This window comes from Carassius carassius, chromosome 19, assembly GCF_963082965.1.
Source record: "Carassius carassius chromosome 19, fCarCar2.1, whole genome shotgun sequence".
Classification (NCBI taxonomy): Eukaryota; Metazoa; Chordata; class Actinopteri; order Cypriniformes; family Cyprinidae; genus Carassius; species Carassius carassius.
Window position 1 is genome coordinate 3,916,579 of NC_081773.1, and position 236,631 is coordinate 4,153,209.

Here is a 236,631-nt window from a genome sequence, read left to right on the forward strand (position 1 = left end):
TTTGGTTAATCAGCATTATCACACAAATGTTGCTTAACTTGCATTAAACTGTATATTTCTTGTAAGTAAAAACTGAAATTTTGAAACTCAGAAAACTTTCAGTGTACTATAGGATGGGTCATGTTTTTACCACATATTATGTAAGATGATTCATAATGTGAGTCAAATTTAGTTATCTTAATTTACTAGAAATATACTGTATAAAAGTAAAAAAGTAGCTGACAAAAAAAGGAAAATGAAAAAAAAAATAGCCTAATGTTTTAATCAATGGCCACAGCTAGAGGAACACAAAAACATTTCCACTCAAATAAGAGCTACACTGTTAACAGATGTAAAGTTTTGTCTTGTTTACACCAAAAACTAAACTGTAAGCATATCTGAAAAAAAAAAACACAAATGTTTAAGTAATGACCAGTTTTCCACACTCAGTGTTTGCATGTTTGAACCTTCAACCTTCATTTAAATGTCCAACCTATAAACAAACCTTTTATTTAAGCTCTGTGTATCTCCAGCATATCAAAGTTTAGTGAATATCCAGACAGCAGTTCATTGTGGGGTTCCTCTTTGCTTTTTGCATCGGAGTTACACAATCATTAAATGTTAGCCAGATTTAAAAAGGAGGAAGAAAAAGAGATAAAAAGCCAAGACACGAGCCAAGGAATGAAGCTAGAAATAGGACAGCAGCAACAGCGGGTTCAACAATAAGAAAAAATAAAACATTACAGTAATGACAAAATACTCTACATACAAAACCTCCAGTCACTCGTCACTTTGACAAATGTCCCATCCGTAACATTAGACAAACAAAACTCAACAAGTGGCTGGGTTTAGCACTGTACAGAGGAGGCACTAAAGAGCTAATTCGTATTCCTGCCACATATGGTGACAAGATTTACATGTGTTTAGAGTTTGCATCTCCTCACCCTTAAAAAGAGAAAAAGAGTGTGTGTGCAGTGCAATGAAAGGAATCAATTTTAATCTTTGAGATGAAGTTAGTCATTTCTTACATACCATAAGTGTTGATGATGTGCTGGTCGGTTAAAGTTAGAATAACTAGTAAATAACAAAGCAGCAAACTGTGACAGTGGAGTAAGATGAGCACATTTTAATACTGCACATTTTGTCCAGTTTTAGAAAACTGTACAAAACCTATGCTACGAAGTGCTGGACATGCTTTAAGACAAAAAGTGATGCTGACTGTTATCTTCTGACTTTGTCAGTGAATTTTGCAACCAAATGCAGGACATTCCATTACATTGATTTGATTGAAATCTGGCAACGAAATGGAGACCAGATTTCCAAGCTTTTTGAGGTGAGCGAAGCAGTATTTTTCCTACAAATTGATGTGCCAACAGAGAAGTCTTGAACAACAACTGGAATGCTGAATAACAAATGTTGCCTTAATTGGAGTTTTCAGTCTCCTTTCAAAATAGGGCTTCAACTTATAGGTCAAACTAAATATTGTATTGTAATTGTATTGTAATTTTTTTAAGGGGTTTGCAATTTTTACAAACCTGTAACCAATCTTCACAAGTAACAGGGTTGTAAATTTAGCCTAGGGTGAAGTTAACGGTAAAGCTAGTTTGGTCATTTTTGTTTTTTTCATAAATTTATATTCACCATAAATTGAAGCAGCAAGTAAAGAAAGAGTTGGTTTGATAATTTTTACACTTACTTGGTTAACAGGAATGATGCGCTTGAAGCTCGAAGTATGATGTGGAAGTGGTCCAAATAAGGAATGCTACAGTTTTTGTGCTGTTGAAAATCATGCAGTAACAGCACTCTTAAAAATAAAGGTGCTTCACGATCATAGAAGAACCTTTTTGTCTAAATGGTTCCATAAAGAACCTTTAACATCTGAAGTACCTTTCTGTTTCACAAAAGGTTCTTCAAATTATAAAAAGATAAGAAAGAGATGGTTGAATGGTTCTTTGTGGAAGCAAAAATGCTTCTTCTATGGCTAATCTTTTGAAGCACCTTTATTTTTAAGAGTGAGGTTTGCATGCAAAATGCAGTTTTTTTTCTTTTTTAATCAAAATTATGATGTTGTATGATTTTCATCACTGGATTCAGTCAAAAAGGTCAAAACAACTGCTATGTACCATATTTGTGGAATGTGCAGTTTATGTGAACTTTCTTTGTTTCCTTCTGAGAGTTCTTGTTTCTGCAAGCAGAATGCAATCTTTTATTTGACTTCTGTGTTCTTTGTTGTGTTTTGGCTTCTTGAATATTTGCTCACTGTCCACAAATATTATTACTTCCATTACTTTCACAGATCTGTAAGCTGTTACAGCACTTACACACTTTACAATGAATCATTGGTTATTGATTCGTGGATACTGTTAAGAAAATGAAATAATGAGAACAGCAGAAAGATCTGGTATTGGAAAATGCATCTAACTTATCTGTAATTTCACCCGTTCTTGAATGTAAATTGTTTGATTTACCCCAGATGGACCACATTTGTTTTTTGTATTTCATGGCTCGGCATCATTGATGGTTAGAATTGCAGTGCTTATAAAGGCTGAAAACTGCTTCATCTTACTTCACTGTCCATTACTGCTATGAAAAACATACTTCAATTAAACACTATGAATAGCACATACATTTAAACCAAAATATTGAAGTAAGAGTAAGCAAAAACACCTAAACGAGAGGTGTTATTTTTATAGTAAAATAAATGTATTCTCAGAAGTAATTTTAGTACTACAAGTCATTAGACATGGACCACAAATGCCACAGTTTCCTGAGAATGATTAATTTGGTGCTTGAGTTTTCTATTCACAAACTACCTAAATATTTGCACCCAGATTGTTGATATAAAAAGCCAAAGCTGTTTAAAAAGAAATATAGTAACTTTCACTTTATTTTCAGTAAAACGGTTTTTGTATTTAATTTCAGCATCATGTTGCATTTGTTGAAGCGTGCTGTGGGTGGTGACCCCCGCGACCCCCAACAATGGAAATGATTTCAACATGAGGGCATTTCAGTTCACCGCAGGTCGAATCTGTGTTGCTATCTCTACTCTGGGATTACCTGCATGCTTTACAAAAACAACAACGACCACAACATTGCATCAGTAAACTGTCCCTGGGTTGTGAAGTACTTTAATAAAAGTTTTGATTGTTTTAAGTAGGACTTCAGTTTATATGTTACTTCGGTAACACTTTATTTTAAAGTGTCTTTGTTAAATTTACATTTAACTGAAACTTTTATCCAAAGAAATCTACAGTGCATTTAATATATATATATATATATATAATTTTATTTTTTATTTTTTGCCAGTATGTGTATTCCCTGGGAATTGAACCCTCGACCTTTTGCACTGCTAACGTAATGCTCCACCAAAAGTACACTACAAGTGCACACTGAATGCAATGAAGCGCACTTCTCTGTGAAGGGTGGCGGCTGTTAAAGGGCGGTCACAAACCCACAGACCTTTATCAGTGTTGTTGTTGTTGATGATGTGTGGAGCAGCTGCTGACGGTCATCTGGATGGGTGCTACAGTCTCACAGGAGATCAATTCATGTTTACATTCCTCACAGATGAGCAGACTACTCCTTAAAATACAGTACATATTGTCACGTATCTGTTACGGATCACTCGGGAAGCTGAGGAGTAACAGATGAAGATGTTTATTTAAAGACACAAGCAGAGGAGCAGGTAGTGAGGAGTGAATGGGAGTTTGGATCCGTGCAGGTAAGGCTGTGACTTCTTGGAGGGATCGGTGAACCACACACACGCACTTCGGGAAACTGGGTTCTTCTGAGATAATCCTTGGAGAGAGAGTAGAAGAGGAGTTAGTCCTAATAGTAAGCATTATGGGAATGATCTTGTCAAAACGTGACCAGACGAAGACTGAGTGCGTGTGTGTGGTTTTTATGGTGCAGTGCTGATGAGTGGGTGATGAGGGACAGGTAGTGGTGATCTAGTATTCAGGTGAGGGTGTGCGCTGTGATTGTGTGGAGGTGGAACCTGGCGTGTTTGTAACAGTACCCCCCTCCCCATGGCCCGCTCCTGAGGGCCGGGGACCACGACGACATGGTGGGTGTCCTCTTCCCCTTGGAGCTGGTCGATTGGGGTGAATGGAAGGTATCCAGTAAGGTGGGATCCAAGATGTCGTTGCGTGGGACCCAGGAGCGTTCCTCTGGACCGTATCCCTCCCAGTCCACGAGGTATTCCAGCTGACCACCACGCCAGGTTCTCGACAGGGCTCTCAATAAAGGTGGAGTAGACTGGTAGTGGTTCGGGGGGATGTTCAACTGGAATAGGGCAACTGGAGATGCATGATTCAAAACAAGCCTCGCCCCACTTCAGGATCTCTCCTTTCTTCCAGGAGATAACGGGGTTGTGCTGCTCCAACCATGGGCGCCCTAGGATGACGTCAGCGGTGGAATCCTCCAGAACCAGCAGATGGATTTCCTCATGGTGCAGGAGTCCAGTTTGGAGGGAGATGGGACCCACACAGTGACGTATGTATTTCTTGCTCAACGGCTTGCCGGTGTTTGTGTGGACCTGGTAAGCGGCTGGCATGGCCGAAGTAGGGAGCTTGAGCTGACGGCAGAGGGCGCCGGAGATGAAGTTGCCGGCTGACCCAGAATCGAGGAGGGCGGAAACTGGAAGAGATACATCAGCGGCAGTAAGTGTCACAACAGTGATGAGTGGTTTCATTTGGTATCGTGAAGGGAGAATGGCACTCACCATGGGACGAGGAGGACGGATGGGGCACACAGCTATGGTATGCCCCGGAGCTGCACAGTAAAGGCATAGATTCTGGGCCAGCCATCTTTGACGATCCGCCATAGTGAGGCGGTAGGAGTCAACCATCATGGGTTCGCTAGCTGGTTCTGGGGAGCTGACGTTCTCTGGTCGGCAGAGTGGAGTGGAGGAATGCGCCTGGCCCTGGTGCTCTTCTAAGCACGACTGCATACGAATGGCGAAGCGGATGGACAGCTGGATGAATCTCTCGAGGCCGATGGTATCCTCGTATGCAGTGAGATGCAACCGCACTCAGGGTTCCAGTCCTTGACAGTAGGTCATTAGCAAAGCCTGTTCGTTCCATCCACTGGAGGCCGCCAGAGTTCTGAACTGCAAGGCATATTCATTGACAGACATTTTCCCTTGTTTTAAATTGTACAGCTTCTCACCTATCGAAGAATCCCAGGCAGGTCTGCCGAAAACTGCTCGGAAATGGTCGATGAAGCTACAACCCGAATTCCGGAAAAGGTGGAACGTTTTTTAAATTTTAATAAAATGAAAACTAAAAGACTTTCAAATCTCAATATTTTATTCACAATAGAACATAGATAACATAGCAAATGTTTAAACTGAGAAAGTTTACAATTTTATGCACAAAATGAGCTCATTTCAATTTTGATTTCTGCTACAGGTCTCAAAATAGTTGGGACGGGGCATGTTTACCATGGTGTAGCATCTCCTTTTCTTTTCAAAACAGTTTGAAGACGTCTGGGCATTGAGGCTATGAGTTGCTGGAGTTTTGCTGTTGGAATTTGGTCCCATTCTTGCCTTATATAGATTTCCAGCTGCTGAAGAGTTCGTGGTCGTCTTTGACGTATTTTTCGTTTAATGATGCGCCAAATGTTCTCTATAAGTGAAAGATCTGGACTGCAGGCAGTCCAGGTTAGCACCCGGACTCTTCTACGACGAAGCCATGCTGTTGTTATAGCTGCAGTATGTGGTTTTGCATTGTCCTGCTGAAATAAACAAGGCCTTCCCTGAAATAGACGTTGTTTGGAGGGAAGCATATGTTGCTCTAAAACCTTTATATACCTTTCAGCATTCACAGAGCCTTCCAAAACATGCAAGCTGCCCATACCGTATGCACTTATGCACCCCCATACCATCAGAGATGCTGGCTTTTGAACTGAACGCTGATAACATGCTGGAAGGTCTCCCTCCTCTTTAGCCCGGAGGACACGGCGTCCGTGATTTCCAACAAGAATGTCAAATTTGGACTCGTCTGACCATAAAACACTATTCCACTTTGAAATAGTCCATTTTAAATGAGCCTTGGCCCACAGGACACGACGGCGCTTCTGAACCATGTTCACATATGGCTTCCTTTTTGCATGATAGAGCTTTAGTTGGCATCTGCTGATGGCACGGCGGATTGTGTTTACCGACAGTGGTTTCTGAAAGTATTCCTGGGCCCATTTAGTAATGTCATTGACACAATCATGCCGATGAGTGATGCAGTGTCGTCTGAGAGCCCGAAGACCACGGGCATCCAATAAAGGTCTCCGGCCTTGTCCCTTATGCACAGAGATTTCTCCAGTTTCTCTGAGTCTTTTGATGATGTTATGCACTGTAGATGATGAGATTTGCAAAGCCTTTGCAATTTGACGTTGAGGAACATTGTTTTTAAAGTTTTCCACAATTTTTTTTACGCTGTTTTTCACAGATTGGAGAGCCTCTGCCCATCTTTACTTCTGAGAGACTCTGCTTCTCTAAGACAAAGCTTTTATAGCTAATCATGTTACAGACCTGATATCAATTAACTTAATCACTAGATGTTCTCCCAGCTGAATCTTTTCAAAACTGCTTGCTTTTTTAGCCATTTGTTGCCCCCGTGCCAACTTTTTTGAGACCTGTAGCAGGCATTAAATTTTAAATGAGCTAATTAAGTGGATAAAAGTGTAAAATTTCTCAGTTTAAACATTTGCTACTTTATCTATGTTCTATTGTGAATAAAATATTGGCTCAACGTCCCAACTTTTCCGGAATTCGGGTTGTAGAATAAGACTGGATAACTGGGTTATTTTGAGTCCAGAGTGAATCTGCCCACAGTAGTGCTTTGCCTTGCAATTGGGAAATGATAAAGGCTACCTTAGAGCGGTCCGTTGGATACAAGTGCGGTTGCATCTCCAGGACCAGTGAACACTGAAGCAGGAAACCGCTGCATTCCTCCGCCGAGCCAGAGTAGGGCGCCGGCCTGGCCATGGGACTGGCGTGTACGGCAGGTGAAGGAGTGATGACAGGATTGGCGGAAGTGCTCGCTGGTGGTGGAGATGCTGGGGCTGACATGAGTGTTCGACGGAGTGCATCTACCAGATCTTGAAAGGGGTCCGTGAGGCTCATGCTTGTGCCTGTCGGTGCAGGTCCGGTCATCTGTTACAGATCACTCGGGAAGCTGAGGAGTAACAGATGAAAATGTTTATTTAAAGACACAAGCAGAGGAGCTGGTAGTGAGGAGTGAATGGGAGTTTGGATCCGTGCAGGTAAGGCTGTGACTTCTTGGAGGGATCGGTGAACCACACACACACACTTCGGGAAACCGGGTCCTTCGGAGATAATCCTTGGAGAGAGAGTAGAAGAGGAGTTAGTCCTAATAGTAAGCATACAGGAATGATCTTGTCGCGAACGTGATCGGACGAAGACTGAGTGTGTGTGTGTGGCTTTTATGTTGCAGCGCTAATGAGTGGGTGATGAGGAACAGGTGTTGGTGATCTAGTATTCAGGTGAGGGTGTGCGCTGTGATTGTGTGGAGGTGGAACCTGGCGTGTTTGTAACAGTATCAATGTGGCATTTAAAATTGCTGGTCCTTTCAGCAAGTCTCTTCACATCCCTAAAGCCCCACTAATTCAGAGACAGAAATGTCGTAAACATGTCTTTAATGAGTGCGTCTACTGTTGAAAACTGGGGAATTAAACCTGAATGTTGATGTACTTTAAGTGTGAAAACGTATGTGAATTCCTGGCTGTTTCATTGTAGATGAATGATACACTGTCAATAAGTTTTCACAGCAATGAGAAAAAGTACGAATTTGGGTTCCCCAAAGTGAACTTTTCTTAAAATAGATTAGTTTTTTTCACACTAGAAAATATCTACATCAACATTGCGCTCAACAGAAAGTCGTGCAGGTTGGGAACAGCATGAGCAATTTAGATTTTTTTGTATGAACTGTTAGTCATTCTTCACAGTGAATCATTCTGTGTCATGGCTGTCATGGACAGCTTTCATTTGGTGTGGGCTAAAAGCATGTTTCCTACAAATAAAGTCACTGCACTTTGAATACACCAAATAAACCCTTGAAACATCATTCCTATTTAAAAGGATTGACCTGTCTTTGATGTTTGCTTTTATAATGTTTGTGCTGCCTTTGGTGACATGTACATACAGCTGTGCTCTTTTAAGTATCTACTAAATTATCCGTCAACCTTTTATCTTTGAAATCTCAAAGACTGCAGGACCTCCGGTAATCCTGTTGGATCACAGTTATTTCAGGAGATTGTGTTGGACATGAGTTTTGGTTCATTGCAGAGAGAGGTGCAGCTGGAAGGGAACATGGAAGGGAATCTGACCTGCAGGTCAGCAACACAATGTGTTGTCTTTTCAAATCACCGCCAGCTGGTGCAGACAACACAGAGCTGCCATATGGTCCCTTTTAAACGGCTGTACACAAAGAATTAATTATTTTGCATGATTAATAATATTTTTAATAATGCAGTTTAGTGAAAATGTGGTTATCTGTTTATTACATACCTATAATAGGTAGACTTGAAATATAGGTTCACCCAAAAGTAATGTTTTTGTCTATACAGTGAAAGTCAGTGGAGACCAAAAGAACAATGGGTCTCATTTCATTGGACTTAAACACTCAAAACACAAGACATGTTGAAAATGATCTTCTTTTGTGTTTGACAGATGGATAAAAAAATAATAAAAACAATTGGAAAGATATTATTGTGAGTTTTTATTTTTGGTTCATTTTCCATTTAAATTTTTTTGCTATAAAAAATAGTATATAGTGGAAAATAATCTGCCTGGCAAAAAAACAACAACAACAACTTTATAATATGAATATAAATATATATATATATATAAATACCACATTAAGACATTTTATTGGGAGATATAGAATGACAACTTATATTTGTTTTATTTTATCGAAGCAGTCTGTAATCTTCTTTTAAAGATCTCACTTATGTACAATGCAAACTATCAGAATTCCATATAAATATCAACAATTTCACCAAATTGCATATTTTTGCTAATTTTGGGCTTGTTAATAAAATTTGTTTTTTTTTCTTTTACTCCTCGAGTATATATATATATATATATATATATATATATATATATATATATATATATATATATACATATATACTGTATATATAGTGTTTTTTCTATTATTTACAGGGTTATTAATATTAAAAAGCTGCTTGTCTTCTATTTTGTCTTTCATTCAGCTCTTTGAGTCTCTACGGATATTTTTTATAATTGAGTATGAAGCATGAAGCATGAAGTATTAATCCACCTGGATATTTTCACCAGCACAACAAAGACATGTCTCCTGTCTGAAAACATTCCTGACGTTCCATCTTTCTCTGACTAAGCTCATTTTACCGTCCCTGTGGTTTTAGGACCCGTTCGTGATGTTTGGCAGCGGTCCGAGTTGTTTCACAGGAAAAAAACAACAGTCCACTCTTCGAAACCATAATGATACGCAGTATTCAAGCACTCGGTGTGTCCGGTGTGAGCAGGATGAAGCTATTTTAATCTCATCTGCAACTTTATTAAAATATGAAGGCATACCAGACTAAAGAAAACACTTTTTTTCTGTTTTGTGTCTAGTTTCGCTGGCGTTGAGGGACTGAGCACCTCAGGGAGAGGAAGTGCCATGGAGACCTCTATATGTGGAGAAAACACTGGTGTCAAGAGCTGTCTGGGAATGTCCCAGTAGGAACACTGACCTCCAAACCTAACGATTTCACCTCCTGACCCTGAAAAACCAGGTGCAGAAATACTTTACACGCACTGGTCTCTTATAAATTGTTCTTTAGTGCTTTTGCCTGGTGAGGTGAGTGACTAGTTCAGAGTCCATCAGTGAGAGAGTAGGGGACTTCATTCATTCACTGTAAAAAAATAAGGGATCTTATTGGCATTTATGGTTCCAGAACCTTTATAGAACTTTTCAACTGCACAAAAGTGGAAAAAAACGTTTTAGAAAAAGGTTTCAAAGGTCGTCAAATGATTAAAACGTTTTCCAAACTAAGATAAAAAAGGTTCTTTTATTGAAATGTTTCTTCTGTTGCATCGCTTCTTTTTGAAACATTTATTTTTTAATGGAATTTGCGGGATATAAAGGCATAATTGCAAGTTTAAATCTCTCAATTCTGACTTCATTTCTTCATGAAGCCAGAATTGTAAGATATAAACTCCCAATTGTGAGATAAAAAGTCACAATGAACTTTTATTTTATTGTTCAGTCACGGAACATTGCACAAAGCATGTGTGGAAATGTTTCAACCATGTGTGTTACACACAACTGTGCTGAAGAAGGTGAGCCAGCCAGCAGCCCTGGAGCTGAGCTATAAACCAGAGAAATAATCCACCCAAAGTGCTCCTCCTGCTGGGGGCAGACTGCCCAGTGATGGCTTCATCATTTACCACTGAAAGACACCTCGCAAAAAATGTTTTGATTCTAAAGGTTTATTAGGAAAAAGTTCCTCATGATGAGAGGTGTGGTAGACTTTCCCAGCACATCATCAGGAGACTTTTAAGAAGGAAGTGTGTGACTTGGGACCGGAAGCAACTACCCAGCACACTCTAGCAACCGGGATTTAGCATTTCCCTAGCAAAAGCAACTTGCTATTACCATTCAAAACCCCTTAGCAACCACAGAGCAATGTCCTAGCAAACACTAATAACGTCCGAGTTTCATGGCAATTTTGCACAGACAAGCATCACTCAGAATCTAGTTAGTATTCTAGCTACTCGTGTCTCTCGTCCTCTGATGATTTATTTGTTCAGTTTTTGCCTCGATATGGTGAAAGGTGCTTTCTATCATTATTCTAAAAAATGACGTATGTTATTGAAAACATTAACTAAACTAGATACAGTAAGAGTATACTGTAGTAGAAGACCATCAAGAGGTGAAACACTGATGCTTTTTTTATTAACAGCCTCTAGGTGGCGCTTCGGTAGCAAGGCCGCCATTTTGGGGTGAAAATTCAGAATCAGAAAAGCTGTATTAGTAAGTATATTTACACAAACAAGGAAATTTGACTTGACCACAGGAGCTTCCAGTGCAGACGAAAGTACAGACATAGTGCAGACATACATAGGAATAACACAGTAGACATGGAATATACAGAGGTGGGTAGAGTACCCCAAAACTGTACTCAAGTAAAAGTAAAAGTACTTCTAGAAATATTTACTCAAGTAAAAGTAAAAGTACTAGTCTTGAATAGTTACTTGAGTAAGAGTAAAAGAGTATCGGATAAAAAAATCTACTCAAGTAGTTAGTTACTAGTTACTTTGGGTCATATATACTGAGCCTATTTTTATTTAGATATATAGATAAAATGTATGTAATGTAAGTGTTCGTGTATAAATGTATATATTTCATCAGCCTTTACTCCAATTTATGTAATTTATTATAAAACCCTGTCTGTTTACTTAAGTAACAGATATAGGTGTCATGCCATAACATATTTTTTAATACGACTGACTTTATATTAAATGTGTATTTAACATTGAAAGTTAATGTGATATAAATATTGCTACTAATCTTTCATTGTTCAGAAAGAGAGCAAATAACATTTACATTATCAAAGATCATTTTCACTGACAGTCTAGATTTCAATCACTCTCAGAAACTCCCATTAAAATCACTGAAACTGTTAACACTGTGAAATCAATATCTTAATTACAGATTCGTACACACATCTGCACTTTGTTGTTTCTGACGAGAGAATTCGCCAGAGGTATTCAGTCAGCGAGTGAAGGAAGCACCGGCATTTCAGCGATGACTCATCTGAACACCTCTGATTGGCCAATGCTTTAATAAGCCCAAAAGAATCATGTGTGATTGGTTATAAAGCGCAGTGCTGTAAAAACACATCTATCTCTGGCTCAGCGCCAGCAAGCAATCACAGATCTGAATTTAGCAGCTGATGACATGACTTGCTGAACGTACTCGCACCGGTGTTATTGTATTAAAATTAATAAAATCTTAATCGGCTATTTTTTGTCTTTTGGAAGCTGCATTCAACTTGACTCCCCTCTGTTATAAGCCACACACGTACAACAAACTAATGTCAGAGGTATCGTGTACTGTAATCGAATGTAGCCCAAGTTATTACCTGTTAAACAGTAGACAGCACACGTGGTGTTTATCTAATAAGGATCTCCATCGCAAGCAAATAATAGCCTTTGCAGATTTGCTTTCAATTCAGTGCAGTTCCAGACACGTTACAACTCTGAGTGAACCACTTCAGACGCTCAGCGCATGCGGCAGGGAACTGAACGACTCATTCAAACTGATTCATGAACCAATTCACTCGTTTGCCAATTGGTTTGATCAAGCCTTTGAACAGAATTGACTCAAAAGAATGAATCATTCGCGAATGGGCATCGCTCATTGCCCAGAGAAAAGTAGACGGCGCGTTTGGAATAAACTGAAGCATTTATAACATTTATTGCATTAAGATAAAGTAACGGGAGGAGCGTCGCCCATAGTAACGAAGTAAAAGTACAGATTTTTCCCCAAAAATTTACTCAAGTAAGAGTATAAAGCACCCATCTGTAAATATACTCCGAAAAGTATTAGTTACCCCAAATAATTACTCAAGTAAATGTAACGAAGTAAATGTAACTCGTTACTACCCACCTCTGGGAATATATAAGAACAATGTAGTCATTGGTGTAGAGAGAAGTGCAGTGGGGAGAGAACAAACCCTTGAGGAACTCCACTGCTGATAGTGATAGTCCTGGATGTGAGTTTCTCACTAGCTGCTGCCTGTTTGTCAGGAAGACGGTGATCCACTTCTATTACAACTTAATAACAGCACAGATGCACAGAAATAGACAGAATAACAACGAAAGAGAGGCCAGAGGGGAATAAAAGAATGCAATGTTGGGCAGTCTACCGGAAAAACTATCAGCATGATAATAAAAATCTTGCCTTTCATCGTTTCCCAAAAGACCCAGACAATTTACAAAAAGGTAAAAAAAAAAAGTGTGTTTTGAAGTGGGACCATCAGTTTGAGCATTATCTTATGCACCTGCTAACTTTAATTGTTTTTAGTCTAAACTTAATTCCTTTTGGGAACTGCAGGTCCTAGCCATAGAGACCATAATAATGATTTATATGGATATGACACCAAGTAAGAATGAGCTTATGTAAGTTTACACATTTACTGTTACTATTAGTTACTATCACTCCACTAGATCTGTACGTTTTGATCCCCTGGAACACACCACAAAAATGATGATCTAGAACATGACGCATTGCTGTGTGTCATAAATAAATAAATAAAAAATAATTGTTGGAGACAGTGGCTGGAGGTTTTTAATACAGTCTTACTTTAAATGACTCTAATATAAGACAATACTGCAAAAACAGTTTACTGTCAAGCTGCTATATTCCTGTTACATTTATTGTACATTTATTTAAAGACAAGTTCTTTGGAGGCAGTCAATTCTGTGTGCACACATCTGTGTATTTCTCCGTGTCGCCCTCTTGCTTGTAAGTGGCACTGATTCCCCCTCAACAACATGTCCACAAAAAGGAGCTCTTTTTATTAAAGACATGGATATTTTAACTACATCTCAAATGGTAACTTCTTTTTCTTGCTAAGGTTCATTTCATAGTCCATATTATACAGTATATCCAAAATACACACAAGCAAATAAAATGCCACAGCTTCAACATAATTTGACAAAGTTACAAATGTATTGTATATTAAATATTATTTATATATTTACAATTTTCTTTCTTTTCCTTTTCGTCTTACAATGTATTTACTGTAAACAAGTGCAATAACCTTTGGGAGAAGTTGAAAGTTTAGGGGCAAATCAAAGAAGATGCCAAGGCAGTTGAAATGGGTAAAATTACCCCACAAAACCTGCTTGAAAGTCAACAACTGGGATGTACAAGTGCCGAGATTGTTTTATGAAAAGTGAGACAGAGACCTGTTTAGTTAATGTATTATGATTAAAGATTATAGAATAGATTATGGATTGGAAATTACATTAATGCATTACCCCTAATAAGCCAAGTTATGATTTTTCTGACTCTGTTACCTGAAGGCTCACTGTAGCATCTGATATATTTTTTTCAGTAATTATAATTTATGTTTTAGTCATTTTGTTAAGTGATTTTGTCATTAATAATTATAACGATTATGTTTAGCTTAATTTTTTATGTTATTTCAGCAGAAAATGATTTTAATAGTAGCCAGCCTAGTTATTGATAACAACACTGCTACACTGAAAGTTTATTTTTAAGACAACAGTAACATACAGTGTGTAAGTCTTCTCTCTGGTGTGTTGCAGTAGTGGCTCGCGGTAGAGGGGCAGTTGTCACGCCGCTAGGGGCTCTGTGAGTCTGCCGAGCTCTGAGTCTGAACTCTAAACTCCCGCAGATCTGTTCAATGAGAGCAGACGATAACATAATATCGAAAGCACATTAGTGATCGCTTTGACGGTTCACCACCTCAACAGGGAATAATATTCCTAAGCATAAGGAATTCCGATGAATATTCGGTGCAGTTGATGATCTGTGGCGTTTGTACAGTCTTGTCCGGAGTGAAACCCAGTGGAGGCTGAACCCACTGCAGGTAAGCGGACTCGATTACAGCTTTACCCGACTGATGTGCGCTCTAACCCCCTCACGGCGCTACTCGAACCACGAGGCTTGGCCGTTACTGTAGGCCAATGTTTAAATTGACTTAGAATGTATATTCAGCAAACCGTGTCATGTTGTGATCACTAGTTCTAATTAAACGGATGCTGCAATAATTATATTATTTTTAAAGAGATCAAATTGTAATGTTTTATAAAAAATTAAACTACTATTATTGGTTAATCGGCTGTAGCGATCCGCTCCGTCGGCCTGTTTTAACGAGCCGCATTCGCCATTGTTTATAGCGACATTTACTACGATTAACATGCACAAACTCCACGCATTTAATAAAATCTAATAACATAAATCGCGCATGCATGAGCTTATGTTTCTATTTTTAGCATTTCAAATATGACATTAGCGCAGTATCACGTCAGTGTTTCTGTTTCCTGGGTTTGTTTTTAGCATTGTAGCTAACGAGTGTGGGATCAAAATAATGTGTGATATTGACAGTCAGGGGCTGAAACAAAATTTTAAACTGAAATAATATAATTATTCTTTAATGTGGGCAAAAGTGTAAAAATACTGACTTAATATGTTTGTATGTAATGTTTTATGAGGTTTTTAGCTAATCGATTTGATGACAGCGATGTTTATTTAACGAAAATTATAATTTGTAAAGTATGAAGTTAATGAAAAGAGTGTTTAGATATCGTTGTAATATCTGCGGAAACGTTTAAGTTCATTAATCCAGTGTCGTAATAAAACGTGGTAACTTATCATGCATATTACCTTATACGTAAATTTGCTAATAATTTAGAGCATGTAATATAATATTATTTTCACTGCATTTTACTAATGCCTTTTTAATGACTCCTCTCAAAACTGCTTAATTTCTAACAGCGGTCTGAACAATTCTGATAATCATAATACAGTTATGTCCAAACCAAGCTGAGGATATTTTATTTCTGTCACTTGTTTCCTGTGATTGTTTTGGTTGCACAGGTCTCTATCTTTGTGTTGAGATCTTTGTAGTTAACCTATAACCACATCAACTAGCTGCAATTCTCGGTTTCATTTAGTTCAAATATTAAACCAGAGACATAAGAGATCACTATTATATTGTCATTGTCAGTTTTGTATTGCACGGTCATGATTAAAGCCTATAACATCTAATACAGTAGATATTATATAACATTATGAATTAACTATATACTGTGAGTTTAGTGTGCTGTTTTTCTGGTGTAATGCACACTGTTTTCTGTCTCGATCAGCTGATGTTCTCACGGACCCGAGTCACGTGATGTACGAAGGCAAACACATCCATTTCTCAGAGGTGGATAATAAGCCGCTGTGCTCCTACAGCCCCAAACTCTGCAAGCAGCACAGGTTGAACGGATATGCCTTCTGCATTCGTCATGTTCTGGAGGACAAAACCGCTCCATTTAAACAGTGCGAATATGTGGCCAAGTATAACAGTCAGCGATGCACCAACCCCATCCCCAAAGCAGAAGAGCGGAGGTAAGACGAGAGCCCTACAGGGGGTCATGGTTTGCAAACACTTAGTTGAGTGTTTAGTGTCAGAAATGAACAACAGGTGGCTTTTCAGATGTTTTTTTTTATTTTTTTACATCACACTTGTTTCTCTTAACGGTGAAGCCAAAGAGCAGTTAACCTTATCTGTGTTAAAATCACTGTACAGCACTGCATGTTTCTTAGGAAATGTGACACTGTGGCAGTTTCAACCACAATTTGCAGCGAACTCCATCTCTGTTAGTTTATTGTGCATTTGGTAATGCAACGTGCATCAGTTATGCTTAATTTTCACATAATTGCATAATTGGCATAATTTGCATTTGCATAATCTCCATTTTTGTGGATGGAGGTTTACAAAGTTTGGCTAGATTTGTAATGAGAAGTATCTGTGACCAATTGTTGTCACAGAATCTTAAAGGCTTCCCATTTTTCTGCAAAAATATTCCTACTGTAGTATAAAATAATGAATGAACTTATTTTATAGTACACTTATAATGGTATAATCTCCCTCACCTTGTTTCAGAAAAAATAAAATCTAATGATAATTTAGATACTGATCAAATGTTATAATATTTGACATTTTTTGTTTCTTGTGTTATTGACAGTAGTGTTGAATATCCGTATTTTTCAAGGTATTGTGTCAAAGTTATAAAGTCCAGACTAATATACTACTTAAAGTAGTTACTGAAGTATAACTAGCTACTTACCTCAAACCAATTTTTTTATTTTATTTTGCACAAATTGTATATATTCATTTATTGTTGGTTTGCAGTTTCTGTTGTGAAGAAATCTGAAAATATCTTGTTTGACCACAGGCTGGTGATGGCAGTAAATACAATAAGAACTTTGTCCTTTTTTTTTCTTCAAATTTACTAATGAGTAATTCATTAAAGGACCACGACTATTAAACAAAATTAGAATTTCTTATCTAATTCTCATCCCTATATGTGTGGATCTGTTCCTGGCCTAATAACCATATTTTACATTAAAGCCCATGCGTTACAATGAAACATGAGAATCAAATTTGAGCTCCGCCAGTAGTAGCGTGGAGGCATTTGACAGTATATCTTAATTCATGATTAAAATGTGCTTTGTGTGATACTTTGGCAGATACTGTAACAGCCACCTACAGGTGCTTGGCTTCATCCCTAAGAAGGAGCGTAAGAAGAAGCAGGATGCTCTGGAGGAGGTTCGTGCCCGTGCTCACGTGGAGTCTGTGGCTCTGAACATCACCGTTCCCTCTCTGGCTCTGAGAGACACTAATGGACTGGATGGGCTCCCTCCGTCTCCTCTCTGCTCCCGTCTGACTCCGATGCCTCTCTCGGACTCCGACATCCTCGACCCCTTTGCCTTCTATGAGGAGGACACAGACGGAGAAGAAAGCGTGGTGCTGAAGAGCTCCAGCAAGAGGAAGCTGCCCAACAGGCCAGTGATTGGCCTGAGGGTGACCGCTCGGGACCCAGAGCACCGTCAGCCGGACATCGAGCACTTTAGCGCTGTCACTGAACCCTGCGCACTTCCAAAATCCCCACAACCATCACCACCACCGGCTCCACCTCCGCCTCAACCCTCGGCGGGGCTTGTCCAGTCCCCTGAACATACAGATCGGCCCGCTTACGCCCAACATGGGGCAGTGCAGACTCTGCTATGCAAGCCAGCTCCACCTCAGACTGGGCCTTCTGTTTTGTCTGGTCTGCTCCCATCAGCTGGGGTTCAGAACCAGTCTGTTAGCCGGAGACCTGTCCCTGCTGCGTCCCCTCGCCCAGCTACTGCCCAGGACTGCCCACAGCCCCGAGCCGTGGCCATGCGGCCCACCGCCTTTACAGCACCCCCTGTCTGCCTGCTCAGACTGCAGCACCTCGTGCAGCTTTACACTCAGAGACAGAGAGAACACGGAGACCTGTTCCCACATCTTGGTACAACAAACTTGTTACAATTAAGCAGCACTGTTCTACGCTATGCAAAATGCCCAAACTTAAAAACTAGGGATGCAAAGGGGCAAAAAAATCTAAGTAGGAAACAGTAAGGAAATTATTTATTTTATTCAGCAAGAATGATATTCAATTGATGAAAAGTGACATTAAAGATATTTATAAAGTTACAAAAGCAATGCTTTTTCAGCTCAATTCTGTTCTTTCCAACTTTCCATTTCCCACAGTATCCTAAAAGAGAAATGAGAAATCCACTAAATTATTATGTTTCTTGACCAGCAGAACATCATATTAGAATGATTTCTGAAGGATCATGTGACACTGAAGGCTGGAGTAATGATGCTGAAAATTCAGCTTTGCGTCACAGAAATATGTTGTAATACATTTTTAATACATTCAAAAACATACTAAATTACAAAATGGTTGTTTTAAATTGTTGTAATATTTTATATTATATGTAACCATATGCAGTGTCCTTGATGTCTGATCATATATGCATGTGTGTTTCCATAGGGCTAGACTGGTCTGAGGACAGTACAGATGATGAAGAGACAGAGGAGCTTGTTCCTTTATTGCCTCAGGCCTGGAGACTTCAGGAAAAAAACTCCCGTCAAAGGTAAGAAATTCACTCCTCAATTAATGTACCCCAGGAGTATAGATAAAAATATTTTAGAGAAAAACAAGCATGTTCTTATCCAAAATGATTTTTTTTGTTTGTATGCATCAGCTCCTCCAATGAAAAGCCGCTTTCCAGACGGGCACGCCTGGCACAGCTATGTACATACCTACAGGAGAGGTATAAACACCTGTGTCGACAGGACCGGGCAGCCACCCGTCACAGCAGATACCGATATGCCTTCCGGAAAGCTCTGCTCCACGCTGCAAGCAAAGACTCCGACTGCACTGCACAGCTCATTCAGAAACTCAGCAAGAGCTCACAGACCTCACCCTGGTGTGTTGAACATGACATGTTTGCAAGGATCGTGTGCATTTCAGGGCTGTGTGTCATTTTTAATATGTCTGTATAAATGATTACATTTTTTTCAGCTCACACAAGTATGAAAGGACATTGTGTACGGGAACCACGAAGGGTCAAAGTTGCAGCAGCATAGCTTTGCCATTTTCACGTCACTGTTTTCAACGTATCCTTTAAGTAAAATGACCAGATGTTAGTGGTTGGCCTAGTGATGAAACGATGAACTGTCAGTGTGAACAACAGCCAAGTCGCGAGCAACACCTACGTGCAGTTGTCAGATGCCAGTGTGTTATGTTCTTAACAGCACGTTGACGCAGATATCCTGTTGAATCGCTCTCAGCAGCTGTTCTCCAGTTGCACGGCGCGGTTCGCTGATGGACAGCAGTGCTCTGTTCCTGTGTTTGACATCACTCACCAGACACCTCTTTGTGACGAGCATGCCAAGAAAATGGTGAGAAACCACACATCTTATCTTGATAACCTTAAAAGGGTTGTGTTTACTCCGTATGGAGTTGGTTGTAAGTTGTACACAAATGTGTGTGTGGCAGGATAACTTTCTGCGTGGGGATGGCAACAGACGCAGTCAGCAGCTGCGGCGCCCACGTAAGAAGTCCAAGCCACCTGCACTGACGAAGAAACACAAAAAGAAAAGAAGACGAGGTCCACGCAGACCACAGAAGCCCATTCCTCCCGCTGTGCCACAGGGCAACTTGCTAATGCCCTCCCTGTCACTGCCCCCTCACCACGCCCATGTCAGGTGCATATCCTGCTTTCAAATGCATCACAGTCTTGCTTCACAAATGTTTCGTTGTTGCATTTCAAAATGTGTCCTTTTACACATCAGAAATACCAATGTTGTAGTCAAGACTAGCTCATTGAGTCCCAAGTCAAGTCACCTTTATTTATATATTGCTTTATACTATACAGATTGTCAAAGCAGCTTTACAGTTTTACAGAGGAAAATAGTATGTTGATAATCTAAGAACAATAGTAAACAGTAAACTTTTCTGTTAGAATCATTCCATCATTGATTCAGTGATGTCATCATCCATCTCAGTTCAGTTCACTTCAAATAGTGTCAAATAGCCAGAAATGAAGTGTCACCAACTAAGCAAAGCCAACGGCGACGACAAGGAAACCTAAACTCCATCGGTGATAGAAGGGAAGGAAAAAACAAACTTGGGGGGCCAATTTTCCTCTGACTAAAAGAAACCTGCATGGTGTCTAACTCAAGACCCAAGTAGGTTGAGTTCAAGTCAAGATTGAGACTAGAAGAGGTTCTGAATGATCCATACCATGTACCCAGTTCTGTTCCTGGAGATAAACCTTCTTACAAAGTTCATCCCCGAATCTAAGACCATTTAATTAAGGTACACTTCTTTTTTTCCAGGAGCAGTTGATAATTACAGATAATATAACAGGTGTGCTGGAGCAGGGTTGGAATTGAACTTTGCAGGTAGGTACTGTATATCTTCAGGAACAGGACAGGGGACCCCTGAGTTGAAATGAAATGAAAAATTCTGTCTTGGCAGCACAGAGTATATCATATGCACTATTTAACGAGGACCACAAAATGTATCCACAGTAGACTTGTGCCGGTATTCGGTAATGTGATATATTGCGGTGATTAATATGCACGATATTGTTATCGTGGGCACTTCTAAATACCGTGAATAAATATACATTACAAATTATTCTGAATTTGGAATGCTTTTTAAGAAAAGTATTCCCATCAGCTGCTTAAAATGCACAACACCGCTGTATGCCGCTTGAAAGAGCATGCTCTCTGATGTAAACAAGCGCATGAGAAGCACATGGAGGAACCCGTGAGAGATGCGCTGAATGAAAGCACATTCACTCTCTGACAGCAGATGGCGCTAAATGCAGCCCTTGCCCTGTAAACACAGTAAATAAAGCAGCTGTTACTTTCTAAACCATATTTAAATCTTAAATAACCATTCAGATTTGTGTTTTCCCTATGGTGTTTATTACAGAGCCAACTACTGAAATATTTAGACTTAATAGGCTATTTATCTTCAAACATTCCTTTTTTTTGCCCTAGATATTGTTTGAAAGTGTTTTGAACTTTTATAGTTCATTCACACTTTACATTATGGCTTCATTAGTTAACATAAACTGCCAATGAAAAAATTATTCTGAACATTCATTAATCTTAGGTATTCCAATATTTAATAACACATTGTTAAAATTGAAAGTTGCAACTGTGTTATTTAATGAGCTAACATGAACTAAGACTTGTATTTTTTAACAAAGATGAATAACTTCGATAGTAAATGTAGCTATTGCTCTTTGTTTAGCTATGCATTTACTGAATGAGCACTATGCGATGTCCGAATTGATTACACTATATTTTATGTAAAATCATTTTCTATTTTTAAACTGTCTTAAATTCATTTTAAGTCAATTTTTAAATCATTTTCATTTTCAAGTTCTTAAATTGATTGTTATATTTTTTTGATTATTTTTCTTCATGACTTCTTTTTTACTTTTTGAATTACCATTGTGTACGAAATGTGCTATAAATAAACTTGCCTTGCCTTGCCTTGAATGTTAATGCATTAGGTTAACTAATGAGGTCTTGCTGTAAAGTGATACCTATTGGTTTTTATAGTTCTTTTGCACTTTAATATGTAAAACATTTAACTTTTATATATTTTTCTGTATTGCTTTGTTTTAAATGTTTAGTTATTTTTGTTACAAGAAAAAAAGTTATTTAACCTGTTATACTGTATTATGACCACTTTTTTTAAAACAAAATTTCGATACCGTGATAATACCATATATGATAAAAGCATTATCAATTTACTGCAACAGGAAAATTTGATACCGGCATATCCCTAATCCACAGTATTATGCTGAGACCATGACAAGACCAAGAGCACGATAATATGGTCTTGAGACCAAGTCCAGTTTCGAATACTAACAAAACTGTCAAATAGATGTTGTATTGCAAGTATTGTCACAAGGATACGGTAACAGCCAGTAGAGTAAGACAACTACTGTCATCAAAGAGTAACAGTATCTTGCTGAGGAAGTTAGTTAATGTAAGACAATCTGTCAGTCTGTTGATAGCTAGCTAGCTAGCTGAAATGCAACTTTTCTGGTTCACTGAAAGGCATGAAGAGAAGGTTACAGCCACAGCAACAACACAAGAGGATCTGTGCTTGTAATGTGTTGCCCAACATTCATATTCATGTACTTCTTAGAGCATGTTTGCGACTTTATTCAGTTTAAGTCAAGCTGGCACTCACTCTGTCTGTCACTCTAGCAGGAGTCCATCGACCCCTGAACTCAGCGCAGATGAGCTTCCTGACGACATCACAAACGAAATGCCTGACATTCCCAATGATCTTGAGCTGAATCAGGAAGATTTCTCTGATGTGCTGCCCAGACTACCCGATGATCTTCAGGATTTTGACCTTTTTGAGGGTATGTTCACATCTGATTATATGACTACAAAATATGATAAAGAGTAGCCTCTTTTGATTTGGGCCAGCAAGAAATCACAAGGACTAGCATTTGCCAATCAACACTCAAGTCTTCTCCAAAAAAATCTACTTGCCCGTTGGTTGGTTTGCACTTTGTCTGAGTTGTCTTTGTGGATACAGGTAAGAATGGAGAGTTGTTGCCCACCACAGAGGAGGCAGAGGAGTTGGTCAGAGCCCTGCAGGCCATGGGGTCATATCCCGACTCCCTGGTGTGTTTGTCCTCAATGGGTGAACTGACCCCAGCAGATGGGGTAGACCACCGAACCATGGCTGTGTTCTCGGGATCAGGGGTCACAGCGACTAGCATCGGAGACCTTCTAAATGGCCGAATGACTTCGGAGACTTTTCCCAATCTAGAGCTGGAGGGAAACCTCCTCCATGCCCCGACAGACCATCATTTCCCAACATCCACTTCTCCCCAGCCAACGCAGAGCTGCACCACCACACCCTGTACAAATCCCAATGGTGGGTTAACAGAACGAACGTTTTCCCGAGCTCCCAAACCGGGCATGTCCCCACCAGGTAGTCATTACAGCAGCGAGCATGTGCCAACGCCCTACAGGGATCCCATCTCACCCCCACATGGTGCCTCTTATCAAGCCGACCCGCCTCTCTTGCTGGAGGTGCCTTTGAGTGGAGCGCCAGGGCCACCGCGCACCTCCTGGAATAACCTCCCGCTTTCTCTCACAGACCCGGCACAGTTTGGTAACCTACTCACTGCTGAAACTCACCTGCTCTCCACCGCTCTGTCCACCCCCCCCTCCATGTCCCATTCCACAATCCTGCAGCCCACCGCTGCTCTCTCCGCTCTACCCCAACCGGGCCTGACCGGCCTCACCTCAGCCTCATCCTCATCCTCGCCCTCTTCACGGGATCTTCTCACCCCCACTCAACCTAAACTACAGCTCCCACAGTTTAGTGCAGCCTTCGGCCACCAACTGGCTTCCCACAGTGGGATTCCCAAAGACCTGCAGCCGAGCCATAGCTCAACAGCACCACCTACAGGCTTTACCATCACTAGTGCCACTGCTGCCACTCCCCCGTTCCCTCATAGCAATTGAGTCTGGTTAGAGAGACCACCCCATCGCACATTTTAAAGGGATAGTTCACTCAAAAATGAAAACTTTCATTATTTACTCACTCTCATGACTTCCGTTTGTCCTTGGAACAAGAAGGGATAAATTTTGAACAATGTTCACTCTCTGCTCTTTAAAAAAAAATTATGTAGCAAACAAGGGCTGTCAAGCTCCAAAAAGCACTCTTAATTTCTGCACATTTAAACTGGTGTATAACAATCGGTTATGACATGACGATTACGATTGTTTAGCATTGTATTTGCATGGCATATTTGTCTGTTTATACACTGCAAGATTGAGTAAAGGCCTGTTCACACCAAGACAAATGTTAAATAAACATTTTAATTTGAATTCGAGTCTCAGGTCCAGTAGGGATTGTAGGTGGGGGGAGTAAATAACTAGTGCTTTCTCCACCTTCAATACCACGACTGAGATGAGACCATTGAGCAAGGCACCACAGCACAAACTGCTCCCCGCAGCTTTGGCTGCCCACTGTTTCTGGTTTGTGTTCATGATGTGTGTGTCTGTGTGTGTGTGTGTGTGTGTGTGTGTGTGTGTATGTCTGTGTGTTTGTTCACTACTCACTGCTCTGTGTGTGTGTGCACTTAGATGGGTTAAATACAGAGCACAAATTTCAAGTATGGGACACCATACTTGGCCAAACCTTTCCTTTTTCTTTCCACTACAAAGGAATCTGGCTGACCTGTAGTTTGCACGTTTTATCACAAAAAGTCATTTGTGTAAAACCATGATGTGATGGCCCTCACTAACAGACTATTTTGTGATCAAAGTAACACTGTATAGTGAATCTCTTCGCTCTGGAATTAGTTTTTTAATACAAAATCTGAAAGGCTGTTTGAAAACATGAAAATACTATTTGACTTCCTTTCTTCTTTATGCTAAATGTGTGTCAGAAGTGGAAATTAGCACAGAGCTCTATACTGCTGTACTTCTGTTTTTCACTAAGTACCACCTACTTTCATGGAGTGAATTTGCACTTTCATTCAACACATCTGCCTTTTTCCCCATTGGTCTTAACATAAAATCTAAGCTGTGTAAACAGGCCTTTAATTACTTACATTTCAGTCAGTTTCTAACACAAAGCTACCGTATGTCTTCAGAAGACTTGGAATATAGTGTACAAATCATATGGACCTTTTTGTTATGGTGCTTTCATTTCCATTCATTTCTAATTTCCTGAAGAAGAGCAGTCTGAACATTCTTGAAAACGTCTCCTTTTTTGTTCTTCAGAAGAAAATGTGGCTTTAAGGGTTTCTCTTTTGGGTGAACTAACTCTTGAATGTCCATCACCAACCTTAGATCAGCAGCAGATTTGAGTCTTTCTGTACACGTATTTGCTTGGTCTGTAAACAGTGTCCATCTTCTGTTTGTTTTTCGTGGTGATCCAAGAGTTATGTTTTACTCTCATATGCCCTTTTTCCACTAAATGGTGCTAGTGCAGGAGCCAGTGATCTATGGAGCTGTCCCAGAGCCGACCCATATTTCTGGATAGCCAAACTCTGATCTAACTGACTACATTACCAAATCATGCGCATTACAGTCTTAGTTCATTCAAGTTTTTGAGAACTTATTTTTATTGAATTATCATAGAAACAATCACGATTCACATATGATATTTGTAAATAAAACATTGTTTTAGACAGTGACAATAATGTTGTTTGAGAAGCTGTGCAGCACGATTCAAATTAGAAATGTTAACTGTGGTTGTGCAACATATATTTTTATGTTATATAGGACTCTTATAGCATCCAGTGACTCTAATGTTACCAGATCTTTGAGATCTGCAGGTTTAGAAGGTAAGGCACAAAACCACATTTTTTCAGTGGAAACATGCAAAATGGTGCCAGGCATCAGCACTGTGTCAGTGGAAAAGGGTTGATGGTCTGTTGTATTAAGGCTAGTGGATCATATATTCTTGTCATATTACTTGTTCCATTAGTATAATGTTCCTCAAATGAGAGTAGCAGGTTGATGGTTGTCTTATGTCCTGTAGAGTCCTTGTGAGAGAAATGTGCTGGTGTGTGTTGGCTGGAGAAAGAGCAGGCAAGACTTGCTTATACTTGGTATTAGCACCAGTTTCGGGTAATCTGATCACAAGAAGTCATCTGAGGAATCATCATTTACACGTGGTGTTAACGTGGATTTCCTTTGATCTTATGACCACTTATGGTGGGTTTTTGTTGAGGGGAGTTGATGTGATTTCAGTAGTGTTCAGTATCATCAATGGGTCACTGTATGTTGATGAAGTGCAAAAATTGGCACACTCGTGCACTCATATTTCAACTTGAATGTTGATAGGAAAAATTTACAATTTATGCAATATCTTGTGCTTTATTTTCGAGCTAGCTGTCACTCACATGAGATTGCAGCAATTAGCAAATGACAACGATCCAATCAGTTCCTGATTGACAAATAAAGCCCTGCTCTTCGAGATGCAGTCATTCTGATATACGTCACAATAGAGAAGAAAATCTGGTTGCAGTGAGGTTAACTTTATAGTTGTACTTGTACATTAAGTCTTAAATGAGAAGGTGGTCCAGGGTGTGTTATTGTAATGTGATGTGGCATCTCTGAAAGTCTGATTAGATCACCCAAGATGCATACCAAGTATAAAAACAAACCATGAATGTCAACACTGTCATAGTGGCACTGAAGTTGTCCAACTTTCAGCCTGATTTTAGACCAGAATGAACTCCAGCACAGCCAACAACACTCCTGTCTCTATATAACAGGACTGGTCTGAACTTGATGTGGTCTCCAGAGAATCCACCATACGACTTGTAATCAGGACACAAATCTGTATGACTGAACAGTGTGATTCATTGATGGGTCTTTGCACATGCTCAGTGGACCAGGCCTGGACTACTCACATCACAAGGTTAATTAAAGCAATAATCTCCTCAGCAGAGTCTCTCAAACCAGTCTTGAGGTGCGGCTCACTCCCAGCAGTCTTGGTGACAAACAGCTGGATCTCATTTTCATTCTCGGTTTTTCATGTTTGATTCTCGGCAAAGATCTCAACTTCGCTAATCTTGTAGAAACACTGACATGGAACTCTTTCTGCAAAGAGTAAACACAACAATGACACTTTGAGGTGATATTTTGCCAAATACATGGGTTCAAATGTTTGTTCTTCTTCATGGTGCTTAATCAGTTTAGGACCTTATTTGGTCTTTCTAATACAAGAGCCCTTGGCGGCAAGGTTTCAGAGTACAGTAGAGCTGGCAGATGGAAGGAATGAATGGCAGGAGAGTTGAGTTCAACTGAAATAACCCTGCGTTTGTTTTGTGGACATTTGGTGCAATTTCTATGGAGAATGGTTTGTGCAACCTGATGGTTCTTCTCCAGACTTCCACAGAAGTATCAGGTTCAAACTCAGCCATTTTTAGTCACCGTCAGTCAGCCTTATGCCACGTGGGACCTATGTTCCCTGCAGATTTAATTTTCTCTCATTTTAAGACCGTAAAACCAAGGTTTTTGGTAGATTTTAGACACTGAACGATTATCTTATATATTAAGTATTAATATTGGAACCGATAAGTATTGGAACCGATGCATTTAGTGGCATACTGTTTGGTAGTTTTAATGGCTATCAAAATTCTCGTGATTAATCATTTTGTATTGATTGATGTTGTGTATCTGTGGATGAAGAGACTGTGATCATGTGCAACAGTATTTTTGATAGCTATTAAAAAATAAGTCAGTGGTCGCTGAACGATGTAAAACCACAGCCGTGACCCTTATGCACTTAGTCTAATCCAATCTCACTAGTCAGAAAAGAAAAAAGAATGGGTCTCATTCATGATTAACCATTCTTATGTAATTACATTTAGTAAATTCTAAAGAAAGACCAGTGACAGTTTACGCAAGAATGGTTTTAAAAAAAGATCATTCTAAAAAAATTTAAAAATCAAGTTCATTCTTGCATAAACTGAACAGTTCATAAAACTGCTGTTACATAATTTTCACACTGAATGGAATCATTTGTAAAACAGTTATAAATTGTGGCATTGAACTGGTTTAAAACCACTTAGATTGAATCATTAGTTGAATCATTCTTGTACAAGTTGACATTATATTGAATGCAACCGCTTGCGTAATAATGGTTTTATGATGATTTACACACATTCTGCTCAGCTTCATGAAAGAGATCATTGTGTGGCAGAATGATCACAGGCATACTGGAGCCGTTAGTTCGTTTGGAGGCATCCTTGAGTAAGTCAATCATTTAAAGTTCATTTGTGGTGACAAATCATTGTTCACTTTCACCTGCACTGTGTTCCACAGGTTCAAAATTACTTTTCAGTCACTTGTGCAAAAGAGTTGTCCATCAATGTCCATCAGTTGTGGCAAAAGCATTTTTGTTCCTCTAACGAGCTGAAATGTTGTGTGCAGTCCAAGTTTTTACTGTGTTACTACTGTGTGAATGACAGCAGGTCTGCTGCACAGAGAAACCCCCAGACAAAAGTCGCTTGCACTCTGCGTTTAGATGGCTGACTGATTCCTGTACTCACTGAATGTACTGTAGAACTGTTTTTACAACTCATAGGATAAATCTAGTCACCTTTTGTTATTGGTCTTTAATTTGTCTAAGGTATTTTTTTGTATACAAAAGTTTACATTTTTATGTATATTTTTCTTGTGTAAAAAATTATGTAATATGTGTATAAAATTGTATGTAATATCTGTATATAGAGTGACAGATTTTGATCTTGTTTTGGATGTAAGAATTAAAATTGTGTGAATTTGTTAGATCGTTACAGTTGTGTCTGAAAAGGGTGATGGCAGTGAACACTCAAGAGTTGTACATTAGTCTGGATTGAACTTTAGCACAGATTTATAGTCCTACAATCCCATAGTCTTAAAATGCTGTTATCATCCAGGTGCAATCAGACGTGCTGTAAAACTGAATCATTGCAGATACATGAAGGACAACAAAAATGGTTTACAGCTAAATGAATTATATAAAGGATTTTACACAGAATGAGATCATTCAAAGCTCAAGTGTATTTTTTACATTTATTCATTTAGCAGATGGTTTTATCCAAAGCGTCTTACAGATGAGGACAATGGAAGCAATCAAAATCAACAAAAGAGCAATGATATGCAAGTGCTATAACAAGTCTCAGTTAGCTTGACGTAGTACACGTAGCAAGATTTTTTTATTTTTTATTTTATAGTAAATAAAAAGAAAACTGAAAAAGAATAGAGAAAGCTAGTGTTAGTATATATATATATATACATATACATATATATATATACATATACATATATATATATACATATACATATATATATATACATATATATATATAACAAGCAGTAAATGAATAAATGAGTGCAAGGTTTTTTTTTGATGTTGAAACTATCTCCTGTTCTGCTTTGTACAGAATCAACTATTAAGGAGATTTTTTCAAACCTATATTTTTGTTATTATGCTATTCTAATTGCTAGTGTTTTAAATATTACACTTCAGCTTTAAAATTCAATTAGTTTGCTGTACTCTAATAATCATAAATGAGTTAAATGTTCCTATAGGAAAAAACTGACCATAAAAATGAAAACCATGGCTCTCTTCCTAAATTAATCTTCATGAGCATGTTAAGCATGGTGCTAAAATAAAGATAAAATAAGCAAGAAACACACACAAAAAAAAAGCCCTCTAAGCTGAGACTAGCCACAGCATAGAATAGAATTAGTAGGCAAACTTGTACAGATACGGTATAAAATAAATCAACATTAAAGAATTATAAATATGTTAAAGGGCAAAAAAAGTGATTTTAATATCACAGTCTTTTTTTCAAACATCTTTAAGAGCAATGCTAGCAAAAGGACAATTGTGTCAATACTGTAAATCACAAAAGTGATTAATTATTACACAAATTACAGCTCTGTTTAAAAAAAAAAAAAAAAGTATTGATATACACAGACCCCTTGAGATAGAAACCCACAGAAGAAAGAGTCTTTATGCAGAGGCATTGAGAGTCAGTCAGTGTTGAGAGGAAAACCTGTGAGGCAGAAAACACATCAGACTCTCACCAACTTACACGTATTGGGCAGTGAAGGCAGGGTGCTGCAAATACCTCTTTAATCTCTGTACCACCCTTGTCACCATTGAGTCAGTGATTTCGGGACATGTCTCTTCAGCCAGGAGCATGGCCTGCTTCAGCTCCTCTAACACCGCCGGCTTATAAACACCTTGCTTCTGCTTCAGCTGACAGAAGAACAAACGTAAAAATACATACAGCATTGTTAGTTCATTATGCACTGACATTCATTTGCCTGATCAAGTTCCACTCAAGGTAAACATCAGCAAATACATTATACGTAAATTGGAAGGTTAATCTGGATTAAATTCTTACCTCTGCAAACAATGGTAAAATAATAGAGGACTTAGACTCTTTGCTCTTGGGCGGAGGCTTCTTTGTAGTCTCTGGCACCTAAACAATGAGAGAAAGGCAGACGTTTGTTCTTCCTGTGATGTTTGTACTGGCTACTGTATACAGGGCACCATACAGACTTTATTAAAGAGTTTGCTGATTTTACATCCGAGTTAGTTCTGGCTGCAGATAAAGTTTTAATAGTTGGTGATTTTAATATCCATGTTGATAATGAAAAAGATTCGTGGGGATCAGCATTTATAGACATTCTGAACTCTATTGGGGTTAGATAACACGTCTCAGGACCTACTCATTGTCAAAATCATACTCTAGATTTAATACTGTCACATGGAATTGATGTTGATGGTGTTGAAATTATGCAGCCAAGTGATGATATCTCAGATCATTATTTAGTTTTGTGCAAACTTCATATAGCCAAAATTGTAAATTCTACTTCTTGTTACAAGTATGGAAGAACCATCACTTCTACCACAAAAGACCTTCCTGATGTATCCGAATTCCTTAGCATATCATAGAGGTATTTCATATTGCTTGGCGGGAAAGCAACCTATCCTACAGAGAAGCATTAAAAACGGCTAGATCCAATTACTTTTCTTCTCTTTTAGAAGAAAACAAACATAACCCCAGGTATTTATTCAATACAGTGGCTAAATTAACTAAAAATAAAGCATCAACAAGTGTTGACATTTCCCAACATCACAGCAGTAATGACTTTATGAACTACTTTACTTCTAAAATCGATACTATTAGAGATAAAATTGTAACCATTCAGCTACAGTATCGCATCAGACAGTGCACTATAGACCCCCTGAGGAACAGTTCTCTCTCTCTCATTCTCTACTATAGGAGAGGAAGAATTGTATAAACTTGTTAAATCATCTAAACCAACAACATGCATGTTAGACCCTATTCCATCTAAGCTCCTAAAAGAGGTGCTTCCAGAAGTCATAGATCCTCTTCTGACTATTATTAATTCCTCATTGTCATTAGGATATGTCCCCAAAACCTTAAAACTGGCTGTTATTAAGCCTCTCATCAAAAAACCACAACTTGACCCCAAAGAACTAGTTAATTATAGACCGATATCGAATCTCCCTTTTCTGTCCAAGATACTAGAAAAGGTAGTTTCCTCACACTTATATTCCTTCTTAAAGAAAAATGGTATCTGTGAGGATTTCCAGTCAGGATTTAGACCGTATCATAGTACTGAGACTGCTCTCCTTAGAGTTACAAATGACCTGCTCTTATCATCTGATCGTGGTTGTATCTCTCTGTTAGTGCTATTGGATCTTAGTGCTCCGTTTGAGACTATTGACCACGACATTCTTTTGCATAGACTAGAACACTTTGTTGGCATTAATTGTAGTGCATTAGCATGGTTAAATCATACTTATATGACCGCCATCAGTTCGTAGCAGTGAATGAAGATGTATCATATCGATCACAAGTGCAGTATGGAGTACCTCAAGGCTCAATACTAGGGCCGCTACTCTTTACGCTTTACATGTTACCCTTGGGAGATATCATCAGGAAACATGGTGTTAGCTTTCACTGTTATGCTGATGATACTCAGCTCTATATTTCTTTACGGCCCAGTGAAACACACCAATTTGAAAAACTAATGGAATGCATAGTCGATATAAAAAACTGGATGACGAGTAATTTCTTACTGCTAAATTCTGAAAAAAAAACAGAGGTGTTAATTTATAGGACCTAAAAACTCTGCATGTAATAACCTAGAACACTGTCTAAGACTTGATGGCTGCTCTGTCAATTCTTCGTCATCAGTTAGGAACCTCGGTGTGCTATTTGATAGCAATCTTTCCTTAGAAAGCCACGTTTCTAGCATTTTTTTAAAACGGCATTTTTCCATCTCAAAAATATATCTAAATTACGGCCTATGCTCTCAATGTCAAATGCAGAAATGTTAATCCATGCATCTATGACCTCAAGGTTAGATTATTGTAATGCTTTATTGGGTGGTTGTTCTGCATGCTTAGTAAACAAACTACAGATAGTTCAAAATGCAGCAGCAAGAGTTCTTACTAGAACCAAGAAGTATGACCATATTAGCCCGGTCCTGTCAACACTGCACTGGCTCCCTATCAAACATTGTATAGATTTTAAAATATTGCTTACTTCTTATAAAGTCCTGGGCCCGGTTCCCCAAAATGTTCTTATCGCTAAGTAGTTCTTAACCTATTCCTTAACCTCTCTCTTAACCTTATGGCACAATTCCCGACACGTTCGTACGCTAAGTATATCTTCTGTAAGTCACACTTTCATAAGGTTGGTCTGGACCAATCGTAAGCTCTCTCTTAGCGTTGTTTGAGCTCAAGACACTATTTTACAGCAGTCTTTAGAAATCAGCGCAGCAGAGTACAAGTCAAACTATGGTATTTTGACAATGTTGTGGCTCAACAATGATTTTATGTTATGGACAGTTTAAGACTCATAATAAATTATGTTCGCAATGGATACAGGCCTATTTATGAAGTTGACTTTATGTGGTATTAGAACTTATATGGTGGTAATTAGCCTAGGCTTTTTCGTAATGTAATTAAAGTGAATTGGCAATCACTTTTGATAATTAAAATCTGGCAAACAATTTGGCTCTAAATGGCTAAGATCTATAAATGGGTAAGCATGGTGGTGTCCAGTAAGCGACCAACTATGGCAGCGATCCAACGTGTCCTTGTATTGAATCAAAGACGGAGCCGGACGCGGAGCCATTTAGTCCATGTCAAAAAAAATTTCCGGCAAAACTTAAGCCCTTTTGACATTTTGCCTGATGTGGCGCCTCCCAAGACAGCTCATTATGGAGCTGCTGGACCTTCTCAGACCTGCGCTTGCCAGGCTTACGCGGCGGAATTGTGCTTTAAGCCCTGAAGTCCAGCAGCTTGCAGCGCTACTTTTTTTTTTTTTTTGCTACAGAGAGATTCATCCAGGTCGTGGGAGAGGGCTACGGCCTAATCACAACCTCGGTGTGGAGGTGCGTCCACACTGTCACCAATGGCCTTCTGCGCCATATCTGGGATTACATCCTGGTGGATGGCACACTCATCCCTATTGCCAATTCATCAGTGATTGATCAGGCGTAGGCTACTTATCGTGAAAAGGATACGCGGCCATAAACGTGCAGGCTATAGTGGACCATAGGGGTGTGATCTCTGACCTGGACCTCTGTAGAGAATCTTGGTGCCCTTTTATTTATGTTGCTTCCCCACCATATTCTGTATCTAACTCTCTCTCTCTGTTCGTTGTAGATAGGTTGTAACATAGGTTTTATTGAAAACAATAACCAATGGCAATCAATACCGCATTAAACAGAAGTAACTGCAGCTGCTTGCCAATCAATTCTGATTGTAAAGTACCTTACCATTAATATAAAAGTGTATTATATAATTTTTATAAGTCATTAAACCCATGTCAAGAAGCGGCACAAGTGGCAGAACGGAATAAGGAGGGTGGATGATAACGCGAGGGATACCCGGTTTGTCTAACCGTCACAACATATCGTGTGAACATATTAGGTCTACTGAAAATTTGATAATTTAATTTATAGTCTATATTCTACTAATAACTTAAACTATGTTTAAATAAATGTTACTGTAATAATTTGAGGTATGTTTCATTTACATAGAACGTGTTGTCTTTCTTAACGCTGTATTGCACCCTTGAGTGAAGTGGAAAATCGATTCCTTAGCAATCGATGCCAACTAATTCAGCACCTTCACTTGGGACAGTGCCTTTGTAACGTCGGACGTAAGAGGCAGCGTGCTAAGAAGCTTCCTTAGGGGGGACTTTGGGGAACACACTTAGGAACATAAACAACTTTGGTAAGATGTATCTTTCGAGGTCTTCTTAGCGCGCTAAGAGTGAGCGTTATCGGGGAACCAGGCCCTGAATGGTTTAGCACCTCAGTATTTGAATGAGCTCTTGTTACATTATAATCCTCCACGTCCGCTGCATTCTCAAAACTCAGGCAATTTGATAATACCTAGAATATCAAGATCAACTGCGGGCGGCAGATCCTTTTCCTATTTGGCGCCTAAACTCTGGAATAACTTACCTAACATTGTTCGGGAGGCAGACACACTCTTGCAGTTTAAGTCGAGATTAAAGACCCATCTCTTTAACCTGACTTACACATAACACACTAATATGCTTCTTATATCCAAATCCGTTAAGGGATTTTTAGGCTGCATTAATTAGGTAAACCGGAACCGGGAACACTTCCAATAACACCCGATGTACTTGCTACATCATTAGAAGAATGGCATCTACGCTAATATTAGTCTGTTTCTCTCTTATTCCGAGGTCACCTTAGCCACCAGATCCAGTCTGTATCCAGATCAGATGGTGGATCAGCACCTAGAAAGGACCTCTACATCCCTGAAAGACAGCGGAGACCAGGACAACTAGAGCCCCAGTTACAGATCCCCTGTAAAGACCTTGTTTCAGAGGACCACCAGGACAAGACCACAGGAAACAGATGATTCTTCTGCACAATCTGACTTTCCTGCAGCCTGGAATTGAACTGCTGGTTTCGTCTGGTCAGAGGAGAACTGGCCCCCCAACTGAGCCTGGTTTCTCCCAAGGATTTTTCTCCATTCTATCACCAGTGGCATTTTGGTTCCTTGCCGCTGTCGCCTCTGGCTTGCTTAGTTGGGGTCACTTCATTTACAGCGATATTGTTGACTTGATTGCAAATGATTGCACAGACACTATTTAAACTGAACTGAGATGACATCACCGAATTCAATGATGAACTGCCTTCAACTGTCATTTTGCATTATTGACACACTGTTTCCTAATGAATGTTGTTCAGTTGCTTTGACGCAATGTATTTTGTTTAAAGTGCTTTATAAATAAAGGTGACTTGACTTGACGTGCAGATCTGATGTACACAGTACATGTTTGAATATCTGTGCTCAAATAAACTTTCCCTCGCACTATTTTTTTTCTGCTTTTTTGGAACAAGAGTAGTCAACACATTTAAAAATTATATTTCACCCAGAAATGAAAATTGCTGTCATTAATTACTCACCCTCATGTTATTCCAAACCTGTAAGTCCTTAGTTTATTTTCGGAACACAAATTAGGATATTCTTGATGAAATCTGAGAGCTTTCTGAATTTGACCCTCCATAGGCAACAGTGATGCGCAGGTTGATCCGAAATGAGCGGGTGCCTGGGGTATTCTTGTAGCTTCGTAACATTATGGTTGAATCACTGATGTCACATGGACTATTTTAACAATGTCCTTACTACCTTTTCTTGGCCTTGAACGTTTAAGTTGCATTGCTGTCAATGCAGGGTCAGAAAGTTGTCAGATTTCATCAAAAATATCTTAATTTGTGTTCTAAAGATGAACAAAGGTCTAATGGGTTTGGAACAACATGAGGGTGAGTAATTAATGACAGGATTTTCATTTTTGGGTGAACTATCTCTTTAACTATCAACATTATCCACCAAGCTAGTTCCCAGTGACTGATAAACTCCATCAGGACAGTCCTTTGCCCTGATCCTCTTTGTGATTTTCAAGGACAGGATCTCAAAGCACAACCGGGAGTGAAGGGTGTGCAGTTTGCAACCGAGTGGATGCAGGGAGGATGAGGGTCAGCACCTCCAAAAATCTGAGGATGTGGTTCCCAGTTGGAAAAAGGTTTTCCCACTTTGGTTAGGGAGTGATTTTCTCCTGAGGGCAGTTAAGATCGTTAGATTTAAAGGTGGAGCATTTCAGTGCCGACAATAATGCAGTTGTTGTACAAGACCGTTGCGGGAGTTAAGCCAAAAAGTGAAGCTCTTGATTTACCAGTCAATCTATGTTCTGACCCTTAACTATGGTAATGGCATTTGGGTAATGACCAGAAGAATGAGATCGCAGATATCACATCCCGGAGACATTCATTGTAGAGCTGTCTCTTTCTATAAACCAGTTGATGTGGATGTCTCCCAATAAAGGTGTTCCAGGCATGTCCAAATGAGAATAGAGCCTGGGGAGACCTCCATGTTGGAAGGCTTGGAAATGTCATGGTATCCCCCAGGCGGAGCTGTGGAAGGAAAATGATATATTGGGGGCTCTACTTGGCCTGCTGCCATTGTGACCTAATCCTGGATAAGCAGCAAGAGAATAGACGGAAGGATGAGCCACTAACATCCAAAAACCACTTATTTTTTGTTTATCATTCCAAACCCAATGAACATATTTTTCTTGTTAATTGTTCTTGAGGCTGTCTTACAAACAAAAATGATCTGCTTTGATATTTTTGTACAATGGCATATGTCACCTCTTTGTGTGGTTCTTCTTTTATTACGACTCCATTCTGATTCACTGTGGGCTTATGTCCTATGACAGTGCCAAAGATCCAGTCATCAGCCACAGACTCTCCAGATGCTTCACCATCATCTCTGAAGACACATACACACAATATTTTCTCAGTGAATAATTAATTACATTATTAATATAACTAAATGTGCCAATGTTTTTTTTACGATTCTTACGATTCAGAATCAGAGCTTGACTCATTGCGGGCCTGTTTTTCTTTCCATCTCCTGTACTTGTCGATAAGATCCACCAGGAATGATGGCTTCTTGGCATATCGAATTATAAATTTGTGTTTCAAAAGCTCTTTAGCTGTTGGCCTCTGGCAGAGACAATACAGACATTGTCTTTTGATTATACATTACTATATACATCAGGGGTGGGCAGCTGTGGCCCCCAAGAGCCAGTCGAGGGTCAAAGCAGTCCACCACCGCTATACATACAAAAATCCAAAGACTATTTTGCAGAGTTACTCAAATCCAGCTTGGCAGGCCACTGCTCTGAAGAGTTTAGCTACAACCCTTATCAAAGACACCCGAGCAAAGCCAATCGAGGTCTTCTGACATTACAGGTAGGTGAGTTTGTCTAGGGCAGGGGTCTCCAAACTTGGCTTTGGAGGGCTGGTGTCCTGCAGAGTTTAGCTCCAACCCTAATTAAACACATCTGAACCCTCTAATCAAGGTCTTACTAGGCATGCTAGAAACTTCCAGGCAGGTGTGTTGAGGAAAGTTGGAGCTAAACTTTGCAGAACAACGGCCCTCCAAGACAGAGTTTGGAGACCCCTGGTTTAGGGTTTGACCTACAGGGCTGGATTTGAGAAACCCTGCTTTATCAGTGTTGTTCAGTCCTGCTCCTGAAGAGACTACCTTCTAGCAAAATGTAGCTCCAGGTCTAAATCAGCACACCTGGAACCTGTAAATCCCTATAAACATGCAAGCAGCACTTACAAAGTTGGGGTCTTTATTGAGACAGGCATCTACAAATTCTTTGAGAGCTTTGTTGTGGTTTCCATCCAGTGTGGGTGAGTTTTCCTTAGGGATGAGAAATAACACCTTCATGGGGTGAAGATCAGAGTGGGGTGGCTCTCCTTTTGCTAGCTCGATTGCAGTAATGCCCAATGACCAGATATCTGCCTGCAAAACACACACACCTAAGTGACCTATTCTACTTGTGCTAAAATGTGCAATGTGCTACACAAATGTTGTTGCCCTTGTTGATAAATAATTATATAAAGACTCTGGATAATAACTTTAAATGGAGCTTGGTGTTTCCTAAAGATCAAAAGGCCTATCAAAGGCATACAAAGTACGGAAAAGAGTGGCTAAATAAGACATAGCCAACACTCCAGCTGGAGAGCTACCCCCTGGAACTGAAGTCTGCATGAAGGTAGAAGAGCAGGTTGGTTGGCCAGCTACTGACCCATGCCAGGCTATGATTAAAAATTTGTTAAGTACATTACATAGTGAATGGATCTGACCTTTGAGTCATAATCTGACTGTTTAATGACCTCTGGTGCCATCCAGAATGGAGTGCCCACAAACGTGTTCCTCTTGATCTGTGTGTCTGTGAGCTGCCCGGCCACACCAAAATCAGCTAGCTTTACATCACCCTGCTCTGACAACAGGACGTTAGCGGCTAGAGAAACACACAAACGCAAATCACATCATGATTTGAGCTTTTTCAGAACCTAAGTGCTATCTTGAAATGCTGGAGATTTTTTTATAGATTTCAGTGGAAGAAAACTGTAGGTAATATGTAACATGTACCTTTAACATCTCTATGAATTTTCTTTTTGGAGTGCAGGTAATCCAGACCTTTCAGGATCTCTCTGAGGACGGTGGCGATATGGGACTCATCAAGAGCTCCAGGTCCCAGCTGTAGAGCAAAGGACAAGCCTGTTAGAGGAACTTAAAGGTGTAGGGCTCTAAACCTCTGTAAAAACATAAGTATAGTTATATACTACATGACTATAACTACACTAATTCCTCCCATCAACTCTAAATGATGTGGCCTAAATGATTTGTAGTCCTCCTAGAGCAGGGCTGCTCATTTTCGCTCCTGTAGATTTAAAGGGTTAGTTCACCCAAAAATGAAAATTACCCCATGATTTACTCACCCTCAAGCCATCCTAGGTCTATATGACTTTCTTCTTGATGAATACAATCAGAGTTATAGCTTTCACGATCTTGAGCATTCAGGGTGGCATACCAATGGATGATAGAACGGAGGCGTAGCATTAGTCCAGTGAGAATAGGCTAGTCATGCGAGAACCAAGTTCTGTTTTCAGCAAAGAAGTCTCCTCTTGGCTTATATTGAAATCCTCAGACATTTTCCTTTACAAACCCTCGTTTTGTACTTCTAATTAATCTGTAACCAGTGTTTTGTTTTGCTCTCTCCTCTGTCCTTCTAAATTCATCTTTGCATTTGCCTACGTCATCCGCTGGATGTCACTCTCACTCGCACATCTCGGAAGCTAGAGATTATGGTTCATAACATTTGTAAATCTTTATATTTTTCTTATACAAACACATTGCTATACTTCAGGAGTCTTTTTTTTAAGGAACACTCCAGTTTTGAAATTATGCTCATTTTCCAACTGCCCTAGAGTTAAACAGCTGAGTTTTTACCATTTTTGAATCCATTCAGCCGAACTCTGGGTCTGGCAATAGCACTTTTAGCTGTAGCTTAGCATAGATCATTGAATCTGATTAGACCGTTAGCATCTTGTTTAAAAAAAATATCAAAGAGTTTTGATATTTTTCCTATTTGAAACTTGACTCTTTTGTAGTTACATCGTGTTAATTTGAATTTTGTTATTATTATTTTTTTTTTGTGACTATTTTCAAAAATTTCAGGAAACATATTAAACACCAATGCCCAAGAGATTTGCAACTTTAAAGTCTACAAACAAAATGTATCATAATTAACAAATATAATATTGCTTAAAGGTACAATTCTTAAGATATTTGCAGTAAAATATCAAAAAAACACTATATATTTTGGCCAGCTGATTACTAACAATATCTCTAATGTTTTCAACTACTTTTAAATCATGAGAAAATTCCCATCCTAAACAGTGACACAGGGCAGTGCAGTCGCCTGTCAATGATGTTAGTTACCCTTTGTTACCGCCTTTACTGATGTAGAAACCACATGACAACAGTGTCGTGGACAAATGCGGAAGTAATATCTAGCGTCCAGCAAACCACTAGCTTGCTTCAAGCAGTTCCTTATTTACTTCTTCTTGCACGTTTTATGGTGGATTGTGTTACTTATTTATGGAACATAATTGCTGTTTACCGTCTGCCGCTGGTTCTGTCGACAAGGACAGCTCCCGTATATGTAAGTGTACGGGCCAACCAAATGACCCAAGAAGAGTTTGGGACAAGAGGAGAGAAAGATTGAGGATCAATATCGGTGTTGCATTTTCTAGATGGAGAGAGCTTCGCGACAAACTTCAACTAGAAAGAGATGCTGATCTTTGCATTGACTTTGTATGTAATCTACTCACGCAAATCGTTGAACTCGATTGTGAAACTATTGTGTTTGAATGTACACGAATGTATATATTTGTTGAACACGTGGTAATCATCTGATTGATGGCAAAGAGCGGGTGGGTAGAAGACAACAAATCCCATCATTCCATTGATGATGCTCCTTAGCATCATCAAACCACACGTTTGTTATTGTTTTGGTCGTGCGCCCTCTAGTGGCAGGTCCTACAACCTGTACCTTTAACAGCAACTTGCAGAAATATGCTTTTTTTATATTGTTTTAAATTATAAACTTTTAACTTTTCCAGGTTGTCCTAAATATAGACTGTACTAGACAATAAAGTTAAGTAAATACAAATTCTCACCAAATCCAGAGCAGACCCCCCTGCTAAATATTCCATGATGATCCACAGTTTTGTGTCCTGCAAGAGATACTGAGTTATTATGTCAATATTGTCTTGGTGTCTAACAAGCTGCAGTCATTTAAAAATGACCTAAAGACCTAAGAGCTAAATGACCAATTTTCTGGGAATGTCACTCCATCCAGATGTTCCCATTAGCTGTAAATCAGGAGTAGCCAACCCTGTTCTTGGAGGACTTCCTGCGAACTTCCCTGCTCCAACACACCTGCATGTTATTTTCAAGTGATCATGAACACCTTGATTAGCTGCTTCATGTGTTTGACTAGGATTGGAGTTGGAGCTCTGCAAGATGCTAGCCCTTCAGGAGAAGGGTATCAGATCACAAAACGACTTAGGTGTCCTTGAGCAAGGCATCGAACCCCCAACTGCTCCCCGGGCGCCGCAGCATAAATGGCTGCCCACTGCTCCGGGTGTGTGCTCACAGTGTGTGTGTGTGTGTGTTCACTGCTCTGTGTGTGTGCATTTCGGATGGGTTAAATACAGAGCACAAATTCTGAGTATGGGTCACCATACTTGGCTGAATGTCACGTCACTTTTTTTTCACTTTATAAGTACATCTCAATGTTCAAGATACATATATAAACTCTACTTCTCCCAAAGAAAACATTATCAGCCAAAACAAGTTGGGACCTCTGCTATCCCCAAATACCATACAGCTTACATCTTAAATCCAACTTAAGTCATCATAAGCTGACTGATACACATTAAACTGCTTCAGGGAAGCAGTACATGGGCCTCACCTTCAGATAAGAGCCATAGTATTTAGTGATGAAGGGGCTGTCACATTGGCTGAGGACTGTGATCTCCTGTTGGATGTCTTCCACTTCATCTTCAGCCTCCTCCAGGTCAATAATCTTTATAGCGACCTTCTGTTGCGTGTGATTGTCAATGCCTTTAAAGACCTCTCCAAACGACCCCTTCCCAATCCTCTCTTGCTTGGTGAACAGTTTCTCCAGGTCAACTTTTAAACTCTATAAAAGAAAGAAAAACTAATAAGAAGTACTCTAGTTAGTTGTATATTGAAAACATTTACAAATCTGGAATTTGAAATGCTAGAAATCCTTTGAAAGGAAAAAAGTAAATTATAAATTGTGAGTCAATACAAACAAAAACTAGACCATTGGGCCTCAAATAGTGTCAAACAAACACTATGGATCACATACAGTTGGTGTAGATATGGCAACAATGCAAGTCAACTGAACCGGCATCATTTCTCATCTGCATAACACCCAAAGCCCATTTCTGTCAATAAACCTGAAGAAAAATCTATGTCTGACATTGTCTGTTTTAATGGCTTCCTGAAGAATCCCCAGGTGTCTATTATAAACTTTATTATGAAATGCACAAAGCCAATTATGCAAAGGTTTAATATTAGAGAGGAATTCAAACACTGCTACAGTTACCAGATGTTCAAATAAATCTAAATTTCATCCAAATAAGTCTTGCAATTCTCTTTGCTGGAACGTGGCGGGGGCATCCTGCATTCCCAAAGGCATTATTTCGTACTGGAATACCTTAACTTTAGTTTAAAACATTATTGAGGCACAAATGATCCAGAAATTTGGCAGCATCGAGCCTTATATAGTCCTACGAATGCTTACATATTCTTGTTAATTGAGGCAGTGGTTGCCAAGTTAATGTTTTGACAATAAGAAACTTTTAGCACAAAGCAATGACAAGCACATTTTGACTGTTTAAATGTTAAAGCGGTCATATTATGTTGATTAAAAGAAAATTATTTTGTATATTTGGTGTAATTGTGTTTATGTGGTTTAAGGTTAAAAAAACACATTATTTTCCACATATTGTACATTATTGTTTCTCCTCTATGCCCCGCCTTTCTGAAACGTGTTGTTTTTTTACAAAGCTCATAGGTCTGAAAAGTAATGTGTACTCTAATTGGCCAGGTATCCATTGCCTTGTGATTGGCCGAATGCCTCAAGTGTGTGATGGAAATGTTACGTCCCTTGTCATACTGTGATGCGTGTCCTGGTCAGAACACTGGCGAGACAAGACAAAAACAATAAAACCCATTAAAAGATGAGCCATTTGTTGCATCCAGTGGGGACATAATTACGGATTATAATGACTCATTCTGTGTTTTTTGCCACGTAAACACATAACCATGTCTGCATTTGTGATTGGAGAAACGACAAACAACAAGCTCTACTCTACACCAGTGGTTCTCAATTCCAGTCCTTGCGACCCCCAGCTCTGCATATTTTGCACATCTCTTTTTGGTAAAGGTGCAATAGAAGATCTTTGAAAACGATAACATTAACCTGATAGCACTGAAAGCGAACGTCCCACCCTCCCTGCAATCGCCACCCAAAGCGACGCCCCTGAACGCATTTATGCTTACAGACCAGAATACGAGAGACAACATTACTACAGTAGGCTACATCAGCAGTTCCCAATTCTGGTCCATGTTTTGAAGTGATGAAAACCCCTGCTCAGGGAGTAGGGAGCAATGAACATGGTGTAGGGATCATATCGATTGGAACAAAGTTAATTCACGTAACTCGAGTTGGCCATCCAAATCGGGTGTGTTAACTAAGTGAGACATGCAAAATATGTGTGCGAGCACTGGAATTGGGAACCGCTGAGCTACATCATGTGTCATTAACCAGAGAAAACTTTAAAAGTACTACAATATCAGGAAGGAAGGTTGGTGATGTTTGTCTGCCATTCTAGCTCGGTCTGCACAGCGTGCATGAATGCAAGGACAGAAATTGAGAACCGCTGCTCTACACTGCTCAAAACTCACGTTTGAATCATCAGTGGCAAATCCTTTACATATGTAAATGTAATTACAGACTGGGAGTCAGAACAGCTGGCATTGTAGTCTATTCTCCCAGGATCAGGAAACATAAAATGCGCTGCACACTAAATATTTGGGTTAAACTATTCTGGTTAAGTTGTAAATACAACTTAACCACTGATTTCTAGTTGTGACCTCTTTTGGAAGGCCAAACAAAGTATTTTTGCTTTCAAAACGAAAAAAAAAAAAACGTCACCACAACATGGCGCCAACGGCAACAGCGAGAATCAAACTTACGCCTTCTTACTTTGCGTTAACATTTGAGTGTTGTTATACAAATCTTCCCACACTGTGATGTAGATATGTGGGGGCGTGTTAGAACGAGCCGTTTTAGGGGGGTGTGGTTGACTCTCAACTTTTATAAAGAATATCTCTTTGGGTTTGAGACTTTATTCTTTGCAACTTTACAGATCTTCTTCATGCACCAAGAGCTTGTAACACTCCAAAGAGAAAGGAAAACTTGAAATAGTATCATATGACCCCTTTAAAGAAGTTTATGCAGAAACAGAAGAGAGATACACAGCTAGTCTAATCGCTCACACGTCATTTACAATAACCACAGTCATGGCCTTTCCACTAACAATGGCACTTTGGTCATCAAATATTAAGTGACGTTATGAAAAAAAGAAAAAAAAACCTTGGGTGGAACTGAAATTATACTAAAATTACAAACTTCTACTGTGGCAAAGTCACTGGAAGTAATTTACTTATAGAATGTTTCTGCTGGTAAAGCAATTTTTCAACAGCATTTTTATCTTATTTTTTACAAATATTAACTTCACACACTTTACAAATTCCCCACTTGTCTGGCATCAGACCCGTACTGTAAAAAAAAAAAAAAAAAAAAAACAATAACCAGAAAACTCTCATTCACACTCAAACACACAGTACCTTTGATCCTTCAGTGTCCATGACTATGACTGCTGCTTCCTGAATATGCTGTTCACACTCATGTGTTAGTCAGTCCATCAGGGCTCTTTATCATGTGCGTGTAATGGGGCGGTGACATGGCCACTCTCTACCACAGTAATGGGTCAAAGAGCAGAATGCCTCTTCTTATGATTATGAATACAGGTTAAATACAAATCGGATTCCAAAAAAGTTGGGACACTGTACAAATTGTGAGTAAAAAGAGGAATGGAATAATTTACAAATCTCATAAACTTATATTTTATTCACAATATAATATAGATAACATATCAAATGTTGAAAGTGAGACATTTTGAAATGTCATGCCAAATATTGGCTCAATTTGGATTTCATGAGAGCTACACATTCCTAAAAAGTTGGGACAGGTAGCAATAAGGGGCCGGAAAGATTAAATGAACATAAAAGGAACAGCTGGAGGACCAATTTGCAACTTATTAGGTCAATTAGCAACATGATTGGGTATAAAAAGAGCCTCTCAGAGTAGCATTGTCTCTCAGAAGTCAAGATGGGCAGAGGATCACCAATTCCCCCAATGCTGTAAGGCAAAAAACAGTGGAGCAATATCAGAAAGGAGTTTCTCAGAGAAAAATTGCAAAGAGTTTGAAGTTATCATCATCTACAGTGCATAATATCATCCATAGATTCAGAGAATCTGGAACAATCTCTGTGCGTAAGGGTCAAGGCCGGAAAACCATACTGGATGCCTGTGATCTTCGGGCCCTTAGACGGCACTGCATCACATACAGGAATGCTACTGTAATGGAAATCACAACATGGGCTCAGGAATACTTCCAGAAAACATTGTTGGTGAACACAATCCACACGTCACTTGCAGTCTTTATTTTTTTTTATTTTGTTCTATTTATTGATAACTTTTTGTTTGAATCTCTCAACATTTTACAACAGTAGCCAGGTGGCGAAGACAAGAAAAAATAAACTAAATTACAATGTCACTTGCAATCGCTACTTGCACTCTCCGCCACCTGTGACGTCACTTGCAATCAACACAAATCGTCCGTGTTGCCAATGGAGACAAGACGCTGTGGTGGTGATTAAACGATTAAAACTAAATCAGTAGGCCTACTACTATAACGTACAGGGTCCTGCACGAAAAAGACAAAACCGGCAAACCCGTGGCCACAGAACAGCAGAATATGAACGCAATGCACAAAGTCTTTCGTTAAGCGTTTTCCTCCTTTAGAAAAAAACAAACACTTAATATGGCATAATGTATAAATATACGTTTAAGTTAAATTAAAATACCAAATTCTATATATAGTTATTATTTAATGTACAGGCAAGCAGATGGCTATGAACACAATGGGCAAACGTTGTCCTCCCATACAGCAAAACGCTTAATGTGGCCTAATAACAGACTAAGATGATAAAGACAATTCAGTAGGCCTAGTCTATATGTCTTGTTGTTGACTCAACGTATATACAGACCAGCAAATATGAACGTGCATTATGAAATGCATTAAGTGATTTTAAAAGGATCAGCTCCGTACAGGCAAGCAGACGAGTACAGAACGCAGTGCGTTAAATTGTACATTAAACGTTTTCCTCCAATAGAAAATCATTATAAATAAAACACATAATGTAGCTTATCATCTTAGTTCATTATGCAACATTTTGCGGTATTTGAGGAAAATACTATATACATATTAAAATAATAAACTGTATATTTAATTTGATATTTTAATAGCATCTTAATACATTAAGCCATGTTAAGTGTTTATGTTTTTCAACGCATAGCGAGAGACTTTGCGCAAGCGTTCATATTCTGCTGTTCCGGCCACGGATTTGCCGGTGTAGCAGTCGATTCCGTTCCCCTCGGAATGTCTGTTTCCCCTCGGGTTGCCAGGTCCGTGTAATAAACCCAACCCAATAGTTAATCAAACATTTTCCCAAAGTAGCCTAAATTCCGCGGATTTGGCAACACTGCCGCATGCCAATACACCAAACACAACTGGATGTAAGGAAAGCAAATAGGGACACATTTCTTGCTACACTGCAGCATAGTAACATGATTCTCACACTCCCGTTTATGTTCTATTTTTTTTTTATTCATCTTGCAGTTGTTCCTTTATTTTTGTCTTATGTCCGAGTTTTTGCAGTTTAATTTTTCCATTGCAAATTAGTGTGATCTGTCCATGCTGACGTCCAAACTCAGGGTATTATATTACTGTTTCCATATAGAGCAACAATACATTTTAACTAATATTCTATTTCATTAATCTGTTTACCTTCTTACTGATAACAGTGGAGTATAGTTCCTCATATTTGTCAAACCTATATGAGGAAATTCTAAATTACAAAACTCTAGGTGTTTATCCACTTGTCTTAAAAAAAAGAGCAGAAATATTTCACCTGCAGATGTTCCTCCAGTTTCCAAGTTGATGGTAAGCAAAGTACTTTAAGTGATAACTTCTCTACACTGACACAGTTTCTTAGTAAAGTGAGGTATAGTGATACACCAAGTCTTGATAATAACAAATAGTCAGTTCTTGTCAAGACATTATACTTAACTGACTTAAAGCAACTAGCACATTGACAATGACCTGTTTTCTAATTTCAGTTTATTCCTTCAATTGGGCCTTTAGAACCTCATTGCAGGTTATTTGTTTAGATTTTAACAATAAAGCTATTTCAATAGATGGCAAACTTGATCACATCTCCTCAGAAAACAATGCAAAGTTTAGAAGAAAAGTGGCTGCAGGACAAAAAATTTATTTATTTTATTTTAGAATTAGAAAAAAGCAAGCTTGCCATTTCAGCTAGATTCTACTGGCCTGGAATGGGGGTGGACGTTGATAAATGGTTCAAAAGGCTACTAAATATTTTCCTTTTTAACATTGCTGTGAGACACAAACTGATTATGTTAACAGCAAGGATGAATTTAGTGGGAAAAGTCACCACCAGGACCAACAATGTAAATGAGTACATTTATTGACCATTACACAAAATAGCCTATGCTATTCTGACTAAATATGAGTTGTGTACTGCATTACTTTATTTCACAGGTTTGGGGCAAAAAAAGATCCTTCTTTCAGACCAAGGCACGGAGTCTGTTAACCAGGTTTATAGTTTATTGAATAAAGGGAAAAAGATCACTATGAATTAAAATTTTCATGTGTGCATAGGGTTCTGATTTATACACAACATTTATGGTTCATTGTATACACACCACACACAAATATTTTTTTAAGCTTTCAGTGCATACATAAATACAACAACAGCAAAGCATATAATAAAAAAGTAAAAATAAATAAGCATAAATTAATAAGTATACGAAAGTATAAAACAGAATAGCCAAAGCCTCAAGCATCACATTGAAATCGATAATAAAAAAAAAAAAAAAGGAAATCAATTTCAAGTTGAAAAACCTCTCGTCTTAAAACTATTTTCAAGTTTAGGATTTAGGACGGTATTTTTTACTATTTGACTTGCCGTACATCCAGTCGTGCTTCTTGCGCACGCTAGTTCTGATCGTACGTATAGTAGCCTAACTCGGCTACTACGCAAGAATTGTAGTATGTTTGCGTAAAGGGGAACAGACATTCCGAGGGGAACAGAATCGACTGCTACACCGGTCTTGTCTTTTTCTTGCAGGACCCTGTAGTTATAGTACTAAATTAGTTTTAATCGTTTATTCACCACCACAGCGTCTTGTCTCCATTGGCAACATGCACGATTTGTGTTGATTGCAAGTGACGTCAGAGGTAGCGGAGAGTGCAAGTGGCGATTGCAAGTGACATTGTAATTTAGTTTATTTTTTCTTGTCTTCGCCACCTGGCTACTGTTGTAAAATGTTGAGAGATTCAAACAAAAAGTTATCAATAAATAGAACAAAATAAAAAAATAAAGACTGCAAGAAACGTCGCTAGCGGAAGTGCAAGTGTCTGTTACACCATAGACATAATATACGTAGACGCCTCATAGACTGACGCTGCCTATTGGAGCGGACGTATCAGCGCGGCGCCATCTTGGATGGGTCCCCAATGCGCCGCCCGCCGCATTTATTTCTACCGAGGAAGGTGTATCCTCAACTACAATGATCATAACTCCCCGAGTTTTTACCGGATTTTCACACGGTTTGGTTTGTTACAAACGGCAGAGACTTAGTTATGATACAGGACGCTGTCACACATTGAAAAATTCTGCTTTCATGTTGAAAGACTTTGTATTACGCTCTTTAACAAAGACATATGGTAGACTATGGCACATTGATAAATGTATAAATGAATGAATTTTATATTTTAATAAAGAAAAAAGTTTGATTGTTCATTTGAATTTATTTCTCTCTCACACACACAAACAATGGCATATTGATAAATGTATAAATGAGTGAATTTCATATTTTAAAGTTTGATTGTTATTTTGAATTTATTTCTCCCTCACACACTCACACAGGAATATTGATAAATGTATAAATGAATGAATTTTATATTTTAATAAAGAAACAAGTTTGATTTTTCATTTGAATTTATTTCTCTCTCTCACACACACACATATACACTCTCACACACTCTCACACACACACGCACACACTATCACACACTCTCACACACACTCACACTCACTCACTCACTCACTCACTCACTCACTCACTCACTTTCTGTAACACATATACGTACAAGCTTCCCATATATACTGTTCCAGCTCAGATTTTTTTTTAGATTAGATTAGATTCAACTTTATTGTCATTATGCAGAGTACAAGTACAGAGCTAATGAAATACAGTTAGCATCTAACCAGAAGTGCAAGAATATAGTGTTTTATATACATAAAAGTGCAGAGTAAGTGAAGCTATGATATACAGAATGTATAGTGGAATTACTATATACAGTATTGAGCAGAGTATGTACAGAATATAAATAGGAATGCAAATGTAGAGATTGTATGTACATTATGAACAGAGCAATGTAGGATTATATATGCATTATGAACAGCAGCAATGTGAGAACAGTGATAATAAATACAGTTGGATGAGTGTGTAAAAGTATTGTTAAACAATGTATTACAGTATATACAGAATAACAGTAGTGCAATGATGTTTTCATAGAAATAGTTTACTGTGCTTTGTACAGTAACAGCTTTAGGCAGTTTACAGTAATAGCTAGAACAGTGTGCAGTCTGTGCAAAATATGATTAGTGCAAATGCATGTGTGTAAAGTACAGTGACCAGTGCAGTAAAAGAGCAGGTGCAGGTTAGATTGGTGGTGTGGCGTTTAAAGGCCTAAAGTAAACGTTATAATTCCAGGTCATTCCAGCATCTTACATTACCCTGTCAGGCTTGCAACTGGGACTGGGGAGCTAAAATCCTTTAAAAAGAACTGTTTTGCACAGCTTCTTGCGTATGCTTGCACTCTGTAACTCCAGGATAGTTAATTTTGCGATGTGGTGCAGCCTTACTTTGTGAAATACAGACACCACAAATGACACAAGCATAAAATGATGGTTCTCAAAAACAAAACCCTCCCGTCTTATAGCAACTTCCCATTGCCTCCTCAAGCCTGTATCACTGGGAAACCTTGTGTGTGAAGAGAGAGAAAAAAACAGCAAGAGATAATGAGAGAAAGTTACCAGTTCCTGCTGAACGTTAAACGTAAGTAACGTTAGTTACGATGACATAATTGTATAAATGGTAAAATAACCTAAATTATTATTCAATCTTATTCAATCTTAGTTGTGAAATGTAATCCCATGCGATCTGGTATCAATAATGCGTCGGTTATTGCAACCATAAGCTGCACAAAATACGGGCATAATTGCTCGCTCTCCGTTGACTCCGATTGACTCTGGTGCTAGCGTTGAGTGGAGAGACCCAACCAATATGGCGGCGACGCTGGATCACGCTCCAGCACATCATGAGACGTCTACGTATATTATGTCTATGTGTTACACCCCTACCAGCAGTAATTTTCCCCATCCAGGTCATGATGTCAATTTCTCTGTCAGCCCACAGAGCTAATTTAGCATGGGTTATGTTTGGCAAATTGGACACCCATTTTGGTCATAACATATCCATCTTGGATGACTTTTCTTTCTCCACTGAGCTTGTTGCAATGCATTATACACAATTGCTAGGTTAGTTAAACTGAAAAGGCTAAAGACCATTGTTTCATAGCAGTGTAATTGTTTATTAGCTTAAAAAAAAAAAAATCACACAAGATGCATCGGATCACACACAAAAACACTTACCAGAGTCCATTTGCATCATAAACCATATCTAAAGATATCATGAAATCTGTCATGAAAAAACAAGTTTATTTTTTATTTTTCATGCTACATCTGATTCACTCAGCGGGGTCTTACAGCCAATGGTCACAATAAATTTAACAACCATTCAATAACCAAAATATCATCAATATGTCTGTTTACAATCTTTTAATAAATATGGCACAAAAGCGTAGATAATAGCACAATCCAATCTTCACAAATCTCATATCTTGGTTTGTTTGACCCCCTGCTCATTTTTCTGGTCTTTTTCCTCCATTTCTAGTGTCTCTTTCTCCTTCTCTTCTGGCTCGAGCCCTTGCTCTTTCCTGATCTGGGCCTCAATCTCCGCTGGGTCTATGTAGGTGTAGAAATAAGCCATGATGGAGAAAATGATGCTCACAGCCACTAGCAGCGACGCAAACAGCACATACTCCGCCCACTGTGTGAGAAAACACACACAAATGAAAATTCGGACATTTATTTTGTTCCCAGCCTGTATGAAAATACCCCTACAACCTGGCTGAATATGTGTAGTTTGTGTTAGGACATGAGCTCATATGCAGCACCTGTTTTGGAAGCTTTCCTAGCTCTGCCACAATCAGCACAATGATGTTTCCCACGGCATTGGTGCACAACCAGCCGGCCTGCAGCACTGACTTCATGTTCTTTGGAGCCTAAAGACATGGTAAAATAGCTGTTGAGAGGGAAGTGTCCGGAGCGTATTGTTCGTAGAATTATCTTTGCAGTCCGCAGGATATCAAATGTAACAATAAATATTAGTGAAATTGTCAACAATAGTGTTCCATCTATGATTTTAAATAAGTGGTGGCTTTTGCAGCTTTACTTTTTAGTTTTTATGTAAGTATAAGAATTAAAAATTAAATAAATTTATTGGTAGAGCACTGCGTTATCAAGCGCAGGGTTGGGGGTTTGATTCCCCGGGAACACATGATAGGTAAAAATTGATAGCCTGAATGCACTGTAAGTCGCTTTGGATAAAAGCGTCTGCTAAATGCATAAATTTATTTTAATTTATATAAGAATGAAAATTTGTCCCCAAAATTTGGCTAAATGTTTTCTAAATGCATAATGATTAATGATGTTTTAGTGAACTATTCATCCATGCGTATGTTGACTTTTTAAAAAATCCCATTGATTGGCTTTTTGTGGTCTGCAATCTGTATTCTGTATACAATTATTGTTTAAAAGGCTGTATTAATCAATCAAGTGAAGTGTCCTTCTGTTGTACCTGTGAGTACGAGAACTGCAGGCCAGTGACTGAAAACATGACCTCTCCTGTAGTAATGAGGAAGTACTGAGGAATCTGCAGAGCCATGTGGACCGAGTTGGGCTTCATTTCCTCAACTTCTATTATAGATTCACACTGCACATACAAAAACACACATGCACATATGAACCAGTAGACACAATATCAGGACTATATAAAAAGTCCTACTAAAGTACACACATCAGAGGAGAACACAGCGTCGGTGATGAGGAAGGTGTATGAGGCACCGAACCCAAACTTCCGGGAAAACTCACACCACTGTTCACCATGTCTGAGCACGAAATCCCGCCTTAGGAAAGAAACCAACAGCAATCAGACACCATGACTTTAAGACTTATTCAAGTCAAACTGAAGTGGTAATCAAAACTCATTTTAATCCCATAATGTGACATATATATTTTTTTTTTAAGTAAAAAAAATAAAAAAAGGATGGCACTTGATGACTGGATTATGAAAAAAGGGCCAAAAATATGGCTGCATTTAGGTTGTGTATTTTCTGAGCTGCATGCACAAACCAAGCAACTGCTATTGACATGAATGGGAATGCTAACAGTTCTTCCTTTTTAATAATTGGTTTCACTTTGTTCACTTTGGTTTGGATGTCACTGGGCACATTATGTGGCACTTAGACCATGTATTTTAGCATGGTGAGAACACTGTATCTCTATCAATTACTATCAATTTTATTACTAAACAACTTTATAAAATAATAAGTTCTGATTGTGCAAACAGTGTCTTTTCAGGGCTGCATGCTCCAGAGTTAGTAAAATGTAATTAGTAAGTATGATTTCATGTTGACTTTAAAAAGTAATTTGATACAATCAATAATCAACTCAGTTAACAAGTTAAAGCAAGTTGGCAATCAAATTATTTTATTAAACATCAATGAAAAATCTGAAGAATTGACTCACTTCCCCTGATTCACCAGTGTGTAGTTTGTAGTGGCTGATGGTTCGATGGAATCCAGGTTGGTGATATTCAGATCTGCTGTCCAGCCATTCACAAACCTGTGTGACATGAAATCGTTCAGTGAAAGTTTGTTTTTAAGGAGCAGTTAAACCAATTTTAAAGTCCTACCTAATGGCGTTCTTTCCTTCCCTGGGTTTGGACTTGGTGTCTTCTACCTGGAGGAAAAAAGAAAGAGGTCAGTGTCAGTTACATACTTTTCAAATATATTTTACTCTAATATTTTTACCAGGCCATGAACCTGTTTGTTCATTAAAGGGGACATGAACTGAGAAACCAAAATTGCCTTGATCTTATGACATATAAGAAGTCCTTGTAATATAAGAAGTTTCAGTTTCGGAAAGTATCAAAGTTATTTGAAACAAGTTTCAGAACTCAAAACCTTCTTGTTAGTTTAAGAACAGCTTAAATTGAAGGGATATTGCTTATATTTGGCAGTCTGCCAAAACAACAGGTGTCCAGGTTAATTTGTTCACTCAGTCCATCAAGGTCAAGTGTGAGAAAAGACATTAAACACATTGGACTGCCAAATTGCAGAGCTGATCTTCACATCTTAATGATCAGATGCTTTCTTAACTCCTCTTTTCTCACTGCTGTCATTTTTTTCTGTATTTCTTGTTAATCAGTGCTCAAACTAGACTTTGAGCATGCAAAATTTCCTCAGTCATAATATGATGTCACGCTCTGACGAGTCTTTAAAAAAATTAGTTTTAAAAATCTAACAAAAAATAACAAATCCAAAATGTAAACATATGCTTCTCCACATTCCTCAAATTCTGCAAACATGCAGCTTTAAAGTTGGTTGTTTCTTTTAAAGCTAAACTCTTATTCTAGTCACATGTCTTCCAGTGATTACAAATTCGTGGGTCAAAGTTAACCAAACACTGGAACACAGCTAAATGCAAACTTTTGCATGAGTAACCACATTTTAAGTTGAGTTAATAAATGAGTTTTTTTGCCCATGTTCTCTTAGTGGACACTCACCAGATACATGATGGTTGGGTCGGAGGGGATGATCAGGGTCTGTCGCCCCCCCTTGATTAAACTGAAAGCTTTAGTGATCACAGTACTCGTATTCAAGGACACTGTGATGTCCTGATGGTCAAATGTAATGTAATCTGCACTGCTCTACAAAAACAAACACAAGAAACAGTGGTGAAGCATCTCAGTGAGGTTCCTGTTAGGCTACAGGGATGTGTGAAAAAGATTTGTGTAGTTGTACCCCAAATGACTCTATCAGAAGATGTTCATTGGGTGAGATGGTCACGTTCAGTGTTCTGGTGTACATGTTCACCACCTTTAGCTGGCTCTCAGAGGATAATGGGAAATTTGGCAATGTTTTCTGAGGAGGGAAATGACGTGCTAATGAACATCTGCTCTACTCAGCGACATGAATATGACTCACAGATTTCACACTCACATCAATCTCAATCTGGACCAAAGCTGCAGACACAAACGCTGTGGCAGCGAAGAGCATGCCAACCGTCATTCTCTTCAAAGGGCTAGAGCAGAAAACAGATTCACACAACACATTCAAGGGTTAGTTCACCCCAAAAGTTTAATTCATCCATGTTCTATTCACCCTGGAAGCAGCCTAGGTGTATGTGACTTTCTTCTTTCAGAATAATCGATTCGGAGTGGTATTAAAAATTGTCCTTGCTCTTCCAAGCCTTTCAATGGGGGTAAGCGGGTGTTTGTTTTTAACAGTTCAGAAGACGTGAAATAAAGTGCGTGAATCTTTAATAAAACATCCCTCACATGGCTCGGGGGGTGAATAAAGGCCCCCTGTAGTGAAACCATGCAAATAAATATCCAGATTCCAAAGTAATAAACACTTTTTTCTCACTTCTGCTGACTGTGGGACACAGAAGACGTGCAGGCGTAAGATGGAAGACAAATTTGTAGCGTGAGTGCCTCTGGGACATGTAGGAGAAAAAGAACAAAGTTTCCTTACTTTAGCAAAGTAAACCAGTCTCCTCTTGGCTTATTTCGAAATCCTCTGATGTTTTTCTTTACAAATCCTCGTTTTGTGCTTCTAATTCGTGACCAGCATTTTGTTTTGTTCTCTCTGCACACTAACCACGCAGCTCTGAACAACTACGAACTATGGTTCCCCACAGCAGAAGTGAGAAAAACAGTGTTCATTACATTTGAAATCTGGATATTTATCTTCCAAAAACTCATGGATTCGTCTTCAGAACTGTTGACAACAACCACCCGCTTACCCCCATTGAAAGGCTTGGAAGAGGAAGGACAATTTTTTATATAACTCCGATTGGATTATTCTGAAAGAAGAAAGTCACACACACCTAGGATGATTTGAGGGTGAGTAGAAGATAGACAAATTTTTATTCTTGGGTGAACTAACACTTTCATATCAGCATCACTCTCACCACAGTTATGCTAAGAGATCAATCATTTCCTATTACATACTAAGTCATACCTGAAATTGAGGCCACACTTTTGGATGAGAGGGAAAATTAACCGGTCCATTATAGGCACCAGGGTCAGGATCAGGATTGGGTTCACAGTCTGACAGAGAAGAGTTTTCAGTCTAACAGGTACAGGCTTATTTCACGCTACAGTATTTACACTACTGTCAAAAGTCTGTGGTCAGTAAAATTTTATTTTTAAGAAAAACGAATCAATTTATTCAGCAAGGATTTATCTAAATTTATCAAAAGTGACAGTAAAGACATTTATAATCTTACAAATGATTTGTTTTAATAAACGCTGTTCTTTTGAATGAAAAAGTGGATGGTTTCCATAAAAATATAAAAACATTGATAGTGATAAGAAATGTGTTTTATGCTGCAAATCAGCATATTAGAATGATTTCTGAAGGGTCATGTGACACTCAAGATGATGTAATGATGCTGGAACCTCAGCTTTGATCACAGGAACAAATTACATTTTTAAATATATTCACATAGAAAACAATAGCCTTAAATTGTAATTATACTTCACAATATTAATGGTTTTACTGCAATTTGACCAAATAAATGCAGCCATGGTGCGCATATAAGAGACTTCCAAAACATTAATATATATATATATATATATATATATATATATATATATATATATATATATATTTTTTTTTATAAAATCAAATCTTACCAATCTCAAACTTTTAGTGCAGGAATGCAGGAACCCAAAAAGTTTTGCATTATAATACTAGACCATTATAATCAAGTGCAAGATGAATAACTCACCTAATACACTCACCAATAACAATACTGAGCTAGGAGCTAACATAACAGAAGTAAACTCACCTGCATCTGGTCTGGCTGCAGGATGAATGCTCCCTATAGAAAAGAGGAAATGGCATTCAATAATAAAAAAAGACATTTAAAATTTTAATGATGCAAGTGATCTCTGTTTATTAAGCCTAGTGATTTAACTTTGACATCTTAAATGTTATTATAGACAGTTCATCAGATCACGTTAGATAAATAACACAAACATATAGCAAGTCTTTCATTTAGAGCAATTACCTGAAATCAAGATACTTACAAAGTCTCCGCTCATGGTAGTGGCTTGGAGAGTCCAGCGAGAGCCCTGGACACAGTCAACACGCACAAACCATTACAAAACACTAGTCCACCCAACAGACCTGAGAAATGACCAATACTTACCTTCTGATCAAACAGGGTCCAAAACATGGGCAGAGGAATGTAGAGGAACAACACCTTCAACACCATCTTTATCTGAGCGATAAGAAGTTTCTACAGAAGAGACCATTTTTTTTTTTAAGGACAAATTTGTTCACAAAAGCGAGCAAAAGACTTTTTGGGATATCCCCAAGTATAATTAATATAAAAATGAAGCAAAAATACTTTGTGTGTGTGTGTGTGTGTGTGTATGTATGTAAAATGTAGAAAATTACTGTTTTCTATGTGTGGGCCATAGTATTTATTATTATTTTTATTTTTATTATTATTTTAACTAGCTATATATAAAAACAATATGGAATGTTCCCATTTAGATAAACTAAGTTCTGTCATGACAACTCTCTGAGGGTTTGGCATGGTAATATACATGTTAATAATGTATTTGGTCTTGGCGGAACAGAAATGCTATGCTGCTGCTGCGGCAGAACAAGTGCCGAGAATTGCTACTGCTAATACCTCCACAACATGCTGTTATGAGCATGTAATAAATACTGCTGCTGCACATATATATGAATAACCCCCATATAGCATACATGAATCACCCTGTAGCAGATCTATACAGGTGGAGCTGGGAAAGGTGGAGGGTTTCTGAAGCAAGCTGCACAGCTATGGCAAGCTCTAGTCATATATTTGAATGTTGAGCAGCAAGCTCATTGGCTACTGATACAGGGGAGAACCAATCAGCTGTGCCATGTGATAATGATGTCATTATTTCAGATTGAATTAGACCTATCGGACTGTGCCATCTAGAGTTTCATGCCAGAACTCTGTATTTAAGCGAAGTCAACTTGTGTGTACAGAGATTGTGGCATACATCATATTTCTCATCGGCCCAGTCCATCCAGTGTTCCCTCTTTGGATAGCTGCTGCTTCTGTGCCTGATACGGTTTTGGATGGCAAACTACAGAAAGAGAAGGCTTTATTAGATTCAATGCAATGGTTAAAAGAACATAGGAATTATAGATATGGGATAGTTCACCAAAAAATGGAAATTCATGTATACATATTGTTCAAAAATCATTTTCACCTGACAGGGTTTTTATAAATGAATGAATGAATTAATGGATGGATGGATGACTTGAACCAAATTAACTTATTGGCAAATGAACTTATTGTTAACTAAATCTAAATATATATATATATATATATATATATATATATATATATATATATATATATATATATATATATATATATATATAAACTTTTGTGTTCCTCACTCAGAGGTATCATATCACTTCCAATATACAGCAAAGCACAAATCATACAGGCTGTTTCATAACATTTTTATAGTTCAATTTAGTCTCAACAGCACGAAGTCACCCCTGGAAGAGAGCAGCTTGAACAGTCTGTAAAATATATATTTTTATGTTCCGCAGAAGATAGAATCCATCCTTTAAGCAGAATCTTTAGTTACTGAGTAAGGCCGACTCACCCCTATGCATTTACACACGGACCACATAATGTTTCCTTCCGGATCTGTTTTGACGTACATGCCACTGCCAGCAATGAACACCACTATAACACACAATACACATCCCAATAACATACACAGATCAGTGTGTGTGCATACAGTTTGTGCAGAACTCAGTCTTACCCAGAGATACCACCATGAGAACAGCTGGGACCCCAAAAGCCAGAGGATAACACTGCTGCTGAGTGTGGATGCCACACTCTTGAGCTGCACACATGGAGGAGAGCCGTTAGTCATGGAGGGAGTGAGGCATATGTATAATGGAAATGAGTGTGATTATGTGGTTGTACCTCTGAGAACAGGAGTAATGAGTGTGGAAAGAAGGCTTCCTGCATTAATGCACAAATAAAACACTGAGAAAAACGTGTTGAGTTGGCGACTCTGTAAAGATCAACACATCACAACAAACCATTAGACAGAAAGACTAAGAAGATGCTTTAAGCGAATGGAGAGTTTAGGAAGTATCGTACCTGATGTTCCTGAAACTGATCGCCACCAAATGCAGCCACACATGGTTTAATACCCCCAGTGCCCAAAGCAATGAGGATCAAACCCAGCATGGACAGAGCACTGAAAGAGAAACACACTTTAAAGATTCAGTTCTATCAGGGCTGTTTAGTGTAGTTCCATTAAAACTGTACAAAAAGGTTTCAATTACAACAACTCCCGAAATAGATTTTAACAGCATTTTATTGAAAAGAAAGGTTAGATTAGTCTTGGTGGAGTATATCTGCTATGCTTCTGCTGCTGGCATGAGCAAATATTTTTACTGAAACACACTCAGATTTAGAGAACACATGTTGCATCACGCCAAAGTAGCAAGAACTGTAACAGATCTAGACAGGTGGTGCTGGGGAGGAGGAGGGATAAAGAAAACTCTAATGGTGCACAGTACTGACATGGATTCAGAAATAAAAAAGGTTGCATAGATAGAAAAGATAGTGTTGCCACTCAGCTTCTCAGAAGAGTTTCTTTACCGAACTGCATGTGCATGCATATACATATATATATATATATATATATATATATATATATATATATATATATATACAGTACAGACCAAAAGTTTTGACACACATCAAGGGCTATTTGAGCAAGAAGGAGAGTGATGGGGTGCTGCGCCAGATGACCTGGCCTCCACAGTCACCGGACCTGAACCCAATCGAGATGGTTTAGGGGTAAGCTGGACCGCAGACAGAAGGCAAAAGGGCCAACAAGTGCTAAGCATCTCTCGGGGAACTCCTTCAAGACTGTTGGAAGACCATTTCAGGTGACTACCTCTTGAAGCTCATCAAGAGAATGCCAAGAGTGTGCAAAGCAGTAATCAAAGCAAAAGGTGGCTACTTTGAAGAACCTACAATATGACATATTTTTGTTTTCATAACATTTTTGTTATGTATATAAATCCATATATAATTCCACATGTGTTAATTAATAGTTTTGATGCCTTCAGTGTCAATCTACAATTTTCATAGTCATGAAAATAAAGAAACTCTTGAATGAGAAGGTGTGTCCAAACTTTTGGTCTGTACTGTATATATATAAAAGCTATTTCTTTGCGTAATTTCTGAAATATATATTTTTCTCCTGAAACCTTGTCACAATAGTAGGGTCTAAAAAGTATTCTTTAATTTTTTTTTTAAACTGTACACTTATTTTGATATGTTGTTTAACATACTACAGCACATAGCTATTTTTTGTTTTGTGAGTAATTTGATGCTGAATTTAAAGTTAATTTAATTTAAAGGTATTCAATTGCAAATTCATCATTACAAAAGTCAAATTACACATATTTTTAAATACATGACATAGAAGTTTCAATAGAAATGGGATTAATGTATAATTTAGAAAATGTGGAAACCACAACAGTGTAGTTTTAACAACAGGGGCAACAGTGTGTCATTTAAAAACATTTCAAATTTGTCATATACTGTATGTTTTTGTGAGATGGGATGTTGTAGTAATAGAGTATGAAAACATTTCTTTTGACACACATTTATCAACACCAACTCAATTACAGTGCTTTAAGAGTAGTTTATTCATATGACTCATTTTCAGATTTCCATATACCTTTTCATTTCAAATCAAATGATGTAATGATGTCATTCACCTCAGAGCTGGTTGGTTTGGTTCATGGTAAATTCTGTTATTAATTCTGTTCTCTGTGGGTGAGGAACAGAGGTGCATGGTGGGGTTGATTGACTCACATGTGGAAGGTGAAGTTATCCGGTGTGCCGTCTCTGTTTGCATCTGTGATGTCATGAATAGTGCTGACGGCCATGGTGACCTGGCCGATGGCGTACACTATGGATAGGTATATGATTGTTCTGAAAACACACAAACATGACCAGCATCACAGCCATGACCGCATATGCTCACAGATCAGAGACAGTCTTCAGAAACGGCTTTTAAGTGTTGCATGGACTGGGATCTGTAGGGAGTTGCACCTTAAAGCTCTACAAAAAACTTACTTGAACTTCCCAAGCCAGGAATCAGCAATGATGGCACCCAAGATGGGCGTCAAGTAGCACAGCGCCACAAAAGCATGATAGATGGAAGTCGCAAGGTCATCATCCCAAAGCAGAAAATACCGGAAATACAGCACCAACACGGCTAGACAAAGAGAGAGTGTGGCTTTAAGTTTTTTTTTTCAACTGAGTAAGGTCTCAAATCACACCCATCATAGATAAATGCAATAACAAGTGCCAAGCTCTAGGTGGCTCTGTAATAATTACATTTCTAATTTAAATGATCAAGATCAAGGGAAGTCTTTAATGATCTACAGAACCTTTTTCTCAGACATGCCCTCATGTGTGTACTCTAGATAATAATAGTAGTACAATAGTAGAAGTACAGTTGTGTTCAAAATTATTCAACCCCCTTGACTTGCAAGACAATTTGCTGTGGAGGATAACATTTTATGAAATCAATTTAACAAAGGCATCAGTAAAGTATTAGAGAAAGTTTGTTAATACACTGTTGAGTGATTCTGAGAATTGAACATTGATAAATCATGATAAAATTCGAATTGGCTCTAAACATTCATGTTCAAAATTATTCAACCCCCTTTGTGCAGAATCTTTTATTCTTTAAAATCACCAATAAACGCTGTCTGTAAGTGTTTAGAAGCTTCTGTCACCTCTCTACTACAGTCTTGGCCCATTCCACGCCTGAAAAAAGCTTTCAGATCACTGATAATCTTTGGTTTTCACATTGCCACTGCTTTCTTCAAATTCAACCAGATATTTAAAATGAGAATTAGGCCTGGAGACTGAACAGGTCACTCAAGTACATTCTGTGACTGATCCCTGAACCAAGCAGTAGTAGATTTGAATGTGTACTTTGGGATGACTGTCCTGCAGGAAAGTCCATTGAGCATCAGCTTCAGTCTTTGCACCAAAGGAATCGCAATTCTTGTCAAAATGGCCTGATACTTCAAAGAATCCATGATTTCCTTCATACAGTCATGATTTCCACTTCCTTCTACAGTAAAGATACCCCATAACAGGACTGATCCACCTCCAAGTTTGACGATGGAGATGGTGTTCTTCTGCTTATGAGCTTTGCCACACAAATTAATTTTATCAAGTTCAAGTTGGCTTTTTGTTCTTTTTGATCAAGAGTGGTATTTATCAAGATGTCTCAACATGAAGGCCATACTTGTCTAGTGTTCTTCTTACACACTGCATTGAAATGGTTTTCCTCCTTTCATCGGGTCATCTTGCAAGTCTTTGGCTGTACATTGCAGGTTTTTTCTCAGTTGCTCTGATTAAACATTTTATGATATTGTGCTTTTTCTTCCACAAACTCTCAAAGGTTTTCTGGTAAAACACACTTTAAGCTAAGAAATAAGGCTGAGAACTGTGTCTCTAGGAACTTTCAATGTCTTGGAAATCATCATATAGCCTTAGCCTTTCTAAAGTACTACGATATTTATTCTCTTTTGCTTTTGTGAGATCTCTGTTGACATTTTTGCTACTCAACTTCAATACATGCATGGGCCAAACTGTATGTGTAAAAGCTCAAGCTAATTCTGTTTTTAATAGAGTTTCTAAAGGCTTAATTGTGTTTTGAGACTGTTTTATTCCCCACCATGCAAACAAGTGATTTAAAAACAGCAATGTTGAATAGGGGTTGAATAATTATGACATAGCAGTATTATTAAAAAATATTATAACTCAAATATATTACATTATATATTGACAATATAACTTTTAATATGCCAGTGAACTGTTATAGATGCAAGTTTTATTATATCCTGGATCTTCAGAAAAGCTTGTATTTGTAAAGTACTGCAGTCTCAAGGGGGTTGAATAATTTTGAACACAACTGTAGTATGATTGTGTCTCCATTAAGAAATTAAGAAATCTGGCATACTTTTAGAGAAACCAGTCCTAGAATAGTTTTCCAATTCACATGAGACTTCTTGTGTTTCTTCATCTACAGACTCTTGCACTGGTCAGATTGTTTCACAAATACAGATGTGCATTTCTCCACGTAGCCTGTAAATACTAATTGACCCCATATATTCTGAGTACAATATCCAAAGGTCCTCAAAACCTGGGATAGTTTCTGTCCTGTAGGAGTCACTGCACAACTGTGTTATCAAAAACACTGATCTGCTCTTTCACATTGTTGCATGTTCTTGGATTCAGATTTGCTACAACATTTCATCACGCACTACTTATATTCACACATTACTCTTCATGTCTTTTTTTATAGTGTAGCAGTCAATGACTTTTCTTTATTGAGAGACAAATGCGCAAGTGCACACACACTTACCTCGCATGCCATAGTAGGAAAATCTCTCACAGAATTCATTGACCACAATGAAGAAAATGCTGATTGGATATCCACAACACTCAGCTGTCTGTACCAGCATACACAAACATACACTACATGAGATGCAAACTTTTGGAAGCACACTGTGATATTCCATAGCTATTAATTGATAACACTCTGACATACTTTGACTTGATGTCAGAACACACACGTGTGTACATGTATACATAGTTTATGTAGTATATAGATTATGGAACACAGTTCTGTAGTATATTGAATATCTAATACAGAGTATACTGTACAAAAATAGCATGTTACATATATTATTAATATTATTTCTTTGTGCATGTTTTTGTTGCTATTATTAATCGCTCAAATATACCATATACAGGAAAAAAATACAGGATTGAAAAAAATACAGTACAGTGGCATTATTCAAGTTGGAAGGAGCATTATCAGAATCGTTGAGATTATCTCTTTGATAAAACAATGTTTATTCACAGTAGCTCTCTTAATGGGAAAAATGTAGTCCAGAATCTATATACTACAGAACATACTATAAACTTAATTAACATTATAAAAAAGTAAAGATTATTACAGACTAACCCTAAATGAAAACATGTTGTATTTTAAGATTTTAAAAATGGGTTTTCCAAATAAAGATACTGCCCCCAAAGACATTCATGACAGATTTGCACCGCTTATAAGGACAATTTTGTTCTCAAACGATCTTAGTAGTATACACAAATTCTGACATGACAAAATATTAAAAAGGAATTGTCTTAATCATAATTTTTTTTTTTAAATATGAAATCTTACCTTTTTCTTTTTTTTCTTAGTCTCGTCCATATTTTCATCTGTGAGATTTATAATTTTTTAGTACACATGCAAAATCACATAAATAATGATGATGATTTCTGTAGTTTGACACACTCAAGGTCCTCACCTGGCATACTGGCGGCAGGAGTGTGTGAATGTGTATGTGTGTGTGTGTGACCTGCTGGATACCTGTGTGAGGAAAGACCTGGACAGGACAGGAGTAAGAGCAGCTAGAACAGGTGTGTGTCTTATTAGCATGGACTGTGTCCTGTCTACTTTATGACATAAACAAGAGCAAGAGTGATAAAATTCAGGGGTCCATAGGGTCAAACATCTGCTTACACTGTGGTTTACAGTTTTGTGTTTTACACGGTTTATAGTGGATTAAAGAAGAAGTAACATTAAATCAATTAAAAAGACAAGACAAAAATAAGCGTAAGACAAAACAAAAAATGACAAAAAAATAAACAAAAAAATTAGACAAAACAAAAAACTGCAGAACAAAAAAACAAGACAAGACAAAATTAACATAAGACAAGACAAAACAAAAATTAGACAAGACAATATAAAAAATAAGACGAATACGACAAAAAGACAAAACAAAAATAAGCCCAAAACCCCCAAGACAAACCAAAAAATTACGTGACAAAAGAAAAAAATCTAAAATCTGAAGACAAGACAAACAAACAAAAACCAAGATAAAACAAAAAGCTGGAGACAAGACAAACAAACAAAAACCAAGATAAAACAAAAAGCTGGAGACAAGACAAACAAACAAAAACCAAGATAAAACAAAAAGCTGGAGACAAGACAAACAAACAAAAACCAAGATAAAACAAAAAGCTGGAGACAAGACAAACAAACAAAAACCAAGATAAAACAAAAAGCTGGAGACAAGACAAACAAACAAAAACCAAGATAAAACAAAAAGCTGGAGACAAGACAAACAAACAAAAACCAAGATAAAACAAAAAGCTGGAGACAAGACAAACAAACAAAAACCAAGATAAAACAAAAAGCTGGAGACAAGACAAACAAACAAAAACCAAGATAAAACAAAAAGCTGGAGACAAGACAAACAAACAAAAACCAAGATAAAACAAAAAGCTGGAGACAAGACAAACAAACAAAAACCAAGACAAAACAAAAATAATAGAAAAAAACAAGACAACAACAATTTTTTTTTATAAAACTAAAAATAACAAATGACAAAAAAAGACAAAATAAAAACTAAAGACAGGACAAAAAAACAAGAGAAAAAAATAAAACCAGAAATAAAATGTGACAACACAAAAACGAGACAAAACAAAGAACAGAATTGAAAAGAAAACAAACAAAACAACCAAAAGACAAAACAACACTGAAAAGACAAGATAAAACACAATAAAATTATGTTAAATAATTATTATTTTTTTAATAATAATAATATAAAAAAGAGTGTTTAAAGTCAATTTAAAGAGTGTTTGAGATTTTATTTAAAGCATTAGGGACAATACCAGTTTAAATACAGCAGAGTAGAGACTGTTAAATACAGATTAAAACACATTATCACATTCAGATGCCCCACAGTATAAAAATATTTGATAACTGATAATATAATGCTGAACATTAGCATTTGTGTCTACACAAGCCCCGCCGCCGCACCTCCAGTGTATCACGTGCAGTGAAAGCGCTGACCTCATCACACGGATGCCACGCCCACTCAATGTGCCTCTGCTTCACAAACACACTCGAGGACACATGGCTCACACAAGACCGCTTTGAACACGTCTGATGCGGACGCATCGTCAGGCGCCTCTCAGACAGCGAGCCAGAAAAACAAGCAGACTTCAGTCTGAGCTTGAACAAGTAATACGAATAAAACAACACAGAATGATGCAGAGGGTGCACATATTTATAAATCTGTAAAAGCCGTTGCAGTCAGAGTCACAGTTTGGGTGTTAGCACACGTTGAATGCAGTGCTTACATGAATTTGGCTGAATGAGACCCATTCTCCCTCTCTTCACGACGGCTGTTAATAAAACTGGCAAAATGGCCAAAATAAAATAGTTTTTGTTGAAGTCTCCACAGGAAACGGTAGGTGATATCCCCAAACAGATCCCCTCCTGAGAACCTTCCCTCAGCTCTCCTCCACTTCCCCTTCATGACGTCTGGGAGGAGTGTGAAATGAAAGGTGAAAGGTCATGAGGTCACTGCAGGGGTCAGGTTCACACCACTGAGGAGGAGTTCGGCAGGCCCTGGACAGAGGCGGCAGTGGGTGTCCCGCTGATGGCATTGAAGATGTGCAGCGAATCTGGAAGAGGACTGCGCATCCCATCATCCACTGGACTGATCTGTGGAGATGGAGGAGGAAAGAGAGAGAGGAAGAACAAGAATGATCAGAAATAAACAGTGCTTTGCATTTACCAAAACAAGACACAAAAACAAGACAAAAAAACCCATTAATTTTATTTAAAAAATACTGTAAATAAAATTAGACAAGACAATAATATCATTAGACAATATAGTCTTACATGATTCATTTCTAAGGATGCATGTGCGGTTTGTTACGACCACATTATTTATAATTTGTATAAAGTTAAATTTTGTTGTTATTGTTTTTCTATTTCGTTCCTTTGTTTCTCTAGTATTTTGGCCTAACAACATCTGGCAAATGTACCACCAATGGTCCCAATTTGGGGTATATTTACATTCATAAATGTACACTGTCCCTTTTTTTGTGAACTAAATAAACAAATAAACAATGAAAATCCTCTCTATATTATTCGCTAAATTTTGAAGCCAAAAACGCATCAGGTAACAGTAGCTATAATGAAATTACATCAAACAGACATCATTTTAGTTGCACTTTCGTGATTTCACAATATGAAATGGGAGCTTTCATATAATTCAGTTTCCAAAGGTATGTATATAAAGGTTTTAAGAATGTTTCAGTTATAAGAAATAATTTACCATTCAGTTTGATCAGGAGAGCAAAAGAGGAAAAGAAAATGGAGAGATTAAAAAACACTATGAAAAGACATTATACATAAGTAAGAGAAATATTAAAGGGATAAAATCAAATATTTCATCATTTATTTACTGTCAAGTTGTTCCAAACCTGAGCTTCTTTCTTCTGTTCAACACTAAAGAAAATGTTTGGAAAAATGTTGGTAATCAAACAGTTGCCACAGTTTCCATGGAATATAAAAATAATACTATGGAAGTGGATGGCTGCCGTCAACTGTTTGGTTACCAACATTCCTCAAAATATCTTCTTTTGTGTTTAACAGAAGAAAGACCGTCATACAGGTTTGGAACAACATGAGAGTGAGTAATGATGACATGATGTCTTTCAGGTCAGTGTGTATGTGTGTCTTACAGGCTCATGCATGATGGCAGACAGCTCTTTAATGAGATCTCTGTAGCTGGCCTTCATCTCATCATGATACTCCTGCTGGTCTTCTTTAATCAGACGCTCATTAACACCTAAACCAAGACCACACGCCTCCACAAACTGCCTGCAAAACACCACACAAACACGCACAACTGAAGATTTCAAATTAAATACCCATCAATGTGTGAGCACACATACATTGTTTCAGCATTCAGCATTTTTATACAGCTAAGCCGTTGTGAAGTTTAACTGTAGCTCAGTGTGAGCTCATTATTACATATCACATATAAGAGTCTGTAAGACTTAAAAAAAAAAAAAATGTAAACCAAAATTCAGCAAAAACAGTAACACTTAGAAATTCTGGAAACTGTGACATTTTATCAGGATTCTATGATAAATAGAAAGCATTTATGAATGGGGGGAAATATGATTATGAAATAAATGTTTTTCTCAAATACTCGTTGGACAGAATTAACATCACCCTTTGATTCAATACTTTTTGAAACCTCCATTTGCCAGTTTAACAGGTCTAAATTTTCTCTAATGCCTGATGAGGTTAGATAACACCTGACAAGAGATCAGTGACCATTCCTTCATCCAGAATCACTCCAGACCCTTTAGATTCCCATCTCCATGCTGGTGCTTCTCCTCTTCAGTTCACTCCTCTTATTTTATATAGGGTTCAGGTCAGAGGACTGGAATGACTGTAACAGAAGCTTGGTTTTGAGCTCAGTGACCCATTTCTGTTTTGTTTTCGAGGTTTGTGTTTGGATTATTGTACGGTTGGATGATTCAAACATGGTCCATTATAAGATTTCTAACAGAGTCAGTCACTAACTGATTTTTTTATCTGTTGGTATTTGATATAATCCATGATGCCATGTATCTAAACAAGATGTCCAGGACCTCCAGCAGAAATATAGGTGCACAACATCAAAAATATGTATATTGCTAGTATATCTAATTGTACACATGGTGTACATTTTATCTCTGTGTTCACCAAACCCATCTTGAGTGTTTGCTGCTATAAACCTCATTTTTTAGTTTCATCTGTCCATAGAAGCCAGTCCCATTTGAAGTTCTGTCGTGTCTGATAACTGAATATGCTTTAGTTTGTTTTTGGATGAGCTAGGAGAAACTTTTCTTGTAACCCTCCCAAACAACATGTGGATATGTAGGTGCTGTTTGACAATTTTTTTAGTCAAGACTCGACTATTTTCTGCAATTCTCCAGCTGTGATCCTTGGAGAGTCTTTAGCCACTCAAACTCTCCTTCTCACCGTGCATTAGGACGATATAGACACACGTCCTCTTACAGGCGGTTTCATAACATTTTAAGTTGATTGGGAATTCTTAATTATTGCCCTGATGGTGGAAATGGGAATTTTCACTGCTCTAGCTCTTTTCTTAAAGCCCCTTTACTAATTAGTGAAGCTCAATTATCTTTTGCTGCACATCAGAAATATATTCTTTGGTTTTTCTCATTTTGATGGGTGATTAAGGGAATTTGGGCTTTGTTTTCCCTCCTCTTTATATTTCTGTGAAACAGGAGGCCATGGGTGGATAATTTCATGTTTATAATCGCGCTGGAGTGCTCAAAATTGTGAATATGAATGGGAATATACTTCAGAGATATTTTAATCATAAGAATTTCTAGGGGTGCCAATAATTGTGTCCAACGAGTATTTGAGAAAAACCATTTTAAATTCTTATTATCCAATGAAAGGATATATTTTTGTGAATTTTTTAAGTAAAAGATCAAAAGGATTAACAATGCAGATGAATTTTCACAGCCTGCTTTGATCATATTTACCAAGGGTGCCAATATTTTTGGCCATGACTATATATATATATGATACTATTATTAGATGAAAGAATGCTCAGAAAATGAAGTGTCTGTTTTACCGGAAAACTTCCTTCAGCAGTTTGACTTTGTTGTCTGGGTATTTCTTAGTGCTGGCGTCATCCAGGAAAGCCCTGGCATAAGCAAGAGGCCCGGCATTTACCTGAAGAGAGAGTGAAAGACAGGTTTAAAGATGTCACATGGCATTATGTGGTGTGTTTGTGTGTGTGTGTGTGTGTACCTGCACGCTGATGCTGCCCTGTAGTTTGAGCTGCAGCTGGATCATGTCCACATCACTGCAGGAACACAGCTGTCTGATTTCCAGCACTTTCTTACTCATCTCATCAATGGCCACCTCAATGGGGTTCAAATCCACATAGTGCTGATACATCACCGCGATCCGCTTCTTCACGTACGGGAAACAGTGTGTGGCTGACACATGAAGAGAAAGAAGGGAAGATTTACATATGAAGTGTAACCAAGAATAAGGTTAGAAATATTAGGACAAGCCTAAATTATAAATGGTTAAACCCTCAACAAGTGATTCTTATATCTCTCTTATATTTGAGCTTTGTTTAAACACCAGCTGTACTCGCTTTGTACGTCAACTCAAACGACTTCACAAGATGCTTTTAAACGGTCCTGAAAGATTTGACACAGAGGCTGTCTGGATCTGCTCTGTGAAGATAAGGCCTGTACTTTGTGATTGGGAGGATCAAATTAACAGCACAGATGGGGAAATAAGCCATCAGATTCAGCTGACACTCAAGATTTGTTATCACAGGAATCTCTGGAAGTGTATCTTTTGTTTCTATGGCCAGTATGCAGTGTGTAAGTGTGTGTACTCACTGGTGAGGATGGTTCTGCGTTTGCACTGTTCCTCTACGCCGCCTTGTTTTTTGCCTGAAACGGTGAAGGGCATCTCAAAGACGAATCGACGGATGTTGTGACTCCTCTCAAAGTCGGTTTTTCTCTCCAGCAGCTCCTTCTCCTCCAGGAATGGTGTGACATGAGTCACTTGGATGTAGGCATATTTAGAGTCCAGATCCTTTGGATTAATCTGCACCAAACAGTAACACAGCTTTGGCTTAAAGGCAGTTATAGTTGTAGTGCTAGTTAAACTACACTGTTCAACGCAATCTTAAAATCTTCTAGAAAAAGCCACACTGCAGGTATATGCCACATATGATATGCTGCATGCAATTTCAGGTTTACCCACCCCAAAAACTCGACACTTTTGACAGATCAGTCAATCTCTCCCTGTCTAATAAAGTGGGCGTTTCATGACCAGAATAAGTTGCAATGTGAATCAGAATCGGTCAAAAGTCTGGTTATGCAAAACACTTCGTACCTTGCCAGAATCCTGGATCATTTTGACATTCTCAGCTCCAAACTTGTCTGAATAGAGTTTAAGGAGTCTTTGAGAGATCTCCGACAGTGGGGTGAATTTGGGCTCCTTATATATGTATTCTTTACCGTCTTCATCCTCGAAGAACCCCTAAAACAACAAGCAAATCTGAATCAATCAGAAGAATGCATTGAGAATGCTCCTGGATCAAAGTCAAGCTATTTGCCTACTACTTTTTGAGTTAGTCACAGGACACAATTATTTTCAACAGAAATACTGGGAAGTATAAAAACTGTAGAGAGTTGATGACAAATCCTAAATAGTAAACAGGGATTACGATGACTTCCACAACACACCACACACGTAGTAGAACTGATGTTGAGTTTACCTCGTTCATCTCAGAGTCATTACACTGGTACTGCTATACACAAACCACCACCGCGACAGAAACAACTCGTCAATGACAAACACACCTCAGTTGTTCAACTAAGCACCCATTTTCACTACGGTTAAGATATTATAATCATCTACTTTGTACTTGTGCTTTAGTATTCTAGTCACGCATTAATATAAGTGCAATTTAAATCATGACAAAAGATTATTTAAACAATGTACTTTAAAGTGAAACTTTGATACTGCAAAGTGCACTTTTTATTAAAGTCTACTTAAAAGGTAAGAATCAGTCATGAAAGTGACTTTCTTTAAGTGCACTGAAGTGGCCTTTCAGTTCATTAATAGTATACATCATCAGCATCATTATACATCATTAATTCTTATTTCGCAAGGCTTATATATTCATATGCTGTAAATTTCAAACTAAAAATCTTGATGCTGATCAAAAAAGGTTCACGGGCATGTTATGTGTTACCAACCAAATGCAAACACACCCTAACAGATTTAAGAAAATCAGTGCAGCAGGAGATGCATGTACACACACCAAGAGACAGCAATGTGACTAAACTCAACGTTTCTGTCAGCAGGGCAATACTTTTCTTTTATTCGACCAGATTGTATTGTTTATACACTGGAGGCTTCAAAATCCCATAAATGATTTTAAAACACGATAAAACATGAGCATAGAAATCCAGTAGTTCATGTTAGGCCACAGAAAGATCAAGTCAAACACAATAGACTTACCGCTGCCTTCAGACAGTGAACCAGCAGAAACATGAATCATATGACAGACAAATAAAGACACAATAAAGAGTCATTATAGAGCTCTTCCTGATAAAGAATGATGAGGGAAGCTGATGAGACTCACCTGACCGAAGAACGCTACTCTGAAATACGTTCCCAGCAAGCGCTTGCCCGTGTGCATGACCTCTGTGACCTTACTGTAGGCACGGTGCAGGATGTCATAGAGGTGAGCCAGTCTCTGCCAAAAAACACCAACAACACGGTTTACTAAACACATCGGCTCCGATTTCAAGGGGAGTTTCAAATTCTGTACTGATGTGTGTAAAACTTTGGATAAACTTAAGTCTTCTTAGACATTCAACACACATTCCTTTTTATTCCACCGTGTGTGTGTGTGTGTGTGTGTGTTACTGCTGTACCTCAAAATCTCTGCGTTTCTCATAAATGGGAATGATGAGTTTGTAGATGCCAGAGATGAGCTCATAACGCTCTGCTTTCCATAAACCATCAGCACATTCTTCCAAAAGCTCCATCAGGACGTCCTAAGACGCACAAAGACAAACACAAACTTAAACATTTAAAACCTTACAATGGAGATTTGTCTCATATATATAAAGATATTTTTGCATACAGTGAATATAAAAGTATTTAGTCTCACTTAAGCCTTAGTGACTATCTCTGTAACAAATGCAAATTTAATCTGTGCTCAAATTGTGACTGAATTCACTTTTCTTCATTTCTGCTCAGTGAATCACATTTTCTTCAGGGCAGTCTAGTTTTAGTATCACTGAAGTACTATTTTTTTTTTTAAACATTTTCCATTTTTGTATTAAAATTTTCATTTTTTATTCATTTTAATTGTTAATAATTTCCCCAAAATTTTTGATTTAGTTTAAGTCATTTTAGTACATCAAGTTAAACCAAACTAAAATGAGAAACGTCGCTTTGGAAACTAGCTAAAATAATATATATATATAATTTTTTTTTTTATTTTTTATGGAAGACCGTTTCTGCCACTGAGTAAAAAAATCTAAAAGTTAATCTTAACTTTTTATAAACTCGCAATTTTAAGAAAAAAAAAAGGTCAGAATTGAGAGAAAAAAAGTCAGAATTGCTAGTTTTTATATAGAGTTTATATCTCGCAATTCTGACTTTATAACTTGCAATTTTGAGTTTATATCACGCAATTATGAGAAAAAATGTCAGATTTGTGACTTTTTATCTCGCAATTATGAGAAGAAAAAAAAGTCAGAATTGTGAGATACACAGTCACAGTAACCTTTTTTTTTTTTTTTTTTTTTTTTAGTGGCGGAAACGGGCTTCCATCTTCCATATTTAATAAATTTCAGTTCTTTTATTTATAGGTAAGGAAATGTTTATTTATGGTTTTGGTTAACTACAATTTGCCTGCTTCAGAGCGCTGAAGGCTGTTGATTGATCTTATTATTGTTTTATCTCAGAGTCAAAGTGCAGGATGATGCTTGAGTATCAGTCACAGTGGAGATAAGCTCACTGATAACCACCATCAGTTACATGGACATTAGTTTATTGCTTCCCTCTTCTACTGTACTAATATTGTACTAAATCAACACTGACACTCTATAATGCTGCATCTTAACTTGCTATGATGTGACAATAATGCAAATGACATTTTTAATTTATTTCTAAAATTCAGTCTTGACCTTGCTTCTCCTGAATCCCGCTTCTGATACCAGCTACTGTAGAAGGTGGCCATGTCGTGTGAATCTGCTTTTTGCTGAGGATCATGACTACTTGTTTCTCCTCTGATTTGAACGAATGGTTTGTTGGCCTTTCAGACAGATATATTCACCTCATTAAAGTGAACATCCTGCATCCCCACATCTTCCATCATGGACGCTTCCTCGTCGATGTTTGGTGTGACCACTCTGAATGCAGTACAGCCCTGTTTAAACGTGCCTACACAAACACACACACAACCATTACCATTCATGTTTGGAGAGAGAGTTTTCCTGAAGCAATGCCATTTTAAAAACAGACATATGAAAACAGATGTGTAATAATGGCTGGTAGAAAAGATGAAAGATAATTGTTTGGAGTGAATTCTGTCAGGAAATGTTTTAATTCTTAGAACTGCAGCAAAACGTGAGTAAGATACTGAGTGATAACTTCTATCATCAGGGACTTTATCAGACATGGGGAAGAGAGAGATATGAGTGAGAAAACAAAAGTGACTGATAGTGAAACCTTCCACATATTACTGTGTAATCATTAAGAGTAATTACTTCAACAAATGAGACATGTGTCCTTGGTAGTTAAGAATTAAAACTAACTCAAGCATTTTGACCAATTATAGACCAGACATAGGATTTTCAAAAGTAAATATCATAAAAATGAATTACAAATTCAATTTACAATAGTGTACCCTTTTCATATGTATAATGTGTTTAATTCATATTCAAATTGTAGTGTTATGTATATTAATGATTAAATACTGTAGATAATATTTTGCAAACTTTGCTTTTCTATTTCACTCTAAAATACCGTGACATGTTTTTGGACTTTTTCTACAACATAGGAACAATAAACAAAATATCTCTCTCCCTCTCTCTCTATATATATACTTTTTCACGTAGGGCAGCATATATATATATATATATATATATATATATATATATATATATATATATATATATATATATATATATATATATATATATATATATATATATATATATATATATATATATATATCTTAGTCTTCAGTGTCACATGATCTTCAGAAATCATTCTCATATACTGATCAGGATTTTTTAATGAACATAACATTTTAATGGATAAAATATCTTACTGGACCCAAACTTTTGAAGTCTAGTGTATACATTTAACCCAGTTACTAAAGTAAACAAGTATTTTTAAGTGATTTATGTGAAATAATATACTGGTATATAATTTATTTATATTATACATTTTAGTTTTGATTTTAATATTTATATAATGTTTATTGAAAGCATGCTTTGATTTCTAAATATTTTATTTCAGAGATGCTTTCAAGGCTTACAACTCTTTATTGACAAATGTTTAATATCCCAAAGGGAAAATACTTCTAGTATTCTCCAGTAGGTCACTGTTGTTCTCTTAATTGTTCCCTTCTCAACTCCACAACTAAAGTTGACCAACCCTAGACTATGATAGCATATGTGTGTGTGTGTGTGTGTCTAACCTTTCCTCCTCAAGTACTCGGCCACCAGCGCTGCTACATGCACATAACACATGACTGCCTGAAGAGAACCAAACCAGAGAACATAAGCTTCACAGTTAAACACATGAAGATGTGTGTGTGTGACTGTGTGTGATGTACCTCAGAGAGGTCTCCGTTCTTCACGTGGATACGAGCCATGCTGTCCAGCCACGTCTTGCGGAGTTCAGGAGTGCTGGCGTAAGATTTGGCCAGACTGTACTGCAGGTCCACCAGCATCTCAGGGTCTCTCTCGTGCTCCTTCATCTGAGCCGTGGCCATCAGAACCGTGCGGATCTTCTTGGTCAAGTCTTTCACCTCGGATGGGAATGCTGTGTTCTGTGGGAGAAGGAAGGATAACTCTTCTATAATACCGTATATTATATTTATTATAAAAAAAAAATAATAATATATATATACAGGTCCTTCTCAAAAAATTAGCATATTGTGATAAAGTTCATTATTTTCCATAATGTAATGATAGAAATTAAACTTTCATATATTTTAGATTAATTGCACACCAACTGAAATATTTCAGGTCTTTTATTGTTTTAATACTGATGATTTTGGCATACAGCTCATGAAAACCCAAAATTCCTATCTCAAAAAATTAGCATATCATGAAAAGGTTCTCTAAACAAGCTATTAACCTAATCATCTGAATCAACTAATTAACTCTAAACACCTGCAAAAGATTCCTGAGGCTTTTAAAAACTCCCAGCCTGGTTCATTACTCAAAACCGAAATCATGGGTAAGACTGCCGACCAGAAGGCCATCATTGACACCCTCAAGCAAGAGGGTAAGACACAGAAAGAAATTTCTGAACGAACAGGCTGTTCCCAGAGTGCTGTATCAAGGCACCTCAGTGGGAAGTCTGTGGGAAAGAAAAAGTGTGGCAAAAAACGCTGCACAACGAGAAGAGGTGACCGGACCCTGAGGAAGATTGTGGAGAAGGACCGATTCCAGACCTTGGGGGACCTGCGAAAGCAGTGGACTGAGTCTGGAGTAGAAACATCCAGAGCCACTGTGCACAGGCGTGTGCAGGAAATGGGGCACAGGTGCCGCATTCCCCAGGTCAAGCCCCTTTTGAACCAGAAACAGCGGCAGAAGTGCCTGACCTGGGCCACAGAGAAGCAGCACTGGACTTTTGGACAAATTTTGCATGTCATTCGGAAATCAAGGTGCCAGAGTCTGGAGGAAGACTGGGGAGAAGGAAATGCCAAAATGCCTGAAGTCAGTGATGGTCTGGGGTGCCATGTCAGCTGCTGGTGTTGGTCCACTGTGTTTTATCAAGGGCAGGGTCAATGCAGTTAGCTATCAGGAGATTTTGGAGCACTTCATGCTTCCATCTGCTGAAAAGCTTTATGGAGATGAAGATTTCGTTTTTCAGCACGACCTGGAACCTGCTCACAGTGCCAAAACCACTGGTAAATGGTTTACTGACCATGGTATTACTGTGCTCAATTGGCCTGCCAACTCTCCTGACCTGAACCCCATAGAGAATCTGTGGGATATTGTGAAGAGAAAGTTGAGAGACGCAAGACCCAACACTCTGGATGAGCTTAAGGCCGCTATCGAAGCATCCTGGGCCTCCATAACACCTCAGCAGTGCCACAGGCTGATTGCCTCCATGCCACACCGCATTGAAGCAGTCATTTCTGCAAAAGGATTCCCGACCAAGTATTGAGTGCATAACTGAACATAATTATTTGAAGGTTGCCTTTTTTTGTATTAAAAACACTTTTCTTTTATTGGTCGGATGAAATATGCTAATTTTTTGAGACAGGCATTTTGGGTTTTCATGAGCTGTATCCCAAAATCATCAGTATTAAAACAATAAAAGACCTGAAATATTTCAGTTGGTGTGCAATGAATCTAAAATATATGAAAGTTTAATTTTTATCATTACATTATGGAAAATAATGAACTTTATCACAATATGCTAATTTTTTGAGAAGGACCTGTATATATATATATATTTTAAGGATCATCTTGGATAACTGACCATTTGTACAAGAGAGCTCATAAGTGACAAGAAACATTTTCGTGTGAGTGTATTTAAAATGAACTAACTTTGATAGTCTTGTCACTGTTGGCACAGTTGTTGATGATTGACAGCGACTGCTGGAATCTCGTCCCTCCTATTCCGATGACATCAGCGATCAGCTGACTGACGCCAATCACCACCTGAGGAATCACAGCATGACATCGTTATGACATCATCACGTGCTGTCACCATCGAATCTGGAAAGACTGGATGAAATAATCCAGACATGATATTCAAACATTCTGTGACTTCAGCGTCATACGATAAATGTGCCATTTTTGCACCTGCAGGTGCGTGCGGATGAAAGATTTGCGTCCGGTGTAGTCGAAGTTGCTCTTCATCAGGAAGTAGAGCAGATGAGCTGCGTCGCTGCGGATGGAGCTCAGTTTGGAGTTACAGCACTTCAGGATCTCGTAGCAGAAAAACGCACACATGTCCGCACGGCCCTCGAAAAACGTACATGGAAACTGGACACATCCATGAAAGAAACCAGGAAAACAACAGTGTGAACATCATTTTCATGATTTGGAATGACATGAGGCTAAGTAAATAAGAGCCCTATGAAACGTATATTTTTTTTATTTTTTACAAATTTAATTTATATTATTTCCCCCAAAATTGGTTTATTTTTGCCAAATTCTGTAACTTCGGATTCGGATTAAATCAGATAAAAAAGGACGACTAATAAATTGAATTTATAAAACTTTAACAATTGATAATTTGTTAACATTTGACATTTGAAATTAAAATTTTCTATATTTTAATTTACTTGGATTTTTTTATTTAATACACATTTATTATCAACAATGGTGGTATTTAAATGAAAACATAAAACATTAAGAATTTAATAAAAAAAAATTTTTTGGAAACTTTTCAAATATTATCAAATGAAAACTCAATTCATTTGATTTTTTCTCAAACAAAGTGCGGGAACAACAGTAGTTTACTGTAAAAAAATTTTTTTTAATTAAAACACTGAAATATTCCTTTTTTGAAGGTTTTAATAATTTCATTATAAATATTAATGCGTAATATTGTATAGTAGTACAATATTATTGTACTGCAACACTCACTTACACAAAGACATGTAAAGATGCAGACTCCAGATTTAAATATTAGTCTTTCACATTTTAATTCTCACAGACACTAGTACATATTGCAATTTGATAAACTGTACAACCCTACTTTTGATTTATTCTGTGACATGCAATTTATGACTGGATTCTATCTGTATTTTCCAAGCCACAAAATAATAGGTCCCTAGTAAATGATGACAGATTTTTCATTTTTGGATGGACTCTCCCTTTAGTAGCCACTGATTTATGTGCTTATTCTATTGTCACACTCACCTTGTAGATAAAAGTGCGAAGAGAAGTGAAGACCTGTTTGAGAGCCGTCTCTGATTGGTTGATTTGTAGGAAGCAGAGGTGAACCTGAAAGACTTTCTTCATGAGGGGATTGTGGCCGTGATCCAAACTCAGCTGAGTCTGAGAGCAAACACACATATAAACACACACACTAACGCGAACAAACACCACTCATGATTGTAGGTGATTGTGATGATGTTGATTATGATGATGGTTGATTTCTGACCTTAAAGCTCGTGATGAAGATGCTCAGTGTGTCCAGAACTGTTAGACAAACTTCTGTGGCAATATTTCCTTGCAACAGAGACTGATTCAACACATCAGCATCTGAATGACTGTAATCTACAAACACACACACACACACACACACACACACACACACACACACACACACACACACACACACACACGCACGTGAAAGGGTCATATAACAGCTGATCTGAGAGCTGCTCAATGTGCTGTGGGGTCAGAATAATAGTAAATGAGTAAAACAAAGAACTGTGAATGAAAGTAAACAAATGAGAATGTTTATGGCTGTCAACAGATTTAATGCTGTTAAAATTTGAATTTATTGAGATTTCCCTATAAATTCCATTAAATGCGTCTTAAAGAAATGATTAGAGACGAGTTTGCTTCTTCATCAGAATATATAAACTTTCCCCACTGCATACAAACAGGCTCGGGTAACCCCACCTCTCAAAAAAAAAAACTACATTAAACACTTCACAGATAGCTACTGTACAGACCTGTCTCTCTCCTTCCTTTCATAGCAAAAACACTCAGATGAGTTGTTTTTAACCAGGTTTCATTATTTCTTCCTCAGAACTACCAACTGGATCCTAACCAGTCTGGTTTCTGGCCATTCAACGGAAGCCCTGCGGATTGCAAAAGCTGATTCCAAATCATCAGTTCTTATTCTGCTGGATCTTTCTGCTGCTTTTGACACTCTCAATCATCAGATCCTCCTGTCTGCCCTCTCATCACTGGGCATCACAGGGATTTCACTTCGCTGGTTTCAATCCTACCTCACTGGTAGATCTTTCAGGGTGGCCTGGGGAGGGGTGGTATCCAAAGCACATCAGCTGGTAACTGGGGTTCCTCAGGGATCAGTTCTTGGACCCCTCCTCTTCTCCATATACACGACACCACTGGGTCCCATCATACAGGCACATGGATTCTCCTACCATCACTATGCTGATGACACACAGCTCTCTCTCATTTCAACCAGATGATCCAAAGGTAGCTGCACGGATCTCAGGCTGCCTGGTGGACATCTCGGCATGGATGAAAGAATATCACTTACAGCTCAACATGGCAAAGACTGAACTTCTTGTCTTCCCTGCTACTCCAACTGTACAGCATCATTTCAACATCCAATAAGGTTTATCAACAATTACCTCATCAAGTTAGGTCAGAAATCTTGCTGTAACCTTTGATGACCAGCTGACCTTCAAAGACCACATTGCAAAGACTGCTCGATATTTCAGGTTTGCATTGCACAACATCAGAAAGATCAGGTTCTTTCGGAGAACGCTGTACATCTTCTTGTCCAGGCCCTTGTCATTTCTAGGCTGGGCTACTGTAATGCTCTTCTGGATGGACTTCCATCAAGCACAATCAAACCTGTACAAATGATTCAGAATTCAGCAGCACAACTGGTCTTCAACGATCCCAAAAGAGCTCATGCTATACCTCTCTTTATCTCCTTGCACAGGCTGCAGGTTGCAGCTCGCATCAAGTCTAAGACATTAATGCTTGCATATAGAACAGTTACAGACTCAGCACCACTCTACTTCCACTCACTATTATGAATCTACCTCCCCTCCAGAAGTCTGAGATCCGCTAGTGAGCGACGCCTCGTGGTAACATTACAAAGAGACACAAAATCACTTTCCAGAACATTGTCATTCACCGTTCCTGGCTGGTGGAAGGATATTCCCACCCGATCCGGAATGCTGATTCCATAACCATTTTCAAGCGACAGCTGAAAACGAATCTATTTCGTCACAATTTGACTTCATCCTTAAAAAAATAAAATAACAATAACTTTGTTTTATCTTTTCTTTATGTTTCCCTGTCTAGCTTGTACTTATTTAACAATGCTTGAAAATTGGTATTTACAAGCATTTCCTGTCTATTTGCCTCTTTAGGATGAATCACTTGATGTATTCTCCAATTGTAAGTCACTTTGGATAAAAGCGTCTGCTAAATAAATAACTGTCAAATGTAAATGTAGCATTACATCACTTGCTCACCAATAGATGGTCTGCAGTGAATAGGTGCCATCAGTATGAAAGTTCAAACAGTTGATAAAAACATCACAATAATCCACAAGTAATCCACAGCACTCCAGTCCATCACTTAATATCCTGAGTAGGGATGGGACGATAACCGGTTTTATCGATAACCGTGATAAAATGTGCTGAAGGTTAGTAATATCGTTTAAAAATGAATTATCATTAAAACCGTGTTTGATTATCGCGGTTTTAATAACTCGCTATTAAATCATGTCCAGCCAGCAACAGTCTGACGCAAGCGCAGCGCACAATGTTTTTTTTCGAGAAGGAATGGCGAAAGTCAGTGACTTTTCTATGCTTCTACACTTTTCATTGTAAGGAAGGAAATGCCACAGAATTTAATCTTTCTTTAAATTAAGTGCATAGAGTTGCTTGTTTTATTAGTTGTTTGTTGATTATTACATATAAAACTTGCTGAAATGTTTTCAGTGTGAGCATCAACTATTTTTGAACACTTTCTTCTCGTTTCAACAAAACCGTGATAATATTGATAATCGTGATAATTTTAGTCACTATAATCGTGATATTAAATTTTCATACCATCCCATCCCTAATCCTGAGAAGTGAAAAGTTGTGTGTTTGTAAGAAACAAATCCATCATTAATATGTACTGTATAAGTAAGTTTAAACTATTGCTTGTGGCTAAAATACTTTTTCCATAACACTGCTTTTTCTGGAAAAGTTGTCTCATCTCGTCTAATCTATGTGAATGTGCTCAGATTAAGCAGTGTCTAGAAAGAAAATAGCTCTTAACAAATATGACAATGGATTTTAATGTGATAAAACAACGGGCATTAAGTGTTTCACTAGAGCAAGTGGATGGATGGATGCATATTATAGCCAGAAAAATACCCTACCTTGAAGTCGTGGCCTAATGGTTAGAGAGTCGGACTCCCAATCGAAAGGTTGTGAGTTCGAGTCCCAGGCCGGCAGGAATTGTGGTTGGGGGGAGTGCATGTACAGTTCTCTCTCCACCTTCAATACCACGACTTAGGTGCCCTTGAGCAAGGCATCGAACCCCCAACTGCTCCCCGGGCGCCGCTTTATTACAACACTTTTTGATTCACTAGATGTAAATTGATGAACTGGAGTGGTGTGGATTATTGTGATGTTTTTATCAGCTGTTTGGACTCCAAATCTGTTCAGATGAAGCAACAAACTCATCTACATCTTGGATGGCCTGAGTCTGAATACATTTTTGGCAAATTTTAATTCATTTTCTCTTAAAAAACTATTTTATTTGATCTCATAAATTAATTCCAATTCTTTCAACATTAAATATTAAATTAGAAGGAAGCTTTCATTTCTTGTTTTTTATTCCAAGACTTGAGAGAGCTGCAGATGTATGAGCTGGATCTGTGTGTGTCTCACTGTGGTTGTAGGTGTAGGAGTTGTCCAGGCTGTTGAGCTGCTGCAGTCTCATATGTAGAGCTCCTGTCCTGCTGCGGGACACAGGAAGAGTCTGAGAGCGGCGCTCGTGAACCACGGGCCCTGATCCCTCCAGAGTCCTGATGACAGAGTCAAATGTAACAGGATCTTCAGAAGCTTCTGTTATGAGCTCATTAAACTCTCACTGACATAAAATAAATCTTCTGTTATTATTAGTGGCTGTCTGACATGAGTTTGTTATTAACTGCTATTGGTATCTATAAAACATGTTGGCCAATAGTAGAAACATATATTTAGTAGTGCTTAACTCACCAGTTTCTGAACACATTTCTGGTTACTTTATTTCTACATTATTTATTTAACATTACACACATTACACATTGTTATTTACAACAGGGTTTCACATGAACTTGATATAAACAAACATTGAAAAACTCTTGTTAGAGCATTTATTAATCTTAGTTAATCTTCAACATTCACAAAAACATGATTAAAATCAAAAGTATCTGTTAATATTATTTAATGGACCTGAGCTAAAATTAATGCAACATTAATAAACATTAATGCAAAGATTATTAAACACTAAAGCAGATATATTACTCATTTAAATTGAGTTTTTTTAGGACCTCATTGTAAAGTGCTACCTATATTTCTATATATTATTCATGACATGTTTATATTCTACTATGTGCAAAATTAATAAATGTTGTTTGTAAAAAGAAAATTACCTTGCAATGTGTCTCTTTCCCATGTATCTGAACTGATGAAGACACATTCTGAAATCAGATGAGAAGGGAATGATGAGGCAGGAGGGTGTGTGTGTGTGTGTTGTGGAGGTGCAGGTGTGAAGTGCAGCACTTACTCTAGCAGACTGAAGAAGTTCATCAGGTCTGTGGGTGAAGCTTTATTCCAGTAGTTGAACAGAGCATCTAACGCGCAGCAAATGCATCGGTCAAACAACAGACAACTACAATGAAGCAGGTTAATATAATCTCATTTGTGTGTGTGTGTGTGTACCTTCAGACATGCTCTTTAGCATGTGCAGGAAGCACATTAATATGTTCTTCACTTCAGATTGGTCCAGTTTATCACAGCGGAGCAAAGAGCTGCCCAGAACCCCAGCGACATGACCCTGAGACAGAGAAACAAGATCAGACATTCACAGACCACAAAAACATTGACACTTCTGGACACTTAAGTCACACTTGTCTGGAGATCTTGCAATATACTAAAATAATATAACAATGTCAGTGTTCTCCTGTATTATTTTTGTACTATTTATATTTTCTAATATTCTGAATTAGCTTTTAGTTTATATTTTCAGTTTTTATTGTCACTTTAATAAGTTTGATATGTGATTTTTAAATGTTTTATTTTTTTATTTTAGGTAACATTTTTCAGTTACAGTAACTTCAGCACTCCCACTTGAATTTTTTACATTTCATTTTATTTTCATTAAATTATTTCATTTTCAAGTTTTTAAATTGAATTAAAATTTAGTTTAATTTTCATGCAATATATAATATTTAATTTCAGTTATATTTTAACCCATTTTAAAAAAAAATATATATATATACTATTACTTTTAAATTCAATTATATCTACGGAAGTGTTGCTTAAGTGTCCAAAGACTTTTTGGGGCAACTGTAAATACACACTCAGGCAATTATAAGCACTCATACACACATGCACATTTATTAACACACACATCCACCTCAAATCACAAGCACACTTTGATAAATGTCATGTTTGTAATGCACTGCACACACTCAAAACGGCCATTCATAGCTCTTTCCCTAAAGGATGTCACACAGGGAGGAGCGCAGCTCTACACACACACACACACACACACACACTGGCCTACACTAAGATGCTAATGTATCTACCATAGCACAGCACTGGCCAGAATATTTCCCATGTTCCCCTGCCAGCAGATCCTCACTGAGACAGCAGGGTGTGGAAACTATGAAACCCACAAAATACTGCGTCTGATTATTCACTTAATATATTATGTGGTTACACAGATGGAGACTGAAGGACTGTTTTTGTACTAATTGAAATGCAACAAAAGGAAAGAATATCAAAGAGAGATCATTCAGTGCACCGCAACATTCCTGCAGTCAACAGATTTACTGACTCAGCTGTGGATTTAGGCACAAGATCTGTCTACAAAATACAGACATGTTGCTGACAGAAATGTCTGCTCTCCACTGGAGGATATCTTAAAGAGGCCAGATGACAGAGTTCCCAAAAACCTGCACATATTTGAATTATTACACACACACATTTATGATGCAGGACACAATGACACACTGAATAAAAGAGAGGTTCATTACTAAACGAACAAACCATCAAGTTTATATGCTTTAGTAAAGGTCTGATTTATTTCGTCACACTGAAATGCTTAAATCAAGACAACAACACAAGATCATTCAGCTTCAGTTCTGTGAGTTTATGGCACTGAACATAATTTGGCTTTGTTATCGTCATTCAGTGTTCACAGTTTTACAATGTTGTGGTATCATTTTAAGAAAATGTATGTTCCTGATTATTATCTATGTGTTTGATTATTAGATCAGGTTTATTTTGAGTGATTAACAAGCATTAATGTAAATGAAGGACGGGGTCAGATGGGGTTGCTATAAACCAGTAAAGCTAACTGATTACATGCATTTCCGTGAATGTTGTATACAAACTAATTTCACAAACTACATACATTTTCAGTGACATCATAAACTCACAGATGTGAAGCTGAATGATCTGAATTTGAATATAAACTGATCACTGATGAATCATGTAGCAGTTTGGTGCCATTAGTGAATTTTAGAGGCGTGTTTTCTTTCTGTGTGTGTTAATGTTCCTGTCCACAAATGCATGTATGAAAACAAAAACCAAAAAAAAACAGTCTTATTATTCTGAGGGCAGCTATGTCCATTTGAGCAGGAGTTTTAAAGCTAGGTGTGAGTGAAATATATTAAGGTTATAAAACAGGCATGCAAAACTAATTTAATTTTTCTTTTTTTAATCTAAATTATTTTTTATACAAACACAAAATTTTTTATATAATTTACATATAATAATTTAAGCCTTTTATAATAATTTAAGTCTTAAAGGTACAGCTGAAAAAAAACACCTGACTTCTGTTGAAGATAAATGAAGATATGTTGAAAAAATTTTTTCATAATATGGAAGTAAATAGCTACTGACGCAACTGCTTGATTAAAGAAATCCTCCAAAATATCTTATTTTATGTTCAACAGAAGAATGAAACTCATACAAGCTTGGAACTACTCGAGGATGAGTAAATGATGATTTTGGGGTGAACTATCCCTTGTACAACTAACCTTCAGGGAAAACAAAAGGCAACATGACCCCTTTAAGACAGTCAATCTTTATCTTCTAACTAAGGGAACAGAAGCTCAGTAAAGCCACACGCACACACATAAACACCAGACTGGGACCATGTAAGGTAAGAGGTCAGAGGTGAGTGGTAATAGCAGGGCTGCAGGGCAGGGGTCAGGGGTCAGAGGTCAGCGCTGATGTAATACTTGTGTAGGGTGTGTGTGTTGCTCAGACGGTGTAGACAGCAGAGAGAAGTCCATGGTCTGGCGTTTGAGACGTGCAGAAAAAGACGTCTCATCTGAGTCAGTAAAGAAACGCAGCACGGTGGCAGAGTGACGGCGAGTGAAACGCTCCTGCTGAACACCACGACAGCAGGAGACACACAACCACAGGTTAGCACGCGCACGCACACACACACACACACACACACACACTACTGGGACAAACATAAAACCTTACACACGCACACACACTGCAGCACATAAACTTAAAACATGATAACAGTGCATCAATAAATAATTAACACAAAAATGACAATCAGGTCATGTGAGCAGTACCTTGTCTAGGGGGTGTGGCTTGTCAATGCTGCGCTCTGATAGGCCGTTCCCAGAGTCTGTGCTGATAAGAGAGCTGCGTGAGTCAGTGTGCCGTACAGAGCTCATGGTCGGAGTGTGAGGAGAGACTGACAAACGCAAAACACATTAACACACTGGACACAATCACTCTCAAACGATATTTCTCATAGAACAATAATTGGAACAGAATTATTTGAACCCTGTAAAGCCATAGGAAATAACAGTCAAAAGGCATTTCAATGGGGACAAACAAAGAGCTCGTTTCTGTAAAACTGTCAGATAGTGTCTCACCTGTTCCTGAAATCACTCCAAACAGCTCTTTATGCAGGCTGCCGTCCACTGGACTGGCCATATTTTTTGTAGGTGTCATGACATGATCATCGCGGCCATTCTGAAACAATACAGACTGAAGTTGGTTTAAAGAGCAACCTGTTAACCACTATATTCTGGTGACTCAATTTGTATTTTACCATACATTTTGTTAGCATGTTAGTATGTTCATGTCTTTTTTACTTTGAGAACTACATTGTTTTCTGATAAAAATAATTCAAGCAATCTGATACTGATATTCATTTTTGATACATATGATATTGATGCATCTCAAAATGTATCATTTAATGTTCACCTTTATTCAATGGATTTGTGAAGTTTGGGGACAGTAAAATTGTTTTATATTTATTTTTAAAGTCTCTCACCAAGGGTGCATTTATTTGTATGGTATAGGTATCATAAAATATTATTAATATCTAAAATAACAGTTTTCTATTTCAATATTATTTTAAAATGTCATTTATTCCTGTGATGCGAAGCTGAATTTCATCATTACTAGAGTCTTCAGTTGCCCATCGTCCTTCAGAAATCATGCTGACTTACTCCTTAAGAAATATTTCTATTTAATATAAGTTATTATCAATGGTTTCAGTGGAGTATTCTTAATAACAAAGAATCAAAGCAAAATCTAAACGAATTAAGACCCTTTAAATATGAATTAATTCAAACGTCAAATCAGGACAAATTTCCAGTTCTAATAAAAATAGAAATGGCATCCAGTAGATGAAATGCTCTGACACTGTATGACTTTTCATAAAATGAAAGACAATGGTGTCCTAAGCAACACTGAACCTTACTGACTTTCATTGTATGGACAAAAATACAGACATTTAAAAAAATATATAAATCTTTTTTGACATTCTATAGAAAAACTAAACCAGTTTTGGAATGACATGAGTCTAAGTCAATTATGACTGAATTGTCATTTTCTGTAAACTGTCCCGTTAAACCTGCAATCTGCAAGTGAACACTAGGTGTCAGTCTTACAATGTTGGTCTGGTTGGTGACAGGCAGCACATCTTTGATGTTGAGCCGGTGGACGTTTTCCAGCAGCAGACTGAACAGAGGCAGGTAAAGCGTAGCCAAGCGAGCCTGCTGAGCCTGAAAAACACACAAAACACACACTTTATATTTAATATTTTCAAAGCCGTGTTCTTAGCACACGTGCTCATAACACACTATGGTGCTTGTTCACCTTGGAGGAGTAGCGGTCGTCAAAGGCGTGTTTGATCATCAGGTTCTTCAGCACCTGTACAGCGATCTGACGGATGTCTCTGAACTCCTGCACCGCTCCGCCCACCTCCCTCAGCAACAGCCCCACCAGGAAGTGATTCTTACAGAAATCATCAGTTAAAGAGTAGTCCAGCTGAAGATCTGACAGAGACACAGAGAGAAGGATGCGAGTTCAGAACCGAAAATACATTCCTGAACTATAGGAATGGAAACAACAGGCATTATCATTATAGAAACAGGCATTATATCGGAATAGTCTTCTGTCATGATTTAGAACAACAGGAGGACTCCGGTCCAAGTCCGTGAAGCCTTTTGACATAATGAAATAAATAAATGCAAAACGCTAATTTCTGATAGAATCACATTTATATCAAGCACATCAGTGCAGTGAAGAGAGAAGAGAGTGGCCCACACACAGATTAAACATTCAGTGAGTAAATAACAATTAGGAACGTTGACTTTTTTTTTAAGTCTTAAATTGTACAAGAAACTTAATTATGATTTCTGGAGGTCTTAATGAGAAAGAAAGGCAAGAATTGTGATTAAACTTCAAAAGGCTTCAAAATCTGCTGCGCTGCTTTTTGCTGCTTTATTTCTGCTGTTCCTAATGCTCCACCTGCTGGCTGAAAATAAATGTGCATTTACAATCAGCCTGTCTGCTGTTTTTGTTCAGACCACTGTGGAAATCAACCTATGTTTTTATGCAGCAAACTCGTAGAGTTGTAAATGTGAACTGGTGAATCGACAAGAAGATTGTGCATTATAAAAAGGTAAGCAATTAAGACAGTAAAATGTATTTATATTATTTAAGTCATATAATGATTGATAATAATTGTTTCAATTAATATCATTATTAATACTTTTGACTTTTCAGTTTTCAAGTTTACATAATTTTTTATAAAACTTTGTTTTTGAAAAAACCTGTATCTCTAAATCATGCTTTTAATTTACAGTCATTTTTATTTGTGCAGGTCTTAAAAGGTCATTAAAAGTCTTAAATTGAAACTTAAATATACTGCCGATATCAAGGTCTGGAAAAAAACCATCAATTCATGTTTTAAAATAGCATATAGAATTGTCTTGACCTCGGCTGGTGAGGAAGGTTTATTACTGGACCTCAAGCAATTTTAGTTGAAGACCCCTGATTTAGAGCATGTGCACAAAAAATAAACATCAAAGAAATTGTTTTTCACACTTGCATGACTACGTTTAAAGGTGCCATGTGCAAAAATTGAGGTAAAAATATCCAAAAAATGACCTACACACATCAAAAGAATGAGAAGAAATAAGGGCGATGATGTCATTAAAAAAATGTCAAGTTATAGTGCTGCAAAGATATCAACCTTAATTAGTATTAGCATTAATTGCCCCGGCCCGACAGGTGTCGTAATACCAGTTTCGGCCATGGGAGGCGGTATGCGGGCAACATAACCACCAGCCAACCTGCAATACACGAATAACTCGCACGGCTTGTGGGCGTAATCTAACCTGATGTCAATCGTGTGGAAAGTACAGCCCACTACATTTCAGTTCAGGGAAGAGAGTGGAAGGATGACTTAAGCCCTTGGCTAGAGACCACCACCCGCTACAGGGAAACAACCGCGCTCGGAAACACAAATCAAATCCGATAAGAAAAGGAGCCGAACCAGAGTAAACATCGGCACTGCTTTCAATCGCTGGAGACAACTGATGGACCTGAAAGAAATGAGGTTCGACACCAAACTTGCAACATTTCTTTTGGATTGGTAAGTTAGATGCTGTTAGCATTTCGCTAGAAGTTTGTTTTATATGTTTGTGTATTTTTTTTTCGGGAAGTTATAACATAGAAATGTATCAAAGGCTGTTCGATAAACGTGCTAATGTTAGCGATGGCTAACCGTAGCTGCGTTTGATAATTAGCTAGCTATAACTTACCCATTTTTTTATATCATAACTAACCTGCTCTGTCTAGTCTGTTGGTCTCCGTGTCCTCTTTGCTTCGTGGTTTTTCTGTACGTGAGAAAATTGATGTGTGGCGTGAAAGCGTGTGAAAAGAGTCAATTGCGTGTGTCTCACGGTGAATGCTTGAGAGTTGCCAGCTCTGGTTATGTTGGTTGGCGCTAGCTTGGTCAACATCAGCAGTCTGATGTTGACCAATGATGTTGACAGAATGCTGCCTGTCAAATTAATTTAATTCAAATAATGTGTATATACAACTCAAAATGTAATATGAACAAAACGAATAGGAACATATTCACTGGTAAAGGTGAAGGGGAGTAGCTTGAAGATGTCATGTTTCAAAATCACTTGACATCACCAGGGGCGGAGTATAGAGACTATGCCGTTTCTCGTTTGTTACTCTAGAGTAGACCAATTCACTTTATTGAGGCATACTGCCCCCATCTGGTATGGAATGTGGAGTATGACTTGATTTTTTGCCAGACATGACAGATGGCACCTTTAAGTGTTTTAACGTAATGTGACTAAATTTCAGTCTTGGAAAATGCAGTCGAAGTATAGACTACTTTTCGTAAACTTTATTAATTATTATAAATATTTTATAAAAGACCAGTGGTTCTCAACCTTTCTGACTCAAAAGGTCACAAATAAAAAATACAATTTAAGATTTTATTAATTTGCATTACAATTCCAGGTCTAGAAATCAGACAATATGTGATAAACTGTCTAGTCTAATTTAATATTATATATCGCATATTCATGGTTTTCAAGACGTAACGAAAAAAACGAAAATAAGAAATCTTGATTTGTATTTGGTTTTGCTTATTTTAATGCTCCTTCTGTTTTATTTGAAATCATTTAGGTAATAAAGTATACTAATTATGTTATGTTAAAAACTTGTATCAGCCTTCGATATAGTCCCAATCAATATTCAATAAGGTCTGCTCTATCTGCTTTTGTCTTTAATGACTGATTACCTTGAAAGCGCTGGATTCGGCCCTTTCCGAACGGCATGGGCAGATTGAGAGGAACGTAGTGCTCGTGATTACAGACCACCTTTAGAAACTCAAACTTAAACTCATACAGCGTCTGAGTGAGGAAGAAACAGATAGACAGCCATCAGACTGAATCATGGGAAATTATAGAAGATGGAATATATATATTTGAAAAAAGAATTTCATGTATGGGTGTAAATGGAAATATAAGAGCAGAAGTATATTACTTTTGCGTCTCCGGGCATGAAGCAGTTGATATAGTTGTTGATCTGCTTGAAGACAAACCCTCTGTCCATGAAGGTAAAACAGCGCTGGTGAAAACAAACAATGGCTGAGTTTACTGAATGATTCAAGACACCTGATAGTCTTTTTTGTCTTTAAACCAGTGTTATTACTTATGACTATAACAACATAAATTAATACCAATTTAAATTTTTAATTAAATAATAATATTAATTTTGTTGAACTACTGTACAAATAAAATCAAACCAAAAGGAATATTGTACTTGATTTCTAACTTCTTTAACCAAAGTAAAAAATGATGCCATAATCTATTCAAAATACAATTATTTTATACTAAGTATACTTAAAATCAATTTACATATTTATAGACATATCACTTTAATTATGCATTTCTTTATTGCACAATGCACATTTCTTAATATTAAGTCTAAATTGTGTTTTAATATCAATATTAATAAGGATTGCATGTTCTCTGTATAATATCAGTCTTTAAATGCAATATATTTAAAGTGTACCAGAAGTATACTTGCAATAGTTCCACTTTAGCACAATCAAATATACTTCAGCATAACTTTAGTTGGACTTCAGCACTACTTCTGCACAATTAAAGTGCATTAAGTAGAAAACTAGTTGTTCTAATTTAGCAGACTTTAAGCATACCATTTTATTATACCAAAAGAACAAATTCAGGGTATTTTTATTAAACATAAATATCTTAATGTGTTTCTAATATACTATATATAAATGTATTTCAAATACATTTTAGTATTTTAGTTTTCAATAGGGAAGATTTGATGCTTGATGTCTTCCAGACCAGCAGCTCGGCTCACCTTGATGAAGACAGCAAGGCTGTGATTGGCGTTTCGTGTCGCCTCCAGGTAGTCTTTGTATTTCTGTGTGATATGAGGCATCAGCATTGTCACTAAGGTCTCCACGGAGTGATAGAATGAAGCTGAGAAACGCTGGTTCCTAGACACCTGAAGGACACGGCAGGGGTCAAATCACGGGTTTAGCTCACAACTGCCATGAAAATAACATCCGTTTTTTGTTTTTTGTGTGAAAAAGAGCATGCTGTGACGTTGCCCATCCTCACCTTGGCCTTGCCCGTCTCAATCAGGTACTGAGCCATAGACTTGACTAAAACCTCAAAGAAATACCAGGAGTACTAGAGGAGAAAGAGAATATATCAAGAGCTCGTTTACAAAAACAGATAGTCAGTTTGACTCAGTTATTATTCATTTTCATATATATATTTTTTTTTTAAATTGTGCAATCCAAAGTAATATCAATCAAACTGCAGTTGGTTTGTTTCAATTAAGTCATAATTACAAAAAAATAAAAAATAATACAGGTAACTTACAAAATTAAAGTTAATTAAAAGTATGTTTTTAATATATTATTTTTTATTTTTAGAGCAAAAGCAGATATATATTTCAATATAAAACCTGTACTTTCATAAACTCAAAAGGCAGCTAGAAGTACTTAGCTATTAAACAAAGAGTACCACTTGTAGTATAGTTCACAGTATAGTCGTAATAAGAAGAAAAACTGAGATGTAAAATTGCCACAGCTACACTTTAAGCACACTTAAAAGTATACTTTTCTGAACTAAAAGTGGGCCGATTTATACCTAGAAAGTTTTGAAATAGTACACTTAAAAAAATACTAGTAGTAAACTGATTTTAGTATACTTAATACATGATGTAAACCTAAAAATATAGTTGAACTTAGTCTACTCCTTTATTGTGAGGGATGTTGAATCTGATTGGCTGGTTGTACCTTCAACAGTTTGTTGCTGGTGAGGAAGTCAGTGGAGGGTTTCAGGATGGTGGTCATGGCTTTGGCCAGTTCGTCGTGGACTGTTTTACCATTGGTTAAATTAGTTTCAGCCTTCAAGACGTACTACTCAAAAACACAAGAAAGCTGGTTACACAGGGTTATGATCAAAATGACTTGTTTTACATCAGAAAGGCAAAGGTGTGACGTATCATGATGCAGCTCACCTTTACATAAGAACGTAAGTGATGCTCCAGGTCCTCTTCATGACACTGAGCCACGATGTGAATCATCACCCTGACGAGAGAAGAGACAAAATGTTAGACAAAATGGGTACAAAAAAATTAAATAAAAAATAGTTTGGAAAAACTTAAACTAAACGACAATTAGAAAAATGTATTGGCAAATAAACAAAATATGTTTAAGTTGAAACAATGAAGTTACTAACTGTAAATAAATTAAAAACAATAAAATTAAAATGGAAAGTAGATAGAAAGAAGTCCATATAATAATCATATAGAACTGTTAAACAATGGAATTAATGTATACAAAAAGTATTATAACGATTGCATTTTTATTAGTAGTAATAGAAAGGCAAACATTATAATACTTTCTTGTTTGCTGGCAGCATTAAGTAAATACACATTTATATAATTTAAACAAATCTTTGAACGGCTAGTGAACATTAAATTATATTTTTGTTAAATATTTTTTTGTTTGTGAAAAATACTTTGTCATCTAAAGTATAAGTATTATTATTTAACACATTTATTTTTTAATCCATTGTCAAATGGTTTAAAATGTATATATATATATATATATATATATATATATATATATATATAGGCTTTAAATCGCTAATCGCCCAACCAACCCCCCCCCTTTCCAAGATATTGACATCGACTGTCAAAAAACCAAAATCGGTCGACCACTAAGTATAATTATTAGTGTATTTAACACTGTTGCCATCAGTGATGCGCGGGTCAATGTATAAACAACCCACACCCGACCGATGTTTTCAACTAACCTGCCCGCAACTCGGACCGCAAAAAAAGAAAAAGAAAATATTGTACCCGACCCGCTTCCTGACCCTTGTTTTTTTTTTACAAGTAGTAAATGCGTCGTCCCTTTATATTAATTTAATTACTTAAATAGGCTATAGCCTACAGGATAATAAGCGTTATGACTGCACACATAAAGCTTGCCACAAAGAACCGGTAATGATTATGATATGTCTAAATTAGCACGGAGACATTTAATTGTTTAGTAATAAACTGGTGTTTTTTGTCTCGCTGCTAACATGAAGTTGACTATGAGGACTCGCCGTGAACGCCAGAGAGAAATGCACATTTAATATGGATTACATAATCAGATGGTTTGGTTTGAATATTTTCGTTTAAAAGTAGACATTTCAAGCTTTCTGTAATATATCGCCTATATTTCTTTTTAAACCCACCAACTAAAAGATTAAGACACTACTTGACCCAAAATATCACCTAGAGTTTCTACAGCTTTTTTCTTAGCTATTTCAGAATCTGGAAAAATGACTGGGGCTAACTTGTTACTGCAGCGATATGAATGTGTGTGATGTACGGCATGATAAATGCTCGTCACTTCTGCTGCCCAAACTTTGTCAGCCTGTGGGTCATTTGGTTTATTGAAAAACGATTGCACTGATTTGCATGTTTCTTGATGTCGTGCTTTTTTTCTGTGGTACTCACATGCACCATGTCGCTTCACGTCGTATTTTCCACCATGTCCCACAGAAAAACTGCTTTTGCATAAAATGCTCTCTTTGCTTCGCCATCTACAGGTCTTAACCAAGAGTTGCAGTCCATTCGCTATTAAAAGTGCATCTTCTCTTTTTCGTGGCCACACTGGCCATGGCTGCTTAACCTGAACGTATCAGTGTATTTATTAGGCAGGGTCGAATGAAAAAGCGGGACAGATGCTGAATGTGCGTGAGGCAGGACAAAGGGTAAAATTGCTGTACAATGTAAAGCGGCACAGGGGGTCACTCTATTCGTGCCAGTTATTCAGCCAATATAGTTATGTATTTCAAAATTGTGTCTAGTACTATATGAATTACAAAGGTTTAATTGGCATCTTTATTTTAAATGACCCGACCGACAGCGACCCGAATATCATTTCCAAATATTTTTGGATGACTCGTAACCACGGGTGACCGCAGGCACCCGCTCATTTCGGATCCACCCGCGCATCACTGGTTGCCATGGGTTGTTTTTCATGTCCACAGGTTAAAGCGACCTCAATAACATGATATAGATATAGTGTATTAGCCATACTAAAATAACACTGTAGCAGACACACTACAGCAGAGACCTGGTGACGTTCACAGCTACATCATCCTGACTGGACATGGTGAGCACACGAAACAGCTGGTTCAGTATAGTGGGAAGGAACTTCACCATCACATGAGCCTCCATGGCATGCAGACTCTACAGAGGATGAGAGAGACAGATCTGTGATCTCAGGATGAGATGGGTGAGAAACGCCTGAACTGAACAAACACCTCCAGGCCTCAAACATCCTCAGGAAGGACAAACAGAGCAAGTACCTTCAGGTATTTGATCAGTTCTCCTGACTGGCCTGTGGATCCAATACTCTGGCAGTGATGAAAGAAGTTATGCAGATGTTGATCCTGATGAGAAAGAGAAGTTAAAAAATAAGCATTAATGCTCCATTTCACATTTTTTATATTATTACTATGTATAACTTCTTATCTGAGATGTGTAGGTGGCCACTCCATACCTGTGTGTATACAGTGGACACCAGCTGTGTGGAGACTTTGAGCAGCGGCCTCCCACCATCCACCCACTTCACCTCTTGACCAGTGTGCTGCTGTAACTCACACACACACACACACACACACACGATCTGAAACATGGATCTGAAAAGTCCTTTATTCTTCAAAATGTAATGCTTACTAAAAAAGATGGTCAAGTCAATGTAAATATGCGAATGTGTTGATTAATTATTGAAATATTTATGTATATTCATGCACATTTCAGACTTCAAGCATATGTGCCTGTATACTTCAATCAGGGCCGCGTTATCCTAATGGGCAACATGGGCTGCAGTCCAGGGTCCCCAACACTAGGGGGCCCCCGAGATAACCCTCTTTTGGATTTTAAATAGGGTTGCAAAACATTCGGTATAATACGGAACCGTCATGTATTTAAGGCATCAGTTTGTCCTGTATTTGCAGGCATACACCGTATGACCACCTAGACCATACAAATAACAAATTAATTATTCTTTTTGCTATTTTTTGTTTTGAATTGTGAACATAGCCGATCCAGAAAGGCTTTAGGACCAAGCCGCCTAGTCGCTCCTGCTTCATAGTGAGTGGGACTCGTGCTTTTTTTATTTTATTTATTTTTTTATATATTTTATTTAAAGCTTTAAAGTTGCGAGTGGGACTCGTGCTTTGATTTCTGCAAATTAGTTGAATGAATGCAAAGACGTGATTATCTATCACAACATCCAGCTAGAAAACTGAGAGAATCTACCTGAGAGAAGACGTCTTTCGCCATTGTAAGTTAACGTTGTTAAATAGTCAAACAAAATTATACATTTTTAAATAAATTTCTTTTAACTTTTAGCATATTATAAGCAGGGTTGCCAGGCTTTTGCAAGAAATCCTGCCCAATCGCTACTTAGGACTAGCCCAAAACTAGTACATCATGTTTCGAGGGGGTCCCCAGTTTAAAAATTGTGTTCTGGAGGAAAAATACATGTTTTAATTTGCATTCCAGGGGCTAAATATCATGTTATTGGGGTCGCTTTAACCTGCGTACATGAAAAACAACCCACTGCAACAGTGTTAAAGTAGTCCAATCCAACAGGAACACTGTAAGAACAGCAGGAAGAAGCCCTTTCAGTGGTGAGTGATATTTAATTTTAATAGCTGGGCTGTATGTGATTTGTAAGATTATTATTCGATAATATTGTTTAATTTATGTACATAATTTTTAGCGTGTTATGGAATTATGATTTGGGGGAAATGCAACATTGTGTTCAATGTTGAATTTTGCAAAACATTTCTAATTCACCACTTAACAAACTTAACACATCTCGACTCAACTCAATACAACAACAGAATGTGACAAAATGCACATATATATGACAATGCAACAAAACACAACTACAAAAAAAACAAAAATACAAAACAACTCAACAAAGCAACATAATTACAATTTTAAATAAAAATAAAAAACACAATATAACAAAAAATAAAAACAAAACACAAAAACAAAACAAAACAGCATAATACAATTCAACAAAACATAAATACACACAAAACAACACCACCACCACCACAAAAAAACATCAAACAAAAAGCACAACAAAATACACAAACACCCTAAACAAAACAAAACAAAAATAATACAACTAAACAAAAAACAACACATCAAAGAACACAACAACAACAAAAACAAAAACAAACAAAGAAAACATGATTAATATTAATAGATTCTCTCACCTTGTTGCTGCTGTCCTGGAAACTCAGGTAACCTGATGGCAGGTTTGCAGCCACTGCCACCTGCTGTTCATTCATGATGACCCTGCCATCCTTCAACAAGGGGAGCCACGCATAACCCACTACACACACACACACACACACACACACACACACACAAACACACACACACACACACACACACACACACACACACACACACACACAACACAACACAACACAACACAACACAACACAACAGAATGAGTGGGTGGAACGGTTCTTAGCAAAAAAACAAGGTCCCTAAAATGCCAACGTATGCAGCCCACACATTGGGTTTTATTAGTTATATGGATCTAAATATTGATTCTCTTTTTACTCCTTCACTGTGTATTTTCAGCCCAGTGGTTAAAATTGCTTTCAGAAGGTCTTATGTGAGTGTGTGTCTCACCTTGTGTCTCCACCTGTTCTCGTCTCTTAGTGCTGGCTTTGCTGTTGCTGTCACAGCTGATGTGATAGAGAGTGAACAGAAGATGATGTCTGTCCGTCAGCTGAGCCGGCAGCTCTATCTTAAACTGAACACGGTAAAAACAAGCGTTCAAACACACAGACAACACAACTGTCTGACCATAAGAACACACAAACATAGATATGTAGGGCTCAGAGGTAAACGTCTCACCTCTTCATAAAACTCTGGGTTCTGCTGGTGGTGTAAGACGGGAGCAAATGCTTTCTTACAGAACAGAGGCCCTCCTGGACGCCCGTAAATACACTGCAGGAAAAACATCAATGTTGTGAAATATTACCATTTAAATATATATATATATATATATATATATATATATATATATATATATATATATATATATATATATATATTTATTTATTTATTTTTTTTTGAGTGTTGATAATTGAGTGTTTGTGTGAGACATTACTTTCAGTGGGAGAGTGTCCTCTTCATCCGAATCTCTGAATTCAAGACACAGAGCGATATTTCTGGCCTGGAATCACATGAACATGAAACACACTCAACTAACACTTCACTGAGCACATGCCTAAAAAAAATACTGATCTTTCTTATGGGGCGCCGTTTGTAAAGCGGCTCACTCTGAAAATAACAGTAACATTTTATCACATTTAGCTTCAAACAATGTTTAAAAAACTGGTATGAATTTTTGACGGTCACTTCTTAGCACATTTACAACAATATTTATCAACTTAGAGATATTTTAAATAGTTAAATATAAACATTTAATGTTACACCTAAATGTTAAATGTTAAATCTAAATGTTAAATGTTAAATCTAAATGTTAAATCTAAATCTAAATGTTAAATATAAATCTAAATGTTAAATATAAATGTTAAATCTAAATCTAAATGTTAAATCTAAATCTAAATGTTAAAAATAAATGTTAAATCTAAATCTAAATGTTGAATCTAAATGTTAAATCTAAATCTAAATGTTGAATCTAAATGTTTCGGGTGAAACTAAATATTTAGCTAATATTCAAATTCAAAATGCAGGAAGTACCAAAACAAAATCTCAATGAGGTCAGTGTGTGTTTATAGCATCGTGTTAAATAAGGAACGAATAAAAACCATCTCAACCGAGGAAATCGACTCTTGAAAATGGATTATCTGGATAATGACTACCTAAAATAATTTTGGAGAAAAACACGTTTGGAGAAACTGTATTTGAAGAGTAGGCTAGTGTCACTTTTATGAAAAATTTGGGACTTATGATGACCTGTAGCCATAATAGCCAGCCACGAGGGGTCTCACTTTGACTAAATGTTATGTCCTCACCATAGACTTTATCACTCACCATGTTATCACTCTCTGTCATGTTCGCATGCTTAAACACCAGCAAGAGCCTATTTCCCCACCCGCCCATGACCAGGTACGTTAACTATTGACGCTACTGTTGTTCAAAATTTTCAACGAATCGGCGTTAGCCGAGAGCTCTTGTTGGCGTTTAAGCATGCAAACATTTTCATAAAAGTGACACTAGCCTACTCTTCAAATACAGTTTCTCCAAACGTGTTTATTATTTTAGGTAGTCATTATCCCGATAATCCATGTCCAAGAGTCGATTTCCTCAGATGAGATGGTTTTATTCGTTATTTTGGCACTTCCAGCATTTTGAATTTGCATATTAGCTAAATATTTAGTTTCAACCGAGACATTTAGATTTAGATTTAACATTAACATTTAGATTTAGATTTAAAATTTATATTTAGATTTAACAATTAGATTTAAATTTAGATTTTAAATTTATATTTAGATTTAACATTTAGATTTAGCATTTAGATTTAACATTTAGGTGTAACATTTAATATTTATATTTAACTATTTAAAATATCTCTAAGTTGACAAATATTGTTGTAAATTTGCTAAAAAGTGACTGTCAAAAATTCATACTAGTTTTTTAAACATTGTTTGAAGCTAAATGTGAAAAAATGTTGCTGTTATTGTCAGCGTAAGCCGCTTTACAAACAGCGCACCATACTTTCTAACCCTACTTTTGCATCTATACTTATCCCACACACTTTTGCTACATGAATCCTCTGAGTTTTGAACAGAATCTCTCAGTAAAACGTTGTGTCTTTGAAATTTATATGATTCTACCGTGATTCGTGAGTTGATGAAAAGCTAATAAAGATGTACATCATAAAATGTACAGTTAAAATAACGAATCTAAATAAATATCAAAATTAAACATTTTCACAAACAAGGCTTAAAGCTAGTCTCCGACTAAAACGTAAATCTGAAAGAAACGTGCACTGATTGATCTTAAAATATATCAATGCCTTTGTTTTGTCTCAAGAAGGACACCAGTAATGGGTTTTTTTGGTAAGGCACATTTATAAAAATTACTGAAATGTCCTAATCGAACTATGGCCTAATCCTGGTTTAGTCTAAGACCTGATTGTGAAACCAGGCCTAAATGTTTTAGTCCTTTTCCTAAAGTAATGTCACCAATACACCAACATCAGAGAGCTGTGATTGAATTGTCAAATTGTTACGTTAAAAATATGAAATTTACCTGTTAACCCGCACCTGGACTCCGACGCACTGAACTCTCTTTGTTTGCACGTGTCAAGGTTTACAAATAGATTAAATGAAATGGGACAAAATTAATCTTTACAAACTATATATCATTATAAAGATCTCAGGGGACTTTAAGTAAATATTTTAGATCTCAACAGTTTGGGAATGGCTGCTGTAGCACATGGTCTGGATGAACATCTGAAGTTGGTCTCCCCATCCTGTATTTAAGCCAAATTAGGGTTTTGGATGTAGCCCTCCTTTGCATACTTGAAGGTTTTTGGCAGTGACTGTTAGACTGATTTATTCCTGAGGAACATCACATTCCTTGCAACAGAAAAGCACTAGCGTCCCATTGCTTGTCATTTTATTTTATTTATTTTTTTTACATTTCAAGTTTTCCTAATGCCTCATTACACGTGTTTCCACTGCATACATTTAAATATTAAGAAGAATGTTTGTTCAGATCAGTTTCTGCATTTTTCTCATAATGTTCTCAAAGCTTCAACCTTAATTAAATGCATGCAGCTAATCGAGTCCTCGAGGCGTATTTCATGTGAGTTGGAGCAGGGTTTAAACTAATGCGGATCCATTTGTGCTCAGAAATGGGAAATGTATTTTCCCAATAGGAACTTTTAACTGGAATGTCTTCTCAAGTCAGAGTTCCGACTTGGAAACTCTGAGTTCAGAATCCCGAAAGGCTACTCAGCATGTCAATATTCATAAAATATGAACAACAGTAGCAATATATTGTTTGGTAGCATTTCACTTTGTCTGTGTCTCAGTAAACTTGTTGGTGCACACAGTACTATCCAACTTCTATCAGTGCACATATTAATTCAGCATTATCTGTGCAAAATACAACTTTTTATAGGTTTTTATATATTCACTGCAAAAAATATATATTTTCTTAGTATGTTTGTCCTATTTTTTAGTATAAAAATATCTAAAAAAATCTTGAATCTAGATGCATTTATTTTACAAGCAAAATGACTTAAAATATCATGACTTGTTTTTGGAAAAAAAAGAAGTGAGTACAGTATAAGGTTTTTTTAAATGAATCTGCAAAACGGCTGTGATAGTTAGCAAGTTCAGAATGAATGGCTAAGTTTACTGTCTTTCAGAGAGGGGCGGGGTCAGCAGAGCTCATTTGCATTTAAAGCAACATGTAATAAAACAACTTGCTGTAGACAGAGCTTTCATTAAGACCCTAAAGAATCATACCAACTAGTACAAAATGGGCATCCGATGACCCCTTTAAGACGAGCCAAAATATCTGTTAATGGGGCGAGAAAAATAATCTTGTTTAGCCTTTGAATTAAGATAATTTTTCTAGCCGCACTGGCAGATATTTTGGCTTGTTTTAAGCAAAAACAAACTAAATTTTAATTGATTATTTTTCGATTAAGTCATTTTACTTATGAAGTAAATGCATCTTGATTCAAGAATGTTTTGATATTTATACTAGAAAACGACAAAAATTCTAAGAAAATAATTTTTTCAGGATTGGTTTTGCTAACAACGGAGGCGTCCATTGGGTTTGACCTTGGCTCTGATGTGAAATCATTCCCAGCTCTGATATCTGACTTCTGAGGTAAATTTACCTTGGTGAAGCTCTTCTGGCCGTCGTATCGGAGATGGCGTGGATACACATACAGGTGATTGTTGTAAACTGTGAAAGGCTGGGAGTATTTAGGGATGGACGGCACAAACTCCTCCACCTCAAACACCATCCTGCTCCAGTCTGCGACTTCTGTCTGACGAAGGGGAAGATAGGAGGGCGTGACACAATCTGCACACACAAGAGATCAACCAGTCAGTGAGAAGCAGCAGGTAGTCGACCTGAAACTATCCAAATCCATCCGTTCGATGCAGAGAGACATCTAGAAAATCATATGAAAGCCTTACTACTCAGATCTGGTGCGACGTTATCGACCGTAACATCCAGATTACCCAGAATCACAGGCAACTTGGCCATCTTTTCTGGCCTGAGAGAAGAGAAAGCACGGAGGAGGGAAAATAAACAAGGGGAAAAAGAGACTATTCTGTTTCTAGAATATCACCACCCCTGACAGAAGAGAGAAAAACAATAGCTGAACAAGAGTGTGTACAACATGGTTCTGCAGGTCATGCAAACACTAAACACATGATACACTACAAGAGTGTTATTATTGGAGCGTATGTCTGTAGAACTGACTTCCTGAAGTCTGCCAGGAGTCTGAACACGTCCTCGTTGGAGAGCTTGTTACCGTCCTGTCGGTAGAGAGCCGAGAATCGAGCGCTCTTGTCCACCGTCCCAGAGGCGTCCTTAAACAGCGGCCTGAGAAACAGACACAAGCTCATCCTGCTGCTGTGTTATGCCACTTTTCCAGTCGGGTGAAAGAGATAAGAGCACACACAGACACACACATCCTGCCCAGATCTACTGTAACATCATACTGGAAAGATAAACTTAATGGCATGGCTTTAAAACGACAACCAACAACCTTTACTGGAACAAAACAGGAACTAAAACAGTTATTTGCCAGAACATTACTGATTCTACTTTTGTTGCTTTTAAACAGTGGAAATGAAATCTCACACACTCAGGCTGGAAGTCATTGTATAGTTTAGAGATGTTTCAGTGATGTTTTCATACTATCCACAGTCCAACTTATGCACTGGTAAAGCACTGTACCACACATATTATAATTTTAAGTTGTTTTTATGGCAAATGTGCCACCTTTCCATGCAAATAAACCTTTATACATAATGTGTTTCACTATATCGACCTGTTCCAATTAATGCGATGTAAATGCATTATTACTGTCCATAGAAACTAGATTTTTTAAGGGATTTGTATGTGCCTTTTGTATGTACAAATTATAATCAAATGATGGAGAATAGCATTAAAACATGTTACAGATCTTGAATGGCCACATCACACTGTATTTTCTATAAAAATAGGAAAAATGTATTTTGCAATAAAGCCTATTTTAAGTTAAAATTTTTAAGCATTGCGACATTTTAATGACAGTTAAATGGATTCTCCACCTGAAAAAGAATAATGGCTTTTGAGGTTTCTGAGACAAATCATATTTTTAACTAAAAGCCATTGCTTCCAGCCAACTATTATACATGTGTTCATGAACAGAGCTTTAAAATATTAGCATTGTTCTCACACACAGACAACATCGCATCCTCCACAGTCTCACACTCTGGCATGCAAATGTCTGCACCATCATAAGTGACTTCCACCACCTGTGTGTGTCTATCAAGAGCTTCTACTAATAAAAAGTCAGTGTCTTACCTAGCTGCCCATGCAAACGGCATCCGGTACTGACCCAGCCGGCTGCAGGCCATCTTAGCGTTCTTCAAAACCTTCTGAGCAGCCTGAGGAGAGAGGAAAGAAAAGAATTACACTTTAAAAAAAATGCAGCTCTGTATTTAGGTTTGCAAAGCATGCCATTTCAAATGGGACCTCAAAAAACTTTCACATTATTTGTATCTGATATTACTATTATATTACTACAACACACCCAAAATGGAAAAAGCATGACAGGTCTCTAGGCAGAGAAGGGCTAGTATATCTAAATATCTCTTCCAGAAATCTGAGAGCTTTAAAAACACTCGCCAACAGCAACATTTTGGGGCTTTTCCCAGAGGCCTAACAGTGATTTCACCCTACCTTGGCAGAGTCTGAGCTCTTCATATAAGGCTCGGCACAATGAGCTATTCCACCCTGTAAGACTTTCTCAATCCGAGCGACCAAGAAGATGTCAGTGTTCGGACAGGTCACCGAAAACACTCCCTAGCGACAGACATGATTAGAACAACTCAGTGTTAAAGATTTTCACAAACAAGGGTAGTAAAGTTTAATGTACACAAGTGTTTGGGGGTCAGTAATATTTTTTTTAAATGAAATGCTTTTATTTAGCAATAATGCACTAAATTGATCATTAACAGTAAAGTGACTGGGAAAAATACAACACAGTTTCTACAGAAATACTGTATAATGGATGATAAGAAATGTTCCTTGATCAGCAAATCGGTATATTAGAATGATTTTCAGAGGAATGAAAAGTTGTTTTTGTAATAATATTTCACAATATTATTGCATTTACTGTATTTTTTTATCAAATAAATGCAGCCTTGGTGTGCATAAGAGAATTAAACATTAACCCGGGTGTGGACTTTTTTGTCTTTTTCCTAGTTTGTGTTAATGCAAACAGCATAAAATTAGTTTTTATTAGAATTTTGATATTTCAACATCATTTTCCCTCCATAAATATATTTTACAACCTGATGGCATCAAATTGGCAAAAGATCAGACACTTCACAAAAAATAATAAAGTATTAAAATTATGATTGTTTCTAATCATTGAGTTATCCAAGGACTGTAAAATTAACGAAAAGCAAAGCAAAGAAAGCAAAGAAAGCAAAGCAAAGAAAAGCAAAAAACAAAACAAAACAAAACAAAAGGCAAAACATTGCAAAACCAAAAAATAAAGAAATAAAAAGTACTTAGCATTTAGTATTTGGAAAATGTGTAATATTTTGTGTTTTTCCATAAAAAAACAAAGGGATGGAATCATTAAAATAAATGCATTTATGGACATTATGATCAGAAATGGGGGGGGGGGGGTGTCAAGTGTCATTGTTACACTTTTGTGAATATTTTTTTAAATGCCTGTAATACTGTAATTGGCTTTCATTTCAGGGCTGCACCAAACTGGTTTTGTGTGTCTATCAGTAGCGGGTCACAGTTGTTGTTGACAGAGATTGCATCTCTTGTTCTGTGTGTCCTCACCTGTCGTGGAAACTGAATGGCGCTCTCTGTCAGGCTGTTGGCTGTGTGTTGAGCTGCTTGTGGACTGTCTGGCGCTGCGGTGCTGTTCTGAGCTCCTGACGGAGGAAGCAGCGCTTTCACAGACGGATGGTTCATATCCACATGGAAGTCCGAGGAAATCTTGTGTCCGCTTTGAATATCAAACAACGACAAAGAGACGAAGAAGGGCTCGACCTGCAATGCAAACCAGTACAGAAACTCTCAGAAGCTGGTTTACAGTGATGGAAATGACTGGAAACTATAGTTAGTTAGGTAAAGTACGTTAGTGGTTGGCCCTTCTTCGTTTTCCGCCACACAGCTCTGCAGGTTGAAGGACAGGTCGTTACAGCTCACCAAGATACGCTTCCCAAACTTTTCCTCGAAGGGCTTCACATCTGGCTCGATCCCGGAGAAATCCAGTTTCTGTGGAGAATGAGTTCATGAGATTCATCTTTCGACATTTTTTTATACACTGCCATTCAAAAGGGTCAGGAAACTTTTTGAAAAAGGTCTCTATTCCTGTGATGCAGCGCTGAATGTTCAGCATCATTACTCCAGTCTTCAGTGTCACATGATCCTCCAGAATCATGCTAAGATGCTGATTTGCTGTACCTGTAAGTCCGGGTCCAGTGTAAAGAGTTTTAGCCGTGTCTCATTTCTCATCCTGCTCTCGATGTCTCTGGCACTCTGGAGAACAGAGCAGAGAGATATCAGTCAAAATCTGTTTTTTTGTTTCAGTGGCCTTCACTTCCAGCTCCAGATGAACAAAACCAAATACAGTTATCACAGCACACCCATATGATAAACTAGTGGAAAAAAGTTTACTATGTTCTATAACTTCATATGTGCATTTACATGCTATATTCTCTTAGTTGTGTTTGACGATGACTGCACAATCTGGAACAAACCAACATTCTGTCTTTTTTTATTTCATTATTTTGATAGTATGAAGGTTTGACAGTATCAAGGTTTTTTCGCCATTACTATCACCTTCATGATATCTTCATTACTATCATTTTCAATTTTCCATCCCTTAATATCAAACACAGTCTATCAAACAGCCCTTCCAGTCTCGGTGGGTGGTTCTTGGTCAGAATAAGCCTTAAAGTGAACCAGACTTTAAAAGTCTAGCTACACACCAACTGAACACAAACACAAACTCAGCAGTAGTGCGATGATTTCTGTGTTCATTCAGATTTGAGTTTCTCTCACACTCAAGAGTCCTCGCTGTTTCTGGAGGTAGTGTGACCTACCTGAAAACTGTCCATACTGCTCGAGGAGTGATCGCTTTTCGCCTGTTCATCATCTACAACAGAGACGGACAGAAGAAAGTCATTACACCAGACAGTAACCACAGGAACTCTCTGAGGGACACAGTCATGTCTCTTTGTCATTGTGTATACAGTCACTCCAAAGTGTTGAGGTCTGTGTGGTTTGCTTCAGGAATGTGCATATATATGTGTCTAAAATGCACAGATGACTAAGGGTTCTTGGTAATCTGCACACACACACACACACACACACACACACACACCATCGTGTAAGTCTCCGTTCCTCTTGTCCTGCATGGCGAGCTCAAAGCTGCTGTTGAGGATTTTGTTGAGGGTGTTGATCCAGTCGTCCATCTCGCTCTCAGAGTCAGCGGCCAGAACATAGCCACTCTTATCCTGCATCTTCAGCTCGAACGCAAACCTCCGCACACGATTGTTCTGCACATATAAAAAAGTTCAAAATGAACTCACATAATGATACATGTACCACAGTAAAAACCGCTTCAAACATCTCTAGTACATGACGTTTGAGGTGTATCATGTACGCTACATCAGTAAGACTCATTTGTATAACTTCAGTCAGTAATGCTGAAGAAACCATCCCAGAAGCCTGTGAAAGAAGAGAGAGGCTTTCCATACGGAGGAGGACAGATTCCCAACCCTGACCAGGGCAGGTCTTACAGAGGAGTTAAGTGTCTTTAAAGGGATGGGTTTAAAAACATAAGAGCAAGGGCATCTGGTCAGGCAAAGCCAACCAGAGAAGAATGCAGGAATCCAACTCTTGACCCCTCAGCAGCCGGGGATTTCTCCTGTGAAGCTGCTCACGGTTGCTTGCTCAGCTGGCAGAGCTGTGTATTTTAGCCACACAGAATGCACTGAGATCAGATCAAAACCAGTCATTACTTAACTGTTACACATGTTAAGAGTGGGATATCAATGGATGAAATCATAATTGGGTTATTCTTACTTAAAAAAAGTGAAGAATATATATATTTGAAAATAAAAATAAAAAATTTAACCTATTTTTACAACCTTTTTGGAATCTAATGATTGGTAGAGAAATACAGTAAAGGAATTTACTCAATTATAAGAAGACTGCAATGGACTGTTAGGACGGCAGAAAGGATCATTGGTGTGCACCTGCCCAACCTTCAGAACTTATACAACTCCAGAGTGAAGAAACGGTCAGGTAACATCTTCACAGACCTCACTAACTTCGGCCACAATCCCTTTACACTTCTCCCTCTCTACAGACCTCTGTGCACTAGAGCATCCAGACATAAAAACTGTTTTTCCCCCATGCCATCTCCAGTTTAAACAGCTGTTCTGTAATTCATTTCTGTTTCTGTAATTCATTCTCCACATATAATTATTGCCTCTTTCTCAAGTATTATTTAAATAAATGTGCACATCTCATTATACAGCTGTAAATAGAGAAAACAATGCATAAAACGTTTTGATTACATTACTGATTACTGCATTTAAAAAGTAATCAGATTACTAATTACTTAAGGGGGAAGTCATGGCCTAATGTTTAGAGAGTCGGACTCATAACCCAACGGTTGTGGGTTCGAGTCTTGAGCCGGCAGGAATTGTAGGTGGGGGGAGTGAATGTACAGTGCTCTCTCTACCTTCAATACCATGACTGAGGTGCCCTTGAGTAAGACACCAAACCGCCAACTGCTCCCCGGGCACTGCAGCATAAATGGCTGCCCCCCACTGCTTTGTGTGTGTGATGCCAACACGGCTTAATGAGTCATTTATTTTTACTTATATTAGTGTTACTATGGCATAAACTTGTACACATTCACTTGATGAAATTTTCCCAAACGATAATGCATGACTAAAATATGCCGAGTGCAACATTTTTAAATATGCATCATTTGAATTTAAATATGACCTTTCATTGCATTGTAGGAATAGTCTGCATTTTAGCTCACATTCTCCAGTGATTTATTATAGGGCATACTGATGCGCAAAACATAATTTTTTCTCTTTATAATTCTTGTAACTTAAGTAGCATCATTTTATTGGCACAAGTAACTGTAATCAAATTACATAAATTTAAAATGTAACGCATTACTGCGTTACCAGGAAAAGTAAATTAATTACAGTAACACGCTACTCTGTAAGGCGGTATACCCAACTCTGCATGTACAGTATGTATGCATGTACCACAACAAATTCCTTGTGTGTCTGCGCACACTTGGCGAATAAAGACAATCCTGAATTCTGATTCTTTGCCAGGCCTTTACTGCAGCTGATTCAGTTGTTGTTTGTTTGTGTGTTATATTTATTTTCTTTCAGGTAATTATGTTTTTCATGGTTTTAGATTTAGTTAACTCTAATAGCCGCGGTCTGCAGTAAATGCCATTGCTCTGTTGACGCAGATGGGGGGTGAGGAGGTGAGAGGTGTGTCAAGAGGTCAGGGGAAGAGGGCTAATTAAACGGCCACAACTCATTACAGATAATGACAAAAACAACATGCAGGGTGTGACGCTGGTTTGCTAACTGTACCTTTGAAAGAATACAGCCACAGGTTCTAGAAAATTCCACACAATAATAGCATGGGGGGCTGGCGTGGGAGTAGCGATTTATTTTGGGATTTTTGTATGTGGAAAATTTACTCCCAGAGAGAATGCTTATCAATCATTAAAACACAGGGAGGAGAGCCATTTCATCCCCCACTCTCTGCTTTCTTTGCCTTCTCATCATGCTCAGTACTTATTATGGAAATACTATACTTAAGTGTGCACTGAATGTAATGTTTTCAGACGTTTAACTGCATGCTAATTGCAATTAAGTGAAAATGTATTACAGTTTACATTTATATTAAATAGAATCAGCTTTTTGACCCACTTAAGTATAGCTAAAGTACAACTTTATATGCAATGTCATAATTACTCCTATTGTCTAGTGAAATATGGTTAAAGTGAATGTACTGACAAGAATTTATAGTCAACTAAAATATACTTAAATGTAATTTCTATTAAAATGTGAACTAAATACTGTGATGATTCCTGAACAAGAGGTTTGTGTTGTGAACATTAGAGCATTGTCTGCACACCTGCACCACTCCCATACAGGAGTCCAGGAAGATGGTTCCTTTGGGCTCTTTGTTGATCTTCTCATCCTTGTAGAAGTTGAGATTATACGACCCATCGCCCAACTGTGTCAGGTGGAAATACCTTCTTTTGAATGACTGCACAGAAATCAAGAAGAGTGTAAATGAGACATGAAAAACGAACACGTGCATAGACACAACATCTCCGCAGGAATGAAAAGTCTCACCCTTATGGTGACGCTGATGGCGCTGTTCATGTTGCCCTTATGTAGCCAGCCCTGTTTAATGAGACCACCCTTCTGGGAGCCCAGAGAGGCTGTGTCCTTTACACACGCACACACACACACACACACACACACACAGAAACAAGAAACAGTTTTCTGTTGACAGTCCAAGGTTTGTCTGTTTGATCCCGAGGCTGAACAAAGTAGGAGTCGATCAAAATACTTGTCCAGTATAATAATATTTCTGGTGTGTTTTACCTCGATGTACTTTTTTATGGTCCACACTATTGACCTCATGCTGGCAAGAACAATATAGTGTAACCCCTCTCTCCCGGGTCCTCACCGCCACACCTCATACTCGCTCCGAGTAGGCCTCGAACCCGGGTCTCTGGCATGGGAGGCGGACGCACTAACAAGGAGGCTAAATGACTGCAGCCACTAGCATCTGTAGCTAGTGTGTCTCTTGAGATCAGGGGAGTAAGGTTTACCTGCATAGCACCTACTTGCTGGCCTCCGTTACACTCACCACTCTAAACCTCACTCCCACCCGGGTCACGGCACCAATGTAACCCCTCTCTCCCGGGTCCTCACCGCCACATCTCGTACTCGCTCCAAGTGGGCCTCGAACCCAGGTCTCCAGCATGGGAGGCAGACGCACTATAGCATATTTTGTGCTTTGTCTGTTGGTAATTTCACCAGGCTTTTTAGCAAGCTTAACCAGAGAGACTTGATGAGGAAACTTTATCATAAAAACAGTTTTGCTGGTGACACTATTGCTCCACCTGTTAGACCAGCACCAACCAGTCTGAACAAGCATGCTGGTGTAAACTGGTCATTTGTGAGAGGTGTCAGACCTCACACTCCAAGGTGAGGATGAAAGACCCTTTAAGAACAATAGAAGGTTAAACTTTAGTACAATGGGTGGGTTGCCTCTGAAGCACCAGTTAAATGCTCCTTGACGCTTTAATCTTGACACTCTGCAGATATAAACAAACCACACACACAACGGCGTTCAACAGATGAAATGCCTGTGCTGTGATAGTGTGGGTGGGCAGAGGGAGTCTGGATGCTTCATAGACCTCACAGAGCTGCGTTTTCTCAACAAACACACACTATCTGAGCTTTCCAGTTAGCAGATATCAAAACCCAGTCAGAGTGACTGTACGGTCTGTATTCTCAGAAGGCTGTTTTAGCAAAGAGAGATCTACAGTTTCATGTTTTCTGAGGGAAACGTGAGCCTTGTGCAAAACTAAACTGATTTTGACCTTTAATGATCCAACAGAAGCCTTCAAATACATGATTAGCATTTGTGTTGAAATGCCTTAACTTCAGTTTTTCAACTTAAGAACTTTTCTACCCTCTCTCTATATACTGCTCGGGTCTTTCCTTCAATATACAGTAAGTCTGCGAGATTTTTAGCATCCATGCAAACTTTTGAATCATTTAATACTTAAGGATTTGTTTAGTTTAAATATGATCACCGGTAACATCAGCAAGCATCACTAATAATTGTTACATTCATGAAAACAGCCTGAATGATGATAAATCTCAAAGTGGCGAGTTGTTATGATTGGCTGCGTCATTGGATGGCCATCAGCGATTGGCTGTGTGTTTACTTCCATTGCAAAACACACTCGTTATTACCACACTAACTTTCTAGAAATACAAGAAATCAATCAGCGACCAAATTTGGCATATGAGTCTAACAGGAACTCAGAGTTATCAATAGTCCACAGTACAGGCCAAAACTCAGCATAATAATTATACTGCATACTGAAGCCGATTAGTAGAATTAAATATGTGGACAGCCTTCATGGTCACTGGATTTGACTATGTACATTTTGGGAAAACCTAGAATCCTGGCCCATACATAGAGCCTGGCTCTAGTCCAGTTTACATATGATCCTAAATAGTATGTGACGTTAGCAGTAGTGCATCTTATATCATATCATAGCATGTAAAAAAAAAAGAAAGAAAGAAAGAAAGAAAAGGCCCATATGACTGTGCATCTGTGAATGTGTTTTGAAGTATTGCTGCCTACTATTCCTTGCGCAATAGAAAGGAGTTTTGGATAAATTGAGTTGTACAAAAATGGGAAGTATTTCATAACAGACTAAGGGATGGAGTTTTATGAAGTGCTAATGAATGTCCTAATACTAGTCTACTGACTTACTTCATACTCAAAACTATTATAGCACATGCTTTTAGTGCAGAGGTGTGTTTTTTCCCCAAACCATTTCAGCACTAACTCCACTCCTTGGTTGTGTTGATTAACTATAAAATGCTACAACCACCCCTAATCTTAATATTAACCAATAAAATTGGCTGCAGGGCGGGTTTTTTGTTATAAGTGGTTTGGGAAAATAAATATTCGGCATCTGGCACGATTCTGTAGGATTTATTAGAGAGGGAAAATACCACTTAAGATTGACTACAGTTTCAGAGTTTAACAAGAGGGTCACAATTCTGCAAGGTGTGTTTGTGCTTGAATTTGATTTACCTCATCTTTATCCACATCTTCATCCACCTCAAAAACATGCTGGGCTAAATTATCAGGTCTGGACACTTTGCTGTGTACAAAACAAAAAACTAATTAACAGCCAGATTCAAAGGAATAAAAAACAGCACTTACACTGTCGCTCAAAAGTACTGTACTTTTTAAAGAGATCAATACTTTAATTCAGCACGGATTCCTTAAATCGATCAAAGCTAACAATAAAGACATTTAAAATGTTTAATTTCAAATAAATGTTGTTCTTCATCAAAAAAATCCTGATTTTTTTTTCCCCATTACAATATAAAGCATCACAACTGTTTTCAGCATTGATAATAATGAGAAATGTTTCTTGAGCAGCAAATCAGCATATTAGAATGATTTCTGAAGATCATGTGACACTCAAGACTGGAATTGTAAAATAAATCAAAATAGAAAACTTTTTTTTACACAATATTACTGTTATTACTGTATTTTATTAATAAACTAATTTAACAGTAGAGTCCATAGAAAAATTACAGACAAAATTAAAAGGAGCTACTAGAAAAAAAGGATTTTAATCTATATCTGTGATATATTTTGCATCTTAATTAGTTTGTTTTCGAACATATTTCATTTATTTTTATGACTACACAAACTATCCATTTAGCTTTACATAATTATTGGTAATGACTTTTTAATGAAAGTTTTTATGTTTCTTTCTCCAGATAATCAGATCGTGGCTGGACTCTCATCCTGCTCAACTTTGTCTCAATAAAAGATGAAAAAAACAGATGGCCATTTAAACAGTTAAAGGGTCTGGAAGTGTATATGTGGCAATGTGGAGATGATGAGCTCACTCACTGTTCCTCTGCTCTATTGTTACCCAGCAAAACACATTTCCTGCTCTCGCCAACACAAACATCTTTCCAAACGCTGACAATCACACACGCACACGTTTGTTTTTGTGAACTGTGGGGACTTTCCATAGACTTCTATTACTTTTATACTGACCAAACTATATTTTCTATCCCCTAACCCTAAACCCACCCCTTACAGAAAACCTGTTTGCATTCTTACACTTTCAGATAAACATCATTTACTATATATATATATATATATATATATATATATTTATTTATTTATTTTTTTTACCATTTCTGGTTTTACTCTCATTGTAGGGACATTTGGTCCTCACGATGTGGCATAAGGACACACACACACACACACACACACACACACACACAGAGAGAGAGAGAAAGAGAGCAGCCAAGGAAGACACTGTGACAATGATACCTTGCAGTCCTCTGTCCCTACAGCTATAATCAGTCACACAGGCTGTAACATGTCTCGGTCTAATTGAGGTTCTTACTTGGGAAGCTGACGGAAGTCACCGGAATAATCCTCATATTTGTAGTTGACTACATGCCATTCAGAGATGTAAGACTTGATGCACTGTAAGAACAAACAAAATAGCATTAACATCAGCATTATTACCTCTGGCATATACAACTCCAATTAATCACACAAACTCTCTTTATTAAAAGGATGAATTTGAAAGCTAAAGTGAATTAGAGTTGAGATCTACAGTAGCAGCTGGTACTCCTGATGCTCAAGCGGCAGACACGGGTTCATTTCTGAATTTTAACATGTCATGATGCTCTGTCCCTTCTCTCTACTGCCCTTACATTAAAAAGAGTCAATGCATGTCTAAACACTGACTCACTCTCTCTCTCTCTTGATCGATTGATTTATTCAAATAAATGTGATCTTACAGCACTATTTCATCTCTGTGTCTGGTTTAAGAATGCAGACTGCAGTCATTGCACTGGAAATATCATTAACTAAATGACCATGGTATAACTGTGATAATGCATGGCTAGCTGTTCATTAAACGATTTTAATGCATGATGTGGAGGCATTATCCCTTATTAATACAATATCAATGATAATGACTTAACTTTGTGCACTTCTAATGTATTACTATGTATGTTAGCAATGTACGTTTTGAATCTTAATTAAAATAATGAAGAGTGGAAACTTTAAGGAGGGTGAAACAGGATCAGAACGAATCGCAAACCGGATTCAAACCTGCATCATTTGCCTGAGCACCACAGCTTAAATGATCTGGAGCATGAGTGTTAACTGCAACCACATCTTTGACTGCTTTTCTCCTTTCTGATAGAAAAGGAAATACAACAGCATTACTATGTTTGAGTCGCTGTTTTATGTAAAGTCACCCTGTGCTCAAAACGATCTCATTTATTCCCTCAATCCTTTATTCTCTGTCCAATCTGATTTTTTTAGGAAGAGCAGAAAGGAGATGAAAGACAGGGGCAGGAAAACCCATTCCTCAAAGGCAAAATTGTTTATAGATCCAAAAAAAAAAAAAAAAAGTGAAACGGAAGGACCACTCAACATTTAAATACACAATATCAGCACAATATTTGCATAAAGCTGATGGTGAATGTTAAAAACACACTCACATATACTCCAACAACAATTTCTGGTAAGATGCAACATTTTAGGCACCATAGGTAGACTATAAATGCTGTTACATAAAAATTATGCTGCTTTCTGTCTACTTCAAAAGTCTCAGGGGAAATGTCAAGAATATATGCATTTTATAAGGCGTCCCTTTTGAAGGAAGCTTCTCGTAGACAGTGGACAGAGGTGAAGCTCACTAGGTTTTGAAAACTCACGTTAAACCATCTGTTTGATATATTCAACTGGAGAGCAGTCATGTGTCTGCCAGTAACATCAGTGTGTGTGTGTGTGTGTGTGTACTCAGATAGTTCGGGAGTATCCCATGAGTTTATACCTATCTGGCAGTGAGTATTATAAAGAATTGGGTATATCTGCAGAACAATGGAGCACTATTCTCCTCTCAGCTAGGAGTGAGTGTGTTACGTGAAACGAAGGTCAATCTCGGACAAATTCTTCTTTATAAACAACAGAGGAAATCCTCGGAGAGCAGAAAGTATGTGTCAGGATGTCAAATGCTCAAATACTGTTAAAGAACAATAGGTGCTGTGCTCTTCTGTCTTACACGCACACGCTGTATGACTGTAAATGTGAGACAGTGAAGTTATGAATTCAAAGAAAGTGCTCTGTAAGTGTGTGTGTTTTACCTCTTGCACAAACAGACTCTGTGCCTCTCTCAGTGCGTGTGGAGGTATGGAGGGGTAGAACGTCCGGATCTGTCGTGGCAGTGTGCACACCTGCAGAAGAAAACACTGTTATAATCAAATCTATGCTATCTATAACCACATCTATACAAAACCTGACATCTGATCCAAAAAATTAGGGATGGCTACAAGTACTCGGAAAATGATCACAAGACTTTCAAAAACATTTTCTCTTTTTTCTGATTGGTTATGGCAGCATGCTGGGTGATTCCTTGAGGTTTGACTGGTTAGTGTTGGGGCAGCATGTCATCAAGAACGCGTTTTGGCATGTTTTTATGTGAAAAGCACATCCACAAGAGTGTTAAACATTCTGACTAGCGCGGTCTAGATCACATGGGCATTTCCATCCATTTTGTGCAGATGCAAGTTGTAAGATTACATTTATGTTGCATATCTTATACACAGTATTATATATCCATTTAGGAAATTAACTTGCTAGAAAAGTGCTTCAGGTTACCAGTGCTCATTCACTCTTAAACTTGACATAAGCCTGACGTTATGGAGTATATCTGGATTACGTGATGCAATCATATACATTTTTTAAGATGTTATGGTGTAAATTATCACTTTAATTAATCAAATACTTCTGGGTGAACCATAACTTTAATTAATGCTATTATATAATATTCATTAAAATGAAAAATTACATTCTCCTTATGCAACCAGCACTTTTAAAGTATTTTATTTGACATGAATTAAAACATTCAATATGCACTGTAAAAAATAAATCAGTAAAATAACAGAAAATGTACTGGCAGCTTATTACACAGGACATTATACAGTAATTTTACAAACATAGTGTTAGGGTTAACCCTAACTCTAAAACACAAATTCAAAATTCAGACTACTGGTGAAACAACTGTAAAAAATAATTACAGAAGAAATTTTTGGGAGTGTGTAATACAGTCCCAAGACTAATAATCAGGATTACCATTTAACTAAAACAAAAAAACATAAAAAATGTTATTATTTGAAACAAAATAAACACCAAAATAATTAAAATATTTAAATAACATCAGGAAACATTTCTCATTATTGTTCCGTTTAAGTGAATAACTATAACTAAACTAAAAAAAAAAAAAACTGGGCTATATTGACATTTAAAAAAATGAACTAATAAAAATGTCAAACACAACAAAATTACTAAAACTTTAAAATAAAATCTAAAAAAAAAAAAGTTAAATATCAAACTATTATTCTATATAAATGATATAATATAACACGGCTAGTAATCAAATATTCATAATCCAAATAATTTTTGGTAGCTAAAGACAAATTCACTTTTTTTTTTTTCATTAATGCCAAATAAAATATGTCATGTGCCCTAAACAAAGTCCACTGAGATCTGAGACTGTTTGTTTAGCACAAATGCTCTTGATGTTTTATATTTAGAAGGAAAGTGTCTCTATGTCACCAGGGTCAGTGGGTCTCAGAACCAGCGGAAAACAGCGTTAATAGCATTCCAAAGAGAAAAAACACACACAATAGAGTCCTCCTGTTCCCAAACTTCCTTTCCTGAAGCCCTCACTTCCTCCTGGAGAGATGCTAATCGCAGTGGGTGAGAAGAGGAGGAACACTGCCATAGTCTTCCAGGAGCCATGCACACACTGCCAAATACCATGAGCACACAACTACGGGACAGCAGTGTGTGAGTGAAACTTCAAGAGCTAATGAAGATTCAGGCAGTGGCTGGAGACCTAGGTTGGTAACCTACAAGGTCACAGGTTCAAGGCAAGCTCACTGTGGGGACATGTGGGAAAATGCATGTCTGATGTCACAATTTTAGCAGATAAGCAGCACGTCAGGAACTTTAAGATGGTAAACATCTTGGCCTGTGGAGGAACAAGTAGTCCCAAGCAAAATACTCATCCACTAGGAAGTGCTCAATCAATAATAAATCATAAATATGAACCTTTACAATTGCAAATAACATAGTCCAGATTCATATTCGGATTTATATTTCCTCGTCCCCAAGAAAGATGCCGGTCTCAGAGCAGCCAAGTTTGGTCCTTGGAGCTATTCAGGCTTTCCACGAAAGCTCCATGGCCGATCCCCCTGAGACAGGACCTCCTCTCTCTGGCATCCACAGCCAGAACTCTGGGCTCTGCACCTATGGTCACTCGATGGGAGCCTTTAAGCATTGACATTTACAAATTTAGTTGACCTTATTTTTTATCCAAAGCAACTTACAGTGCATTCAGACTATACATTTTACCAGTATGTGTGTTCCCTGGGAATCGACCTTATGTGCTGCTAATGCAATGCTCTACCACTGTACCACGTCTACGAGATGCCTCATTGTGTATTTCCTGAGAGGTTCTAGGTGGTTGAACCCCCCCATGTCCTATCACTGTTCCCACTTGGGACCTTTTCACGGTCCTCAGAGCACTCAAAGGGCCTGTATTGCCATAGGCTCACGCAGCTACGCCATGCCGTCACTGGTACAAAAAGTTTTCCAGTTTGAACCAATGGCCGTGCAGTTACACTGCGCTTTTGAAAAAGACTTCAGCATCTAGAAAAAAGGAGCTTTTCCCCATACGCAGTACTCATTCCGTATCTCAGGGAACCGAGGTTACGTTCGTAACCGAGTAAGTTTTCTGTGTTCATATATTTAAGTAAAGGGTGATTGTTTTTATAAACTGCATTTATTGTTTGTATTTCATTATGAATTTGTAATAATTTTAAAGCTGGTACTTATAAAGTAACTAAGCAAAAACTTTTTTGCGATTACTGGATGAGAAGTGCACTTTAAATAATAAAGTTCACGCATTAACAGAACACGGCATACCTAAGATCTTGTTAAGAAGAAGCCATGATATTAATGATTATAAAGAGAATTGTTAACAATATTGCCAATTTCCACACAGCTGACAGCTTTACCTGTTATAGTTTGTTCAATTTGTGCATGAAATAAACACTGTTTTTCTGCACTTCCTCTTCAAGTCTTCATCATTGCGATGTCTCTCGTACAGCTGAGCTGCGTTTATCAGGTGTGTGTCAGTGCTGCTGCGCGGCAGAGATAGTTTGAAACTCTTTTTTCCACTAAAACGTTGAAACACATCATCTCAGTTTAAGCGCGGACATAGAAGATGTGATCTCAAATCAATCAGGAAAAAAGCATTGCATGCTAATTTTAAGTGATAAAGTAAATACATGGGCCTAGTCACCAGTGGCGACCTCAGCAAAAATAATACTCACAATTAAATATTTAGGGTGGCAAATTCGACATTTTTAATCACAGTTTGGAGCCCTGCTTATGTTTGTTGGGTGAAAATAATAATAATAACTTGACTGATTTCTTTTCCCCCCAAGGTCTCTATAAATATCACGATATATCGATATTGTGAATTCTTATGGCCACAATAACCATGATATGAAAGATTTAATATCATGACAGCCCTAATGGACCATAAATTCCACACTAATGGCTTATGCATTGCTGCAGATTTAAAGTTAGCATTTTTTAAATTCATCTGAGGTCACAAAGATCTCCCATTTGTCACATCTTCACAAGATTTACCAAACTTTAGAAAGCAGTGAAATTTGCATGACCTCTTGTTTCCTGTCCCCTGCATTTGTGTGCATTTGAATAAAGGACAACGAAACAAAAAATCCAGTGTGACTGGAAAGCTGGAAATGGACCAGACTTTAAACTGGTCTGAATCTGTGAGACTAGTTTGGACTAGTTAGTGGTTGTCTACGCTCATCCAGTATTAGCATGGTGGCATGTGTTAAAGGGTTAGTTCACCCAAACATTATCATTAATTCATTAATCATTAATTACTCACCCTCATCACGTTCCAAACCCATAAAACCTTTGTTCATCTTCAGAACACAAATTAAGGCACAGAAGAAAAAGTCGTTATTTTTGTTTTTTCTTTCGTTTTGAACCACTAATGTCACATGGACTATTTTAACAATGTCCTTACTACGTATCCGGGCCTTGAGTAGTTGCGGTCTATGGGAGGGTCAGAAAGGTCTTGGATTTCATCAAAAATATCTTTATTTGTGTTCTGAATATTAAAGAACACAGTCTTAAGAGCTTAGAATGACATCAGTGTGATTTCTGGGTGAACTACCCATTTAACCTTTTAGTGACAGTAATAAGTGTAATAAAATATGACATTCTCTTACCTTTGATAAAAGCTTTAATCTAAAGGAGCTTTAGGCACTGCAAACGGATGTAAGGCTGTCCCACTGGAGCAGTTTAAGTGCTTTGGTGATAGAGCAGTATTTTGATCTCAGATTCTAAGTTATCTTAATTGGGAAATGAGTCTGTGCACTTTCAGAGCCCGGTTATTAACCATCAAGCCCACTTTTACTGTCTCATCCTGAGAGTGATGACCAGGCGCATATCTGTATACTTTCGATACTTCACACAGAACGTGTATGACTGTTGCGTTCACATCTTTTGCAGTGTCTCATACTGTACATGGGCCCCAAGTTTTTAAGATGCCATCTCAAGTAAAGCATTTTTTAGCTTTTACACGCAGCACCGTGCATCAATGTCAGTTCTAAAACAGTGGACCAATCAGAAGACCTCAGAGGCCGGGCAAGCTTTTGTTTTTCTGTAGAGCCATTAAGCGGCATTCTGCACTGCGCTTTTTAAAACCATTCCTGAGCACCGTGTCTCGCGTTTTTAGACACAAAGTCACATTCTGTGTGAACGGCCCCTTAGCCTTGTATTTTACAGTTGAAAATTTGAGCATTTCTAAAAAAGAAAGTATTTATTAGATTCTATGAAACTTAGTGAGTGTTGTAAAAGTATGTTCATAATAGTATGAACTATATCAGTCATGTTGTCATGTGACCTAAAGTATTGAATTGTTTGAATTGTTTTGTTGAATTGTTTAATTGGCATTCATAAACCCTTTGAGTGGCTTCATGGGATCGTACAGTGTCCATTAATTGTGCAATCCTAAATCTTCCCATAACTTTTCACCTAGTTTTTTAAATATTATGAATGAATCCCAATTTAATATGTAGTATAAGTTGAGATGCAGCCTGGATCTCTGTGCTGTTTGGTAGGAGATGATGTTTTCATGCAGCACGTCTACGGACATCAGAAACCGTGTGCATTCTAGAGGATTTCAGTGGACAACATCTCTGTCAAATTGACTCTGTGTGCAGCTGTGACAGTCAGACAGCTGTTTACTTTACTCGTTTATTGTATGACAGCCTTGAACCTTTTTTCTGAGAGTCATGACTCCAGCTGTGTGGTGTGATCAGAGCCGGTGACCCAGAGAAACAACACTTAACACTGAGAGAGAAGAGGCCGGGAACATCTGCTCTGCCGGTCAGGATCTCTGTGGAATGTGTCAGTGTGCCGGCCGATCATAGATCAGGATGGACAGAGCCTGGTGTCATGAGACCTGTGGTTCTCATTGTTCATGGATTAAAGCTAAAATGTGTCATATTTCAGTGTTATGTCCTGTCCCAGTTGAATGTGCAGAGACAATTACACACAGACCATTAGTAGGTTGACGTTCTGAAGTCTACACACTGTGGATCTGGGACCGGTTTCCCCTGCTGTGGGTAAATTACACATTTAGGCTTACACATTTGTGTTGCACCATTAAACTCCATCCAGGAGTAACACTTGGAATAATATATCAGATTGACTCAACTGCATCAATAAGCTTATGTTTTACCTGAAAGATGCCCTCATTGAGAGAAAACGTCATATGCGACTAAGCATTACATTAAAGAGACATTATGATATTCTCCCTTACAGGAGACATCGGATACAAAAATTCACTTTTACAAGTTGTTTGAACTGAAATGTGTGTTGGCAGTGTGTGTACACAACCACCATATAATGATAAAAATCCACCCAGTTTTTTTTTCTTGTTTTTTTTTTTCAGACCCCCAATCTGCCTAAATGTGTCTTTATTCGCGTGAATCATCTGTTATTCAGTTTCACCTACAGAAGTGTTTTATATGTTTTTTTATTTTTTTTGAAATAAAAACTAAAATAGTTTTTTGAAAATAGTTTTTCTTAATAATGTGCTAGTTAGCAAGTTTCTCAATAAATGCGACTAAAGTTTACAGTCTCTCAAAGAATGGCTCGTCACCCCACTGACGGAGAGGGGCGGGTCCAGCAGAACTCATTAGCATTTAAAGGGACATGCACTAAAATGGCTTGCTGTGAAAAGAGCTGTTTTGACAGGGTAAAAAGGGTGTTGTTTTACACTACCAATGGGAAATTTTAACCAAGGTATGTTACTTTAAAATATTTTTCATTAAGACCACTTGAAATGGGCATGTGATGACCCCTTTAAAAATAAACAAACAAAGTACAGACTTTTACAACCAAGCTAGTAGTGAAGTAAATAACATTCATCCATGTTATATGTTGTATTATGCTTTTAAAAAAAGAAAACTCAGAGTTTGATGTTGTATTACAGCTGTTGCAGTGTTTAAACTCTAGTGTGACCACATTTTAAGGCAGGAAAGGACATCAGAGTGACGTGTAAAGTGACCAACCATTGTTCACATTTTTATGTCATAAAGGATACCACAATCCTTCACTGGAAATTCACTGGAAAGTCATAGATAATCTGACCTGAAAATCCTCCAGAGGAAACTGCAGCATGTCCCTGAGTCCATCACTGAGGATCTGAGTTTTCCTCTGCACCAGCACACTCTCATAGTCCAGAGGCTCCACCACACGCGGCTTCACCTGAAAACACACATGCACAAATTCAGCACATCTTACAGATATCCCGATTCTAATATGGCAATATGTTACAGGATGGTGCTCACATCAAAAAAGGAGGCTAAAAACTGAATTAGCACAATCAAATGAGGGACGGGTTGATTGGTAAAGTCCAATTAAATATTATTTCTTTAAAACCTCAAGCAAAGCACCTTTGTGATTGTACCCGTTTCCAAACACACTCAATGGTGTTCAATGTGCTGGATGAGGATCTTAGTAATATGTTTCCACTGGTATAGGAGGAATCTGGGAGTGTGTGTGTGTGTGTGTGTGTGTGTGTGTGTGTGTGCGTGTGTGTGTGTAAGACTAAATGAGATAACACAGTCCACTCACACATCTGGGAGTGATATTGGCAAAATGACCTCAGATGCAGATCTCCAAGGAGACGGCGTTGTTTTGATGATGATATCCTAGATAGACCAATCAAAGACCAGAATCCCAACCAAACACCATGAACACCAGCTCCACTGACTGTACAACAGATTAAAGCCTCCAGACACCACATAAAACAACCATCAACCAGTTTGATCCCAACAGTGTGTGTGTCATGAGCATACAAACCCAGACTCTCAAAGTCAGGCTGAGCCAGGCTAACCGGAAATATGGGCTTGTGGTGACATTTCTTCAAAATGATATTACATTAATTTTGCACATTTTGCAAGTGTCCAATGAGTGATGCTAAAAAAGCATTTTCAGTTTTATCTAAACAGCTTAATGTGAATATTTATGTTCTCATTTTAAACATTCAATGAATGACATTATATGGTTAACACTTTTGCATTTGAGAATAATGTACCACCAGAAACAACCGCTCTTTTATCGTGTCTTGTGTTTTATCGAGCTTGTATTCAACATTGCTTCACAAGTTCAGTGCTGCACCAGGTGAGCGACCAAGCAAGTTTACTATGGCAGAAAAGCCATACATATGGAGCTTTTTATCTGATGCAAACAATGAAATTTATTAGTTTACAAATCATGCGCTATGGTAAAAGTGTTTTGAGGTCATTATATGGTATTGTGCAATCTGCCCCCATAATCATTATTTGTGTGAAAAGGAATAAAAATGGTTGGTGTTTTACTAGGTGTTACTAGTGCTCATTTCAGCTGGAAATTGTATGCACAATTACTATAAATCTTTTGCTTTGCAAAACTGTAGGAAGAGGACTTTTTTTTCCAAAGATAGCTAAGAAAACAGCAGAAAAACGCTGTCCAGTCAAATGAAATGAATTGTATGTGTTTGTATGTGTGTGAGGGTGAATATTCGCATTTCAAACATTCAGCAGTTTAATCTTTAACACATATATGAGAGACCTGAGTTGCAGTCATATGACTGACAGGTGGTTTTATTATCACTGATGAAACTAACTGCACAAAAACTAACTCATTCTAGAGCTATTTCAGAGATTAATGACCTACACAGAGATGCTACTAACTTTGTTACATTTTTCAGTAGCGTCAATGACAATAGTATTACTTTTACACTGAGCTGCCTAAAATGGGTCACAGTACATGACAACCACCAAAATATTTTAAATGATCCTGTGATGCAAGTGCATTTGTAGAGACACAATTATTTAATGTAATTTCTTAATTAATGTACTGTAAAAACATGCATGCATTTTTTTTTACATATCATTTAGATGGAGTATAGTATGTCACAGCATGTGTACAAACACAAATGGCAAACACACACACACACACACACACACACACACACACACACGCCTAGCCTATATTTATTCCTGGGAACATGAATAGGACAGTGTTTGCACCAGTGTTGTGCTAGTTACTAAGAAATAGTAACTAGTTACAGTTACTAGTTACTTCATTCAAAAAGTAACTCAGTTACTTTGTTGATTACTTACACCAAAAAGTAATGCATTACTGTTAAAAGTAACTTTTTAGTTACTTTTTTAAAGAACGTTCTTTAATGTTCCCATTAATGCCCTTTTATGCGTTATGGTCTATACAAACACAAAACAGAAAGTATTTTTTAAACACTATTTTGATTAAGTCAGACCAGCACAAACTGAATATTGTATATCACAAGGATTTCTAAAATAAATAACAAACACCTGAATAATATATTCAGAATCAAAAACTAAAGTGGCTTCTGCATCATAAAAGCTGTTGTGTTGAGCCCTTAACAATGTTCCTTTCACAGCGTAAGTATGAAAACTATGAACAATGTTCAACATAACATACAACATAACATGAAATAAATAAATGAAAGCAATATGATTTATTCAGAATCAATTTCGAGAAACTCAGCACCAAACAAATTCTATTACTGACAACCATATATTATATGTAATAAAAAGAAAACATAAAAAATATAAATGTTGTTTAAAAATGATATCTATGTTATCATGCTAACGAGCTGCCTGAAAAGCCGGCGACTCCACAGTAGGGACAGGCAGCATGTTTTCAGCAATGTTTCACCTGTAGGAGAAAAACATACAATCCGTGGCAATGGTTTTGCAATCCGACCCCTCAATTTTATAAACAGTGCTCACGAATTCTTAAACCGTCCCATCGGTTAAACAAATTTTCAATCCGTGTGCTCAGAGAATTTAAACCATATCCACAAATTCATTATCCGTGCGCAGCTTTCGCAATCCCATCCCTCGGATTTGTAAACTCACGGCTTTGTGGCTCTGCCCCCACCGGCAGATTAATTTCTGTTTATTAAACATTATTTTTTCATAGCATCATATGAAAACATGATCAGCTTTTTAGCATTTATTTTACATTAATCACCAATATGATAAGACACCGCCGCCTGTGTTTTATAGCCTAAAATAAAAGCTAAAAAGAAGAAGAAAAATAGGTAAAAAGCAATACAAAACAAATAATGTGCCGGTTATGTTGTCATTTCATTTCTAACTGAATGTAATGTTATAATAGGCCTAATTATTTCATAATAACATTACCAGTGAAGCATGCATGAATTATTTTATGACAAACAGTTTTACTGTCTTAAGTGCACTCATTTTTTAGCCTATAAATTAAATTCATATAAATAAATATTATTTTTATCATTATTATATATTATTATACAGGTTATGCATAAGAAACTTTTATCCAAAACAACTTACAAAAGAGGAACAAGTTACTCCAGAGTCAGTCACAATGCCAGGTTTATTTTATAATAATAATCAAGTGCTAAGATTATCACAAATTAAACAAGATTTTGATGCACATCTTTCTTATTAAATCGTTTTCCACCTCTTACTACACTTGATAGAGAACCACTTAAGACACTTTGCTGAAAACCTATTCCACATAATAATATTCAATAAAACTGTATGTTAACACGTAGGAGCTTGCTGCATGAATCTGTGAGTACGGTTTACAAATCCGAGGGAACGGATTGCGAAAGCGTGCGCACAGATAATGAATTTGTGGGTACGGATTCAAAAAACGAGGGTACGGTTTACAAAATCTGAGTGCACGGATTGTAAATATGTGGACACGGTTTGTTAATCCGTGGGCACGATTTGTTAAACCAAGGGAACAGTTTATGAATTCGCGAGTACGGTTTATGAACTGACAGGACGGATTGCAAAACTGTCGCCACGGAGTGATTTTTTTTCTCCTACAAGTGACGTGCGGGGCTCCGTACATTCGAACCATAAAGACACAGCTTACATTTGACTAAAAGGTTTTTGTCTTTATGTTCAACTAAAGTGAAATAATGAGCATATGTCCAATTTGAGAAACTCGTCTTGCTCTCGCCTTGACTCGCCATGACTGCCGCACATACTTGAATAAACGGAAACACGCCCACAATGCATCTTCGTGTTTACAGTGGCTGGCATCCACCAATCCTACAATGCATCGCTGCTGCAATCAGGTTAGGCTGTAGGCTACACTTCAGCCAAAATTAATTAATTAAAAAAAGTAACGGACAATGCACCATGTGGTAACAGTAGGCTAACGGAGTTAATTTATTTAAAAAGTAATGCGTTACAGTATTAGTTACTGTCAAAATTAACTGCGTTACAGCAACGCGTTACTGCCCAACACTGGTGTTTGCACAGTTGTGTTCAGAGTAATGCACCAGTTAATGTGGCTGAGTATATGTGTGCACTTATTTTGTAAACAAATTTGTACCATATTGTTAAGTAAACATTCCGTATTTTGCGATAGAAATTTCTAACTGCAAAACCAATTGGAAATCACACACACGCAGTGCTGAAATGTGAGAGTGCAGTCTGATAGAACAGCTATGTGAATGTGTGTTTATTTCTTTACACTCATCCAGTCACACTCCAGCTGCACACAACAGTCCCACAAATCACAGCACACTCTGCATTCAAAACAAAGTTCATAAGTCAGTAGAACAGCAGAATATACTGGACTAAAATGACAGCAGGAAAGACATACACGTGTGAGAGGATGGAAGCTGTGTGATCTCCACATGAATCATCTCAGCACATTCATCTCTCTCTTCTGAGGAGCAGTGCACTCTCCATTTTAAAGCAAACAGCCTGAAAGCTGAGCTCAGCTCTATTGTGTGTGAAGCAGTAGAAACACAGGAGAAAGATACAGTATGTGGGCAGTGATGGTTGTGTGTGTGTGTGTGTGTGTGTGTGTGTGTGTGTGTGTGTGTGTGTGTGTGTGTGTGTGTGTGTGTGTGTGTGTGTGTGTGTGTGTGTGCGTGCATGACAGACAAAGTGAACCTGCGTTCAGGCAATAATGCTGGAAAAGACATTTGAGATATTTTTTAACCCTAATGCACCACAATGATTCTGGACACTGTTGTTAAAAGGTTAAGGGTCAGTATGAATTATTTAAATGGTTTCAAAATGTCTCATGTTCTCCCAAGACTCCATTTATTTGGTCAACAATTAAATATTTATACATCTTAAAATGTAATTTATTCCTGTGATGTATTTTCATCATCATTCCTCCAGTCTTCAGCATCACATGATCCACCAGAAATCATTCTAATATACTGATTTGATTTTTATTTTTATCAATGTTGAAAACAATTGCTTAATATAAAGTGGGTTTGGCTTATATTCAGCAAGAATTCATTCAATTGGACGAAAGTGACAGTAAAGACATTTATAATGTTACAAAAGAGTTCTCTTTCAAATAAATGTAGTTCTCTTGAATTTTATTTTCTTCAAAAATAGTATTAATTAATAATGAGTCTTCAAAAAGTCTTTGATTACTGGGCTCTTTACTTTAAATTAATCATTTGATATAATGCACTGATTAAACTTTACCATGTAAATACCAAGGTATATTAATACAGTATCATATCAATTTTATATATCATGGTATGATCTTCTACACTACACTACATGTTTCAACCCCAAAAAACAACTAAACCAATCCAGTTTACATGCACTAAAGGCTTAATCAATAACTTTAAACAGCCCTTCTGTCACAACCACACCTCAGTTTTCATGACGATTTTATGCTTTAATTTAACTTTCACTTCAAATGTAATGAAATCAATTTCAAATAAAAACTGACTGAAAATGCTGACAGGCTATAGAACTACACTTGACTATGAATTTGCCATACAGTTCATTTAACAGTTTCACAGCCGATTAACTATAAAAATCAATCTGACTGACTGTTAAACTATCATAAAGTTGTTTAAGCTTTTTACTATAAAACAAACAGTTGATTAAAATAAATTAATAAGATGATCAATTGATCAAACTATTCCACTCAGATTTCTCTCACTTAAAAGCATCTCAGGTCAGCCTGACAGGAGCTTACATGAGCGAGCGCACTCACCTTCCCCTGAGGACCCGCACCGTCCTGCTCCTCCTCCACCACAGGGACATATTTAAACTGCAGGGGAGACTCAATCACCAGCTCTTTCTTGGGCGCTTTCCCCGTCCTGCCCTGCATGACTCCACACTCTTTCTGTCAGATAAGCTCTCCACATCCAAAACGGTCCTGTAAAACGTGCAGCTGTGCGCCTGCAGAGTGACATGAATCCAGCAGCCTGCTGCTCTCTCCAAAACACACGCTCACACACTGGACACAAGCCTCACCTCCCGCTCTGACTGGAGACAGACGCCCCTCCTACACTCCAGTGCTGACGGGAGTCACCATACAGTACACTCACTCACACACACACACATTCCTCCTCACGGGATCCACCTGCACGCTAATCACAGTGTCCCAACACACACACACACACATTCCACGACAGACACCCACAGGAAAGCTTCCTCAGACAATGCTCTTCCATAAACCTCTTAAAGGAAAGCCATTTCATTGAAGTAATTCATTAAGATGAAACTGGGGGTATGAGATCCCTCATAAAACTATAGGAAGTGTCTCTCAGGAGACAAATCCATTTGCTCCCCATTTTTTCTCTCATTGTTGTCTGGGAGAAACGAGTTAGATGTCAAAGATAACCCTATTGTGATTTTTCTTTCCTGCAGGCAGGATTGAGAGAGGGTTTTCTTAGGTTAGAAGCACTCTTTACTATTCAAAAGGGCCTGAATGTGAACAAGCAGCCTAAAAAAAACTATCAGTGTAACATTCTTAATCACTAATGTCAAACCTAACATGATGCATCTTAATGCACCAACTTTTAAAAATGAATGGCATTTGAGAAACGTTTACTTTCTATATTCTAAAGCATAATTATTACTCTACTACATTTGATAAAAACATACTGTACCTCGTAATTAAACTGAAATAAACTGGAAAAGAAATCGAGACGTGATAATGTCCAACTCGTGAATGAGATCATTATTTTCAAAGAATCCATTGATTTGGTTTGAAAATTGCAATCATTTTTTTTTATTTGAGAACTGGACTAATCTAAATCACAGCTGTCCTCGAGTCAAAAACTCACTGATTCAGTGAGCGAGTGTGAGGGTTTGTGTCTGATTCAGAATGAATCAAGAACTGGGAGATCATCTGTGTGCACAAAGTTAAGCAACGTTTGTACTTTTACTTCCGATTTGTGTACCTCATCCACAGCTGATGTGTGTGTGTGTGTGTGTGTGTGTGACAGAAGTTTTAAACATGTCTCCTGTCTCTGTGACACACCCTGTTTATTCATCTGTTGAGAGGGAATTCCACACACACACAAAACAAACCCAAACACACTGTTAAGAATCCACAAAAGGACAGTGTGTGTGTGTTATCTTTTACTATACAGAGACATGCAGGGGGAAGGTTAGGAACTAGCACAGCTGCACTCACACACACACACAGACACACACAGATGTTGCCCGTCATAAGCTTACACTTCCTCACTCATGCCCCGAGGACAACACCTTTTCTGAGTGTTTAAGTCTGTGTGAAAGGACAAGATGACAATGCTCAGATTTTTCCGGAAGCTATGCAAGTGTGTGTGTATTTGGTTTTGTATGTTTTTAGACAGTGCCCTAAAAAGTCACATAAAAATGTATATAGGTAATAAAATACCAAGTGTAATTAATACTAAGTAAAGATGGCACAAGCACATTTCCCCAAAAGATGTTTGTTACGTTTGCAATTATAAAATATATATATATATATACAAAATATTAAAAAGGCCACTTAAGTGTACTTAGTTTTTTCAACTGCTTACAAACATTTTCAAAACTCTTTTGCCTCTTTTTTTTAAATCCAAGAATTGCACACACAAAATGCAAAGTGCCTCACATCTCTTGCAAAATGAAGCACTGCATACAAAATATCACAAACACATCTCAAAAGCAAACATTTTTAAACACCTTTGCCGTAATATAAATTCCTGTAAAGATTTTTGTGTTACATAGAGAATTTTGTGTTGTGTTTTGCAAAAAGCATTTTATAAAATTGAAAACTGAGTCACAGGCTGAGAATTAGTGTATCGTTTGGCAGATTTGGTGTGTGCTTCTGGTGTTTGAGAGTCAGGTTTCAGAAATTGTGAGACAAGTAAAGATTTTGTGTGTAAGCAGTTAGTTCAATTCATTTTTGTGAACACTTTTTTTATCTTCATTCAAAATCTGAACATTTACTTCCGCTCTGGAATGGCATACCTTTTCTGATGACGTCAGTTTGACGGCACGGGCAGAATATCCTTAAACACACCCCTCCAACTGTTAGATTGCTTTGAGTGAGACAGACCAAGAGCACAAAAATAATATCATGCAATATTCTGTTTCAGCTGGAAATATGTCACTACACTGAAGTAAAGTCGTCAGGGTTGGCTGAGACCACAAGCAGTTCTGTCTTAGCTAGGCTGAGTTGAAGGTGATGGTCCTTCATCCAGCTAGAAATGTCTTTCAGACAGGCTGCAATTTCAACAGCTACCATCAGATCATCTGATTGGAATGAGAAGTAGAATTGAGTGTCATCAGCATAGCAATAATAGGAAATCCATGCTTCTGAATGACAGATCCTAAAAATGATATGTAGATGGAGAAAGGAAGTGGTCCAAGCACTGAGCCTTGAGGTACCCCAGCAGCAAGAAGTTGTGACTTAGAAACCTCACCCCTTCAAGACACCCTGAAAGACCTACCAGAGAGAGAAGACTTGAACCACTGGAGTGCGGTTCCTGAGATCCCCATCTTTATGAGGATGGATAGGAGGATCTGGTGGTTAACGGTGTCAAAAGAAGCAGACAGATCCAGCAAGATGAGTACTGATGATTTGGAAGCTGCTCTTGCCAGTCTCAGGGCTTCAGTAACCGAGAGCAGGGCAGTCTCAGTTGAGTGGCCGCTTTTGAAGCCAGATTGGTTGCTGTCCAGGAGGTTGTTCTGTGCAAGGAACATAGAGAGTTGGTTGAACACAACTCATTCAAGTGTCTTTGCAATGAACAGAAGAAGGGATACCGGTCTGTAGTTTTCTAAAAGTGCTAGATTTAGAGATGGTTTCTTAAGCAGTGGGGTTATCCGAGCCTGCTTAAATGCTCCGGTAAATGTACCAGTGAGAAGAAAGGAGTTGATAATGTGAGTAAGCGCAGAAATGTGGACAGGATCAAGTGGACAGGTAGTAGGATGATTGGAAAGGATAAGTTTGGAAACTTCCATCTCAGAGAACGGAAAGAAGGAGGAGAGAGTGTGTATTTGTCGTTATGAAGTTATCACATTCACATTCTCTCAACATTTTGAAGTTAATATATTTTATATATATATTTATATTTTAAATATACTTAATTGCAACTTCATTACAAATGTTCAGTTGCGAATATATTTAAATACATGACATGCAAGTTTTAACAGAAATGACATTGAAGTATATTTTAGTTTACCATTAATGCTTTTCAGTATATTCAGCAGTACGCTTTAATTATATTTCAAAGACAATAGAAGTAATTATGAAATTACTACTTAAGAGGGTCAAAATAAGGACTCTTACATTAAACTGCATTTAATATAAATTTAATCTATTATACTTTTCAATTTAATTGCGATTAACATGCAATTAAGTTTCTGAAAAACCTTATATTCAGTTAGCATTTGCATTATATTTCTTTTTAAGTATATTTATGTATATACTTTTCAAATTTATGCCAGTGTTTATTGGATGGTTGGCAGATGTTAGTTCATGAGAAGAACTGACTTCATACTTCAACAAAAAATCCCCAACACACCTGACACTGAGCAAATCTTAAAAGTAAAGACTGAAGAGATAAAAAAAAAATCAAGCAAGATTTGAGTGGACATACAGATATTTGCTTTGATATTTAGTATGTAGATCTATTTCTTAGAGGTCTCTCTCATGTGTAGTACGTGCTCAGTCTGACCTCTGACCTCTCACATCTACATCATCACATTGTCGCAGGGTGTGTTGCATAATCAAAACTGATGTAATTGGCAGTCGATCCCTGCAGGAATGGGGAAATATGAAGAGGGTGTAACTTGGAATGTGACAAAACACATACTTCCAAGAAAATTGAGTGAGTGCAGAGCTGTTTCTACTAAAGACCCCCAGAGAGCTTAAACACACACACACTTTGACAATAAAGACATTTGTTTGTGTGAAGTGTGTGTGAGAGTGTGTCAGTGTGTGTCCTTTCAGTCTCACATATCTGTTAATTACCTATTGTTTTCTCCATGAACTTTGCCAAGCTGCATGTATGTTTGTTTATCGGACTATTGTTCTCGGCTTTATGACATGCAATGTGTATTTAATCCTTTAAATACTCAATTGTTCATTAAGTCATACCTGGACAGAGTGATGGAGACTGTAGTGTGACTACTCAACAACATGCTGTACCATGATTATAAATGCTATACTTCATTAAAGGAATATTTTAAGTGCATCTGAGTCTGTCTGTTGTTTGGTTGGTGTGAAAGTGTTTCACTAAACTGTGCGCAGATAGCAGTGAACCACACATGAGTCATCCTGAAAGGTTTGGGATACAGTTCACAATATAAATACAATCAACCTTAATTTGTAGAAGTGAACTTCTATAGATGATGTATAATTTGTATTTTTGCATGTTATAATAGTCTCATTTAAATGCATTTCTTATAGTTGTTTGCCTCTGAAAGTTCAAACACTGAAAGATGCAGATCAACTAGTCTAAAACTAGTCTAAAACAGATCAACTAAAAATTGGTGGGATTTACTTTGAAACTATTTTCACTCAGAAATTGGGAGTACATTTCACAAAGAATAACAAAGAACAAGCAATTAACACATTGAATTAAATGTGACATTTAAATAGAAATTGAAGTAGTAAGATTGAAACGTTACTTTCTTGTAAAACAACAATATTTGTTTAATTTACAAAAAAAAATCATTTTTTTAACAGTGTGTAGCTCGATTTTTCTTATTTCTTGTGATTGAAAATTTACGTTATTTACTGCACAATTTACAATCTTACTATATCACAATCTTACCATGTGACTTTACATATCTCATAATTATGACTTGTTATCATGCAAATTCTATACAAAGTGTGAATTTATGTCTTACAACCTGAGTGTATTTCTTGTTTTAAACTTAATCTAGCAATTACCTTTTTTTTACACCAGAAATGGCCTTCCATAGAAAAACAACATGTAAGTAAATTTGATGAAAAAGCAGCTGATTTGTATTAAAGATTTGGCAAATTAATTATTAAGGTAAGGTGGGTTACTATTAACTAGTTGCTTATTATCATGCCTATTATTAACATATTGGCTGTTTATTAGTACTTATAGTCAGTGGTGGACAGTAACAAAGTAGCTTTACTTCGTTACTGTACTTAAGTAAATTTTTCAAGTATCTGTACTTTACTGGAGTAGTTTTATTTTGAGTAACTTTTACTTTTACTTCACTACATTCCAAAGCATAAAATCGTACTTTTAACTTTTTCTTAACCATTTCTTAAAACATATCGTTACTCCCTATAATATATCACGTGCTCCGACACGCAGAAGTGGTGTTTGATTCATCATGAACGAACTGAGTCTTTTCAAAATAAACTTAAATCGGATCGCAAATCGCACCAAACGATTCGTTTAAGAATTAGAATGATCCGATTGCAGCGTACTGTCTATGGATTGCAGCTGTTCTGGAGTCGACCACTCACTAATTCAAATGAACCGTTTAGTGCGAGTCTACAGAAGTAAGAACCGGGAGTTCCCTTTCATAGGTCACTTCAATGCTGCGGTGACGTCACCACTATGGGAACACCTTCGGTGTGACGAATGTCTGAAGCCCTATACCATCCCGCTAATCCTATTTGCCAAATAGCGCTTGGCACCGCCCCACGCATGCGTACGCATATATAACTGGTGCCGCGCGCCATTTCACTCAGATTTCATTCCTTCAGTAAATGAAGCGAATCTTCTGTGCCCTTAAAATCCATCTCGCGTTCTCCAGCGATTCTTAAGAGCAGTATAACGTTACTCCTCTCCGCGGACGCGATGAGTCAACGAAAGGTAAGAGCCGTATAATGGGTTTATCACGAGGAGGCACTTATGAGAGGTTCGTTAGCAGCCTCTCTACAGGTTCTCTCCGTGATAGCCTACGGCTACGTTAAATAAATATATATATAATAAGAAAGTATCCGCGCTCTGGAGTGTATTTCTTAAGTCGCCTCGCGTCTAACCCCCACCATTTCGCTTCTGCGGTCGCCGAGGCCCGCACGAGGTGTTGGTTAGGGGCGATATGTGCGGCTTGACTATGAATACAGTGATGCACTGTAGTGTCCACTTGCTCGCTCTCCCCCACTCGAGCGCGTTAATCAGCAGATTTGCTCTTTCAAACTATGTTTGTCTGACTGCAGCCTCGAACTCTGAGTAGGCTCTGGCCGGCATACGCGGTTCTCTCCCTCCGAGCGGACAGGAGAAACGCGCCTCTCCTTCCTCAGTGAGCTGTTTATGTGGCTACTCGCATGGTGGATTACGGCTCACACAGCTGCCGCGTTCTCGCTAGCGGGATGGCCCGATGTTATCTTGTTGGATTAAATCCTGCCGTGGATACGCTTCAGGATTATACACAACGAAACGCAGCGAGTTTGACGCACACACTTTTCTTCATGTTTGCCAGGGACTGTGCCCTCCACTGAGAGTGCTGTTGGACTGCTAATGCACATCTACCCTCTCACTGCAGTCCCCACACTCTAACATTGACTGTCTCGCAGCAAAGGCACCTCGAGCGTCATTGAACTGAGCTATCATTCGAGCGCCCCCTCAGACACTTTGCACAATCCAGCCTTCAGAGTTTGAGGGACGGCGCGGAGGCTGCCAAAGATGGCCAGTGTATGACGGCTCACACAGCTGCCGCGTTCTCGCTAGCGGCGTGGCCCGATGTTTATCTTGTTGGATTAAATCCTGCCGTGAATACGCTTCAGGATTATACACAACGAAACGCAGCGAGTTTGACGCATGCGTTTTCCTTCATGTTTGCAAGGGACTGTGCCCTCCACCAGAGAGCGCTGTTGGACTGCTAATGCACATCTAACCCTCTCACTGCAGTTCCCACACTCTAACTTTGACTGTCTCGCAGCAAAGGCACCTCGAGCGTCATTGAACCGAGCTATCATTTGAGCACCCCCTCAGACACTCTGCACAATCCAGCCTTCAGAGTTTGAGGGACGGCGCAGGAGGCTGTCAAAGATGGCCAGTGTATGACGGCTCACACAGCTACCGCGTTCTCGCTAGCGGCGTGGCCCGATGTTTATCTTGTTGGATTAAATCCTGCCGTGGATACGCTTCAGGATTATACACAACGAAACGCAGCGAGTTTGACGCATGCGTTTTCCTTCATGTTTGCCAGGGACTGTGCCCTCCACCAGAGAGTGCTGTTGGATTGCTAATGCACATCTAACCCTCTCACTGCAGTCCCCACACTCTAACATTGACTGCCTCGCAGCAAACAGTGCTTCGAGCAGCATTGGATTGAGCTGTAACGCCAAACGTTCCCTCAGACACTCTGCGCAATCCAGCTTGACCCATTCTGGATTTACACCGTCTGAATCTTGCACTCAGGCCGAGAAAATTCAAGATGTTGATGGTAAAGTCTATTTTGTCTCAGATTCAACCAAACAATTGGTTTGTCACGATCGATCTGAAGGATGCATATTTTCATATTCAGATCATCAAGAGACTCAGGAAGTTCCTCAGATTCGCTTTAGAGCGCAAAGCGTATCAGTACTTCTCAAAGTGCATGGATGGAGCTCTGGTCCCGTTGCGGCTCCAGGGCGTTCGTGTTTGAACTATTAGGCGATTGGCTGGTGTTAGCGCAATCGCAGACTCAAGCACACTCTCATTGGGATCTTGTGCTGAATCATTAACAGCCTGGGCTTATGCATGAAATTCAAGAGAAGTGTTTTAATCCCCTCTCAACGGATAACCTTCTGGGATTAGAGTTGGACTTCGCGCGATGACAGCGAAGCTTTCTCTCCCGCGCGCTCAGTCGATTGCATCATGCAGTGCAGCGCTTCAGAGCGGGTGAGATTGTGCCTCAGACTTAGGTCTTATGGCAACAGCATTCCCTGTAATTCGTCTGGGATTACTTCACATGCGCCCTTTTCAGTGGTGGACGAAAAGACAATGTTTCACCCCGTTGTCTTCCGTATCGGACGATTCCGGTGACACGGCGTTGTGTGATGACGTTAAAACTATGAATGTCAACCGAATTCTCCTGACCAATGGGTTCAGCTGGGATTTGTGCTTTCAGAGAGACTGTCACGACGGATGCATCTTTGACCGGTTGGGAAGCTGTTTGTCAAGGGCGCCCAGCCCACAGAGTGTGGACAGCGGCGCAACGCAGTTGGCACATAAACAGGTTGGAATTACTGGCGGTTTTTTCTGGCTCTCCAGTATTTCTCGAATCTGCTGATCAGCCGTCATGTGCTGCTCAGATCAGACAACACAGCGGTTGTGTCATACCTGAATCATCAGGGAGGATTATGCTCTCGCCGACATGTTCTTTTTGGTTTCAGAACAAATTTCTTTCGATCCGAGCTGTTCATGTCCCCGGACGTTGAACTTCGGAGCGGATTTGCTATCCAGACTGACTCTGGAGCAAGTGGAATGGAGATTGCACCCCCAAACGGTGAGTCTCCTATGGCAGATTTTCGGAGAAGCGAAAGTGGATTTATTTGCGTCAAACACGACTACGCATGGCCCGCTTTGGTTCTCCCTATGCCCTCCAGCACCCATGGGCTTGGATGCATTAGCCCACAACTGGCCCAGGACCAGTTTGTATGCGTTTTCCCCAATCCGTCTGATTTCGGCGGTATTATGCAGAATACGGCTGGACAGGGTGGAACAGCTGCTGCTGTTGGCTCCGCGGTGGCACACACAGCCGTGGTTTGCAGATCTGATCAATCTGTTAGCGGGCTCTCCATGGGAGATTCCCCTCAGACAGTATTTATTATCACAAGCACAGGGACTGATTTGGCACCCGAGGCCAGATCTATGGAATCTGTGGGCATGGCCTCTGAGCGGAGTGAGTTAATATATCCCGGTCTTTCTGCTGAAACTACCGAGACTATACTGAATTCTAGAGCAGCTTCTACAAGACGCTTATATGCTTTCAAGTGGAGACTGTTTACGACCTGGTGTGAAACTCATAATATGGATCCAGTTTACTGCCCAGTGGCGTCAGTACTGGAGTTCCTTCAGGACCGTTTTTCGGATGGAGTGACACCAGCTACCCTAAAGGTTTACGTGGCAGCCATTCAGCTCACCACGAATATATAGATGGTGCCTCAGTGGGCCGTCATCCACTGGTTTCTCGTTTCATACAGGGTGCGCGACGGCTGAGGCCTTTCCGCCCTGTGCGAGTTCCTTCATGGGATTTATCCATTGTGTTGCATGGTTTATCAGGGCATCCGTTTGAGCCCTTGGAAACTGTACCGGATAAAATCCTGACTTTTAAGACACTTCTTCTTATGGCTTTATCCTCTCTCAAGAGAGTTGGGGATTTACAGGCTCTTCTGTCTCATCCTCGTGCATGGAGTTTGCACCGGGCTCTGTGAAAGTGTTGTTGCGACCAAGGCCTAATTTTGTCCCTAAGGTCGCATCTAATCCCTTTCGCTTTCAGCAGGTGGTCCTGGAGGCTTTATCCCCTGCTGTGGCGGAGTCTGGAGATCTAAGTCTTTGCCCTGTGAGGGCTTAAAGACTTATGTGGATCGTACTGCCCCATGGTTGAGTCTGACCAGCTGTTTGTCTGTTTGGACAAAGGAATAAAGGCCATGCGGTTACAAACAGCGCATGTCCCATTGGCTGGTGGAGACAATATCTTTAGCCTATGAGACGCGCGGGCACGCTTCGCCCCTTAGGAGTTAAAGCTCATTCCACGAGAGCAGTGGCTTCTTCTCAAGCTTTTCTCAGTGGATCTTCTATGGATGGTATCTGTGCTGCGGCAGGTTGGTCCTCACCGAGCACTTTTATCAAGTCTTACAGTCTGGATGTGAGGATGGCTCCTGGCTCCCGGGTTTTCTCCGCTTGAGCAGATGCTTCCTTGGATCCCAGCTATCAGGTACGTCATGCGTTATGGTATAGCGTTCCCATAGTAGTGATGTCACCGCGGCATTGAAGTGACCTATGAAAGAGAACATCTCGGTTACGTATGTAACCTTGGTTCCCTGAATAGGGAACGAGATGCTGCGGTCCTGGCCGTGCCATACCTTGATAGCATTCTTCTTCTTCAGTCATGAAATCTGAGTGAAATGGCGCGCGGCACCAGGTATATATGCGTACGCATGCGTGGGGTGGTGCCAAGCGCTATTTGGCCAATAGGATTGGCGGGATGGTATAGGGCTTCAGACATTCGTCACACTGAAGGTGTTGCCATAGTGGTGATGTCACCGCAGCATCTCGTTCCCTATTCAGGGAACCAAGGTTACATACGTAACCGAGTTGATGTTGTGAGCGTGCGTGCGTCTGATGTTGCTAAAAGTAAATTACTAATGTCGAAATTTTGGATTAATTATTGTAACTGAAAATCATATTTAGGTCAAAATTGTCAGTTGTTTTGGGAACTAAATCCGCTGTAAAGAGTGATCTATTTAAGCCCACTGAAATGCTCGAGTGCAGACGATGCAGACACATCAATTTTAGGAAGAAAAAACAACAACAAAACAAATAAAAAAACAAACATTAAAATTACACAGATTAAATACAATAACTCATGCACGTTCAAATTCCCCACTGCCGTAATGTTAACAGTTTTATTAAAATGCTACCATCCCTATGTGAAGTCTGTTTTTATATTGTTTATCAACAGTAACGTTTGGATTAACTAGACGAGTAGACAGACATGAATGTTTATTCATAACCGTTCTGAAAATAAGTAAATATTGTTAGCTGATGCTAACTGTCTAACTAACAAGCTTACTGGTGCTAACTTGAGGTAATTTTTATAAATAATGCCCAAATATTTTTATTCAACCACCTATATATATATATATATATATATATATATATATATATATATATATATATATATATATATATATATATATATATATATATATATATATATATATATTACATCTGGGTAGAAAAGAAAGGATGTGATGTTCAGAACATGGTAACTACAGTAATTATCAAAGTGGGAAGAGATGCACCCTGTTTGGCCAGGGGTGTTTTTACACCACAGACAAGGTTTGAGAAGGAAAAAATCCAGGGGCGTAGCCATCTATATATATAAATATATGCTATATATGTAGGTTATATAACATTTCTTTAATCTATATAGCTTACCAATCAACAGTATTTGAACAATAATATTTTTTATGTTTTTAAAGAAGTATCTTCTGCTCACCAAGCCTGCATTTATTTGATCCAAAGTACAGCAAAAAACAGTAATATTGTGAAATATTTTTATATTTAAAATAACTGTTTTCCCTATTTGAATGTATTTTAAATTGTAATTTATTCCTGTGATCAAAGCTGTATTTTCAGCATCATTACTCCAGTCTTTAGTGTCACATCCTTCCATTCTAATATGCTGATTTGCTGATTATCAATATTTTAAAACATGAGTATTTTTTTCAGTATTCTTTGATGAATATAAGGATCCAAAAATTAGCATTTATGTGAAATAAAAAGCTTTTGCAACATTGTACACTATATATCATTCAAAAGCTTACAGTCAATATAATTTTTGTTTTTTGGAAAATAAATTATATTCTTCTATTATATTCTAATTATATTCTTCTACTTAGCAAGGACTCTTTTGTGGGTTCGAGTCTCAGGCCGGCAACACCATGACTAAGGTTCTCTTGAGCAAGACACCGAACCCCCAACTGCTCCCCAGGCGCCGCAGCATAAATGATGCCCACTGCTCCGGGTGTGTGTTCTCAGTGTGTGTGTGTGTGTGTTCACTGCTGTGTGTGTGCACTTTGGATGGGTTAAATACAGAGCACGAATTCTGAGTATGGGTCACCATACTTGGCTGAATGTCACGTCACTTCACTTTAAATTGATCAAAAGTGATGATAAAGACATAATTTTCTATTTCAGATTATTCCAGATTTCTATTTCAAAATAAATGCTGTTCTTCTGAACTTTCTATTCATCAAAGAAACCGTATTTTTTTTATTATTTCTGAAGGATTGTCTGACTGGAGTATTGATGCTTAAAATTCAGCTTTGAAATTTCCACAAATTACATTTTGAAATATATCCAAATAAAAAACAGTTAATATAAATAGGTTAGTTAAAATATTTCACAATGTTTCTGTTTTGCTGTACTTTGGATCAAATAAATGCAGACTTGGTGAACAGAAGAGACTTCTTTAAAAAATATTAACAAGCTTACTGTTCAAAAACGGTTGACTGGTAGTGGATACAAAAGGCAACTTACATTTTTCTAAAATTTCTAACATTTAATTGGCTTAGAAATAGAGGCCGATATATAAAAAAATGACAAATATCGGCCCGATATATCGGCCGACCGATATATCGGGCCGATATTTGTCATTTTTTTATATATCGGCATCGGCCGATATCCGTGTTTAGTAGCGCCGATTTAAAATCCGGCACGTCGGCGGGCAGCCCCGTGTTATTGGTTCGGTGGAAAGTGCTGCTGCAGCAGCATGTGAAGCACCCCAAGCCAAAAGTTTTGGAAGATTCAACAACAGTCTTGGGAGATAAAGGTAGTCAAGAGAATTTCACTCTGTAAATGGGGTGGAGAAGTTGACAGCTCTAACAAACACTGCAGCGTGACGTTACCAAAGTAAACTGTCTCTGACCTTACTCCGCCCCGCTCACAGACAGCACCGTGCTCGGAGAGACAGCTGTGCTGGAGCTGCCCAGAACGGTGAATCCCATTTGTTCGGAAGCATGGTTTGATGCAGACAATAACCAGTTTTCCATCCAACTCATTTGTATTTAGGGATGTCAATATTTGATAATTTCCATGATCGATCGTCATTTAAATTAATGATCAATTAATTACCTTAATGCTGCAAAATGCGTCTGCAGCGGTATTATTATTATGTGCAAAAGCCACTTGGAAAAAAAGCTTTCTCACCCGAATTAAAGGGGTTTTAGTCTGAATAAAATGCTAGACTATATAGCAGGACTATAAAATGAATAGATGTGATTATGATCATTTGATCAAATGAAGAGAGGGCGCCATACGTTGGAGATCATTTTACTTTGTTGACTGTTTCCCGTCAAGGAAGACCGCTGAATGCGCCTCTTTAAATGGTTTCGTGGTGCTTGTTGTTGTATTTTAAAACGCAACTGCAATGTTTTCAAATGACACACTATAGTAGTGGTGCAACGGATCATCATTGATCAATATCTTCGGTTCGGCACACTCGTGACCCCCGGATTGATTTATGAAAAAAAAAAAGTTGCGCATGTTCAGTCCACACTCAGTGGTAATGGCGAGCGGAGGAACGGAGGAGCTTGAACTCCCCGCGCATTTTGGATTCCCTGTCAGATATAATGATGAAGGAAAGAGGTTAGAGTGAAAAGATTGTGCCAGATCTTTATGAACAGGAGAAGAAAAAAGTTCAGGGGGACGGAGAGCTCTGTGACGATAACTGCTCACCATCACAGCACACTGGAAAATGAGAAGTCGGGCTATTATGTTAAAAAGAAGATATTATGTGCACTCTAAGTTGATTTCATATATTTTAATTTAATAATTTAATGTTAATTAAAAAAAGACAAAACGTATGTTTATTTGTCTTGGCCTTTTTTTTTTTGCTGATCCGAAAAATGATCCGATCCATACGAGGACGAGTGAGCGCGGGTTTGACTAGATGTATTTGGAGGTTATTGCTCACGTCTCGTTCTACACATATCCAAATGTTTCCATATTCGCAATGTATCTGAATGTTAAACTATAATATTTTGTATTTATTTAATGTAAACTAGATGGAAAGATCATCCTCTACACGAGCAAAAACCTCCTTGGCATAACAGCAGAGTGGACCGGTATACTATGGTCTATTTAAACTGACCAGTGTAACCTTTTAAATGTTTGGTTGACTGTACTTTATTTTAATAATGAACAGACTGCGATGTAAGTTTTAAATTAGAATGCACTTTAGATGTTCTGTGTCATTTATACCAAACACAAATGTTGCTGGTTGCTAGTGTGTTTGCAGCACTACTGTTATTTATTTTTTATATATTTTTTTTTATATTTTTCAGTTTAATTGATTTTTATTTCTAAAATTTTATTTATTTAAATGTATATTTAAGTTTACATTTATGTTCCAACAAACTTGAAAAATTCTACTTGATAAATGCTCTAAAACTTTAATAACTTTTAGTTAGAACTTTTCTAACTTAAATATATATATATATATATATATATATATATTCTATTATTTTAGCATGCAAATGAAGGGGAAAACTTCAAGATATCGGCCCTAAAAATCAGCAGCACATATCGGCCATCGGCTGACTCTGACCTCTAAACATCGGCATCGGCATCGGCTATAGAAAAACCCATATCGGTCGATCTCTACTTAGAAATCTATAACTGCTGGACAATAACAAATAATAATGATTTGTTTATATACTACAAAATGTTTTTGTCAATTAGCACTGCATTGTTCATACTTTATTTATCACCTGCTGAAGATGACTTGAAAAACCATATATTGTTGCAATCGTATGTTTAATGTCTTCATGTTTCCAAATGTTTCTGGACTTTTTTTTCTGTGTAAAAACTGCTTTCATACAGCGATAGTTGGACGCTTTTGCCCATATTAGGAATTTCCTGATATGACTTTCTGCACGAGAAAATATGAAAATATAAATAAATTTTTCCTTTAAAATGTTCTTCCTAAATTCAGGCCTTATTATCATGTCATACATAGTCCTAACTGTGATGTTCTGTAAAACAACAAACTTTAAAATACTTTGTTCTTACTGGTGAAAATCAGATGGTCATCTCTGTTTTCTCTCAGGTACATCACAGTGTAAGCTTTCACAGTTAACATCACTCTCATCAGCGTAGTCCATATCAACAACAAAAATATATCTTTACTCCATATAGTAGTTATTTTGGAAAAAATCCCAGGTATTTTGAGCAGTAGGATTATTAAAAATATGTGCGAATATAAAATTTAATTAAGTAGCTTATATATAAAATTTCAGTACTTTTTTACTTAAGTACATAAAAAATGGAGTACTTTTGTACTTTCACTTGAGTAAAATTGAAAAAGGAGTATTTTACTCTTACTGGAGTAATATTTTATTATATGTATCTGTACTTTTACTCAAGTACTTGATTTGTGTACTTCGTCCACCACTGCTTATAGTCTACATGAGCATATTCTACATCCCTTATCCTAACCAATACATAAACTTAACAACTACCTTACTAGCAGCAAGTTAGGTATTTACTCAGGCAAAAGTGATAGATAATGTTTTTTATTAGCAAGAACTTGACCTTAAAATAAAGTGTCACCATTAATAGTGTTATAAAAACTGGCAATACTCCAGGTTTGGTCTTCTATGCTAAAACCTAAACACAATTTTACTTTCAAAACACATCATTTGCACAGTGTGTACAGTACGGTCTTGATTTTACAATATGAATAGGCAGCAGAGAGATGATTACTAACAAACAGAATCCTTCAACTTGACTGAACTTCATTCAACAGACACAAATGAGAAATGGAAGAACATTTGTAGCACACACGTCTCTTACTTATAACGGGAGAAAAGCAATAGGAGGACATACTGTGGTCCCGCTCATAATAAAGAGCAGCACTGCTGCCCCCTGCAAGAAGCAAATCACACTGCATCTGCTCTACCAACACACAAACACACGGTATAATAAAGTTTTCCTAGTCTTATCAATGTCTACCACACCACTGTTAAAAAAAACTGAACTGAATCTCTAAAACATGTGTTAACAGATGCCTCTAAACATCCATTAGTGTTAGAGAAATAGCACATTACTGTGATTACAGTCTAACCTTGCCACAGTTTACAGTATATTCTTATCGTTCCTGTCAGCTCATCATCTCAGTTCATTCATTCATTCAGGACAGATTTATGAGTGTTGATTCCTGACTCAGGTTGACACAGTTATCAGCTGAACACTGAATCTGCAGGAATGCGAGTGTGTTTGAGTCTAATCCCCAGTCGCTCTCCGCACTCTCTCTGGAGAAAACATCCTACCATCGGGTAACCACATCTGTGCTTTAAGACTGAACTACACATTTGTGAATTTAACTTCTGACATCTGTGAAACATCGGAGGAGATTAGTGAACACTCAACGTTTGAGGAACATTCGAGATGACTGAAGCGCATTCAGAAGAAGATTTATGAAGATGAAGATACAGAAGGAGAGCTGTGGCTGTGTGGAGCTGTACGCCATTTACTCTGTAAAGCATCATAACACAGCGTGTGCAGCAGAAGAGTAACATGATGCTAATCACAACACCCCTGTGACCCGAGAGAGGAGCTGATCAGACCAAAGGTTATCACATCGCTGACCTCCCATCTGTTCACACACGCAGCACACCACTGGCTGCCAGAAACAGTTTGCCCTATGGACACACACACCCTTCCTGTGTAGGAAACACATTTCGCTTGACACGAGTCACATGACTCCATTTATAAAGCGGTGTTTTATTCGGTTTCCTGTGTCATTCAGTAGAGATAACGCTGCCCTACACATCAAACAAGCTAATCTCAGACTGCCACAAATACACACACAGGAGCTAAAAGATCTATATCGAGTAAAATCTCAGGTTTTTGACACACATTTGCTGAGGTATGTGTTGTTGCTTGCTCAGTCACTCTCTGATTCAGTTTCCTGCCATTAAACCTGACTTAGTCATGCTATTCAGGAAGACAGGAATTACACACAACCATTTTCTCTAATGCTTTAAAAACTATTTATACTGATATACTAGAGGAAACCAAGAAAAGCTGAAAACACATTTTGGCAAAACCTCAAGTGTTTTTCTCTACATCTTCAATGAAACTAAACATTTACAACCTAACTAACTCTGCAATGCTATAAAGAGATCACATTATCTAATATTTTAATAGATTTACTAACTTCAACATACAGGGGTTTTCAAATATTTGTAATAATATTTTAACTGCATGCTTGATTCCAAGAAATAATAAAAGAGTATCCTATTGTGTCTTTTTAATAAGTATTCTTCTTCATTATGATCTAGTGTTGTTATTGTTAACTAAAACAAACTGTTCAGAAAATGTTTTGTTAAGTGAAATAACCTTTCAATAAAATAACAAATTATTGACAAAATAAACTTAAATGAAATCTGATCTTGGCAACTAGCTGATTTCTAATTATTTAATATTTTAATCGCAAGTAATACAATTACTGAAATAAAATGTGGCTAAAAATTAATATTTAACAAAATCTGACGAAAGCACATAAAAATACTCAAATTCAAATTAAAACTGATACAGAAACAAAAGCTATAATAAAAAGATACCATAGCAACTATAAAAAGATAGTAGTATATAAATAATACATTAATTTAAATTACCTTTTTTACTTTTATGCTCTCCAAAAAATATACAAATAAATTTTAAATCAAATTTTAAACAAATTAAAATCATTATAGTATTAATGAAATGAAAAGACTGCAACACTATTCAATGCCCATATATACATCACATAGGCCTACATTACATACATACATATATATGTATATATATATATATACAGTACAGACCAAAAGTTTGGACACACCTTCTCATTCAAAGAGTTTTCTTATTTTCATGACTATGAAAATTGTAGAGTCACACTGAAGGCATCAAGGGCTATTTGACCAAGAAGGAGAGTGATGGGGTGCTGCGCCAGATGACCTGGCCTCCACAGTCACCGGACCTGAACCCAATCGAGATGGTTTAGGGGTGAGCTGGACCGCAGACAGAAGGCAAAAGGGCCAACAAGTGCTAAGCATCTCTCGGGGAACTCCTTCAAGAATGTTGGGAGACCATTTCAGGTGACTACCTCTTGAAGCTCATCAAGAGAATGCCAAGAGTGTGCAAAGCAGTAATCAAAGCAAAAGGTGGCTACTTTGAAGAACCTACAATATGACATATTTTCAGTTGTTTCACACTTTTTTGTTATGTATATAACTCCATATATAATTCCACATGTGTTAATTCATAGTTTTGATGCCTTCAGTGTGAATCTACAATTTTCATAGTCATGAAAATAAAGAAAACTCTTTGAATGAGAAGGTGTGTCCAAACTTTTGGTCTTGGCAGAACTTACTCTGTGAAATTGTGGCATAAACCCAAAAAACTCAAGTAAAATAAAGAATTAAATAAAGCCCTATCTGACAGATCTAAACATTGTGAGTGTGGTCTTTATCTGGTGGGCGGTGGTGGCTCAGCATTTCAGAGTCCTGACATAATGGGTTTTATTTTCTTTTCCAGAAAGCTGTGGTCAGAGCTCCACCTAAACATAAATCAACAAGAACGAAAAAAAAGAAAAAAAGAAAAGATGTTGCGTGCAGTCGTGACTGTTTTGTGCATTCCATTAATAACTCATTTAAATCAAATCACACGGAGAAATATGTCTTAAACATCCACACCTAGCACACACACACATGATGCTGACCGTCTGCCTATAAACACACACACACACACACACACACGTGGAGGAATGTGAGGCATGCAGCGTAACTGGCAGAGAGAGCTTCATTAAAGCTGATCAACTCTAGTGAGACAGTCCTTGACTGAGATATGGTTTTTTTATATACTACAGATATCATGAGGTCAGATCTGCTCTCACTTTTCCAAACAATCTGACTTATCATTTTTCTCCTAAGAAATTACAAAAAACAGTAACTGGAACTTTTATATAGGCAAGCATCATGTACATTTTCTTTAATAAATAAAACTGTAGTTATGCATTGACACAGCGTTGTTCTGGCACTATTTATAGTGTCTCGGAAAGGAGAAAGCAAGCACAAACTTTGGATTAATTTGATATATGGTAGATATATATATATGGTAGATATATATATATATATATATATATATATACACACACACATTACATATATATGTATAATTACATAGTTACATTACATTTTGAAGTACCTCCTTACTATTTTGTTAGTAACTCACCTTGCCAAACCACAGCCATGAACAGGAAGCAGAAAAAGAGTTAGGATATATTCACACAGGACCCGTTTTTCAAGCTCTTCAATGCTGAACTATTTTGAATTTGACATGGCATTTAAAAAAACTCTGCGCTCATGATATGAGATGCTGAAAAAAATGAGATGCATGTGTACATGTGTACAGAGAACAATAATAAATATAATAATAAAAACATGAATGTGTAAACGACCCAAAGTACCTCAGACAGATTGACAATACTCTGATCAGTCACAACATTAAAACCACTGAGAGGTGAAGAGAATAACTTTATAATGGCACTAGTCTATAGGGCTGTCACGATTAATCGATTTAATTCAAGTACTCGACTGAACAAAATCCTCGACTGCAATTTGCTCTTGTCGAGTAACCGGCAAAACACAGGAAATGTGGTATTCCATGGATATGAATCCATGTAAAGCATGGTTTAAAATAACAACGGTTTCACTCTTCCAAAACGCGTCTCCATGTGGACGGAAAAAAAGGAAAAAAGAAAAATCTCGGAAACCCTCAATTTGTTGTTTCCCTCTCAAACGTGACTGGATTGTGCAGGCGCCACTGATTGGGACCGCCTATCAGCAATCACCTTCAGCTTTCTGCCAAAGACTGAAGCACAGTACACACACACAGAGAGTTGTCACACATAGATTGTGTGTGTGTGAGAATGGTGTTATTTAGCTTAAAGTATTTTCTCCTGCCTTTGCCTGTATGTCAGTGTGAGAGGAAGGGGCTTAAATACTGTCACTCAAATGAGCTGAATTTTATTTTTCCTTTCTTTGTACACTGACCTAAACACAGCTGATTAGCTGATTTTCTTTCTATGCTGCGTGTATAACACGGTCAGGTTCAGAGGTGTGTCAGAACATTGCTATATTGCCTTCTTTGCTGGTTTAGGTTTATTGATTTGATTGATGAAAATTGCACATGCACACACAATTGTTAGCTAAATGTTCTTTTCTGATATTACATATTAATGTAAGATGAGCATTTGCTTTGTTCTTGAGCATTTGCTTTGATCTTGAATATGTGGTGCGTTTAACACAGTCAGGTTCAAATGTGGGTGCAAAAAATCCATTATAGAAATGTTAAATAAAGCAACATGGTAAAAAGATGAAAATTACTTGATTTTACTTTCAATTCTTCTTACATACTTTAAGATATTAACATTAACATTTTTCTTAACTTCATGTAGGACGATTCTGTACATAAATGTAAGCACTGTGGCAGTAGTAATGCAATGTTTAGAAAATGTACTCTTGTACTCTTGATACTCAAGTACTTTTAAAAAGTACTTCAGTACTTTTACTTAAGTAGGCATTGGACTATAGTACTTTTACTTGTTCAACCCGAATTCCGGAAAAGTTGGGACGTTTTTTAAATTTTAATAAAATGAAAACTAAAAGACTTTCAAATCACATGAGCCAATATTTTATTCACAATAGAACATAGATAACATAGCAAATGTTTAAACTGAGAAAGTTTACAATTTTATGCACAAAATGAGCTCATTTCAATTTTGATTTCTGCTACAGGTCTCAAAATAGTTGAGACGGGGCATGTTTACCATGGTGTAGCATCTCCTTTTCTTTTCAAAACAGTTTGAAGACGTCTGGGCATTGAGGCTATGAGTTGCTGGAGTTTTGCTGTTGGAATTTGGTCCCATTCTTGCCTTATATAGATTTCCAGCTGCTGAAGAGTTCGTGGTCGTCTTTGACGTATTTTTCGTTTAATGATGCGCCAAATGTTCTCTATAGGTGAAAGATCTGGACTGCAGGCAGGCCAGGTTAGCACCCGGACTCTTCTACGACGAAGCCATGCTGTTGTTATAGCTGCAGTATGTGGTTTTGCATTGTCCTGCTGAAATAAACAAGGCCTACCCTGAAATAGACGTTGTTTGGAGGGAAGCATATGTTGCTCTAAAACCTTTATATACCTTTCAGCATTCACAGAGCCTTCCAAAACATGCAAGCTGCCCATACCGTATGCACTTATGCACCCCCATACCATCAGAGATGCTGGCTTTTGAACTGAATGCTGATAACATGCTGGAAGGTCTCCCTCCTCTTTAGCCCGGAGGACACGGCGTCCGTGATTTCCAACAAGAATGTCAAATTTGGACTCGTCTGACCATAAAACACGATTCCACTTTGAAATAGTCCATTTTAATTGAGCCTTGGCCCACAGGACACGACGGCGCTTCTGGACCATGTTCACATATGGCTTCCTTTTTGCATGATAGAGCTTTAGTTGGCATCTGCTGATGGCACGGCGGATTGTGTTTACCGACAGTGGTTTCTGAAAGTATTCCTGGGCCCATTTAGTAATGTCATTGACACAATCATGCCGATGAGTGATGCAGTGTCGTCTGAGAGCCCGAAGACCACGGGCATCCAATAAAGGTCTCCGGCCTTGTACCTTACGCACAGAGATTTCTCCAGTTTCTCTGAATCTTTTGATGATGTTATGCGCTGTAGATGATGAGATTTGCAAAGCCTTTGCAATTTGACGTTGAGGAACATTGTTTTTAAAGTTTTCCACAATTTTTGTACGCAGTCTTTCACAGATTGGAGAGCCTCTGCCCATCTTTACTTCTGAGAGACTCTGCTTCTCTAAGACAAAGCTTTTATAGCTAATCATGTTACAGACCTGATATCAATTAACTTAATTAATCACTAGATGTTCTCCCAGCTGAATCTTTTCAAAACTGCTTGCTTTTTTAGCCATTTGTTGCCCCCGTGCCAACTTTTTTGAGACCTGTAGCAGGCATTAAATTTTAAATGAGCTAATTAAGTGGATAGAAGTGTAAAATTTCTCTGTTTAAACATTTGCTACGTTATCTATGTTCTATTGTGAATAAAATATTGGCTCATGTGATTTAAATTCCTTTAGTTTTCATTTTATTAAAATTTAAAAAACGTCCCAACTTTTCCGGAATTCGGGTTGTACTTGAGTAAAATTTAGCAAGGGGTATCTGTACTTTTACTCAAGTAATGAAGCTGTGTACTCTGTCCGCCAATGGCTGCAGGATTAATATATGTGTTTTATTTATTTACATGTGTGTAGGTCACAGAGCAGCTCCACACAAACTGTTATCATTTATCATTATAATTTTTCCTACACAAACACAGGAGAAAATATATTTCGCAATATGCTAACTGTTCATGACGATTTAAAAATAAAAGCTCAAACCCTCACTCAGAGTTTAACGTTACCTCACATCGTTAAAGTTTCGATGTACACATGCAAGAAATTACAGTAGCTGTAATATTTCTGTCATAACGAAATGGCCAAATAATAAAGATAATTTTTTTAGCATTAAAATAGTATGGTCAGGTTTACCAGAGATGCGCAGCATATGTTGGGTTGGGAGAAATGGGCCTGTGAAAAGTGGCTTTGACAAGAGCCAAATAGTGATTGCTAGATGACCGGATCAGAGCTCCTCCGAAACCTCAAGTCCTGTGGGGCGTTTCCAGTATGCAGTGGTTAGCAAAGTGGTGCAAGATAGGACAACCGGTGAACTGGTGTCAGGGTCATGTGAGGAGTGAAGGCCAAGCCGTCTGGTCAGAATCACACAGAAGAGCTACTGTAGCTCCAATTGCTGAAAAACTTAATGTTGGCCATGAAAGAAATGTGTATCACAAATGTCAGGAATCATGAGTGAAAAATCGCAAACTTGGTTCCAAATTTGGACCTGTCATTGAACAGACAGACATGCATTACATTATTCCTGATTTTGCTTTGAAAGACCAGCACCAAACAGATTAAATATTGAAATAGCTTGAACTTTGAGTGTAAAAGCACTCGTTGGTCTCACAGCGTGGTGTAATGCAGTATCAGATGCTGCCCTCTGTAGAGTTCAGTGCACTGGGCAGCACTGACGTCAGTCACGTGAGACGGCCTTGAGGCGGCCTAAACTCACTGCTATCAGATTCAGACATGCAGCGCAGTAAAACTCTTCCCAGATCTCTGAAAGAGCGCAAAGGGCCAGTGTTACCCTCTCCAGACCAGCAAACTGACTCACAGAGTAAACACTAACTATAGTGATGTTACCATCGAAAACAATCCCAGGGAAGAATGGTAAAAAAACAGAAAGATCTAAATCTGAGTTAGAAACACAAATGTCACGAAGAAGAGCCTAAAAAAAAGAGAAAGACAATAAGTGGCTGAGAGGGATGAAAGCTTGGAGTTTGTGTGATTAAAGTCTATATTCAGGCACTGATTCCTTGAATGAGGGAAGAGCTTTCGACAAAGGATTAGATTTTTTATGACTGTACAGTGGCTGCAGAGAAAAACAAGTAAATATGACCTTTGGTCACAGAGTTTATAAGCCCCTGTTTTGTCAGACACACACACACACACACTTTCAGGACCAAATCAAACAAACAAAGAGAGAGGAAGAGTGTGAGGTACACTTACTTTTGTTTTAAATTCATTTATACAATGAAAGAGTTGATCTATCGATCTATCCACACACACACACACACACACACACACACACACACACACACACACACACACACACACACACACACTTTCAGGACCAAATCAAACAAACAAAGAGAGAAGAAGAGTGTGAGGTACACTTACTTTTGTTTTAAATTCATTTATACAATGAAAGAGTTGATCTATCGATCTATCCACACACACACACACACACACGAGGTTACATAAATCAGACCCTCCCTGTGTGTGTTCCTGGTATTCCCTACATTATAGAGTCAAAATGTCCCCACAAGGACAGTTACAACAGCACATTTTGACCTTATGGGGACATGTTTTTAGTTCCCATGCAGCTTATAATCATACAGAATGAAGTTTTTGGAAAATCTAAAATAGCTGAAAGTTTTGTGTTAGGGGTAGTTTTAGGTGTAGGATTCGGGTTAGGGGATAAAAAAATACAGTCTGTATACTATAAAAATCTATATGCCTAGAGATTCCCCATAAAACATGGAAACCAGTGTGTGTGTGTGTGTGTGTGTGTGTTTGTGTGTGTGTGCGCGTGCGTGCGTGTGTCTGCAGCACAGGTCTTTGTTTGGTCCTGTCAGTGGAGGTGCTGGAGGCGTCTGAGGAGCTCAATCAGTTGTCTGTCTGACTCAGGTCTTGTACGGGCCGGGACAGAGCTCTGTGGGATGTGGAAGTTGCTATAATTGTCTTTTAGTTTGCAAAAACTGAAGCACTGACTGACACTGTATTCCTTCTTAATAAATGGATCTGTTGTTACAGTAGAATGTTTCAGCCCTTACTAATGTAATCATATTACTATAGATCACATATTATGCCCAGCTGATTTTTTTTTTTTTGTTGTTGTTGTTTTTTGTAAACATCTCAGATTACAGAAATTGCATTTGTTGAAAATGCCAATTTCAGTTAGTGTTTAATCATACGGTTCACCCAAAAATTAAAATGAAAATTTTAACATTTAATTTTAACATTTCATCACCCTCATGTCTTTTGATTCATCTTTGGAAAACAAATAGACATTATAATATCACTTGTCATTTCTGTGTTTTTCTCTCATCAGCTTCTGCTTATGATATTTGATTTGCTATGCTGTATGTATTTGTGTCGATCAAGGTTTATATGCAAATAAAAGCCTAAAATAAATCATATAAAGAAATCATGTCTTCAGAAGACTTTAAATAAAACATCTTGATTCATATGGATTAATATTACAATGTCTTTTTGCACTTGCAGTTTGCATCATGTTTTGAAGATGAACAGATGTCTTAAAAACGCACACAAGAATGTACTGTACAGTATATATTTAAGAAAACTATGTTTTATACATTAATTATATTTATCTATAATATAAATTATATTAATATAAATTTATACATGTAAACCTTTTCTAATTACATACCGTATGTGTGTGTATTTACAGGTGCAGCTCAATAAATTAGAATGTCTTGGAAAAGTTGATTTATTTCATTAATTCAACTCAAATTGTGAAACTGGTTTATTCAATAAATTCAATGCACACAGACTGAAGTAGTTTAAGTCTTTGGTTCTTTTAATTGTGATGATTTTGGCTCACATTTAACAAAGACCCACCAATTCACTCTTTCAACAAATCAGAATACTTCATAAGACCAATAATAATAATAATAATAATAATAAAAACATTTTGTGAATTGTATGTTGATTTACTGTGCATGTACCCAATACTTGGTAGGGGCTCCTTTAGCTTTAATTACTGCCTCAGTTCAGCGTGGCATGGAGGTGATCAGTTTGTGGCACTGCTGAGGTGGTATGGAAGCCCAGGTTTCTTTGACAGTGGCCTTCAGCTCATCTGCATTGTTTGGTCTCTTGTTTCTCATTTTCCTCTTGACAATATCTCATAGATTCTCTCTGGGGTTCAGGTCTGGTGAGTTTGCTGGCCAGTCAAGCACACCAACACCATGGTCATTTAACCAACTTTTGGTGCTTTTGTCAGTGTGGGAAGGTGCCAAGTCCTGCTGGAAAATGAAATCAGCATCTTCAAAAAACTGATCAGCTGAAAGAGGTATGAAGTCCTGGTAAGTCCTGGTCCTTGGTAAACAGGTGCAGTGACTTTGGTTTTCAAAAAACACAAAGGACCAACACCAGCTGATGACATGGCAACCCAAATCATCACAGACTGTGGAAACTTAACACTGGACTTCAAGCAACTTGGGCTATGAGCTTCTCCACCCTTCCTCCAGACTCTAGGACCTTGGTTTCTAAATGAAATACAAATCTTGCTCTCATCTAAAAAGAGGACTCTGGACCACTGGGCAACAGTGCAGTTCTTCTTCTCCTTAGCCCAGGTAAGGCGCCTCTGACGTTGTCTGTGGTTCAGCAGTGGCTTAACAAGAGGAATACAACAACTGTAGCCAAATTTCTTGACACGGCAATACATGTTTGTGGCTTACCCTCCTTGTGAAGGGTGTAAATGATTATCTTCTGGACAACTGTCAGATCAGCAGTCTTCCCCATGATTGTATAGCCTAGTGAACCAAACTGAGAGACCCTTTTGAAGGTTCAGGAAACCTTTGCAGGTGTTTTGAGTTAATTAGCTGATTGGCATGTCACCATATTCTAATTTGTTGAGATGGTGAATTGGTGGGTTTTTGTTAAGTGTGAGCCAAAATCATCACAATTAAAAGAACTATAGACTTAAACTACTCCAGTCTGTATGCATTGAATTGATTTAATACACTAGTTTCACAATTTGAGTTGAATTATTGAAATTCAATAATAATTGAATAATTGAAATTTTGAGATGCACCTGTATATTTCTGGTCAGTGATACGCTAGACAACATACAAACTAACTTTACTTCAAAAGTGCACACATTAGGCTATGTATTCACACGTTTACCTCATATTTCTTTAAATAGAATAGAACCATAATTTCTTATTGACTTGCAGAAAGATGGTTCTCTGCCGATCCATCAGTCAATATTGAATGATCAATTCTCACATTACAGTGACGGTGAACTTCTGTGTTCAGTCTCATAAGACAGCCCATTTATTAATTGTTTAATTAAGTTTATTTACAATATCTGCAAATACCGAGCAAAAACGGTGTGTATTAACGTCATACTGTCACTATGAGATGACACTCGCTGACTTTCTGTGAAGTGCTGTATGGATTGAGGCGCGTGAACCAGGATCATTTTTTATCCCTACCGGTAAAAAATATGATTCAGCAGAGACCCCACAAATCACACTCTGCTTACAAGTATACTTACACTGGATATACTTAGTACATAAGGTATGCTTATTGGAACATACTTGGAAAACAAATTACATTTATACCTGAAGTGTACTTCTCTTGTAAGGATCATGTATTTGTTGCAACAGCAGACTGGTAAAAACTTGTGTGTTCTGCCTCCTGGAAGTGGTGTAAAGCCAGCTAATGAGATTAGAGCTTGTGATTAGATGGAGGATGTGCTGTCCGAGGCTGAACCTGTGCTGAGGATACTGACTGACTGTGTGGGAAAGATATCACAGGGTGTGTGTGAGAGTGTGAGAGAGTGAGAATGGAGAGAAAGTATGGGGGGAAATAACTCTGGCTTAAGACTGTATCTGTGAGACAAGTCTAAACTGAACCCTCATCCGACTGAGCAACTCATCATGTGCAAACCTACGTCAAATACTTCTGGACGAAATCTACATCCATGATATGAGTGTGTGCTAAACCATCAGACAGCAAGACTCTGTGCGTGTGTGTGTTTGCTAGAAGAGTGAAGTGTGTTAATGCTGGACATATGTATCATAGACAACCAAGACACCCCTATTCCTACATAACACACCTCACCTGAACAAAAAGGTATTTTGAAGAATGCTGGTTACCAAACAGCTGATGGTAACATCAGCTGCTTGGTCACCAACATTCTTCAAAAATATCAAAGAAAAAAACTCATACAGGTTTGGAACAACTTGAGGGTAAGTAAATGATGAGGATTTTCTTTTTTGAGTGAATTTTCCTATTAATGCATTTAAAAATCATTTTCAAATTATTTTTAGAAATCAATTTTTTTTTGTCTTTTTTTACAATGTTGCAAAAACTGCATTCTTCCATCTTATAAACATTGCCAAGCTAAGAAACATGTTATCTGTTTCTGATGCAGAAAAGCTAGTTCATGCATTCATGACCTCTAGACTGGACTATTGTAATGCACTTCTAGGTGGTTGTCCTGCTTCTTCAATAAACAAGCTACAGGTAGTCCAAAATGCAGCAGCTAGAGTCCTTACCAGGTCAAGAAAATATGATCATATTATCCCAATTTTACAGTCTCTGCATTGGCTACCTATTAAGTTCCGTATCAGTTACAAATTATCATTACTTACCTATAAGGCCCTAAATGGTTTAGCTCCTGCGTACCTAACTAGCCTTCTACCATGCTACAACCCATCACGCTCCCTAAGGTCACAAAACACTGGACTTTTGGTAGTTCCTAGGATAGCAAAGTCCACTAAAGGAGGTAGAGCTTTTTCACATTTGGCTCCCAAACTCTGGAATAGCCTTCCTGATAATGTTCAGGGTTCAGACACACTCTGTTTAAATCTAGATTAAAAACGCATCTCTTTCGCCAAGTATTCAATAATGCACCTCTTAAATTGTGAGTATAGTTGTATCTGATCAAATGTGCATTCTTATTCTTTAGCTTGGGTTAAACTAATTAATTTTACTTTGTTGGAACAGCAGCTATGCTAATGCTGTCTCTGTTTGTTTCTATGTTTTGCCACAGGAACTAGGATTTACACAAGCTCCAGTCTGGATCCAGAACACCTGAGAAGAGATGATGCGGACCCTCAGAGGACCCCAGATGATACTAACCCTGAATCAACAAACAGAACTAACAAATATTGTGACTGCATCATATAATAATTGCTGTTAATAATGTTCATCATCTGGCTGACTACGTCTTGTCTTAATTTTTTTTGAAAAATCCTGTCATACGTGCACAAACTGACAGTCACCACTTTGTATCGTACACTACATTTACAATCTTTACACAACGACATCTGAACTTCTGTTTCTCCTCAGTGCTGATGCTCCAGGACAGATATTACATTCCAAACCACCATATTCAAATCAATGGTACAGTAGTCATACTCATTTGACTGTTTAGACAGTGTGTGTCTACACATGTGTGTGTGTGTGTGTGTGTGTGTGTGTGTGTGTGTGTGTGTGTGTGTGTGTGTGTGTGTGTGTGTTACTGTCCTTGAGAAGAGCTCAGCGCTCAGACAACTGTCTGCAGCTCATCCAGACTGTTCTGCTGAACTACACTGTTATGGAAACCTCACAGACCAATAACAGATCTATTACAGATGAGCGAGAGACAGAAAGACATAAAGAGAGAGACAGGGGGGGCTTGGTTCTCTCTGTTGTGTTGTACCTCCTTGACAAACAGATGTTGTCATAGCACTAATCTCATGATGTTTGTTAACAACATACAAGCCTAACTTAGTCAACCATACAGGTTTCATCCAATTTAAGACCAAAAAACACAACAAACTGTAGATACATGTGCAGTCATTTCCTTAGGAAAAGCCTGTGGTTTGATAGTGTACAGAACTGCTACACCAAACCACATTCAAAAATACTACATCTACCTGTAATCAATTACACAGCGTACACAACACACACACACACACCTACAAACACAGGAAGTGTTGACATAATAAAACAGATTAGATTTTTTATGATCCTACTCATTCATCTATTCATCATTACTGATTACAAAATACTTACATTTTTTATTTGTGTTATTTAACAGTTTCATGATGCTTCACTATTGTTTTAAATGTGGAAAAGAGTAATATTAAAGAATGTGTAAAAAATATTAAAGAAAAAAAATATTCTGCACATATTAGGCTAATACTCAGCTAAGGGAAAGTTTCTCAACCTCAGTATATATGCAGTTTTCTACTTGTCTGTTTTATATAATGGCAGATTTAGTGGGTGAGTGTCATTTCAGCCTGTAATGCTTGACACACTGTACAATCCTGACCCCAAAATTATTATTTTTTAAAAATCACATGATCATATAACATGTTCAATCCAATCTTAAACTTACAACCCTTACAAAGCAGCACTGTGGCATTCCAGGAATACCATGGTAGGCATACAATGATGAAAACCAAGCAGGTTTTCTTACAGGTGAATTCCCCTCAACATCAAACAGACTCTCTCTCTCTCTCTCTCTCTCTCTCTCTCTGTGTGTGTGTGTGTGTGTGTGTGTGTGTGTGTTTCCATGCAGGGTGTGAAGCAGAGGCTGGACTTCATCAGAGCAGCTCTCCTGAGCGCCTGTGGGCAGCTGTAATGTGATCTGGATGAATGTGTTTAAAAGGGAAGGAAGTGCCGTGGAGAAGGTCACTCTGAACAATGCTGCTCTAACACTGGCAGAGACAAATCAGTGGGAACCAGGATGACCAGTCCCTCATCTCCATCTCTTGCCCAATTCACTCCCACAATTACCAACAGCACCATGCAGACAATAGAGTCGCAACACATCGCTCTTCAGATGTCATAAACACATGAGTTCATCAGTGTCAGACAGCTGGACAACAGTTCAGTTTATATGAACACGCTCAAAGAATGAACGGCTAACATTCTAGTAAGAACATTAGCAAGACTTCCTCAGGTTTCTGCATGTTTTTGTGTTGATGATGTCATGAACCAGGTGTGTGTTGGAGGAGTGATGCGTGTTGATTTATCATTGGTTTGAGGGTGAGGCCAAACTTGGATGATTTTCATGCTAGTTTATGATGAAAGCATATATTTGATGTGCCAACACAGAACTCATGATACACCAAGTTCAATTCAGGCTGTTTTTTTTTTTTTTTTAATCAGATCTGCTTATTAAATCAGGCTTATATTTCAGACTGTATAAACTGGTGGTGAATGTCGGTGGTAAACATAACAAGTAACGGTTTCCTTTTGTTTTTCAGAGCAACTAAGTGCCTATTAATGCCCAGCTGAACAAAGTCCATGATTAGTGAAACTATACAAAATCTAGCCAGATGACTATCACACACGTGCTCATTAACTCTTGAAATACAGCAGGTGTTTTACTGACCAGTGCTAGTTGTGTTTAAAGTCAGCATCACTAGTCTCACACAGTACAACAGTCAGGTTCCTGAAGTAAAGTCCCATTCATGTTTAATGATTACAAGATCATTAAATGGATGGACATAAACCATACCTCAAGAATCTTTTCTTTTTTTTGTATTGTTACTTTTCTAAGAAATAACACTTGATGTTTATCTGGTGGTTGATACATGCTCAAATGGGCATAGACTGACATTGTAAAAGGAACCTGAGCCATATGTAAAGACTTGATTCTTTTGACTTGAGCCTTTACGTCAAAAGCAATCTATTTAACAGCAGCCTAGCAATCACCCACAATAACCTAGAACTGAGTTTTGCACAGGCACACACCACTCACATTTTCTTCAGAAAATGTAAAAATCCTCTTTGTGTTTCATGTATGACACACAAAATTAACTATATCTATTTGAAGACATCTGAGGGGAGGATTTCACAATCTTGTTTTTGAAATTCATCCCATAGTCCAGAGTGGGTTCATAGATGAACACCTGATTCAAGATGAAATGCAAATTGTATGTGTCCATACTTAGAGTTTACACATGTAAACACACATCTGTGGGTCTCCCTCGACCCCAAAGCACAATTCATTTGTGTTCAGAGGCCTGTCAGAGCACAAACCATACAACCGTGACACAATCTATCCATTATTCTACAAACACAGAGTCGCATTTCATTATATTTACATGTATAATGCAGGAATGCAAGTGTGTGTGAGCTCACTGGAGTTACACACACATTATTGTCCCACCATATGCTTCATTGAGAGTTAATTCTGACAGTTCTGATCCTCAGATTCAGACCTCACAGCCAGAGCATTCTGGGATTGAACTCACAGGCTGTGTTCAGAATGGAATCATAGTTCTTACTTGTACACTGTATACTGCCATATAGTTTAAATACTATGCGAATCAGAAATGAATTATTGTTGAACAATAAACCTTTCAAATATGATAATTATTGAAAATTCTGGTTCTTTCATCTCTCTGGAAATGGAGAGACCAATGCATTGTTTAATACAACATACATACACTTTCATGGTAATTCGCAACTATTTTACATTTTGGCTAAAATGGTAATTTAATACAAATTCATACGAAATGGCAAATGTATTCAATAATTATGTTTCTTACAAGATTAGGTTGATTTCACGCACTGTGCTCTACTGTATACATCACATTTTGGCAAATGTTTTTCCATGTTTACAGAAACTGTACATTCTCTGCACTGTATGCATACTGCATATACAGTACTAGGTACAGTAGTATGCTAGCATGCTATTCAGTACAAAACAGCTTGTGGTTTTATGCAACAAAACCTGAGTCTCAATGACTCATCCACACAAGTCTGGACTCAAATCACTTCCTTTTGAAAATGTCTATAGGTTTGAGACGGAACACCTGAAATGTGCAAGAATACGGAGTAATTAAGTAGTCATTCAGCGGATGCTTTTATCCAAAGTGACTTACAGCGCATGGTCAGTACCATGAGGTTAAAAGTCTTACTCAAGGGCATACAGGTGACAGTTCATGGCTCAACCCTTGTGGGATTTAAACCAAATGCCTTTAATTACCAAACCAGATCATTCACCACTAAGTCACACTGTTTGGATTGTGATGGAGAGATGTTCACTCAAACAGTCTTCCAGATATACACTGTCTCTCTAGTACAGAAATAATAAATCCCACCAGGTGTGTTTCTGACTCTCTTTCCCTGTGAACAAGTTGGATGAAGTCCATTTCTGTCAGGGCCACTATCGTCAAAGATGTTCTGGGCAAGAACTCCCTGCACATCCATGCACCCTAGCATAGATGAGATCAGGGAGAGCAGCAATAAACCCTCTGGGGTAACAGAACAGGACCAACATAAATGTATTAATAATTTGATGTAAACATTTTAGAAATTAAGACTCCTGACTAAACAAGAGGAGGAGCTGGTGATGTAGGAGGGTCATTAGCTATTGAGCAATGCAAAAGCTGGTGATAATACTGAAGGATCTTATATAAGGGTGCTGTGATAGATGTCACATCCCAATAGGTAGATGTGCATCCATCATTCAGGACAACATTACACACACAGACATGACAAAACACTTATTTCTTCGTCTTACAAAAATACTTGTGTGGTCTATGAACAGTCCATTAATTAATAAGAAAACAAAAGTTTAAAATTGGGCAAAAGAATCAACCACCTGATTTACCTGATTTGACTCTAAGACAATTCATCTACATTAGGTCTACAGGATGAGAGACAGCAATGACATAAAACCAACATGTTAGAATAGTATAGATAAATCACCCTTTACCTGATTTGTATACAAAGTTTCACTTGGTCAGTGTCTTGCAGTAATCTAAGGTTAAGCATTTTACCTCGAGCTCGCCTATGACCGAGATTCGAGCCCGCAACCAGCAGCAATACGTTCTAATTCTTAACCGCTGCACCACCGCGCAAACGGGCATAACTTACCACTAAAACCGAGGTCCTGACCGCCTCCGACACGCTCTGCCGCAGCTCCGCCGCCGTGCCTGGTTTACCGAGCCCCCGGGTGAACTTACGCGTCTCCACATGGCTCGAGACTGACATGTCGAGCTACAAACTTTCATTAATTTCCAGTAGACGAGTAAAATATTCTATTAAAAACATTCAAAGTCTGTTTTCTCCGCTGTCCCGACTACTTTTGCGAGCGCCTGTGATATACAAATCCTTCCTAAAAGCCCTCCGCTTGTCCCGTCGTTAACTCTCATGTTCAGATGAACGCGATAATGCTTTAGTCCATGTTTCCAGTGCTTTAAAGTCCCCGGTAAGTGTTGGCGGTCTAAATGAAACGCTTTCCCGTGCTGTCATGGTCTCATGTCCGTGTGTTTGTGGGAGGATTTAACACGCGCCGCTGAAGTCAGGCGTAATCCCGTCGCGTCTCGTCTCCCTCCCCGTCCAGATAGCGACTTTACGAACAAGTCGTACTGCTTAATATTCATGAGCAAAGCTGATATCCACGTGAAGGTTCCAAAAAAACCATTCATTATTCATGAACCAGCCTTTACGCATCGTGCGCGTAATTCTATTCATATTAATGAGATAATAGTTCGCCATAGTAGAAATCGTTAATGCGCGAATGATTAGAGTGCAAGTCTAAAGTTTGTATTTATTTTTTTTAAAGAATAGAATTAGAATAGAGAGCGCTAGAGTTTAAGGGGGCAAATAAAGATGGAAGAGATGTGTTTTAGCCAAATTCTTGATTCTTATTTAATATTTTTATATACATTCATTAATTTATTCCTTTGTTAGTTCATTCAATCAATCATTAATTCAACCAGTTTTTCTGCTACCCTGGTGGATGAAATTACTTATTCTCACTTTCTTTATAACCAAACAGAATCACCCATATACACCAAAATATCATATATTATTGCATATCTGTGTATAGGCCTATATATAATACAATGTGCAGCTCTTGATTTTCTATTGGTTAATGGCCTCACACTGATGATGTAGTATCGCCCTCTCCTGCTGACCAGTGAAATGCAGAAAGACCACAGAAGTCAGTCGCTCTCTGGAATGAGGTTTTATTGCTTTCATTTCCAATAAACTCTCTCTCTTTGTCTTTTTCCATTCATTTTAGAAGTGTTTTGGCAAATAAAACATGTTTATCTGCAGATTTTAAAGCTTTACCTCTCCTGTGGACTAAACTACCCTGTATTATGCAGTTGTGGGTTATACGGTGCTGTCTATGGGTGAATGTTTCTTAGTTTGGTGAAAATTATTTTTCTAAAATGACAGTGAGGGGGGTCAATATTCTTACAACCTTGAATAATAAAATATCCTTTCTTCATTATCAAATTTTACATGGTGATGGAAACAAACATAGTATAAATTACCTTTTGTGTGTTATACTCTTAATGGCACTTGAACTCTAAATATAAGTTTCGGTTGATGAATGTTGACGAAATGTATTTTATAACTTGCCTTTAAATTCCAAATTTGCCATGCTTTTACATTATTCAGTCCAAAATGGAAACAAACAGAAATACTCATCATGATTTTGGCACATTGGCTCCTGGCACCCAACATGATTTCAGCTGATAGAAACAAAGCCTAAAACATTGAAATCTGTACTATAAAAACCATGGCACTGAAATGATCTGCCTCATTTTAAAGGCAGCAAGTGACACTTACAATTAAATATCATTTACAAAATGAGATTCTGTAAAAGCCCAGTTAAAAAAATGCAGGAAATGCTTTTTCATGTGTGTTGTTTTTTTTTTACACTAGAGGACAAAGCGCAAACATTAAAAAGCACCTTTGTGTTTATGAGGAATGCCATGAGGTTAAAGGGGAATTCCACCTCTTTTCACCTCTGAGCCTTTATTAACACTTTTCCTTTTAGTTTCTCAAGACATACAGGACTTTAGTATGTCAACACATGCTATAAATAGGCCTTATAACAAACCTCAGTTAACCTTATGTCCTATTCTCACCCAACACTAACACATCCTGTGAACACACAGTAGCACTTTTCAGTATTTGAGGCAATTTTATGAAACACATAATGCAATTTTTGTCTCTATCGCTAAGGATTTGTAAGGACCTTTCATCTGAAATCTCACCAGCAGCACCTGTCCCTAAGGGCACAATGGTGATCTCTGTACCTGTCCAGGTGTGTGAAATCTTTTATCATTTGCTGTTTTACTCTGATTTTCCCCTTTAAAATAAAACTTTAATGTCACTGATGAAGTTTAAGCACCTTACATATACTTTCTGTTAATTTAGGGAAAAAAACAAAACAAAACAAAAAAACACTTGCCTGAGGCTGATATTTGAACTGAATGGTGTCTATTTAAAGGCTCAGAAGTGAAATGGTGACATTCCCCTTTAATGTCATACTATGAAACTATGCTATTAAAAAAAATTCAGTCACAAAAAAGTGACGTTGTCATAAAAGCACACACACACACACACACACACACACACACAGATGGTTGCTCCCTATATGCCTGCATGGGCCTGTTGGTTTATGTTTTTTTCTGTCCAGGTCCGATGGCAGTTTCTGTGGGGTTCGGTCTGGTTCACATGGCAGGTTCTCTGTGGTTCAGTCCGGTTCTGTACGGTTCAGATAGCGGGTTCTGCTGGCAGAGACTGTAGCACTTCGGATCACCATCATCCATCTACACAGAAATCAAAATCTTACTATACAACAACACTTTATAACATTAAGGGTCACACTTACATTGCAAAAAACAATGCATTTTTATACGGATCAGATTGATAATCAAGATTTCTGGTTTAAAATGTAAAAAAAAATTGTTTAACCAATGTTTGTTTTTCTTGACATTGGATTGTTAAGGGAATACTCCACCCCAATATTAAAATTTGGTCATTAACGACTTACCCCCAGAATAGTCCATCTGCCATCAGTGGTTCAACCGTAACATTATGAAGTGACGAGAATACTTTTTGTAAGCGAAGAAAACAAAAATAACAACTTTATTCAACAATTCTATTATGTGTCTCTCGACGTCAGCGTATGCTGTGTATGGTCTTCTGTATCAGCCGCGCCACAAGGATGCGCTGTGTCTACATGTATTTAGCTTTGCTTTGAAAGAAAACAGCACAGTGTGTGGCTGACACAGAAGAGCATACGCAGCATACCCTGAGCTCGAGAGACAAAGGAATTGTTGAATAAAGTTTTTTTTTTTTCGCTTACAAACAGTATTCTCAACGCTTCATAACATTACGGTTCATTCACCATTTAGAAAGTTTCAGTGTGCAGAACTATAAGAATTCGACCAGATTCCACTCACTAACCATACTTTGCTTTCTTTTGTTTTTTTGCATTTTTTGATGCAGTGATCAGTAAGTCAGTCATTCAGTGAAGCAGGTGAAAAAACTTTCGACACAAATGCAAACACCACTGTAAGAGCAGAAATATATACAATAACAAAACAAAGCAAAGCCTATATAGAAAGTTTTCTTTAAATTAGCACAAAGAACATCATGTAAGTGGACAACAGATATTGAAATATTTATAAAACTTTTATAAATCAAATACAATGCTTTTTAAATGAATGATTTCAATGATAAATTCATGACAGGAGGCCTTTGTTCACCCCTCGGATCCACGTGAGACACTTTTTATTATGAATGGATGCGCTTTATTTAACTTCTTTTGGACTGATGCACTGCAGCCATTAAACAGCTAGAAAGATCGAAGACAGTTTTAATTATAAATCTGACTGGATTCGTCTGAAAGGAGGACGTCATATACACCTAGAATGCCTTGAGGTTGAGTAAATAATGGGCTATTTTTGGTTGATCTAACCCTTTAATTTCACCTGGTGTTCTCTCAATGGTGAATTCTAGTGAGCAAGAGCAACCAAATGTTTGCCACAACACATATTAAAGCTAATTTAGCTTTTGTTTATGGTGAAATTGAGTTGAAAAGGCCAGAAAATTATTATATTGATCAACATCATGATATATTTTGGCATGCTTCTAAAGAAAATATATTGATTAAGAACGGTCTTTAGAATAAATAATATTTTACTTCGTATGAATATTATGGTCTTTTAGAGGGAAAAAAAACTACTTAAATCGTACTCGGTTACTAACGTAACCTCGGTTCTCTCTAGAAGAGGGAACGAGTACTGCGTCTTAGCTAAGACGCTACGGGAAAAGTCTCTTTTCACGAAATACTGAAGCAAAAAATTATCCTTAATTTTGAATTGTTGTAAAGCGCATTTGCAGCAGCACACAGCCATAGGCGAGACAGCTCGCTCGCTAATTGGCTGCTCTGCGGCAACTGCACAAGCCTATCGAGTGTAGGCTGATGCAACATCAGACCAATAAGGTCTGCTTCTTGCCACTTCCCGCCGAAACGGGTGTGGCCCAACCCTATAAAAGGAGCTCGAAAAGGCTGACTCACCTGATTTATTTCATCGCCGAAGCGAACCAGAGTGAATCGTACGCACGGCAGAGAACGCAGTACTCGTTCCCTCTTCTAGAGAGAACCGAGGTTACGTTAGTAACCAAGTACGTTCTCTTACGAGAGTTCTCTCGTAATGCGTCTTAGCTAAGACGCTACGTGAACCCCATGTAAAGACCCGTGCGCACAGGGATCACACACCAATAAACCTGGAAGCAACGCCCAGGATTTACAGTGCACAGTCACCCGAGGGACTCACAGAGAGCCCAGGACAGGAGGGGGGGGGGGGGGATCCCTCCGTCCCATATTTAGCAGCGTCCGTAGACGCGGCAATATGACATCACACAGCCGAGGCAAGGCCTGACCAATGTGGTAATGTGGGTCTCACGCAATACTGCCCATATAACAGTCGGCAGCGCATAACGCTAGCGATCTCAGAGTTCCAATCAGGGCCCTGATTCGACTATAACGAAAGCAACCTTGCTTGCAAGGTGGGAACCTCCAGGTTATAAAACCTGATAAATGTAGACGGCGAGGCCCAACCTGCCGCCATACATATATCCTGCAAGGAGATCCCAGTAGACCACGCCCACAACGAGGCGACGCCTCTTGTGGAGTGTGCTCTGACGCCCAGTGGGCACTGAAGGCCCCTGGAAGCGTAAGCTAACGCTATGGCGTCAACTATCCATCTGGATAGGCTCTGTCTCGAAAAAGCCATTCCTTTGGAACGTCCACTGAACGAGACAAACAGCAGCTCAGTCCGTCTAAAGACAGCGGAGCGAGACACATAAGCTCTTAAAGCCCTAACAGGGCAAAGAAGACTCGAGTCTCCATCCTCTCCTGACACCGACAGGGCAGACAGGGCAATAACCTGAGCCCGAAACGGCATGTTGAGGGATTTCGGCACATAACCATGCCTAGGTTTGAGTATGACCCTTGAGTCATTAGGCCCAAACTCCAAGCACGACGGGCTCACCGAGAGCGCGTGCAGGTCACCCACACGCTTCACTGAAGCGAGAGCCAACAAAAACACTGTCTTGAACGACAGATGCTTGAGGCTAATCGTTAGGATAGGCTCGAAAGGGGAATCTTTCATGGCCTCCAAAACCGTTGCGAAGTCCCATACAGGGACTGACGGAGGCCTGGGACGATTCAGCCTCCTAGGTCCTCTAAGGAAGCGGATGACCAAATCGTTTCTTCCTATTAACTGACCGAGCGCTGTCTCAGAAAACGCTGCGATAGCCGCCACCTACACTTTGAGCGTGGAGGGGGCTCTGCCCTTATCCAACAGCTCCTGTAGGAAGGAGAGAACCTCTGTCACCTCACAACTAAGGGGTGAACATCCCCGAGCTGTGCACCAGCTGGAGAACACCGACCACTTCGAGGCATACAGCCATCGTGTCGACGGAGCTCTAGCCTGAGTGATGGTATTTAGCACTACCATTGAGAGATCAGCGGGTAACCTTTGAGCGCCCACACATGGAAGGACCACAACTCCAGTTGAGGGTGCCAAATTGAGCCCCCGGCCTGCGAGAGGAGATCCCTCCTCAACGGCACTGGCCACGGGGCAGCGTGTGCTAACTGCATCAAATCTGGAAACCATGGTTGGTTCTTCCAAAATGGTGCTACAAGCAGTATTGAGCATCTCGTTTCCCTCACCCGTTCTATCACCTGCGGAAGGAGGGAGACGGGGGGAAAAGCATAAAGCGGGCAGCACGGCCATCTCCGTGACAGCGCGCTTTCGTTCTTGGAAAAGAACGCGGGGCAGTGAGCGTTTTCGTGGGACGCGAAGAGGTCCACTTCCGCCCTGCCAAATCTTTCCCACAACAGCTGGACTGTTTGCGGGTGTAGAGACCATTCGCCCGTGGGAATGTTGTTTCTGGACAGCCTGTCTGGAACCAGATTCTGTAGCCCAGGCACATGAACTGCCCTCAGCGAGCGCAAGTTGCGCTGAGCCCAAACCAGGAGGCGCTCCGCCAACCTGTACAGGTTTCAGGACCCGAGACCGCCCTGGCGATTTATGTAGGACACCACAGACATGTTGTCTGAACGGACTAAGACGTGGTGGCCTTTGATTCGTGGACAAAAACGTGTCAGCGCGTTCTCCACTGCCAGCATTTCCAGACAGTTGATATGTTGGAGCTTTTCCCGTTCTGACCACAGGCCAAAGGACGGTCTGCCCTCGAGCAGCGCTCCTCATCCCGAAGTGGAGGCGTCCGTCGACACCATCTTCACTTTCGAGGAAGTCCCCAGGCTTACACCTGATTGGTACCAGTCGTTCGCTGTCCAGGGTTCCAGGGCCGTAACGCAGCTCTGATTGACCCTGATACGCAGCCGACCAGATATCCACACTCCGCGCGGCACTCGCGCTCTCAGCCAGAACTGCAGGGGGCGCATGCGGAGCAGTTCCAACCGAAGAACTGGAGATGCTGAGGCCATGAGACCCAGCGCTGTGGTGACAGCCGCGCCGTCATGGCACGTGGGTCCAGAGCTATACCCAAGAACAGTATCGTCTGACTGCGGTTCAGCGAACTCTTCGTCCAGTTGACACTGAGACCGAGTTTCTCGAGGTGATCGAGTAAAATGGCCCCGTGTTCCACAAGCTCTGATCGTGATTGAGCCAGAATCAGCCAGTCGTCCAAATAGTTCAGCACTCGCATGCCTCTGAGTCTGAGAGGAGCGAGCGCTGCGTCCATGCACCTCATAAACGTAGGAGGAGCCACGGACAAGCCGAACGGCAGGACTGTAAACTGGTATGTCTGGCCCTCGAAGGCGAATCTCATGTATCGCCTGTGACGTGACGCTATCTGTATTTGAAAATACGCGTCCTTCAGATCTATTGACATGAACCAGTCTCCTCTGCGAATATGCGCGAGGAGCTTCCTGGTTGTAAGCATTCTGAAACTGTGTTTCACCAATGCCTTGTTCAGCTGTCTTAGATCCAGTATGGGCCTGAGACCCCCGTCTTTCTTGGGCACTAGAAAGTATCTGCTGTACAGCCCCCCTTCGCTTTGAGCTTGAGATACAGGCTCCACAGCCCCTTTGCTCAACAGTTTTTATTTTTCGGCCCGAAGTAGGTGTGCTACTTCTGTTTTGACCGTAGTTTCGACATGCGCTGAAAAGCGCGGAGGGCGTCAAAAAAACTGTAGCGAGTAGCCTCTCTTTATAATGTCTAGCACCCAATCCGAAACCCCTGGAAGCGCTGACCATGCATCTGCATGAATGGCTAAGGGCTGGATGCGAAGCGCGCTCTGTTGCCTGGGCAACGGCGGTGCTTCGATGTGCTGCACCATGGGCGTTACGCCTGTAGCATTTGAGGCGGGGGGCGCGCTGATCACAGTGGGCAGATCGCTCATCCTCGACCCCGCCACAGTGCTTAACCGATTGAGGGAGGGCTGAACGGGTCCCGTGGGACTCGTGATGTCTGCGAGTAACTGTGGGCTGTAAGCGTGCACATTAACTGCTTTCGACTCGCTGTCTGCCTGGGCAGAGTGTACGTGCACGGGTTTCGTTTTTACAGAAACCGCGCGCCATGTGTGACGTGTGTGAGGAGTGGGCACGTTTACTATGTAGCGCGCGCGACAGTCACAATTCCTGGAACTGCAACAGCGGCGCGCTTGGGTGAGAGCTCGGCCACAGCGGAACTCGTACACCGGCACTTTCCTAGAAGTGCTAGGATGACTTCGGGGCTTCCGGCTTCACCGTAATCCTCTGCCGTGACTCCTGCGGCGCGGGGCGACAGCTGGTAGAGCGAGAACGGGGTCCCGAGCTGCGTTGCTGACGCTGTCGCGATGAAGCAGCTGGAGGTGGGGGGCGTGACTGAGAGATTTGCGGGGCCGGTCTAGCGCGACTCGCTGCAGAACCGGATCGCTTTGGTAAGAAGTGCTTAAAGGCCTGTGATGCTTTCTGGTCCTCGACGAATCTCTCGACAAACTCGTTGACAGACGATCCGAAGAGGCCAGCAGGAGTCAGCGGGGCGTCGAGGAACACAGCGCGCTCAGAATTCGCCATGTCCGAAAGCGTTAGCCACAAATGTCTCTCAGCCACCGTAGCGGAAGCCATAACACATCCCATGGCCTGCGCAGCGGACTTAGTAGCGCGGAGGGAAAGATCCGAAGCACTCCTCAGATCCGCGAGGCAGATAGCTTCAGACCCCATCTCATCCAGCTTGCCGAGGAGATCGCCCTGGAAAATCTGCAGCGTGGCCATGGTGTGTAGCGCAGACGCAGCCTGCCCAGCAGCAGAAAAGATCTGTGCGAGCAGCGATGACGTCATGCGGCAGGCTTTCGATGGCAACGCCGCTTTCGTCCGCCGTCCAGCAGAGGGCGGGCAAAGGTGCGTTGCTATAGCCTGTTCCACCGGCGGAAGTGACTGGTAGCCTCTGTTTTTAGCATCGTCCAGTGTGGAGAATGCTGGCGAAACAGACAAACGAGTTCACGCCGAGAATGGAGCATTCCAAGCTTTCGCCACTTCTTCATGAAGCTCAGGAAGAAACGGGGCGGGCTTCGAGCTGGGAGAAATACGCTCATCCGGCAGAAAGCTACCATCCAGCCGGGAACGAGAGGGGGGCGCTGGTGCAGACCACTCGAGGCCGAGGCTCGCCGCAGCCAGCGTGAGCACTCGCATCAGCTCTTTCTCGATATCAGCCCGTCTGCCGGGCCTCTGAGCAGAAGGCGCGAGATCCCCGGAGCTCGCCCAACCCTTACTGCCCGAGGCTAGCAGAGAGCACGTGTCCTCTTCTTCTGACGCGGCCCTGAGATCCACTTCCTCGGACGACGCGGCAGCAGACAGCGGGCGCTGAACATCGGGAAGCGATGCAGGGGAGGCTGGTGAAGCAGGAAGAACCGGCGATCTCGGTAGAGCTGGAGGCGGTTCCGGTAATCGTTGGGAGCGGAGCTTTTTACGGCGCTGCGGCGCAGCGGAGGATGCAGGCTCGGAGAAGAATGCCAGGCGAGTCCTCAGAGTCACCATCGGCATCAGCTCGCAGTGAGGGCAGCCGCCGTCAGCGAGCGCGAGCGCTGCATGATCCTCACCCAGGCAGGAGACACAGATGACGTGATGGTCTCCTTCGCTGATCGGGGCTCTGCACGAGCCGCACGAGGGCATCTTTAAAACACACACAAGGATAATAAAGGATATAGGCACCGGAGAGCGCAGCAGGAACGGCAGTGGAAGGCGGCGAAGGCCAGCAGCTTCAGAAGTGGCTCGTCCCGCTGAGATGCTTATCAGACGGCGCTTGCTTCCTTCGTGATCCAACGATGCGTGAGCTTCGCTGAAGAGATGAAAAATCAGGTGAGTCAGCCTTTTCGAGCTCCTTTTATAGGGTTGGGCCACACCCGTTTCAGCGGGAACATATTGGTCTGATGTTGCATCAGCCTACGCTCGATAGGCTTGTGCAGTTGCCGCAGAGCAGCCAATTAGCGAGCGAGCCGTCTCGCCTATGGCTGTGTGCTGCTGCAAATGCGCTTTACAGCAATTCAAAATTGAGGATAATTTTTTGCTTCAGTATTTCGTGAAAAGAGACTTTTCCCGTAGCGTCTTAGCTAAGACGCAGTACAAGAGAACTCTCGTAAGAGAACAAAATTATTTAAATATAATTTAAAATTGTAATTATATAAACATAATTTGAGGAAAACAAAGACGTTTGGCTTTAAGAAACGGAGTATTTGAGAGTATTTTTTAGCTGATCCAAAGTATCTTTTTTCCAGTGTAGTTTGCAAGGTTTTACTATGTCTCATGGAAGAAAACGGAGTTTTACTGTACCTTTCGAAAAAGTATTCACTCTCGGTCCTGAAGTAGTAGATATGAGATTTGAAATGCAGTTTGAAGACGTGATCTTTATGGATGTTTTCCGACTCTCCGGCATGTGTAACTGAGTAACCCAACAATGGCAGACTGGCCAGAGGATACTCATCCTTACAGAGAGAAGTCAACAGAGAACATTAACACACATCCCAGACATTCACAGAGGATATGACAGTGTGTGTCGGCTAGCGTTTTACCTCGTGTGTTTTGTAGAAGAACAAGGTGAAGTTGGTGAAAACCACCCAGAGTTTCTGCCAGCCGTTGCTGTTTTTAAACTTTCTGAGCAGATTTCCTGAGAGCTGGTTCTGTCAGACACAGTCAAGATGACGACCAAACTGTGTTACAGCATTTACACACTCAAACACAGAGATGAGCGGGTGGAGGACTGGTACCTCTATGGCGATGCTGAAGTCCAGCATGGAGACACTGGTGTTGCGATGCCAGCACACATGGGCTGTCGTGTTCCCGCGGTTAAGAGTGTTTCCTGAATTGTTGCCATTTCGAGGCAAAGACATTCGAGATCCACAAAGATCATCCTCTGACTCCACTTCAGACGCCCCTGAGGATTCTGGGAAAACTTTCACTGTATCTTTTCATGTAATTGTGCTGATACATGCTACTAAATGCTCCCTCTCTGACTCTCCATAGACAACAACGCAACTGCAATGTTCCCAGGTTCAGAAACATAGCAAGGACATCACTAAAACAGTCCATTGGACATCAGTGGCTCAACTTCAGTTTTGCGATGCTACGAGAATACTTTTTGTGCGCAAAGAAAACAATAATAACTGAATTTATTTAACAATTTTTCTTCGCTAAGTTTTGGAGAGTACCCCAGAATGTAATCAGCGTTGTTTACATTCGAGAGGGAAAGTGTGCATATATGTCTTGACATGTCCAAAATGGCGGAAAACCTAACTTAGCGGACTCAGAGAAGAATTGATGAATAAAGGCGTTTTTTTTTGTTTGTTTGTTTTTTTGCGCACAAAACGTATTCTTGTAGCTTTGCAAAACTGAAGTTGAGCCACGAAAGTCACATGGACTTTTTTTTAGCAATGTCCTTACTGCGTTTCTGGATCTGGGAACAGATTTTATAATTTTACTCTATGAAAATAACTGGATCATGACAAATTGCCAAAAAGGAAAGTCATTTTAGATGTGGAGCGAAATATTATATTTTGATATAGATGTACTAAGAAAACAGACTAAACAGGGTCTATTTTAATGCTCTGGTAACTGTATTTTATAACTGATCATGTGTCACTTACTGACATCCTTGCAAGCAGACAGCAGGTCAGCGGTCGGTCCATTACACTCTTCAGCCATGTCAACCGCCATCTTCAAATCCTCCATCCATTTCTCCATTTCTGACTCTGAACTGCAACAGACAAGAGACCTGAATGTTTTTGAGCCATCCATCATATATGCACCTCTAACACTCTTGCACCCACTGAAAAATGTGCTGTGTGTAAACAGAGAATGCACTGTTGACTTGCTCTCTATTGCTGTACTTGCTGTCTAGCTGATGACACACAGATATTGAGAATAATTACCATGCGGCGACCACCAGTGACTGCTGCTGTACCATCAGTGTGAAGGAGTGCGGGACGCCCCACTCGTCCTCACTCTCCCGGATCTGAACACACACACACAAACACACACAGATTTCTCATGGGTGAATTCCCATGCTAATCAATAACATCTGCATAAAGGTTGATGAGTTTTCTTACTGTCATGCCGCGCAGAGGAAGTTGTCTGTGCACTGTAAACTGATTGGCTGATGTTATCGCTCGAGTGCTGTACAACAGAACGTCATTGAACTGGCTCCACATAAAGAAAGATAGAAAGAGTTCACGTGTGAAAATATGGAGATAGTTTAATATTAGGCCTTGAGTTAGTTATATAGCTTTTAGAATTTTCAGAATTACAAACATTCTTTAAAAGAAGATATTTTGAAGAATGTTGGTAACCAAACAGTTGCTGGTAGCCATTGACTTCCATAGTATAGAAAACAATATTATGGAAGTCAATGGCTACCGTCAATTGTTTGGTTACCAACATTCTTCAAAATATCTTATTTTGTGCTGAACAGAAGAAAGACACTCATACAGGTTTGGAACTACATGAGGGGGAGTACAGTAAATGATGACATGATTGTAATTCGATCTATCCTTTAAGAACAACAGGTCTCTCTATCATATGAAACATAGATATGTGTGCTGAAATCTCACCAGGAAGAACATGCGCTGTTGGAGGCCTTTCCCAGAGAGTTTGCTGAGGCAGCCCAGTCTGATGAGCTGACGTCCAGCCACGGCCAGATGCTCAACACCAATCAAATCCTTCTGAAGCTCCAGGAGTTTCTGATAGTTCTCAATCTGCTCCAGACCAGTATGAAGAGCAGCTTCCAATTCACACACATCATCCAAAGCAGCTACAACACACACAAAAAACACAGATATACATTACTATTAAAACGTCTGGGCTCAGCAAGATTTTTTTCAATATTATTGTTTTGAAAATAATAACTACTATAATAACTACAGTAGATTAACAAATGATCACAGACCCCTCTAAACATACTAGGTGCCAGGATGTCTGCGAACGACTCCAGACCCCATGGTTACCATGGTAACCATGACCAGATAACTTTTGCGACCGAAGAGTATGTGGAGAGGATCTTCCTCCTACTAAGTTCTCTCTGAAACATACTACTATGAAAAAAGGGACTCTTCTCTAATTAATTAATAGAAAAACCTTTCTTTGAATGAACACACAAATACTTCAGGTCATTGTGTGTGTTGTTACTGTTCTTGTATATTGTCTTTTTGTCTTGTATACTGTTTTATGCATACACCACTCGTTCATGTAATCTTACCATGTTTAGTATCTATTAATTAATCTGCTGATGATCTAAACGAGAGTGTATATTATATGTTTATAGCTATGCAAAATATTAGTCTTCTAAGAATCCTTACTAGTATGTAAACTTCTGATCCAGTTACATATGCAAATTACCAGGCTTTCTCATAACTCCCCAGTATTTCCAAACTCCCGCTTGAAATTTCAGCCTTTCTCATTGGATGGCAATTTAATTCTGCTACAGTTACTACTGGAAGCTCATATAAATAACTGTAATTAATCATAATTAATTGTCATTATTTATATACATTTCCCTTTTGAGCTTAATTTGCTACAGAAGCATTAAGAGCTCCAAAATGTATTGGTGCATTGGGTGCAGTGACTTTGATTTTCAAAAAACACAAAGGACCAACACCAGCAGATGACATGGCAACCCAAATCATCACAGACTGTGGAAACTTAACACTGGACTTCAAGCAACTTGGGCTATGAGCTTCTCCACCCTTCCTCCAGACTCTAGGACCTTGGTTTCCAAATGAAATACAAATCTTGCTCTCATCTGAAAAGAGGACTCTGGACCACTGGGCAACAGTGCAGTTCTTCTTCTCCTTAGCCCAGGTAAGACGCCTCTGACGTTGTCTGCGGTTCAGCAGTGGCTTAACAAGAGGAACATGACAACTGTAGCCAAATTCCTAGACACTTCTGTGTGTGGTGGCTCTTGATGCCTTGACCCCAGCTTCAGTTCATTCCTTGTGAAGTTCACTCAAATTCTTGAATCGATTTCGCTTGACAATCCTCATAAGGCTGCAGCTCTCTCGGTTGGTTGTGTATCTTTTTCTTCCACACTTTTTCCTTCCACTCAACTTTCTGTTAACATGCTTGGATACAGCACTCTGTGAACAGCCAGCTTATTGGCAATGCATTTTTGTGATTTACACTCCTTGTGAAGGGTGTCAATGATTGTCAGAGACCATTTTGAAGGCTCAGGAAACCTTTGCAGGTGTTTTGAGTTGATTAGTTGATTGGCATGTCACCATATTCTAATTGCTGAGAAAGTGAATTGGTGGGTTTTTGTTGAATGTGAGCCAAAATCATCACAATTAAAAAAACCAAAGACTTAAACTACTTCCGTCTGTGTGCACTGAATGTAATACCTCAATATGTGTCAAAAATATGAAGAAATACAGAAAGATTTGAGCTCCTCTTTATCTAAAAAGGGACTTCCTTTTTTTTTTTTTTTTTTTTTTTTTTTTACAGATCTTTAATTTATATAATTTAGCCATAAAATACAACTTTTGCCAATTTTAAAATAAATACCTTTATGAAACATTTTTTTTTTCTTTTGAGGACATCCCCAAAATCAAGGTGTTTTCAGATATAGCTGTCTTCAGGGAACATTAAAACATTAGCACAGACACAGTTACAAACACGCACCTCTGGAGTCGCTGTAGTCGTTGTGTGTCGGCGGGTAGTGTTTGCAGAGTCTGTCTAGTATCTGTCTGTAGTGCAGCAGGCGATGGAGGGGACTCAGCAGAAAGACGTTTAGAGGAATGTAACACACCTTCTGCAGCTCAAACTCAAGGCACACACACTTCAGCCTGCGGGACGCGACACATGCTCTCTGCAGAGCAAACACACACTCTGAGATCATCTGCAGCTGAGCTGAGAGAGCCTGAAGAATCAAAAACACACAGTACTGTCAATAACATGACCGAAAACAAACCATCTACCACACACACACACACACACACACACACACACAGAATCACCTTCAGCTCATGTGCGCTCTTCAGCAACAGGTCTCCTATACGCTGCATTTCGGCTTTAACCTCCGTATTGCATGGGCCTTCCCTGAAACACATTGCAAATACATTCACAATATTGTTTTGAGTTCACCAGAAGAAAGAAAGTCAGGTTTGGAATTGCATTAAGGCGAGTAAATGATGACAGAATTAATATTTTTGGGCGATGAACTACACCTTCAACGTCATGTACACACTTTAATCATTAGTGACTGAGTAATGGTGTGGTTTGACCAGCAGGTGGATTTTGAACATAATAGACTCCAGACTAGTGATGCTTTCTGAGTAGAGCTGAAAGGCTGCGCACTGATTTGCATAATTAATTACATTATTCACTAAAGCAGTTTCTCAGATCTGGTAGCTTGTTGAGCTCTGTTTGATTAGAGTTGGTGTTTGAGTCTACAGGACAGACAGTGAACGTCTGAGGAGAAAAGGAGATATAGCACATATCATTTTTGGGAACACTTTATTTTACAGTGTCCTTGTTACACCTTACTTTGTGAATTTGTGCTCTGCATTTAACCCATCCAAAGTGCGCACACAGACACACGCACGCACGCACGCACAGCAGTGGGCAGCCATGTATGCTGCTGCACCCGGGGAGCAGTTGGGGGTTCAGTGCCTTGCTCAAGTGCACCTAAGTTTTGGTATTGCCGGCCCGAGATTCGAACCCACAACCTTAGGAGTAAAACTCTCTAACCACTAGGCCACGACTTCCCTTCCCAAAATATGTCTTCAACTTATTTTATTTCAGCTAGTTGACAAGGCAACATTTCTAATTTTTGTTTAGTTTAAGCACAACTAATATATACAATTAATGAAAGAAAAAAAAAACACAACAAAATTAAAAAACTTTAAAATTAAAGTGAAAGCCAAAATTATTCAAACTATTAAATTAAATATATAATAGCATATCAATAATGCTAAAATAATAATGATCTATTATGATCTTAAATATTATTATTCTTTTTTATTATTATTATTATCTAAGAAAATAAAACAAAGTATAGGGTATAATATACTTATATGTATAAGATTAACAGTGTTTACAGTGTCTTTAAATGTGCCATCAGTCGGTCGAAAGGGTCCCTACCATAGATCTAGATTCATTTATTACTGTTCAGAAATCAGTTTGTTTTTCTTCCTCTGTGAAACTGAATTGTCACAAACTGGACTTACTTGGCTAAAAGGGCAATATTAGCCAAAAATAATAATAATAATTGCACAGATGAACTTCCACCAGAAAAAAGTAAACCATCCAGGAATCTTAATCTTACTGTTTTCAACCTTATTACGATTTGGGACACTTTTCTAATTGCAATTGCAACTATTTACAACATATATTATACAGATTGAGGTGCAGGATAAGATTCACCCTTCATACTCATGAACACGTGTGTGTGTGTGTGTGTGTGTGTGTGTGTGTGTGTGTGTGTGTGTGTGTGTGTGTGTGTGTGTGTGTGTGTGTGTTACTCACCACAGTGACAGTCTCTCCTCGAGCTCCTGGAGGAAGTGTGTGTGGAGTGAATGTAGCGGCTCATAGGTGGAAGTCAACAGTGTCTTCAGAGCGTCAGGAACACAATCCTCTTTATCCAACACTGCCTGAAATGACTAACACACACACACACACACACACATATTAATATTATTACACAACCTATATCTGCTTGTAAATGAATCATTTTGTAGATTATAGCTCTGCTGTTTCTATGTGCATTGAGTAACTATTCCGATTATGACAATTTGAATAAGTATGAAGTTTGTTCAGTGTAGTTAATGATATAGTTTGTGTATATATACCACCTTTCAAATGTTTGTGGTCAGTAAGATTTATATAAAAAATAAAAAAAACATTATAATACTTTTAATGCCAGGATGCACTGAACTGATCAAAAGTGACATTACTAAAAATTTTGGATTTCAAATAAATGCCTTTCTGTAACATGACGCATATGTTATGTTATGAAATACTGTAATATGAAGTAGCATAACTGTTTTCAACACTGATAATAACAATATACGCTTCTTGAGGAGCAAATCATATTTTTCTGAAGGATCATGTGACTGAAGACTGGAGTATTTCAGCTTTGCATCAACAGGAATAAATGACATTTTACACTACAATTAAATAATAAAATAAAAAACAGCTATTTTAAAGTGTAAATCTACTTTACAATATTACTGTTTTACTGTATTTTTGATCAAATACATGCAACCTTGGTGAGCAGAAGAGACTTCTTTAAAAAAATATATATTAAAAAACTCTTACCGACACCAGACTTTGAAAAAAGTGTGCAGTATATGATTCTAGACACAATATTAACTTACACAAATCTAATAAAACTCACTGATAATATGAATTAAATGTATAATAAATGAGCGTAACATGAGATCAGAGACTTCTCTAAATGTTGTACTTGTCATTGGACTGAGTGTGTGCTTTATGTTAGGTGTGTAGCTGATAAAGTAAGCAAAACCCCTGTGCTGATATACTACTGTGTTAAACTATGAGTCCTATAAAAGCCACATTGCCCTCAGGTCTGTAAACATAGCCCAATGTCTCTACTCTCTCTCTCACACACACCCACAGACACACACACACACACACACACACACACACACACACACACATCTCTAAATCTGAACCACAGTCTCTGATGACTGCACTTTGTGTTTTGTGGGCTGAAACAGGAAACCCGATCTCTATAGTTGAATAGAAACCCGGCCACTGTGGCTAGACAGGAATGTGTGTGTGTGTGTGTGTGTGTGTGGAGATCTGAATAAGAGTCTGTCCATCATTTACCACTGTGATCAGCTCCAGGTCCTTCAGGTATGTCCTCTCAGTGCACAGCAACTCTTTAGCAATGCAGTATGCATTATCAGCGGGACAGTTCTGCACAAACACACACAATACAACACAAGTCATCAGCACAATATGACACTTCATGTTGACATTAACTCTTTCCCTGCCAAACACCGAATTTTCTGGGTTTCCACGTTTTCGCTGTTATACACTAGGGGGTGCTATTACGCATCTACCGAATGAGTAAGGTGCAGATCAAAAACACAGACCATGTAGACACAGAAACGAGCGATTTCATATACAAGCATATGCATATGAAAAATAATGCCATCATCAAAACTAACTGCATATAAATGTAAACTGCCTAATTTTACAGAGTAAAAAAAAGGCCTGTGCAAGCTTTGGGAGTACTGAGGGAAGCCATCTACTGCATCTTTGCTTTGATAATATTAATGAATATGATCCAGATGTATTTGATAAAAATGCGTTTTCTCAATTTAGCTTTTTAATGAAACCAACTTACATTCAAGTGTTGATAAAAAAACAATGCTTGAAGCTAGAATAAAACTGATATACTGATATATATATACATTGGGGGCCAGCTTTAAAAAAAAAAAAAAGTTAAACGCTTATACTGCAGTTGAGTAATAGAAATGGTTTATTATACATATAAACACAATAAAGCAACACTAACATTAATTTTAAATGTAATGTAAATGCATGTATGCTAATGTAATTTTAATATACTTTAAAATGTAATTTATTCCTTTGTTCCAAAGCTGTATTTTCAGCCTTCTTCAGTGTCACATAATCCTTCAGAAATCAATGTAAAATGCTGATTTGCACCTCAAGAAACAATTCTGATTCTCGACATTGGGCTGCTATGGTACCATGCATCAATTCTTAATGCTTTTGAGATCTATTTTTAATTATTGTAATTATTACCTCTTCATCGGTCGACATTTTATTCCATAACGTTACAGTTTTGATGCCGTTTCATGTCAGATGATTGTGTTAGATTACATGTGTAAGTATCTGTTGTTTCTTTTTCTTCTTCACTTGTGTTTTTTTGGAAATTCTGTGCAGAAGATGTGTACTAGTGTCCTCTACCGTATAATAATGAAAACACAGATTCTAGGAGTATATATCAAATATATTTAGAATTTTTGTAAGTATAATCAAGTATACTTAAATGTAATTTTAAGTATATTTCTGAGGAGTACAAAAAGCCCATTTCTGAGAAGTACATAAAAAGTAAACTAAAAGCATACTTTCCTAACCACATCAACTCTGGGGACCCACCGGTGGGTCCAATATTGCATATGCCTAATTCTCAAAAAATCAAAATAACAGCTGAAGTGGTTAAAAGAAGTATACCAATAGCACACTTGAATAAACTTCTTTTTCGTAAGGGATGGCAGTCCAGTCAACCGCAGATCTCACCTTCCTCCTGTTGTCCTCCTCATCATCAGTGCGTATGGCACCAGTGTCATTCAGCGTGGGTGAGATGAGAGGAGACGGCGTCGCTCCTCTACAGTCATCAGCGTGACCATTTACTAAAGCACACGTCACCTCTGAGAACGACAGACAGGCACAGATGAAGATCATTAGCACAGGTCTGAGGCAGATTGCCTTTATATTTATCATGTCGATATGTGATGTGTGCATTCAGACTTCACTTTCATCTATTTTAGCATGCAAAACTGCCACAAAAAGTACAAAAATACCACGGTACTGCCATGTTTCTTTTGAATATTAACCTATTAATGCTATTTTTGGAAGCACCATGTCAATACCACATTACAGTGATCATACTGTACAACATCGAGATATTTATCAAAGTTGCTGTACCAGGGTATTGCCATTGTACTTTTGGCATGGCAGTAACAGTTTTTGTGTCTAAATTGTTAAAATAAATAAATAAACAAGCACATAAATAAATGATAAAAACTAAATATGCATGCCTATATTCATTGTTCCTCTTGTCTAGTGCATTTCCCACAAATCTCTACTCCTACCGGAGGTTTTTCTCAGTACTTGCCCAAATCCACCTCGTGTGTTTCCTTTGAGTAGTTCAGTCATGAAGTTATGTAAGTAATGAAGCTGGTGTGAGTGCACCCAGACACAGACAACAACACAAAGCAACCTTAATGACATTCAGTATACACTACCAGTCAAAGCTGTGAACACGTTTCTCATGATCCTAAAGCTTTTAAACGATACGTTGGAAATAGAAAAGTCGGGCCGTCGTGTGAAAATGGAAGCACACTTCAGCATGATTTTAAAAAGAGTAAAGAGACTTAATCATATAAATGAATTCAATGCACACAGACTGAAGTAGTTTAAGTCTCTGGTTCTTTTGATTGTGATGATTTTGGCTCACATTTAACAAAAACCCACCAAATCACAATCTCAACAAATTAGAATACTTCATAAAACCAATAAAAAGCCCAGGTTTCTTTGACAGTGGCCTTCAGCTCATCTGCATTGTTTGGTCTCTTGTTTCTCATCTTCCTCTTGACAATATCTCATAGATTCTGTCTGGGGTTCAGGTCTGGTGAGTTTGCTGGCCACTCAAGCACACCAACACCATGGTCATTTAACCAACTTTTGGTGCTTTTGTCAGTGTGGGCAGGTGCCGAGTCCTGCTGGAAAATGAAATCAGCATCTTCAAAAAACTGATCAGCTGAAAGAGGTATGAAGTCCTCCAAGATTTCCTTGTAAACAGGTGCAGTGACTTTGGTTTTCAAAAAACACAGAGGACCAACACCAGCTGATGACATTGCAACCCAAATCATCACAGACTGTGGAAACTTAACACTGGACTTCAAGCAACTTGGGCTATGAGCTTCTCCACCCTTCCTCTAGACTCTATGACCTTGGTTTCCAAATGAAATACAAAACTTGCTCTCATCTGAAAAGAGGACTTTGGACCACTGGGCAACAGTGCAGTTCTTCTTCTCCTTAGCCCAGGTAAGGCGCCTCTGACGTTGTCTGCGGTTCAGGAGTGGTTTAACAAGAGGAAAACGACAACTGTAGCCAAAATCCTAGACACTTCTGTGAGTGGTGGCTCTTGATGCCTTGACCCCAGCTTCAGTTCATTCCTTGTGAAGTTCACTCAAATTCTTGAATCGATTTCGCTTGACAATCCTCATAAGGCTGCGGTTCTCTCGGTTGGTTGTGTATCTTTTTCTTCCACACTTTTTCCTTCCACTCAACTTTCTGTTAACATGCTTGGATACAGCACTCTGTGAACAGCCAGCTTATTGGCAATGCATTTTTGTGATTTACACTCCTTGTGAAGGGTGTCAATGATTGTCAGAGACCATTTTGAAGGTTCAGGAAACCTTTGCAGGTGTTTTGAGTTGATTAGTTGATTGGCATGTCACCATATTCTAATTGCTGAGAAAGTGAATTGGTGGGTTTTTGTTGAATGTGAGCCAAAATCATCACAATTAAAAAAACCAAAGACTTAAACTACTTCAGTCTGTGTGCATTGAATTTATTTAATACATGAGTTTCACAATTTGAGTTTAATTACTGAAATAAATTAACTTTTCCATGACATTCTAATTTATTAAGAAGCACCTGTATGCGAACTCACTGCAATGTTTTCAGAAACATTTAACTATGATTAAAAGAAAAGTTATCGTAGTTTAAACTTATATAATTCAAATAGATAAACTTCACTTAAGTACATCTTTATATGTAATTTCATAATTACTTCAGTTCTATTGTCTTTGAAATATGGTTAAAGTGAATACCGACAAGCATTTATAGTCAACTTAAATATACTTATGTTATTTCTATTTCTAACTTGCATGTTATGTAATTAAAAATATTTGTGATGATAAAGTTGCAATTCAGTTAAAAAAATTTAAAATATATTAACTTTAAATGTGATATAAATTCAAATTATAATCAAGTGTTTCACATGTGCTTTAGTATGTTAGTCAACACATCAAATTAAGAATACTTCATTAAAATATTTAAACATGATTTAAAATGAAACTTGACTGTTTTATTGTCAAGTGAAACTTAATTTATTTTGACATTCTGTACTTTTAAAAAGTATACTTAATTGTGAGTAAATTAAGCAGAAGAGCCATCTGCAAGTCCATTTTTTTGCACATTCAATACAATTAAGTACAGAAAGTAAAGGAAAAGCATCAACAAGTCGTCGGCAGTTTATACAGTTTAAAGTTAGTTAGTTGAGTGATAGCTGGATAAGAAGCTCAAACCTGAAAAAGTGGAAAACTGTAATAAGGGACGTGTCCAATCTTGTAAATGCTAGTGTATTTACAGCACAAACTCCTCCATGTACACACAAACATGTACAAACAATATAAGCAATGCACAAAACGCCATACAGACATTCATACAACATGAAGTAATGCATGTATACTGCACTTTATATACATACATGTGTGGACAGATAGCGAGACATGCGCTGTGCAGCCATAGACAGCGGAGAGGAGGTGGGGGTGAGAGGGAAGGAATGGATCATGAAAAATATAAGAATTATAAGCTTTAAAAAACAATTCCTGAGTCTTCAAAGGCCAACTGTAACTTTATTGACACTAGTGCACAAAATACATTGTTAAAAAGTCTATGTGGTTCATAAAGAGCAGCAGAACCAAAAGTCATTGAGAAGGAACAGGCAGTGAACATCAGAACAGAGATCAAGCTTGAACAGTGCTGAATGGGAGAGACAGAGGAAGAGAGGGAACCACTATGTTCAGAATAGCAACTACCATACTACTGTACTTGCTGTGCAGTCTATGTAGTTTATAGGTTACATGCAGTATGTACTGTGCGTGATATAAATTCCTAATGTGATAAAAGAACTGGACGTACTGCTTGTTTGATCAGACTAAAATAATAAACAATAAAATGTTGCATTTTCATTTTCTAAATGTAAGACACTTAAGCATGCATTTTTGTTAAAGTTAGTTTCAACAGTATAGCTTACTGCTACATGAAATGTTTGTTGCACAGTTGATTCTTCAAATACTTTTTTTTTTACGTGCATTAAGTATACAGTGTGTATTGGGCAACAAATAGTAAGCTAGCGTTCCATTCTGAACATAGCCAAGGTGTGAGAAAGATCATCAGCATGTCATTCACACAAATGAACAGAAGGTGGTGTCATTTTTTTTAGGCCTAAACAATCCTAGTGTATACGGTAATTTGATCATTGTGTGAACAAACAAAAGATCATTCATGTCACAGACATATATAAGGATATTTAAATTTTCATGTGTGAAAATCTCCTAGAATGCACTGCCTTTCAGCTTTCATAGAAATATAACAGAACAGCCATATGAAGGGAGAGCATGCAGCCCAGCATTTAAAAACACCATTAGTTACAAATTCATTCATTCCATTTTAAATGCCAGCAGAAAACATAACAAGCATTTATTGATCATAAATGACAAGAATGACAAGCTCAAGCAGTTTCTGAAGAAAAAAAACAACAACAACGGGGCAGAAAAGAAAAGGTACAAAACAATAGTGAATATCAGCCAATAGTGTAGTGACATCAAAGCTGAGTGAGAAATCAGGCAGGGATTAGAAACACATGGCATTGTCACATTTCCATAGTTTTTTTTTTTTTTTAATCTGGGAAAATACTACAACAGGTATGACATTTTTTTTATAGATAACATAAAAACCCTAATTGAAATGGCCTTTCCAATCCCTGCTGGAGGATAACAGGTAAACCCATGTGCAAGGTAAGGTAGAGGGGCTCAGGGAGGGAGAGAGAGTGAAACACAGTGAGACGCAGACACAAATGCTGTGACACTTTCTCTCTATAGACTGAACCATCATATAGCTTAAAGGGACAGTTCTGTCATTACCTTCTCACCCTTGTGTCATTCCAAACCCACGGAGACCAATAAACTGTACACTTCTGTCATTTTCTAAAAAAGCATTCTTAAGATTGTTTTCTTTTGTGTTCCATAGAAAGACGAAAAAGTCATATACGTAGATTTGAAATGACACGAAGATGAGTATACAATGACAGGATCTTCATTTCATAAACTGAAAGCTCTTACTGACAAATACATTCATCACAATTCTGACACAACAGGACAAAACACCTTATTATTCAATATGCTTACATTCAAATCTAGCTAATAAAAATCATGCAGGATTTTAAGATACCGTTAAAAATGTCAAGTCTCTGAATCTGATCACTTCTCATAGCAAACAGAGGCTCAGCCAGAAGGAGAAAAAAGCCACACAATGGATTTGAAGATCTTTAACCAAAGCTCAGCATGAGTGAATCTTCAAAAATCACACTGTTCTTTAAATGATTCTATGAAGCAGCAGCTGTGAGCACCAGCACAAATGTACAAACGGCAAACTGATGATTAAGGATATTAATGAAGATGAAGTTCTATACCAGGGGAAGCCAGTTCTGCTCCTGGAGAGCTACCATCCTGCAGAATTTAGCTCCAACCCCTATTAAATATACGTAATCCAGCTAAACACAATCCCAGCCGAGGAATAAGGGTCTTACGAAATGATCTGTTGGATTTTATAACAAAATTTTTTTTTATATAAATTATATGCTAAGCATGCTTCAAATATATACATATACGTTTTAATCACAAATGGTATTTACAAATTGAACATGCGAGGAAAGCCAAATGCCCTTTAAAAAAAGTTAAAACAATGATGTCGGATGATTTTGAAGTTGGAGGAGAACGTAAAAAATTTTTGGCCAAATTTTTTTGCTCAAATTAAGAGCTAACTAGGTTTACTAGGGTTTATTAACATGTTTCCAGTGTAATGCATGAAGCTGTGGACTCGCATCGCAGAGCTAGTGCAAGATAAGCATTTGTGGTTAAAAAGTATATATATATATATATATATATATATTTTTTTTTTTTTTTTTTTTTTAATGACCAATTGTTTCACTAGATAATACTCTTATTCATCACCTGGGATTGTGTAGAGACCTTTGTAGCTGCACTGAAATTGCAGTTTGGATCTTGGCCACCACTGAAGTCCACTATATAGAGAAAAATCCTGGAAAGTTTTCCCCTAAAACCTAAATTTATTTTCGACTGAAGAAAGAAACACATGAACATGAATTAAACACATGAACACATGAACATGAATTAAAACTAACAGGCAGGTGTGTTGGAATTGAAGACTGCAGGAAACTAGTCGTCCAGGAACAAGGCTGGCTTCCTGTGCTCTATTGCTAAGAATGCTTCAAAAACTGGGGTGGGCAACTCTGACCCCTGAGATCCACTTACCTGCAGAGTTTTGATTCAACAAGGCGATCAAGGTCTTCAGAATTACTAGACAGCTACAGGTAGGGTTGGAGCTAAACTCTGCAGCACAGTGGACCTTGAGGCCCAGGGTTGCCCAGCCTTGTTCTAAAAGTACCACATTTCAACTGTACAGTTGGATTAAATGTTCGATGTCTTACAGTTATTAAAAAGTCTAAAAGTAATGATTTATGCAGATCGTTCCTCATAAAGGAGAGGCATGAAGGCCCCAAAAAGTCTTAACAACCTTTAAAAAATAGAATGAAACGATGAGTTGACAATGCTGTAGGAGCCCCAGATTCAACTCTAAGACTAAATCTAAATGAAAAGTTGCTCCAGGACCAACTAGTATATGGATCCAGAAACATGTCTTACTTGGCAAAATCTCGTTCACATCTACCTGTCATGGCTCCTCGCATGTTTCCATCTCAGAAATCTTAAATTTACTCCAGGGAGTGACAACATCACTCTGAATTCCTGAAGTATTCCAGATTATTGCAGCATCAGAACTGCAAGTAATTAGCGTTCTGTGCAGAACTTGGCACCGCAAAAGTCTACCCAGAGGCTGGATAAAACCACTTACTGTAAAACTATAGAGTTTTGCCTCGAGAAAGGGAAGGATATCCGCCTTGTCACACAGCTAAGACCATCTCAGGATATAGGAAAAGAATGCAGTGTGGCATTGCCGAGAAGCACACCGCAATGGGGTTTCACACTAGCATGTTAGCAGCTAAACACTTGCATCCCTTCCTCATCACTGAGGGTCACACACCCTCCTTCATCATTGAGCTCATCTAGCTGCAAGCTATCAAACGAGTACTTATTTCTGGGGAGGCGGGACAAACTACGGGCGGCTTGGTTTTCGAATCCCAGCGATTGGCTGCAGGAGCCGGTAGACTCCGCCTCTTCTGAATCGCTAGTGTCTGTTCCACTACTGGTGGAGCCGTCAATCATCTGCACAGCCCCGAAGCGCCGGTGCGGGGAGCTTGGCTTGAGATTGGCTTTGCCTGGTGGCGTGAGCCCATTGGCCAGCATTCGGCGCTCCAACATGGCCATTCTCTCGGCACGGGAGAGAACAGGAGGCTGTGGCTGATTTGAGACGTGCCTGTTTCTTTCTAACTGGCTAATGGTTTTCTGGGCCTTGTTTGCTGAACGATTCATAATTGGGGAGCAGCTACCAAATAGCCCACCTCTTTCCTCCTGTCTTGTTTTTGAACTAAAGCTCCGCCCGGTGTGTCCATTATACTGAGCGTAGCTTAGTGAGCTGGTCCTGTGAATCGAGGAGGGGGCGGGGCTAGAGGTCAGGCTTCGGGTGCCTGTGTGGTGGTTTAAGGAGCTTTTTGCAGCCAACTCTTCCATTAGTGTGCTATGAAGCGGCCCACGTACCCTGCCTCCAAAAAATGGCGACTCGAAAATGTTAGCACTTTTATTTGGAGAGGAGGGGCTTGGGTAGCTGTGAGCGGGGCTTGTGGCTTGGCTTACAGGGGAAAGAGGCGGAGACTCTCTCTGCATGAACTTGCCCAAGTATCTGTCCTGCTGGTGTGACCGGGGCAAACCAAACCCAGTGCCATAAGCGCTGTCACTGTTGCCATCGCGTGTGTGCGAGTGTGACCTGCTGACCCGACCTCTGACTTCCTGTTCACTAAACTCTGCATCACTGCAGTCAATGTACGGGATGGATGAGCTGCTGCCTTTAGCTGCACGGGACGCCAGACCTGCTCGATCGACGGGCTGCTGCTTGGCTGCTTGGCTGCTGTCCTCCTGAATGGTGTACGTTTGGTCACTGCATCCGTTGCGCTGAGTCGATGGAGAGGAGTTTCCACATGGTCTTATTATCGCAGAATCTTCTGAGCTTACTAAAAATGAGCCCTCCCAGCTCTGCTTGACAGCCTATGGGGGGAAGAGAGAAGGAAATGAGTCTTTCATCATTACCTGCACATTACAGGTTCCAGAGTATTCTGGGTTCTACGTGAGTCATGGGCTACCAATCACTGAAATTAATCAACTTGTCTTGAACAGCAGTGCAATTACAAATGAAGTCTAGGGGGCCAGCATTCCAGAAGGTGTAGAAGCAGAAATGTAACCCTGGACCAAAAAACGATACATAAGGGTACATCCAATGCACACAGACGTGGTGGGCTTTTGCTAAATGTGAGCCAAAATCATCACAATTAAAATGAACTTTTCCACGGCATTCTAATTTATTGAGATGCACCTGTATGTGGATGAACCTCTGGTAATGCCAGCAGGTTGGTTAAGGGTGGAATTTGCTCTGTCTGAATAGTAGATTTCAGATAGTTACATCATAACCCTTTCTGCTATTCTTGCCAGGGCTGGATTATAAACTGGACCACTGGGATCATTGCCCTGCAGCTTCCAAAGCTTCAGGATGCCAGGCCCTTCAGCCAAAGATAGCCACGTTTCCACTGTCAGGCTTAAAGCGGGCGTGCTAGTGCGCGCCAGTCGCGTTTCCACTGTCACTTCCGGTGCTTGATCGTGCCTCGTTGGGGCTTCCTCGGGGCCAACGGCCAGGGTTTTTTGGTCCAACGAAAACCTTGGGCCAAAGCAGGCCAGCTGGGGCTAGAGGCGGGGTTAGGAACAAAGGCGGAGTTTCTCGAGTCTGGAGAGCTCAGTGCTGCAGATCATTTCAGAAAGATAACAGCTTTAACACCAGTATTAAAGACTTTTAAAATAAGTTGAGCTCAAAACTCGCTCTTAGTCAGCAGCGAGTGTTTGAAATAACTTGATCCGATGTGGATTATAATCACTAAACAAGGCAGAAATATTAATAAGCAATGTAAAACATTATGCACGCTTAACAGTAACGTTACCATAGTAAACATGGTAAACGCAACCAGGAGAAATCAGACATCAGCTTCTTATTCTCTATCACAATCGTGTATTTATTTAGTAACTTATATTATCTGTCATAAATCTCATCTCGAGAGTTATAGCTCTACGTTTCCTATCATAAAAATATAATAATGTTTTTGTTCGGGAGCTTTTATAAAAATAGAGATATTATCATTCATTCTTAATGTGACGTATATAGGCTACTGTGGCTACAAATAAACAGAAACAGACTCAACTGAATAAGCAGGCTATTTTCATAAGTGTTAAAAATAAGTAAATAAAATATAAATAAATTTATTTCAGTGTGATTCATTTTGAATCCTGATAAATTAGTTCATTATGATCAATGTACCATTTTTTCTATAGTAAAACATCGATGCTTTTGAATTTGAATAATTACTTCTCTTTGTTGCTGAAATGATGGGGTTGCGTGGCGTTGTTCCTGAGAGGCGTGTAAAGGGCGTGTTTTAGTGAAGCGCAGCGGAGCTTCAGGCCCTGACTGTGGAAACCTTGCACTATTCTGGCCTCGGTGCTACTGTGCCCGAGACTATTAGCCCCGTCCGGCCCGTTTTAAGCCCTGGCTCGCACTAGCCCGACAGTGGAAATGCGGCTATTCACTAGGCTCCTCTAGGACCCAGTCTATTGATTCGGTCATTCATTCATTTTAATCATTACAAATTATACTAATTTAAAGGTGCATTCAGTAGTTTTTAGTGTTACTGATCTTTGTGTAGTTTATAGTGTTAGATGCTTCACTGTCATCTGTTCAGAGGTGAGTAGAGTACCCAAAAACTGTACTCAAGTAAAAGTAAAAGTACTTCTAGAAATATTTACTCAAGTAAAAGTACTAGTCTTGAATAGTTACTTGAGTAAGAGTAAAAGAGTATCGGATAAAAAATCTACTCAAGTAGTTAGTTACTAGTTACTTTGGGTCATATATACTGAGCCTATTTTTATTTAGATATATAGATAAAATGTATGTAATGTATGTGTGTGTATACATGTATATATTTCATCAGCCTTTATTCCAATTTATGTAATTTATTATAAAACCCTGTCTGTTTACTTAAGTAACAGATATAGGTGTCATGCCATAACATATTTTTAATACGACTGACTTTATATTAAATGTGAATTTAACATTGAAAGTTAATGTGATATAAATATTGCTACTAATCTTTCATTGTTCAGAAAGAGAGCAAATAACATTTACATTATTAAAGATCATTTTCACTGACAGTCTAGATTTCAATCACTGAAACTGTTAACACTGTGAAATCAATATCTTAATTAAAGATTCGTACACACATCTGCACTTTGTTGTTTCTGACGAGAGAATTCGCCAGAAAGAGGTCTCCAGTCAGCGAGCGAGTGAAGGAAGCACCGGCATTTTAGCGATGACTCATCTGAACGCCTCTGATTGGCCAATGCTTTAATAAGCTCAACAGAATCGTGTGTGATTGGTTATAATGCGCAGCGCTGTATAAACGCATCTATCTCTGGCTCAGCGCCAGCAAGCAATCACATATCTGAATTTAGGAGCTGATGATATGACTTGCTGAAGTACTCGCACCATGTGATTGTATTAAAATTAATAAAATCTTAATCGGCTATTTTTTGTCTTTTGGAAGCTGCATTCAACTTGACTCCCCTCTGTTATAAGCCACACACGTACAACAAACTAATGTCACAGGTATTGTGTACTGTAATCGAATGTAGCCCAAGTTATTACCTGTTAAACAGTAGACAGCACACGCGGTGTTCATCTAATAAGGATCTCCATCGCAAGCAAATAATAGCCTTTGCAAATCTGCTTTCAATTCAGTGCAGTTCCATAGCCACGTTTTCAACGCTGCTGATGTTAAACGTTACAACTCCGAGTAAACCACTTCAGACGCTCAGCGCGTGCGGCAGGGAACTGAACGACTCATTCAAACTGATTCATGAACCAATTCACTCGTTTGCCAATTGGTTTGATCAAGCCTTTGAACAGAATTGACTCAAAAGAATGAATCATTCGCGAATGGGCATCGCTCATTGCCCAGAGAAAAGTAGACGGCGCGTTTGGAATAAACTGAAGCAGTTATAACATTTATTGCATTAAGATAAAGTAACGAGAGGAGCATCGCGCACAGTAACGAAGTAAAAGTACAGATTTTTCCCCCCAAAATTTACTCAAGTAAGAGTATAAAGTACCCATCTTTAAATATACTCCGAAAAGTATTAGTTACCCCAAAAAATTACTCAAGTAAATGTAACGAAGTAAATGTAACTCATTACTACCCACCTCTGCATCTGTTGCATGGATCAGCATGACCGTCTCTGAGTTTTTTGTAAATTACTTTAATGGCGCTTTCCCACTGCATGGTAAAGCAAGGTACGGCTTTGTACCGTTCACTTTTGGGGGGTTTTCCATTGGGTACAGTACCTGGTACCTGGTACTTTTGCGGATCCAATGAGCGGATCCAACAAGAGCCTGATGGGGCGATGCGGAATGAAAATGTTTTTTTTAGGAGTCGTGGCAGTAAAAGCGTGAGGCTTCTCATTGAGGCCATACATAATTAAAAGTGTCATGAGCTGAGAAATCAAAGTTCCCTCGATCTTTCAACATAAGAGGTCATTGTACTATAAAAACATCCAGTAAGTTTCAGGACTCAAAAGTTTTTTCCGTTAGTCAGCTTTTACTGAATCTGATTTGCCAAAGCGACAGCTTGTGGAATGTTCCACTCCATGATGTAATAGTGTGGATTAGCAACGCCTCCGCAGAAGAAGATCAACACCTGCTTCTACAGCACTGCCTGTTTAGCCCCGCCCACGGATTCGCACAGGTATTGTAAGTAACTAGAGAATGCAGATCTATGCAGAAACCGAATTAGAACTATGGCTCAGAAGACAGTGCAGTGCCAAGTTATGGGAAAAATATTCTTTGCATTGCCTTCCTTCTGATCCCAATGTTAGTTAAGAGAGATTGAACTTTATTTAAATTAATGAAGCTCTAGACTGCGTCATTTTATGTGGATTTATTTACAAACAAGTAGACATTTGCTGTTATTCGGTAATGCGATATCACAGTGATGAATATGCACAATATTGTTATCGTGGGCACTTCTAAATACCGTGAATAATCATATATTACAAATTATTCAGAATTTGGAATGCATATTAAGAATACTTTTCCCATCAACTGGTCAAAATGCACAGCTTGTATGCTGCTTGAAAGATGCATGTGTGCTCTGATGTAGACAAGCACGCATGAGAAGCACATGGGGGAACACATGAGAGACGTGCTGAATAAAAGCACATTCACTCTCTGACAGCAGATGGCGCTAAACTGCAGAAAATGCAGCCTTTACTCTGGAAACCCCATAAATAAAGCAGCTGCTCTACTTTCTAAAACGTATTTAAAAAGATTTAAATAGCCATTCAGATTTGTGGATTTGCTATGGTATTCATCAGCCAAATACTTAAATATTAAGACTTAATAGGCTATTTATTTTCAAACTTTTTCTTTTCATTTTAATATGGACTACAACATGCCCTAGATATTGTTTGAAAGTGTTTTGATTCTTTATTGTTCATTCACACTTTCCATTAGGGCTTCATTAGTAAACATTAGTTAATTCATTAGTTAACATAAACTGCCAATAAAAAATTCTTCTGAACATTCATTAATCTTAGGTATTTGAGAAGGGGACGAAACAGACAGAAAAAAATCCTATTTCCTCTAAATTATGAAATAATTTTTTTCATATAAAAATCTTGATAACATTATAAGTGGATTTACACAGTTGAAAAGTAGACAATAAGTAAAAATGCATCTTATGAATTTAGAGTACAGTTTAGAATATATTTCTTATGTATATAACTTTTTTAATTAGCATTAGACTTCTGAATGCACTTTTAATATTTTATTTCATTTATCCATCCATTTCTAAAATATTTGCTGTTCAACATTATACCATTATGCAGCAAATGCTTTAGAGTGAGCTTAAGTTGTGCTGAACCCAAAATATTCCTTATTAAACATCTCTCTTAGTTATAAATGGCTTGAAAACATTTATATGTGAAGACACTAACTTGATTTGGCACTTGGTGCTTTGCAGATCGCAGAGGTGACAGACTGCTGTTGTACTGCACTCGACTATGTTTCCTGAAAGACAGAACAACAAATAATGATCCACACAGCCATACACTAATTAAATCTTAAATAGCAGTGCAGAAATGCTGACTCAGATCAGATCAGGCTCACCTATAAAAGGGCAGTTTTTTAAACTCATTTTCCTTCACGTAATCTATCACCTGCTTCTGTGTCCGACCACTGCAGAGACGAGGGGGTAATTAGTCCAACTGGATTACACAACATTTTGACGAGCAAAATAATTCAAATTAAAATCAAGTACTTGACGTGTTTCAAAATAAGTGTATTTCTTTAAAGCATGACACAATAAATATTAAAACATAACGATTGTACTCTCTTTAAGTACACTTAAGTTGCCTTTTATATAATTAATATTACATTACCCGCAAGTACAGCTGAAAAAATACTTTTAGATTTGAAGTACACTACAAGTGCACATGCAATACAGTTAAGTTAAGGATTCACACTTCACCCACAGACAAATTCACACATATAAATGTCACCAAAAACCTTTGATCAGCTCAGTACCTGAACCTGAAGGAAGAGCCCCTGCTGAACAGCACCGGTTTGGGTTTGGGTCTGGGCTCCTCAAAGAGTCTGAAGAAGGCGTGATATTCCACACAGACCTTCCAAAACATTTTACAGCAGTCCCGACTTGCCATCAAGAACTCCAGAGTATCGTGATTAACATTCTGCTACAGGACGAGACAGACAGAGACTCCACGTTACAATTCGAAATGATAAATGAGAGCTTAATATACTACAGAAAACTCACACTAGGGTCTGCTCTTAGTTTGATAAGGAACCTCCTTCTCTTGAAACTCAGCTTGCGGATTTTAGACCAGTTGAAGTCGTTGATCCTGTTGTGTCCCTGAGTAAAACACCACTCATGTCATGCTGTTGTTCATGTATGCCTGTGTGTGTGAGAGGGAGTGTGTGATTGCATCGCATGCACCTGGAACACGAGGACGCCGCCGTGTGCAACAGCCAGGCTGAGTTTGGTTCCTTCTCTGTCTTTAGCAGGATGGAGTCGGATGCCGTACATCTCCAACTTGCACACCACCTCCAGCAACCGGCAATCTGACTCTGCAGGCATCTGTCCACTTATATACACACACAAACACAAGTTATAACACTGCCTGGTGTTTTGCTATATGCTATACTCTACTTTAAAGGTTCATTTTGTTTCAAATTGCTGAACAAATTGTTGAAAATTACTTCCAGATGAAATGCATAATCAACATTTTGAAGAAAACAAAAACAAAACTGCAAATGCTGGTGAGGTATGTTTTGAAGCAAGGTCCTTAGTTGGTCTTGAGCTGGTCGTGAGCAGGAGCTAGTTGCACATATATAGTTGCATCTTAGGACCATCCTAAAACCTGCTCAGGACCATCTTAAACCAGCAAAACCAGCTGCCATGCTTCAAAACATACCTAACCAGCATATGCTGTTTTTTTTTTCAACAGAGAAATCAGTTAGATGTTGGTGATCTACTGTAAGTTCCCAAAGTGTTTTGTTTGGGAGACTCACATGTGTTTATGGTGAAACTCCATGATTTTGTCCATCAGGGCCATCTGGTCAGGGATGTAGTTGGTGTTAAGTAGATGCTGTCTACACTGAGTTTCTTCAAAATCCCCAATCTCAGCTAAATAAACACACACACACACACACACATACAGGTTCACTATGAGTCAATGACTTGACAGTGATAGAAGACAGTAGCTGGGTTTCCATCCAAAGTTGCGAATTTAATTTGTGCACAAAATTGGAATATCGCACAAAACATTTGCAAACAGGCTGAGTTTCCATCCAACAGAACAAAATCATCACTTCCTGATAAACTGGCACTATACATCACTAAGAAAAGTAGGAGAAGCTCTCGAATATAATAATTTTCCTATATAATAAATTACTTCACAATTATCTGCACATCAGAAAGAGCAGATGAAACACAATGAATGTGCTAACTGCTTTCGGAGGTGGATGCTGCTGTTTGGGAACGCAGTCAGTTATGGGAAGCAATTAAACAGAAATACTTTGATGTCAGACTTTGCCCGGGCATTTCTGAGTGACCATATAACATTTGAGATGCTGTGGAATGAAATCGGTCCACTGGTTAGTCAGGATTTATCGTCCATAGTGCAAAATCACATGACTTTTTCGATGTGCTTGAGGGAATTTATTTGCAAAATGAATTTCCATCTACCATTATTCGCATGAACCCTTTTTTGCACAAATCAAAAACCACCTCAAGCGAGCATAAAAACATTTTGAATCAAGTCATTTTTATTCAGAATTTTAATTCTAGAACTAATTTCGATACTTTAAAATGCACATAAAAGCAGGGTGATGTAAACCCAGCTAAAGACAGAAAAAGAGATATAGAATGAACAGGATGTATAAAAATATTAACATGCATGTCCATAGCTTTATGACCTTTTACTGAACGATTGTCTATTTGGATTACAGTATGCGTTTGCACTTATGTGTTATACTACATAGCACAATAAATTAATAGGGAACAAACTGTATTCATTTTTTAAGTAACAGATAACTATGTTCTTTAGAAATGCAGTGCCAATGGACATTTCTTAATATTATGCATAAAATTTGATTTAATTTTACTATTGACTAGGACTGTACGATCTTTGCATAATTAAGGTCTTTAAATACAAGATATTTAAAGTGTACCTGAAGTATACTTGCAATAGTTCCACTTTAATTACTTTGGACTTCAGCACTGCTTCCACACAAATAAAACGCATTAAGTACAAAACTAGTCATTCCAATTGAGCAGACTTTAAGTATACCAGTTTAGTAGACTAAAAAAGTCATGAACCGAGAGAAATGAACCAAGAGAAAACATTACCGTCTAGAGGGCTGTAGACGGTAATGTTTTCTCTTGGTTCTTGGTTCTAAATGAATGCCACTTATAGTCCAGTGTGACTTATATATGTTTTTTTTCTCATCATGACGTATTTTTGGACTGATGCGACTTATACTCAGGTGCGACTTATAGTCCGAAAAATACGGTATATACATTTTTCACTATAGTGTAGTTAAGGCTGTTTCACTTTAACCAGACACAGTCACAGTCAGCATAACTCACACTGGATGATATGAGAGACCAAAAGAGCAGCGCTGGCGTCGCTACACGTGAGACGTCCGCTGACCAGATCCTGCCTCACCTGCAGTGCAAACAAGTACCTGAGAGAAAACAGGCATATTAGCACATGTGAGAGACACAAGAGAGCCTCAGTGAATGAGCTGAGGGATGGCCTCACCTGGTCAGCTCCTCCAACAGCAGCGAATGATCAGGAGGGAAGAATTTCACAACAAACCGAAGGACGGTGTGCTTGGGCCCTGGACACACACACACACACACTTTATATAAGCCTAGCATGAATGTGTTAGACTCAGATCATTTAAAAATAGAGACTAGTATGTCTTTTGGAAATCATAGAGATACTAAACTCTTTCTCTTACACACACACACACACACACACACAGCAGTGAGGCCTCTTACGTGTGATCTGCTTTCTAATGGGCTTTAGTAAATCCAACCAAACCTGTGGAGTAGAGCATACAGCAGAGATGAGTCTGACTGACACACAGATCTTTAAACAGGCCTTGTACAACACAGCCTCAGCTTAAACAAATGCACCGCAACAACTGCATTTCAGAAACTCGCTGACATATTAACAACGATTTTGTGTTGAGATCATTGAGCTCTAACAGCAACAAAAATCTACTTGTTTAATAAAATTGGTCAGAGAAATGGTGGAAAATTGTCCAATTTTTTTTTATTATGACTATATTTGGTTTAAAAAAATGAATCTGACTTACCGTTTTTCTGTGGTGGCTCTGGAACTCCAGGCCAAAGTAATCACCCTCAATAACATTCAGATGCAAACAGACAATATCGAACAGAACCCGGCCCGATGCTCGGTGCTGTTAACAACAAAACACACAGATGATTTACTAGTTAGAACGAATTAGGCTTGATGTCAAAACCTCTTTAACTCGTTTGCTTCTGAATCTAACGTGCTGCAAAGAAGCACTATTAAAGAACCTGAAGCACAGCATTCAAAAAGAACTATTGCATTTAGTATGTTAGTCACCACATCAAAATATAAGTACTTCTCTAAAGAATGATAAAAATGTATTAAAACATTATTTAAAAAACATTTATTTGGACATTACAAAGTGCCATTTTTTAAAGTGTGCTTAAGTTTTTTACGATACAGTCATGAAAGTGTCTCTCTTTAAGAAAAAGTTTAATATATATATTCTTTAAAGATCTGATGTACACTACTAGTTCACATTCGATATGAATTAACAGACGGTGACACTTAAGATTAGGGAACACATATTCACTATCAACAGAGTTTTCCATCAATAAACTTCTAATTTGCTGCTTACTGATAATAAGCAAGGCAGTCGTTGTAGATGTTAAGTTTAGGGTTAAGGGATCTAGAATAAGGTCAGGCAGAATAAAGAATTAATATGTGCTTTATAAGTACTGATAAACAGCCAATTTGCTAGAAATATACATGCTAATAAGCAACTAGTTAATAGTGAATAGTAATACCAAGCACACTTATCTTTGATTAGGAAAAATCTGCATTCTACACATTCAAAGTTACAATCAGAACAGAATTTTTGGCCAATGAGATCTGATGGACATGTGTAGTGCAACATGAGAAATCAACTCCAAATAACCCATGGAGCATCTTGTTTTGGTCATCAAATATTTAGGACAGGAACAGAGAATGAATAGAATTTACTGCTTGTTAGAATCTGTCGTGTTCTAAAACAGCTCAGACTGACTGCCCTAACAATACTCTGACATCATCAGTACAACATTTAGCCCCGCCCCCTTCTGAGGAAACACAAGTCTGAGCGAATATCTGGAGCAATGACAGGGAGATCTGAAACATTCCATCCCGATGAACATTCCATCCGGTTCCCATGGAAGATCACACGGTTGCCATGGTTATCATAACCAGGGGGCAAGATTAGTAACTCCTCATCTCACTCCATAGAGACACATCATAAAGACAGAGACAGAAAGTGGTAAAGAGACAGAGCTCATAATTACTAAAAAAAAAAATGTCACAAGGGAAAGAGCATCAGAAAGGAAAGCTGAACAGAATAGCAGAAGAGGGTGGAAAACAAAGAGATAGTTCTTAAAATAGCTGCCTGGCTATTATTATTCAGGTCCCTGTCGGTAAAATGAACATGCAGAAAAATCATATGGAAAATATTTGAGAGTGAATGTCATTATCCTGGTCTGTGCACTTGCATCTTAAAGACTTCATGAAATGGTTTCTCCGAGTGAAAGGAAGTACACTTCAGCATACTTTTAAAAACTGGAGAGCATAAAAATATACTTTAAAAGAAGAAATGTAATGTTTTCAAATTTCAGACAATTAAATGCATGTTAATTGCAAATGTAAAATCAAATATACTGTATGTAAAATTAAATATCACACTACAGTTAAACATACAATCAGCTACTTTAGTATGTTAGTCAACACATCAAAATAAGTGTACTTCTGTAAACCATGGACAATATTTTTAAAACATGATTTGAAAGGTACTTTAAAACTTTTAATTTGGTATAATGACAAAATTGCACTTTTTATTTTCCACATACTGTGTAAAAAATCCGGAAGACAAGGACTGTGAATTTATATATATATATATATATATATATATATATATAACACTAGCACATAGATGACATTAATGCAAGACATGGATTAAAAGCCACAATATTTAAACCTTTTTTAGTCACAGTGTCTCTTTCTGTCTTTGTCTTTCACTCTACAAACAGAACTGACCCATTATCTCTAGTTTACATGAGCCAAGGCAATTACTGAGAGGTCACAAAACAACAGAAGCGGGTGAAAATGCCACAGGCATGTGTGTGTGTGTGTGTGTGTGTGTGTAGTCTATTCATTAACTCAGCCCTGCAGAAACCAGTGTTCAGTCGGTGGAAAATCACCCTGAAACATTTGTTCACTCCTCTTGGTTGAGAAGGGTCTGGCTGCAGACTTGCACTTGCATTCTCAGGCTTGCACTTCCGCTAGCGACGTCACTTGCACTCTTTATTTTTTTTATTTTGTTCTATTTATTGATAACTTTTTGTTTGAATCTCTCAACATTTTACAACAGTAGCCAGGTGGCGAAGACAAGAAAAAATAAACTAAATTACAATGTCACTTGCAATCGCTACTTGCACTCTCCGCCACCTGTGACGTCACTTGCAATCAACACAAATCGTCCGTGTTGCCAATGGAGACAAGACGCTGTGGTGGTGATTAAACGATTAAAACTAAATCAGTAGGCCTACTACTATAACGTACAGCGTCCTGCAAGAAAAAGACAAAACCGGCAAATCCGTGGCCACAGAACAGCAGAATATGAACGCAATGCACAAAGTCTTTCGTTAAGCGTTTTCCTCCTGTAGAAAAAACAAACACTTAATATGGCATAATGTATTAAGATACATTTAGTTCAATTAAAAGACCAAATTCTATATATAGTTATTATTTAATGTACTACAAGGCAAGCAGATGGCTATGAACACAATGGACAAACTTCCTCCCATACAGCAAAACGCTTAATGTGGCTTAATAACAGACTAAGATGATAGAGACAATTCAGTAGGCCTAGTCTATATGTCTTGTTGACTCAACGTATATACAGACCAGCAAATATGAACGTGCATTATAAATTGCATTAAGTGATTGATTTTAAAAGGATCAGCTCCGTACAGGCAAGCAGACGAGTAGCCTACAGAACGCAGTGCGTTAAATTGTACATTAAACGTTTTCCTCCTATTGAAAATCATTATAAATAAAACACATAATAGAGCTTAATGGACAAAGACAGTAATATAAACGAGTTGTAGACAGTTTATTCTATATGGAAAAATGCTTAACGTGAAACTTTGCACGTTGCGTTTATTCACCACCACAGCGTCTTGTCTCCATTGGCAACACGCACGATTTGTGTTGATTGCAAGTGACGTCAGAGGTAGCGGAGAGTGCAAGTAGCGATTGCAAGTGACATTGTAATTTAGTTTATTTGTTCTTGTCTTTGCCTCCTGGCTACTGTTATAAAATGTTGGGAAATTCAAACAAAAAGTAAAAAAATATTTAATTAAATAAAAAATAAAGACTGCAAGTGTTGTCACTAGCGGAAGTGCAAGTGTCTGAGAGTGCAAGTCTGAGAATGCAAGTGCAAGTCTGCAGCCAGACCCTCTTGTCTTGGTTTGCAAGATCTCAGATATTTTCCAGATAGAATCGTGTACAGACACGAAAACAGCAAATGGTCTGATTTAGTCACTGCTCTATTGTGTCAGGAGGACAGATTGTCTTTGCCATGCTTGTATCTGCCTTAACGATATGTCATTCCAGATCACATCACACACACGCAACCCCACCACCCCACCCCAACACACACACATGAAAAACACACTGCAGATGCAACACTGTTGAAATAAATGAAGTAAGTAAACAAGATGCAATTACAACTACATATATATACACGGTATATGCCAGTGACTAGCAATACATTTCCAGCAAGATATACGTTTTAAAGCTAGTTTAAAATGTTGCCATGAACAAACACATTGTAAAAATCAACTATTGCAAAGATTCCCAGGAAATATCTGTTATGTTTGTAATGTTGGCAGAAAGTAGGTCAGAAAGTCAAAACTTGCCTTTAATTCCCCCACACTACTCAATAACCTTTTTAATTTCCCATTCACTTTATGTCATGTCATATATAATAAACACTCAAGTACTATAGAAAAACATTAGCTGAGCTCCCACACATTTTTTTTAGATAATTATTGGCCATTATTCGAAGCATAGACCATAAGAAATGTCCACCCTATATATTATTGTTAATTACGTTTTCATTGCAAAATTAAGATGCAAGTTATTTTTCCTGAAATGTATTATGTCCCTTTCCTAAACACGGTTATTTGTCTGCTTTCAAATTATAAATACATAAAAGATTTTTTGTAAACCATGTGATTTTAAAGAAGCTCATACACTTTGCACATGTATTTTTATTCTTATTTGGATAAAACTGTGATATTTGGATTTTACTGCCCCCACACCTTGCTACAGAAAAACTGAATTATATAGATATGATTGAATTATTATTTAGAATTTTGTAAAATATCAAGATGACAGGGTGGATCAGCACATGACAGGGTTGAAACTTAACGCAGAACACACAAAGCATGAAAAAATAATTAAACATTTATTCAACTTCGGAAAAAAAAGCATATAATGACAATAAACAAATTACATCCTCAATCAAATTGATATACCCCAACCCATCCGCCCCCCATGTGAATGCCCACCCTATCGAGTCTAAGTGGCCAACAAGGTGGACATTTTGGAGAAAAGACAGGGTGAACATTTTGAGCTTCAATTAGCATATTAGCTTACAGCAAACTATGACTAGCTAGATATTTAGTCTGGTTGTTGAAGATAATTTGGTATATTTAAACTTGCATCTTTTGAAAATACTGTATTCTAATCACTTCTGGCATATTTTATGTCGACGATGGACATGTTAAGCTTTGGCAAAGCAAGTAAGCAAACTCATACAAAGAAAATTTGTCAGTTTAAAAGTCACCAACTTGTCGCCACTGAAGAGATGAAAAGTCTGTTGTGCTGATGTCACTAAAGGGGATGACCTTCTCTTAAAGGGGCAGATTCCCCAATACGACAGGGTGGACAACCATACAGGGACATGGATAAACTCTTCTTTTTTATTAAATGCAAATATTGTTTTTTATTACCAAATGATCAATAACCTCAAACTGAAAAATCTCTTATTTAATGAAACGCTAATAAGAGAACAAAATTTTATGTTTTATGATTTGACAATATTTTGCTATAATTCAAATTTAATGAGCAGTTCATGGAACATAGCGAAATAACTCATATCCTCTTACACAAAACGAAAAAAAAAATATAGCCTATATAGAAAATGTATCTAAAGAGCCAAGTAATGCTTTTGTTATGAATATAAAAACTTAGCCTAATGTAACACACCCTTTCATAGTTATTTTTATGTTTAAGTTCTCATGAGAAGTGAGTTATTCATGTAGACACGAAAAGGCACCCTAAATTGATATTGACCCAAAGAATGTGAGATAATTGCTGGATTTTCACATCAAATTATACTGTGCAAAGCAAACTGAGAGTCAGAATGACAGTGGTCAAAAACAAGATGCATTGCTTTCATCACGTCTCATGAGATGATCTTTGCGTTTCAGAGCATGACAAATAAAGAGAGAGAGGAACGTTAGTCCTTCCCTGAGACATGACCAAATCAACACAATAGAACTGAGACATTACTATATTTCACTCCAAACACTTTATGAAGACGCAGATTTCACTCTTGCTCCACACGACTGGCATCATATGTAAATTCACAAAAAAAAAACAGTTAACCATCTGTTTGAAATTACTCAACTTCTTGCTTAACTAATAGCGTGAATTTACAGCTGAATTACCTAATCACCCAAAAACTGTAGAAGGCGACATAAAAATGAACAGAAGAAGTGTCCTTATTAGTTTTCATCACTGCAGTCTGTTAATTGCTTCATTAATAACTGCAGATTTAACAGTCTATATTTTACGCACATTTGTAACCATTTTCATTTCACAACACTGAGTCCTAAGGCCTGTATTCCCAACTTCTCCATATATGAGAAAAAATGCATCAAGCCTGCAAGCATCAAAACTCCTTCTATTAAACTATTAAAATAATGTTGCACTTAATGCACCATTAATCATGATGTCAACTGCAGCCTTTCAGCAAATAACTCAAGAAAGTGGCATATTTTTTTTCTTTTTATAGTTTTTTTCTGCTTTTATGATTTTATATATTAAGCAAAATATTCATGAACAAACATTTATATAAACAACAGAATCACATTATTCAGCTAGTAAACAAGAAATGTGACGTCAAAATGAAAAGAGACAGAAAAGACATTTATAATGTTACAAAAGTGTTCTATTTCAAATAAATGCTGTTGTTTTGAACTTTCTATTCATCAAAGTATGAAGAACGGAGTAATGGTTTCTGACAATTACATCACAGGAAAAATTACATCACTTAAATTTATTTACATACATTTAGAAAACATAAGTCAAACAGAAAATCGTTATTTTAAAAATATTAAAATATTACAGACTTGGTGAGCATAAGAGACTTTCTTACAAAGACTTTTACCGACCACAAACGTTTGAATGGTAGTGTATTCATTTGGCTTGAAAGTAATCGATTAAAAGGATATTCTTGTTTTTCTTTAAAATCTTACAGAAATTTCATTTTAAACTTCTAAAACTGGCATCTGTTCCATCGAGAGCCCCTCATAATGTGTCTGAATGCAGAGCTCATGCACCCTGAATGTCAGAAACAGATGTGAACAGTGGGAACTTTCTGCACATGCTCACAAACACATAACGCTCCATTATACACACACATGCACAGATGCTGTCCTGTCTTGTCCTGGAGGATGATGAATGCCAAATATATGCCTAAATAATTAAGTATACCTCTTCCTTCAATAGGGCAGATTTACTAAACAGTGCAAATTAGTGCGAAAGTGCAAGTCCAAAACAGCGCTGATGGGTAAAATTTCTGTTTGTGATTTACTAGTCTCAGCCTCAGAAGTCACACCCAAGGACCGTTGACTAAGCGTCTGATGCATATGGGACACAAAATTTTGATCATATTTAAGTAAAAAATTAGAATTTAGTTTTTCAGCTATTTTGACAGCCCTAGGCGATTCTAGCCCGAATCTGTATCTGTGTGCATGAGACCGTCTGAATACCGGCAGAATTCACATTTCTGTTGTAAAAAGAGAAACAGTGTGCAGAAGTATTATTTGCTGTTATTAGGGCTGGGACAACGCGTCGAGGTCATCGATGACGTCGACGCAAAAAATACGTCGACGCAAAATATGCGCATCGATTCGTCGACCTGTTTTTATTTCTCTAAAAAACGTTTGCAAAACGTTTACCTTATGTGCGCTGAATATACGCGATGGCCAGATCAACATTCTGTCCAACGTTATATAACCAATCCAGGGGTTTTTCTGCATTGATCTTTTTTTTTTGGCGGCTGTCAAAGCCTTATTTGATCGGTGAGTGACAGTGACAGGGCGCGTACGAGAGAGAGCCCCGGCTGCGCGCGCTCACTCACAGTCTTCAAACAACACGAGCGCTTCTTGCTCTCTCCCTCCCTTGTACATATTAATCAAAATCATTAAACACGATAGAAAAAGGGCGAAACACCAAAGTTTCACGCGCGCTCGCGCACTCACAGTCTTCAAACTACACGAGCGCTGTCTTGCTCTCTCTCGCTCTCCCTCCCTCCCTCGTGCATATTAACCAAAATCTTTTTTTTTTTGGAAAAGCACTCTCTGTATTAGCTTAAAGCCCTCAAGTTTACATTTACATACTGTATTCTTTCAATTGCTCTAAACAAGTATTTTGGGTGGCCTTTTTTATTGAATGCTAGACATCAAGTTGTTGTTATTTTCATCTGAAAGAACTTCTTTTTTCAGTAAGCTAGGCCCTATGTGTTCAGTAAGCTTGTTTCAGTAAGCTATGTGTTTTCAAGGTTTCAAGGTTTTATTGAATGCTATCTCTATACAAGTGCAAAGTAATGCATTCTTTTATTTTGTAATTTTAAGAGCAATAAACATATATTGCAATGTTAAGGAATTGATGTTTTTTTCATTCAGATATGTAAATCAACATGTATAAATTGTTAGTAGTCAATTAATGGGGAGATAATCGAAATCAAATCGGCCTGGAAAAATTAATCGTTAGATTAATCGATGCATCGAAAAATAATCGCTAGATTAATCGTTTAAAAAATAATCGTTTATCCCAGCCCTAGCTGTTATGCGTGTGTCCAAAGCTGCAGTTGCTGTGTGATGCATGTTCCAAAAAAAAAAAAAAAAAACCTGGACACGCTCCGAGAGAAGGTCGTTAAAATCAATTTCCTATTTTCATTTCGAAACTTGTGTTGGTTGGTCCAATCGATTCGTGCAATAGATTTTCGAACATAAAGTGACAGTCGACACGGACACGGTTTTAGACTAGACGGGAGAAGGGATGGGAAAAGATCTGGGCACAGTTTTTCCAGAACTTCGTGCCAAGTTAAAGCGGTATCGAGCTGTTTTAATGCATTTTTTAGATGTATTATTGTGCCCGAACCCATATGACTTTGAACAGTGACCGCGAACATTTTGTTTACTGCAGCCGCAGCCATCATTACCAAGCAGTGAGTGAGAGTATGAGACGAGGCGCAGGCATAGTGTGACATCCGTTATAGACGTCACAGGTTTTTTTTTTTATTAAGGAAGATAGCCTTCGTTTGTATGTAGGCCTAGAAAATTTATATATTTACAATACTTACTAAAATATAATTAATATAATTTTATTGCTTTTGCATTAGTAGTTTGAAGAGTAAAAAAAAATGGTCGGTCTTAACGCAAATTTACAATCGGCAAGTCGGTCGGACTAAAAGCAAAAAAAATTTATAAATTGAGTCGGTCCTAAATTGACAGGGTTGGTCGGGTTACGACAAACAAGAATATTTTTAAGGATGGCCTGATTTACTGACAAGGAGCAAATTAAAGAACACAGATGCAACATCTCATTTACATATCGACCAACGCAATATACCAAGCGCAGCGCAAATTAGCGTAGTCACAAATAAATAAGCAGTCACAACTGACAAATATGTGCACGCATGTGCTTTTTGTCAGAAAAAAAGCATGGCGACAAAGACCAAGGAGAGCCAGCGTAAGGAAATGAAAAATAGCAAGGCTTGGCAAACGATATGTTCGAATAATGTGTTCGAATAAAATTCTTGCTTTCTAAATAAATTAATACATGTGGAAAAAATCCTCTTCTGTGTATCTGTTCTCTGAGGTGCCTCCTCCTAGCATCAACAAATTGCAAGCCATTCAACCGCAAAATAGTTTAAGACATGCTTTATTTGGGCGTTAAATAATAGCACAAATACTAGTAATGTGACAAGCACAAACTATAGTAAATTGCGTTGCATGATTCATTTCAATACTCTCCTCACATAAATTTAGCATCTGAAACTCCTACAAATGCATATTCAATAAGGTCAGGCACAAAAAATTACTGTGTCCAAGCCTTTTCTGCACTAATTCTTTTATCTTTATTAAAACATGACAGTACTATTTTAACACCAAAAGATGGTTTACACTGGTGTAAATCTGGCCCTAAAAGTGCTTTTCTGACAGCTGTTTCTTTAAGATTTTCTCTCATCTACGTGTGAGTGTATGAACAGGGTTGTATTTGTTGGCAAGATGTCCTAGTTTCACATCTAAAATGTGTTGCTCCTCACCAGCGAGATGAAGGTCAGTAGGAAGAGACACTGGAAGTTTGTGTGGATGTGTGTTAGTGACCTGATTGATCTTTTTCAGTGCTGAGGTAAAGATTAAATAATACAATTCACAATACACTGGTTAGATGTCTGAGAATAATTTGGTTTGTGTAAATGGACAAACAATGCTGCTCTTTACTCTGAAACCAGCAGTGCTTATTTTTATTTGCCAGGCTTGATGGTTTATTGTTTAAAAAAAATGAAGACATTTTTGCAATTAAAAAAAATATATATATCCATATGTGATCCTGGACCACAAAACTTAAGTCTTAAGTCACTGGGGTATATTTGTAGCAATAGCCAAAAATACATTGTATGGGTCAAAATAATATATTTTTCTTCAAAAATCATTAAGATATTAAATAAAAATAATGTTCCATGAATATATTTTGTAAATGTTCTACTGTAAATATATCAAAACCTAATTTTTGATTAGTAATATGCATTGCTAAGAACTTCACTTGGACAACTTTAAGGGTGATTTTCTCAATGTTTAGATGTTTTTGCACCCTCAGATTCCAGATTTTCAAATAGTTGTATTGTGACCAAATGTTGTCTTCTCATTACAAACCATAAATATATGCAAAGCTTATTTATTCAGCCTTCAGATGATGTATAAATCTCAATTTTGAAAAATTTTAACTTAAGGTCTAGGGTCACACACACACACACACATATATATATATATATATAAATTTTTTATTTTCAGCATTTTGCAGTATTTTTATAAAATACTTCCTTATTTTCAGTAATACCACAATAATCCCATCAATACTCCCAATAAAATATAGACAATTCATCTTATTTTGTAGTCATATTGGTCCAAAACAGGCCTAAGAAAAGTATGGCTGTGTATTGGTATGAATTGGGTGATACAATATGCATCACAATTCACAATTTATCACAATGTATATTGCAAAAAGAGAAAAATAAGAATAGAACGAGAGAGAGACAGAAAGACCACATACTGATACTAACGGAGTCAGTTTGATGTGTCAGTGATTATGACTCAGTCTCCGATCAGTGTTTATTCAGTTCATCATAACACTAACTGACATATTGATCGAAACAGTAAGGACGAAGGAAGAATAACACCCTCATTAGGGACTTTCATCATCTTCACTCAGAGCTTGAGCTCTCACACAAACACAGCACACATGATCAAGAATCAACACACACTTCAGTCAAGGGTGATCCTTCATGCTGGGAAAACAGCCAAAACAAGGTACTTCTATGTCATTTTTGACTGAACTAAGGCATTAAAATGTCCTTATATGTTTGCAGATATTTAGGAAACAGGTTCACACTTGTTTCTCAAAAAAGAAAAATTCTACTTTGAAATGTGTGCTCCATGTCAAAATGTCTGTTTTTGTTTTGGTCTGTGTGACTCCGCCCACTGCCAGTTTACCCAATAGGATTTCAACACCCCGGGTTGCCAGATGTCAGAAAACTCAGCGTATTGCAACCATGAAAGGCAGTGAATGAACTGGGCCAGAGATCGCAGATTCTACCCGGCCTAAAAACCTCGGCATCCATCTTAAAAGCTCTATGACCAGAGGCATATTAAAATGAAACTCATCAAATTGCAGTGTTAAACTCAACGTGTCCTATTTTAACGATCTAAGCACATAAAGCGCACATTACGGACTGCATGATAGTGCCACAGCATATGTCTGATCAGGGCCATAACTGCCGTAGACATTGATGGGGTCTAATCCCCCCAATAATTAGAAATCGCTAAACCATTTTCTCAAATATTGCCTATTCGAGAGAGAGAGAGAGAGAGAGAGAAATTGCATGTATTCGCGTCTGTGCGTTTATCTTTTTAGAGTGAGTTTACCTAAAAACAGCGATTGTATTCTCTCTCAAATTACATTAAATACTGAAAAAACAGTATTACCGTATTTGAAAATTGACTTTTATATATCACATGAATATATTGCATTTTAACATATACTAAATAGATTTACGTCATTTTAAAATACAGTATTATTTCATAATATTACTGTGCTTGTAGTATTTTTTTTTATCAAAAACATAAAAATATCTTACGGACCCAATGATATTATGTCAAAGTCTACAAAATCAAGAGGGTTGACATGGTAAGCATTGCTGTCTCCAGAAAATCTCCAGAATTTTTATTTATTTATCTGCCTAATACGTCAAACTCAAAGTAACAATAAAGAATGAGAATGTGACGTAATGCCGCGTTGAGTTTTGGGAAACTGCTTTGTTTATCTGTCATACATGCAGCACAATACTACCTTTCCGCTATTGAGTTTAGGGCAGTATTTGATTGTTTGTCGTGATTGTGAAAAATGTGTATGTCATCTCATCATTCTGAGAGAAAACTGGACAATGCAATATGTTTTTTCACCCTTTCTATATGTAAAAACACCAAGGGAAAGAAGGAGGTCGCAGAGAAGACGCTGAAATCTTTAACGTCACTGATTAAACCCACTCACTCTCACTCAATGAAAGAATCTCATTGCTGTGTGTTTTTGAAAGTTTTGATTTTGTTGGTTTAATAGTTAACATTACCTTCTTTGCAGGCATGACTATCACTAGGCTTGTGAATTAGCAGAACTTGAACAGGAGACTTTCTAAAATGCTTAAAGCAGCTCAATGTACCAAGACAGTGATAAAGACAAAATTGTAAAGCAAATACTGTGTGCAGAAATGCATATATGGTCAAAATGTGAAAGCAACGCGTTTATTTACACTTTTTACCAGTATTTTCCTCTCATAAAAAGAATGTGATTAATGCACTGAGACAGTACATACATCTTACTAATAAAGCATAATATGTGCAGAAAAACAGATAAGCTCAAAATATGAACTTTAGAAAATCTATAAGCACTTTCTACATTACAGTATTCTAAAAAGAGGAAAACGCTTTACGTTTAATGTCACGTTGATAGTCTGGCTCATCTGCATGTCTTTTATCATCACTGTCTTAGTACATTAAGCCACCATTTTAAATTGCTACAGAACTGTTCACAAGCTCATAGGGATTAGATTTTTTGCTTGTTATTTGTTTAAATAAATATTAAAATTACAGTGAGTTTGTGACCCACAATCTATGAATCTCCTCTGTGGCCATGGACAAATTTATATTTATAATGACAACAATTACACTTTGTCATTTAAAAGTTTCCAACAAAGAAAAAATATCAACTTCTGTTAGCTTGTTGAAAACACACTTTTATTTGGATTAAACATGTGCCGGTATTTGCGGTAACTCACGGTAATGAATATGCACAATATTGTTATCGTGGGCACTTCTAAATACCGTGAATAATTATATATTACAAATTATTGCAGAGTTTGGAATGCATTTTAAGAATATTTTTCCCATCAACTGGTCAAAATGCACAAACTGCTGTATGCTGCTTGATCTCAGAACACCTGAGAAGAGATGATGCTGACCCTCAGAGGACCTCACATGATGCTAACCCTGAATCAACAAACAGAACTAACAAATATTGCTACAAGTGTGACTGCATCATATAATAATTATTAATTATTAATAATATTAATAATGTTCATCGTCTGGCTGACTACGTCTTGTATTAATTTTCAAAAAATCCTGTCATACGTGCACAAACTGACAGTCACCACTTATAAGCTACTACTAAATACTGTAAAAACATAATTTTCTGTAAAGTTGCTTTGTAACGATTTGTATTGTAAAAAGCGCTATACAAATAAACTTGAATTGAATTGATTATTATATTTTGAAAATGGATATTTTTCTTACAAAAACGGATCGATTCACTACAGATGGCCTTTGTTCACGCCCTGGAGCCCTGTGAGACTCTTTTTTTTTAATGGATGTGCTTTTTATTAAACTTCTCATGAACCGTTGCAGTGGAACACCCGCTGAGTGGCATCAAACAGCTTTAAAGATCAAAGACGATTTTTAAAATAAATGAATTCATCTGAAAGAAGAAAGTCATATTCACCTAGGTGTGTGTGTGTGTGTGAGTGTGTGAGTGATGAACCCAGAGCAACTGAACCCCAGCCAAGCAAACCTTAGAACAATACCTCTCAGCTCTCTGTGGTTTCACAGTCCTGCAGTGTTGCAGGTTACAAGAAAAAAAAAACATATAATTTTAGATTTGGTTTGCAAAGGCATGCTCTATATTTATCCACAGAATAGCTAAACACCTTCATGAAACACTCTAACATTCCTTCACAAATAAGTCTCACTCACACCTGCAGCTAATAAAACCAGCTCAACAAAATCTATTAATAAGCACAATCATGTTCAGTAGAGATGCTTCAGATTGTTTCTAATATGAAAATGACAAATATTCCTTCAACTAAATCAAGTGCCAGCATGTTCTCCATGACAGACTGCAATCAGTGTCTATATGTCTTTTGCTATCAGGTATGAATAGTAAATAAATAAATAAATAAAATTCCCACCATTAAGACCCATTCTTTCTTTTGTTGATATCTGCTATTAAAACTAAAATTTGAGGACCAACTATTTTTTAAATACTATATCAAAAACCTCAGCATGCGCTATGGATGAAAGCAATTAAACATTTTCAAAGCCAATACATTACACAGTTTATTTAGCCATTCTACCAATTTTTACACATTAAGTTGCTGATATACCCGAACTGAAATCGAAGAATAAACTTAATTTTGTCCAAAATTAGACCGAAATGGTGTTTATTTGGAGTTTGTATCGGGAGTACAAAACTTTCCAGAAAAGTTCACTCTGGTTGGCAAGCTACCATTCTTCCGTGGTGATGATGTAATAGTTAGGTGTTAGTTGCTCTAGGGCTCCACCTTCTTTGACATGGAACTATTCCCTTACAAAAGAGAGTGAAGATGTTATTCTAATTTAAAGTGACACTGATACTATTTTACTCATGTTTAATATTATAAAGCAGCTTTCTTTAAAGCAATATATTGTATAAAGCGCTATATAAATAAACACAACTTGTTTCATGAAAATTGCAGAGCTGGTGCAAGGCCATGTTCAGATGCTTTCTTAACTGCTGCTTTCTCACCCCCGTCACTTTTGTCATGTATTTGTTGTGTTACTTAGAGGAAAGCTTGCTGTGCATATTTACATATGCTGCTCTCAGAAGGCATCATAAACGGCATCAGGATGTTTGCTAAATGTATATCACTGCAAATTTCTTTTTTTCACCCTAAATAAGGAAAATAACTTCACTCTGAGTATATCAGACGAATCGCATGCCAAAATCGTACCGATCATTCATGTTGGTCTGAAGAGGGCCTTTTATATCCAGCAAGAAGAGTCTGTGTTTTTTTTAAACACAACAGCAGAGTTTTTTTGGATATGAACTCACTGATATGTCGAAGATCTCTTCTGAGTCATCCAGCAGCACGACTCTGATAGGTACAAGGCGTCCAGGTGGCATAGCAGGTGGATTGTGTCCGGGCTCCAGGGTGCTGATCCCCAGAGTCTCTGGTGCCCCTAACCTCTGTCCCGCCAACGATGTTTGGCCCTGTTCCACCATGGTCTTCCTGGCTCAGCCTGCACACAACAGACACACATACACATCACACTCTGACTAACACTGTGTGTGTATGATCAGGTTTTGTCTGTGCCAAATGGCCCATAAGGATAATGATAATTACTCATTGCACACATGAAAATGAAGAAGTTGTGTTTTTACACTGATGGTTCTCGACATGTCAGCTATGTGAAGATTAAAATTACAGTCTTTTTGGTCTGTAGATTTTGTGCTCAATGAGCCTATTACGCTGATCCAACTTCTCACCATCTCTGTTCCCATCATTTTCAGTGTTTATCACACATGCCAGAGCACTGATGTCATTATTTCTAAACCAAGGGTCAACATGAGAAACAGAGGGGAGGAAAAGAGACCGGAAAAGAGAGAAAGGGAGAAGCTGAGAGACTGACAGAGGGTGCAGTCAGAGGAAAATATGAAACAACAAACACTGATCTCTGTGGATCCGATAACTATATGCGACCTGCACTTCTCATACGCAATAACCTTTATCTAAGCGATCTTCAATATTCAAGATATTCACTGGTCTGTGCTCATATATCCCTGTATATATAAAAGAAACCCCAGGATATAGGTTTTTTTGTCTTCCTGACAGTAATATGACAGTATTATTTATTTTTGTGCCTGAGGCCAATTTACTTGCCAGAGAGGTTTTATTAATTCATCTTAGGATAGACAAAAATAAATAAATAAAACATTCATACTTTATTAATTAAGTACAGGCACTAGTTTTTACACTGTTTGCATTTACATTAACAATATCATTAATATTTTTGCTGTTTATAAAAAAGTAGATTTAAATAAATCAAAGTGATTTGTTAAACAGACCTCTGATATAAACTGGGCTGTTTAGTTTTATAGGCTACCATCAATAAAAAGAGAGGTTTGATTAATTTATCTTAGGATAGATAAAAATAAAGATTGTACTTTATTAATAAAGTCTAGTCTCTCTGCTGTTTGCATGTACATGAACAATATAATTAATATATGTGCTGTTTATAAAAGTAGATTTAAATAAATCAAAGTGCATTGTAAATATAGACCTCTGATATTATAGACCTGTGATATTAACTGGTCTGTTTAGTTTGATAGGCTAGCCCTACAGTCAATAAAACACCTTGGAGAGAAGCAATAAAGCGTGGATCTGCTCTCAGTGGTTATTCAGAGGGGGAGGATGAAAGATCAGACCAGTGCCAGCAAAAACCAAATCCACCATGAGGAACACAGCCAGTGCTTCGCCAATAGTGTTTAAAAAATTCCATTCATTCAGGAATGCCCCAAAAGCCCTGGAAAAATCATCGGCACTGATGGTGATGCAAGTACATCTTCAGACACTGGTGTCTTTTGTTTGGATGGGAAATCAAATGCCACATGCATAACACATCAGGATAGCTAAAATTATGATTTTATAAAAAGCCGCAATATTTAATCAAGAAAACAGAGACCAAATGCTGAGAACAAACGCTGGGAAGTTCATAGGCTTTTATACGTGGAACACAAAATGTACCTTACCCTGAATTCATTCGCCTTTGTTTATCTCCAACCTCCACAGTTCACAATTCAAATAAGACTGCTTTCGTGGTCTTTCAACGTTAAAATGAACTAAACGTGGAAGATTTCAGAATGGATCGTGTGTGGAGCGCTTCTTTCAGTGCGCGTTCCACACACGTCGCGTCGCGGCTGCGCGTCACCTCACCTCAGCGTTCAATCAGGTGCAAGAAATGAATGAAAGCCATTTCAATTCTAAATCGACTTTCTATTGTCTATTTTAGAACAGATGACACTAAATACACACATGTCATATTTACAGCTCATTTGGCTTCAGACTGACTGGGGAAGTGAAACAGAACTGGAGCGCCCATTGCGTCGCGTCGCGCGCACAGTCGGTGTAACTGAACAAAGCGCAGAACAGGTCAATTGACGTCTAATGTCAATGTCCTTGTAGAGGAATAGGTTATTTTGATATGCCTTTCGCACCCGTCTTCATCAAGTGAATGGACCCATAATAACCTGGCAGAACGCGTCAGTGTAGAATGGAAATATAACGGAGCGGTGCTTCAGCAATGTCACGGCAGATTTTCTGTGGCTAGATTTACCTACCCCTTAATCTCTTCCGAGCACAGAACACCTCTGTGAATGAGAAGAAGAATCCAAACGCTTACCCCGTTTATAAATCCGCTGTGTGCAAGTGTGTGTCTGTCCACGAATGCGCCGAGCGCGACGGTGATGCTGCGGAGCCGCTTCAGACGCAGCGTGTTGTGGAGCATACGAGCGTCCTCGAGGTCGCCATGTCTGCCGGCTGGAGAGACAGAGATTACACTGACTGAGCACAGCACAGCACAGACCCGACCAACACACGAGAGCTCACACACAGCCCACGAGATGTGCGCTCAGACGCTGCCATCTGCAGAGAGAAGCACCGTAACGCAGTCTAACTGTGACGAGCTACAGTCACTCACAGAAGCACAATGAGCCTATATGAATTACATTAGATTACGTTTTCTACATAATGGGGTCAAAAAATAATAAACTGCTAAAATTTTAAGCCATAAAAATGTGGCCTGTTTGTGTCACATTAAAATACAAAAATCTTCTTTAAAAGTAAGGTTATATTTAGTTTCAATTTATTTCAAAATTTTTGTATTTTAAAAGTATTTTAAAGCAAGTACTGTTGTTGTTCTCTCGTTGGTCTGATTGCTTCTTTTGTTCTCATTTGTAAGTCACTTTGGATAAAAGCGTCTGCTAAATTATTAAATGTAAATGTAATCCACACCACTCCAGTCCATCAGTTAACGTCTTGTGAAAAGATGCGTGGCTTTACACGAATCCATCAAGGCATTTTTTCATCTTCAAACTATAATTTCTGGCTAAAATATGAGTCCATAATCCATAATAACACTTCATATAAAAAAGTCCATTCCCTCTCACATTCACTGGCATATTTGTTTAGAACTGTTTTACCTTGTAAATGGCGCTTGATCTGTGCAGATTTCTCTCCTGATTCAGACCAGACGACCAGAGAAAGCAATATTATGGATATGGACTCGCATTGGTTTGAAGTTAAAAATCTTAATTATGGATTTGTTTCTTACAAACACAGTTTGTACTTCACACGACATTAACTGATGGACTGGAGTGGTGTGGATTATTGTGATGTTTTTATCAGCTGTTTGGACTCTTATTCTGACGGCACCCATTCACCGCAGAGGATTCATTACTGATCAAGCTATGTAATGCTGAATTTCAAACCCATCTACATCTTAAAAGATGGTCAGCACATTTTTAGCAAATTCTCTTTTTTTGGATGAACTATTTCTTTAAATTCCTTTAGAAATTGTTCATTCGAATCATAGTTAGATTAAAATGTGTAATAATTTAGCTCCATATGCTTCGTTTTGTCCTTATGTACAATCAACCCTGTTTCTCTCTCAGTTCTTCTGAGACAGGTGTCTAATGGCCACCTGCATATTTGAATCTATGTTCTGCTTTTCCTTTACCTCTTCCTGGAGTGTTTTATTGCCAATGCTTAATATCTCTTGGATAGTTCTTGGTGAATTAAACCTGTTGAATGTCTTTAAGTGATTAAATAAATATAATTAAACAGCAAAAAAGTGGTATAATATACATACTGTACTGTATTCAGCTGGTCTTTTTTGCAAAATAAACCTCTTCAGGCTAATGCACACATGCCTGGATCATCAAAGGACCTTTAAACCTGATATGCACAGACACACAAAAACTGAAATCTGTGGGCAGTTGTGTCTTTATGGCTTTTATAAAGCAGGTTTCTCAGGAGATTTATCCTGCAACATGTGTGCCGTGGATCACAGTGAGTATGCTGCATCTGACATCTGACAGACAGCTAAGTGTAGGTGTACATGCGTCCTGATGGATGCTGATAGATGGTGTGTGTCCGTATCTTCCCCCACTAACTATTTTTGGCCAATCAAATCACTGCAGATTAGAGTGTGAAATTGGCAGCATGTGTTGCCATGCGATTTCCATGGCACCCAGCAATAAGTCTCATGCTGGTGTGTAAATCTTCCCCTCACTGCTGTGCTCTTATGTCCTCTGTCCATTTCCCATGTCGTCTCTTGGCTGCTGTTCCCTGCCTTCCTGTGTCCAGTGAGTGGGCAGAGAGTCCAGGTCCGATGGAAAATATTTACCCCATAAAACAGCAGCTCTCTCTTCACATAGACTTTCCAGTTTATGCATGAGTGCAGCGTGATACCATACTCAACCATATTTTAGTATATGGCATATATTTTAAAGTACAGTAAGCTACTAGTCAAAAGCTTGAAATAATTAGGATAAAGTAAATGTTAATTCATAGTTTATTCCTGCACATCATTGCTCCAGTCTTCAGTGTCACATGATCCTTCACAAATCATTCTGATATACTGATTTGCTGCTTAATTATTATTGATGATCAATTATTAATAATGGTTATTATTATCAATGCAGTTTTTGCTGCTTAATATTTTGTGGAATTTACTGTATTTTTCATCAAATACATGCAGCATTTGTCAGCATAAGAGACTTTTAAAAACATTAATAATCTTAATCATTCCAAACTTTTGACCAGTATACTAAGTATGCAGGATGCAATAATAAACATTGTAAGCTTCAGTACAATACACTTTTGTCCCATTACCTTACAACACTATAATACATTTTTTACTAAATAGATATATAACAAAGAGTAGACGTTTACAAGAAATTTTTTTTTTTTTTTTTCTAATTATTTGTGCTTAAATGAATACATACATTTGAACAGAAATGCATTTGAATAGAAATGAAACTAAAATGTAATTTTTATGTATTTTGTGCTTTAAAAATGTGATATGTTAATGCAAAAAAATGATAAATATAAGTAAAATGTAGGTTACACAGTCCGGTAATAGCTTTGCCTAAGCTTTTGCTATTAGATTTCTGTTATCATTATTAATAAAAAAAAAAGTTATCTGATACTAAATAAATATTAACTGAAATAATATAAATAACCCAAAACTTTATAAAAAAAAATAATTTATAGTACTTCATTAAAATAACTAAAATAACCACTTTTAAATAATTTTTCGTGGCATTGATTCAACAAGGTGCTGAAAGCATTCTTTAGAAATGTTGGCCCATATTGATAGGATAGCATCTTGCAGTCGATGGAGATTTGTGGGATGCACATCCAGGGCATGAAGCTCCCGTTCCACCACATCCCAAAGATGCTCTATTGGGTTGAGATCTGGTGACTTTGGGGCCATTTTAGTACAGTGAACTCATTGTCATGTTCAAGAAACCAATTTGGAATGATTCGAGCTTTGTGACATGGTGCATTATCCTGCTGGAAGTAGCCATCAGAGGATGGGTACATGGTGGTCATAAAGGGATGGACATGGTCAGAAACAATGCTCAGGTAGGCCGTGGCATTTAAATGATGCCCAATTGTCACTAAGGGTCCTAAAGTGTGCCAAGAAAACATCCTCCACACAATTACACCACCACCAGCAGCCTGCACAGTGGTAACAAGGCATGATGGATCCATGTTCTCATTCTGTTTACGCCAAATTCTGACTCTACCATCTGAATGTCTCAACAGAAATTGAGACTCATCCGACCAGGCAACATTTTTCCAGTCTTCAACTGTCTAATTTTGGTGAGCTCGTGCAAATTGTAGCCTCTTTTTCCTATTTGTAGTGGAGATGAGTGGTACCCGGTGGGGTCTTATGCTGTTGTAGCCCATCCGCCTCAAGGTTGTGCGTGTTGTGGCTTCTCAAATGCTTTTCTGCATACCTCGGTTGTAACGAGTGGTTATTTCAGTCAAAGTTGCTCTTCTATCAGCTTGAATCAGTCGGCCCATTCTCCTCTGACCTCTAGCATCAACAAGGTATTTTCTCCCACAGGACTGCCGCATACTGGGTGTTTTTCCCTTTTCACACCGTTCTTTGTAAACCCTAGAAATGGTTGTACATGAAGATCCCAGTAACTGAGCAGATTGTGAAATACTCAGACACAGTCTGGCACCAACAACCATGCCACGCTCAAAATTGCTTAAATCATCTTTCTTTCCCATTCTGACATTCAGTTTTGAGTTCAGGAGATTGTCTTGACCAGGACCACACCCCTAAATGCATTGAAGCAACTGCCATGGTGACTGTGTGTATATATATATATATAAGCAAAATTATAACAGTGTATTAGTGATACTCCAATAACACTGCCATTACAGATCTAGCTGCAGAAATGTACTTTTTTAATGAAACTACTGATATGACTGGAGTCTTCATCTCAGAAACTCTTTTCGTTTCTTCATGTGTTAAACTTTTATGATGATTGAAAACCCTCTATGGCACCTCAAAGTCAGTTTAGATGGAAAGCATCTGCTAAATGTTACGTAACTAACTTGTATCTCTCACAACGAAATAGTTTAACAGCCATCAAACAAACAAAACCTGCCTGATGGAAGACAGAACGTGTCGTGTGTGTGTGTGCAGATATTTAGACAAACTGCAGGACACACGTCTGTCCTTCAGCGTAACATGTTCTGCTCAACTATTTCTTATTTATAAAGCGGGCATATGTTTGGACAGTGAGCATGTTGGTTTTAAAACAGAAACCACACTGCAGTGTCTGTGAGTGTCAGTTGCACTTTATTTAGGTGCCAAACAAAACAAAAAAAGAGGGTCACCATTCAGTCAATCAGAAGAGTTGACCACATAAAAAAATATAAAATCAATACTGACTCAGAGCTCTCTATTCAAACACACTCGCTCACACACCTCCGTAATCTCTATATGTTCAGCCTTGAGATCCAACCTCAAGCACGGCCAGGAGGAGGATACCAACATAAACTGGCAACCTCTGGACAAATGGATATAGTCAAGCAACAGCCATCATCGTCAGCATCAATGACCCACATGAGCACGGCAGAATATTGAGAACGAGTGTAGAAAGGAGCTGAGATGCTGAAGAGACACGCCAGAAAGAGAGTGATACAAACGAGAGACAGAAAAAGAGCAATTCCTACAGAGCCATACGAGATACTAATGTGTCCAGATGTGTCCCCATTCAATCTGAGACAGGGACTTACACTGCATTCCAGTCGCTTGGGAAGTTAACATTCCCGCTTGGAAAAGCGCAACTGGAAGTCTCTTGAAACTCACGGTGGAGGGTTCATGATGCAGACATGGTGGCAGTCAGAGATTTACACAGTCAAACATTCAACTTTTAAGCAAATAAAATATATCAATGAGTCAAAGGTCCAACACTGCATGTTACAACATGTTTAGCCAACATAAAAAAACAAGATAAACGGTTCTCTCTGTTGATACTCTATAGTAGAACCACTGCTAGAGGCGTAAAGCACAGCGTCCCCAATTTGGTTGCTAAAAGAGTTCTTTGTTCACATTTGTTTCACTGCAGAGCTAATGGTAGAGTTGCTGTTTTCTGAAGTCATCTTCTAAATCTGACTTGAAAAATGGAAGCAGCATAAAAGACAAGAGCTCTGTTCCAAAACCTACCGAGTCCCATTACTGTGTATTTACTACATTCTGTGTAGATGGGTTTTGTAGACTGAACGGTTTCGTGGAACAGTATTGTTTTTTTTCTGCTAAGAATTGTGATTGCTGTGTATATTTCCTTCTGTAAATTCCACAAAACTCATAGCAATTATATCAATATGACTGTAAAACAAATTATTATTTTTACTATGATTATTATGATTACATTTTAAAACATGAAATTGATTACTAAAGTAAATAATGCTGTTTTACTGTAAAACAACATAAAATAAAACAAAGCATTATCAAATATTAACCAATCAAACTTTTACTGGCAAATCTGAATTTTTATTGTATACTGCTACTGCAGTGATTATTTTAATATTTACCCATGTGCATGATCATTTTTATGCTTAAATTAATTGAATCAAACTTTTCTCCCGCTTTGCAGCAACATCAGTAAGTGTGCAACCTGTCAATCACAAGAGACTGCAGCAACAACAAATGACAATGATCTATTCCCAAAGAATAAAACCAAGCCCCGCCCAATGTTTTTTTGTTTTGTTTGTTTTTTACAATACAATCGTAACTTCTGTTTTATGCCGACTTTAAAGCTCCTCCTTTCTTGGCTGCAGGTTTATAAATGTTTTATAAACTACTGAAAACACTGACCATAATTTCACTCAGAAACTTCTAGCATATATTTTTGCATTTAAACTGCAGGTTTGTGATTTGATAAGTGCACAAACCCATATTGTGATTTTGATTTTACTCTGACATTAGCATGCCGTTATGCTAACAGCGCGATACTTCTGTGAGCAATGCATAAAACCACATGGAACAAATCTTACTAATTTTTCAGTAAAATATTATGGGGTGGAATGAAAATCAAATATATTTAGAATCTCATCCAACACAATTTTTCAGAGCTCACTGCAATGCATTCTGTGAAACCATAGGGAGCATACTTTGGGCTTTAACATACTGTCTAGGTAGGTGGCTAACTAGGTTTTGGAACAAAGCTGAAGTCACCTGACTGTTTTTCTTCCTCTTAATGTTTCAGATGAGATACCGATGACTTTGAGGGATCTATTCCCAAATAAATGGATGATTAGAAAGTCTTCATTGAGTGATTATATGGCTATATCAAGCATATGGCTAAGAACCCTCTTATTTTCTCTCTCTCTCTCTTTGACCTGGTGATAAAAGCACATAAAAGAACACAAAAGTCCAACTCATCGCCACTGAAGGTTCCTGCTCAAACAGGAAATGTGAAACCTAAGGCAAGTGCTCTTCCCGTGGTTGAGTCAGTCAGGATTTAAAGTGAAAAAAAAAAAAAAAATCCTCATAGTCACTGTCAGTCTGCAGATACAGCATGATGGAAAACCGTCGACACTAGAAGGTCTATCAAAGCTACTGTAATGTGAGTTCTGTGTGTGAGTGTGTGTTATGGGGTTATTGTATATTGCAGGAGGAGCAGCACGGATCATCTTTATCGGGCTGTGCCGCGTAGTCCATCTGCCGTACGATCTCGGCAAAGAGTTCGTCCACCATGGTCTTGCTCTTGGCAGACGTCTCGATGAAGGGACATCCCCACTCCTCGGCCAGAGCCTGTCCCTCCCTCACAGACACCTCCCGCTCACCCTCCAGATCCACCTTATTTCCCACCAGGATCACCGGGACCTTCTCATACCTGGAAACAACCGGACAGGACATAAGAGACATTAAGAGCATTTAAAGTTGTGTTAAACAGTTGTGTAATCTCATACAGTCACAATCTAACTGGTCATGGCCTCGCCTTTGTGTTTAATTATCTAAACCATATCAAAATGGGATTACAGTGATTTATAGAATACATCCTGCACCTCACGTCTGAATTCTCACCATACAGTCTTCCTCAAGGCAAAAGAAGAACGTCTTCACCCACAGCCAGTAATCATGGTCAAGGGAGGATGAGGAGGGTGGGGTTACTGAAGCCATGCCCCTTTCAAACACACCCCGTTATTAACACACCACTAATGACATCACGGTCTAAAAGTTCTTTCAGAATGACAGTGTGCTGTCCCTTGACTCTCACGATTTGTGGGTCATGAACCAAAAATGGGTCACATGTCTGTACTGAACCATTTTAGAGTCGCTTGACTGCAGAACTGGCATCGCAGTGCTTGGGTGTTTCAACTAGTGTCAAGCTTCCTATGGTTATATCAAAAATACCAACCTCCAGATCTCTACAATATTCTGATCTCCAAATATCATCCAGAAAGGGAATTCAAGTAATAGTCCACACGAGCTGCATTATCTTAACTATCATTCAAGTTACAGCTTTGGTTTAACAAAAAAACAAAAACTTAAAAAATGCTATGTTAAAACAAGCATATATATATATATATATATATATATATATATATATATATATATATATATATAAACATACATACACACAAACACATTTTATTTTATTAATAAACTGAAAAAAAATAGAAGTAAAATAGAAAGCCTTAGTATAAATTGGTCAAGTTTTGATAGAATTAGCCTTTAATCGTTCTTTGTAGGTATATATTAGAGTATTTTTGTTGGATGGTGTTTTAACATTATACCTATTAATATAACCAACTGATTTTTCCGTATAAATATGAGCCATAATAGCAGTTACACTTTCTATAACAATCATCTGTTGTAGTCATGCACTTCTGTAAATGGTACGAACCCCTTCTCTGCTCTTTGATTACCTGTCTCTCATTCATCCTTCAACAAGAGCAAACAGAGCTGTGACTTACTCCCACGATCTCCTCCTCATGATGCATGGCTTTTACTGTGCACAATATCTATGCCATTCAATTATTCAATATTTTCTGAAGACAGAAACATCCTTCTGCGTGAGAGTGCAGGTGTACATTATTTGCGTGGGAATGTGTGCTGGAGGAGATGTTGTTTGCAGGTCAGTATGAATATATTTCTGCTTCAGGGTGACTGGGAGGTTAGTTAGAAACTGATAAGAAGGATTAAAGAAGTGTTAATGGAATCACTTTTCTTACCCCAATTATTCAACTTATTATCATCTTTGTTTCACTTACTGTCCCTGATAAGTGAAGTACGATTTGGTGATTTATTGCTCCTGGATTTGGGTGCCAAGCCTAAAGGATACTAATGGAATCCAGAAAGAATATTTAAAGGATACTGGTTTTCCGTGGGTTCTCAACGGATCCTTAGGGAATTCTTCAGTTTAAACAAAATTCCATTAGCATTGTTTTCTGACACTTTTGTTGCTTACATTTTAGTTTCAATGGCACTGAATCCAGTCAAACAAACACAAAATTATCTTTTGAATACAAAATTTAAACAGAATCATTGGCTGCATCCGGAAGCCTAGGCAGCTGACTTATGAGGCAATGACTTTGCAGGCACCTCATGAAATGATTTCGGAAAGCCTTCTGAGGCAGCGTAACTGTTAAATGATCTATACAAAATAGAACGACTTTTGGTGATAACTAAACAAATGTTTAATTACTATGACACTAATGTCTTGCTAGAAAGAACATCAACAGTGTAAAATGTTGATTTACACACAAACTGACCACCAAATTCTTATTCTTATTCTACTCTAATAACTATATATCGGACTTTTATTGCTATGGTAGTAGGGAAGGATATTCAGACAAATGAAGATGAGTGCAAATGTGCATATTGTCAACTTTGAGTATCAATAGAGGCTTTTAAAAACTGTGTGAGCTATGGGCTAAAATCCACATGGCTACTACGGTTTATTTCATTTCAAACACACAATAATATGCATCACAGTGTCATTGCAATGTTTCCTAAATAAATGAGAGCAGAATCTGAAGCGTGGATTGGGTTTAGAGCAGCAGTGAAGTGCATCGCATCAGTTGAGCATGAATCTTTCATGCAGACAGAACTGGATGCGGCACATCAAAGCACGAGCAACAGGCCTGTCGAGGCCCACACACACACACACACACACACAGGGGCCGATTCTGAGCATGCTGTCAGATGTGTTAAGATCATTTCCCCCGTATGCATTGACATGTCACCAACATCGAGACGTTTATCGGTCCCGGTATGTCACCTCTTGACTCGGATGATCTGGTCTCTCATGGGCTTGATGTCCTGGAAGCTCTGCTGGTTCACCAGACTGTAGACCAGGATGAAGCCCTGCCCGTTTTTGATGTACAGATCCCGCATGGACGCGAACTGCTCCGTGCCTGCAGTGTCCAGGATCTCCAGCACCGACGGCGACGAGTCCACCTCGATCTCCTTACGGTAGAAATCCTCGATGGTCGGGTCGTACTTCTCAATAAACGTCCCGGTGACGAACTGCACGGTGAGGGCGGATTTACCGACCCCGCCGCTCCCGAGGACCACCACTTTATACTCACGCATCTCTCCGGTCTGAACGGCTCACAGAATCAAAATAAACTCACACGGCACTCGACATGACAATGGCATTCATGTTTAGGGCGTTTAAACGGGTCTGTCCGCGGACATAAACACGCCTCGCTTCCCGCAGCGGCAGCGCTTCATGATCACGGAGCACCGGCGGCCCGCGCGCGCATATAACTCACACCGGGGAACGGCTGGATAGGTGCAATCGCCAATAACTTGTGCTTTTTATCTGCTCAGCTAACCATCCTATAGAAGTAAACGAAGACTGCGTGGAGAAACCCAGCGGACCGCCTCTGGCATCGGTGTATTAACACACAGTCCGTTAAAATCTGATTATGTGAATCGATCGGGGCGCATGTTAGTGTTTTCCGCCTCCGTCTGCTCTCTCCGGTCTTCATTAATACACTAGCACACCGCCATGCTCACGGGTGGGGATCCTCCGCCGCGCCGCTCCACTATTGTGATGTCCGAGTCATCTTGGCGAACCGGTAACTTTAAGCAGTTCGTTCGAAGGAATCAGTTCAAGGCGACTCACTGATTCTTTTACGTCATGACGTAATTAGGTCGTCATCTGGTCCTTATCTCGGATAGCTGGTTTCTTGAAACAATATGACCTACTTCTTCATTTTATTTATTTATTTATTTTCATTTTTGGATGATGATAACTCTTCCATCTTTATTTGACCCTCTAACTTTAGCACTCACTATTCTAATTATATTCTTAAAAAAATAATAATCTAACTACCTTTCTAATCTTTTTGTATTATATTTTCTTTTCATTTATTATGCAATTGTGTGTGTGTGTGTGTGTGTGTGTGTGTGTGTGTGTGTGTGTATAAGACCTCTAACACTAGCTTGCTCTATTGAGGATCTTTTTCTATTCTATATATTTTTTATTTATTTATTATATTATTTAAAAGCCTTTGCTATGTGTACTGCTTAATGAGACTTCTTAAAGCACTTATATATCATTGCTCTTTTTGTTGTTTTTGATTGCTTCCACTGTCCTCATTTGTAAGTCGCATTGGATAAAAGCGTCTGCCAAATGAATAAATGTAAATGACCAAAAGTGCTGTACAGAGGTTAAAAAAAAAAAAAAAAGAGTAAAATAAAAATATAAATAACAAAACAATATAAATTTTTCTATTATATCTACTTGTTCTTCTTTGTTTGTATATATATACACACACACACACACCTTGCTACATGTACTGTGCTAATCGAGACTTGTAATTTGCACTTATATATCATTGCTCTTTTGTTAGTTTTGGCTGCTTTTATTGTACTCATTTTGTAAGTCGCTTTGGATAAAAGCATCTTCTAAATGACTAAATGTAATGTAAATGTAAAATTTAATAACTAAATAAATAGGTCAATAAAATAAATATGATTGTATATTTAAAAACATTTTAGATTTATCACTATTTACAGCAGAGCCCGAGATCTGCCCATATATATATTGTATTAGTGGGATAACAAGTAGTGAAGTGAAAGGCACAATATGTAATTTTTTTGCTTTAAAAATAGCAGATATCATTATATCTATGTTATATATTTTTTTTTTGTAGTGTACTTACATTATCCCGACAGTTTCCAAGAACTTTAAAATCCAGAGAAAATTATAGTTTAATTAGAAGACACGGCACGTTTCTTTATTTCCGTTTTGTCGCCCATCTATGGCGTCATATAAACTTTGACCCCTCTAGTTTATCTAACTTCCTGCGGAACCGCCAAATACAAAGGTGAACAGAAGCAAAGACGAGACGAAGAAGAAAAAGTAGTAGCTAGCCTTGGTCGAGACTATTATATTTTATATTTATATTGTTTATATTCGTATTTATACCTCAATCAATAACTTAGTTATGGATCATGATTATGCTTTGCCTGCACGTTCTGTGAAGCGCAAACGTACGGGTGAAATAAATGACCTGAGAAGGTTTTGGAACGAAGAAGAAACGAGACACGGGTAAATATTGGAGTTGCATTTCCAAGATAGAGAGAGCATCGTGACAAGCTGAAACTACAGAGAGATGCTTGCATTCTAATAAACAAGTATGCATCCATTCAGCTAACTGTATCTATCCGTATATTTTGTGAAACGATGATGTCTTGTGTAAAACGCAGACGGACTAGCTCTCATGTAGAGTATAATGTAAATCTACATGTGTTCTATATCTAGCTGGATAAAGTAGCTTCAAATGCAGTTCACTATCTTGTTCGATATCATAGTATAAACGTAGCCAATTATAATTATTAACGAAAGGCAACCATGTTTTTTTAACATATATTACTACTAGCTAGATGGAATATTGATTTGATAGGGGTCTGATAATTCATATATCTCTCATTTCGAAAATACGTGATTGTCAAAATACTATGGCTGGTGACACACTGGCTGCGTGGCGTCTCTGCTGCGTGCCAGAAGCGCGGCGCGCTGCTGCTGCTGTAGGTGACATAGAGGGAGACCGCTGACAGACCAGGCTCTTGTCTTCATGAGAACAATATCTATACTTCATGTTGAACATAAATATAAAGCCTACTGATAAAGGACACCGTCAACAGTATTGACGGCAAAATAGACTTATGTTTGACAGGTGCAATATTTGAAAATCGATAATTATTCATTTATTTTTTAAATTACATTTGTATCTGAATTTATGTCAACCTATAGACTTTCAAACATCAAAATGTCATGAATTAATATGTATGTGTACAAAATTACATATAAACATATTTTCCTATTATATTTTGCCTGGAAACGCTTCCAACACGCGTGCGTGTCGCGTGAAAAATAGGCGTCGGTTCTATTTCTAGCATGCACACGTCTTCCGCGCGGCTCGAGCCGCGCCTGAGACATGCGTCTTACACAGGCAGTCTGCAAGCTCTAACCTATTAACATGGGAGCCAAATTAAAAACTGACACGCCACGCAGCTGAGACGCTTGCGCCACGGATCGAGTGTGTCGCCGGCCTAGGCTCTTTCTCGATGTCATCAAAGTACGTCTCATGTTATTGTTTTGATTGAGTGACCTCTGCGCGAACTACTGCGCGTTGAAGTGAAGTGACATTCAGCCAAGTATGGTGACCCATACTCAGAATTCGTGCTCTGCTTTTAACCCATCCGAAGTGCACACACACAGAGAGCAGTGAACACACACACACACACTGTGAGCAGTGGGCAGCCATTTATGCTGCGGCACCCAGGGAGCAGTTGGGGGTTCGATGCCTTGCTCAAGGGCACCTAAGTCGTGGTATTGAAGGTGGAGAGAGAACTGTACATGCACTCCCCCCACCCACAATTCCTGCCGGCCCGGGACTTGAACTCACAACCTTTCGATTGGGAGTCCGACTCTCTAACCATTAGGCCACGACTTCCCTAGCAACTAGGGGTTAAGTGTCTTGCTCAGGGACACATTGGTGTCTCACAGTGGATTCGAACCGGGGTCTCTCACGCCAAAGACATGTCTTATCCACTGCGCTAGCACCACCCCCAAGTATAACAAATAGGCCTGCATCTCAGGATTTTGAGAGGTATGATAAAGTGTCAGTCAGGTCCAACCTAAATTGTATTGTCTTTCTCACATGTGAAATGTTCTGTAAATTATTGTTAATTTTGTCCAATTCTGTTTCTTATATAGTCTGTGGTGTATAGTCTATGGGCAGCAGTTCGTTCCAAAAAGTCCTTTAGTCTTTATACTTTAATGTGTGTATTGCGTTTATATGGCCATGATCGTAATGTATGGAAGCATATGGATAGCAATATTCAATTTGGAATGTAATATGCAAAATGCCAATGCAAAATGTAACATGGCAATACATTTCTGTATTTACATTTACTTTTTCCAATACACAGGATGCAGTGTCTCGTTCCCTCTCAGGGAACCATGGTTACATTCGTAACCTGAGACGTTCCCTGTCAAGGGAACTTCGAACTGCGTCCTCTGAGGGGACACTATGGGGAACAGTATACCCACGCCGCCATGTTGAGGGGAGTGCAGACCAGAATCATGGCAAACACTAAGTACCAACTCTACCACTTCACCGGAAGTCGCCCCTGGGACCGTTCGACGGCTGTCTATGACATTATCCCTTACGGCCAAAGGCCTAAGCTACATACCCAACTTACCTGTAGGGCCCTGGCTCGGGGTAGAGCTGAAGGCTTGGAATCACAAAAGATTCCTTTAAAGGGATACGGCTAAGAACCTAGCACTTTCTTCTACCAAGTCTTGCCTGTCACACAGGGGCTACTGCTAGCTTTTGTAAAAACTTGCCGAAAGAGCTGTCCCAACAGTACTCTAGTAGCTGCGCCCTGTTCTAGATAGGTATCAGAGGATACCTAGGTGGAGTGGTGCCCAAGATGAACGGGGCTTTAACCGACTCAAGAAAGGGCACGAAGCAGCCACGCGAAGCCCTTACCATATAGGATTTTAGAAAGAACGAAGAGTACTAGCGTGCAAACTTACCACAGTGTGTATTTCAGAAAGTGTGCAAAGACTTCACGTGCACACTTACCATAAAATGGATTTACAAATACTGTTCTAAGGAGGGGCTCTCGTGGAACTCTGATAGAGCAGCTCGTAGATGGAATGGCCCGGGAGCAGAGCTATTGGAGGACGGAACGTACAGATGAAGCCTCGGCCACGCCTGTACCATGGCGTCCAGCCCCCAATGGAACTGGATGAGTCAGAGGAAGCCAGAGGGGATAGTGCGATGCTCTCTCGAGCTGCAAAACCGATCCACCCAAGTCTGGCCAACCTCTCCAACTCTGCTTCAACACCTTGGTGTGAAGGCGCCATTCCCCGAGCCTCAGCGGGATGTCTGCTCTCACAGTGCGTCTCAAAACAGTATGTAGTACTGGAGCGCGCTGAAAGAACCGAGAATCAGTCTCCCATGAGAGGAGGACTCCGAGCAGCATGCTCATAGGCGACCCTTTCAGAAAAGGGGAGAGCTGCTAAACTACCGCGAGAATTGCCCACACAGCCCCCCATGTTGAGGGGCGATGCTTGAGGTGTATAACAAATACACACCGGTTGGATGAAGCCCAAGGAACCCCGGGGCAAATCATCTCAAGAAAGGGAACAAAGCAGAGCGCGTAACCCTTACCGTACAGGATTTCAGAAAGTGCGCAGAGTCTTGCGTGCACACTTACCACTTATGTGGATTTCAGACAGTGTGCAAAGCATTAACGTGCACACTGACCACCATGTGGTTTTGAGAAAGTACACAGGCTTAGCGTGTGTACTGAAAGGTTACCTGACAACCACAGTATGTGGGAGCTCACATTCAGAGAGACCTGTGAAGCCTGCTACCTGATAACCACAATATGTGGGAGTTCACCTACAGAGAGGCCTAGAGAGGCCTACTACCTGTTACCAGATAACCACCTCAAGTGGAAACTGAAAGTAATATGGAACTCGACTCCAGGGAGGCCTGGAGAGGCCTACTACCTTACAGCCACAAACCGTGGGAGCTCGCTTTTTAGTGGAAACGCACAGTATGTGGGAGCTAAATCTCCAGGGAGGCCTGGTGATGCCTACTACCTGGCAACCACAGTATGTGGGAGCTCGCCTTCAGAGAGACCTGGTGAAGCCTACTATCTGAAAACCACAATATGCTATTTAGTGGAAACGCACAGTATGTGGGAGCTAAATCTCCAGGGAGGCATGGTGATGCCTACTACCTGGCAACCACAGTAGTGGGAGCTCGCCTTCAGAGAGACCTGGTGAAGCCTACTACCTGAAAACCACAATATGCTATTTAGTGGAAACGCACAGTATGTGGGAGCTAAATCTCCAGGGAGGCCTGGTGATGCCTACTACCTGGCAACCACAGTAGTGGGAGCTCGCCTTCAGAGAGACCTGGTGAAGCCTACTACCTGATAACCACAATATGTGGGAGTCCACCCAGCCCCTCATGTTGAGGCAAGCGATGCTTGAGGTGTATAACAAATACACACTGGTTGAATGAAGCCCATGGAACCCAGGGCTAATCATCTTAAGAAAGGGAACGAAGCAGAGCTACCCTACCGCACAGGATTTCAGAAAGTGCGCAAAATCTTGCGTGCACACTTACCACTTATGTGGATTTCAGAAAGTGCGCAGAGTCTTGCGTGCACACTTACCACTTACGTGGATTTTAGACAGTGCGCAAAGTGTTCACATGCACACTGACCACCATGTGGTTTTGAGAAAGTACACAGGCTTAGCGTGTGTACAAAAACTAAAAAAAAAGTAAACTAAAAAGTAACTACCACCTCTCCGGATGCGCCAAGCGGCCAGGCGGCCCCTCAGGGTGACCTGGCCGGACATCCATGAAATTCCCCACAGTGCTGTGCCAGTTCTGACGATCAGCCAGGCTCCTCTGGAGGGGGTGTGGGATGGACAACCGCAGAGCGCTTGCCCCCCACACGCGGGTCCGACTCCGCAGTGGGTGTCGCGCCCCGGGGGGGCGGAACCCACACGGTGCGGCCGCCTGCCGAAAGCCTGTGATCTTGGCCACCTAATACCTAGAGCACTGTAAAGGAAACTCACAGAGTTTGTTAGTAGACATATAACCACCAGCAACATAACACCCATAAGCAGGTAAAGCAAGGGTTACGTACTCACCCACCCTCCTGTACTGGAGTCCCGCTTGCGGGGCGCCCCCTTCTGGTCCGGGCCGTCAGTAAGGTGGTTACTATGAACATAGAACCAACCAAAGAATCATAGGTCCAGGACAGGAGACTGTTATGTGAGAAACTTTCCACCTAACCTCGATCAGGTGGAGGGCTGGTGGCTACAGGGGAATTAGGCAGGGGAGGATAAAAACAGAAGTTAAAACAGAGGTTAAAAACATCCGGAGCTACTAGATATCGCTCTGATCCGGGCGAGGACGCTGCCTCGTCTGGATCACAGCCCTCAGACTCTGCTTACCTCTCCGTGACCCGCGATTCCTCTTGCCCCTGCTCTTAGGCAGGGGAGGAGCGCGAGCCGCGACACTAGCCTTCTGCGCCCGTCTCCAATCCTCAGATCGAGATGGGCCAGGACCCCTTTGTTGTTCGGGCTCTGACCTGGACCTTCGCCTGTATCCAGGTCCTTCAGCAGGCCAGCCTGGTAAGCCTGAAGCACTGCCATCATGTGCAACGAAGCCACAGCCTGACCTGCTGCCGCGTATAATTTGCCATTTAAGCGGGATGTATCATGGAGGGGCTTAGATGGCAAAGAGGGAGATTTAAGAGAGGACGTTTCCCCCAAGGAGAGATAGCTAGCCCGCATCTCTTCTACAGGGGGCATCCTCTCATAGCCGTTTTCGTGCATGCCTTCGATATCAGCATAACTCGTATGCTGAAACCGATGGATGCGAGAGGAAAATGGCCTCTTCCATTACTTTTCGACTTCTGCATGTATGTCAGGCAAGAATGGAAGGCTCACCTGGGCTGGAGGGCTATGGTCAGACAAATAACGCTCATCGAGGCGACCTCGCGGCGTTACTTTTCTGGCACGCTTCCATGGCAAGACTAATTTTGCCGTGACGCGATCCATAACCTCTAACAGCTCCCCATACGCAGGGCAGGAGGATTGAGAAGGCTCAGCCTCAGCTTCTTAGCCACTCTCAGACATCTCCTGCTCTTCCTGGGTAAAACCCAGCAGAGCACTAACTTCAGTGCCAGTTAATGACAACGCATCTTCCTCCCGAAGTTCACTCTCGTTTGCCGCCGGAGAGTGTGAAAGGAAAAAGTCCCTCTCTACACTCCTCAGCGAGATCCACCTGTGATCCCCACGAGCTCATTCTCCTCCGTGCCTCGGCAGAGATGTATAGTAACGAAGTAGAACTACTTCACTACTGTACTTAAGTACTAAAAAGCGGTATCTGTACTTTACTAGAGTACTATTTTTTCTCCTACTTCCACTTTTACTTCAGTACATATTTTCGATGAGTTTAATACTTTTACTCCGATATTTTTTTTTATGTGCTGCATCGTTACTCGTTACAATTATAAAAATGTTACGAATCATTCCATTACAAACAGAACTGTAGATGGCAGGTTTGATGAAGCTGGCACATCATTGAGCGAATTGAGAAGACTGCGCGTGCTGACTGAACTGCTGTGAAGAGAGAGATGAACACCGAGCCGAACCAGATAATGACTCGTTCACGAGTCAAGAACCGGTTGCATCGGTTTTCGAATCACCAGTAGTTCTTTCTGACAGTTCGATTCAATAAACCAGTTGAAGAAAACAGTTCACCGGTTCTTTTGCGCTCAACGTAATGGCGTCATTGGCGTTGACTGCAAGCCTTCGGTTTACCTGGGCTCATAACATTAGCACAGAATCAGTTCAGAATCAATCACCAAAAGAATCAGTTCGGTTCAGACACTCTGTGTGTCGGTTTGCTTTCACGCTGAATCACACATGCGCAGTATCATCAGCTCCTCGGTTCTCGAATCGGACGCGTCTGACAGAAACGGTTCTTGAACACTGATCTATAATATAAGTTATATATATATATAGATCAGTGTTCTTGACACGTGAACGAGTCAGTCTGTTGTTCGTTATCTGGCTCGGCTCTGTGTTCATCTTCAGCTCGGTCTTCACATCAGTTCAGTCAGTGTACTGTTTGAGTAAATGAATAACTCCGGGATATTGGTTTGCTTGAACCCAGAGGGAGTGTCATGCACATTAAACAAGTTAACAGCTTAAGTCATTTGTGGATTAATGTGTATTGGAGATGCGAACCGTTTAAAATGATTCAGTTCGGTTTGGTGAACTGGTTCAAAAAGATCCGGTTACATCGAATGATTCGTTCGCGAACCGGATATCACTAACTGCTTTGTTTTGAACTGTCTTACAACAGACACGGAAGAGAAGACAATGCTGAATAAAGTCGTAGTTTTTGCTATTTTTGGACCAAAATGTATTTTCGATGCTTCAAAAAATTCTAACTGACCCTCTGATGTCACATGGACTACTTTGATAATGTTTTTCTTACCTTTCTGGACTACTTTCTTTAATAACTACATAACACAAAGTACTTTTACTTTCAGTACTTGAGTAGTAAATTTTCAAAAAGGCTACTTGCAATACTTAAGTACAAAAAATGTTGAATACTTTAGTACTTCTACTTAGGTGTGGTGCTTAAAGAGCACTTCAACTTCTACTCAAGTCATTTTTTTGATAGAGCACTTGTACTTTTACACAAGTCTGGATCTCTAGTACTTTATACAAATCTGTGCCTCGGCAACGATGGGTCCTGAGCCGCGGGATCCAGATGGCTGTCCCTCTTTCCTCGAAAAGAGAGACAAACGAGAGAGGAGCTTTTTCAAAGAAAAACGCTCACAGTGCACGCAGTTTGCCCCCTCGAGGACATCGCGCGCGTGCTCTTCGCCCAAACAAGAGACGCAAAGAGTGTGTGTGTCATCAGGTGTCAAATAACACTGACACGGATGCACACACTGTTTAAACGCCTTGCTAGTGGATGCCATGACAACAATAATAGATCGCTCTTACCGTGTTTTGGTCGTTTCTCAGATGCATGCTTCAAACAAAACAGTCAATGAAGACGAAGAAGATAAGTGACGGGTCCTACGGGCGCGTATTTATAGTCGCGCTGGTAGTGACGTCAGAGGCTGTCCCCAGCCAACACGTTGGCGTTTTTCAAAGTATGCTTCAGACACGGGTCACGACGAGGTGTTCCCCATAGAGAGGACGCAGTTCGAAGTTCCCTTGACAGGGAACGTTCCCTGTTGAGAAACGGTTTAAATGATTCGGTTTAAAGATCCAACTCAATAGCGCGATTCGCTCAAACTTGACATTTTTACTCCTCTGACCCAAGATGGAAGAAAATATACAAAACTACACACTTGTTGTTCTATGCTCTTGGTTCATTTGGTCCGGACCAAAAAAGAAAACAATATATTTGGTCTTGGTGCACTTACCGTTCAAACTGGCTTTTTTGACAGTCAAATAAACCATAACAGAGCAATCGCAGCAGAGTTTGTTTATGGGTTTGTTCACGTGTTTGGTTGGATTTAAACAAAGTGCAGTTCATTTGAGTAGGTGTGAACCAAACAAGCGGACCGAGGCCGATAAAAAGATGGGTCTTGTCCACTTCCAGATGAACTTTGGTGTGGTTCGAATGAAATATGAAAACACAGCCAAAATACATCTAAATGAACCAAAAACAGGATGCAATTACAAAAGAAACATTTTGCCAAAGTCGGGTCAACTCAGAGTCTACTTGTATAGCACACAGAAATGAAACTGCGTTCCTCTCAGACCCTTGGTGCATATAACACTAAACACTAACAGTAGAATGTAGAAATACAAATAAATACAGATTACATATAATACAACTATGCAAATAAGGACATGTAAAAAATTATAGATGAAGTAGCACAAGGCAGATAGAGTGCAAACCAGTGAAATACACAAACAGTATAGTGCAAAAAGAGCATATTGGTTAGTTTGAAGTGACAATGATTTGTGACATGATTTGTGACCCTGGATCACACAACCAGTCATAAGGGTAATTTTTTATTTTTTTATCATAATAAGTGGAATAAATAAGCTTTCCGTTGATGTATGGATTGTTAAGATGGGACAATATTTGGCTGAAATTCAACTATTTATATATCTGGACTGAGAGTGCAAAAAAAAAATCAAAATATTGAGAAAATTGCCTTTGAAGTTTTGATATATCATATATAAATACACGCCCAACCATGGTCAATATACATACTCTCAGCTTACTCTAAATAACCAAATACAACAAATTCCCTAAAACAGTCAAGAGTCCCTGTCTTCATTAGATGAACATTTAAAGGGATAATTTGTATCACTGTCCCGTTTGCTCTACAGGCTGATGTAGTGTCTGTCACATCATGACAGTAGGTGGCGCTGTTGGTATAAGAGAGAGCTCTTCTGTGCCACTGCGTCCCACATCCACTAAACTGCAGGTACAGATCCTTTTCACACACAAAAAAAACAACAACAAACAAACAAAAACAACAACAATTATATATGCACAATTCTCTCATCCATTGAACTTGTAAGTCCATGTATAGTTTCTGGCAGCATTTGGTTTGAGGATGCCAGTATTGCCTCCCAGAGCTGTTGTTTGGAGCTATACTGCTGTCCACTCTCATAGATCTTCATATTAAGGATGCTGCAGAGGTTCTCAATAGGATTGAGATCAGGGGATGATGGTGGCATTTTTTTCTTCCTCTTTTTATGCCCATAGCAATCAAGGAATCAATGGTGTTTTTGCAGCATGGGCTGATGTGTTATCCTGCATGAAAATCATTTTATTTCGAAGGTACAATTCTTCTTTCTATACCAAAGCAGAAAATGGTCTGCTAGGAGCTCCACATATCTTGGAGAGGTCATTTTGACTCTCTCAGGACCCTAAAGGGACCTACCATCTCACTTCCAGATATTCCAGCCCAAATCATCACTCCACCACCTCATTGCTGACATCTCAATCTTGTTGGAACAGGGTCACCATTCACCAACCATCCAGATCTCCATCCATCTGGACCATCAAGTGAAAGGAAAATAAAAAACAAAGTACTACAATACCAGGGGGGTATTCCAGAAAGCCGGTTATGTGACATACCCGGGTATGTTTAAGAGTAAGTAAATGGATAACCTCAACTTTCGGTTCCAAAATTCGGTTCCAGGGAAGTCGTGGCCTAATGGTTAGAGAGTCGGACTCCCAATCGAAAGGTTGTGAGTTCGAGTCCCGGGCCGGCAGGAATTGTGGTTGGGGGAAGTGCATGTACAGTTCTCTCTCCACCTTCAATACCATGACTTAGGTGCCCTTGAGCAAGGCATCGAACCCCCAACTGCTCCCCGGGCGCCGCAGCATAAATGGCTGCCCACTGCTCCGGGTGTGTGTTCACAGTGTGTGTGTGTGTGTTCACTGCTCTGTGTGTGCATTTCGGATGGGTTAAATGCAGAGCACAAATTCTGAGTATGGGTCACCATACTTGGCTGAATGTCACTTCACTTTTTTCACTTTTAAAACGGAGGTAACTTTCAGGTTATGTTAGTTGTCATAGCAACTCACTCTCTGAACATAACCTGCTCCAGAGCAGGATTAGTTCACTTCAGCGAGCCTTCAGTGGGCGTGACAGATACCGCACAACATTATATAATATTAGAATATGTAATATAGCCTATTATATGTATATATATATATATATATATATATATATATATATATATATATATATGTGTGTGTGTGTGTGTGTTAATGAGGAAGCGCTAATATAAGTAATAAATAAGGTAATATATTATTCTAATATGATTATTTCTTTTATTGGCATATATAAGAGTTATCTGTAAATTATGTATTAAGAGGTATGTATAAATTATAAAACACTATGACAAGGTAATGTTTAACATATATATTTATATATTTTATTTATTATATGTTATATCTCACTGCATGGAGTGGCATTTTTCTATAATGTCTAAATTCTAAATCAAAATACATATCTGATGTGACTTAATGTATAATTAGCATAAAACAAACAATATAATTCACATTTCTCAAGTATTAAAGATTATATGGAAAAAAATAAAAATGATTGCACAGCCATCAATTAGGTGGCGATATGCTCTAAGCATGTAAACAATTAATTAACAAAAGAAGAAGAAAGAAACAGCATGGCACGCTTTTTCTTAGCGTCCGTTTCTATAGTGACTCGTCGATTCATCGCTCTGTTGAGAATGTCTTGAGTCTTAACCAGGAACATACTCTGAGTTGAATTAACTTACTCCCGGACGAGTTTTTGGAACCACATACCTCGAGTAAGCAAGGTTTGGGGTTAATCAACCGAGAGTTCAGGTTTTAGTTCACGGTAAGTTAACCCTGCTTTCTGGAATACCCCCCAGGAAGGAAGACTGGGTTGTTGATGTTTGCTATTCTCGTTCTGTCTGCACAGCGTGTGTGAACATGCTGATGACGTATCCTGTCTGAGCGAACGATGTATGCTAATGCATATGATGACAGACAGGTAGGAAAGCCAATTAATTTTTTTTTTTTTTTTTTTTGATTTATTAGAAATTGTAAAATGAATGGTATTTTGGATAATATAACATGTTTTTGTAGTTTATACAATTTTTTTTATCAAATTTAAAAGAATAAAATAAAAGACAAAACAGAAGCATTTTATTCAGTCAGACTTTTAAATCACTCTGTATACAGTATACTAAAAAGAAATATTTCTAACACAGAAGTATTGACAATAAAAAAAAAAGTTTCATTCATGTGTATTATATTAGCACTGGGTTCATGTTCTGCACTTTTACTTTAGGATTATCTGTTAAAGAAACAAAGAGAACGATCATTTGCAGAACTTCTCCTCCTCCAGTAATGCTTTAATCCAATTTATCTTTTGTGAATATCACATACACAGAACATGAAAAAGAAACAAGATGGAAAGATACATAAGAGGGTGTAAAAACAAATGTATTAAATATTTCTTAATAAAACTTGTTAACAGCAAATAATTTGAACTATATTTAAAGTGATTACATTTGTTTTATTTTTATTTTATGAAAGAGCTCGATGTACTATAAAAACATACTTTAAGAACATAAAACTAGTGAAAGCTTAAACTTGATGTTTTCAGAGAAGTAATTTACAGAAAATTGAGAAAAAATACTTTATTTAAAGTATACTTTCAATTAATATGTTTAATCTGCCATTTACAAAGTGCACTGTTTAAAAGTGTATTTAAGTGTGT

The 236,631-nt window shown here is 38.5% G+C and overlaps 6 protein-coding genes across 11 annotated transcripts; 1 reads left to right on the forward strand and 5 right to left on the reverse strand.

Annotated features, from left to right (window-relative positions):
* Positions 1–14,375: 14,375 nt before the first annotated feature.
* Positions 14,376–23,965, forward strand: LOC132094895 (INO80 complex subunit D-like). Of its 2 annotated transcripts, none has more exons than XM_059499549.1 (10): positions 14,376–14,586; positions 15,866–16,112; positions 17,238–18,043; positions 18,572–18,674; positions 18,786–19,010; positions 19,106–19,200; positions 19,352–19,485; positions 19,583–19,791; positions 22,324–22,484; positions 22,664–23,965. In XM_059499549.1, exons 2-10 carry the CDS (start codon positions 15,895–15,897, stop codon positions 23,602–23,604), a joined length of 2,892 nt encoding a protein of 963 aa, XP_059355532.1. In that variant the 5' UTR covers positions 14,376–14,586; positions 15,866–15,894; the 3' UTR covers positions 23,605–23,965. The 2 variants fall into 2 exon arrangements, with proteins under 2 accessions (XP_059355532.1, XP_059355533.1); XM_059499550.1 differs by having other exon boundaries at positions 22,327–22,484.
* Positions 23,966–29,581: 5,616 nt separating this feature from the next.
* Positions 29,582–44,041, reverse strand: LOC132094644 (serine/threonine-protein kinase 24-like). Its single transcript, XM_059499315.1, has 11 exons — positions 43,997–44,041; positions 41,025–41,255; positions 40,228–40,284; positions 38,135–38,243; positions 37,846–38,003; positions 37,316–37,501; positions 36,548–36,690; positions 36,334–36,454; positions 30,003–30,080; positions 29,724–29,854; positions 29,582–29,648 (listed from the first exon to the last, which is right to left on the reverse strand). Exons 1-11 carry the CDS (start codon positions 44,015–44,017, stop codon positions 29,630–29,632), a joined length of 1,254 nt encoding a protein of 417 aa, XP_059355298.1. The 5' UTR covers positions 44,018–44,041; the 3' UTR covers positions 29,582–29,629.
* Positions 44,042–50,176: 6,135 nt separating this feature from the next.
* slc15a1a (solute carrier family 15 member 1a) lies at positions 50,177–63,305 on the reverse strand. The gene is made up of 22 exons (XM_059499551.1): positions 63,261–63,305; positions 62,442–62,529; positions 60,131–60,272; positions 59,867–59,986; positions 58,130–58,229; positions 57,950–58,040; positions 57,783–57,866; positions 57,621–57,703; positions 57,000–57,086; positions 56,150–56,239; positions 56,028–56,072; positions 55,787–55,819; positions 54,955–55,043; positions 53,932–54,013; positions 53,734–53,853; positions 53,496–53,639; positions 52,623–52,669; positions 52,457–52,552; positions 51,726–51,834; positions 51,507–51,641; positions 50,824–50,931; positions 50,177–50,696 (listed from the first exon to the last, which is right to left on the reverse strand). Exons 1-22 carry the CDS (start codon positions 63,288–63,290, stop codon positions 50,481–50,483), a joined length of 2,139 nt encoding a protein of 712 aa, XP_059355534.1. The 5' UTR covers positions 63,291–63,305; the 3' UTR covers positions 50,177–50,480.
* Positions 63,306–64,711: 1,406 nt separating this feature from the next.
* LOC132094897 (dedicator of cytokinesis protein 9-like) lies at positions 64,712–160,489 on the reverse strand. Of its 4 annotated transcripts, XM_059499552.1 has the most exons (54): positions 160,016–160,489; positions 120,838–120,954; positions 114,216–114,305; positions 112,457–112,539; positions 111,112–111,181; positions 108,615–108,710; positions 108,391–108,525; positions 105,587–105,761; positions 105,306–105,358; positions 104,665–104,739; positions 104,335–104,475; positions 104,035–104,247; positions 102,913–103,035; positions 102,535–102,617; positions 101,443–101,565; positions 101,154–101,233; positions 100,850–101,037; positions 97,133–97,198; positions 96,877–96,969; positions 96,649–96,772; positions 96,222–96,340; positions 94,487–94,576; positions 94,293–94,376; positions 94,058–94,173; positions 91,942–92,011; positions 91,718–91,840; positions 91,032–91,103; positions 90,769–90,915; positions 89,923–90,006; positions 89,678–89,789; positions 86,725–86,903; positions 86,517–86,630; positions 85,491–85,605; positions 85,182–85,306; positions 84,831–84,980; positions 82,300–82,414; positions 82,145–82,211; positions 82,011–82,058; positions 81,265–81,401; positions 77,823–77,938; positions 77,579–77,716; positions 76,514–76,696; positions 76,256–76,369; positions 74,305–74,520; positions 74,167–74,224; positions 72,796–72,902; positions 71,384–71,506; positions 71,089–71,202; positions 69,831–69,977; positions 69,329–69,539; positions 68,721–68,911; positions 68,542–68,642; positions 66,623–66,761; positions 64,712–65,594 (listed from the first exon to the last, which is right to left on the reverse strand). In XM_059499552.1, exons 1-54 carry the CDS (start codon positions 160,130–160,132, stop codon positions 65,469–65,471), a joined length of 6,396 nt encoding a protein of 2,131 aa, XP_059355535.1. In that variant the 5' UTR covers positions 160,133–160,489; the 3' UTR covers positions 64,712–65,468. The 4 variants fall into 4 exon arrangements, with proteins under 4 accessions (XP_059355535.1, XP_059355537.1, XP_059355536.1 ...); XM_059499554.1 differs by lacking the exon at positions 84,831–84,980 and having other exon boundaries at positions 94,487–94,573; XM_059499553.1 differs by lacking the exon at positions 84,831–84,980.
* A 606-nt stretch (positions 160,490–161,095) lies between these two features.
* On the reverse strand, positions 161,096–213,376 carry LOC132094899 (FERM, ARHGEF and pleckstrin domain-containing protein 1-like). 2 transcript variants are annotated; one of them, XM_059499557.1, is made up of 27 exons: positions 213,172–213,376; positions 210,824–211,011; positions 195,861–195,965; positions 195,541–195,583; positions 195,299–195,377; positions 195,124–195,221; positions 193,545–193,659; positions 192,970–193,117; positions 192,790–192,885; positions 192,543–192,709; positions 192,126–192,194; positions 191,954–192,026; positions 186,739–186,913; positions 179,181–179,311; positions 177,738–177,827; positions 176,412–176,545; positions 174,902–174,983; positions 174,567–174,804; positions 172,505–172,704; positions 172,004–172,093; positions 171,827–171,909; positions 171,542–171,651; positions 170,666–170,841; positions 170,471–170,578; positions 170,232–170,383; positions 162,337–162,711; positions 161,096–162,108 (listed from the first exon to the last, which is right to left on the reverse strand). In XM_059499557.1, the coding sequence occupies exons 2-26, from the start codon at positions 210,992–210,994 to the stop codon at positions 162,636–162,638; spliced, it is 3,009 nt and encodes a 1,002-aa protein (XP_059355540.1). In that variant the 5' UTR covers positions 210,995–211,011; positions 213,172–213,376; the 3' UTR covers positions 161,096–162,108; positions 162,337–162,635. The 2 variants fall into 2 exon arrangements, with proteins under 2 accessions (XP_059355540.1, XP_059355539.1); XM_059499556.1 differs by having other exon boundaries at positions 162,327–162,711.
* Positions 213,377–217,630: 4,254 nt separating this feature from the next.
* On the reverse strand, positions 217,631–223,404 carry LOC132094900 (ras-related protein Rap-2a). Its single transcript, XM_059499558.1, has 2 exons — positions 222,587–223,404; positions 217,631–220,195 (listed from the first exon to the last, which is right to left on the reverse strand). Exons 1-2 carry the CDS (start codon positions 222,898–222,900, stop codon positions 219,958–219,960), a joined length of 552 nt encoding a protein of 183 aa, XP_059355541.1. The 5' UTR covers positions 222,901–223,404; the 3' UTR covers positions 217,631–219,957.
* Between the last annotated feature and the right edge of the window lie 13,227 nt (positions 223,405–236,631).

Excerpts from the sequence above, each read along its gene's own strand:
- LOC132094899 (XM_059499557.1), bottom strand. The coding sequence starts at position 210,994 with ATGGTGGAACAGGGCCAAACATCGTTGGCGGGACAGAGGTTAGGGGCA. Across the intron at positions 195,378-195,540 it reads CATTAGAAAGCAGATCACAC|GGCCCAAGCACACCGTCCTT; the intron begins GTAAGAGGCCTC and ends GTGTGTGTCCAG. Across the intron at positions 170,842-171,541 it reads GTCTGCTTGCAAGGATGTCA|AATCCTCAGGGGCGTCTGAA; the intron begins GTAAGTGACACA and ends AAGTTTTCCCAG.
- LOC132094900 (XM_059499558.1), bottom strand. The coding sequence starts at position 222,900 with ATGCGTGAGTATAAAGTGGTGGTCCTCGGGAGCGGCGGGGTCGGTAAA. Across the intron at positions 220,196-222,586 it reads CAGATCATCCGAGTCAAGAG|GTATGAGAAGGTCCCGGTGA; the intron begins GTGACATACCGG and ends GGTTGTTTCCAG.
- LOC132094644 (XM_059499315.1), bottom strand. The coding sequence starts at position 44,017 with ATGGACACTGAAGGATCAAAG. Across the intron at positions 36,691-37,315 it reads TCAATAAAGACCCCAACTTT|AGGCCAACAGCTAAAGAGCT; the intron begins GTAAGTGCTGCT and ends TGTCTCTGCCAG. Across the intron at positions 29,855-30,002 it reads TTTTACCATTGTTTGCAGAG|CTGAAGCAGAAGCAAGGTGT; the intron begins GTAAGAATTTAA and ends TTCTTCTGTCAG.
- LOC132094895 (XM_059499549.1), top strand. The coding sequence starts at position 15,895 with ATGTACGAAGGCAAACACATCCATTTCTCAGAGGTGGATAATAAGCCG. Across the intron at positions 19,011-19,105 it reads AGCTCACAGACCTCACCCTG|CTCACACAAGTATGAAAGGA; the intron begins GTGTGTTGAACA and ends CATTTTTTTCAG. Across the intron at positions 22,485-22,663 it reads GGATTTTGACCTTTTTGAGG|GTAAGAATGGAGAGTTGTTG; the intron begins GTATGTTCACAT and ends TTGTGGATACAG.
- LOC132094897 (XM_059499552.1), bottom strand. The coding sequence starts at position 160,132 with ATGTCAGTCTCGAGCCATGTGGAGACGCGTAAGTTCACCCGGGGGCTC. Across the intron at positions 89,790-89,922 it reads TCATGCCCGGAGACGCAAAA|ACGCTGTATGAGTTTAAGTT; the intron begins GTAATATACTTC and ends TTCCTCACTCAG. Across the intron at positions 71,203-71,383 it reads AGAAACGCAGAGATTTTGAG|AGACTGGCTCACCTCTATGA; the intron begins GTACAGCAGTAA and ends GTTTTTTGGCAG.
- slc15a1a (XM_059499551.1), bottom strand. The coding sequence starts at position 63,290 with ATGGACGAGACTAAGAAAAAAAAGAAAAAG. Across the intron at positions 59,987-60,130 it reads TCCTGGCTTGGGAAGTTCAA|AACAATCATATACCTATCCA; the intron begins GTAAGTTTTTTG and ends GTGTGTTTTCAG. Across the intron at positions 56,240-56,999 it reads GGGCCGATGAGAAATATGAT|AAACTTCTTATCGCTCAGAT; the intron begins GTATGCCACAAT and ends TCTCTTCTGTAG.